Here is a 232,090-nt window from a genome sequence, read left to right on the forward strand (position 1 = left end):
AGGCTGTGGTGGCAGAGTGGGAGACACTGCTTTGGGGAAATGGATGTTCCAACAATGCTCCCAGGCCATCCTTTAGGACACAGCCATGACTATGCACAGACTCTGCCTTTCAAAATGTGGATGGGAATGGTGGTGCTTATGAGAAACCACTGGAGATCCTGTCCTCAGTAAATATATTTTTTAAAAAATTAGTTATCAGAAAAGTAGTGTTTTTGTGTGATCTTCGTACATACTTGTTGTCTCTAACACAGGTTATAAAGGCTTTGGGAAAGAGCCTCCTGTGCTTGCTGTCTCCAACTCCCCATGCACATATGCCTGTGAAACCAACTGCATAAAACCATAATGGATTCAGACAGGCTGGTCCAAGAGCATCACGCTGTACCCAGCATCTCTGGGGCAAAACTGAAAAGCAAAAATGTCTTTCTGGCCACAGCACCTGCTCTCTGGCCTCCCTAAGGTTACCCATTCCTTGCTGCTACGCAATTGCCTTTGCAAAGCCAGAGAAAATAAGTTATGCATTTAGGGACACTTATGCAACCTAAACAATCCAGCACAATTCCAGTGAGCATAGCCTTGGTAGTGACTGCTGCCAGGTGTCCAGACAGGGTAATTAACAAACACAAGAGAGCAGAGCTCATGGAAGCAAGGGCAGGCACAATGTTAGACACAGAAATCAGCCCCACTAAGCCTGGCTCTTCCCTAAGAGCGAGAGCAAAGCGCTGTCCCCTGGAGCCTTCTAAAGCTGAAGCTTACAATAATAATGAAGTCTCCATGGGCCCAAATGAGCCTCCCACACACATCTCGGGTAGGAGCTTACCACACAAGCAGTCCTGCTGAAATTAATGGGCTGTGTGTGGATTACAAGACGCTATTTGGAAAAACTGAGGGTGACCCCGCAGACATTTTCCCCATTGTTGTTCCCATCGTCCATTCAGGATACCTGGCTTTCAGTTTAACTGTGTCCCTTCATGAAGGAAATGAAACACAGGGAAGGAGAGAGAGGGAAACATATTTTTGGGGAGAAGCATGGTGTAATGGCTGAAGCAGAAGACTTGATGTCCAGCCTTGGCCCTCCCATTGACTCCTTCTATTATCTGGATGCAGTTATCCCATCTCAGCTCTGCCATCCCTCTGGCAAGCAGAGCCTGTCAGTCGGGCATCTTGTGTGATTTACTGTCACAGTGGTGCCATAGGGCTGGACAGGATCTCTCAGGACCCCGTGCACTGCTCCGTACGTGTGGCTGCAGCCCCTGAAAGGGCTGATGTGGTTGTAGCTGCGAAGGAGGCAACAGCAGTGGCCTTTTCCTGTTTGCCTTATTCCCAGGGGTTATTTCTGGGCTGGAGGGAGGCTGCACTGTGATGTCAGTGTGTAAACAGGGAGGTGAGTGTCGTCAGGGCTCGGGGGGTGGAGGTGAAGGCACGTCTGGCTCCCCGGAGAGGGGGGGGACCGGGGCGGCAGGAAAAAAAATCAGCTCAGATAAAGAAACATAAGGGAAATGGCAGTGGAGCCACGGAGGAGGCGGCGGAGGGGGGAAAAGGCTGCCGTCCCCATGTAAATCGTTTGGGAAAACAGTGCACCGCCCTCCGTTAATTCCCCTGATTAAAACCGCATTAGTTTGTAGGTGTCAGGGACAGGCAGCTGTTTTCAAGGAAGCCCTGGCTCCACCAGGTCCTTCCTCGCCGGGCAGCGGCGGCTCTATCTGGAGGTGAATGTCAGCGAGGCGCAGAGCTGGCCGGCGCTTGTCCTCCTCCCGACAGGCCTGGCCAATGTCCTGCTGCTGAGGGTCGCGGTAATTTACGTCCCTTCTGTGTACATTAACTTATCTGCAGCAGAGCTGGCGGGGCTCTTTCAGCCAGGCTGTCTCCTGCGCAGGCTGGGATACTTTTCCTGCCTGTGGGACCCGAAGCGGGGACCGGCTGGGCGCCCCTGCCAAGTTCCTGCCCCGCAACAACAACAGCGGCAGCGCCGCGGGGCCGGCGGCAGGCCCGAGCCCCGGGCCGCGGGGGACACCCGTGTCCCGAGCCCCGGGAGCCCGGCCACAGGGCAGCCCGGCGGCACTCGCTTGTAAGCCCCCTCCTCCGCGCCGACTGTCCTCGCCGGGTCTATTCTGCTGTGGCTGCAGCAGCTGAAATGGTTATTTATTATTTGCGGCTCCCCCGGGGCTCCTTTCCCACCCCTCCTCCGCTGCCCCCGTGGAAGTAAGCAAGCAAGCAAGCAAGCAAGCAAGCAAGCAGCCTTCTCAGGCAGGAGACAGATACTTCCCACTGGGCTGCAGATTTTGGTGGCCTGGCTGGGGTGACTGTATCCTTGTGCTTTATCAGGGAGGGATGTTAACACACAGGTACGCTGCTATCAGCTGCAAGATCATTCTCTGATCTTGCAGATCTCTGAACCTCACCTGAGGAGACGAGTGCACTATCTCAGTTTTCCTCCTGGCGTTGCTTTTTCCCATACAGCAAGGCATTCCCTCACATCCATGTAGTTAGTTTCTCTATCATCCCAATGAGCACAACTGAGCACATTTAATAATCCAGCAGCTCCAAGGAGATCTCTGATTTGGAAGTTTTGGGGGCCATTGCATTCAGACTCACGTTTTGTGTGATTATTCCCTTGTGGATCACTGAGGTCTTATTGGAAACCATAAAGGATGAAGCTAACTCTGCCTGCCTTTGACTAGGTTAGGCAAGGCTGTCCACTATCATTATGGAACTCACAAAAATATTGAGATCAGAAAACAGCAGTGGCAAAGACCACGTTGTCCAGCAGCCTGAGCCCACACCAGTTCACCCAAAACCAGTTGATCTGCCAACCTAATTGCTAGTAGGAAAAAGGAGGGGGGGAAAAGAAGTTGATATTTTGAACATATCAGAAAATGTGTCCCTTGCACAGTCTTTCAGAATCCCCTGAACGACCCCCATCAGGTGGCTTGCTTTACTAGATGCAAAGGGCCACTGTTGTATCAGGCTGTATCAGAAAGCCACCTATACTCTTTCGAAGTGCCACAGTAATGTGAACAACCACAAATCACCTTTCTTCTTCACAAGGAGTGAAAATTGTCTTGAATTAGGAGCTATTGGCTTGGTCCTCCCACCATGTGCTTTACATGTACATCTCAGCCTAGTGATACCTGGGTGTAGCTGGTAGGTACAATAATGAGTGTGAGGAAGATGATGGGTAACAAGGATACATTCTCAAAGCTCTTGGTGAGGATTAAACTACTCAGAATAATAGAATAATAATAAAAAAAAAAAACTTATCAGGATTTTGGCTACAGCTATATATCCCTTTTCTAGTTCTCCTCAGAAGCTGCAGGTCATCCTTTACCAAGGGTGAAGCTGTGAGGAGATGAACAACCTCAAATCAAAGGACAGGCCCCACAACAGTAACTGAAATACAAGACCTGTATTTACTGCTAAATGGTCAAATGCCATCATTCTAAGACCATTGTTGGAGACATTGAAAAGGTGGCTGGTGGCTTAGCTGGTGGCTAAGAATCCACTGAGTTTTTAGGTATATCTATAGCCCAGAGTCAGGCACCTACAGCATCTATAGGAGGCATGTAGACTGTTAAGCATCTCAGTTCTGGCTACCTCCCCCAGTCAGGAAAAATACCCAGGAGAGGACTTTGATTTAAGCTTTTCACCTTTAGAGCTTAAGCCATGGTTTAAAAGGGAACACCCTGAGTTCATCTAAAAGAGGGCCATTTTCTAAAGACAGTCCTTTTTTAGATAGCGTTAGGGTAGTGACAGCAGCAGTAGAACCATGTTTAAAGTTATCACTCTGGATATTTAGGCATTTTTGTGTTGAGGATTTATTGTAGCAAGCTGTAGACCCTGGTTCTGCTCCCTTAGGCCAGCTCCATAACCACTGGGCAGGTACCCCTTTTTTCTCCTCACCTCTGTGAAAGTACCTAAATTTTCCTTCTAATTTAGTTCCATCACTGGTTATATAAATATCAAATATTCCTAAGACTTGATGTGATATTTGTGGAGTTTACTGTCATAAAGACTGTGCTGTTTGCCCCATTTTGACTGAAAGCTCACTAATATTTTAAAAAATTAGGTTTTGCATACAGAAGTTTTAAAAACATGGCTCAGTCAAAACACAGAGATGAAGCCTCCATAGGATTTTCTACATTTTGTTCTAGAGGTCATGGCACAAGAGAATAAGGTTTTCTGTGGAAAAGCTGACAGATTTTTTCCATGTGTACTCTCCTGGTCAGCGTTTTCTGCCGAAACGACACAAACACTTGAATCATGAAGCACATCCCTTCCTTCAAGCACTTCCAAGTCATCCTTTGCCTGTGTACACTACTGTGTTAAACCTGGCCTTATGAGTTTTACAGATGGACAGGAACAAGGAGTGGAGGATGGTGGAGATCCAGGGCCAGAACAGAAATAGAAGGAAATGACCAGCTTAGAGCCTAAGCAGACATGGATACGTGTTTTTCTCTGGAAACCACTAGAACACATAAAAGAACAGATTTTATCACGTAGAACAGGTTTAATCACGTACAACTGAGTGTGAGCAAGTGTCTCTTGAGTGCTCCTTTCTTGAATTTCCAGAAAAAATTTCAAAACAGCCTTTTTTTTTTTCCTGATAGCATCACACAGTCCTTCTGCCAGTCTCTCTTCAGACAAAAGTCCCTGCCAAGCCATAGGTACAACGTCATGCATAGGACATAACTTTACAGCCACCTGATACAAATAATTTATGTTAAGGAAGAGGAACAGAAAAGAGCTAACAACTTTGCCTGCTTGACATAAATGTTTCCATGTATTTAATTTTACAATGAACTTAGAAGAAGAACGACTAGGGTAAGTTAGAAACATATAGAAATGTATAGATCTAGAAATCTCTCTGTCCAAGATGGAGTAAGTACAAACATTACTGCAAGTATGCAGTGCCAGCACTGTCTATTCTTCCAGTTAAATCAAAACTCCTGTTAGATTCTGGTTTTAGTTCTTACAGCTGTGCCTCCCAGAATCATGTGATTTTATGATAATCTCAGCTTTTCCATCTTCATGTTTGCAGTGGAAATCCTGAATCTATGTTCCTGTGGGCTGCTGCATCAGGATGCAGGGGAACAGGCCCATTCTAACAATGCTTAAAAATATCCTGATGTTTAAGAGAATGTCACAAATTGAGGTTAGAAAAATGATGCTTAGCACCGTTTTCTGTTAAATCACGAGTGTGCATTAAAGTTCCTCTCCTGCCTACAGGCAGCAGCAAGGGAATAAACTGAGCATCCCACACTTTCCCTTCTCATCCTCTCTGTGATGCTAGGAGTCATGAATATCCCTTGATCAAGTGACACAGAGGATGAGATACTAGAGGACTGATTCTTACCCTTTGATTCCTTGTTTTCGTTTTACTATAAAAGACCCTCATCTTTGTGAAGCAAGAGGGGGAGTTCTTCCATTGTCACACACAGAGCAGAGATCTCTGTGGCTCTGACAGGGCCTTGCAAGCTTTTCCCACCTGTCAATCTTGACCCAGATGTATTTGCACAGACCTGTTGATTTTGCACACAGTACCATTTGAAGTTTGAAACTTTCCAAAAATCATACAAAGAAAAGAACATTTCTGTCTGTAGTACTTTTATGGCAAGTTTCACAAACCCTTCCAACAGTGTTTGTACTTGAAACACTGGCAGCTGTTTTTTTGTCCTTTTCTCTCTCTCTTTCTCTTAGTGACATTGCCAAGCTGTGTTCTAATCTGGTGGGCACTGGGAAAATGAAACAAAAAATAGTTGAAGGGCTTCTGGTAAGCTTGATCTTTCTGAGTCAAGGACGTGTGCTGTGAAGCAGTCAGAAATCCAAGAGCTCTCTCCCAGTGCATGCTCTTTGCCATCGAGGGGGCTATGTCATTTCTTTGAAGCAGGCTCTATTTTGATGGGCAAGACACCAGAGGATGACGTAAAGCTCTAACGATGATTACTTGGGTCCTGTGTCCGTCTTTGTCTGAAAAAAACTGCCTTGAGAAATCTTTGGAGCTGCTGCTCTTTTGTCAGTCAGCAAGGAAAACGAGGGAGATGTTACTGGTCACAGAGCAACTGAGTCAAATGACAGGCATTGTGACAGGAAAAAGTTCCCTATGATGTTTGCTTGTCCTCAGTACAGTTAGTCTTCCATTTTTGCTATGGAAGGCCTATGGAGGTCTCCATATAGAAGTGCCAGCTTGGGGGATGCTCTGCCAGATCTCAACCACATCATGTGCAGTTTGTCTTGATCTGGCACTGTGAGTTCAGGGCTCTCCCCCGGGTGCTGGTGGTCCTCAGGCCTGTCACCCACATGGGGCTGGCTGGCCAGGCCTCTGGCTGGGCTGTGTAGCTGCTAGGGCACATTTGGGAATGACAGTGATGCTTTCCCTCAGCATCTCAGGCAGCACATGGGCACAGAAGTCAGTGAGGGTCTGCAGTCACCCTGTGCACCAGCCCATTGCAATGGGCTGAAGATTTGGACAGTCTCTTAGTGAGCTTCTTGGTGCTCTTGTTCTTTTGATAATGACAAAAAGAAAGATAGAGAAATGGAAACGTTTCTGAGATTCGTCATGTGTCATAAACCTCTAATCTTAATCTCTGTCTTTTCAACCAATAAGCCTTCCTTCCTCATATTATCCTCCTACGCCTGCCCGCCATTCCCGTTCCCAGAACAAAGCCCCCAAATTCCCATCAGTCTTGTGGCAGAGTACCAAGATCAAACTAATAATCTGAGAATTTTTCCACTTTCCCAAAATTGTCCACAATGTGACAATAGCCATACATAACAAAACAAAGTCATACTCATGCTAAAATGCTGGTGTTAAGGTTTATTTATCCTGTTTGATTCTGTACACACTCTGATATCACATTTGTCATGGGAGTATCTGAGCCTCTTGCAGTGATGCATTCAGGAATGTCTCCCTCTTCCTACAGCAGAAAATGTGCAGGGAAAGGTAATATAGAAATAGACACAAAACCAGATGCAATACGATAAGTGTCACTGGTACCAACAGTGGGGAGCTGTAAGATAAGCTTTTGAAGAGGCCATTTAATTCCTTGCCACTGGTCAAGACCTGAAAAGTCCCTGATTTCTGTACAGTTTTCCCTTCTTATCAAGGGTCTGTTAAAGGATCTTTGACCGCAACTTTTGTCGCAGAGCTTAACTGCATGCCTTTTTAGGCTCCCCACTCAGGGCAAGAGGACACAGAGATAGTTCATAAAACCATAAACTTGATTCAAATTCTGATTGGACACCATTCAAAGGAGTAGAGGACAAATATGGCAAATCTGGAATAGCCTCAGCTGTTGAGAAAATGCAGGACCATTTTCTGCACACGTTGATTCACTGAAGGCTTTCTGCCTTGCTGTAGCCTGGCCAGGAAGTGGCACAGGCATGAATAACTGGAGCCAGACCAATGACTGTCAGAGTGGGAGAAAATATTTTGAACAGCTCCAGATAGAACTGATCATTACTCTTGCTAAACCTCTTCAATAACCCTCTCTATAAGAATAAAAAAGAAAGTAAAATACACATCACATTACTGAGGAGAGATGTAAGGAACATCACTGGCCATAGAGAGAAAATCGGAAATGTTAAGGCAAAGCACAAGTCCTAAGGGATGCAAAGTAAAAATGAGGCATTATTTTGCAAGAGTATTGATCCAAGTTGGTTCTTTTTATTTTGGTCTTCACTAAGTAGAATGAACGGTGAACAAAAGCTTTATGCCAGCTCCACTGGCATAAAACTAATTTGTTAGAAGTTTTTAGTGCAGCCTTAGTCAGGGCTAAAGTAGAAAATACCAGATTGTTACCTCTTATGGAGTTAGATGTTGTCAGAAATTGACTAAATATTGACTAAATTCACTACAACAAATTTGGACTCTGTATCAGTGATCCAAAAACTCCAGATAGATGGAAGAAGTCGTAGAGTGCCAGAAGAGAGCAAACGTAGCACTTTTTTTTTTTTAATGAGGAGAACTCCACAAACCATGGCCCGCCTTCTTTATTTTAAATTCCAGAAAAATAATAGAGCATAATGCTCTACATGTATAGTAAAGTACAGCCATATATATAGCCAGAAGATCAGATGACAATCAGACTACTTAGGAGATAATAGCTGCACAGGAGCATGATTTTGTCAAACAAACACTAGCTCTCTTAAGCCTAACTCAGTTTTCCTGTCTAGCAGGATATGGGTCTTTGTGAGCTGATGTCACACATCTGGATGCTAGCAAGGCTTTTGACGCTGTCTCATGTGACAGTTTCCTAAGGAAATTATAAGAAAACATGAGCTCAAAACTATTGTAAAGCAGGTGCTCAGCCACTTGGAAAACTTTACTTAGCAAGTAGCTGGGAACAAGTCATTGCCAGACTGCAAAATTTCTTTGTAGTTCCACAGAGGTTCCATCTTGGGTCAACATTTTTATTAAAAACTTGGAAAATATCAGAAAGGATTTCTCACTTCTTGGAAGACGGTGGAAACATTTGGGAGGTTAGATTAGAATTCAAAAGATCTTTACACGTTGAAGAAACAGTGTTTAAAATAACATTATCAGGAGGGACTAGAGTGAAGTACTACAGTTAGAAAGACATTTTCAGCCAAAATGCAAGTTCAGGGAAGAACTGAATAAGCAACAGTTCTTCTAAAACTGAGCTAGAGAATGTGGGGACCACACATAAAGGATGAGTCAATTTTATGACATCAATGTAAAAACTCATCTAAATTATGGGGATTTTTAGAAGGGAATATTTTATTTAAGACTAAAAGAAATCCTTCCACTCAGCATCTAGAAGGCATCTGTGAAGAACTGTGCCCATATTGAAAATACATTTCATAAAAGACTTGGACAACTGGGAAAAGTCATGAATAATCAGAGGTTTAGACAACATGACTTATAGAGAAAGAATGACAAAAATATGGGCTTGTTTAGTCCAGAGGGAAGATGTGATAATACATTTGAAATACATAAAATGCAGCTGGAAAGAAAGAGTAAAAATGAAAGTTCTTTCTGTCCATTAGATAGATAAAATGAGAAAATGTTAGGTGAAATTGCAGTGTGGAATGTTTTTCAATGATAAAATGAAAATTTTCAATTCACAAGGGCAGTTAAACACTGGCATAGACAGCTAAAACTACCGTGGGCTAGTGATGATCAAGAATGTTGTGTGTTCCTCTCTTGCAGTCCAATCACAAGGCTTCTTCCAGTCCAGTGGTGCCTGAGGTTCTGAGAACAATGAGGAACACAAGAGTGCCCTTGGTGCATGGGAGTGACTGACCAGCTCTGGTTCATGCCTCCCACCAAGAGGAGCACATCTCATACCAGCCCTTCCAAAAAAACTTTATTCTGTCAGTATTTTCTGGGTCATGACAGGCTTCAGCTTTCAGCCAATAGCTCTAATCTGTGTATTGCTCTCATCTAGATAAAGTCACCTTGGTCACATTAGCCAAACAGCAGGAATGTACCACAAGAAGGTGGATGAGAACTATCTGGGTGTTCCAAGAGTTGGGACATCATCCAGCTGGCAAGAACATACTGAATAGCAGAAGAGAGAGAATTGATCCTTGAGGGACTTGACAAGTGCTGCTGTCTTCCAACAGCAGAAACAGTTTTCTGCATCTAGCAGACACTGCCATCCCTTCAAGAGGCACCTGGCCATTTGTTACATTGCCCTGTCCTGCTGTTAACACTCTGAAATGAAACAGGAGTATATTCAGGTCAAGAGTGTAAAATGTTGAAGAAAGATCCAGGAGGATGAAAATGGATGGATGTTTTTCTATCTATTGACAAGGACAGATCATCTGTCAATGTCACTAAAGTGGCTTCACTTCAATGTCTCAGCCTCAATCCAAACTGAGTCATCTCTCACACTTATTATCCCTACTAGATATAAATGTTCAGGCCATATTTCATTTTCCCATCAAATACTGGCCTGAACAAAAGGACATCTGTTCTGGTACACAGCATGCCTGTAGTCAATATATGCTCTGTGCTTCTTTCCCCCCATTGGATGGTTAGTTTTTTGTAGATAGCAGATGGCTAACCAGCTTATTTCAGAAGCAACATGTCTCACAGCTCTGCAGGGAAATCGAATTATCCTGTTGGAAATAAAGATGAACTAAATTATCCAATAAGTGGATTCCAACACTGGAATCTTTGTAAGCACTCCTAGGTAATTCCTTAAAAAAAGAGAGATCCATTATGCCCTAACCTGCACTTTGTCACCAGTGTTGTTCCACTGTCAAGGTAAAGAACTGAGGAATGTCCGCAGACTTGTTATGACATTAATCATATTAAGCAAGTTATGTGAACAACAACTGCAATTAAACTGCAGCAATCAAAGTCATAGGAAGCATTTACATTTTGGAAGACCATAAAGTGGTATGTTTTACTTAGAAATAGCAAAGGTTGTGTCAATCTGTAAGACAGGAGCTATATACATACCCTTCCTGAAAACTATCCCTATCTTGGGCAGAATTTGTCTGCACCTCCAGTGAAGAGTCAGAGAGTTCAACAAGGAACTAAAACTTGACCCTGGTACATAGTGGTATAACCTCTTCGACTCTAATGAAGTATTAACAATCCTAACTTATCTCCTAGCCTCCACTTCTCACATGGCTACCAGAAAAATGCTGAGCAAATAGTCAAGGTAAATAAATTTTAGGCTCCTTGTACAGAACTATAATGCCTCCCAAACTGCTACTTCACCACAGGGAATACTGATGGGCTGACACGAATCACTGATTGCAGACACATCTGCACTGAAGAAATAAGATCTTTTTTCCCCAAAGGGTTTCACATTTCTATGTGAGAAATCTGAATGGTGAAGTCAAGATTCCTGTTCTAATCTGGGGTTGCTTAGTTGCCCCAGAGAGCTCAGGTTTGTACTTAGGGCAAATGAGAAATTGATCCTATGCCACCCCACCCAGACCCTGGTGACAACCAAATCCTCCCAGACTTTTAAAGCATTCAGGCCTTGGGCATAACATAAGAATATTCTGGATATAAACCTTCCATATCTATACGCAGCAAAATCAATGTCAGAATACTGGACCTCCAGCTTCCAGTCATAAAGGTGATCACCAAGTATGACTGAAAAGTGCTTCACATATTCCACTTTACAACATGCTTTTCAGGGTTAACATTATGAAAACCAACTAGTTCATGCACTGCTTTGCAGCATCAGATGAGATCCTTACAAACAAGAATGAATAATGTGCATATGGCTACACTTAGGCATGCATCTGTCCAAGGCATCTGTATGAGGAAAGAAACTTTCGAAACAGAAGATTCATTAACTTCACTACTGGCATTTGATCTAGGAAGATGCTTCTCATTACTCCAGGATTTGGCAAATTCAGGAGCAGAGTATGTTAGAATTTCATCTGCTGTGGCCTCCTGTCACCAAAGCTTAGTTCTTTTCTTTGCTATACTAAATAATTTTGAATGCTCAGAGCAGCAGTATTCCAAAGACGATAATAACTTCCTTGGCTCTCCACTGCTCAGTAAGCACACAGTGCTGTAGGTACTGATGTGGTGATTACAGCTGCCTTTCAGCTGCAGGTCAGCCAGACCTGCTCAGTGGAGTCACTGCTCTCTGGCTCCCCAGCTTCAAGGACACTACTAACAATCTTTTTCTCTGAGGTTGAGCTGGCCTGCTGCCACTGTAAACACAAAATCTCACTTACATGGTTGAAAGATTAAATATCTGATTAAAATTTCTGGCTGATAATTTGTTGAACTTGGCCATAGGGGTATATTCAATGCTACACGCTCAGGAATAGGGGGAGAAGAGAAAGGGGATGTCGTATTTCAAGAAACTGCAAGCAAGTCACTTCTCAGCTGAAAATCAAGATGTAGGATATGATTTGGCCATGTCCAAAGCAAGAGGTGAACTGCATTTGGGCAGGTTGTCCTCCTTGGAGCAGCCTCTGCAGGAGCACAGCTCTGTGTAACCAAACCATGGTGTGAATTCACTGGAGCCACTTTTGAGATACAGTGCCTGACTCCATGATTTACATGGCTGTAAAACCTCACCACAGGCAGAATGTAGAGATAGTCTGTAGTTGAGGCTGAATTCAGCACGAGATGTCAGTGGGTTAGACCAAAAACTTCTCAGTCTCCATGAATAACTCAAGGTACCACCTGAGTCCTGATTGATGACACTTAGGAAATCACATGGGTTTCTGGGGGCAGGCATATCAGCCTCCCTACCCAGCTTCTTCAGGGTTTGTTGGTGGTAAAGAGACCTGGACAACCCACTCCCTTTGTCACAGTCCTTGAAGGGGCTGGGGAGTGCTCAGCTGGCAGATCATGCTCAGAAACATCAGGCAAGTTCTACAGGTCATAATAAAATAAAAGAAATGGGTTTGGATTTTTTACAGGGCACAGGCAACTGTGAATTAATTTGTTGGTTTTTTCAAAGACATCAAGCAGATCCATCCTAATTGCAAGTCTGACCATTTCCAAATCTCTGGGAAAATAATTTGAATCTTTTATAATGGGAAAACTTAGGCAACATTAATATAGGAACTTTTGGTGCTCCTGTACTAAGTCTTCATTGTTGTTCACTGTTGTTCATCTTCATGGCTTAATATGACATGATGGTCTCAGCCTCAAGCCTCATATTATTTCCCTGGAGTTGTTCTGACAGGACAGGAGCTTCAATCAAGCATGTTTCCCCATGGATGTTATAATTCACATAATAAATATCAGAAAAAACCCCACAATCTACTTATAGCAAGAACTGCAAATCCCCCATCACTTCTGCAGCCAAAATTCACTGATGTGGATGTGTTTAGACAACTACAGTTATATAAAAAGATATATATGTGTCCCAGAAGTCCCACTTCTTCCTGGTCAAGCCAGCACATTATGTCAGGACTGTTTGTCCTGACAGTTCTGGTCTGTTTTGCCCATACACCTGTGGAGACCTAGTGCAGGATATGGCTCCCCAGGCAAGACTTTCCAGCATTATTTTTACCATATTCTTAGCAGTCGTGTTCCTTTTGGACTCTCTTTTCACTGCAGTCTTTGTAGAGACTCAACACTGCAACAATTCCTCATACCAACCGCATTGCCTCTTTCTCTGTGCAGATGTGATTGGGCTATGTTTTTGCAAATGTGTGCAAATCCCTGGCCTGTGTTTTATCTCTTTGGATTCAGTGCAGTGAAGATAGATCCTGAACAATCTTAGCTCAGGCTGGGCAATGACCAATTTGTCTTAATTGGTGAGTGAAAGCTTATGGCATTGCTTCTGTTCCCAGCATCAGGTTTCATTCAACAAAATCAATGAGACACATCCATGTACTTAGAGTTAGTAAGTATGTTTTTGAATTGGGGCCTGGTTGTTCTTCAGAGCAAATATTGACATTTCTCCCCGAACTGCCTTTCCTTAGCACATTTGTGCCAATAAATGTCACTGCTCAAATGGTAAACAAAAGTGCAAATGCAGCCAAAGCAAATTAATTTAAGCAGATACCCCCAGGGAACGTTTTGGTCTGCCACCAGATGGCTGCAGGCAGTGACTGGGAGGGAACACTGTGCAAGTTAATGGCAAGAAATTTCTAAATGCTGAGGGGCCAGGAACACTGGGAAGTTCTTCACAGCCACTCCACCACTGGCAAGACACGAGACTTGATTTTTCCAGGGTTCAATCACACAGAAAAGCTCAAATAAAATGAAGAACACAGGAGGCAGCGGTGGAGGCAACCAGCAAACTCTTTAGGTTTACCACCCACAATTAAATCTCTCCTGCAAATGGGAGAAAACAAGGGGAAATTCCAACAGGCAAGTTGGGGGGCTGAGCTTCTGTTTCTCTGCTGCGGCATAGAATTAATTATCGAGGTATGGCCCATGAAATCCTTGTAGCCTGTAAAGGCTTTTGTAGTGGTGACCCATCAGGTAGTTTCCATTGTGGTCATCATACAAAACTAAAAGGCTCGGTTTTGCTGTGAAGGCTCCAGCAAGACATCCTACTGTCCAGGTGAATATTCATCAGAAAATCTTGGAGGCTCCCATTCCGAAAAAACTTTTTGTTTTGTTTTTCATTGGCCTACATTCCTTCATGATTTTGTCATGTCCTGTTATATTTATCCCAGAAGTTGCCATACCCTAGAATGGTTGGACAAGCCTGGTCTTCTATCATTCCCAGAGACGAAAAAGATGCTGGACTGTGCTGCTTGGGGCTCTCTGCACAAGGAAGGGGAAACCTGAAGTGCAGAGGGAAGGCAGAGCAGCAGACTCAGCATCACACTTCTGAGCAAAATATGCAACTTGATAGCCCAAAAATGTCATTGGCTGGAAGGCAGCCATTTACTTTTAAGAGTATTTAAAGTATGTTAACTACAAACCAAAAGAATACATTGTAAACACAACATAATAACTCCTCTAACAGAGGAGAGAGGTTTTTTATTTACCTACCAGAGACATTTGATTATCAAGCAAAATTGCCTTATGAAAAGAAAAGCACTCCATCACCTTGCAGCCTCAAGTGCCAGCATACCACATATAACTTTAATGTGGTCTGTACCTGTTTAGAGGTCACTTAAAAGGTAACTGTTTCAAAAAATGCATTCATATAAATGTTCGTTTTAATGTCTATTGTATGAAATGCTGAAGTTGAGTCTTAAATGCCTGTGCTCACGAAAGATCATGTAGTATTTTTAGCAAGATTAAAAAAGGGTAATCCTGGTCAAATTCCACTTTGAATACTTACACTTGGCCTACTTTAATTCTCCTGAAGTTTCAACTGTACATTGTGTTCTCCCTGGCTTTTTCTCTAATGTGTCTGCACTACCTAGCTATGACTGCATTTCAGTAGCACGCTCAGGCATGGGGCTCTCCTCCCTGCACAGGTCTGCCCTGCTCCCTTTCCCTCTTCTGACACAATTGTTGCATGCTCGTGGGCCATTTCACTGGGACACGAACAAAACAGGCTTAGCCAGACTTGATGTGCAACAAGGGAGGACATTTCACCTTTTTTTTTTTTTCAGTGTTAAGATATTAGAGAAAAAAAAGTGCTATGTAAGTAAGAAGGATCATTGCTGTTAGTATCAACAGCAATATTTATAGCTCTATCTATATTCCTTTTCACTTAACTTTTTTGGTGATAAAAGGGTCCTAATTAAAAATATAAACAGGTCTTTCACTTTTTGTTTTATATTTATCTTCCACATGTGCTTGTAATAATCTGCCTTCTTGCCAACACCATCTTGTAAATGAGATCCATATCTCAAGGGTTTATCCTGGTTAAATAAACTGAATTCAATAAAACCCATCTTCAGATATTCCACATGTGAGAGTTATTACTACACTAACATGCTACTGTTGCTTCTGTTACCTAGTGTTACAGATGCATTAACTTCTCCCCTTTGCTTGAGTTATGCTCCACTGTATATCTAAGATAAGAAAATGGAGTGCCTGGAGTCTGTTCAGTGTTATCGTATAACAAACAGTGACTTTTTTATTGAAGGAGCTCCACGAGCGATGCACGTTTTATTGAAACTAATTCAGAGGGGAAAAAAATATTTAAAGATAAATGTTGAACTAAAACCAAAGTAAGTAATGATGTTATTTGCCCCCTTTCTCTCCCCTTCCCTCCTCTTTGCCCCCAGATCATAAGCTTTGTGATAGTGTCACATGGAGCTGCACAGCATTTCTTTGCAGTCGGAGCTCAAAGGTTGCAGTGCAGTCTTAGAGCTGCTCCCAGTAAAGTTAGCATCAGCATTTCCTGCCCCCTGAAATTCATTCATTTATCAACCTACTTTCTGTGAGCACCTCTGTGAAGCCTGCAAGCTGGACTGTGCTCAGCACAAACCTCAGAACAAAACAAACAGTTGTATTTGAGCTCCACTGTGCTGCCTTTTTTTCTTTTCTTTCCTTTTGTTTTTTTCCTTTTTATTTTTTTCTGGGTAACTTCTTGTAGCTGCCTAGCTTGAACTTCCTGCCTTGTTACTGCAAAATGACCTGATCTGCTGTGAGACACCGAGCCCTTGGTGTGTTTTCCTGACAGGATTTCTTTCTCAAAAGCACCCCAGGCCATTCACTAATCCAAGCAAAGTTATATATTAAAAAGGTCACTGCATTCCCTCCAGAATCCTTCTGTTGTTGTTTGGAAAAGAGTGCAGTGGACAATTGGGTGTTTTTCCAAAATTAGGGTACAGACCCCTCTGAGAGCAGGATCCCAGAAGAAGAGCACATGTAAATGATAAGATGCAGTCACTCTTCCTGGTTTCCTATGGTCAAGCCTCCCTTCATGTCCCTTACTATTTATTTTTTTAATATCTTTTTTTCTGTTGCTTTCCCAGCAAGGAATCCGCTGCATTTCATCACAACCATCAGATGGATATCTCCAGTTGAGTTTGCAGGGATCTGGGCAGACTGAAGGCCCAGCCATGAGTGGTTTTGACTGGCAGTGAGAGCTCAATGTTCAGAATGATTCCAAGGGATGAGTTAGAAATACAGGACCAAGGCTCTCTCCAGATGGCCACAAGGCGATTCTTGGCCCATCAGGAAAATAATTAGAACGGCATTGCAAATAGTGAGGCTTCTTTTGCAACGTTTATAGCAAGTGGAGGCCTCTCAGGAAAGATTTCCAGGAGCAGAGCCAAATTCAGAAATAAAAGCCAACAAAAGGAAGATTTACACCTCCCCCGAGAAGATAGCCAATAAGATTTCAAGGTGGATTTTGAGACTTTGGCTGCTGAGCTACATTTCTCAGATTTTTCTCTTTGATTTTAATGAGGTGAACTAATGTGTTTGTTTGCTTAAAGGAATAATAATAGTAACACACAGAAACAAAGACCAAAGGAACATCTTTTCTGAGCATCAAGGCCCACTTTCAGCATTTTATCTCCAGCTACACTCTCTTCTTGGTTTTTAGTTGCCAAAGCACATCCTCATGATGGGGTCAGGGACACTATGCTAGGAACTGTTTAAACAGCACAGAATAAACCTTTTTCACATAAAATTCACAATGTCAGCTTCTGCTAGAGGAATAAAAAGGAAAATAAGAAAAAAAAGGAAAAATAATGAGAGAAACTAGAACTACTGCAACATCAAAGTCCAGTGTGCTGCTATAAATCATACCTGAGACACAGATTAACATACTGTTCAAAATACTGTAGAAATAAAACTATTGTCATGCTCTCCTGTTCTAGTTCTCTTGGAGGGTTTTTCTTTCCTTGAGCTATTTCTTGTCTTTTTCTCCAAGAGATCTCCTCTTTGTCCTTTTTGCACCCTCAGCTACCTTTCCTTTGCTTGTTGGCTTGGGGTGTCTCAGCTACACCTTGTTTCATTCACTGGTCACAGGAGGAAGTGGAAGATTCAATGAATGAGGGAATAAGTCTGTTAATCAGGTAATCACCTTTTTTCCTTGTAGGATTCCTCCTTATCTTAAGTAAATACTAAACTCTATGTCAGGAAGAAAAGGTTTCACATCTCTGAAATATAAAAAAAAAAGCTTATGACAATGTCTTTTTTCTTGAGACTTCATCTATTAAATGTGAAATTACGTCAGTTTCTTGCATTTGCAACCCAGGTAAATAAATGTGACTTGATCAGAAAATGTTAACCAGTGGTTCTGTAAACAGAAAAGGCTTCCTACATATAGGCCTTAGGTGATATTGCTTTGAAGCATTGTTTCAAGCCATATCTTTCTGGCAGGGCTTAAAAGCTTTAAGTGGTAATATCACACTGGGAATTTTTATCCAGGCTCAACAGCCTGTTGTTAGAGGAGGAGCTGACACCTGAGTGTCATTCCTGTACTGGCCACAGCTCTCCCCTGAGATGCTGTGCTGGGTTCCAGAGTAACTAGATTTCAGAATGACAGGGTTTCAGACCAATGACTAAGAAAGAAAATTATCAGAAGGCACTGAACTTTAAAACACCCTTTTTTGTTCAAAGCTGTGCTTGATAGATTGGTTGGATGTGAGGTCTCAAGCTGGGAGAGGCAGTGATCAGTCTGTCTCTGATTCCACTTCCCTGTTGCCAAGGCCTGTTTAGGCTCTGGCTCCAGGTCTCCTGTGGAGGTTTCTTTTCCGAGCTGAACAGCCTTGCTCACACACTCCTGGCATGTGTGGAAACCTTCAGCTGCCTTCACCACCTTGATGGGACCTACTTCTCTTTTGCTGCAAAGGTGGAGAGAGGATTCAGACCTGCATGCTAGTCAATAATCATGGAAACCATGATTACATGGTGGCATGTACATGATACATGATACAGTGGTGGCACCCTGACAGTCACTGTTTTGTTCTGTATATTTTTCCTAATGCTCCCTAACATCTGATTTGCATTTTAAGTGCTAGTGAGCACAGGGCTGACTTTTACATGCAGCTATTATAGTGCCAAGATGTTTTTCACAAGTGATAACAACCTGGTCCTTGGCATTTTACATTTAATTTCCAGATAATTTTGTCCCATATGCATCACCTGATGTTTATTTACATGGAGATTCATCTACCATTTTACCATTTGGCCACATAATCTTGTAAAACTCTCTGGAACTGTTCACAGCCAGACATCATCTTACTATCCTGAACAATCTAAAAATGTCCCCAGTGTTATTTCACTACTAAGCTCTTTTACAGATCCCAAAATATAAATATTTTGATCAAGGGTTTTATCACAGGTCTTCTGGAACTCCACGATAACAACCTGCCATGAAAATAGACCGTGTTTTCCACTCTTTCCTTCCTATCTTCTAAGCAACTATTTATGCATACAAAGACTTTCTATGTCATGTTTTTGCAGTTTCTCTAGGAGTGACTTCTGTGGTCTCATGAATGACTTATAAGAATTCAATAGACTGCACCAATGGGACATCCCTACATGTTTGCTGAGTCCTCCAGAGAAATAACATTTCATAAATAATATTCTAATAGAATTTCAATGATAGACTTCCCTTTACAAGCATAATTTTGTCTTTTGTACAGCACAGACGTCAGGACATCCGCAGTTCCCCTGAAATTCCCTTGAGCAAAGCTCTTTTTTAGGTAGCACAATTAAAAATTTGGTGTTAGTTTGCCAGCTGCCAGTCCTCAGCTACCAGGCTAGCTTTCAGTGTGCAGTTAAACACTGCAGTTCAGTTGTTTGATGCTTGGATTCCTGCACAGCCACTGGGTAAATACCATCTGGTCCTGACGACTTGGCATTGTTCGCTGTGCATATGGAGCCCATAACCTCTTCCACCGGCGCTTCACTTAGAGACAGGTCCTCTGACGAGTCCCTCATAAATTAAGATCCCATTGTGGGAACCTCCCCAGATCTTTCCACACACTCTTTTTTCAGATGAAGTCTTGCATTCTTGATCTTAAATAATATAATACACTTGCACAACACTTTTAATGACAAAGGGTCCTAAATTTTGTTTGGAAATTTGCAAAACCATAATTTCTATTGTGGCTGAAAAGAAAGAAGGGCCATAAAAATAATTTCCAAAGTCATCTACCTACCAAAAGAGCTGCTGCTACAGTAAACCAGGATAGGAAAAAATTTTGGTATGTATAGTGATTTTATCTTAAGTACATGTCATGGACCAAATACTGCCTGTCCTGTATGCAGCCTGTGGGATCAGTCAACCTAGTACACAAGGTTTTGAAACTGACAAAATCATTGTGATTTAAAGGCTAGTATAAGTTTACTCATATACTTTTATTTGCTCAAATTACACCCCTCCATGGATCCGGAGTGTCACAATAACTAAACTGGTGCTCTTCCATTAAAATGTCAAGAAAACCCCTCCCTCAAAAGAAAAAAAAATTTAAAAATAAGATTGTCAACTTTACCAAATAAGTGTAGAAATGATCTTGTTTGGAGCAGAAAGAAGGAAAGAAGGCAGTAAGTGTCAGACAACTCATGGTCACTTATACAGAAGTTTCTGAATCGCTCACGGCAAGACAGAGTGCAAAGACTGTGAATCATAAAAAAGATCTAACAAAGCTTCCAAGCACAAAACTCTTGAAATGTTTTTCATTGTTAAAACACATGATGTCACAGAAAACAAGAGGATGCCTGCTAAGGAAGAAATAAATTTATACCAAAATTCTACCATGCTCACACTTCAGTAGGCGAATTCGATTGCGAACATCACATTTATTCTTTTGAGGAATATTTTGTACTGAGTGGTTCATGAGCTTTTTTGTACATGCTGTAAGATTTGTGCACAAAGAAATGGTGAAAATGAGATGATGTGATTTCCCAAGATTCACTCAGAGCTAAAATCACATAACTTTGTAGGACAAAAGCTTCTGTGTGTTGCCAACACCAAATGCTGCCAATCGTATTGCTTTTTTTCAAATAATATAAAAACTAAATCTTTGATAAAGAGAACAGATTTTAGTTTGTGGCCAATGACTCCCCGCCATTGTAATGTCAAATGTTTCAAATAGCTGTTGCTCACTAAACAGTTAGGGGAAATAATCTGTCGTCTGCTGGACTGCTTTCAATGAGGCACTGAGACTGCATTAAAATATCCCATACAAGCAGAAAACATGCTATGATCACAAAGGTCTTGGCTTCACATCACTGTTTGCACTGATAATGCCTATGATAACTCTGTGAGATACCTCTCTAGCTATCAAGTAATGAAAAATGAAAAGGATTATCAACTTTCAGAGAGCTGGTGAGCTTATGTGCTGGAAAATACAGTAATGTATCGTTTAGATAAGTTACTATTTGGTCTGGAAAATTGTGAAACATAGTATTTCAACACTTTTCCTCTCCTGCCAAAAGAACTTCAGAATCACAGAAGACAGTTTATTTCAAACATATGGAAAAGATGAGGAATGTTCTCCCAGAGATAACCATCTTTATAACCTGCAGTTGAAAGGATCTTCTTTTCCAGCTATTGGACACTGCTTTTGTATATTAGGTGAGCATTTCCCACTTGCACTTTTAAATATTTGGAGGGAATGGAGAGATATTTAAGTGACTGAATACTTCTTCCATGTCTCAGGTAAAAGTCTTGATGCTTTTATGATAGGCTTAAAACTGGAACAATATGGTGTTGGATGTGCTAAAGTTTGTGGCATGGAACTACAGGGCAAACTGCAACTACTGATGGCACATTACTTGTTCATAAATGTAACCCTCATCTGATATAGCAAAGGAGGAAAAATGGAAAAGAATTTCATTCACAGTGGTACTTCAGCTTTAAAATGCTTGACTTTACCCTCCACCTCCAAGAAATTGCTCTATCTTGATCTAGACTTGATTCTTTGGAAATGGTGCTTATTTTTCAGGAAACGGCAGGCATTGATAAAAGGATAAAATTGGACAAGAGGCTGGGTAGTGACTATTTTTATGAGAAGTACTTTGTACTGAGACATTCACAAGTGTGTGTGCACATACTCTAGAGAGTTTTGCATAAAGAAATGGCGAAATGTTCAAGTTTTACTTACTACTACTCAGTTTCTTAAAACTTACAGTTTATTATACTATTCCCACCTCAAATTCAACAGTGACAAGAAATTTTTTTTCTGTCAACAGTCATGGAGAGAACCTGTTGAATATGTGCTTTTAGTTGAAATTTAAGGTTAAAATTAATTGCAGTTGCATAGATAATTTTTTTCTGATTTATTTAGATTTTAACTAATAACTAATAACTAATTAGATTTTATCTAATTAACTAATCTTTTAACTAATAACAATATTTTAACTAACTTTTAACTAACTTTTATCTAATTAACTAACCTTTTAATTAATAATTAGATTTTAATGTAACTGATTTGGATTTTAACTTTAACTAATATGGAACATTTAAAAATATTTAACAGCATTTTAAATAACTTATTACAACTTTATGATGACCATGATGAGTCATTGTGGGGTGCGCTACCCCAGTGCTATTTGCCTCAGCTGTAAATACAGGTAGAGCTACCTGGAGTTCCATGGAGACTGCAAAAAACATCCTGCAAAGGTGAATAAAGGCAGTTTTTCCACCTGGAGGTCAATGGCACTGCGAGCTGACTGCTAGCAATACCCAATTGAGGTGTAGTAAAACCTGGCTGGGAATGTTTGCGTGACCTGGTGCCAGAAATACACCTGGCACCAAGGTGCCCTGTGAAAGTGTCCCCAGGGGCCGAGCCCACACAGCACAATGGCTCCAATGTCCTTCCAGTGAAACCTCCTGGCTGGACACACCAGGTGTGAGGAGCAGGGTATGCATCCACAAAGCATCCAGTGGAGTTAGCCAAGCGAGGAACGGCTCCATGCGCTCCATCGTGCCCAATCTGAACGTCTGCAGGTCTGGCAATGCACTGCCCTGTGTCACAGTATTTCAGTTTCTTTTTGTTCACAAAGAGCTGCAGACCCCTACAGTGCCATAGAAATAATATGCACTTTAACTTGCCAAGGACAAATCAAGTGTTTTAATTTCGCACTCTAACATAAGATAAGAAAATAAACATGAGCTGCTGGGGAGCTCAGTAAACTTGCTCATGAACTGGAGGGGTGGAATGGAGGAGGGGCAGCAGTATGTGAAAAACTTCCATTCAGTGGGAATTGGATAGAAAAGCAAATATAAAGTTACACTTTACATGAAAAATCTTGGAAACAATTCTGAAAATACCCAGGTATCGCTGTAAAAACCAGGAATATGTCTTGACACAAAAAAATTGTACTTTTTCCAAAAAGCTCCAGCTATCAAACTACAATAATGCTGATTCCTATTTTCAGTCCATCTTCAGGTTCCTCTAGCAATTTTTTTATATTAAGCCCAGTGCTGACAAGAAATCTAGTTGACAACACTGTGGCAGTGCCAGGTTTTAGAAGGAATTGCAGATTTTTATGCTTTTACAGGGACTGTGATGCAAGAGCACAGTCTGGGTCACAACCCATTAGAAAGACATTTATTGCGTTGGCGAGTTTTCCCTCTTTTTTTGGCAATTCACAAGAGCTATAGAACGCCTCAAGAGAAACAAGAGGTTTTTTTCAATCTTGATTCTTCTTAATATTTCAAGAATTCAGAATCATCTGGGGAGCTCTTCAGCAACCATATCTCTAACACCCACTTCTCTGTCTCATGGGGCCATGAACTGCATGTTCAACAAGTGAGCAAGCCAGATCCGAGGGAGAAGGATACTTCAAATCATGAAACCATAAAACACCTTGGGTTGGGAGGGACTTTCAGATATTATCTAACTCATCTGCCATGGGCCAGGACCATCTTTCACTGGATCCAGTTGCCCAAAGCCCCATTCAGCCTGACTTTGAATGGCAATGGGATATCAACAGCTTCTCTGGGAGACGCATTCCAGTGTCTCACCACCCTAATAATAAAAGAATCTCTTCCTTGTATCCAATCTAAACCTACCATCTTTCAGTTTAAATCTGTTGTCCCTTGTCCTGATACTAAGGGCCCTGATAACTTTGTCCCCATCTTTCTTACAAACCCCCTTTAAGTACTGAAGGGTTGCTCTAAGGTCTCACCAAAGGCTTCTCTCCAAGTGAGCAACCCATCTGTCTCAGCTTCTCTTCACAGGAGAGCTGCTCCTTCCCTCTGATCATCTTCATTGTCCTCCTCTGGACCCAAAAGATCCATGTCTTTCCTGTACCACGGACCCCAGAGCTGGATGCAGCACTCCAGCTGGTGTCTCAGCAGAGCAGAGCAGAGGGGCAGAATCCCCTCCCTTTGGCCTCTTGGCCACACTGCTTCAGTGCAGCCCAGGATGTGGTTGCCCTGCTGGGTTTGGAGTGCATATTGCTGGCTCATGTCCAGTGTTTCATCCACAGCATCCCCAGGGCTGGCCCCAAATACATTTTCTAATGAATTAATTAATGAATCAGTCAATCAATCAATCAATTAATCAACCTTTTAATCAATTAATACTTTCTACTACCTAAATCCTTTTTTTCCCGGAATGAAGTTCCCATGTAAGACATCCAGCTGAGGTGGCACTAATACTAGCCTTAGTGTAGTTCCAATTTTGCTTAATTAACAGCTTCTAGTCAGAGCAAGGGTGCACCCCTCATTTTTTGTTCATCTGATCACAAGTTGCTCTGTCATTCAGTGGACCCAGGGGACCACAATGTCAGCAGAACACGAGGATCAGCACCAGCTCCTTTGACTTCCAACCTAGCACTTCTGAGGTAAATTGCTGGGCTCTCAGAGGTAAACCTGGTGTTCTGATATCTGGCACAAGTAATGATTAAACAATGAGCCTGTTTCACTGTGAGCAGGCCAAAAATGATGCATAGTTTGGATTGCTTCAGGACTGTTGTGCTCATCAAACAAAACAGGCATCCAAAGCCTCCATTTTCTTGTGCATTTCAGGAACTTGGTGGCTTGATCAAAAGACCAAGACTTCCAGAAACAGGAAGCAGTGATCTGTTAACTAATAAATTCTGGGGGCAGCTAAAAGCATGAGGATGTAAATTCCTCTGGAAGTGCCTTTTCATAACACTGCAGGATCATCTGATCCTATCTGTGGTTGTCTGCAACATGAGTGCTGTTCAGGAAGGAGGACTGGTCTTTAAAAGCCTCTTCTGAACGTTACTGTTGTATAGGGTCCAGAAGAAACTGGGCCATAAACATAAAGGTTTTGTTTTCTTGGATCAACCATTCTGAGAAAACAACAGTGTTATTAGCTGGGGCTGTATTTTATCATATTATTGTGTGAACCTTCATTAGTTCTGATTCCAGGGGGCGATGCATAACTGTAAATTTTTACAACAGGACCAGACTGGTTTGCACTTTGGGAAACAGATGGTCTAAAATACTTTCTCTAACCACACAAAAAAGGGGAAAAAGAGAAAAGTGTTCATTGCCTATCTTGCTTTTCAGATTTTCTCTGCATTTTTAGCAGTCACCAGTTAAATAAATGCATCTAAAGGGTACAGAAGTGCCTCATTACAAAAGGGAATAATCACAGCGCTACCTGCCTTGGCCACTGGGTATAAATCATACTAATCCTGCAGATTTCTAATAACTAGAAAAAGTATTTTCCTCCTCCTCCATGTAGTGACAGAGCAGAAGTTGTTCCTCAGTTTTTAATAGAACGGCAGATATTTCCCATAAGACTAAACCTTGTTTTCACTTTTTTTACATCTGGTACGAGTCTCTACCTAAGAGTCTTGCAGAAGATGACTGATTTAAGGCAGGTCAAAACATCCATTAGAGGTAGCTCTATAAAGCACAGGGACACTGACCTCCCAAATTAATTCTGTAACTCAGGTTCAAATGCTTGGTGACACCACCAAGCACAACCAGGAAAAACTGTGGGGGATAAGATAATCACAACTGGCTGCATTTGCTGCTCAGTCCATTTCTCAGGACCAGACTGGTTTTGGCTGAGAAAATGCAGGTGTGGCTTAAGGCTCTTGCAAAAGGCAGCACCAGAGCACCACAGTCCCTCTGAGTGATGTGCCAGACCAGTTACTTGTTCAGTACTGACTCAGAAGAAAAGTCATCTCCGGAGTAATCAACCCCACATCCTGAGGGATGTAATTGTATAAATCCTTTGAGATTTCCCAGGAGCTTTTTTTCCTCACTTTTCATATGTGAGGTGTCCCTACCTGAGGAATGGTGTATCTGGGCCTGGTGGCAGGGTGTCTGCAGGCAAGGGGATGAAGATTGGCAAGAGCACAAGGACTTGGACACACCCTGCACCAGCATCCACAGGCTATGACAGCTTCTGCCTTGCCCCCAGCAAATCCCATTTCCTCAATGGGAGCCCAGGTGAGTCAGAAGAGGCAGTTGGAGTGGCTGAAATCTCGTACAGATGGGATTACAGATGCTTGAAAGAGAACGAAAAGTTTCTTTATGCTTTAGTAAGTGATGGGGTATCAGAGCTGGCATGCTCTGGAGTTGGGATATTTAGCTGTGAAAGAGGTGAGACCCAGCATGACCCTGGGGGCAAGGAGGTCTGAGGAGGCACAATCTGCTACAGGGATGGTATGGCTATTGGCCCCTTCCTCTTAGCTGGATTACCTTCCTTGCCCTTCCTGGATATTTGGGGGGTGGTTATTTTTTGGGGTTATTTTTGTTTTGTTTTGGGGTTTGGGTTTTTTTGGTAGATAAAAAGAGCAGGTGTCACCATCATATTCAGGCCAAACCACTTCTTCGGGTAAGGAAACAACAGTAAAAGGGCATTTGATGTACCAAGGAGAGACCTCACTGTGGTTTTCTCCTCACGAGGGGAAGCAGAGGGACAGGTACTGACTTTTCACCCTTGTGACCAGTGAGGGAGCTCGAGGAAATGGCATGCAGCTGACTCAGGGCAGGTTTAGGCTGGGTATCAGGAAAAGGTTCTGCACCCAGAGGGTGGTTGAGCACTGAACAGGCTCCCCAGAGAAGCAGTCACAGCACCAAAACTGACAGAGTTCAAGAAGCATTTGGACAGCACTCTCAGGCACATAGTGAGATTTTTGGGGTGTTCTGTGCAGGGACAGTAGTTGGACTCTATAATCCTGATGGATCCCTTCCAAGTCAGCATATTCTATGATTCCATAATTCCATGATAATAATAAACAGGCTCTTCATTTTTATCTTTCAAAATACAGCAGCTTTCTTTTTTTTTTAGCTTTATATGGAAAAACTATAATGTAATGGAAAAAACCCTAAATAATTGAAGAAATATGCCATAAACAGTCTGTAGCCTGGTCCAGCAGTACTAATTAAAGACCTTACATAAAAGAAAACAACCTTGGTTTCATAGAAAGAATAGGAAAGTTGAAATAATCTTCCTAAAGTCTTGAACCATACATTTGTTTTATAGTCTATTAATTGGGAATTTTCAAGGTTTTTTAGCTCCCGAGAGTCCCTACAGTTTCTGCAGTCAGAATCAAGTTCTATTTTAAGAAATAATTAACTATGAGACAACTGTTAATCTGATGTATTTCCCTGTTCAATACACAAATAGAGTTATTAAATTCTCAAAACATAAGATGAATTTGTCTTCCTGTGCACATTTTAGATGGTAGCATAATGATCATTATATTTTTTAATTGTATAAAAATACAATTAAAGAATGAAATTATTATGGTACCATCTAAAAAGTCGTAAGACTGAAACCCTCCCATCCCCACTGCTGCTGTTTTACTAATTCTCTGTGTTCTTTTCAGAGGAGAGTTTGGACTGGCGATGTAAGAAACACTAAGGCAGCACAAAAAGATAAGAAAGATATCCAAGGAAAAGGAGACAGGAGGATACTCAAGCAATGTCACAGGTTTCATGCTGTCTGTACATTTTGTCATAGTTTCTGCCTCTGCAGAGCAATACCTGCCCTCACTGACCACAAGACACATTCCTCAGGAGGATTAGAGATGATGAGTACATGAGCAGCTCCTCCTCTCTCAGGGATGCTTCTCTGACAGCTCTCCCTCCCATTTCAGCCTCACTGCCAGCAGCATTTCCATGAGAAAATGCTAGTTTGGCCAACTGCATCAATTCCACCAGAAACACCGAGAGAAGCCACGGTGGGTGTCCAGCCCCTCCAGCATGCAGCCTGCCTGCCTCCCTGCCAGACCAGTTCCTTGACTCCACAGTGCTTTTAAATTTCAGTTTCTCTGGAAATGTTGGGTTACTGAGTTAAAATTTAAAAAGGAATCTTTCTCCTGCATTATTATTTCTAACTGTTGCATTTGGGGCACTTAATTATTTAGAAGAGCAAGACCTGAGCTGAACAAAAAGTATCAGTACCCACAGACACTTGGCAAGCAACATGAATTTCAATATTTTCACAACAGTAAGACTAGCAATAATTCTTTAAATCCCCAGTTGATTGTTACTTTAAAACCACTGTATCATAGAAGTCTTTAGGCTGAAAAGATCTCTGAGATCATTGAGTCCATAGGTACACATCAAGGTGTACAGCAAGCTGAATATTGAAAAAAGACATGCTGTTTATTGTAAGAGAAATTAATCCATTCAGGTTTACTGTGTAAATTATTTGCCTGTGAATCTGCTTCCAAATTAAACTTACTAAATTGAAAATTGAGTTCCTTCCCTGCTTACACTATGGATTCTTTTGTTTTTCTCAATTCTGTTGGCTGTTACGTTATAGTCTCAAACAGCATCTCCCAACTGCCTCACTGAGACTAACTGAATTTATTATATAATCTCATCTCCATTTCCAAAAAATCCAAGAGCAGTCTCAAAGAGCAGTCCTCTGAACTTGGCAGACACTCGTGTGGGAAAGTCTTTAAACAAAAACAAAATTGTTTATGTGCTGGGAGAAGGAGCTCCGCGAGGAGATAACATGCGCCGTGAGCCAACACTGCCCTCAGCAGCGGAGCTGGGGTGGCTCCCACAGTGCAGGGGCTGCTCACAGAGCTGCTGCAGCCCCTCCACAGCCACCCCCAGCTCCTGCTGGGCACACGGGGACTGCTTTTGCATCAGGGAAGAGGCAGACTGGGCAAAACAGGCAGCCAAGAATGCCTGAGGGGTGAAATGGTTTCACACAAAGTCGCTTTGAATTTCTGGACTTCGAGGACATTTATATAAAACTTATGTTTTTCCTCAGAAATTATTTGAATTTGTAGCAGGGTTGGCTTCCCATGAGGTTTAATCACAAACCTTGGGAATTTTCATACTTGCGATCTAATCCCAGTTTTGACAAGACACACAGTCAAATTTTCTGGATGGAAAAAACCTATACTTACTCAGGATGCTGGCACAAGAAGAATCCCCCAGTCAATTCCCACAAAAGTGGTGTTTAAGGGCTTTCAAAGGGTGTCTGTATGATCTACTACACTGAATTAGTTAGTCCTAGAGATTTAGATTATGGGTATTTTCTCAAATATGCACATTATTACCTCTTCTGGAGAGAAAATTAAAGAAGTGTGCCCTTGTAGCATGGCTGAGAACAAATGGCCACATCCCGTGCTAGCAGGTGAACCTTTTGTACTGAAACCACAATCACCAGGTACCTGCTGGCACCTGAGTCGTGGCACAGACCACCAACACAGCAACCATGCACACCCCTGGTCAGTGAGGTAAACAGAAGGGCTGCCCTGGGTAGTTTTGCTTACTTGAAACAGAGGAATCGGGTTAGCAGGCAGTGAGGGATTTGCAAGACGCACGAGGACTGTTTTTGCCTCTTGCATGCAGGTGTCAAAAGGCAGTTTCAGGGCTATGCAGCTATCTCAGGTATACAGATGCCACAGCAGTCACTGCTGTGACTGCAGGGTACAGATATCCTCTGTCCCACAGTTAGGTTTCCTAGTTAGCAGCAGCAGAGGCATAATTTCTGAATAATGTGATGTTAAGAGCTTTATATGAAGAAGAATTCCGAGAATCTAAACCTAAGTGGTGTAAACAGTCAAAAATTTTATCCCAAGGGGCAAAAGCTGAACATTTTCCAAAGAAGCTGTGTCTTCTTTGATTAGATTTTGCTCCAATCTTGATTGGTCATTAGTCATGAGAGAAGCTGATCTCCTCAAAATGCTATGCCATCTTGAAGCGTGGGTTTGTCTGGCAAAGGACTTGCATGTGGCTGGTCCTTCAATGTTGTGGAAGTCAACAAGCCCATGAACATTTCAGTGAGAAAACATGGAACTTTATTGTGAGCAAAATACAGGTGTCCCCCAAATCTAGCTGTCCATTAACACATTTGTCATGGAGCTTTATAAGGAATCCAATTCAATTGCAAAGGGAACTCCCTAAATATGAATCAAATCTATCAGAAACAAAAGTGGACTGATAAACAGTGGAAGGTATGAAAAAAGAGAAAGCACTTGCCTGGAAAAAAAAAACAGTGTCCAAGAAAGTCCATTTTATCTGTTGTCCAAACAACTGTAAGTTCAGATGCTCTGAAGATGACAGAGATGAGTGACACAGCCAGGCTGCCTTGACAGATATCATTTTCCAAGCCTCTCACAACCATCACTAGTCTCACAGGAATACTGTCCAGATAGCCCCTGTGTGAGTTCTCCCGAGCCATAATCTCACAGGAAGCCAACATCTGTATGTACTGAGATCCAGTGGACAGCATCACCTCTGCAAGGAAGGAGATCTCTTAATGAATGAATGAATAAAGCTGATGCATGAGACTGCCACAGAAAAAAAGGCCCAGAGACACCTTTTGTATTGAGCTGACTAAGGTATAGAACCTGGAAACAAAGGGATTGGATGGAAATCACAGAGCACCTTGAAGCCACTGGTTTTGTGGAGAGCTGTGACAAAGACTGTGGCATTATGGGGCCCTTATCCCATACCTTACACCATGATGCATGTTTGGTTTGTGCTCAAGGCAGAATAAAACAGAGCCTAGTTTCCCACTAGATCCCCTAGCTTACCTTCCCTTGGCTGCTAACTCCCCTGACCTGTGGGCTCCAGTGCAGTCACACTCCCAACACACTTCACAGCTATGGGACAAGCATGGCTGGCACCATGGGCTGCACCAAGTGTAGAAGGACAAAAAAGTTCCTTTCCTGTGGAGCGAGGGGAAACCCAGCAAAGGGATTACGAGGGTGTGAGTCACCGTGTGCCTTCTGCATGACTCTGGGGACAAGGCGGCCTCTTGTTCCGGGGCTGGGGCAAAGTCACAGCTTCGCCTGTTATTATTGTTAGTCACAGCCCCAGCTATACAAAGTCCAGCAGAAACCACTCTTGCAAATGCCTCAACCTGAAATGTAAAATAAACACTAGGAAAATAGCTGCTACTTGCTTTTTCTAAATATACCCTTGAGGCCAGATCTGCTTCCACTGAAGTCAAGTCCAGTTTTGCAATCAGCAGCAGGGGCAGTGAGATCCAGGCCTTTATTTGGAAAGATGTTAATAATCAAATTGCAGTTTTAATTTGTCACCAAGGCAGAGGTGTGATAAGACATTTTTGTTGCTGCTATAAGTAGCTCTGAGAATTTTCAGGGGCTGTTGTAGGTGCCAAAGACTTTGTGACATCCTGGCATGGCAAGGAAGGGATTCTGTGACTCTGGCATATGTCCTTGCTACAGGGAGGTGAAGAAATCCCTCTGGTCCCCCTCTGAACACCAAGGAGAGGCTGCAAGAGGAGTGGGCATAGAAAAACAGGAAGGTTGGAAGCTATAGGTCAGCTTCATTCGGTGATCTTATCAATATTTTCAGTGACTCATCTGTGACTTTTTTCCTTCTGAGATTTTTATGATGTATTCACTTCCTTCATTACCATATAAAGAGGGGGAATTTCAGCATGAAAGTTGGAAAAGTGCTAAGTTAAGGCAGTTAGAAAAACAAATGTTTTTAGCTTTAGCAAACTGCTGGGTCAAATCCTCCCACATTCATGGACTTTCCCAAATTCATGGACTTCATTTCATGGTGGTATATGCTGGATTGTGTTGGCAGAATGGATGACGCAGGCCCTAGATGGTCACTTCCCAAGAACTGTGTTTCTGTGATAAGCACATTTCCACTGCACCATGTCATCCACCATGTATCCAGCACAGTTCTAATTGCTGTGGTGTCAGCTGGAGCATTTTGAGTTGTTGCTGGAACCCACCTGGGAAACAGGGCCAGAGGAAGAGATGAGAAGGAGAAAGAGACTGCTACATTTACACGTTTCAACTCAATAGGTGCTTAGGACAAACTCTGGGAGGCATCCAGAGCTGGAAGAGCAGAGTCACTCCCTAGAACAGTTCTGACACAGCCTGTATGTCTTTTAGCACGTTACACATATTGAAAGTGAAGACTGGTCAGCTTTGTGATTGACTCCAGAAAGAGTCAATGTAAGTTTAGCCAGACTTATTAGCTCCAATTCAGCCCTGGCTTTGCCAGATCCAACCTGCTGTTTGCACAATCTCTTAGGTATTTCTGCACTCTGCTCCAAGAGGGTGTATTAGCTAATGTGCAACCCAAAGTATGTTTGCAGCACTGCAGCCACAAGGATAAATTTTGCTGGAGCCAGGGCGTACTTAGGTGTTGCCACACAGAGTTCACTAAAGCTTTGGACTGGATCCTGGAACAGTGTGCTTGAGCACATGAGTACAGATGGACCCCCTTACACAGTGCCAGCTAAGTGTCAGGGCCTTTGCAGCACAGTTAATCCACAACCTGGATAAACTGCTTGTGAATAATTGAGAATTCATTGTACACCCACCTAGCACCTCTCTTTTATGGCAGGATAAACACTTCTCCATAAAAGTACTTGTAAAAGTGAATTCTACCATTATGAACACTCACATTTTATATATATTTCCTTGATGTTTGGGGTTTTTTTAAAATTGTAACATGAATCATGCCTTTTACTGCAGTTGAAGGTACAAACTCCAAACACTGTAGGAGCAGAAGCATTTTACCTGAAGAGCTTAACTTGCAGGGCACACCCAGGCAAGTAAGCAGCAGGATTCAAATCACAGCTTTACAAAATCTAATCACAGGAAAGTGACTCCTGGTAATTGAAGGCTTAATTTTCTGCCTTTGGGCACTGTCCTCCAGCTCTCACGTGTCATTTAACTGTCAGATATTCTGTTGGCACCTGGACAGTTGTATAGGGTGATTTACAGTTCTGTGTCTGTCTACTGAGAAACAATCTACTGCATATAAAAATATGAATTTAACAGCCTCAGAGGTAAGGCTTTCCTCCTTTGTCCATCTAATAGCTTTGAGCTAAATTCATTGTTGGAAACATTACAGTGCTCTAGAAAATAAAGCTCAAAAGCAGTTTGAAATAGTCGGTACAGTCAGTGGAGTCTGAGCCTGCAGCCCATGTTTCTGTGGTCCAGCAATTCCAGAGCCAGCGACTTTGAGTCCTTAGCTGCATCCCTAGCACTTGGAATTTCTAATCACTGGCCATGCAAAGTTAAAAAAATTATCCAAGTTACTTTCCAAGTTATTTTCCAAAACTTCAAGACTTCAAGCAAGACTTCAAACTCACTTTTCCTGAAAAGACGAGGAGGATTCAGCCCAGAATGACCAGGTGACATAATCTCTCTAGGCACCAGGGAGTGCAACACTGTCACAGCCCCTCTTGCCCTCTGTCTCAAAGCTGTGAAATTTCCCTAATATCCATAAGGACCAGGAATTTCCAGCTAAGGTGCTGACATTGGATGGGTGACTCTGGTGAGCATTTTATGACAGTCTTTGTAGTCATTAACAACCTGACTGAAGATTATTTGCCAATAGCTCAAATACACACCCTTTACAGAGGAAAAAAGGCTGGTTAGTGGATTTAACTGGGAACAAAACATCAGTTACAGGAGCATATCATAAAAACAAAGTTTGAGTTAAAGAAAAATTTCCATGAAGTCATGAAAATATCCATGGTTGTATCCCTTGATATATATGTGATAGGGGTCCAAGAATGGAAAGGGAGGAGCAAGAGGTGGTCTTTGTCAGTTAACATCATTTAAGTGGCTATCCTCTGTCTTTGCAGTTTTCTGCTTCATTTTTTCTTCATGTAAAAATTTGCTCATGTGCCCATTGCTTCTTACACTGAAGATGAGGTAAGGGGAGAAGACATAAACCAATTTTCCTTGAGTAGAAATTTTTACAAAAAGCTCTGAAAGAGACCGGCCGCGGTGACAGCCGAGGGCATGCCACCACCTGTTTTCAGCAACATGGTGGTGTTAATTCCTTCTCTTTACTCTTACCACTGTTCCTATCCCCACTGAAAAATAAAATAAATGCCTTTGTTGTTTACAGTCTGCACTGAGGGCAGGCATCAAGGTTGATTGCAGGTTCATGGTTGCCAGCCAGCCTCCCTGCTCCAGCAGGTGCCAGGCACCCTGAATTACTCCCAGTGAGTAATGAATTCTTATTTCGTCTGGGAGGCAACTGCCTCCCTCCCTCCCTCCACAAGGAACATCCCACGTATAATAAAGGTTTATAGTCAACCAGAGCAAGACTTCAAACTCATTCCTTCCAGATTCATTCATGACAAGGGTGGGGATGCTAGACTGCTCAGCAATGTTTAACTCAACAAATACTAAAATCTCCAGAGCAATGGCCCTTTATCACCCATGCTTTCTTTAGATACAGAATCAAAGACCTAGCAAGAAGGTCCTGCCAGTTTATGGTTATCAGAACTGGAAGAGAAGCAAGCTCTTCTGTGACCGAGTTTTTAATCAAAATAGAGTAAAACACAGTAGAAAATGCAAGATTCTGGAGGGGGGCTCTGGCCTTAACATGGAAAGCAAGGCAGCATTGTCCCAAAAAGTTAATTTTTAATTATATAAATAATTATATCCTATATGCGTATTTATATATTATATATTTATATAATATATTGTATATTGTAGAAATAAATTTTAATTATATAAAAATTTTATTATATAAAATAAAGTACTTTATCTATTAAAATAGCCTCACATGTCCTACTCCACAAGGTAAGGAGACATAAAACATCATGTTAAGGAAAGTGCTGCTAATGCATCAGACTCAAGCACCTGCAGTGTGCACATCTGAACCACAAAGCCTGAACAGTAAGAACCTTTATTAGCTATTTCTGGTTATGAGAAAAAAGGAGTATTCAATTTCTTCAAACAAAACAGAAAGAAAGACTATCTTATTGCATCTGAGCAAGATCAATGGCTCTCCATTGCAGAGGACCATTTTCCATGTCCTTCAAAGAGGACTTGCAAATGGCGAAACAAACCCTTACACTGCCCTGCTTCATACAACTGACATAGCTGCAGCACGTCAGATTTCATCAAGTATCACTTTGGAGGTAGCAAGCAGCAGCAGAGCAGGTTAGAGAGCAGAGAAACTTGTTAGTGTCAGAAGGTCTGCATGGAGAGGGATCATGCAGAACTGAAACAAAATTGACATAAACGCTTTCAGATTTTGACTACTCACAGAAATGCTAGAAAGCAACAAGTGGCATGGGTCTCTCCAGTATGAATTCTCCAGGATTTTGTAAGCTGGGAAGTCTCACTAGGTGAACAGAGATTTAAACTACCCTCATTAAAGGAAATTCAGGGGGGAGGAGGAGAGATCATCTTGCATTATTTTATGTTTCAACTGGAAAACTGATTCACAGCTTCTGAAAATAAATTTTCAGGGGTATTGTTGACAATTAGGGGTTTTGAACCTGGAAACAACTGGTTTCAGTGTCTTCCATTTCTGAAATTTGTCTTCCTTTTGTCCTAAAAGGCTCCTGTGTATTTAATTCCTAAAGTCTCGAACTGTGAACAGTATCATGGCTTGGGCTAGCACACTGCAAGGCCCCAGCACATTTTCCATCTCAACATTTTCCTAATTTTGCACATTAGACATAACTGAAAAACACCAATTTAATTTTATGAATATTTCTGAATTTTGGTCTTCTGGCATGGAATGAAGGCCTTAAAGATGTGTCAAGAGACAACTGCCTGTCCCAATACCACCAAGAGTCAGGGAAAGTGGGCTGGGATGAAGGACAGAGCTATATTTCAAAAACCTTAAATGCACCACATTTCTTGAAGTCTTTACCCTGTTTCTGTCAGCTCCAAGAAGGGCACCTAAGGAAGATGCGAGCTGTACTTTCTCTTGACAAGAGGAAGAAAGAAAAGTCACTGTAATGGACACAAGTTTGCAAAATGGATCAGGCTATCTGAAACAAGACTTTATTTTGATAGGGAAAGGTGGAGAAGGGTGTCATTAGAAAATTTACCTGGTTCCAATAGGAATCTTTTTGACACAAAAAGACAAGCATACCAAGTTTCATGGTGAACTCGTGAAATGAGAGAATATCACTGAACACCTATTGCAAAATCCCAAAACAATTCCCTTTATGTAAGCTGGACTTGCATCAAGCTCTCCAGTGTGTTCTTGAAGGGCCACATAGGAAGAAGTCAGGCAGGAATGAAAGATTTGCTGACAGATTTGGGGAACTTTGTACCAGAAGTAGGATGTGGTATCAGGCCTCTTAAAAGACAGAAGTGCTCCATGTGAGGTCGCAAGATGAAAGACAGTCTTAGGTACTCTTATTTATGAGCTTTTAACTTTACAGTGCATTTAAAAATCAGAGTTTACAAACACTGAAAAAAACCAAAAAAAGATTATTTCTTTTGAAATTGGCAGCTGTGCAAGTAGGAGGAAGTATTACGCACCCACCTTGCTCCGTGCCTGGCTCTGGGAAGATCCTGGCTCATTCCAAAGGAAAGAGTCAGTGAGTGTGGTACTACCCGGTGGAGCTACCCAAGCTGAGTCTAGGAGAGCAGCACTTCCCGGCATGGACCTCTAAAGCAAGAAATACTGCTGCATTATTTTTTTCCAAGAAGCCCCAGAGTTTGTTAATTTTCATTTGCAGAGCATCAGGAAACCATTCCTGCCAAAACTAATCAGCAGCTATCACCCGATGTTGAAGGATACCTTTAGACTCCTCTGGACTTGGCACCCTCCAGACTGGTTTGTCAGACCCCATAAATTTAAAAGAAATTTAAGAAAAAAGTACGAAACAAAAAAAAAGAAATACCCTGCTGAACTTTTCTGTTTTGCTGTTCTTGTAACATATATGAAACAGATCTGACAGGAGAGTTTCCTTCAGCTCATATCTCAGCAGTAAGTAAGGGTATGGGCTTTTTTTCTTTCTTTTTTTTCAACAACTTTTACTAAAAATAACTCTTTTAAGACTATGGAAGGAGATTTCCAGCCATGTAAGTTCAGATGTGCCTGTGTTCATTCAGAAGGTTGATCTGGATTTAATATGCACAGCCCTGTCAATACCGTGTTAAGCCCTCTGGCACCAGAGGGTCCAGGCAGCCTCTCTGTATTGTATCCCAACCTCAAGCATCAAGAGGGGTGTAATCCATCACATCAGCTCTTGAACCAAAACTGCTGCAATTGTATGCTCTCAATATAGGCCCATTAACCTATCAAAAGCATTTGAGAAGGAGTGTAATGTTGTCAGTTATTGTTCACGGGGGAGGAGTGAAGATAACTCTTATCTTGCAAATAGATTCATGCAAAACCAATTGCAGTTTGTGTTTCTCTAATTGATTTAACCCATTTTCTAGTCTATGAAAATTCCAGGGTCGAGTGCTCACACACACACACAAAGGGTAATTCCATTTCCCAAGAGTGGATTAGAGGGACAGCCTGTGCCTGGCCCACTCCAGGAGTGCAGAATCTAGTCAGCCACAAAGAGCCAAGCATGTTCCCAAGAAAGGCAGGAAAGGAGATGAAAAAGGTGGCAAAGGCAGTTCCATTCATACCAAACAGCAATGGATGTGGCAGTGTTAATATTCACATCTCACTTAGGTGCTTCCATGCATCAGCAGCAGTTAGAGGTAAGCTGCACCCCAGAGCACTTTTTGTTTCCACAAAATAAGGCTGGAGAGTTCAATAGCCTCCAATAACCTAGTCATCCCCTTTGCAAACAGGATGACTCCCTAGCACTCAAAGCAGTCCTCTATTGGGAAATAATTGCTACAAGTAAGAATAATAGTTTGCTAAGCTTCACTGAAACAAAGAGAAAGGGCTCCAGATCAGGTAAGCCTGGATACAAAATGTTCAGAAAATTTCCTGTCCTGTTTACAAAATGGGAAGTATGCCCTGTAAGCCCTCACTATGGTGGAGATCTAGAAGAGGGGATCATTGTAATTGTGACAGTTCTTATGCTCCTTGAGTAATCAAGAGAGAAAGCATCCATATAACTTAAATCTCTGTCATGATGAGATAGGGATTCTTAGAAGCCCTCCTTGTCAGGGACAATAGTTCTCCTAAATTAGTCACCAAATAAGTGTCTGCAGTTAAGCAATGTCCATACCTGTTATCTGCACCTTCCCAGGTAATCCAGGGTTCTCTGAGGTTTTGCCAGTGCTGGCTCCGAGCTGATCAAAGCACAGATGGGCCTGAGTCACCCTTTCCCAAGAGGCACAGGAAAAGAGCTGTCCTGCCCAAAGCCAGGGGATGGGGCAGCCATTTCCACACTCCCCACATAACAGAGAGGCCTTGGGAGAGCTCAGCTCCTCGCCAACAACACCCTCAGCAGAATTCAGACCCTCATCAGCTCTGTGTCCCACAGAGGAAACAGAAGGTCCGCTGGCTCATGCTGGACAACTCGGAGGAGCATTTTCTGAATGGACATGACAAATTCAAATCTCTCTGTCTCTCTTTGCCTTGGCACACCATACTGCACAGCCTCCTCCCAGGTGACCACCCAGCCTCTGCCATGACTGCCAGAGGAGAGTGCATGATGACACAGCCTACATTCTCAAAAATAAGGTCCTGTCCCTCCTTGTGACTCCTCCCAAAACAAATCTCCTGGTGACTTTTTTTCATTGTTGCTGGATTCCTTCTGTTGTGATGACTTACACATGTCACAGAGGATGCTGCTCCAAAACTAATAGGACAGATTCTTCTTTGAATATTTGCAGTCTTGCAGTCTATTTCCTTGGTTTAAGCAGTGTAGCAGTGAAACTGTGTTCATCTTGTACTTTGCCCCAAACCATGTTGAAGTCACCACTGCTGGGGAATTCCTGGGCTGCTGGATGGGAGGTCAGACCTACCAAGGCAAGCCTTGTCTCCTTTCTTCTGTCACTACATCCTTCCTTGCCCATGTTGTAGTTGTGGAGGACTGTATTTTACTCTGTTTGTTTGTTCATTTGTTTGTTTATTTTTAATTCCAGGAAAAAAAAGCGCCATTCCTAAGATATTTCCATTTGCTGTGGAGAAGGACTAGAAATACAGACATTTGGAGAATGAAAGCTTGGAATCTCTTTAAGTTCCTAGTTCTCTCAGATGAGTGGGGCCGGTGGATGCAGACTGCATGGAGCCTAAGGGCCAGCTGTGTACAAAAGGGCAGAGGCAGTTCCTGTATGTGACACATAGCAGGGCTTTTGGACGAAGGGATGTAATTTTTATGTGAAATTGTTCCTTAGCTGTATATTTCTTTGTCCTCTGCCCATGGGAATAATGCTATCAGGCCAAGAATGAAAGACTCCTTTAAATTTCTCCGTGAAAATAGATTTGTTGTTAGTATTTCTTCCTGACTGGAGAAGCTGACAGGTTGAGGCAATACTAAAAGCTTCATGGCAATGAAGAAGGGTACCTGAAATCTGAACATTTTTAAACACACACAAATACACACTCCATTGAGGGCTACCCTTTCCAAAATGAGGTGGCGTGTGGGGGGTGTTCAGATAAAATTACTTCAGTAATTCCTCCCTGTCCTATAAACTGAATTGATAAGATTTAAGCTAACATTTCATCTTGACATTACTAACACATGTGTGTGAGCATTCAGTTTACACTTTCAATACAGCCTGTCAGATTAGATCTGTATACCTGCTACCCAATAACAAGGGTACTATTGATTTTTCATTATATTCAAGTATTTGTTTTCTTCACTTGAGCACATTCTATTTATTTTGGCATGGCTAACAGAGAAACCAAAGCAACTTAACCTCTTTTCACAGAGAAGATTTAAGACTTGACAGGCATTAGAGTTTCAAAAAACTGTTTGTTCCCATAGTGGTCTGTAAGAAAGAATTGTTCTGCTAATTACTTTATTCACTGTTTATTCACTTCATTTTATAACTAAATCTGCAGTGCAGAGTGCAGGCAGAGGTGGTCTGCAGGTTATGGAGCAACTATTCTTCCAGAAAAACTTGAAATGTACTAGCAATGTGTTTTGTGATCTTGTGGCTGAGTTCTGAGGCTCAGTCAGGTACCCACCTGGCATCCTCCATCTCAAGTGTCATCCTGCTTTCTACTGCAAAAGCATCTGCAGTGAAGAGCAAATGCAGTTTATAAAATTATTTATACTCAGTAGGAGTTTAGCAATGAGTGTTGTCAGGTGGTTTAATGAAAATAAAAAAGGATCCCAAACCTGTTTGTTGTTTTCTGATAAAACCCTTGATTTGACAATTACCTATTCTTCCAGCAGCAAGTACCATCAGGTGATGTGGCTGCTTCCCAGCTAGATGGAAGTGGACAGGTTCTGTCCATGGCAACCCATTTGGGGCTGGCATTGCCCAGGGAGAGTGGGGATCACTCAAAGGCTGCAGTAGCTGGTTGCCCTCTCTCCTGATCCACCTAACATTTTAATAGCAATAGTGCCTGTGGGGATTGGTTTAGACATTACTAGCCCCCTCGTGCAATATTCAGAATTAATTAAATCTGAGGACACTACAAACACATGTATATTTGAAAACACATTTTCAAGCACATGTACGTTTGAAAAGTCTTAACCATGCCTTTCTCTCCCTCCTGGAGGCGGATGTGCAGTGGTGTGCTCCTATAGTGGCACCTAGTGGGGAGTGCTGGGGAGATGGGCAGATGGGGAGGGCAGGCTGCGCTGACAAACACGCTCACCCTGCCAAACACCTGGGACACTTTTTTTTATCCTGGTTCTTCAGAAGCGCTGCTGGATTAGCACATTTTTAGCAGGTTTACTTCTTGCTGCTCATTTTGCAGCCTTACTCTTCTGTCCAGCAGCTATGCCAGATCCTCTCCTGAGAGTCCTCACCATGCCAAGCCATTGTTCCCAGCCAATTCTCTGGGACTGTACCCTCCTCCTACAAGCTGGCATTCCCACCTGTGATCCTCTCCTCCCGTGGCTTTTGCTGGATCCCCTCCCAGTAGCCAATGCACTTTTCCTCCTCCAGGTCCCCCTGCCTTGACCTGGGCCTAACAGGTCTCTCAGGAAGGCTGGTGACCACTGGTGCTGCTTCCTGCCTTGGAGCCTGCGCTCCCTCTCTGGCCTCAGAGGAAAGGGCTGCCTCTTACCCAGCAAAGGACTTCCTCCACCAGTTCCCATCGACCTCAGGAATCTTGTGTCCCACAATTGTCCCATTTTAGCTGAAACAGCAGAAGTCCCAACCTACCACTTCTCCCAAGGTCCACCCTGTGTCGTTAGAGCATCTGAAAGGAAACACTGCAAAGACAGGACGTTCTGCCAAAATACATTTATCTTCTTCTTCTTACCATCTTTACAAAAAGGACAACTCTCCTGAGGAATCTCCAAAGTTGGTCTCAGATACACCAACCCAAATTAGACCTCCTGAGTATCCCAGTGATGCCAACATAATTGTATTTGCCCTATAGTCCCTCTGGTTTATACCACAGCAGTTAAGGCAAATATTTGCAAGCATTTAAAGCAGCAAGAGCATTTTCAAGCTCAGCTTCTTCCAGCAAGGAACTGGACAACAGGAGGGATAGGTGAATTGCAGTCCTACAGGACAGCTGACCACCAGACAAATGTGCTTCCCAAGCCTGGCACTGTTTTACTTCTAAATTCAGTGAGGAGCAACAGAAACACCTACTGATTCCCTAGGGTTATTTCTTGTCCCACCAACGATTTCCTAAACTTCTCTCACTTGAGCTAGAAGTGCAGTCAGAGGGTGATGTCTTTCCTTTTGTCTACTCATTCATTTTCCATTGTGGAAGAAGTCTTTGCTTCCATCTTGAAGGAATCTTATTGTTGGTTATGTTGTTAAACAGCCCTCCATACCTCATGGCCTGGAGCCATGATTTACAGCCTGTTTCTGTCTCCACCGTGATTCAGCTGAGTTTTCCATTGAGCAGTCGATGTGAATGCTGAACCTATTCAAGCCTAGCAGCATTTCTGTGATTCATTCAACTTGAGGAAACACTGGAAATTTATTAGGATGTCTTTACAGTCCCGGAAATTGCTATGGGACTCTGTCAGTAACAAAGGAACAGGAATGGCCCACAATTTTATTGCTCTTTCTCATCTGCATTAGGTAATGTGGCCTTTGTCTTTGTTTTGGTTTTTCAGTCAAACTCTGTCATGGGCTGAGGCTCTGTGAGACTTCCTGATCCTGCAATTTTATCATAAGTTTCACTATTATTTGGTGCTTTCTGCAATGCTCCAGCTATTGGAGTCACTTGATTTTTCTACCTGAGAACCTGGGTTTCATGAAGAAACGAAAACTCCATGCCTTCCAACAGCGAAGAGCAGCAATAAGACATTAACTAAAACTACTCCCAGGCCAGATGGCAAAGGAAAGCTAGATCTCATGTTTAAGTTTCAGGACATTTTTACACCACGGATTTTGGCCTGTGATTTCTGAATCTCTGAGTGCTGTTGGGGATGTTAACTGGAAGAAAAGGGAGAAGGAAAAGAATTCACTTACAGTTCTTTATCCCTCTGTTTCCAGCAGCCTCAAGCCACCTTAGCACACCAGCTGAAATCAGAGAGTGGTCAGCAAGTTTGGCTTATTTTTTTCCCTTTCAGGCTCTATCCTCCAACCTAGAGAGGCAGGTATCTGCAGAGGCAGCTGCTCTGCCCTCTCAGCAATGTGTCACACTGGACTTCCCTCCCCTGATGGCTGCCAGAGCAGCCGTAGCCAAGCGGCAACAAGGCTTGGGATTAGGGTAGAAATTTTTTTCATAGTTTGGAAAAGAGGAGCCTGGCTTATGCAGATGGCTGCACCCAAGGCACAGAGTCCTGGGGAGCTCTGCCATGTGTGCCTTTGCCCTTATCTCTCCCCGACAGCACTGCTGGGTGTCAGTCACAGCGGCGCCGAAGGCCTGCTGGCTGCTGACACCCAGGGACAGATGTGGGGAGCTGTGAGCCCTGGCCATGCTGCAGAGACAAGGCACAGCAGGAGGGCTCACGCTCGCCCCTGCTGAAGGCCCAGATCCACTCTGAAGATATCCTTGCATTTAGCCAGCCAAGGAGAAGGGGATCCCATCACATCTTTCCCTCCCTCACTCCCACTGGGAGCTGGCACATCCCGGGCTGTTCCTGCCAAGGCCACACAGAGAGTGGGCAGGCTGTGCTTGCCCTGCACCAGTATGGTGAGTGCAGCATCCCATCTCCCATGGGTGTCTTCCCTGTGCAGTGGGGTTTAGTTCAGCACTGCACACAGCCAGAGAGGAGAACATGATGCAGCCTTAGCATCCATGGCAGGGAACTACACCACTTACACCACTGAGTCAACCTAGTGCTCAGGAGAAAGGTACAAACCACAGTTCTGGGAACACCATCCTTTCAGGTGACTGGTCTCTTTCCAAAATACCCATAGCAGCGATATCAGGGCCAGCAGTGCTCTCGTTAAAGGAAAAAAAAATCTTCTCGAGTAGTGCATAGTAGCCCACAGCCTTGGCTCAAAGCTCTTTCTGTAATTTAATACAAGATGTAACAAACTGGTGTTACATAGAAAGGGAGGGAGCGGCAGAGATAACAGGGTGGCATTTGGGATGCATAGATCTTGAGCTTCATGGCTGTGAATCCTTCAGGCTGAGATTTTCAAACAGCCTTAGGTAGTAGGATTTACAAAAGGATGGACTGAAAAAAAAAGGCATAACCCATTTTTTCCCTTAGTATTTTACAATATCCATAACCTTTTGAACCCTCTACTCACATTCATGACTACTTACTCCAACAAGGAGTCATGTTATGTGCTGCAAAAAGAAGCCTGCTTGTTTTTAAGACATTTGGTTGTGTTTCAAAATAGCATAGAATCTTTTTAGTTGCTGATATAGAGAGGCCACAGTTAAACAAAAAGACTGATGGATTGGAACTCAAAGGGAAAAGCGGCCTTTAGGGATACCAAACAATGTTCACACAGCACTCAGTTATGAAGACTTCATTATGTACAATTTAAGTTTATACATACCAAATGTTCTTGAGTCAGCAAAACAAGAGGGACTGCCTCATTCCAGAAGATCTTTTTTCCACCCTTACGATGGATTTTTTAAAATAAAGGATCATCAATAACCATGACAGAATTCCCTCAGAGGATGGACATCCCAGCATGCCATGAAGTTGTCTCTCCCGAGAAGAATTTGCACAGGCTTGAGGGAAATCATAAACTATTTAGGAGGAGTGAGATTCACAAAGCCCTCCCAGCCAGCTGCATCACTGCTTGTGAGCAGGTCCTGGAGGACAGCTAAAGACACTGGAGCCCATCAAGGAAAGTCAACAGCCAAGAACCTTGCCCAGTTGTGAACAGATGGGAAAGACAGAGGATGAATCAGAAGACAAAAGAGAAGAGTGGGGAAGTTAAAATCTCCTCATGCTCTCTAAACATTGGCTTTGGGAATGTACACTATGTGCATATATTGCTTACTATATAACAATACTTGTGTCCAAAGCTTACAGAGGCAGTCACCAAATAAATTGAAGGAGATTTTAAGAAAATGACAAAACTTGCAGCCCTGAGGAGCCTTTGCTGAGGAGCTGCACCAGTTAAGGGTGGTTAATGTATTTTACAGATACTGCTGTTCAGATACAGGTTCTGTATCTGCACAGGTACTGCTGGACAGATACTGTAGATATTGCACCACAACACCAGTAGTGGTTCATGCCAAAGTTTGTCCAAGGCCTTGATGAGGAGGTCAACAAAAGAACTGAACTAGGCTGGAGCTAGCTTTAAAACTGACCAGTTTGCTGAATACTCCAGAATCATTTTGTGTCAGAACAGGAGTCTGGCAGTGGCAACTCTCTCCCCACCATTCAGACACTTACCCCACCCCTTGCATTAGAGGTGTGCCCACCTCTGACTACAGCTCACATAAACAGCAACAGCTCACTGATAAGATAATAAAACCAAATGGTTTGTATTAGATGGCAGCTTAGTCCATCTTTCAAAGAAAGCCATTCAGTTAGGCACAAAAGTAGCATCCAAACCAGCTGCCTGTTTTCCAAGAACCATTAAGCAGCAGGTATATGCCCTGCATAGTTCCAGCATACATATATATATATATATATATATATATCCCATATTTGGGAAACTGACTTGACTTCAGGCTTTTTTTTTCCTTTTTTTCTCTGTTTTTTTTTCCCTCCTTTTTTTATTAATCTTGGCCATAAATTCTATCATGAATGAGTCAAAACCCCATCTGCTCTAAATTTACACTTGATTTCATGCACAAATAGGGTTCACACATGTAAGTCCTGTCATTTGTGTGTTCCCAGAGGCAGTGCATAAATTACCTGTGCACAAAACAAGAGGTCGGTCAGCTTTACCTCGTGCGCTGCTGAGTAAGTGCACATCAAAGGGCATATTGTGCTCCTGGAATGAGAATGAGGAGTCCTGACATGGGTCTCCAACTCCACGGAGAAATGCTGCTTTCCTTGGGCACAAAGAAAGCCCCTAAAACCTTTTTTAAAAGTCTGCCAGAATTATTCAGCCAGTGGAAAGTTCAGAAGGAGCCAGGCATTGGGCTAGCACTAACAACTAAACAGTAGATCTCAGTTGTTTGAAACCTGGTTTTGGTCTTAGAACAGGCAGTAGATAGAAATAATGTCCATTTTATAACAGAGGTGTGAGAAGTTTAATGTGAAGTTAAAATGCTTCTATGTGATCAGTGTGAAAGGAGGTAAGACATTCAAAACCTGTTAGATGGAGACTATCAAGCTCTGTAAAAATCACAGGGTAAACACAGACCAGACAATGTGAAGTTCAATATGGAATGCTCCTGCAATTGTGCTATCTGCAAAAGGGTGTTCAGCAGCACAGGGAGTGTCATGTCGCTCCTTCAGTCCCTTTTCTAGGTGAATTTTTGTTGGAAGACAAGTGCTTTGAAAAATTTGGCATCTTACTTTGGCTATTTTATGTTCTGGTCATAATCTGTACAAAAAGCAGGATCTTAGTGAGAATTGAGGAAGGAAAAACACTGACTCTGAGTGGATCTTTCCCAGATAAATAAATTAAAAGCATAGTAAAACACAATGACTACCACAGCTTGTAAATTAAGGGAGTAACTGGTGCATAGTGAGGCACTGATGTATAGCCTGGAGGAGGAACAACTTCATCGAAACTACAAACAATTCATTTTTAAAAAAATACTTTGAAGAAAAAAAATTGTCTCCAGACCAGCTTGTGAATAAAGCACACCAAAAGGCAACTCTGATGCTCCATTAGCAGCACAAAAATGGAACTGCCCTCTAAGTCTGGCATAAAATTTAATTACTTTTTGTTAGAAATATAGTTGTTTTGACATCTCAAGCTAACTGCTCTAGTGCTGCTTGGACAATACTCAGCGCCAAAAAATACAGTGCCCTTCACAGGCATGTGAAGCTGTTTGAATGGAGCTCAGGCCAGGCTCTGCTCTGAGCCCTGTGGGGCTGGCAAAGGCCATCAGCCCACACCACACTTCTGCTGCCTGAGCTGAGCCATCCTGACCACGAGCTAGCACCTCCAAAGTGAGACATTGGTCAGAGCCACCTGGCTGTCTCTGAGTGGCGACACCCTGTGGGGTGCACCTCGTGTCATCTGGCCACGTGGGCCATGGGAAGAGGGAATTAGTTTTGATTGTCTTCATTTCATCCATCGTTCCATCCCCAAGGCCAAAGCCATCACGTTTAAGCCAGCCTAGCAGGATCCCTCTGGTGACCTGATGAAAATGGGAGTCACAGCTTCAGAAAATGTGCAAGCAACAGAGCTACAGATTCACCAGATTAAAGTGGGGGGAAAAGAAAGTCCAACATCTCTCCCTCCAAACTGGCCACAGCCATTTGTGCTAAAGCAACAGTGAGATTCCCAAAGTGGTCATGAGAGGCTAAGCACAGCCCTAAAGGCCTTCAAGAAGATTTCGGTTTCTGGATGTGTTTTCTGGAAGTAGTTTTTTATTTTCCTCACAGATGTTCCTTTCTTCCAAAATCCTGAGGGATTTTATTTTCCTTTTTTCCCCCCTTTTCCTCAAGGATAACAAACAGTCTCATTTGCAGTTTCCTGTTACATTTTATGTTTGTTACTTCTAAAAGATACAGAAAAACTGTCTTCAAGTCTTACTCAAGATCTGGACGGAGTTTCAACTGCTTTAAAAAACAAAGTTTTGGCCTAAACTTACTTCACATTAAAAGTCAGACTGGTGATTATTTATCATTAAATGTCTTGCTTCCTTTATGAGCAGAATTTTGTGAGTGCTGCTTTAACAACCACATGGGTACAAGCATGGAAGTCCATAGTGACTAAGAGATTTTACAGAGGCAAATGTGTGTCTGGGTAGGTTTTTTCAGATGTTCAGATGTAACCTATACATGTGCAGGATGCAGGTAGGTACAGTCAAAATCTACATCTCAGTCTTATTCAGAAATAAAAGTCATAGAGTAATAGGCAGAACTTGGCGAGACATCTTCCTTGGAGTTCAAGTAAGGAAGACTTTGACAGAGAATGCTTCAGTAAAAACATGTCTTAGGACTTTTTTTTTCTCTACTTCTTCAGTCAAAATACCAATAGCAAATAATTTTTTAATCACTTCCCTGACTTTGTAATACACAGTTAGCTTACACTGTCTATATGCTAGGAGCTCCATGCACAAAAATGATTGATTCCTCAGTCATTAAGAAAACATGCAGTACCAGCATTAGCTTGTAACTTTTCAAATCTTGGCAGAGCTTGCATTCAACCTCTCAGCTTCCACTCAACTTTCTTGTCTTGTTTTTAAGTTTGTTACTTTTAAGCACAACTAAAGGAATTTGCTCTCCCTCCCCCCCGCCTCAAAACCAGACTTTTGCATCAGTCAGTCTCACTGGCACCTTCACCACTAGGCTTCATATATTTTTGTGCTGTGATTGCAGATAAGTTCTTTAAAACAAAATCTTTTAAAAATCCAAGTTTAACAGCATCTGAAGGGTAAATACTGTGCAAAGCAAGAGAAGACAGTGACAGGAGAGCACTCAATCACCCTATAGTTTCTCATCCTAATGAAAGCATCCTTTGAGAGTCTGCCTAGGTGTTGTCTAGCTGATATGATACAGCGCAGTGCCCATCAGCACTTCTGTTTGGAAGTTTGCTGCTTAGAAATCACCATCAGGCTCATTACTCATAAATCAGGAGAAGGCTTTCAACCAGGCCTGGGAATCTGGAGGCACTGCATGCAGAGGGAGCGCTGTCTGCTCCACGGGTTTCAGGCAGGGTGGGGGCTGGCTTGGCTTCCTACCCCGGTGCATTCAATCAAGTGCATTGCACAATCCTGCTGCTTGGCTCCACTTCACGTAACATTTCCTGAAATGTCACTTGTGAGCCGTGTAAGTTATGGTTGTTGGAAGGGGTTACAGTTATTAATGTAAAAGAAGGTATCTAAGGGAGAAGGGAAGACAGGAAAGTATTCTGACCATTGGATAAATTGAAAAGTGCCTGTGTAATTAACATGTACTTTTTGTCCCTGCAACACCATGTGGGAAGGATCTCCTTGCAGCTAGATAGGTTCCCACTGATTATAGTAGTCATGGGGTATCTTGTTGGCTGCAGTCTGATTTTGCAAATCTTGACCTTAGAATTTGCATCTAAGAGTTCTTTGTTGATGTTGATAAGTCTCACCTAAACTGAAAAACACTCAAGAGAAGAATACTTGGAGAAAGAATTCTTGTTGTCCTCAGAGGCTCTGGAGATGCCTCATCCCTTCTCCTTTGACAGGACAGAGGTTGTACAAAAGAGATTGCTCAAGGTCTGTCTTTCAATACGATTTCCAAAACAGGAATTTCTGCAGATGGACAAGATAGCATTAGTAATAACTCCCTCACAGGATCAGGACTTGAGGCTCCAAAATTTTCCAAATTCTCTTTCCAAAGAGAAGGGTCAATGGAAACGAGTGTTGGTCCATTTTGGATACATATGTGTAGAGACCAAAGATACAGTCTCTAAGTTGATCAGTACACACACCAATTTAATGTGTGGTCTCTGTATTTCAACCACCCCAGAGGTTCCAAGAAATTGCTGAGGCCAATGGGAGTTTTCCAGTGATATCTGTGTACTCTGTAGCAGGGCATTCACCTAAAAACCCAAAGGTAAGAAGCCTTCTTGTACTTCTCTTATCTGCTGAAGAAGCCAAGGTGCATTTTTGTGCTAGTGTAAACAGAAATGTATGTAGTCAAGGAGCATCAGTAATTTAAAGTATCAAATAACTGGTTTCCACCTGGGATGATTGTTGTATGAAACACACTAGTGATGTCTCCAACCTCTTTTACCATGGAAATGCTGAATAAGCAGAAAAGTATTAGGATGGGTAATAGCATATTCCACAGGGAGAACAAGCACTATTACTATTTCAAATCTATTAGCTGTGTTAAGGGAAGAAAATGTGGTTCATCCCAATTCTTCTCTACTTCAGTACACAGCAGCTGCTTTTTAGTCATCAGGGATGTTGTGTCACTGAAACAGAGTCTGCTAGCTGGATTTCCAAAAAACCTGTCAATTATGTAATTTAATTTAATTAATTAGTAATTTAAAGCAAAAAAATAATAGCACTTAAAAGTCATTTGGTCTGTATCTGTAGAGAACAGACTTCTCTTTGCTCTGGTAGCTATGAAGAACTAGAACCTCAAGGAGAAAGAATGCAATATATTGACTGATATCTGAGCATTTTGGAAAGCTCTCAGGCTGTTCTTTATATTCTTCACATTTCTGCCTTTCAGTCTGTACTTCTACAAGACCCTCCTGTAGAATGAGATTCACTAATCTGTGTTATTAGGACCACCTTCATGTGCAGTTGCTGTTAGCAACCAGCATTGAGGCAAACACATTTCTGCTTTAGAATAGCATAAAAAACCTACAGTAAAATCATGGAAATTACTAGTAGTCAGTAAAAAATGAAAAATAATTTGGTACCACAATATGCTTCTATTTCTGTATTTCCAGCCATGCAGTTTTTCAGTAGGTAGTGGGAATGTGCTGCCTTCTTCTTACCATTTGCCATCATCATGGCATCACCACAAAATCTGTAAGCATGAACAAGACAACCTGTGTATTTTACGCTCCTCTGATAAGGTGAAGAAGTGCTCTCAGAGGATGACAGAAGTAATGCTGGGTATTTGCTCAACTGCTGTACCTCTAGACTCATTTTAAGTCTATGTGGCCAGTAATCTATCATGTTTCAAAAGGGTTCTGCTAGAAAAGCAGGGGTATTAGTATATATTTTTCTGTAAATTTTGCAGAACTGGGACTGCGACTTTGTATTTGTTTATTTAAAACTAAATGCTTTGACTCTGACTCAGTTCCTGAGAATCATTAGTGAAACAACTGACAGAAGTCAAATGTTATTTTAGTGACAGTATTTCTAGAAGAATAAAAAAGAGGCTGTGGTGGTTTAGGCTGGGATAAAGTCAATTTTTTTCATGGTAGTTGGTATGGGGCAATGGTTTGGATGTGTGCTGAAAACGGTGCTGATAACAGAGGGATGTTCTAGTTACTGCTGAGCAGCACTTGCACAGCATCAAGGCCTTTTTTGCTCCTTACACCACCCAACCAGTGAGCAGGTTGGGGTGCAAAAGGTGTTTAGAGGGGACACAGGTGGGACAGCTGAGCCCAACTAACCAAAGGCACATTCCATACCATATGTCATCATGGTCAGCATATAGAGCTGGGAGGAGAAGAAGGGAGGGGGACATTCTGGAGTGACAGTGTTTGTGTTCCCAAGTCACCATTAAACATGATGGAGCCCAGCTTTCCCAAGGATAGCCCAACACCTGCTCATGAGAAGTAATGAATGGATTCCTTGTTTTTCTTAGCTTGTGCATGGCTTTTGCTTTACTTAGACTGTCTTTATCTCAAGGCACAATGATTTTTCACTTTTACCCTTCCCATTCTGTTCTCCATCCCACTGTGAGGGGAGTGAGCAAGCGGCTGCATAGGATTTGGTTGTTGGCTGGGATTAAACAATGACAGAGGCAAAGATTTGTTTTGCTCCTTGGGTACCTTTTCTGTATATTAGTCTCTTTTGGTAGGTTTTTATTTACTGTCTCATGTGACTTCTTTGCTACTGAAAATTCTTTTGAATCCATACCTGGGGGAGAATAAACATCACTCTGTACTGCAAAATCATTTATATGTATGAGATATATTCAAACAACGAACTCCATGTTGTTTGCCTCTGTTACTCTTGCTGATAGTTCTTAGCGATGCTACCTGGATCAAAAAATATATTTACTCTGCTCTGGATTTTTAAAATTTTCTTGCTGGAAAAAGTTAAACAATTTGGATGCCAGATGAAGGAAATGACTGCTATCCAAGTTCACCTGTTTGTCTGAACAAGAACTGTCTTCAGTGCACTAAAGAGAAACAAAGCCAGGGAAAGACAGAGTAAATCTTGCTTAGTCAGTGCCTTCTGATATGTTTTATAGCAAAATAGAATGCTATAAAGCAAGCTGCCTTCAGCTTGCTTTAAAAGCACAGTCCTGATCAAGTCTGAGCTGGAGTTTTCTTGAATCATAATGTGCTCTTTGGAGTTAACTGATGTTTTGCTTGAATTTCATCTCTTTGATTAATAGAGTGTGTTTACACCCCTTCCCTCTTGTTTGTGGATGGAAAGAGATCTGCTGAACAACATGGGGAAATATTTCCATCAGGGACTAATCCTATAGAAAATAAAATGTGTGTATGAGAGAGAGCATGTGAGTGGGAAAAACCACCTCCCTTTATTTCCTGTCAAGCTGATGGTGAGACTGGAGAAGACCCAATTCCTCTGGAGAGTTTATTTAAACTGTGATACAAAAGATATTTTGAAAAGACAGAGGGACCTCTGGCATCATTCAGCTGTTTTATTGACTATGGTAACAAATTTGCTCTTGGTTTGAACCCCTGGACCAAAAGGTAGCTTGAAGGAAGAATCTGAGCTTGAGGCAATGTTAGAACTTGGGGAAGGATTTGGGATAAGGAGAGCTGCAGTTGACATGAAGTTCAATGCTGTCCAGTGGTTAAAACTGCTGCCTCATGAAGCATTCTGCAGTATGGATACTGTGGAACTGAGATTCTCAGTCTGAGGAGTGTTTTGCAGGTATATCCTTCATCACACTGAACTTCACTCTGTCTCATGGAGGGGCAGAAGTACCATTTTACCCAGAGAAGGTGCAAGACAAATACAAAGCCAAAAGGAAGTTTATCTGGGAGTTTGTGGGTTGTAAGTGGGGAGTGAATTTTTATTGACGTTCTGTCATTGTATGGACTCACACTAGCCAGTAAAGAAGATCCAGAGCTCTCATCTGGCCTGGGCTTTCAGTCAGACTGTCTTTGCTCCTGACACACCCCATGACAGGAAAACCTGACCTTGTCCACATATCTCTGATGGGAATGGTCTTGTCCCATGTCCCTGAAAGAGGCCAAAACCTCACAGGGACTGTGGTACCAGCTGAACACCACAGGCAGGGATGTGCCAGTGCTGAATTTCTGCCCAGACCCTGTTCTTTTTGCTAGCATAGGTGCAACATAACAGATGCCATGCAAAATGACTGATGTACAGTAGGCATGAGAAAAGGGGTCCAAAATAAGTAGTTTAGCCTAATTTGAAAAAGAAGTTTTTATGCTCTGTACACTGTCCCTTTCACATTCATCTCAAATCTGTTGATCAGTAGGTTAGAGATGACTTACAGAGTTTTTCAGTTCCCAGAAGCTTCATGACAAGGAGGAGAGCGAAGAGGGGCAATGCAAAGAGCTAAGTCAGGCTCCACATTGAGATGAGACCATGATTTCAACCTTGTTTGCAGCCAGAGGCTCTTCCTAGCAAAAACATCTCACACTTGTCCTACCATTTAGGCTCAAATTCCAGTCTTCAACCAACAAGTGCAATCATTTCTGGAAGAAACTAGAAGAAACTATGCTTATTTAATCCCCATTCCCAAGCAGCTGTGTATTAGTCTCTGGTGTACACATGATTGCAGGGAGGTTTTGTGTTGTCCTGTTGTGATCTGAAAGTTCTGTTGTGGGAGTGGAAAGCCCTAAGGTGGGGACCACCTGAAACACCATGGTATTACCTTGCAGTGATTGTTTCCAGCTACAGGTTTCCCAGCAAATTATCAAGGTGAAAATAATTGCAGTACAATCTGAAAGAATGGCAGAATTAAGTTTGCAGGCAGGAAATGTGGAAAAGTGACTCAAAATGTTATTTCCAACTGAGAATCTGTTACTATTTTAAATGGATTTTTTCTGATAGCAGTCTGAAGTTAAGTCATCCACAGGAAAGACTATATGATAGCCATTTCTTTCCTCCAGGATTTAGAAGCTTGTAACTCTTCGTGAAAGGCAATAATCCATTTGAATATTTCTTTGATTTGGTTTTAGATGAGGTTTATTAACTGTTACAGTTGGTTGGTAGAGTTTATGATAACAATAGGTACACTACTGAAATACTTCATCTGTCCTGAGCAAATGCTGTCAGCAGGTGGAAAACTGCACAAGCAAGGGCTAGTGGAAATCTGGAAAACAGCTCTGTGTCCTTGAGATGGCACTTGGGGACCTCAGAGCAATGGAAAGTTTATTTTTGTTCCCCAGGCCAGACTATTTTCAGGCAATGAGGTTTGTATACTCTACACATCTGTTACTGGTGGGCAAGGCAGCACAACGTGTACTGCTGAGAGATTTCTGCTCTTCTAGTGGGATGGACAAAGAGGTGAGGAAAGATGTGTTTAAAAGTACAGGTATTTATTAGCATGTTAGCAATTGTTTTGCAGCATTACAGCAACTAGCAAAGTCAGCTGATGAAGTGCTAATGAAATCAGAGTTGAATAATTTGAAGCTTTTTCCTGCCATGGGATGCCATGGGATTGCAGGATAAATGTTATAGTTTGATATGTTGTACAATTTTTGAGAGAAACCCACAGAATTAATTAGCTGGAAGAGTATTTGGCATCTGCTCAGCAAGAACATGTGGAAAACTCAGTAAGGTGAGGGTGGGCAGCCCACTCTCCCTGGTCCTGGCATAGTTTAAATCCCATAACTAAAGGAGACCAATTTGTATTTAGCACTACTGGAAACAGAGGTTATTCTTTGATGAGTAGTACACTATGAGTGTCACATTGCTAGATTCTCACACAGTTAGAAAAAGAGTTGCAAACCCTTCACTTCCACGTTCTCTCCGTCCTTTCTGCGGCATTTTGTAATCTTTCAGTGATCTCTTACGTACAGGCTTGTTCAGATCATTATTTCACAACATCTTTTTCATCAAGGAGAGAGGAGGGTTGGATAAGGGGAACTAGGAGCAAGTCATCCTGGACACAGACTGCAAAACATCAGCCACCATTTTCACCAAGAGACAAGAGGAAATACCAGGGAAAAGCAGCTAAAGGTCATGGAATGGCACATTTTTTTGTGTAGTTTACCAGAAGTACATGAAAACAGCTGTAGAGAGAATGGATAAATTATGTTTTAACTTTGGATTGAACTCAGAATTTTGAACAAAAAAATATCTACCTAGGCTATTTATAGCCAGTTCTGTCACAATATTATATGCTATTGCAAATTTATTAGCTGGCAATGTTTTCTAATAAATCAGTGTGCAAGCCATCCTCATAATAAGGATGCTATAATGAGAAGGATTTTTGATTGAGTTCCTTGATATTTTTTTCCTTGGGACTGTTTATCTCCTGTCCTTTTAGGAAATGTCTAAGTTTATATGCCCATATGCTGAGAGAATGAAATACCAGCATGCCAGTGGAAAGTTTTTGTTCATATGGACAATGTTTCAGTGCTGGTGGCCTCTGCAGAAGATGGGGTCATATTTTTTTGACATACAATTGCTCAGCTGCCACCAGAGCATGAAACAATAACGCATTATTATATATTATGTATGGCAAAACAGTTCTTAGCCAAACACGGACTTATTCACATGAAAATTTAGCTTAGAAGCAGTTTTGCATTCATTCTTTTGCCAGTAATATTTGACACAAAATAAAATGTTACTAAAAAGCATTGTAATTGTAAATAAAAAAACTTGCAAATTTATACACAAGTGAATCTGGCTACTCCCTTTTGTCACTATGAATTTTTATTAATCTTGAAAGATTTAATAAACATAATAACATGGAGAAAGAAATCACCTTGCCCCTCAATGCAAATATTTAAAGAATGCAACAGGATCATCGGTGAGTTTAACTCTTAATTTGAATTGTTTTGTGAAGTCTTAGAAATCATATGAAAAGAATGGGCTTAGGAAAATGCTCATATTTGAATCAAAGACAAATTTAAATTCAAGTATTTTCACAGCTATGAGTTGCCATTCATTTCTAATATCACTGTTTTCTTTTCTTCTCCTTTTCTGAATACTACAATAAATGAGTATTGAATTTGAACATGCCACTGGCAAACAAGGGATATTAACTATCAAATAAAATTCATCATTCAGAAGTCATGTTTTCTTTTGTATTCTTTACACCCCTTCTACCAGCCTAACTTACATAATTAGCAGACATTGATTGCTTGCAGAGTTTCACTACAGAACGTGGACCATTCATTGTTGGAAAACTACCTGTTAAGGAGGCAGATTCGTGAAAAAGTTCAATAAATAATTTCAAATTTCCTAGAAGGGAGATATCAGTCTTAACAAACAGTTTTTCTCAAATTGCTTGCACAGATACATATGGGGATTTCAGACAATGACAACTGAGCACTGTGCTTCCCCTGTCACATTCCTTATTGCCTTTTTTTGCTTTGATTATCAAGACAACAGAACTCTCAACTGCAAAAGATACAGAGGCTGATGGAGCCCAGCAGGGCACAGTCCTGTAGTACAAGATGTAAAAGACACCAACCTTCCCACAAAAGGATCTTGACTTCAGTTCCCAGACACTTCATGGAAGAAGAACTCACTCCACATCTTCATGGAAACATCAATATGTTTATTTTGCTTCATTTCTTACAAACTGGTAATTCAATAAAATTCCATCTGTACACAGAATTGCAGGCAATTAACCAGAAATCCACTGAGTTCCCCAAAGAAAGGCAAATAACTGTAAAGTACATTAAATTTCAAAGTAGTGATTACATGCACTAAACCCAGACCTTGACCAGCAGAGCTCCACTGATGACAATAATTGTTTCAGCTTTAAATGAAGATCAGAACCAGATCCGGGCTGATTTAATTCTTCAGGGTGCTATTCAGTCCTAAAGAGGGTGACTGTGAGCAAGAGGCAAGGTAGACAAAGGAGGCCAATCAGCTCCCTATGAAAGTGGTGATAATAAATGTTGTCAACTGCAATGGTGAAAGAGTTAATGTTTCCCTGCTTATATACTATCAATAATTTTATTAACTTGTTTTCATTCCATTCTAATGTTTTTGTTCATTTTCAGATTCCATTTTTAATATTTTAAATTCAGTTTTAATATTCTCCACAGGAATTTAAAAACAATCTTCTCTTTAAAACTTAATTGTAGCATTTGTTATGCCATAAAAATACATTTTACATTTTCAGAGCCAATTTTGTGAAGTAATTGGATAATAAATGAAAAATAAGAACAACCAGACCCTTACTAACTTTTTAGTCATTAAAGTGACCTAACGTTTCAGAAAGAACAATAACTTTTCCAATAATGTTCCAGAATACTGATTATAATTATAGTGCACCAAAACAAATGTAGAAAATGATGCTGTCTTTCTTGGACAGTAGGATGGAAATTTGTAATTATTTACATTTTCCCCAAGCAGTATAAATCACCAGCGTTTCTGTCCCAGAAGGAGCTGTGCCCCCTCCCTCTTTAAGGAGCACAACCAACAATCTCAGCATTCACGAGAGTGACCCCTCACCAACGCTGCCAGGCAGGCCCTGCAATGAACCCCCTTCTGCTGAGCAAGGGTTCGAGGCACTGGTCAGTGCTCTGGGTGCTCCCCTGGGGTCAGCCTGGGACACAGCTGGTCAATCCAAATCCCTGCCAGTCTCTGCTGTTGGAATAGGGCCCCATAAAAGCTCAGAGATGCCACCAGCTCAGCTGTCAGCAGCATTTTCACAGCACTGCCATACCAAGCACAAAGAACAGCCTTCACTGTTTCCCCAGTGCCAGCTCAGGGTAAGGGAAGATGCCCAAAGTGATGTAGAGCCTCTTTCGCTGCTTTTCTTGTCACAAAGGTCCCCCAGGCAGGGGCCTGGCCTGAGCCAGGGTGCCTCAGAGAGCTGAGGCAAGGCTGGGCTCTTGGTGCCGATATTGGGGGACACCCATGCTCCTTCCCAAGCGTAGATGTCAGCAGAGTGGTCCTGCACCCTTGGGACCTCCCCCACCAATTAGTACAGTTTATTGTCATGGGTTTGGTCCTGGATGGGGTCAGGAGAGCCTCATCTGGAGCAGAACAGAGCAGCCCCACTTGGCAGTGGCTGTGCTACCTCATGTACCTGCAGAATGCTCGCAAGTGATACCAGAGAACATACTGCTGTGTGGTTAAGTCCAGGCCACAGTACTGTACAAAGTACCACTTTGGCACCTCACACCACTTTACAACTTATTCAGACTTGTCAATCCATCATCTCAATCACCTAATGCTCTTTTCCTAATTAAAAAAATCCAGGTGAAATCTGGAGAGCAAGAGACCCTGGAGCCCCCAAATTATTTGTAACACCTTACAACCAAACATAAGTGGGTACTCTGACAAAGTGTTGACTAAACTTTTCCTGTCACCTAATCAACTGAAAATCTCCCAGTACAAAATATCTTCTGTCTGAGTAAGAGCTGTTTTTCAGTCCTTTCAAGCAGTCCATGAGGACTGGACTTCAGCCTGGTTTCTCATCCCAGTTCTCATCACTCATGCTGCCATTGCAGTTCAGGAGGAGACTTTAAATGCATGCTAACCCTTAATCATGCCAGCAGAGCCTTTGAAGTCACAGAGGACTTAATTTTAAACACTTTTCTCCCACAGTTCTAAAATAGCCACTGATACAATAAGCAATGAATGACCACAGAGTTTCTCAAGCAGCACTGAGAACGGGGGTCATGTCTCAGGCGACACAAACTTTGGAGAACTTTGGGAGAAAGAGCACTAGCAAGAGCACTGCCCTGGCTGCACTGAGCAGGACTTTGTTTTTTAAGATCAAGTAAATACAATTCATCTCTTTCTTTGAAAAAACAAACAAACAAAAAAAGCATCAGTTGTCCATGGACTTTCCTTTTCATACTTAGGTATAGTAGGTTGAAAACCAAGAGACAAAAAAGGACAGGTGACAACAATCTCAGCCCAGGACTATTGTGTTGGGCCCAGCTCTGCTGCCCCAGCCACAACACTTGGAGGAAGTGCCACACAAACAGAGGAAGCAGGATTCGGGCTGAGAAGGATTTAGTAACTGCATTACTACGCTCTCAGCACTGATGCCTGTAAAAGATAAAACCTGGGAAAAGACCTCGGGTTCCTACTCCTTATTGTTGCTGCCTGGGATTTAACTTGTATGTCTGAACTATGTACATATTTCACTGATTTAGGTGGGGCGCCATGAACATATTTATACGGGCTGAGACAGTGACAGGACTGCTGATGTTTACAGTAACAGGTTAGAGAGGCTTTGCCAAAGCATTCTTAGTTTTTAAAAGGATTGGTCCGACCCAGCCCCCTTCCCCCTCTCCATTGTTATTTTGTCTGCTGGATTTACGGAAGGAGGAAATGGTAAATTACAAGAAAAAAATAGCATTTATCTTGCCAGGACGTGTTGCTTTGAACTTGGATGATATTAACATATCAATCAGATTCAGTGATATGTTAAACAAGGTTGTCCCTGGTTTATGGCTCACCAAAGCTGGGAGTTGAACCACAGCTTTGTCTGCACGGTGGGTAGGGAGCTTAACTCCACCTGTCCAAGTCCTTCACATGGCACAGGGCACCATTTGTTCCTTCTGAGTTATGTTGATCCAAAATAAAGTTCAGTTTATAGTTTAATTGGGACTGAAAATTTGCGCAGGTGAGGCAGTTACAGTAGCCAGAAATAAAGTGACCATGGCTGAAAATCCTTGTAGGATAAGAACACATAACTTAATGCAATGTTCTGGGAATAAACTGGGAATATAATGACAGGGTACAATCACTCTGTTTAGAGTAGTCGTGTAAGAGGAAATATTTTTAGATGACATTTCCAGTTCCCAATCAGAGCTTGGCCAATTAGGTGGAAAATTAATTCAGAAAGGAAACATTAATTAGGTCTTGATACAGATGCTAATTCCAACATTTCATGAGGCTTCAACGATTCGTCTTCTCCCCTCCGCCATTTCCTTACTATGGAATATTCATTATTTTACAATAACTCTTCAGGCTGGGGACAGCTTAATTTAACTACATTGCTTCCTTTGGGGACAAGTAAGGACTTGCTATTTAAGTGTTAAATGGCAGTCTTGAACTGGATGGTGATGTGAACTGGACTGAATTGGATTTACCACACAAAGAAGCATGCCGTGCACCAACAAACTGGCTACATGGAATTCAGAACAGAAGAAAGAATAAATAAATTAAGTAGTTCATACAATTAATAGCTTAAAGAAAACAGTTTTACCCTCTCCCTTCTTGGGAGAGGATTCTAGGAAAGAAATAAAGAAATGCATATAAACAATATTTAATCTTGCTTGTTACTGCTTTTCCTCCCATATGTAAGCCAAGAGTAAAAACAGATCTCACTAAATAAATGCTATAAAACCAAATAAATAATTTAATAAACAGTAAAAATTCCCCCAAGCAAATTAATCCTCAGGGATTTAAATAAATACAGACAAGTTAACTCAAAAGTACATTTTTCTCCTCAAGGAATCGTAAGCCAAGAGCTATAGTGAAATCTCGATGTAACCATAACCACAGCATCTACTATAAATAAGCTGCACACACATTATTGTTTGGAAAATTAAATCAGCCCTTGGAAAGGTACTTTTACTTACTATGTTTACAAGCAGTAAAACTCTACAATTAATCAGCAGACAGACATCACAAGTACATTTTGAATACTCAGACTTACTACCCACACTTTCCCAATTAACTTTTACATTCATGAAGCATTACAAACTAATAGAAAAAGAGCTGCAGTTAAAAAATAAAAATGCTGTAAGTTCAAAGCCCAGGATCATAGCACAGTAATAATTCTTTGGAAGTGAAGAAAGGGGAAAACCCCAAATATTCTGATTTAAGAAAACAACTAGCTACAGAAAATGAAGTCCATTTTCCTGTGACTTTTTGTCTTGTGGTTGAATTATCTTGTGCCTAATAAGATGCAAACTCTGATTGAAACTTTTCCTGAGGTTGAGGCATCTATCGGATCTTTTTGTCTCCCATGGAGATTTTTTGATGTCCAGTGATAATGTTTGGCTCATAATGAAGTCTTTCCCTCAGCAGAAACATAAGTCAGACCCCTCAACTCTGCTAGGCTACTAATTTTCACTAAACACAGAAGAAATTATTGTCAACTTTCCTACACCAAATAAACAGAAATTCATCAACAAATTCAAGGATTGTACCAGGAGAGGGTCAGATTAGATATTAGAATAAATTTTTCTCTACAAGAGCAGCTAGGCACTGGAACACACTGCCCAGGGAGGTGGCAGAGTCACCAGCTCTGGAAGTGTTCAAGAGGCATCTGGATGTGGCCCCTGGGGATTAGGGTTTAGGGGTGGTTATAGTGGTACCAACTTGGACTAGATGAACTTGAGGATCTCTTCCAACCTTGACAATTCTGTGATTCTGTGAGATTCAAAAGTTACAGAGGCCTAAAAGATAGGCATCTGAGCAGTGTGACAAAAATAGACATTTCTTTATGAAGCAGATTGAAAGTGAAAGTAATCTGGGTGCACTTGCTTTTGTTGCACATCGAGTTTTCTCTCTCTGAGTACCAAGCTTTTCCTCATATGCCAGTTTTATATAAACAAGGTGTGTGTTCTTTTAGTAAGTAAGAAAAACTGTAGTAATAATGGCAGAAAGGAATCCAGCAGAGGTACATCAGGAGAGGAAAGTAAAAGATCTGTGAAGCTGCTACTCAGTACAGCTAATTCTGGTAATGAGGCTAAGAAAACATTTCTTAGAACATATTCTGATGTGCTTTAATACCATCAAAAATCAGGGCTCAAATAAATAAATCTTAATTCTGTACTCTGCAGGAGCTCTTTTGTGCTTAAAGTAAACTCTCTTCAAGTGGAGAACAAAGTTTCTAGGGCAAGGCCAAAAAGGATAAAGAAGGACATATATTCTGCTTCAGCCTTTCCTTATGTCTGTATTCAAATATTCACTTTGGCATTTTGACTTCAAAAAAACCCCTTCTCCTTGCTCAGCTTTTGCCTAAAATGCAGTTACATCCTTTATTGAGAAGAGCACGCAGAAGGATGAATGGCTATATTCAATTCTGAAAGTGCTTCCATAAAACATCTCTACAGCAGGGGTAGAGGCTGTACAGGCAAACCTTGCCAGCAGCCCCTCTGCTACTGCAGGGCAGCAGTGGCACTGTCCCTCCTGCTCTCCTCTCTGCCAGATCTCCCAGGGGGTGAATATCAATTTACTGCTAAGTGTGGATGAGGCCTCAAAGACCTTCCATGACAAGTCAAAGCAGCACCAGGGTCTTATTTGGCTACTCAAAAAATAATTTAGTGTATGCTTTTAAAATTAAAGTCTTCTGATGAATTTAAAGATGTATTTCATCTGGTGAGACAAATTTTACAACAGGGAAGGATTAGCAAACTTGTAAGAATATCTCTTTGTCACAAGAATTTCCACTCTTGTCTAAGTCTAACAGATTTCAGCTATGTTCCCCCAGAAAAAGAACCAGAGGTCATGCATATTGCAGCTATGGTTTACCTCAGCCAGTAAAGCAAATTGTTCTTTGCATCCTTCTCTTCACTTTTTCATAGGGAGATAATTCCTTCTGGGACTGTTGACTCATGACATCTGGCTGGGATCTAGGGATATATTTGAATGTCCTTTATATGAATCCTTAGGTCAGAATTAGCTTACACAGGGATGCAGAAGTAACCCACCAGATACAAAAAGCTTTAGTCATTAGCTCAACTCTGTTGACATTTTTCCATCTAGCTTTCTTTGAAAAGAAGGAATCTGATGAGTTAAGGCACATGTTTGGGATGAGTCTGCCACAAGTTTGAGACCCAGGGTCCCAAATTTGTACTCTTTTTGTGAGTATGAGAAGCATACACAGGAATATGCATTAGGCATACAAGTCTCCTCTCTGATGAATCTCTGGTGGCACTTGAGTCTCCAATTAGGAACCTCTAAAACACATCTGTTATTTGATCCTTCCTGAGGCAACTACATCTGGTACCTTCAGTAGGGAAGACCAAATGGGATATTCTAAATACCATCTACTTAAAACTACTTGGCCTCAGTGGCCCAGAAAGGTCATGGATAAAATTTAAACCCTTGAAATACTTTTTGCTGAGGTTTTGAAACCAGTTGTTGGAAATGAGCACCTGAAGGACTGTGATTTTCATATGCTGTCTGTGGAAGCCACCTCTTAATCCACCTGGACTACCTAAACCATGAGAGGAGTCAGCCAGCACAGATTTTCCATGTAATTTTACCTTAGATTTTAATTACCAGCCAAACCAAACAGCAGAGGGTTCAGGAAACACATAATCCACTTGGGAATTCACCACCTGCCTGGTTCAAAAAGCACACACAAAACCACATTGTTTTCCGTAGGCTTCAAAAAGAGAAGGAGGATGAAAAATAGTAAGCATTTGATTGCTTTTCTTCCAGAAAATCTCTTTTTCCAGAAAATTTCTCTTGCAGTTCGATTTTAACAGAACTACTATAGGAAACTGAAAATTTCCAGTGGTCCAGACTGTAACTTCGGGTACATCCTCTGCATTTTACCAGAGATAAGACTAATAGAATCTGGATATTTTTTTCTGAGAATATAGCCCAGACTATGCAATTAAGGGCTCTATGGGGAAAAGCATGTAAATGTCATGGACATGGAGGAGACAATGTAACAGAAACAACTTATTTCTGATATTTTGTTACTTTGTAGTGCTTGACTTGCGAGCTGAATAATGTAGGTTTTACATGCAATTCCATTAAAGGAAAAAAGAATGAGGGACAGAGAACTGGAAAACTTCATGAGTAGTCATCAGGTCCCAAAAGCTTAGATCCACAGCACAGCCTACGATTGTCCTAATCTGCTTGAGCATTTGGTGACACAGTAGAAGACTATTGTCTATGCTCAGCCACGGGAGGCAGATGAGACAGAACTTTAATGAGTATATTTCAAAGCTATTTGTTAGACAGCAAATGAAAGATGAAAGTTGGGAAAGCACAGTTCAATCACAGAAGAAAAATGTATTTTCTTTTTGGAAAACTGCTGTTCTTATTCTCCCTGGCTTGTCTCTCCATCCCCACATCTGTTCCCACTTACCCTGCGCCCATTTTCTCACTGGGAAGCCTCAGACAATCTTTACTGCAGGCACAAATATCCATTCCAAGTGTCTTCGAGGGAATACATTCTTAGTCATGCCTCTGCTCTACTGGGTGTCCTTACTTTACATGCAAGTCTGGGTCCACATGTGTCCCAGGCTTCGACTCAGCAAAATACTTAAGCAGGAATCTCACAGTACAGATGTGCTTCACCCCCCAAATGTCCAGCACACATTTCATTTTGAGAATTCATTCCACTGAAGCTGACAGAAGTGCAGTGTTTGTCACTGTCTTCTCCTAAACTGAGGCTTGAGGCTTGCATATTGCACTTTGTGACACTGACAGCCAAAATGCATATTAATTATATCACAAATGTAACGTTTTTGTTTTTAAAAATATGTAAGCTGGCAAGAAAGTTGGCTGCTATTTCCCCCACACTTTCTCCAGATGAGTTAATAATTTTCTCCCTTATTTTGTTACACACTCAAAAACTCGGAGCAAGACTTTACTTGTCTGGCTTGTGACACTGCTCTGAATTCTTTTGTGTCCCTTGTGTGTTTCCCAGGAAGAACCAGTGAGCCCTTGGGGGTCTCCTTTTCACTCCTTCGCTGATTTTCTCCCAGGGAAGTCTCCTTCCCCTCAGCCCTCTAGGTGGCTCAGGTGTCCTTTACAGACAAAGCAGACCATGAACACTTGGATGAAGGGGGGAAAGATGCCCAAAACCACAACAACACCCTTATTTGCCTATTGCTTGTGGGTAAATGATTGTGATCCATGGGAGGAATAGAGAACTGGCATGGATGGGGAAACAATACCATGAGGCAAACAGGTTGCTATGCAAAATTATGACTTAATAGGCAATGCCTGTAAGCATTTGTTATTAAATAATTGCAATTAACCTGTTTCAACTACTAGGAAGATTTTCATTCAGTTAGAAATACTAATGTTCAGCATGCAATGAAGCCACTAAATGTAGAAAATCATTGCTCAGAAAATCATAACTCTGCAAGAAAAGAACATTGTTGCCAGCAGTTTTTTTTTTTTTTTTCCCTCAAGGAAAAAAGCAGCTGATCCAACAGGACAGGACATTTTCCACTCAGAAAACATGCATGCTCAGGCAGGCTGGAGGACTGTGTAAAACAGGCAGCTGTGAGAGATGAGTAAGTCCCATCCATTCAGAGATAAAACAACATTTTTTTTCTTTCTTCTTTTTTTTTTTTTTTTTTTTTTTTTTACATAGGCTAGTCTAGTGTGGAGACTGCCAATCCTTTCCTCTCACTACTTCTTTGATGTTCATTTGCTTTAAAATTTTTCCCCATGATGAACAACAGAGATTGCCAGCAAGTATTTGCAAGCTCAGCAGCAAAGCAGGAGTTGAAGACTTGCTGCTCCAAATGAATCCTTGAAAATGACTCTACAGTCATTCTCTTCTGTTTGCCTCACTTAGTGAGTTATAGGATAAAGGGAAACAAAGAAAGTATCGTGGTAATAGCTGCAATAACAATAACTCATTACTGTTGGTAAAATCTCTGTTGGAGGCATGTAAGTGTGCAAAGTATCACTCTGAAAGGGATACTGAAGAAAGCACATTTATTTCCTCACAGGCTGCCTCTTATTACTAATACATTTTGGGTTTTGATAGCATCACTGATTTTTGATAGCAAACTTCAATGCCATAAAAAATACCACAAGAACAGTGAAAAGTGTACCCAAAGCAGTGCACTGTCCATGCTGCTTTGGGAGGAGTGCAAGAACAGAGTTAGAATTTTGGAAGGTGGTAATATCTCCTCCAGACAGACTCCCCATCGCAAACCATCGCCTGTGTTGCACATTATGAACACGGCGAGCATAACCTGCTCCTTCAGAAAGCAGCCGTGCTGGGAGCTCCCCTCGCCGGAGATGTCACCTGCCCGGAGCAGGAGGGTGGGCGGCGGCACTAGGTGGCACTGGAAGCCCTGCGGTTAAGGCAATTTTAGTGCTATTTTGGGCTTTAAGCGCCATCTGGCGTTACTGTCGGCTTTTCTTAAAAAGTCTGGCTATGAGACCCTGACACCGGCCACCTCCACTTTTCATGTTTTACAGTAAATGTGCATAGCATATTAAAATACAGCACCATCGAGTTTTGCTGAACAGATTAGTATTTCCCCTCCTTTCTTATAGTGCTTTCGGAAAGGAGCTCAATATGCAATGCACTTATCAATTCTGATTTTTAGCCAAAAACATTTAATCAGAGAAGTTTTGGCTTAAAGGCATGAATGTGCTGCCAGATGCACTCCTGCTTCTGGATGGAAGAGCGTTTCAATGCCCTTTCCTTCACAGTTCCTTGGCTTCCCCTCCTTTAGGCTTCCTCTTGAAAACTCAAACAGGTTAGACAAATCAGAGAGACTGCCATGGGAGGCAAGAGCACAAAGATCAAACAAACAAAATCACACATCCATTCTTCCAGCTCCCATCCACCCTGCCCCCCCTTACAAAAAGAAACAACAAACCAAAACAATAACAAAGATCTAGTCCTTCACAAACCCCCAAAGCCTGGAATGGATCTCATCCATCAAGATGCTGCACGCAAATGCCAACCACCTAGTAGAGATTTTTTCTATGCAAGTTTATTGTAAATCTTCTCATTCCTGTCTCCATTCTTTGCTTGTTTGGCCTGAAATGCTTTAGTAACAAATGACAACTTATTTTATTCCCCTAGAATATTCCTTCTGGATAGAAGAGTGTATTATTTGTGTATGCAAAACTGTAGATGTTGTTTTGCCATTTCCTGGACAACATACAACCTGTGTTGAAGGCAGCGTGCAACAGGTACACACCAAGCTTCCCAAAAGCAGGCATCTGTTCCACATTTTGAAAGACTCTTGCACTATTGTAAAAGCTGGGAGGGCAAGGGGAGGTTTCTACTCAGTCTTGCTCATGTTGAGGCTAACAGAGAAAGTTCCTTTCCATTTCTTTGGGAGCATACAGTGGATTTTGTCTTTCCTACTACCTTGTAAACTGATGCTGTAAGAAGGAATTGCTGACACAGTGTGACAAGGAGACACAGCTCTGGCTCTAGGAGCTGGTGGGTGACTGATGCTGGGGCAGCAGCTGACTGAACCACCCAAACCACAGCTACAGACAGGGCAGGGGGCTCCACTGACTCCACCTTGAAAGGCAGAAGGGCCAACTTCTTCTTCCTGGCATTACCAACACTGGCACACTAAAGCCAAAACTCAGATTTCCTTTGTACAACTTGCCAACAATTCATTTTCCCTGTTGTTATCCAACATCCCATCACCTGGGGGCAAGGATGGAGGGGGGTGGCAGGCAAGCATCAGGGCACAGGGTGGGCACTTCTGCAAACTGCCAGACCAAGCAGGTTAGCCAGGGGAATTCAGAAAGGAGTTGACCTACCTAAAATTGAATCCTCTCACAGACATAATGAAGACAGAATTTGCATTAGAAATTCATACAGCTGTTTGGAAAGGGGAATGTTGCCCTCAGGGACAAATCCACTCCCTAACACCCAGCCTTGGCGTCTCCCTCATGCCTGGCCAAGGTCCTCCCCCTCATGAGGAAGAATCCTGCCCCCGAGGCACCTAAGCAAGAGTGGAGCAATCCTGAGGAGGCTGCTTTATTAAATTAAATGTCCTCGTGGGAGGATGCAATTCAGGGTTTTTTTTCTTTCTTGTTTTTTTCCCCCTCCCCTCAAATGAAGCTTCCTTCTCAGAGAAGAGAGTTTCATTTGGAAAAATTAATTCTGTGTGGCATGATTCAAACTGAATGTTGTCTCTTTGTTCTTTTTTTAAAGTCAAGTTGCATAAAAAGTAATACATTACCAAAATCAGATTGTCTCCTTCTTCAGATCTGATTACTTACTCCAAGTTCATCATTAGGATAGTGTAATGTGGATCCATGGTTTAAGCAGGACTCTCCAGTGAAAACAATGAGTGTTCTGCCTTCTGCCTAAATTAATAACACAACATGTCCAGTGGAAAATGACTAAAAGATAAGTCAAGCCAAGTTAGTTTCATTTAGGCTAAATGTGGGAGTTTTGCTTTGAAGTAACAACATAGAAATTTGGTCTTGTTCTGTTCTAAAAGAAATTAATCTGAGAAACATATCCTAAATAATCAAGACAGGCAAGCATTTTGTATATAAGTAACCAGGATTACATCCCTGAAATACAAATCAGGATTCTTTGCAGCTTTAATATAAGGTTTTCCATACAAAATACTCAGCATAAACTCTCAAATCCAAATTCCTCTTCACTTTTTATAATTAGTTGGTTTTTTTTTTTTACTTTAATCAGTGTAACTCCTTAACAACACACTCCTTTTGCCTATTTTGTACTATTCTGCTCATACTAGACCACAAAAATAAAACAATTTCTTAGAAGAAGCTTAGGAGGTCTGTACTTTTGTTAAGTATGTGCTTTACTTGGTGTATCTGCACCACAAATAAACAGAAGTAGCAGGTCACATCATTGTGCCCCTGTGTGGCTCCAGGACTTTGGGCTACAGTCTGCACAGCTGTGGGCAGCACAATGGTCACTTTTAGACTGCATTTCAAGCTTGTGTCCCAGCACATGTTTAAGCTCAAACTGGTTTCATGTCCAAATAATTTCAATATTAACACCCAAAACAGAGCTTCAAACAGAGATTTGGAGTCATACTGCTCTTTAGTCCAGATTCAAACATGTGTGCAGCAAAATCACACAAGGCAGACAAGGCAGTGTAGGTGCCTTCTAAAAAGGCTAGTACCTGCAGCAAGGATAGGTAGGCTGCTGAGCTGCCCTCCAGGGCCAGAACTGCAGACACACAGATGAGAAAGTGCATTCTGTTTCACACAGCTTTCTGTCTTGTGCTTTATCCACAAGGGTAGGGGAGATGCAGCCCATGTGGCCCAAAATTTCCTGATTCTTCTTAGAAAAAACACAATTTGTTAAGTAAGTTCTGTTTTAACCTAATGGCCACTTCCACCTCTGCAAGACAGTCCCCACGTGGAGGTTCTTTTCACAGGACAGAAAAGACAGTCAGGCTGTCAGAAGGGCTTTTCAGCCTCCCGTTGTTCATTATATCTTTTCAGCTCTTGAAGGTGCTAAGCAAAGTGGCAACAGCTGTTGTGAGAAGAGAAAGTGCATCAAAAACAGACCTTGTGATCTTCTCCTCCTACCAGGCAGTTCTCACAACTTGTGTTCTACCATCTTGTACTTACATTGTTTAGACATTTTACTCTTACCAGGGGATTTGTGTTGTTTTCATCTAATTATCTTTCTGTATAGAACAGTTTCACACAGAGCAACTTCACCCAGCTGAGAGAGAGAGGTATACAAATAAAATTTTCACTGCACTGTAGACTGGAAGAATGAAGGGTGGTCACACTTCATCTACCCATGCTGTACAAAGCTCTTATTCATGTAGGTATGGTCACTGATGTAGAGTGGGCTTTAAATAACTTGTTAAGAAGAAAATGAGTATCTGAAAAGTAAACAAAATTACAAATTTCTTGACTCTTCAGCTTTGCTGAGACCCACAACCTCCTTCTCATGCCTTCCTCCAAACATAAAAGGCACCTTAACATTCTTTGTCATGCAAAAATTCTCAGTTGTGTGAGACTCTAGTGACTTGTCTCACGGGCCTTTTAGGGCATAAATACCTCTTCTAAAAAGAAGAAAAAGGTCAGATTCGTTAAAGGCTTCACTCTACTCATGACTACCAGGCTATTGCAATGTAATGACTCCAGGAGATAGGTCTTCAGTCCTAGTGTTAAGGAATGCGATTTGAGCCGCTGCCGGTACAGACATGTCACTGATGCTACTAAAACAAAACTTGAGCTAAAATTTGTTTCAAGTCTTTACTTGCTTGCAATGGAAAGTTTGCTGGCAGCTGTTGTCATCATTAGCCTTGTGGCGATGTTTTTTTCTGAAGTGTCTTGTGTCTTACTGAAGCTTAACGCTTGTTAAGTTGGGAGGGGACTTTGGGTGATCTGCCAGCAGGAGACAATAAAGTGTTCTTTTCTCCTGTTGTAACAGAGTCGTAAGTTTTGGTTTATGGATAATGGCAGCTACACACAGTAAATTAAAGCACACACAAAAAAGAGGAAAACATGAGGGCTTCTCTCTAAGTAGTCTATTTAGCCTATTACAGGCTCCCCTCGGGTTTTAAATACAACCATAAAAACGCTCTAATTTTTCACCATTAACTTTTTTTTTCTTAGTAAGCTAACAGCAGGCATTTTTATAGCACTGTCCCTCTCCAGGGACCACAGCTTTATAAGCTTTGAGCAGTATTATCGTTTGCTGTGGGTCCCTAGACATGCAGGGAAAGGTGAGATCTGGAGAACACCCCTTTCTCTGCACAGCTCTCTGGGAAGGAGCTGAAATTCATCATCAGTTCACTGTCCTCTGGTTTTGCCTTCTCATTCAGGATTGCTGGGATGGATGGTGGTCTAGCTTTTAAACATGGATCAACTACATCATCTTGATCCTTTCAACTGACACAGGGCTGTACCCCAAAGCATGCCAGAAAGCCCAGGAAAGAACCACTGAAGGAAAGAGTGCAGTCTCAAGTACATTGGTTCTATGCAGTGAAGCCTCACATATGGCTTAGGGAGGTCTGTCAAGGCCATGGGACCCACTGCAGACATCTGGTAATATGCTGGTATAAAACACCAAATGCACCAGAACCACTTAACTTCAGCAGCTTCTGTGCAAAAGCCCTGTAATATGTCCTGCAAGGAGATGGGGAGGTACTGTATCACTCTGCAGAAACACACAGCAGTCTCAGACTGCTGTTAGGTTCAAGTTTAGGTTCATTATTCTAAAACAGGTCCAGTGAAAGCTAATCAGATTAAGATAATTAAAAAGCAACCAGGCACCTTCAGCTGAAAAAACAAGACTAGAAGTCCAAGCAAGGAGCAGCATGTTTTTGCCCATTGGTTGTGGTTTTCCTTGTTTGCTCAAGTTACCTGAGTCCTTGAAGTTACATGGAGCAAGCATGGCCAGGTACTGGCATTGTTTTAGCAGCATGATGAAACTAAACTGCAAAGAAATCTCTAAGGCTTGTGTGATTTAACACAGAGTTCTGTGGCTAGGTCCTGGGCTGGAGACACAGGTTACAAAGGGAATTCGGTTCCTTACAGTAACCCCACCTCCTCAGGGCAACCTTGGACTTGTCACTTAACTCTCTGTGTCTTTTCTCCTCCTTCACATTACAGCCACATTGATGATGCATTGCTGCCTTACCCTTTCCTGCCTCACCTCCTGGAACAGGATCTCCACGGGAAGCACAGTGCTGGCAGCTGCTTGCAGGAGCACAGCCTGGCACAGCAGGACCACTGGTGCAGATCCTCACGGCTCCAGCAGCAGCAGCAGGGCGTGTGGCACTCCTGTGTCACCACAAGAGCACCCACGGCACAGCACAGACAGAAAGACAGCAGGCAATAACCACCCCCTGCACACTTAATCATTTAAAGGAGTTAATTGCCATACATAACTTAAACCTTATGGGTAATTCAGGGAAAGTGGAATTAATTATCTTGGCACTTGGTCTTGATTCTACTGCTAGGACGTATTATAAAACATATAAACATAATGGAAGTGTTGTTCTATGTGTCATGCTGTGTAACAAACACAGCATGAAAATACTACTGGATAAGAAGCCAACATATTTCCTCACATACACTCTGCCTTAAGAAATCACCTATTCCAGTACAGATCTGAGGCAACAGCATTCCTGCTATTAGCTGTCTTCCAATTACAAAGAAATATGAAGTACAGAAATAAAATTCCACTTGTATTACATCTGCCTCTCCTAAGCGGCCAGTGCATATACCTTGCTCAATTTAAATCCAGAATCTCAGGCCCAGCCAGAAGCCAGCTCAGTCTCCTCAACACCACTCACTTGGCAGTCTTTTGCCTGGTTCTTTGCACTTGTAGCTTCTCCTGATTTTCTTTCATGATGTTTGTGTGTCTTTTGATCTATCTGAATGATAAAACAAGGTAACCTAACAAAAAAAAAAAAAAAAAAAAAAAAAAAAAAAAAAAGGAAAGGAAAGGAACAGAAAAGCTATTTTAGTATGTGTAACAACAATCTCATTGGAATTTCTCTGGAAGCCTTGTAGTCTGATCTTGTAGAGGCAAACACCTCAGATTGAGTCCTTTTTCTTGTTCTGACCCAAACATTTGCATAAAATGTGCAGTTTTATCTCTTTTTTCTCATAGGATCTAGATTTTTAAAAAAGAATATTTCACATTTCACACAACAGCTTTCACTTAGGTATTGAGACAGCTCTGATGGAAGTGCAGAGATCCCAGCTGAGCTGAGTGTCCCCTCAAAGTAAAAGCAGGGTAATGGCAGTTCAAAATTAGGCAATTGCCATGTTCTCAGTGGCAAAACTTTATAAAGAGACCAGACTAAACAGCTGTGCCAAGAGAGATGTTATGTTCTTTTGCTTTGAAAGTGTCCCTAAAGCTCAGGTTTAGGCACCAGGGCTTTCCTCAGGTGCCAGAGCTCTGTAAGCAGCAGTAGCATATGATTTCAAACATCAGCCACTGCTGAAAGACAATGAACAAAGGGCATGCAAAAGGGAGGAAAGAACTCCGAGCCAAATTCTCTCAGGTCACATACCAGGTGAGATGACACTAGCTCAGGCTGTTCACTTGCCCAAATGAGGCCCTCCTGCCATCTGCCCACATATTTCTATCTTTCCGGTGTTGTTGTCACAGCAAGTCCTTCATTCTTTTGGGGGAAAAAAAAAAGAAAAAAGAAAAGCCACCTGAACTATTGTATGTGTATTGATTTGGTTGATTTGCTGCCTGTGTAACTCAGAGCATCATTAATCTGATACAGAGAGCACCATTTGAAAGGCTTTGACTAAGTACAATATCAAGTGTCACCCTGGGCTTTAGAGTACAAAAAGTACAGATAGCACAAACAAAAGGGCCATATTCACCCTGGTTTAACTCTTCCAGCCTTTCTAACAATTGCCATAATGTGCTTATTCTGGAGTTGAATCAGAGGAAAATCTGAACCAGAACAGGAATGGGAAAAAATTGCTTGCACAAAGATGTTTTCTTGATTTCTTTTGCTTGATTGATACCACTGAAAACACCAGATGATTGGAAACATTCATGATGTTGTTGGAATTGACTGGTTTCTGGATAGCAATATGCTTATCAAAGGTGCTAATCGCTTCCTCCACATAAATAAGATTAATTTCTCTCTTGAAAATTAATATGCAGGTAGCCTCTGACCAGGACTGGTGAAGTGCTTCATAAGGAGTTGGGTAACAGTAAAACCCCCTGAGAGTATATTTAGAGGAAGTAGCAGCAGACATTCACTTTCACAACAAGAAACCTTTCAAACTCAAATACACCTTGTGTTCTTGTCCAAATTCCTTCCCCTCACCTGTATTCTGGTCCATACTTCCATTGCTGTGTCAGCTATCATCCTTGCTGTTCCCATGCCCTCCTTCTCTGATTCTCAACAACTGCTGTCAGCTGCTGCCTTCTCCAACAAGACTTAACAACTACAGCACACAGGGCTGCAGGTCACCAGCCATGTGCTTTGGAGTATGCTCTGTGATCCCACATGCATTTTCAGTATGTTTCCCCTGTTCCTACAACCCACACGTGTGCACCCAGAAGAAGAGGTAGACTTTCATTATGCCAGCTAGGAAAAAAAAAAAAAAAAAGAAAAAAAGGATGCCAAATCTCCAGTGCAATAGGGCTGTCATAAGCCTGAAGCAAAACAAATCTCAGCACCCTGTCCAGCCTTCCTGCCCTTGATCACTCCTGATATTACTCACCCACAGAGGCTCAGTCTAATTTTTATGTCATGCCTGTGGCAGACAGAAACTCCTATCGTTTTCCTGAAGCTGAATATTATTTGAATTTTCAGTCTTTCAGGTGTCTCTTAAAAAAAACTGAGCAAGGCATTTCAATTACTTGACCTTTGTCCTACCAATAAAATCCTTTTTATGTTAAAAAGGGTATTGTGATCTGAATGACAGAGGCTGGGCTGAACCCTGCTTTGTTTTCAAGCCAACAAAGTGGTAGAGGGCCAGGGTACACTTCAGCTTTCAGGTTTTTACACAGCCCAGAAATGGGCAAAACATGATCTAGAAACTTTAAAGAAGGTGAGAGGAGGAAACCAAAGCAATTTTGAGCATTTTTAAACCACTTCCGGTACTGGTTGAAATCAGCCCCATGTGCCTTGAAATTCGCTGAGACCAGAATATGTGTGTGTGTGACTTCTCCCTGTCACTGAATTATTGTTTCTCTCTGACATTGAGAAAACAACGTGGAGATTAGCCATTGATAAATGGTTTCTACTTCCCCAAAGGGAACTTTCCCGTTCTACACTGCCTTGCAGACAATCGAGCCTATGTCAGGTTGTCAGCAACGCGTGACCCAGGGTTCCTGTGACAAACAGGCCATGTTCCAGTCTGCACATTCCAGTTCCATTAATCCTTGTACTGCTCTGTGTTTAAAGTATAAGTAGCATGATTGGAAAAACAATAAAGATATCATCTGTGAATTAAGTATATAAGGGTGCAGAATTCTTAGAAAACAGTACTGCTGACACCTGACTGTCCCTGGGCTTCTCAACATGTAGGGAAGATGAGACTTGACACCCTAAAAACAGGTTAACAGAATTCACATGTGCTGACAAAACTCAGGAACTGAGGGTTTAACCCCTGCTGCTGCAGTGAAGAAAGAAGCAACAGATTGCTCCTGCAAAAAGCAATCACCCCTCTGCTCTCACCCCAAAAGAGTCCCCACTCATCTATTTTGCTGGCCTTTTACTGAGGAGCAGCTGGATAGCTGGCTGCACAGGGGATGCAGGTGTCCCTTCCAGCACAGGTATTCAGGCCACAGAATCCTTGCCAGCCCAGTTTATAAAACAGGGGGATCCATTTCATTCCTTGGTTCTATGTGCCCCCACACACTAAACAGGGACAAGTCTTTGAAGAGTCCTAAATCACAAAACCTGCAGAGCAGCAAATTAGTGAAAGGAGAAAGAACAACTGGACAATTTCCTCACACACCTACACTGAGATCACTCATTTCAGGATGAAAATTATTTTATGCACTTCCTTAATGAAATAACAATCCCTTAATTTGTATCACGGAAGCTTGCTTTAACAGTAGCAGAGCCTAGATCAATACCCTGGATGTGGTTTAATACTTCATGCTTTTGTTTCACTGCCTTTTAAAGCATAACTCAAGTATGAGTCCCTGATATTTGTTCTTAGAATTAATTATATTCCTGTATTTGCTTGAATACAAGCCAGAAAGTAATGAACTACAGACCTGAGTGTTAGAAAAAATATATGATCAAAGTTACAAATACACTATTCACTATTCCATACATTCTTTAAATTGCTGGGGTGGGTAAAAATGTTCTCCCATTTAGCTCACACATTTTCATTTATTGAATTAAAAAAACATTTGTTGGTCAGTATTCTTTGCTTTCTTTTAGGTTCCTAGTTGCTGCCATTTTACAGAGCATATTGTCTGGTCCTGACTGCATATGAGTCAGCCCAGTTTTAAGAAGGTAGGTGGAGAATTAGTGTTTGGGCCAAGTGAGGAGAGTGATATTTGTTTTCCAGTTAGTTTTGACTAGAAGTAGTTTATTGGGGAGCATGGGGTGGGTGCCTGCAGAAATGCAGTTGTGTCAATTCTAGAGGGTGCATCAGAGTGATTTTTCTAGGTGTTGTGCCCAGGAAGGAATGGTTTCACCGCTGTGTTCTGATTTTGCATTTCTAGATGCTTACATAAGAAAAACACCTTGCTGATTTGCAAATACAAACACACAAGGCCTCCACACTGTATGAGTAAGTCCCTTTTTTAAACTCTAGAACAAATTTCAATTATTTTACTTTCAAAAAAGCATCTGTCAAAACATTTATTTCCTACAGAAGACCATACTGCAAGAACCTTCACAAAGGATGATTAGGACACTTCCTTTTAGATAATTGTATTACATAGCACCAAATTAAATGACACACTTTACCTGTAAAAGCGCCAATTTAGAGGACATGCTCCAGGTCAGCCTTACTGACTTTGTTGCCCACTTTTTGCTTATCATGGAGGAATACAAATTAATCTCACGAGTGGGATATGAGCAAGATTCAGTGGATTAAGTCCCATCTATAAAATGTAACCCCTGCCTAAAGGACTAGGGACCACCATCAGAATTCACTGGTTAGTCCACTTTGACAGTAGAATACAGTGACACTTCCTACAAGAGTTTGTTCAGAAGGGACTAAGGCAAGGTATCCAGAGTGCTGTAAATTTTCACCTTATCTTACTTCTCTCTAATCTGCCTATGTTAGACACAGTAATGAAATAAGAGATTTTAAACTGATTACACAGAGCAAATCCAAAGTCTGATCACTGAAGTTCACCTTCAAAACCAGACTTCCTGTCTTAGCTTCGCTGATTCAGAATGGAAGTCAAACTAAGTGGCTGTGGATGAATTTGGTCTAGCTTAAGTGAATCATCCAAAAAGCTCTTCTACACTAAAATCCTGTAGTATCTGTTTTCTCAGAAAACATGACTCAATCCTTAGCTATCAGCTGGATTCTGACCTTGCCTCAGGTGGAGGCTTGGACAAAGGCAACCTGAGCCATCAGTCCTGACAATCCTGCCTTCTTTCAGGAGCTTATGGAAGCACCAGAAAAAAATACACTTTCCTTAAGGCAAATTACCACTTCCCTTGGAATTTTCAGAAGCTCATTACTACTTTAGGAAACAACAATACTCACATTGTGCCTGCATTGTACTGCTTTTTTTTTTTTTTGATCACTAGAGCATTGAAAAAGCCATGGTGTTATGCTCAGCACAGTAAACACAGTGCAAAACAAAATTTGACTGGCATCATGTAATGAAGAATCACTTCAAAGTTCATATCTTTCCTGTGCAGTGAAGAGTTTGTGTTTTAGCCATGCAGTTTTCCTGAGGGAGGAAAATAACTCTAATACAGAAGATACTGTTAAATCACCATTAACTTTTCTGTGTTTGTCTTTTGTGGGTTTTTTTCAGTTGATCCCACCTCTTTAGTGATAAAGCAGTTGGAAATGAGGAAAATGTAAAGTTTCATTTCTTGACTTAGTCCAGTAATGTGCTCATACCATAGCTGTCCACTCATTTTACAGTTTCTTCATGAAATTTTAAGGCCTTTAACAGCATTCATATCATACTAAGTAAAGTTTTTGGTCACTGTGCATGTGCCAGTTTCCCAAAAGTTTGATCTCTTTCATATATTGAAAAGTTTGGAGCATGTGCTCCTCAGACATGCTACCACTCCTTTATTTCAAAATGAAACACTTTGCTTTACAAAATAATCCTGTGAGCCCACTGCTTTTGTCTGCCCTGCCAAGGTTTGCACTTCAGCACTTCAGCTATCCTGATACAGATTTTGTGTGGTTGTGCTATTATATTTATTTAATTATTGTGGTTTTAAAATTCCTTTTGTTTAAGTATAAAATTTTTAAACCAGATTATTCCACTGATACCCTCCACCAAGAAACCTCATCAACACTTTCATTGGAATATTTTGGAGACAATGGCAAAGTTGGCTTCTGGATAAATCAAAAAGGTGAGTGACAGCCTCTCTGCCATTCGTGAATGTCAGGGCTTCAGATGTGTGTTTCAGAGGAAGGTGGACAGAAGCTCTGCAGAGACCTGCGCTGGGGAAAGGCTCTGCCACACCTTTCCCACTGCTCTTCCCCTCCTTCTGCCACAAGATATCTCCTCCTGGAATTTCCCAGAGGTAGCTAATCTGAAACAGGATAAAGAAGAGGTACTGAATGAGGCATAAAAACAAGACACTCTGTTCATGCAGTTTCAATAATGCTGAAAGACTGCTGTGAGCTCTTCCCATTTAAAGCCCTAAGAGAGCTGGGAACAGGTTAAACAGTGTGACTGTTGTAGCTGCTGAGTATAAATAACTGATCAGAAGTTGAACAACATGATAGAAGTTGAAGAAGTGAGAGAGGGAGAAGATGTAGAGCTAGTGATCTGCTGGGTGATGTGCTGAACTGATACAAGCACATTTATGGTTTAAGTCACAGGCTGAAGGTCAAAGGTGGAGGCTTGAAGGGTCTGTCTTGATTTTGTGTTTTTATCATCCATGGTCAGGAAGGGAATCTTGAGTCACAATAAAGAGTGGTTCTGTATATTTTGTATGGACCAGCAGCACAGAGAAATGGCTGCCTAAGTTTGCACTTCCCCCTTGCTTCAAACAGTGAGTGGCTCCCTTAACCGCTCAAGCCAGAAAACATATACTGGAACAGTAAGTTTTTCAAAATTGTCTTATCATATAAGATAACAAAAGAGGATTAAAAATCTGGCTTCAGTAAGATCATTAGCAAAGCTCCTTCTAACTTTAGAAGCTTGGAATTTTCTGTGAAAGACATTAACCGCAAAAGTCAAAAGCTTTGCTTTTGAAAAGTTGGAACATATATTTACATTCAACTAATGTTTTCCTAATACTCTCTTCCTCTTGCTGTTTTTAAGTACAAGAACCAGGACAGACCAACAAAGCCTTAGGTATTGGAAGAAAAAATTCTGCAGCAGGACTGAACAAAGTAGCAGAATGTAAGAGTGGTTGGGTTTCCTCAATGTTCTGAATTCTGAAGATGCTTAATACCAACGTGGCATCTAAAGTTTCTAACAAAATATATTGTCTCAGTAACATTAGGTTTCAGAACAAAAAACTTATTTTCTTGCTCAATGAACCAGAAAGCGACAAATAACATATTCTTTTTTTAAATACAGACCTATTGAAAGTTTAGTGAGTCTTTCTTCAGTAATAGCTTTATTTAAACTACCTTTTTGTTTTGCATATGAGACACAAAGAGAGATCTAATGCGCTAAGAAAATTTCAGGAGAACTCCTACAATAGAGAATTGTAACTCCTTAACAAAACTATCTGGTGTATTAGTAAAACAGCAGACAAATGAGTAGTAGACAATCTACTCAGATTTTCTAAGGTCTTTGACCAAGACCTGCAGAGGATACCATAAATACAGATTAAGGGATGAGAAAGTAGTTCTCTTATTTAAAATTACTGAGGGCCTAGATGAAAACCAAAAAAATTCAATATCTGATTTCACTTTGTGAAAAGATAGCTGTGAGGTCCATGATATCCCATGCTTCCATGTCTTCATATAGAAAGCCTTTTCCCTAATACAGTATCATTTGAAAAAGAAGGCTAATAACAAAAAAAATGTTTATTATTCAGACACTCAAACAATGACAGCAATCTTCTTCTGGTTCCTGCTTTATAACTCTCTCTTTACAGCAAATACTCACACTTCTGTAATGATTAATCTCCATGAAAAAAAAGGCAAAGCAGTCCTAAATGTCTGTAAGACATCAAAAAATAATAACATTTCAAGACTTTTTCCTCTCAGAGAAAAATTGCAAGATTTTGTATCAGGCTTACTTTTATAGCGAGAATAGTGATAGTTCTCTTGTAATTAATTTTTATATCCTGCTGTCTCAGACAAGGTAAAGGAGAAACTGTTGTTATCAACAAATTAGTTACAACAAGTTCTAAACCTGTTTTTGCTCAGGAAAGCATCAAAAATGCTTTAGGTTGCGTCCCTTGGCTCACTTGAAGGCATTTTTCTCTTGTTAGCCTCTAGGTCAGAAATTAACTGCTGCTCCCTCTCTTCCTTTTCCAAGGTTGGACTTGGCCTACTTTTCATTATGCCCTTTATGAACCAACAGTCTCCTGCCCTTACACTGCTACACAACTAGTCAAGAGGAAAGAAATATTATCTAACTGTGATAAGGGGTGGGGGCATGTGTGTTATCTGAATTTGCTTGTGAATGTACTGAACAGCTCTTGATAGCTACAGGGAGGTATGTTGTAAACTCTCTGTAATGAATACTTGTAGACATGAATGTTTGTGCATACCTTCACTATAAGAACAAGTTGAAGCCTGCACCATTTATATTGTCTTACTTTTCAGAATTGCACCTCTCTGAGACTCCTCTTCTGAGGAAGATTTTATGTGATCACTGTATAAACTGGTAGAGTTCACAGATAAGCATTACAAGACTTTTCTTGATGGAAGGTGGAGATGACAAACAACTTATACTTTATTCTCAACTGGAAAAGCATGTAATAGTAGGTTTGATTTTGAAGAGAATTAATCTGTGAAGTCCATTTAATGCAAATTATATTTGAAATAAGAGAGAAATAGGTCCTTCAGATAATTATACTGCCTTCTTCAGGAGAAAAAATGATCTCTCTCACAGAGAACTCCGAGGAAGCCTGATACTACAATATTTATGTCTGTGGTAAGTTTACATTTAGAACTGCTATGAGTTATGAGGCTGAGAATAACAGTCAACTGATGTCAAAATATGTGTTGATACATACAATAACTTCCTTGTCTTATACTTTTGCCTTTCACTTATGAAAAATTAAATTTCTGTAACATGTGGAAATTATTATAAAAGCATAACTCAAAATTTCAGTCCTGACAGTGACACTGTATGAGAAGCCCTAACTAAGGAAAAGCCCCTGCTGAATCTCTAAGGTGTGTACATGGTGGGTTTTGTTTGTGGGGAACAAGAGTCTGGAAGCAACAAGGTCCTTAAAAGCTCTCAAGTCAAAGGAAGAGGTAGTAAACATCCCCTTTTCCCTAGGCTTTTCAGAGTCCTGTAAAGAGTTCAATGGCAAGTACAATGCCTTTAAAGACCCACCATCAGGTTCACTATAAGACTCCAAGTTTAATGGTGAGTTCAGGATGCAGAAAGGAACATTTCAGACCCTATCTTTTATGAGACCAGCTGACACAGTTGAAAGCAGACCAGCTTTTAAGCAAGCACACCATCCCTCCTTGAGTCTAGTATATAAGCAGAACGTTGGCCACATAGTACATTCTTACAGCTATTTTGGGTGGTAATTTACTTGTGTTAATCAGTTACACAGTTTGTCCAATTATGTGACACTCATAAAACCAAATCGTAGGTAGACAACAGTACATTCACATTGGATAGGGATTTACAGTTCAAGATTAAGAGCTTGTGGAAACAGCTTTGGAGTTTTTAAAACTTCCATTTAATATGGCACCAAGACTGGGACATACCCAGAACCCAATGTCCCCGTCACATTTGGCAGTGAAGCTCGATTATTCAGTACAGCCTCCTGAATCACCAAAACCACTTCCTGCAGCGGACTCTCTGTAAATCCCTTATCCAAGTACTGACCCAGCCCAACCCTGCTTAGCTGTATGCAATCATAGCCTAAGGTGGTGTGAGTGCAAGCACAAACAGCATACATCTGGCATTTCAGCTCAGTTAGCTGCCTTCTTCAGAAAAGAGCCTTCCTTTCAAGGCAGATTTATAGGAAAGGTTACTCCCCTGTAGTAAAATCATCTGAGTATATTCAAATATCAGCTTGTCCTTCATATTCAGGTCAATGGTGAAAACACCATTGCGTATCCTACACAGCACCGTTTGAATTTGGTGGTAACTTCCTGTTCTAATCACAGGTTGTCTAGTAACTATTACTAAAATCAGTAAGTAAGAAAAGATGATCTAAAAAATGATAAATATCACTGTGGAATCATTTTATGAACAAACACAGCTTTCTAGAGTTACACATAGCCTTTGACAACATTCAATACAGCAAACCTTTTCAAGCCTGAGTGTTTCAATTCTGGGTGCCTAAACAAAAAAGAAGCACATGTTTAGCCAACTGATTGTATATGTACCCAAGACTACACTTCCAGAAATGTTAATTACAGTTCTTACTGATTTAACTCAACATCTATAACAATCACAGCAGGAGATCTAAAAATTAGGGTCTATATTTGTATTTAAAAAAAAAAAAAAAAGAGTACTAAGTTTACACAGATGCAGGCTTCAGCTTCTGTCAGGGCATATGCTGATCTCTGCCTACAGCCTGAATAACTAAGCAATCTGCAGGACTGCCGTGCAAGTATTCTTGCCCCACAGCCATGAACAAGAAGCAGCACAGCTGCTATTGCAGCCCATGTGCTATTGTAGCTGGGCAACTGCTGTAGTTCCTCGCAGTTATGGCCCAAACATGCCATGTTCTCTGACCTGTTTCACCTTAAAATAGGCTGTGCAGTAACTCAGGGTCAGCTTGCACAGACTTGGGCTCCACCAAAGTCACAAGGTGGATATTCCATGTGCAAGCTCCCAGTATGCTGTTTCTCATGTGGTAACAAAGATACACTGAACTCTATGAACACCATAAATACACTTTTCATTGGAAAGAAATCTGAATTAGTGCATAATTTTGGGTGTTTTAGCTGGTCACACTAAAGATTTGGTGTTACATTATAATAAGTCTGTACTGTTAGCGTTATTAAAAAAGGGCATTTTCTTCTCTGTTTCTCTTTGCACTTATGCTGGGCAGACCTCTAGCCCAGTTCATCTGCATATAAAATGAAACAAAATTTATAACAATAAGATCTTGCTGCACTTAACAAGGATGTATCACTCCCCCACCCCTCGGTAAATTATTTTGCTGGAGGCTACATCATTCTCTAGGAGTAGTATGCTGGGAGTTGACAGAGGCGTGAATAATTCGCGGCGGAGCAGCCTCCCCAGCCGAGCTGAGCTGCAGCATGTTGGGCTGGCCTTTGATGCAGACTGGTTGGGCAGGTTCCTGGGTGCCCCGGGAACCGGTCTGACGGGCCTGTTATGCCAACAAATTCTGGTATGATTCCATGCTCTCCAGAATGCAGAAACCTGCCCAGCCAGTTAAATGAAAGGCATATTAGGTTATCCATTGCACATTGTATATATCTTAGGTGCAGCAGATCTCCTCTCGGCACTCTCTAGTGTGGTCCACAGTGGCTTCCTCATCTCACTTACACTCGAGGTTTATAGCTGGAGGGGAAGTCAATAGTAAATATTTATCACCCCGACCAAGAACAGAACTTTTCACAATTCAAACAGAAGGGTGAGTTTTGAAAATCTTTCTTTAAAATTAATTTAAGATAACCTTAAGCAAAAAATTTCTCTGATGCTTGAAGTGGAATAGTGTCTATTTCCTTAATGTGTCTGAGTACTGCCAGTCTCTACAGCACTGGTTGACAGAATTTTGGTAATTGCAACTGTTTGAGCTTTCTGTGTGCAGCTCAACATCATCTGCTGTCTGCAGGGTATTTACTGCAGAGACAGTTCAATGGACCTAGCACAGCAGTGAGAGATAGAAACTCCACAGCCAATGACTTGGTATTTTGAGCAGTTCACTTAAGTATTGCTTATATTGCTTCTCTTTTATACAGCATTTTTATAATCCCTGTCACATAACAGCAGTGTTGTGATAAGGCATAATGCCATTACAGTAAGCTGTGTGGTTACTAATTCTTTCAGACTAATTTTTTTAATAGTTCAATTTTATAGAGTGAGCTACTTAAGCCTAGATTTACCTATTTCATGGTAAGATAGGAAAACTATTTGTCATTCTTACTGCTTTCCTTCTACATACTTATTAGAAATTTACCTGTTTAGAATGAGTAACGGTGGTGGTAATGGCAATAAAAAGCAGTGCTAGTCATAAAGGGTAGGCTGACCTGAAAGTTGTACCTGTATCTGCAGCTGAATCCATTCACAGGTTCTGTGTCAAATAAGAAAAATTAAACAGTGTGAAAACAAAAGCTGTGGAATCTGGTAACTGATTAACTACTGGGGCACAGAACTACTTGCTGAGCTGAACAGAAAGGAATGAAGACAGGTTTTGTCATGCCTGTTAGGACAAAATAACTCTTTAACTTAAGTAAATGTGAATCTTCTCAACATCTGTGTAGCTACATTTTTAAAAACCCTCACATAGCTACTTCTGTCTCCCGGGAATTCTCAATTTTGCCTAACTTTAAGCAAAACAATTACCATTCTCTTTTGCGATGTGAGAAAAACCCATATCAGAATCAGTGGATACAAACCACTAGAAACAAAATATCTATATTGGATTATGTAAGATTTTATGGTAGTCACACAACAGGAAGCTTCAATTATGTTTACTGCCAGCTATTTCCAGGCTGATGCTAAAATTAATATTATTCTTTTGTAGAGTGCCAAGAAAAAGGCCCCTTGAGCCTCTTAAAAAAATCAATGAATTGAAATCACTTTCTCATTAGCTGTACTGTAAGTGTGTGTAAAATTTTTTCTTCAAAGTGTAGATAAACAGAAAAGAACATAGGAAAATTTTATAGTCTCACAGAGGCTGATAATACTCACCAGGAAAAAAAGCTCCATTTTCTTATATTCTCAGTTGATTCTGCTATCAAATACATAATGAAAACTTGCTATGGGATAAACCATTCTCCACAGAAAAATTACAGCTGGCTGAGCTATATGGTTTACATAGGAACTCTGTGTAGAGCCTCTAAAACGCTACAAGAGAGCATTGATTTCTAAAGCTATAGGATTTTAACACAGAACATGTTGAATATATTTAAAATTCAAACTAAATAAACCACTTTTTCAAAATGCTGCTTGCCATCCCCTCTCCAGTTTTACGTGTTCTGTTTTATTTGGGTTTTCCTCAGCTGCCTTTTTTTTTTTTTTTCAGGGGGCTGGAAGTACAGGGGCTATTGTTTGGGGATTTCTTTTTCCCAAATGGTAAGTAAAATATTACAAATATTACTTCCTATATGTTGTTTCTTTCCTGTCCCTGAATTCATGTTGTTTACTACAGTAAAAGGTAGGTGGCATGATTTTTTGCACAGATCTGTTAACTTTTACTTCAGCCTTCCAAAGCTGAGATAAATACGCATAACTACTCAAACTGGTCATGTTACCCTGAGTAACATCAGTATGAACAAAAACATTTCCATATGCAGCTAACACAAATAGGTGCTGCTGCTTAGAGCCTGAAGACCAGGAACACCACGCTGGGGTCCTGCAACAGCATCCCTCAGGTTTCCTTTTTGGTTTTTCCCCCCTCCATCAGGTCTTCCTAAGAGACCTGAGAGTTTGGGTTGAGTAAGCCCTGGCAGTTTCTGACTATAGATGAGGAGCAGTGAAAGCACCTCAAAGAAGAGGGCTCCTTAAAATGAACAGTGCTACTGGCATCGGGAAATTTGATCTTGGCTCAGTTTCAAATGTGGCTACGCAAGCAGCTTGAGAAGAATCAAATTCAACTAGTGGGGTGATGGAGTGGCTCCTCCCTATTTTTGCAGAGAAAGCAACCACCTGTGCCAGACAGCAGTGGTGGGCTCTGTTGCCTGTGTGCCTTCCCAGCTGTAAGAAATCATGCTACTCAGAGCGCTTCCAGTTCCAACACTTCCAGTTCAAATCCCATTTAGGTAGCAGCTGAATTGTGCCACATACTCTCACTTACTGCATCTGAAATTGGGCTTTTTTGATGACCTTATTGGCAATTGCAACATAAAATGCATTAAATGAACATGACTAATTAAGCTATATATTTATCCTTCAGTTGCAGATATGCAAGTCAAGGAGGTTGTGAACACACTGGCCGTATATGTGTATGTGTGATCTATTAAATGTGATGCAAATACATAAAGACCTCACTATTTTATTTTATACACTCACATATATATATTTATTTTATACACACATACATATATATATATGCAAAAAATGAAATAGTTACCTTTGTGCATAAAGCAAATAAAATATTTAAACAGGACTTCCCATTGTAATTAAAATCTGGTTTTAATCTTTACATCTAAATTTAAAGTAATAGAAACAAACAAAAAAAAAGCTTTCTGCTAATATCTTTTAGCCCTACTCTGTATGCATATGCAGTGAACTACGTCATCTGCTGCTACCTGAGTGGTTAGAAACACTGATGAAGCCTCTGTACTACCCCTCAAAAAGGGAGGGGGGTGTGTGTGAATTAAAGGCTATTTTTAATTTTATCTGTGCCGCAACACTGCAGTACTCTCACAACAGAACTTCAGTTATTAGCTGATTTGCTGGTAAATAGTCCAGCCATCAAGAAGAAAGGCATTGCCACTAAACTGTAACTGAAAATTGACAGCTCTATCTACTCTTATAGGATTAAACAGTTCAGACCATCCAGGTCTAAAATGGGCCAGGACAAAATAAGATTCCCTCTTTGCAGAATTGCTCACTGATAAGGGTTCTGTCACCTAGTTCAATGTGCCACAGTAAGGGTTATTTTGAAATCTGGACACAAGCCATGACACCACAGGAAGTTTCATATCTGTTCAAGCGCAGCAACGGTGAAGCATTTTTCCCACAGTTTTATTGTCTAGGTGTGTGTGTTTACTCTTATGAGGTGAATGAGATGTAGTTCTAGTCAGACTAGTCATCTCAAGACACCCAGTGTGTGAATGTGGAATATCAGACTCTCCAGTAGTTTTCTGGCACATTCAATGAGCCAGGAATCTATTCAGTGGCCAGCTATGTGATTATGGAGTACATAAAATCAAATAAATCTGGAAGGGAGATAAAAGTAAAGTTCAACCGTTAACGTTAATCCGTTTCCACTTACTGTGGTGTAGATAAGGATAACACTGTAGAAGTCAGTGGATTTATACTGCTGTAAAGATCAACATGAGAGAGTATGAAAACAAACAGCTCAGAGTTTATTGGGAAATAAAAGGGATGACATAATTATTTGCCAGAGTGCTTCCTATAAATAGTAAGAAAGGTACAGTTTATGGTAAAATATCTGATCGATCAGCAAGAGGGCTATTTTATTGCTACTTCTCAGATCTGTGCGTAGCTTTAAGACATCTGCTTCTCTTAATATGAGGAAATGATTGCTTGCCTACATCACAAATTTTTCGATTACAGAAGTTTCAAAAGTAGAATGAAAAGCTGCCAACAAGCATTATTTAGAAAGACTGGAGTGTCTATCACAACCTATTATGACATGACTGCTTCCTCCAAAACACCTAGCTAATTTTAGTTCTACCATATGTCTAGTGATCTGATAATGCATCAAACTTACAATTTGATCTTACAATAAGTAATCTGCTGCTGAGGTCCTGAACAACATGTTCATTTTATTTAAGTCAAAAAATAAGTGGTTAAACAATGATAAGGAATGAGTAGAAACGTTAAGTACATGATTTTTTCAAAATACTTCAGAATTCATGGTACGTACTTGATGGGAAACCAAGAATATTTTCAACAATGGGGAACAACAGATTTGAAGCTTGAATCATGAGCCATCTTCTGTTGGACAGTATTTCAAAATACCCCAAAAATGTTGAAATAGTATTTCAGATACACTTTTATGCTGTAGCTCCTTATTTATGTTTTCTTGAGACCTGAGTGATCTGAGTAATGTAAAAAGAATTAGATGGAACAGCTACTAAAAATTATGAAATACCCAAACACTTAACTTTTAAAATATTGCTATTAACAATCTAGAAAGTATAAGTTTGCAGCACTGTTCCTTCCAAACTGATCACCATTATGTCTTCTAGTCATGCCACCAAGCTGTCTCTGCACGAGTTCCTACACATATCAAAATGGTCCAGTGGAATCATGTGAAGGCAGAATAGTAATAGTGAAAAACTCTGTTTTGTTTCTATTTCATCACTAAGAACTACCTAAAATCAAGAGGTTTATATCATTACAGACAGCAGGGCTGGTCCCAATGAATGAAGGAACGTTGATCTGCAATTTGGGCAAAAAAAAAAACCACTGAGAAGTGACAAAAAAAATTATCAGCCTTATACTGTACTAATTATATGTGCCTACTGGTTCCCATACTCACATAAACCACAAAAATATGCCTAAGCTGCTCTGTTGTACAGTAAAATGATGTGCCATGGAAACTGTTAGGACCAAGAGGGTGGGGGGAAGCCCCCCCACAAACTTCTGTGTGTAAGCCCCAGCAACCAGAATATGAACCCTGGGGTACAGACAGATTTAAGCCTTAAAGGCAAGGCCACTTCTGGCACAGTTGTACACCCCGATGATCCTTTTTACATCTGAACCAGCAAGAACTTCTTTCAGGAAGGCAGGGGCAGCATTTGTTTCAATGCAGGCTCCTGCTCACATCCTTGATTTTCCAGTGTTCTGTGCCTGTTGTGACACTGAACTGTGGCACCAGCCAGGGCTTGGCTTGTCCCCTTGGCTTTCCTCTGGTAGCTCTCTGTGGAAACCCCAAGTTCTGGGCCAGAGGAGGAAAGAGCTGAGACAACACCTGGTGATGTCAATGAACGAACATGAGCCAGCAGTGTGCCCAGGTGGCCAAGAAGGACAATGGCATCCTGGCCTGTGTCAGAAATAGTGTGGCCAGCAGGATCCTGTACTTGGCACTGGTGAGGCCGTCAGGCTCAGTTCAGAAAGGACATTGAGGTGCTGGAGCGTGTCCAGAGAAGGGCAGCAAAGCTGGTGTAGGGTCTGGAGCACATGTCCGTGAGGAGCTGTTGAGGGTGCTGGGGTTGTTTGGCCTGGAGGAGGCTCAGATGAGACCTTATGGGTGTCTACAACCACCAGGACGTAGAGGGCAGCCAGGTGGAGGCTAACCTTTCCTCCCAGGCAACAAGTGACAGGACAAAAAGAAGTGGCCTCAGATTGTTCCAGAAGAGGCTTAGGTTGGACTTTAGGAAGAGTTTCTTCACAGAAAGGGTGATTAGACATTGGAACGGACTGCCCAGGGAGGTGGTAGCCACCCTCGCTGGTGGTGGAAAGGAAAGACAGGACGTTGCACTCAGTGCCGTGGTCTGGTTGACCCGGTGGTGTTCGATCAAAGGCTTGACTCGATGATCTCAGTGGTCATTTCCAACCGAGCTCATCCTGTGACCCTGACACTGTGTCACCCCCGCCACCCGAACCCCCCGACGACCGCCCGGACCGGGGCCTCAGACCCACACGCTCTCCTCTCTCGCGAGAGCAGCGCGGAAGCCTCGCGAGAGCTGCCCGCGGCCCCGCCTCCCCGGGCGGGGAAGGCGCTCGCTGCGGTTTTTCCTATTTTCCCGCCGCTGGCGCGCGGAGCCGCCGGGAGCCAACCAGGTAACGGCGCGCGCTCTCCTCATCCTCCGCCGGGGAGCGACCGCGAGCGCGCCGCCCCCGCTCCGCCCCGGGGACGGGCCCAACACGGCCCCTCCGGCCCCGGAACCCCGCCGGGCGCTCCTCAGGCGCTGCCCCGCCTGCCCGAGGGAGCCCCGTTCTCTCCGGCTGGGACGCTCCCGCCGCTCGGGACAAGCGGCGTGCGGGACATGCCATACCCCTCCTCCGGCGTCCCGGCTGCGGGGTGTGACCCGAGCCTGGCGGGAAGCTCCCAAGTATTGATCATGGCAGGATTTCCCAGAGCATCCCGGCGTGTCTGTCGAGTGAGTTTTCTGTGCGGTGTTGGTGCAGGAGGGAAAGGAGAGCGAAGTTCACCGCCAGGAAGTGCAGCGGAGTTGAGTTTGTAGGAGCAGCCGCGGGGATCGGGGCCGTGTGCTCCCCGCAATCCCAGAGGGGCGGTGTGGCCCCGGCGGAAAGGTATCAGCACCGATAAGCGGCCTCGGCGCGTTATCGGTGCTGATGGATTCCTGGAGGCAGTCACTGGTGAGGCTATGGAAAGCCTGACGGTGCCGGAGGGAGTTGGGTTGTGGAAGAAGAGGGAAATAAATGGACGCTTTCAGGTGGTTCTATGAAAGCGGCGGTCAGCAGGATAGCAGTAGGGCAGGACATCCGGGAGAGGGGCTGGCTCTGTGCTTCCATCCCCAAACAGCTCCCAGTGCTGTCCCTGCCTGCCAGTGTCTCTACATCCAGCTCTGGCGCTTTTCCCCCTGAGGAATGGAAAGTGCTTTCTTAGGGCTGGAGACTGAGCCATCACTTTTACACCTGTGCAGCTGCCCAGGCCTGTCAAAGGCTCTGCTTGAACGCTTCTTGCATTCCCTGAGTTTTAGGGAGAGGTTGAATCATCTGCAGGAAGCAATGTATCATTTTGGGATCTTGAAGCAGATGAAGCTTGGGAAAATGCCTTGCTCTTTTTTTCCCTATTTGTAGTCGGTTGATGCACTAATAATTTGCAAAAAAAAAACTTTGAGTGGGTTTTGTGTATTTTTTTTCTTGCAGTCGTCTTGGGGAAAAAAACCCAAAACAAACCCTACGGACACCATTTATTGTCTAGAGTCAGGTGACTTTTCCATGCAGATGAGTCATCTGACAAGACTTAAATCTGAAACAGTAAGTGAAAGCAAGCGTGTGGTTTTCACTGCCCTAGTGCTTGATTCAGAAAAAGCTTGATCCTGAAACATCTGTTGAAGGTGCAAAGCAAGAGTTTAAAAGCCATTCCTAATTTCACTAGGCAATTGGTTCCACAAAGAAGCGTTGTAAGACGGCTTAATGTGGCTGCACACAAAGTGGAGCATTTCAGCTGCAAAGATGCAAGCAAATCACTGTTCAACTTCTGTTGAAGACTTGTAGGCATTGCCAATTTCAAAGGGTAATTTTATTTTCTATTAAGGATTTCTCTGAAGATAACATTTGTTAACATGAAGCCCATATCCTGAAATAGGCACTGAATTTGCTATGGACAGAGCAGGTTAAAGCAAATGTGGAGCTGCTGGCTTCAATAGTGTAACATTTAAATATCCTTATACTGTAGAAAGCATGTAGATAAAATGTTTTTGTTGAGAATAATGTTTTGTTTCATTATTTTTATTCCATTGTAAAGACAGCCAGACTGCAAAAAAGAGACTTAAAACGGTGCACAGAGAGATGAGACAGGAGAGTGGAACCAAAGCCTCCAGGCCCTACACTTGGTTACTGACCACTGGACTGAACATTTTATTGTGGTGAATCTGGGGGACCAGCTAAACCAGCAGCTGCATTCAGATACTGCTGAGTTGTTTGAAGGCTTTCAAGATAGGAAATGCAGCTTCTTGACTAATCATAGGCCTTGTATCATCTGAACTACGAGTTATACCTCAAAAATTTGAGAGCAAATTGTTGGTTCCATTTGGCAGAATAGGCATGGTGGTTTGCTTGCTCAAGTTGCTAATTTAGGAATAGTACAAAACATCTAGCTTTTTTTTCCTTACTGCATTTTGTATTACAAGGTCATAGAGATAGCTATGTCCACCTGGCACTGACAGTCCCTGTTCAGAAGTGTTTGTTTTAAACTGACTGCTTAAAAATGGGGAAAACTTAGAATGTCCAGTTTTACACAGAGGGAACTGAAGGACAGAGATTACAGGAGTATTTCAGTATTGGACACCCAGTGCCAGTAGAATTGAGTCTTGTCTTGGCTCAGAGACAGATCTGAGGACCATGCTTCTTCTACAGTTTGCCTGAGGGCATCATCTCTGTAAAAAATCCTTCAAAACAAGTGTAAATTATGGGTAAGATTATCCTAAATTTTGTAGGCAGTCAGGCTTCTAAGACAGAGCTAGCTGACTTTGATTGTTCTTCTCAAATATTAATGTTTTGGAGATTTATAGATTTTTGTGATTACTCTCCTTTTTTTTTTCATCAGGGAATGGGAATAATTTTATTAAAAAATTGTGAACACTTTAAGGGGATGTGAGTTTTTCTTTGTAAAAGGATGTAATTTGAATCCAAGTTTATGTAAAGGATGTATATAGACAAATCCATCTCTGATAAAACTTGTGACAAATGCTTTTGCTGACAGCCAGATTTTGGCACTATGGCTTACTTTTAGAAAATAGGAATTCGGTATAAATCTATCTTTAGATAAAAAAAGAAAGACTCTTAAGTGTTTTAACCTAATTTTAAGTTGATAGCTTTTTAAGGGGAGGAAAATTCTGTTAGTTTGTAATTACCTGCAGCAAAATACTTAGCAACATCTAAGCTTTCAGGGTGACTGCCAGTATGAAAGTGTATAAATACATATCCTCAGCAAGGATAGACAGTAAATTTTGAATTTGATCCACGGCTACAAGTTATGCTCTGATAAATTCAAATGTAAGTGTTTTCATTCTGTTGTTACAGATGTACACCCCTCTTCAGAAACAGTTTCATAACTATGTAATTTAAAATATCAAGTTTGAGAGTGAGCCAGTTCTGCAAGTCAAAGAAGCTGGGAGCAGGAAAAATCAAGATGAATGCATCTGGAGGAAGCTGTGGCAGCCCGAGTTCTGCAGAACCTGCAGGAGATTTCTTCAAAGAACTGTGGTCCAAACTGAAGGAATGTCATGATAAAGAAGTACAAGGTAAATCATTGAAGGTTGTGTTTCAGGTTAAAGTTGGCGTTTGTCAGTTACCACAGGAAAACTTTGAACCAAAATACTCTGCATTGAACTAAACAGATTTTTAATGTTTTCAGTTATGCAGAAAGTTGGACCTGATGATTACAAATGATCCTTAGAGACTGACCACCTAAGCCTGGTTTAACAGGATTAAACTATCAACACATATAAATGATTTACTAGGTCAGTGAATAAAAAGTAACACAATGTTACATGGAGTCTCTGCTTGCCTAGAAAATATCTATGTGTTACTTCACCTTTAATGGATTGTGATTCAAATTTCCAAACCATGTTATTCAATGGATTATTTTCTTTTTCTTTTGGCTTTAGTTACTTCAGATACATTAAAATTGTTTGCATTGTTTATTTCCCCTATTGATTGTGCAAAATCACACTGCAGAATAGTCTTACTGAAGGGAAAATTATTACTTCAGATTTTAGTGTTCTGCATTTTCTCAACAAAATTCGTAATGTTTTTATAATGTGATTATTCATACATTATGTGACTTGTAATAACAATTTTACTACAGATTGGCTGTTACTGTCTGTTCATTCTTCAGTAATTCAGAAAAGATGAATTATTGCACTATGTGTATTGCTATTGTAATATTGTTTTACAAGGACTATTCACAAGGGATTTTTGCTAAAAACATTAAATAAGTTAACATTTTGTTCTGCTTACCTAAAGTCACACAATCCATTCTTTTTGGATGGAATTGAAACAGTATTAAACTGTGTCTTCTAAGAAGTTTATCCTTATGTATGAAATAGTATTTATATTAGGCTGGAATAAAAGTAGTTGAGTTGTTGTGATTTAAGAGCTGTAGTTATGCAAGTGGATCTTTACCTAGAGCATTTCAGTGGCCTTGGTTGTTTCTACTAACTTCAAAACAGTTTCAGGTCTTTCCATTTTGGCCCAGTTGGACCATCACTTCTTGGTTTTAAAAACTCTTGGAGATTGCTTTATAGTTCATAAATGTTACATGCCTCCTACTGAAAGTCTTGATTCAATTATTTGCATCTGTGACATTTTTTTGTTGATTATTAAAAAAACCAGACCAAACAAGCAACCCAAAAGCATATACCAATATGGCAACTGGAAAAGAACTATAGTAGACAGTAGCATTTCTTTACATTAACATATGGCCTACAGTTTTACAAAAAAACCCTTTTTTAAATAATTATTTTTTAAATTGTTGATGGTTCTTTTTGGAGTGGGTGTGATGTCAACCACAGATAAACGCGGAAGTACTGACAGAATGGGATCTGGCAATCTATGGCATGTCTGAACAACAAAAACTTAACAAACAAAAAGCTCTGATGTAGAGACTTATGTTAAGTGACTCTTTCTCTAGTTTCTTGGGGTGTGCAGCACGTGATTTGCAAGTTTGGGTTTTCTTTATGCCAGCAAGATACTCTTTAGAATGCATGCAGGGTGTGGCCAGGTAATTTTGCCACCAGGCAGTCTTTTTCATGCCTAGCCCTTTGTCAGTATGTCCCACACTGTGTTAGGTAAAATTAGGTCTTCCATGATAACATCAAAGACATGCCTGAAGGATAGTTAATTTTTTCAGAAGGTGGGGATCCTCTTATAGAAAATGGTACTGGAAGATATTTTAGAAACATCAAACACAGACTTGCCTAGACTTTGCTTGTTTCTGAAGTCTATAAATAAGAATTAAAATTGACTCATGAGTTTCCAATCTGAATGTCAGCAAAAATTATTTTAAAGGTGGTAGAAGGTGGATTAAGGGAAAGTTAGTAGTTGTTGAAAAAGCTTCTTTCATGTACAATGTACTGAACACTGAAATGGTGGAGTTCTTTAATTTAAAATCCATGCAAAGTAGAATTTATTACACATGAACTTGACATGCTATATGAGTTGTATCTATAGAATGTAGACTGAGGAATACTTTAAACTCCTGCAGTTTGAAAGGGATTTTATTTAATTTTTGTATTACTATATTGTAAAGGGTGTGTTTTTTCACCGTTATGTAAAGAAATCCAGCTTCTTGTGCTTTTAAACTGATCACTTCCAAAAGGATCCAAATTTTGGCCTTCCTCAGCCAAAAAATAGCTATTATTAGACTTAAATTCATTATGAAGCAATGGATAGGACACCTACATCCCAGTTTCCAAAATGTTGGGTATATGGTCAGTGTCAGTTGACTTTTCATGGAGCTCAGAAGTTCTCAACAACACAGAATAATAGTCATTAAAACTCTTTGCTTTTATTTCCTATGTGTGAGATACTTCCACAATGCCCAGAAGATTCAGAGGAATTTAATAATGCTTTTTGTGAACTGATTTATTTCTACAGGTGGTAGTTTTTACCTCTTGCTTGAAATAATTATCTAGATGCTTGCTGCATATGGATCAAGATGGTTTCTGAGGATTAATTTAAATCTAAAACTCTAAAAATATCTATCAGTGTAGAGATGTGAGCAGTGTTTTATGTAGAAGAATGGTCTAGTTCTTTTTTAGTTATTGCTTACCTCTGAAAAGCAGAAGATATCAATGGACAAAAAACTGTAATCAAAGAAGGAGAGAAACTTAGGAGGAAAGCAATCTCATTGATAGATTGCTGTAGGAAAGGAAATGGCTGGGAGTTCCTCAAAAGTAAATAATTATAGAAAACAGAGCTGGAAGGGATTTTAGGAGGTCATCTAGTCCATCTCTGTACCCTTGAGGTAGGATTATGTCTGTGTCATTGCTGACAGTAGCTTGTCCAACTTGTTTCAAGAAATCCTCACTGATAAAGATTCTGTGGTCTTCCCAGGCACTGTCAGCTTTAAGGAAGTGCATTTAATGCTTTTGAAAATTCATCAGAACAGAAATCACCATAGCCATTAATTGAAATATTACAGCTATATAGTCTAATCAAATAACAAGTTTCATAAAATAGTTTAATTAACCTGCCTAATGATAGTTTAAATAAGGTCTCTGTTGCTTTAATAGGTGTAGAGTGTCATTTATTAATGTACTTACAAGCTTTAGCTAATGTAGATTTATATAGTCTACAACTTGTCTATTCCATAAAAATATTGTGCAAAAGATAAAATTGAATTGGGAAGGGACACAGTGTAGTTCCACAGAGTTTTATGTGCTCCTTATGTTAAATAAGGAAACCTGAAAAAGCAAAGCTCCTTAAATGAGCATGCTTAAAAACTCTCAATGCTCTGGAAAAGCAAAAGGGAGAGACTACAGCAGATGCAGTAATTCAAGGCTCTTGGATGAATGTAGCAGGCTGGTTTCCTGCCTTCTCATTGCAGTCATTTGAACTAAGAAAAAATGCAACCTTGAAGTTCCTAGTTTAGTTCCTCCTGAATTCAGGTGAGAGGGGAGATAGTGTTACCTGTAGCACAGTGCTGGGCCTTTTGAGCCCTGCCTCTTCAATTGGTCGCTCAGGTTGCCAAAGTTACAATCCTAAATACTGAACAGAGTACCTGTTCGTACAGGAGATGCATTGTTGTGCAGCTTCATTCCTTCCGATGGGCGTGGAGCAGCTTTAAAGCAAGCTTTATAGGGCTTCTAATTGCAGATGCCTAATTGACTTGATGAATAGCAACTGCTTAAGAAAATAAACCCTCTTTCTCTGCTGATCTGCATGATAGAACATAACTTCTTACAGGTGCTGAACACTTGGAGATAAAAGAACTCTTGCTATAGTTCCTAAGAATTTTTTTAAGTAGTGTGTCTGCATTTTTAACTCATTGTCTCACTGGCATCTTGTAGCAAGTATGGGTTCACTGAGTATGTGGCTGGCTTGACATTTTAAGTGGCCTGAGGAGTGAACCTTCTCAAGCAATTAATTTTTCCCTCCCTAGAGCTATTCCTAGTTGAGTGTGCTAGTGGAGAAAAAATAGTCTGTTAGCTGCCTTAACCTACATTTTCTATAGTAAGATGTAGTATCAGCTGTGTATTTAGGCTAAAATTCAAAATAGTCTGAGGTTTTCTTACAAGTGTTCTGGTTTTATAAGTTTATCCTGCTATCCTAAATGCATAATGCTTTTCCATGAGAGCTTACAAAGCACCTCGTGTTCAACCTGAAGTTGGTAGCAACCTTTCATAGTCAGAAGAAAATAACCATGCTAGGAGATGTTATTTTCTGATGTGATATGGAAATTTCTCTTGGTTTTCTGTTTAAGAAACTGTTCTGTCATTGGGATCTGATTATTTCTGTTTGTTTAGAATAGGAATGGCCAGCTTGTGTGTGGGTAATATCATATAAATTTCCATAACACCGAGTCCCGCTTGTTCAATTGTTTTGTGCACGAATATCTTCTTGTCTCTGTGCACATACAAATGCACCCAAGGCCTTGCAAGCAGATTGGCTGGACAGTGTTCTGTCCCCTGGGCTGTCAGCTGGCCACTCCTGCTGAGAGCATCAGTTGTATTTGAAAACCTTTTTCCTTCTGCTCAGAATATAGAGTTAGGAGCATAGAACTCCTAGGGGAAGACAGGCCACAGATGAAATATCAATCATCAATTTGCTTTCAGATATTTCAAGGAAGCTTTGACTGAGGGAGTCTGGTAGCATATCTCTGAAGAAGGATGATGTCCTTCTGTGCTTTAAAGCCTTGAATCACATATTTTTATTGTTTCCTTTTTGTGTATACACTGTAAAGCATTTCTCAGTTCAGTGATTGGATGCTTCATTTCCAGTGTTGTATTATGAATTTATGTGCACACAGAACATATTTTATGCTACTTCTGTGGGCATAGTCAATGAAATATTGACAGTGCTCGCTATTCATATGTGGTTATTTCACAAAGGTGTTTGTTTACTTGTGTAAGTTGAAATCTGTGTGTTTGCTTAAGTCCTTATTTCCTGGAGATCACAATGACTGTATTTGTTTTCAAGATCCTGTAGAACACCTTCAAAAAGTCCAGAGGGAACCTTTTTCTCTCCAGATTAGTGACATTTTTTTGTCTCTCTTTGCAGATAACAGTGGCAAACAGGGAGTTAATTTATTGTCTCAATCATTTTTTAAAATCAAAATTCTATAACATGTAATTCTTCTTTCCACTTTTCAGGCTTACAGCTGAAAATATCTAAGTTGAAAAAGGAAAGATGCTTGTAAGTACTCATCTTAATGATATAATTTATTAAAGGAGAGTCAGAGTCCCATTAATGAGATGCAATTCTTGTAAGATCAATTAAGGTTTCATGGATTCTTCCTTTAGAAGTGTAAAAACACTGCTTACTTTAATAATTCAGCTAAAGTTGTCTGAAGATGTACAGAGCTCTTTACAAGGTATCTTATTTCTTAAGTATAATTTTTAAATTAAATAGTTGCTCATTTTTAATCTGAAATGATGAAATTATCCCTTACTTTTGATATTAGCCTGCTGTATCATAAGTTGCTTCCCTGTTCTGGAATCTTAAATTGATCAGTCAGTTTTCTAAATGAGAAATATTATCAGTGATGTGACTGAACAAGTACCAAATAGGTTACTCATTGTTTGTTGGGATCTTTCTACAGCTGCCACATTGTGGATACAGTACTGTTACATAGGAGGTCTTGTTCTCCTTGCTGCATCTGAATACCTGGGGTTTAGTATTTCAAACTTGGTAATCAGCTGACAATGAGCACCTTATTTTGTATCCCACTCCAGCATTGGAGCTAATGACTTGTAAACCCTGGGTCAGAGACCGGCCATTATGCAGTGCCTTCATAGCCACAGAGTCTGTCGTGTTTATCAGGTGCACTGGAATTATAAGGAAAGAAAACCCAACCAAAAGCCCAGTTCCTTCTGTTGTTTTACTGTCTTCATGGGGCATTTTACAGGGTTTAGGTGAAAGGCATGTAGTATTAGTGTACATTAATATCTTACTTATTTATTGCAAATGACTTAATGCCATAGGATGACATCTAATTGACAAGAAATAGTTTTTAAATTTGCTATTTTAAGCCTCCTGTGAGTGGCATAAACAGAAAAAAATGAGGGAATTTTGGTGGTTTTAGTTTTTTGTTGGAGGGATATTTTAATGTCCTAAACATCAGGAAAATACAGCCTGCTTTTTGTCAGAGTTTGAATTTTGCCATGGCCTGGCTGTACTTAGTTAGTGAACTGAGGTACGAGAACTTTAACATTTTGTGTTTCTCAAGTAGAAGTACAAGCCTTAAGTAGTCCCTCATGCTGTTTACATGTAACTGTTTTATAGGTTGAATATGCAGTTGGAATGGCCTATGTGGGTCTGTGTGACAGTACAGAAAAATAAGGCATCTGTTGTTAAATTTAAAGATTATTAAAATGTGACCGCACACTGTAGAAGCTTCCAGCTGTCCCATTCACTTTATGACCTATGATTGCTAGTTTCTTGAACTACTGTAATGCCAGCAGTATGAAAATGTGGTTGGCTAAACATGTGTTAAAGGGACAGTGCCAGTTTAAAAGTTTATTTGTGTAAAAGAACTGTATCAAGTTAGTAAATATGTTTTCATTTCCTGGTGTGTGTGTGTGTGTGTGCTTAACAGCTTTTCATGAGCCAATTTCATGACTTCCACAAATAATCCATCTCAGGCACACTAAAAACAAACAACTGCTTTCATGGATATATGCAAAGGATTTCATGATAGAAAGAAGAACTGGGAATTTCTCAGAAGTTAGTCACTGTCATGTTGCACAGATTCAGGCACTTAGCTTTTATTGAACATTAATATCCCTGTGAAAATAATCATGTCTTGTCACTCATACCATGTTTGCATCTTGAAGAGTTGTTGTGATCTAATAATAACATTGAAAGGGAGCTGAAATTGGGGAGTCAACATTACTATTTTTCCTTAGCTCTTTTAAGGAGAAAATATTCTTTGTCAATTAGTTAGTTTTGATTTTTAGAGAAGGAGTTTTCTACAAGATGAACTGCTTCTGAGCGTTTTGTAAAGAGACTTCTTTTGTCTTTATACATATTATGGGAATACATGCTCTATAGAGAATTTCTTCTTGAGGAAGTAAATCTCTAATGGATCTAAAGACTTTTCAGAGATTTCCAAACCTAATGTGGTTTGCCACGCTGCAGAATTTACTCACTGATATGACAAGAACAAAATGACCTCCCATTAGATTCCCCACAGCTCCACAACACAGTAAGGTGTAAGAGAAGTGTTTGAGTTTATTCTCTGAAATTGTTGCTTGAACTTTGTTAGTTTTTATGTCTTGACTATCGTTAATTCTACTTTTTACCTGAACAAAAGGTATGTAACAGAAGGTCACCTGTATTATGAATTAGAAACTAGCTGCATCTTTCCTCTAATTTACAAATTATTATTAATCGAACATACTAACTTCTTGTATGTTCAACATAATGTCTGTGCTCATGATAATCACATTTCCCGAGGGTATGAAAGAAACATGCCAGAGAAAATTCTCTAGTGAAAAAGTAATTACTGCAGTTTAAAGCTAGAACTAATTTTTCCTCCTTTTCTTTTCAGGGATGCAGAGAGGCTTGAAGAGTTCTATACCAAAAACCAACAGCTCAGAGAACAGCAAAAAGCACTTCATGACACTATCAAGGTTTTAGAGGACAGGTGAAGTACTGTCTTCTGGCTTTTGACTTGGCTGAATTTTACTCTTGCAGAGTAGCTCTGGATACTTTGCAAGTTGAGTTTGTTGTGTTTTAGTGTGGGATTATTGTTTTTTATATTTTTTAGTGAGCCAATTCTTTTCTAATGCAATGCAAATAGTGTGTTATAGAGAAAGGTGTAAAATTTACATTTTTCTGAAGAGCAATCAATAAATCTATAACATATATATTTATTTATCTCATCTATGTAATTAAACATAAAATCAGTAATGGATAAAAATAAATAATTTCTGTTGTATTGTTATTTTCAAAGTGCTTAACTTGTTTAGTTCTGTTTCAATAGAACTTAGAATAGAGCAGCTTGGAAGCAAACAGACACTTTCAGGTTTGTTCTTTTGTATCCATCTTTGTACAGTTAAATTTTATATTGATCAAGATGTAATACAAGTACAAAACCCAAAGGCTATATACTATGTTGTGAAACTAATGAAATAACTCACTAGGAAATGTTTCAATTTGAGGGGGTCTTTTTTACCAATTGCCTGTTTTACCTAAATTTGATCACAGGTTCCATCTGTTACCTTTTTTCGGACTTAGGTGTTCTCCTCACATTTTGACCCATTCTGCCTTTTCCTAATTTGTTTCTGTTTAATCTGGTGCAGCAAAGCAAAAGTAATAGACATGAAATTACAGTGCATTTTTCCTTCTTTGAAAACTATACCTGTTTTGGAAAGTATATGTGAAATTTGCTGTTAATAGGCTCTCAGAAGCTTTCTAGGAACAGGAGATGGTTTACCACTGTCCCTGTGCTACCTCAAATTTTGGGCTGTGATACTCTACTTTTACTTTCAACTCCATTCTCATGAAAGGCATTAGGGATAAGCTTGTAGCCATGCAGTTAATAAACTTTCATACCATGTAAGTAGAGAGGCATTCATGGTCTGGATGGACCTTTCTAATCCCTTGGCAGATTAATTACTCACATTGTGAAAAACAAAAGAAGTATTTCAACTGACTTAATACAAGGAAATTGTAATGCTGTGTTTGTAACACATCCAGATAAGCTAGTATGAAAAGGCATTTCAGTATTTTATTCTTGCCATAATTCCACAATACTAAAACACCAATAAATAAGTGTGGTTTTTGCTTCCAATATTCAGCTGTGAAATTGGAAAGTCATACAGTTTGTTTAGTTGGGATTTAATACTTGATGTAGTAGCATCAGCAATGGAGAATTTTTGACTAACTGGTTTCTTATTTAGCAGGCAAAGGAGAGTCTGGTTTTCACTTTGGTAATACTGTTAGCTATTTGCTGTGTACCAGAAATAAATACATTCCATTTATCAACTATAAAATGAGCACATATTTCATTGCATGAATGAATGTGTCAGGTAAGATGGAGTGATTCTAACCAGTCCTTTTCTGATCATGGATGTGTTTTAAACAGCTAATCTGCACTATTAGAGACAGTAGAGTCAATGCCTCTCATGAACTTTTGTGTCCACTTCAAATTATTTGTGCTTAGATAAAGGGTTTCACATTTACTTGGCAGTTGTTGAGAGTGAAATTGCTTTTTGTCACTTTAGTATTTTGCTTAATGACAGTACGTATCCTTCTTAAATGAGATTGTAATTCTATTTAGTGAAGTGATTTGCTTATTTGTATTTTCTTGAATGAACTTTACATAAAATGGTGATTTACATCCAACAGTATTTTTGGTAGGATGCCTTACAAAGGATTTCAGTGGCAAGGTGTAGCATGCACCACTTTATTATATAAAGTAATGCATGTTGCTTTGGAAGTATCCAGTACCTACAATCATTTATGCAAACGTTAGATGATATAGTATTAGATCATTTGGAAATCTCAAAACATTGCTATGTGAATGTATAAAACCACAGTACTTAGTGGTGTTCTGCATAGCTCTCAGTTCTCTGGTTTTCATTGTTCAAAAGGTCTATTAAACATTGGTATCTGCTTCATGCATGGCAATATTTTTTTAACAGAGGGACCTTTTTCTGTTCATTTTATTGTAGATTGAGAGCGGGGTTATGTGATCGCTGTGCTGTAACTGAAGAACATATGAGAAAGAAGCAGCAAGAGTTTGAAAATATCCGGCAGCAGAACCTCAAACTTATAACTGAGCTTAGTGAGTTTTATCCCCAAGCCTGAAGACAAAACATGCTATTTTGTAAACTAGTTCTCCAGTAATTCCTGTAACTTGATATAATTTATATGTGGTGTGTTTAGTAAGCCCAAAAAGTTCAGTCAGGGGATACTTAACTGTACAGTCTGAAAATATGTAACATACCAGTGACTAGTCATTTGACCCACCTTCTGAGATTGAAGTGCTGATACTGAAAGTGAACTGACGTGGAAAATCTTACGCTGTAAAGTAGCTACTTTAGATAAAATGTGACTGCTTCTGTTTATTCCTACAGCTAGAATGATTGCCAGCTTTCCTAAGAAAACCCTGACTTCAAAAGAAACTGGTGATTGCAAAGTATCAAGTTCAGACAGAAGTGGATCCAGCTTGTGTCCTGTAGTTGATCTTGGACTTTAACTGCAGTAAACCCATAACTGTCACATAACCAACTGAGGCCACAAAAAATAGCTTTATACCTGGCAGCTTGTAGCCAGATCATTTTGAAATCAAGAAATAGAACATGTGACACAAATTACTCTGTTTGTTTCGGGTGATACACAAGCAGGACAGGAATATGTTCATGAAGAGTGTTTGGAAAGATTGGTTGTATAAAGCATACAATAATAAAGGACAGAATTTTTAAATGTTAATGGTATCTTTACCATTAATTATTTTGTATCATTTAGTTGTCTTTATTTGTCAAGAACAAGCAGACGTTAAATGAAATTTAAAATACAGGAAATGCTAGACAAAAATTAGCTTTTGGGTGCTTAATTAAATTATGGAAACACTATGCTAATACAGAACACATCAGTGTTTTAAGCACTTCTAATATTGAGCACTTACATAAAATTGTTCTGAGTTGTGAGTTTAACGATGAACAGCAAACAGGGTACAGCCAATCTCTAAATATAGCTCTGAACCTTAAAAATCAAGGTGGCACCTATTAGGTACAAATCTTGAGCTGTGACACAACAGTAGGCTCCCATGGGTTTGGCTTGAGATCTGTAGAACAATGAAAAAGATAATTTGAGGAATCTAGAGGCAAAATAGACAACAGCAAAATAAAAACAAAAACATAATTAAAGTGGACAGGAGAGTTGGAACTATCACTGCATTAGTTTGAGACAGCGTGGAAGAAAGGCTTAATGGTTGTACTAGTGGCTAAAAGCAAATTCAAATTGCTTTGTATTTCATAGGTTATCCTTAGTCTAAGGTAGCAGTTTTGTCCATGGAGGCAAGTGAGCAATTCACTCATCTTTACAACACAGTTCCACTTGTGTGTACGTGGACAAAAGTAATAAATGATTGTGTAGAACTAATGTTGTGATGCAGTAATTGTGTCACCTCTGCCTTTTCTAACATGTCATTTTACTACTTTTTCAATAACTAGCCTGAAACTTAATTTTTGTAAACCACAGAGAAGCTGTATGGTATTACATTTTACAATTGGTTCTGTTTCCTTCAAGGACAAGATTGTTTTGTTACATGTGTATATTGGTTTTTTAAATACTTTTTTCTATAAATTTCAGTGAATGAAAAAAACAACTTGCAAGATGAGAATAAAAAGTTAACTGAACAGTTCCAGCAATTGCAGAAGGAGCTAGAGTAAGTTTTGGGTTGTTTGGGATATTCCCCCATTCCTCAGTAGAAATGTCTGGGACTATAAATATCAGCTTTTAAGTCTTAAAATCTTGTTTCCTCTTTCTGATAGATAGACTGTGATAAGGTAGCCTGCTGCCACAACATAACAACATAAGCCCAGCTGCCTTCTGTTGTGCAGATTTTTATTTTCTTTTATCTGTGTGCATCTTGTTTTAAACTGAGAGTAGAACTGGAAGAAGTGAATTTATCATAGAAGTTTTTCTGGACTTCTGATCACAGTGTATAGCAAAGCCTTACATCTCATGCTTTTATTCCTTCGTTGCCTCTTTACCTTTTCTTTCCTCCTAGACTAAGACTTCAGAAAAGTATAGTCAAATAGTCAAAAAGTCCCAGGATCTTGCAATACATTTTTAAAATAAACTTACTATAATTTTGCAATTTTAAAGGAAAAATACTATAGTAAATTTTGAAAAAAACACATAGAAATAACGAGCTACAAATGGACTGAAATTTTAATCTGCTATAGTAAGAATGTGCCATCTAATGTTGCTGTTAATATGTGAATGTGGTGTACTGTGCAAGGCAGCGGTAGTGTTCCTTTCTTGTTGTGGTCTGACATCATCTGAAACTTATCTCACTTTTCCCTATCTGTGACTAAGTTGTGTACATGCCTGGGAGAAATGGGACAGGATGTGTGGACTTGATACAGAAGGGTTTTTATGCATGTGGCTTATTTCTTGTCTCTGTCAGAATTCAACTTCAGTAGGCAGTGAAACAACTAGAGTTCAGTTCAGAATGACTGCAGCCCTATTCCTTTGTATTTCTTGGTTTGTCTCCCATCTTTGCACCTTCATTGTCCTTTCTTTTTTATGTATGCATTTAATTTTCTTGGGGTAACATACTTCATGACTCCAGCTTCCATTAAAAATCTCTGGCCAATGCAGGAAAGCTGACAATGACCAATGTCACAATACATTATTTGTTTTGCATGTTAGATGATCATTTAAATAAGTGCAGAGTTGAGTGGATGAACAGTAATTTACAAGGATGGAACTGCAGTTTTAATACTACTGCATTTGGTTGGTTTGGTTGAGCTATAGTCATGGTACTTTATTTAGAATTAGCAACTTAGATTGATATAATATCACATTGTAGGTGCAAAGTAGCAGATTGTTTCTACTGCATGATATGAAATCAGATTTTTGCAGTCTTCTGTATTTTGTAACCAAGTTATAATATTAGGAATAAAAACCTGAGAATTCTCCATATAAGTGAAATCAGTGGAAGTGTAGAAGAATTGCATTATCTGATCCTTTATGACTTTGAGATTTCATTATGCATGGATGGGAGCAGCAAGGAAATTTCTGCAAAAACCTCTGCTGGGATCTCAGATAAATCTATGATTCAGAAGTTATTTATTACATAGTTATGATGTACAGTATGTATGGCAGCTGCTTCATTTGATTTTTTTTTTCTGTGATGGGATGTAGAAACTACCTCTTGGTTTATATAGAAGTAAGGTGCAGAGAAATATATTTTTAGTAGGCTCATTTGTCAAATAAGACCAGTAAATTTAAAGAGAACTCTAACAGCTAACTTAAATTTGCAAAGTAAATTGATTAGTATATTTCTCTGTTGTTTATTTTGATTTGTGTCTTAAGAAATTGCTTGTAGATAATACAGTTTTCCAGTGCTTTCTTTGTAAATGTGCTAGAAATGAGAAATTACAAAATCACACAAGGGATTCATCAAGACTTGAGAACATTGGTGCATCAGTATTTGTCATTAAGGGTTCAAAGTTAGTAGTGGTAAAAAGCCTAACTGCAAAAATGCTTTTTGTCTCAAGCCAGACATCTTTCTTAAGTTTTCCATTACCTTATTTTACATAAGATGTTGTGGTTCAGCTTCAATGCAAGCAAAAATTTATCTGTATTTCCTCTTCTTCCTTTAAATCAAAGCCTTATATCCTTCTCTTTATAGTTAGGAAGTTATCTTTTGGCCTGTGTTTTCTCTTGAGAATCTTGGGGAAAAATGCAACTGCAGGAAGATGACCAAGCAGACTGAGTTAGATTTCTGTGTGCTTTTCTTTTACTGTCTCTTCCACATCTCACTGCTACCACCATAGGGCAGGTAGCCCCTTGTGAAGTACTAAACAAACTATTTTAAATTCAAAGATCCAAAATCAGTCCTTGTTTGTTGTTATTTCCTTGCTATGTATAGAGAGAATTTTTGGAAAGAAAAGACATTGTTGTTTGTTACACCAGTTTTTATATTCTGATGCTCCAGCAGGCTGCTAGAGCTGACAGTGTGAGAGAAGGTAAACTTCATAACTCATCTCGTTTTCCAAAACATTACTCGTTTTCCATGCTTTTTACATTGTTCCCTGGAGACCTTTTTGAGTTGAGTTAGAGGTAACATCAGTGCTTTGGAGAGGGATTGCTTTGAATACAGTGCTCTTCAGTACTATTTGAAATGGTCCAAAAGCTTTTATTTTGTATTTAAGGCAGTATTTCTGATCACTGAATATATTCTGAATTGGAAAGGACCCAACAAGGATCATCAAGTCCAGCTCTTAAGCAAATGGCCCATCCAGGGATTGAACCCAGGATCTTGGTGTTATCCAGCACCATGCTCTAACCAGCTCAGCCAATCTCAGGGTCATAAACTGTGAAGATGTACAGGGATTTCCATACAGGGGAGGAGACACTGATCCATCCATTTCAGCACTCTTTTGCTAAAGAAGCACCTGCTTCAGAGGACAAGCTATAACCTCCACAGTACCTACCTTCTTCTGGGCAAAGGGGCTTCATAGTGCAGTTATACGTTGACTTCAAATGTGAGGAGCCAAGGTTGCATTCTGTTCTTGGGCTTGATGGAGCAATTGTCAGTCTTTTGTTAGATGTATCTAAAAACTGGGTTGAGTATAACTTTTTTGCAGTGTAATGTTATTGAGGTGGCTGTATTTCCAGAATTGTTGGGTTCTTGTACTGTGTGATTGTCCTGCTTGCTGAAGTGAAAACTCTTCATCTTGCTGACTTGGGCTTTTATTTGGCCACTTGATTTGGTCTCCAGGGTGCAAAAGCAGCAAGCAGTGGAGGCAGAAGAAGTTATTCCAGATTCTCCAGTTCTAACATCTTCATTTTCTGTGGTTAATCGTATGAGAAGGAAAAAAGAGAATAGACATGTCCGATATGCAGAACATGCACCCCCAGATTTGGAACTTAGGGAAAGCAACAGTGGTAAGAATTTTTTTTTTTTTTGTAATTAATTAAGGGCTAAAGAGAAAGATGGTGTATAAACTTGATTGCAAAGGGCAAAAACTAAAAAAAAAAAACCAAAAACCAAACAACCCTTGTGCTTTTTTTTGCTCTGCTTTTACTCTTTTTGTGTGATAATGCATGAGTCCAGGGGAAAAAATCTATAGCAGTAACTGCTACATCAGTTTAACTGTTACATATGCTCAGAACTTATCTCAACCTTCTACTTTTATTCACCCATGTGCACATGCAAATGTAACAGTTTTCCAGCCTATGTTTCTTCTCTACCTGCAAATTGGCTGATAAAGTATGTTCGGGTTTGACTTGTGCACGCAGCAATGTCACCACCTAGTGGAGAGTGAAATAGTTATTTTGCCACATTCTGAAAGGATTCTGCAACTGAAGTAATGTAACTGGAACTGGTAGATATCTACATGATCTCTCTGAATTCCACACTGTTTGCATTTGTTTTGTGACTTAAATTCAAAAGTGCTGTGTGCCTTTAATTTCCAGACTTTGTTCTGTCAAGAAATAGAAATGTGTCATAGAAATAACTCTTAAATATTTTGTCTACAAAAAGTATTTTTGTGAAATAAAGCACTTTGTTCTTGTATTTTATTGATACACAGGAAATAGCAATTTACCTTATAATCCAGGTAAATTTATCTTGTGGCATAAAAAAGGTAGTTTAAGTATGGATACATCTAAGTATTAGTCTTGACTAAAAGCCTCTTCCCAAGAATAAAAATAGGATAACTGAGGGATGAAAAGGGTGGGCTGGCTATTCATGCTCTTTATTTTGCATTTGAAATTTTTAGTGCTGTGAGTAGCTTCTCCTTTCTAGGCATACCTATCTCTCTCCATATTCTGTATAAAAAATGGAGGTTCTAAATGAATCCAAAGTTTAATGTGTAAGAAGTGGTGTCACACCTAACTATCACAGTTAATGGCTTTGAAAAGCTATTGGTTATCAAGGTAGAAAGGACTGCATGGCGTATGTTTGTCATGATTCAGATCTCAGGTTTTTCACCTTATTACCTTAGCTGATGCAGAACTTTGTTGCCTTGGATGTTTCATTCTTCAATAATTGTATTTCCCTATTAACAGGCCAAATACAGCTTGAATAACTATTTTTATGTGGTCAGACTAGATGGTGGTGTCATTTTGTGTAAGTAGTGTTTTAGGCCTGACTGGCTGAAATCATATTCATGAGAAAAAGGATTAATATATAATATTTATCATATTTTTTTTATTCTGACACATCACTGTCACAAATTATCAGATGTGCTTACATTGCTGGATCTACTGAAATATTAAATCTCGCATTTAAGTGCTTCTAAGATCTAGGTCATTGTTTGTATCTGTACAAAATTATCACAAAAGGATAATTTCACCATGTGAAAATGTTTCCACATTTCCTAGAGTTTGGAAAAATTCCATTCTTTTCCACACAAGTGAGCACTCACCATGGAGGAGAGATACTAGTGACAGACACCTGTGATCCACAACTGTCCCCTGTGCCAAGTAAGTGTATTAATAGATTTAGTTCTAATTCCATTCAAAATAAGGCAAAAATATTGTAAAACTGAGGTTTCATCTCCTTAACCTTTTTTAACACAGAAACCTAATAAAGTGCAAACCTTTTAAAATAATGACTGAGAATCAGCATGGAATTATTCATGCATGTCAGGGTTGTGGTGGTTGCTCTTCTTGTGCTTTCCAATATTATTGTTTTGCCCCAGTTTAATGAACAGAGTAATGTTAAACCCCTCAAAGAGGGAAAACTCTTGTTTTCCTAGTAAAAACAAATTAATGGAAATATGCAAGACAAGCATTGTATTATAAATACACATTATCTCTGTTCTACATGCTTTTATCAGATTATTTGTGTCCTGTACCAGGAGTGTGAAAAGCAACTTATACGATGATTTTTAATTCTGGGGAGCTGTATTATTCAAATTTGACACATATTTCTCTGTATCAAACAGAGATACAGCAGTTTGCTCTCATCAGAAATTCTTTTGCCATTTACAGCTTCCAGATACGACTTTATCTGACAGAGATCTAACTATTTCCATAAATGCCAGTTTTAATTTGTGATCTTTTTTCTTCTGTGTTTGTACCATCTCTGTGAGTCAAGCAAGATACTATAATGCATATGTAGCTTATTGTGATGTTTTTTCTACTCACAAAGATAAACCAAGGGTGGGAGGATACCCTGTTCCAAAGCCATCTTTTAACTTGGCTGCAGTTGTTGCAGAAACAATTGGACTTAGCGTTGAAGAGGAATCTGTAAGTATTACCAAATTTCTTACATAACCAACTTTTTGGGCCAGTTGTTTACAAAACCAGTGTTTTTCTCTTTTGCATTAAAATTCTGCAAGAGTATTCTGAGTTCCAGTAAGCTCACTTTGGTTTGCTTTTGCTTAGTCTTTGCTGACTTGAGCATGAAGAGATATTACTGTGCTGACCTGTCTGGGAGGGTTGAGGAGGGTAGAGACATGGTTCTTCCTTTCAGGTTTTGTTAGTACAGTGATCTAAATCCTTGGGTCTGATAAATTCCCTTTGTACAGTAATCAAATCTAAGACATTGAAAAATGTTTCTTGGCCATGAGACTGGTTGGTGACTCAGGTGAGATTATTTGATGGTTTTGGCGGGTAACTACCTTGAAAATTATAGTATGTAGAATATTTTTGTGTCCATGCATATGAATGAATTTTTTCAGTTTCCATAAGATTTCTTTAAAGCTTCTGGTCCAAATTTCATCTCTTAGCTTTTATGATTTTTTCGAGTTTTGAATGTTTTGATTTTAATGGGTCTTCAGAGTATTTACGTGCCAGCTGAGCATATTTCTAATTTTAATTTTATTTTAAATCAAATATCTTCTCACACTTCTTTTCTTTGTTTTCCTTCACCACTTGCAAGGAGTCCCAGAGTGTACTGAATCTTCCCCTCACTAATACAGTTGTGAGCCAGGCCTCAGAGAGCATGCAGTCTGAAGACTCAAGAAAACAGCCAGCTTCTGAATCAAGAAATGATGACAACAATCTAGGGTGTGTTTCCACTCAGTTATAATAGTTACAATTGTTTTAAGTAGGCTTATAGAAGTTGGGTCTTTGTAGAATTTCAAACCATGCAGCATTTTGCTTTAAAGTTATAGAAATGGAAAACAAATATTTTGTATCAGAGGGCTTTCTTTCAAGTAAATAACATGAGAAGCAGTGAAACTGATAGAATGCAAAACTGTAGGCTTTTACTTAATTCACAAACTTCTTGTTTGGGCTTCTTGTATACACAGTCCCTTCTTTCCTAACTTCTCATTATTGCAAGGTATCTTCTAAAGCCCATAACCCTGTGGATAGCGGGCCTAGAGCTGGAAGGCAAGAAGGATCCTATTGCTCTGATTAGGTGTCAAACCAATTGACTGCTGCCCTTCCCACTCTTCTCAGGATATTGTAGTCTAAACTGATTTTTTTTTTCCCTATTTGTTGTCTTGAATGTATGTTTGTTAATGACAGGCAAAAACAGTACCTGAAAGGAGCTTGCAGTTTTTTCCTTCACTTGCAGAAGCTTTGAGAATCTGCTGTGGTTTTAAGATGTATACAAGAACCGAAATAGACTTCTGTTGCAACCATTCTCACTTTCTTCCTTTTCATTGCACTGAGAAATAAGGAGTCCTTGGATAGAAGAGATACTTAGGCAGACTTAACTCTGTCCTTGGTTCTCAGTTGAATGTGGAACAGAATTTCACACCATACACCAAAGTGAAGGATGAGATCTGTATTTTGTTTGCCTTCTATAGCTCTAAGTGCACCAGTACCTATCCCTAGAATAGGTTAATTTTTCTTCTTCCTTCTGTTTTCAGTTAATACTAGCAGCTCACACAGCTTTAAAGCAGATCAGCAATAGGAAACATATTTTTTTTATATCACTTTCTCTCCTTCCATCTGTACACCAGAAAAATCTCTCATGTTTCGTTGTATTCAGTATTTCAGATCCATCTCATAACACTCCACCACGTGATGACTGGGATTCTCGGGTAGCTTCCCCTGTTTTTGGAGCTTCTAGCACCGTGAAGAACAACTCAAGTACAGTTCATGCTCCTTGTATTTTAGATTCAGGATTGAAGCCTCATTTCAAAACCATCCTCTTCAACAATCCATCCAGTTCCAGATCTCATAAAAGTAGATCAAAATCTGAAGATGTTGCTTTTGTTGCACCTCTGAATCTTGGGACGGAAATCAACTCTGTTATCAGCCAGGCCTCTGTCCATAGGCAAATGGTTGTGAGAAAGAATTCTGATGAGGCTGTGACCTGTGTTGGAAACACCTGCACAGCTAAAAATGAGGTGATCAAGAGCGATGTCCTGCTTGTATACCAGAAGCAGCTAGAAGGCAGGTGTGCCAAGAGAAAGAAAGCTGAAGATGATAATGGAGTTAGCTGTGAGAAAGCATCATTCAGCAAAGAGAGCTCTGTGCCCTTTAGGTCTGATGTTCAGCAGGTTAATGGGGAACATACAGGGGATAAGCCCTTGGATCTGTCTGATCGCTTCTCTGGAGTTCGTGGGCAAGAGAAAAAACAAGGAAGTGAGGAGACATATAAAAACAGACTGAAGCAAGTGACTCTGCATGACATTTTTTCACACATAGGGAAGACCATTCCTGAACGTTCATCATCCGTTCCAAATGCCAACAATGAGAGCTGTTTGTTTGGCAGAGATGTACAAGAGGAATCCTGTGTACAAGAGGCAGTGCTGGGAAGAGCATTCCCTGACAGGAAAAACCAGATCCCAACGAAAGAAGAAGTTCCCCCCTTCAAATTTGCACCACTGCCGAGTTCTGCAGAGACAGAGGAACTTTTTGATGATGTAAAGGTATGCTTTTCTGACTCTTTTTTCTTCTCCTTTGAAGTATTTTATTTGACTTTTGGGTAATAGTAAAGTTGCAATATGTTGTTAGGTTGCCAGTGGCCATGTACCCAGTAGAAAGAAAACAAGGACAGGACATGGAGAGTCTGAACCAGCATCTGTACTTCAGCCAAACCCTTGTAGACTATCAAAAAGTAAAGCACAGCAAAATGAGCAAGGTAACTTGATGAAAATATTCCTTTTACTGCCTGCCTACCCCTTCAGCCTGTGCTCAGATTGAATAGAATTTTTCCTGTCTTCTCTTCTTCCACTTTAATCCTTTGCTCTGCTTCTAACTCAGTCACATTCTATTTGGGATTTCTCAGGATCACCCCCAACATGTACAAGTCTCTGTCTTCCTGGCATACTTTTGCCACTGTATAATAAATATATCATTGGTATTCAGGTGTACATTCGACAGGCTAGGAATCTTCTTCTTTGCTGTTTGTTTAGCACTGTTATTTATTGCAATGTAATAATAAAATCTCATGAAGTTGGAGTTTAAACTGTCTATATCAAATACTTGAAAATTACTCAAGTGTAAGCATAAGTCTTTTTTTTTTATTCCTAGTGGTCTGGTAAGGAAATTTGTATCTTCATTGATAATCAACACAGGCTCTCATATATTCTTTCCAGAGCATGTATCTTTCCTCTTAAGTTCTCCCAGGTGGAAAACTTCTTGAACTAGCATTGTAGAATCAAAGCTTCTGTACTCCTCAGCCAAGCTGTTACACTGCATACTTTATTTAGAAATACCGCATTATGAATTTAAAAGATACTTGCCAATAGTTGGTGTGGCCATGTAGCTTGAAATCTAAATATTCCCCTCAAAGGTAAATCAAGAGGCATTTTTGGAGCAATGACCAGACACTTGTACTCTTTGCTTAGACCTGACCCCTTGCATTGTCATTGATGTAACTTCAATAGTGACCCAGCTAGGGAAGACACCTCCTGGACCTGTTGTTTGTAAGCAGAGAAGGACTGGTAGGTAAAGTGATGGTTGGGGGCCATCTTGAGCATGACAGTCACAAAATGATAGTTTTCCATTCTCAGAGAAGTTAGTGGGAGATAGCAGAACTGCTACCTTGAACTTTTGGAGGGCAGATTTTGGCCTGTTTAGGAGATCACTTGGTAGTCCTCTCTTAGGAGGTGGTCCTGAAGGGCAGAGGAGTCCAAGAAGTGTGGGAATTCTTGAAGAAGGAAATCTTAAAGGTGTAGGAGCAGGCCGTGCGTGTGCTGCAAGGTGAGCTGATGGGAAAGAAGGCCAGCCTGTGAACAGAGAGCATTGGCTAGAACTCAGATATAAAGAGTTTATGACTTTTGGAAGAGGGAGCAGGCAGCTTCAGGAGAACTACAAGGATGTTGTGAAGTTACACAAAAAATAAGAATATAAAGTATTAAATATAAAGTATGAAAATAAGAATGGCCAAAGTCTAGTTAGAGCTTAACCTGGCTACTGCCATAAAAAGTATTTCTGAAAATCCATCAACAACAAAAGTAGGGCTAAGGAGAATGAGCTTTATTGGATTTGGGGGAAACAAAGGATGAGGAAAAGAATGAGGTACTTAGTGCATTTTTGCCTAAATCTTTAATAGTAATTCTCAGGGTACCCAGCCCCTGAGCTGGAAGACTGGAATAGGGAGCAGATTGAAGCCCCCATAGTCCAAGGGGAAATCGTCAGTGACCTCCTGCACCACTTAAACACACACAAGTCTGTGGGGCCAGATGGGATCCACATGAGGGTACTGAGGCAGTGGGCAGAAGTGCTCAGCAAGCCACTTTCCATAATTTATCAGCAGTCCTGGATAACCAGGGAGGTCCTACTTGACTGGAGGTGAGCAAATGTGACACCCATGCACAAGAAGGGCTGGAGTGAGGATCCAGGGAGCTACAAGCCTGTCAGCCTGACCCAGGCTGACCCCAGATCACCTTGAGTGCCATCATAAAGCACATACACAGGACAGCCAGCAGATCAGATGCTTCTGGCAGAGTTGCATTCTAATTATTTGTCTTTTTTTTTTCTCGTATTCTGTGCATACAGACCTGAAAGATAAACCTTCTTTAGAAAACTTCCAGTGGAGCATAGACCCAGGAGCTGATCTTTCACAGTACAAAATGGACATTACTGTGATTGATACAAAGGTGAACCTTTATAATAAGTCTGCACGTTCTATGATATTGAAAAAGCCTGCAAAGCAGTATTGTGAACATTGTTCTGGACAGACCAAACCCACTTTGTAACAAAATTCAGAATTTGGCTCATTTGATATTGTTCATGCCACAGATATCCTAAAACATGTCCACTGTTTAGTTGTACTCAGCAGGAATAATCTCAGTATGAAAGTGGACAAATGGCTGTGACAATTCTAATAAGACTGTAACCTGCAGGAAAAAAAAAATCAGTGTCCAAAAAGAAGCCAGTAACTGCTTTGAAAGTATTTCAGATACACAGCATTGACACTGACTGACCAATTGCTTCTGGGTGGAATTATCATGTTTGCTTCTTTTTCCCCTAGGGTGGTTCTCAGACCAGAGTTGGAGGGGAAGTTGTTGATATGGATTACACTTATGTTAGTGACAGTGTGCTATTAGAAATAAAAAGTCAACAGCAAAATCAGGAAGGCAGTCCACGTAAGACTCTTTTTTTTCTCTTCAGTTTACTTTGCTTTTTTGTGGTATGGTGGGAGTTTGGGGATTTGTTGGAGTTTTTTTGTTTGATTGGTTTTTTGAGAAGGAGGAGGAGGAAAGAGTAAAAGGGCAGGTTTTTTTCCTGTGTGGCTAGATAGTAGAAAATGGTTTGCAGTAAAAAACTGGTGATGAAATTTATAGGCTACACAGGGTCAGTCTGTTTCCTAGAGAGTTGGTGGTGGGTTTTGAGATTGTTTTTTTTTAACATAGGTTAAGAAAAAAGACAGGATTTGTGCTGAGAGAGCCAGTAGCTAGCTATTGCTTTACAGTGCTTAAAGGGTGAAATACTTAACCATATAACAGTTCTGATCTCACCTGCAGTAAACAGCTTCAAAAGTTTTCTATGTAATCGCATCATTCTTTGTATGAGAAGACTAATTTTGTTTTTAATGACATGTAAGTAGAGCTAGTATGTTTAAAATAAATCCAAATGTGTTTATATCACTTTTACCATATGGTATGTGGTGAATCATGGCTGCAGGGCACTGGCTATTTCCTACCCACAAAAAGTATTTCCTTTTGCTTGGATAAGTCTATAATTACAAGAACAAAAATTTCACATAACCAGTATTAAGGTTAAAGGTACCTCACAATGATTTTAGCAGTTAATCAGATTTTAGAAATGGGATCCAAGGTATCTGAAAAAGAAATGAGCATTGGCCACATTTGAAAGATTGACAGAGAAGTTGCAGCAAGAATTAAGGTGTAGCTGTTTTTGAGTTAACTGGTACTGGAGCAATAAGTAAATGTTAATTATTTTGATACACATTTAGTCAAAATGCAATTTCTTGACTAAAATCATTGAGACACTGATTTGGATGTTCTTTGTGCTTTTAATAACAGGAGGAGAAATAACAGATATGTTTGATCAGACAAGCCATGAAGAATATGAATCCTGCCTACCAGAAGATAGTGCTCCTGCATGTGATGAAAGAGAAACTCTTCATGATGAAGAGCAGGATAAGGGAATAGCAGCAGCAAGCAAGAAACTAAAGAGTGGGATATAATTTGGTTTTGTCTTTATTAGCTTACTTAAACTACAAGAGTTGATTTGAAATCAGAGTCTGTTCTTTAGGAACAAATATGCCAAATTAACCACCAGTTCTTTTTGCATCAGTTTGTGGTAAAGTTGATTACTTTTAAGGACAAAACATAAGGCAATATGAATTTCTTTTTTGGTTTTTTTGGTAGTTCATTTATCACCACACAAATGTGGAATGTATAGTGGAAGTTAGCACAGCAGCAGAACATTAAATTGACTCTTAAAAGAAACACCAGGTTTTGGCTACAGTTATTTACTTCCTTTCTTCTCACTATTCTAGGTTCTGTGGAAGATCTTACAGTATGTTGTATTTTAAGCCACCTTTCCTTTATGTTCTTCTCTTTTTTGCTTGTGTCACTGCTGCTTTCCTTCTGCTCCAGTACTGCTTTTTGATTGATGGTTCTATCAATTCTGTATTATTTTTTGTATCTATTTGAATCTGTTGTCTCAGACTGAACTGTACATGGCATTTTTATATTTCTTAAAAGTTAATTAATAATTTTACAGAAGTTTCTGTAGGCAGTCTGTTAACCTTATATTTTGTTTTGCATGTCTGTTTACAGAACATGAGGATAAACAAGATAAAGCCAAGCAGAAAGCTTTTGTGGAGCCTTATTTCAAAAGCGATGAGAGGTAATTTAGTTTGTTCTCTATGGGCATTTTAAGGCTTTTTGTATCTTCCCTATAGGAAACTTGATCCTCCATAAAATAAATGTGTTTGTGTGTAACAGCCTAGCAGTTGCAGAAGATGCAGAAGTAGATCTACTACATTAGATAAAAGACTTTAGATAAAAATTGGGGTAAGGGAAAAAAATGTTGAAATGCCTATTACATTTGCTGAAGAGAAGGGATTGCCTCTTCTGCTTTTTATAATTTTAGTGAATGCAGTGTTTTGTAATCTGTGTGGCTTCTTGCAGGCGTGTGGTCATGCCTGAATTTATGAGCCAAGCACCTGTGGGCTGCTTGTACAAATGAAAACTTTTCCTTCTCTGTTTTTTTTACCCCTTGCTCTCTAGGCAATAAATGAATAGTGCTCAACAACTGCACCTCTTAGTGCCTCCTCTGTTGCCTTCCAGTATAATCATAATTAGAAGTCTGAGTCTTCCTTTTGTAACGACACCAAGCCCTTCAGTTAGCTTATATGTTATCTCAGTGCATGTTTTCTTTGTGGAGGAAAACTTGTTTACTGTTTTGAAAGCAGTTAAGTTGAAAAGAAACTACTGATCTTGAACCCCAACATATGTTCCTCTCATGGAAATCATTGCAAGCACAACTCTGTCTTGGACAAAAATATTGTATAGAAGATCTCTATTTGAGTAATTTCTAGATAGGAATTACTTTTACACTATGAAAAGCCATAATAATGAGACACACATCTCTGGTTATGTAAAAGTTCATATTATGTTTGAAAACTGTTTTATTTATAGAAATTTCCCTATTCATCTATGAAAGGCAGTATGATTTGAGTTTTGTAGATGTTTTCTGAATTATTTTTTTAACTTGTCTGTCCATCACTGTGTTGTAAAAAAATTGAAAATTCCAGTCATGTGGAAGAAATAAAAGTACTATTATGTGAAAACATTTTTGTTTTTCAGAAAGAATACTGTGTTAGATTTTCCTCATATTGAGGTTATTCGGAAAAAAGACGAAAGAAGAAAATTACTTGGCCACACTTGTAAGGAATGTGAAATAGTAAGTAGTGCTTTAAAATTTGTCAGTCTTCCATGCTTCTAACTCCAGACAGTATCTTAAGTGCTGAAGTGCTGTTTTTAATTGTTAATCTGGTTGCATCATCATCATTACCTACAGTAGCTGGGAAGTAAGTGTTTACCAAAGCTGGATAACCAAATTTGCAGGTGGTTTGTTTGTTTTTATTGCAGTAACCACATATAACATGAAAGACTTGGGTTTGATTTTTCTGTGTGTATCTGCATGACAGAAGAGCTTCTTACATCATGGTTCCAGTACAATTATTGTTAATAAAAAATAAATTAGCTGGTCAAAGAGCTATTACAGTATTCCAAACTTTAGATCAAAAGCTCTACTGAACTTTATGGGTGCTGGAATAAGTTCTGTATCCTATTGTACCTTTATATGTCTATCTATAGACAGATCTCATTTTGGTTGATTTTTTCTTTCTTTTCTGGGTTATTTTTTTCAGATAATTGCACCATCATAGGAGACAATGTGTATATTTATGCAAATGCATGCAAAAATGTTTAAAGTTACTTGTTTAAAATACTTGTTAAAAAGTATGAAATTTTTCATTTCACATTACACAAATTTTTTCTCCTTTTCTATTGTCTAAGCTGCTTTCAGATACTTGGTGTAGAGATAAAATATTGACGTAATTATATGTGTAATAAGAACATATTTAGTCATTAGTAGAGTGATGAGCTCATAAATGATGACTCAGTAGAAGTGTGGATTAATGACTGAACAATGATGGATTTTCTGGAATCTTTCCACTTAATTTCCACATGTATTTAGAACCAACATCTTCAGAGATTCTCTTGCTATTCACTTTATAGTCAAGTCCCATTTACTTAGCTGAAATTTATTAGAGTATGTTTTTAATGGAATTATTTTCTGAAAAATATTGGTAAAGCTCCCTAAATACAGATACCTAATTTTCACAGTCAACTATAAATACCATTTTAAAAAATATGTTTGATTTAAAGAGTTTGAAAGAAAACAAAACAGCCCCCAACCTTCAGTCTGTTTCATGGTTCCAGAGCCATGTGTTAAGCATTTTAATTTGCTGTTTCTGTAAGCTAGAGATCTTCCTTCTGTAAATCCAATTTGTGTTACTTTCTGTCAAATTGGAGTGATAACTATACTGTCTGGAAGCATTCACAGCTCCAATTTTGTAACAGTAGGTTTTTACATTAAATGCTAGGAAAGTTTGGGTTTGTTGTTGGCTTTGGCTTTTGGGGGCTTTTTTTTAAGTCTACACCATTCAAGATTAATGTCTTGGAATGTGTGGAATGCTTGGCTGTGTCATTGCACAATAATAAAACTAGCTTTGAATTGAATGCCTGTGAGAGAAGGGAGTATTGGATAAAGTATAAATGATGCTTTAGCAAAGTCTTGGCTTGCTGAGCAGCCACATGGGTTTGAAAAGCTGCCACAGTCTAAGGGAATATTTAGGGAGTGGATAGAGATCAGTAAATTGATTCTGGCCCTGTACTGCCAGTGGTGCCAGTGGGGTCAGTTCCTGTCACTCTGAGAGGACCTGGGATTTCACTTCTGCACATGCCACAGCAGGCTGATAATAAAGTCCTTTATAAGCTTTATCTTAAAGCTTTGTGGAAGCATCTCATACACTTTACAGTGTAGAACTATTGATAAGAAGTCTTGTTTTGGTTTTTTATGACCTTGTGATGCTATCAGAGAAGGATTGTAGGCAGAAGTTACAGGTAGCTTGTAAAAGTAACATTTGTTAGTGTGGTTGTTAAGTGTAGCTACACTTAGGTGAGTAGGAGGATCACTCAGATGCATTTTTATATGCATTTAGATTACAGGAATTATTCTGCAAATTTTTGCTAAACTAATGGGAGGAACATTTTTAGGGTTTGCTCGCTTTCTGAAACTGCAAATTGTAGAGTTCTATAAACAATTCTTTTACAGGGAAGACAGGATGAGATTGCAGTATCTTCACACACGGAAAAGCCTAGCTTGAATGTTTTGTGCGGATTAAAAATGCTGTGGACAGTGAGATCAGACCAGAAAACAGCTGAGAGTTCTTTTTGCTGTTTAGCTGAGTTACATAACTCTCATTCTCTGTCAACCCTAATAGATTCCTAAAGAAACCAAAGAATTTCTTTCTAATTTATTTTTTAAACATGCTTGTCTTGATTTTTGATTGTTCTTATTTTCTGTTCCCACTAAACTGTACTGTACTTTTCATTGTTGGATCTGTAATTATTCCTTACTTATGATTGTTTAATTTTAAAAAATGCAGCACACTAACAACTTTTAATAGATTAATTTCTAAAATTTCAGGCTATTTACAGGACAAAATAAGGAGCAATGCTAGTTATCCCAAAATAAAACTCAGCAATATTTGTCTTATACAGACACTCTAGAATTCTTGTAGTTAATTTTGTTGACTTAACACCTCGTTCTTAACTTTTGTCAGTAAAAATTGAATGAGCATACTTTACAATTCCAAGTAGGTTTTCTGAAATCATGCCAGTAGCTGAGAGCATGAAATAATCTCTTTTGATAGAGGTATCCTGTTCTCTTCCTGAGTTCCCCAGTCTAGGTCACTTTCCATCTGATTGAATGAGTTATAAACTTTAATTTGCCTTTTTGAATTGCAAGACTGACATTTCAGTAGAATTGTTTTACTGTTTTCCCAGAGGTCAGCTTTCTTGTATGGCTCTGACTGTTGACTTACCAGTTGAATCAAGCAGTGCATTCACTTTTAAAATATTTTGACCCTCTATGTGCTCTAAGGTCCAGATTTGTATTTTTAGGAATTAAATTAGAATTACAACTAGAATTAAAACAGAGAAAACTGCATGGAAAAAAATATACTCTACCTTTCTATGATGCTACTCAGGGAAACACCCAGCAAAAAGGCTTGGAGGGAGTATATACTTTTCTCACTGCAGCCCCCAGTACAGCTGACAGGGTTGAAAGAGTGTAGCCAATTTACTGTAGAGAATGCTCAGCTGACAGATAATTTCTGGAGTCCCAGTGTCAGTCAGCTATTTAAACTAACTCTTTATTTACCTCTAATTTGAGGCTAAGTAAGTAGGAAACATTTTGACTTAAGTTTGCAGTTATTACTGTAAATTTGGATACTGGAAATAATTCTGCAGCATGGGGTTTGTAGTGGGGTTTTTTTTTTTTAATTTTATTTCTAGATGCAAGCTGACAATTAATAAATTTTAAAATTCCAATCTCTTTCAACACCTGTGCTACTTAGCTTTGTAAAATCAGTCAGTAGACTGTTGACATAAGTAATTGTACACATACCTCAACCTTGTTGTGGTATGTTAAAAGACAGAAGGTTAACAGATTTGCCACAATAAATTTGTTATACTTAGTCTGTAAATTCAGTGAGCTTTTAGGATAATTGCCAGGTGTTTGCCACTTGGATAACAAATCTCTACTCTAGCTGTCCTCACCATTGTTTTTAGATAACTGTGTTAATAAACACAGTGATTGATAATGTCAATTGTGTAAAGCTAAAGCTGTTTCTATTATGTATGAATTTGTTAACTGGGATTTTTCCCCCTGCTTACATTCAGTATTATGCAGACATTCCAGAAGAAGAGAGAGAGAAGAAACTAGCTTCCTGTTCAAGACATAGATTTCGCTACATTCCTCCAAATACTCCTGAAAATTTCTGGGAGGTTGGATTTCCTTCCACCCAAACCTGTGTGGAAAGGGGTTTGTACCAAAAAGATCTTGAAAAGTACTTTTTAAAGCTGCTGCTGCTTTTTTTTTTCCTTTTTTTTTTTCCTTTCCCCTGAAATTATCTACCATTTCTCCCAGTGAAATTATCCACTGGCGTTAGCAGTTCTTGTACTACTAAGAAAGGAATATAGGGAGATTTTCTTAGAGAAGGCATTGGGAAATAATTGGGATTTTCATAGAACTTAAACTCTATATTTTGACCATAAGCAAGAATTGGATTTTCAGAGTGAAAGGCCAAGAGATTGTACTTACGCAGGAGAGACAGGCAGCACTATTGATCTCCATTGTCAATGTTTTTAGAGCTTTATAATACCAGGTAATAATGGAAATGTTGCAGGTAAGGTGTAGTTAAACAGTTTTTCATACATATACCCTGCTTGCTAGTGACAATGAAAAGATGTGGTGTTTGGTTTTGGGGTTTTTTTAATCTGATCTTCACATAGAAGTTTGTTCTTTCTAAATAATTTTCCAAAATCTTAGAGCCTGGTGTAAACATGAGGTTCTACAAATTATGTTAAAACACAGTGAGTTTGTAGCGTACTCTAGGTACAGTTCTTCAGAAGTGGTGAAGTGCTGGGGTGAGCAAGGCTGCAGGAACTCTCTGAGTTCCATTTATATATTCACTTGTGCATTAGCTGTGAAACATTAATCTTTGCTTTTATCTGTTCTTATAACAGTGTCAGGTCCGGCATAGGAAAATGTAGCCAGAGTTGTCTATGTGTGTTGTGTGATAGTGTTGCAGTATCATCCTTAATCTTTCACAACAGTGAGCCTTGATTTTTATGGACCATATAACTTGTTACTACCAATTTGGAATCTGCTTGCAGCCTCATTAAAAATTAGCTTCTTGGCTGGAGGAAGAGCTGTTCAGTTGTTGATGGTTCTCAAGAGCTTATCAGACTTTAGATCAACCCTCCCTTGGAAAAGGAAATTATTTTATAGCAGTGCAGCAAGAAAACTGAAACACGAGGGAGTTCCCATGATGAGCAATTGATCTTGCCATTCCAGTGTAGTGGGGTACAACATAGGTATTTTCTACTCCTTATTGGTATCTTGAACTGTCTGTTTGTGTTGTTTTGGTTTTTTTAAAATAACTGAGTTACATAGAAAGAATTTTCCAACTATGAAGTAGAAATCTGCTACTCTCATTTTGGTGGGCACTGTTGCTGATCAACAGTAAGGAATTGACAAAAGCCAGGTGCTGAAACTGACTTGCATAACATGTCTGTTCACTGTCAGTGTTAGCTAAGTTGAGTATGTTATAGAAATTTTCTATCCACTTCTCTTATCAGAGAGCTTTCACGGTGTGTTTGATCCATAGGCTCATGTTCAGCTTTTTCCAGTCTTTATAAATCTGGATGCTCTTAAAACAGAGGGAGGTACTGTTTATACATGTGCCTGAAGTTTCTTCTGTATGACTAGGATTTACATTTTCAAAATGTGAACTGAATTAGCAGTTCTTGCATACTTTGTTGCTCTTAAGTAAAATCCTTGGTCAAAGAAAATGACAAGTGCAGTTTTGTTTTGAATAGATGAGCAATTCATAGTTTCCATTCTGTTCTTCACTGTTAACTGTCTGTATGGCATTACTGTGCAGTCACCTGCTAGAAAGCTGCTGTGTATTTTAATGAATGATATTTGCACACTGGGATCTCAAAACTTTTATGTGAAGTCAGAACCCCGAAGTTCCCCAAAAAGAAAAAAAAAGTTACAAGTCATTTTTTGAGGCTAAACACACATTAAAGCTAAAGTTATTTCTGTTTTTATATAGTATTTCTTACCCCAGGTTTATTCTTTTTAAGGCTACATTAAAGAGGACCTTGCTCCCTGTCAACGTCCAAAGAGGCGGCAGCCTTACGCTGTGATGTTTTCTCCCAAAGGCAAAGAGCAGAAGACATAAAGGATGGGGAAGTGAGGAATGCCAGCCTGAGGTGGATCTCTCCTGTCCGTAGATATTTATAGTTAATATAAACTTGAAATAAAGAACTGTGTTTTCCACAATGATAGATCAATTGTTTAATTGAATATGTACATTTTATAAAATTGGTTTGCAAGTCTGATGTACCAGGAAACACGACTATTTAATGTATGTTTGTTTCATATTGTGTTAATACATTTTGTATTCGTTTTTGCACCTGTCAGAGAAGTCTCCTACTTTTTTTTTCTTTAAGGCCAGCAGCTGAAATTCCAGCAATTCCTGTCTAAACTTTGTGTCAGCGAATAACTGCTTTGAAGTCACTGAAATCAGTTGTTCTTGCAAGAGTAAATGTCTGTTAATGGGAACAGAAATGACAATTTTCTAGGGTGCTTTTATTTTGCTCTGGATTTTCTTGTATTTCTTTTCTCTTGTTGCAATAATGGTTGTATCTACTTGGAATAAAGCTGCATTAAATATTAAATGTGTCTACTGTTCATACTTTGGGAGTGTGAAAACCAGGAAGTCTAAGTGTCTTTCTTCAATTCTGGTGTTAAATGTAGACCACCATGTTTTCCTCAGTGTTTAAATTAGAATGTCCAATATTCCTTTTATTTTTTCATTGAAATCTCTTTGCAGATATGTGTCTCATTTATTGGTAGAGATAAGCATTGTTTATTTCTAAATTTGGGTGACAGCTCTGCCCAGAGTTTTCCTACTGGACAGCAGTAGTCATCACCTAGATTTCAAATTATTATCCAGAGATATTTTAAATTAATCTTTTGTAGGAGGGGATGTATTTCCATACTTGCATTGGGAAAGTAAGATGATACAGTATCACAGAGGCAGGGTAATACCTACATAGGTAGGCAAGCCAAAGATCACCATAAGGTCTCTAGGAATAAAGAAGCTATAGAGTTGGGTTCAAGCACTGAGAACTCTTTTAAAAAGAGATCATAAAGCAAGCAACTATTGAAATGCCTGAAGTAAAAATAAAAGAATAGAAAGTATACATACATCTGGGGAGTTATCTGTATATATATTTATATATAAAAATGTATCTGTAATTTCTATTTTTATACTTTATGTATAGGTATAAAATTGTATTTAAAATCTTGGTGGATAGGACCATTTAAATTCAGCTATTTTTATATAGGAATGGTGGCAGGTTCTGCTGGTGGAGAAGTTGTAGCATAGGTCCAAGAAGAAAACTAAAACAAATGTGATCAATTTAACTGTAACGCTAATTGACACAAAATCCTTTTAGGTTGAAGTTACAGGCCTTGCAGAAAAGTAGAAGAAGGGATAACAGTAGGCACTGTCCCCATCCTACCTGCTTAGTTGGTTTTCTTATTTCAGCACTTCACAGGGGTGTATCCTAAGGAATGCCAAAGGCATAAAGCCAAATAACAATGAAAGTCTTTAGTCCTTCCCATATATACGAATTCATGCTGACAATAAATGTTTACAACACTGTGAAATCATTTCTTGTAACAGGCAGTAAACCCATTCCAAAGTAAGTCTGGTTTCCTGGAATTTTTTTTTAATTAAAAAAAAAACAGGTGCTGCCAAAAAGTGGAATTCTTGCAGGTATCTTGAAAATTGTTTTAGAACAACTCTGAGATGGTCTGCATAAATATTTATCCATTAGAAAAAAGAAGTTTTAGCAAGAGGAGTAGGGTAGGAGACTGCTTTTAACTAGGGAGAGCCTTTACACAGTAAAAGCTACATTCACCAAAAGAAAAGTAGAGGCACTCTGCAACTTGTCAAATGTAAATTTTGCTATGAAGTAGGATGTTTTGATGCCTTAAGTTTTAGCTTTCATATTTTCCAGATTCTGTACTTCATTAGCATATAACTGAACTTTTATGTAAAGTGTTAGCAAGTTCTCTTCACAGATTAGTTAGACAAAATAATCCTTTTCCAGCCTGAGAACCAAGGACACCATTGCAGCTTCAGGCCCAAAATGTATAAACAGCAAATTCAGGAGAGCAATCTGGGAGGATGGGACATCATAACCTGAAATTCTAATTGGACAATTAACCCCAATATGTAAATGGACCAACACTTAGAAAAGTGTGAAAACTTGGGACCTGCCATCCATCTTGGCTGGAGCCGTAGCAGGCTCTTGTACTGCCCAAAAAGTATCCTTTGAGGGCCTTTTAATAAATACCTACTTTATTCCTTTAACACTGTCTAGCCTCTGTTCTAGGTAGCCTCTCAAGGCATCAGTTTGAGACAGTTTCTGAAAGAAATAATTATAAATCCTATTTTGAGAACTTTATCAGTGAAAGGTAAAGTAAAAGATCAAACAATAATGGGAACATTTAAAGGTAAGATGACAAGGAAAGATGGGATTTTTACAGCAATGTTCATTATGGAAGTGCCTGGGAACCTTTCTTTGCAGGGTGGGTGGGCAGAGCTGTTGGGAACTGAAATGGCAGAAAAGGTCAATGATGTGGGTGTTGGCAAGAGGACAGGATTGGAGCCTGCTCCCGTGGATTGGAAAGTGAGAGAAAAAACTGCTAAATCCCTCACTATAGCATGGAACATGAGCCTCAAAGCAGCTGTGGTTGTCAAGGAGAACAAAGTAACAACTCTGCCTTGAGGCCCTAAAGAAGACCCCAAGGACATCAGTGGGGCTGCAGCCTGATGAGTTTTATGGAGTCATGGGAGCTGGGCTAATAGGAGTGCAATGAACAAGATTTTCAGACCTTTATAAATACAGTGTGAAAAGATGACACTTTTTACAGCTGCCATTCTGATGGCTTTTTAGATACTCTGAAGGTGTCAAAATATGATTTATCTGACAGCCTGTTTAAAGGTATATAAGACATTACAGTGGGATTCTGCTACGTTTTAGCAGAATTTTATTCAGCCTCTTTGTGTTCTGAGAAAGGGTGAAGGCAGAAGTCTGTTAAATTATTAACTGAACAAGTGGAACTGGGATATAGAAGAGGGGGAAATTGAAGAGCAGAACCCCTTCACACACAAAAGGGATGTCATGGATGCTGATGAAGTCACGAGGAAAGGAAAGAGCAAGGATTGCTCTCCAAGGGCAGCAGGTTTAATTACAAGAGCACAGTGTATACGAAGATATTACTGCTCCACTAGAGGACAGTAAGGAGCTGCTTTTGAACTAAAAGCGGTGTAAGAATTACTCTTTCTTACCCTTTGATAGTTGGCCAGTTTTATAAGATTTATATTGACTTTTAAATTGTAGATCTCTTGTCTAGCTCTTCTAATGCCAGAAAAACTGGTTTGCTTCATCTTGAGAAGCAAGACATCAACTGTAAAAATCAAGAAACAAGAATAGAAACAGACTGATTTCTCCTTCAAAAATAAGGATAAAGAAATACCAGAAGTCTAAGCAACCTTTGTGTACCAAAAGATTATTGAAATTTATGAATTTTAAAAATTTAGTTAAATATTTCTATTTGCAGAAATTTATAATTATTACTTACTTGCGTTTTTAGGACACTCTTGGAATAATATGTATCTTTTGCCCAGAAGGAATGGAAGAAAAAAAGGGAGCCAATCAGAGCCAGTAAGGAAATTCTGCTAAAAAAATCACTTTAAATATTGTTATATTTATACATATTGGGTTTGTCCTCTTTATGGCATGGCAGCACATTGTAATTGCAGTCAGCTGGGCTGTCAAGAGGAGTGGACTGTGTCCTTTGAGATTTGTGAGGTTTTCTACAGTTGGCAGAGGAAAAAAAATCAGATAAAAACCATGAGCTGAAGTAGGTTTCTGTTTTTGGAGGAGATTGGGGCGAAAATCAGTGTTTGTGAGCTAAATATTCAATGGCTTCTTACCTGAAGGCATTATTCAGAAGTTGAGAGAGTGGGAGAAATTTCTTCAGATGTATTGAAGTATGAGCATCCAAATGGGAATCTCTGGTGCCTATTCTGTCATACATCCACCGCCTGGCAGAACAGCCAGGAGAGCCACAGCTGTCTCCTTGTTTCCTGTCCTCAGCTGGGACTAAATCTTAGGATTCATGCTGCCTCTTCTCATTTTATAAGGGAAAATTTAGTAACCAATGCTAGGATTTGGGCATCTTGCAGTTATGTAAATAAATGCTGATATAGTATTGGTCATGACTGGAAGAGCTTGAGAACATGACACTCATGCAGGAAGTACCCCCAAAGAAACAGTAATACCTAGGAACCCATCCATTCAGCAACAGCAAAAACAACCCTCCCTGGAATGGGCTGAAAACTGGAATGGGCTTCTGAGTTTTTCTGAACTCAGATTGAGGTAAACTTCTTGGGTTCCAGTCCACTGGTGTGGACCCAAGAATTGTACAACTTCAAGTTGGTGGCTTAGTGTAATTCTCAAAAACATAAAGGTGGCAAAGTCATGGCTTTAGCACTTCCAAAGTGTAATCTGCCCACTCTGCAAACAATCTCAGTCTGAGAAGGGAGCCTTTGATCAAAAAAATGGTTTTTTAGACTGCTTGGAGCACAGAAGTCAAATTGCTGGTAAAATGTCCACAGGCAAGCTGTTTCCTGCACTGCCCATGAGGCAAACTTGGTTGCTAGTTGCTTTTAATTAGATGTGCTTTTGAACTTTGCCTTTCTCATGCAGAAAGGATAAATGCCTTGTCTCTAATGAAGCAGAAGGAAAACTATGTCTGTGTGCTGGTAATTAGAAACTCCTGTCAAAAGAAAAAAAGAAAAATAATACAAGAGCAGAAAAATCATAGGCCAGGGAAAAACAGGAGAGAGCAGAAGAGAATGATGAGGTTCTTGTTGGTGGCACATCATGGGGTATCAGTGGACTCTTGTTTTTAGAAATAATAAGCATCAGCCCTGATCCTCAAGAGAAGGAGTTTGCTATGTTTAAATAAATCAGCTGTGGAGAATTTGGAAGAAGAAGCTGACACTTCCCTTGCCCAGTGTGTCTCTTAGTGTAGAAAGACTGCTCGGTCTCAACATAATCTGTCTTTGTTGTGTTCCTGCACAGAGCATGAAGTTTCCAGGAGTGTTCTCTGTATGAACACCTAACTATGAAGGAAAGGTAGCAAGACACTGCAGAAATAAACCTAAGGTTAAGTCATTGCAAGATGGACCTGACTTTCAGATTATGTTTTTTTCAGTAAAACCTGAAATGTAGTGTTTTCCTCAGATTTCAAATTGCTTCTTTAGTCTGTGCATTGCAATTTGTATGTCACCATATCAAAAAATCTTGTGTTGTAAATGACAAAAACAGCATTGTCCTCTGTAAATTATTTTACAGGTTACAAAGTGTCGGCACAGTTTGGGTTGTGTCTTAGAACAAGAATGTGCTATAAAAATACACAATTAATTTTGATCATCAAGTTCAAAATTATGATTCCTCTAAATATACATCAATCTCCCTCAATGATAAATATGAGATTTTTTTTTTTCCTGAATTGCAATTTTCTTCTGTCTCACTGCACTCCTTTAAAAGCTACTTCTCCTCTTTAGAATATTTTTTAGGATACATCTGTGGCTGGATATTCGGCATCCTGGGCACAGTGCCTGAGGTGCAAGTACCATCACAGCAGAGCCACTTGGACTTGCTGGGGCCTGGGAGAAGTTACTCTATCGTGTTCTTTGTGAAGAGAGGCTCCAGTCAAGGGCAGTGAGGTCTGTCCCCCACACTTGGCAGTGGTGGGAGATAACCCTGCCCTGCAGGAACTTTGAGAAGGACATTTGAAGACAGCTTGCCCTTGGGTGGCTTTTGTCTGCATTCCAGCTGCAGCCATGTCCAGGCTTATCAGTCTCACTTATAGCCAAGGCTCCTGTTTAGCATCTTGTTAGGAAAACTATTTGGAGTTTAGGTCAACATGGGAGAAAGGTTTTTCATTACAGATGGGAAAGCTGATTTAAGCAAAAATTAAACTTATTGGGAAGGCATCCTCAAACTAGAACATGTTACCAAATCAGGACGGTAACATTTGGTACATGCTTGCTACACTGGTAAGTGACTACACTTGGAACTAACCAATGCACCAACAAAGTTATCAGTACAAACTGGTGACATCCATTACATACGCAGACAAAAAAGTGAGGAAAATATCCCTAGAAATAATTGCAGGAAGAGTTCCATGTCTACCTGTATTCTACACCATGTCTTCTACAAAGATATTACACACATGTGGCAATAATGCACATTAATATATTTCAGGTACTGTACCAGAATAAATAAAATATTAACAACAATTTGAAAATACAGAAGATCTCCCTTTTCCCCCCTTTCTTATTTCTGAGTGGTCTACCCAGGCCTTTAAACTTCAAAGAAGAGATCAGTTAGATTTTTTATTTTGGTTTGGGTTTTTTTCACTTTTGATAGTCACTAACTTTAATAACTGTTTTGAATTAATTTATTTTCAGTTACTTAGTACCTTACTTGGCATGGTTCCTACTTAAGACAACAATTTCATGTGGAGAATGCTTTAAGAAAAAAAAGTAGTGATACAAAGGAAAAAACCTTTCTATGCCTGTATTCCAGAGCCAGTAGGAATAGACAGGAGACAGTGCTGTGGATCAAACACACATGAAACAAGAAGTAGAGGAGACAAAATTCAGATCTAGTCATCAGCTCCAATCCATATGGTGATAAAGCTGCTCAATTCCCTCACAGTCAAAATTACCAACTCTATGAGTCTTTTTAGAACAGTTTTAAATAAAGTGAGAATAAAATAAAGCTAGATAAGGAAGAAATAACAATTTAGGGGCCTTTAGGAATATGTTTTGTGTGCTTTACTAGTGCCCATGGGTAAATCAGTTGTGGGAAAAGATAAAGAGATTAAATACAGTCTTTGAAATTACATTCCTAATGACTCACCATTTCAGAGACCTTGGGAATTTAGGCTGCAATTGAAAAGAAGCATAAAATGAAAAAAAAGCTAACATTATCTTGGATAATGTGTATCAGATAATGAGTTGATACTCTTTTAATGTTGAACAGATGTCCTAGAAGAGACAATTATTTTAATTCAAATTTTCTTTTACTTAAGCCAGTTTGCAAAAATACAGGTACCCTCTCACACAAATGTAAGGATGAATATAATTAGAACCAAGACGCTATAGCTGCAAGTCAGAAAATCTAATTTTCTATTGCTATTCCATGGAAATATCCTGCATTTCAAATTGTAGTAGTCTTACACATTGGAACAAAATAGCAAAATTTTCCATTAAATGAAATCTAAAATAATTGAGTTTGAAATATTAGACTTCTTGAAGTATTTCATTCTGCCCTAGCAATTGAACTTATATTATTACTGTCAAATTAATAGAAGCAGGCAAGAAACTCAAACTCGTCATGACAACCCTCTCTGAAATCATTGCACTCTTTATATGAGTTTCTAAAGTGTTTTGCTTGCTGGATGTGAAATGAATACTTTCCAGCTTGCTAGCCTGCCAAGCACACTCTATTAATTGCTAATAGATCAGTAAATGCTTGGCAAACCATTCAGAGAAACCAATGGGACTTTTGAAGTTTAATCCTAATAATTTGACTTCAGCAAGGAAAAGAAGAAATGTAAAATGTCGTAAAGAATGTTTTTAGCCATACTTCCCCCTACTTCTGATTTGGTCAGTAATAGAGAAGCACATGAAGTCATTGGAAATATGATTCTCTTCTTCTCAAACTTGTGTTGGAAGAGTTAACTGTTTAGGGGGGTGTCAGAAAGCCTTTTTTATTCCTCAGCCTCCGAGTATTGACAGAGAATATTTCCTTAGCAATCCTGGAAAAGTATTATGCATTCCCAAGAAAGGAATTGCATTTATGTCTCATCTGCTCCATCTTCTGCTGTGGTAAACAGAGAGCATTGAGCCAGGGAGCTCTGGGGTTGGTGGCACCTCACCCTAAGGAAAAGCAAAGGAGGCTTTTGTGAAAATGTTGTCAAGACATTAAATGGCCATGTTGTTCTGATACAGTATTGTGGAAATACATGTGGAAATATATGACTTATTTCACAAGTCATTAAATCTGATCGATATTTCTTTTAAAAGACAGGTATGTGCTGTGGAGACTGGTGGTTTCCAGGCAGTGCCAGCTCTTTGAAGTTACTGCATGTATGATTTTCTCACAGAACTGGGTTCATTTATAAAAAGACATTTATGTTAAAGCAAATGTGAGCTGGCACTGAAACAATTGCTATTAAAATATATTTCCCTTTGAGATGTCAACAATTTCCAACTCAGTATATATAAAAATAGCTGTCATGGGCTTTCTCAGAAGAAAACTTCTGCAGAATCTGCTTATCCCAGGACTGACCTGGGAGGGACATGAGAATAGGAACAGTAAGATTTAAGGCATTTGTTACTCAGAGAGGCTACAAATTGTTATTCCAAATGCGTCTGTAGACTTGACATGACCTATTCTAGAGGCTCTCACCCATGTCCCCAAAACCCATGGCAGCTCTTTTACACCCAGCAAAGACACCCATGAGCTGTGGCACACACTGAGTCATTTCAGACGGAACTGCCTTCAATATGCAGTTATGAGACTCACAGGAGACTCCCAAAGCCAAACATTCCTTCTTTCTGCCACTCTAATTTGCTACCTAAAGGCAGCAGCCTGCTTTTTTCTGCTCTTCCAAGTTCTAGATGTACCTCCATTTCCAGGAACAAAACTGACGCTTGCCTGCCAAGGTCCATCAAGGGCTGGCATTCCTGGTGGTGAAATCTTTTCCCTCACAATTCCCCATCTCTCACACAATTCTGGATTCAGGCTTTCAGCTCAGACTAACTGGAAGTGTTTTGAAAAGGGGCCCTTATTTCAAAGGACAAGAGACTCAAGATGCTCTAGAATGTGATGGAGTTCGGCAACCAGAAAGTGAGGTGCTGTAATTCACATCCCATTGCAGAAAGCTCAGATATAGGTGGGGCACTGGCAGAGGGCAACTTATGGAGAGGGAGTTTTGTGTGAAAATATTTCATTTTCTCAAAGAAGCATCTTAACTTTAGGATGCTCCAAGATCATTTTGGCCAAATCCTGGCCTACTCTACTGCCACTTTTAAAACTCACTCATCTGTAAAAAACCTACTCTAGTAGCTTTCCTTGTGCCTTCATGCAACTGATAGCTGCTGAATCAAATGCTTCAAGCTGGCTTATGGTATTTTAAATCCTATTGCCTATTTGTTGTGGTTTTAGCACTCAGACAAAGGGCTCTACATCTTTTGTATAGATTTATGCTATATAGTAGCCAAGAATAAATCATGCAAGTGGAAAAATATCAAGGACAGAGTGTAGAAAAGTAAAATAATGTGATTATGTGTGTGGCTGCTGTCTTTGCAGTACTCAAGCAGAATATCTGCTGCTCTGTACAGCTCTTTTTTTGAAAACTAAAAAAATAAAAAACATAAAAGACCTGCTATTCCTTGGCCATGGCTGAAGCTGAAGGGAAGAATTTTTCAGGGAGGATTTCCAAGCTCCCACTCACTAGTCAATTCAATTTTTTAAGGCTTTGGGATAATACAGCATCATTTATTGCTCAGAAGTGGCCTGCTTGTAACTTTATACCAAGGAGGTTTGATGAATTTTCAACATGTGAAATTCCAGTGTTTTCCTGGCCTACAGCCAGCACTTCTGAGATCTTCCTCTTTTACTACTTATGTGTGTGCCATCAGGTATTTTGGTTGTGTTTTCAGACCATTTCCCTTTCCTATTTTCATTGCTGCACTTTGAGGATCCTGATCTCACCACCAAGCCCACGTTTTTAGTATAAACAAAGCTGCAGCCTCTAAAATCCAAAGATTGTATAAATTTCTGCTTTTCCTTAAGCAAAGCTTTCAAAGTGACCTGAGAGGGCAAAAAGGCTTTCATATGCCAGACCTAGTGTTGTTATGTGACAAAACGTAGGGGACCCTGGTGGCCTCACTGGGGATGTGATCCCTTCCTGCCCTTTACGGGACTGCCCCAGGAAACCCTCAGCCCCACGGGCCAAGAGTGACATCCATCGGGGTGACAAAACAGGAGAGGCTCACCTGAGGGGTTTGGCACTTTTTGGGGTGCAGGGGAAAATGTCTTGGGATGCAAGAAACTTAGAGGATGTTATAGGGAGGACTCAGAAGTGGCCAAAGGGAGGGATCATGGTGGCTTGGGGAATAATGTGCAGGCGAGAGTTAAGGGATATAAGAGACCAGTCAGTGCCCTTGTCTGGCCATGCCCTGCACCTCATTGCTGCCATCTATCCTGTCTGCTCATCAAACTGTGTCCATACACATCCCTGGCTAGAGGCTCCACTGTTGCTGGCAGGCAAATGGAATAGGTGGCTTGGGAGACAGATAGCAAAGCAGAAATATCCTGGGCCAGATATTTCTCCATCCCTACCTGCAAAAGAGCTGGAGGAGCTGGTTACTGATCCAGGCCAAGCACAGGGGAGAGTGTGAGGTCTGGGGTCACTGAGACCTGTCTGCATATGTGTGTGTGTGTGTGTGTGTGTCCAAAGATTGATGAGGGCATCCAGGGCCAGCTGCCAGGTGGGCAAGGGTGTCCATGCCTGGTCACAGGAGGGGTGCATAGCCTCATGTGGGTGTGTGTGTGTGTTTGTCTCTGCACATGAGGGGGGCTGGAGCCCCACTGATAGGTGCTGGATAGATTGGATGTTCAAGCACAGTTCCTGCCCACATGGTGGGTCTGCATGTATTCCTAACACAAAATCCTTCATGTGGATCAGACACAGAGGGGGACAGAACTAAAACTTTTGTGCTGCTTGTGCAAGTGCTGTGTTTTCTAGGTGTGCTGGTTTTGACTGGGACAGAGCTGGTATTTTCAGTGCAGCTGGCGCAGGACTGTGTTTTGGATTTGTGTTGAAAAGAGTGTTGAAAACACAGGGATGTTTTTGTTGTGCCTGAGCAGCACTTACCCAGGTCAAGGCCTTCTGTGTTCCTCATTGCACCCTGGCAGGCAGGAGCCCAGGATGCACAAGGAGATGGGAGGGGTCAGCTGAGCATTCCAGTGTAGCTGGTGCATTCCAAACCATGTGGCATCATGGTCGGCATGTGGAGCTGGGGGAAGAAGGAGGAAGAGAGGGATGCTCAGAGTGATGGAGTTTGTCTCCCCAAGCCACCATCAGGTGTGATGGAGCCTGGCTTTCCTGGACGTGACTGGACACCCAGCAGGTAGGAGTGAGTGAGCACTGAGCTCCAGCTGGGCTTAAAACACCACACTGGGTCGTGCTGAGTGGCCACATGTATACAGGGTTTGTGTGTGTGCCAGTTTGGAATTCATACTCAACCTGCCCACAGACTGTTTTTACCTGGTGGGCTGCTGAATTCAGCGACCCCCAACCCCACATGTCCAGGTCTCTGCTTTACTGAATGCAGTGGGAATAAATAAGTGGCCTAAAGTCTGATACTAACTGAGTTTTAGTTTTGGGGTTTCTAAATGAAGGTTTTTTCTTACACAGGGAAGGCTTACAGACATAGGGTCCACTCATTCTCTGCTGGTGGCTGCTCAAGGACCTGCACAGGGGAAAGCAATTTCTGACTGCTGCACAGCCACCAGGCAAAAATTAGAGAAACAAACTATGGAGAGAGAAACTTGTAGCTGCCATGAGTGTAGAGGCTGCAGCTTCTCCCATTAAATTTAACTAATGCAAGGCCATGTCTCCAGGATGGCCGTGCCTCTGGGTCTCATTCTCTCGTGTGGAGAGGGATTGCACAGCTTCCTGCTCAGGATCATGAGATACATGACCTGCGACTGCAGGTCCCTCCCACTATCCAGTTACCAGGAATTTTCCAGTAAGTGAGACCCCATAAAGAGGTATCAGTGATAAAAGCCAACCTGAGAAGAAAGCTCTCAGCATCAGCACTGAGCACACTAATAAATCATTTAGCCCAGCACCTCCTAAATCCCAGCCTCAAAGCAGCAATATTTACACAAGTTTCTCCAGCCCATGCACAGCTGGTCTCTGATTGCTCATGTCAGAGAGCTCTCAGCATGAACAAGAGGTGCCCTGGGTGGGGAAGCAGCTCAGACTTTCCACAGGGACAGTTTGCATGGTTAGCTTTGGGTACTAAACAGAGCAAAATAAAGCAGAGAGTATTTCCTACAAGTCTGGGGATTGTGACTTAATTCTAAACAAGCATCTGTTTGCTCCAAGCATCAAAGCCATGAATAAGCACAGTAAAATCCTTCTTCTAAGAGTGATGGAAAGCTTTCAAACCCTTTAAAATCCCTGAGACTCTTTAATATTCCCTTTCAGACTCCTGTCTTGTGGTATCAAGTAGAAATGTCACCTCAGCACCTGCTAGGACGACAGGCTGTGACACTGTTTGGAACACCTGAGCCACCACCCAGCTGAGAGGACAGGAGATTGTACAGGTGATGCCTCATGTCCTCCCACCAGGACAGCAAACAGCACAGTGGAAGCAGGTCAGTCTTATCTCCTTGTCTGCCTTTTGGGACAAGTGGGACAGTTTCTCTCCTGCAAGCATTGCTCAGTGTGAGTAGTTGGTCCACACTCTCCCTTTCCCTCAAAAACATAACCTTTTTAAGCCATGCATTAATACAGGCTGTCCTAGGAGATGCATCATCAAAGGAGATGCACACACAGCTGGGGCTGTGACATTGTCCTGTGCTGGAGTCTTCCACTGCAGCCCAAGGTTAAAAAAAAATAATAGAAGCATTAATTCCTGATTTCTAATCTTTTGCATAAAAGAGGCAATAGCAAACACAGAAAAAAACCCCAAATCTAACCAACCAATCAAAAAAAAACACCCTCACCCAAAGCCCACAGGAAAAGAACCCAAACCAAACCAACAACAAAAAGGAAGCAATAAACATGTCAGTTCCATAGGGCTGTTTTGGAGGTGTCCTGGAGGTAAGGTTGGGTTTACCTGATGGTGTTTGCAAGTTGGGCATACAGCATCATTTGGCCTCCTCTTTTTCTCTATATTGTCATCTCCTGTTTGCTGCTGTTGGAGCTGTGCTTCTGCAGGTGCTTGGATAGGCAGAACGCTCACTCAGAGTCCTGCCTGCAGGATGGGGACAGGCATCCCTCTGTCCCATGCAGGAATGACCATGCTGCAACAAAGCAGGAACATATACTGCCTCCAGCAGCTGTGCCAGCAGGAGTGTGGAGTACATCTCTACATGATAGCCCCTCAGCAGAGACCACTTTCCAGCCCCCACTGACATTTTCAGCTCCTAGACGGGTGTGAGTTAGGATTTAATTCTACCCAACTGCCTCATGATAAGAAAAAAAATTAAAACTTGGAGGAGCATAGTAATTTAAAAGTCATAACACAGAAACTGTGGACAATGCACCAGCTGCATGGAGTAACATGGAGCCCAGAACAACATTGCCAGGGCCCAAGACCACCATGCAATTTTCCTTGCAGGTCTTTTGTCTTTCTCTGCAGCACATTGCACACCTCAGACTGTTCCCCCTTTTTTACAACGACTCATCTCCCTGGCTTGTTCCTGTATGCCAAGGTCCTCTCTAATGCCAGAGCATTTCTAGCTTACCTGAACTCTCTTCCCTGAGACTGGGAAGGAGAAATTCTTATGGTCCCTCATCTCTTCCCCTGCTTAGATAAGCAGTTTTCTCTTAGTTTAGTAACTTGGGATAGCAGAGCAGACACATGAACATGGGCTCAGGGAGTCTCAAGAGACAGGGGAGACCCCCTTCTCCATCCTCCTGTGCCACTTGGGGAAAGAGGGAGATAAATTGGGAGTGAAGCTAAGCCCAGGAAGAAGGGAGAGATGGGAGGAAGATGTTCTAAGGTTTGGATTTTATTTCTCATTACCCTACTCTGATTTGATTAGTAATAAATTAATTTCCTGGAGTCAAGTCTATTTTGTCTGTGATAGCAGTTGGTGCATGATCTCTCTGTCCTTATTTTGACCCATGAGCTTTTCTATATATTTTGTTACTTTTTATCTCCCCCAACCAGTTGAGGATGTTGGGGCATCTTTGATGAACCCCTAGCATCCAGCCAGGGTCAAAACAACACAGCCGGTGACTGTGCATGCTGTAAGCAAAGGAACAAGGATCTCTCTGGCATCCACCCAATATTCAGTCTGCTCCCTCAGCAGGTAAATACTTCTGGAGCAGGGATTTCTAAAATGTGCGCTGGGGAGATGCACAGTGAATCACCCAGGTCAAAGTAAGAAGTCAATATAGTGACCCAAATGCAAAATGGTCTGGCACAATCTGTTCCACACCAGCACACTGAGCACCCATTCATGCTGCTGGAACAGTCTTCCTCACTCAGAGACAGACCCCAACAAATCTCCCCTTCCACCTGGCTGGAAATTTTAAGAATGGAAGGCAGCAGTAGGAAGAACACCTCCGCTAAACCACTGCTGTGCCTTGAAGAAAGAGTCTAGAAAAAGAACAAAGTGTAGCAAAAGCGTAGGTAAAGTGTAGCAAGACATTCTTCCTGCAGCACAGCATCCCAACTTCCTGAAGTTCAGAGGTTTCTCATACCAAAGGTTATTCACTGGACCATCATGTGAATACACAGCTTGCTCTCACCCTCCGTGGAGGAGGGAGGCTTGTTCCCATGTGAAATAAGCAGATATCTCAGTGGAAGTGAACAAAATGTCTCCAAGGGACTGTGCCACCTCATTTGCCCCAACACCACGGCTCATCAGCATCCTGCCATCCTGCCCAGTGCTGGTGCAGCTTGGAGTGAGCTAAAGCTGCGAGTCAATAGCAGGATCCCTGTGCTGTGCATTAAAGGAGATATTTCCATATTCTCCTTTCAGATTGTGTTGAGATTGCCTCTGTGCTGTGGGCCTGACTTGGTAATGCTGGCTCACAGCAGGAAAAACCCAAGTGTCAGGTGATGTGGAATCCCCTCCAGGTCTCACCTTAGGTCCCTCAAGCAGAGGAATGAGCTTAATCCTCTTAAGTAGTCCAGCAACAGCTTGAAGCCAAGGAGAGGGAGCAGGCCAGCCAGCAGAGGCTGACAGTATCACAGCGACTTGTGACCTACCTAGAGGTCCCAGGAGGAGCTCAGGAGGTGCAACGTTCAGTTGCAGAGAGGGACTTTTCTCCCTGACAGCCAGAATGCCAGCTTGGGGCACTGCTGCTTTACAGCTGAGCTGATGTTACAGTATAGACTGTTTCCTAAAAGCCCTCAGGGAAAGCAATTTCCTGACATTATGCTGAGGAAGAAGAGGATGCAGTTCTCAGAGAAGCCCTGCTGGAAGCTGAAATCTGTCCACCAGACTTTTCCAGCTGGATTAGGACAGGCAGGGGAAGAAGAGGGTTTCCTATAGCCCTTCATCTCCTCGTTTTGGCACATGCATGGCTCCAGACACAGGCTTGGATCTGTGAAGGCTAAAATTTGGTTTTAATCACATCTCTAAGAGAATATGACAAAAAGCCGTTAGCATATTTGTTTGCAGTATGAATAACTAATGGAGCAAATACCAACCAAAACTGAAACTGTTGTAATTAACCACAGTGTAACAGAGATTTCAGTTCATCATCACAGTACTTTTAAATTAGGGAGTTATCTGCACATAAATTGTAAGTATTATTTAGAAAGGGATTAATCTTAGAACAACTTGATTTGCTCTAGGAACGCATTCTGGAAGTCAAATTTCTCTTTATTTACAGACAACCAAAATGAAAATATTATGTCTATTTTCATGTGACAGGCTTAGAAAACAAAAACAGTCACAGGAAAAGCATTTGTGATGGAAAGTTACTGTCCTCTCACTGGGACTTCTCAGACTGTGAGAAAAGACAGAAATGGGAGGGAAGGAATATATATATATGTGTATGTGTGTGTGTATATATAGATGTATATATTTATCAATATATATTTAGTGCATGTTTATTTATGTATATTTATGTAGAGAAGAAAGAATCACAATGTTGGGAGAAACCAACATGAGTACTTTTAGTTGACATGAGAATAAATAATATTGTTTCTTAGGCTGGAAGGGAGCAATGTGTGCACACAAATGCATGCATCCCTGGTGGGAACTGGAGCCTGAACTATTGTACTTTTGATGATGGCACAAATGGAAGACAACTAAATCCAGGTTCCAGTTGCCGCCATAACTCATGTCCTGAAGGCTGGGTATGGAGAAGCATGAGGGGGGAGCTGCAGTTCTTCCCCAAGTTTCCCCTACAAAACCTTCAGAGGAGATATGTGTTCTATAAAGACCTTATACACAGCACTCTGTGAATGTGGAAAGTGACTGTAGGGACAATTAGCATACTTGTCTCCTTTCCCTGTAATAAGGAACATCTCTGAGAGATACACAGAGAGAGGGGGAACAGAGAGAGAACAAGCAGCTATCTCACTCAAACTCCTTTTTTCTGCTGCACCCTGTATTTCCCTTGCTTTGATTAAGCCAGTCCCAACAAACACCAGCCCTGACCTCGCTTCTCCCTCCATCTGCCCCAGGGGCTCAGCCCCTCTGTGAGGACAGACTGGGAAAGAGAGAGGCAAAGAAAATCAGCATGTCAAAACATCAGTCAGCGCTTTTATAACTGAAAAGGCAGAGGCATTGGACGAGCCCCTGTGAGGCCAGGGGGATGCTCGAGCCCACGCCTGTGCACAGACGCGGTGCCACCTGCGCGGGTGGGCGGGCAGCGAGGCAAACCTCACGTGCAGCAATGCTGCCTGACTTGTGGAGAACAAAACCCTCCACCAACCCTTCCAGAAAAGAAAACAAAAGCCTTGAACAAACCATGCCCGGGCCATTTCAGCCAGCAACAAAGCTAACAAGCAAATCAAACAGAGAAATATCCCAGCAGACCTCAAATGGCTGAACAAACAAACGGAGAAACTCAGGTTCCAAAGAGCAGGGAAGCTGGGTTATGAAACAAGATTTTTGATACAAAAGGAAGCTTACAGCTATCGCTGGTGATTAGACATGGAAGAGAAAGGTCACTCTGGGTGCTAGACCACACTTGACACACGCATACACACAGAGGTTATTCAATCAATATTTGTCCTGGAATCACATGCGGCAGAAAAAATTTCAAGTGAATGGTCAGCAGAATTTAATGCTCGCATTCATTCATGTTGTGCTCTTGGATGAACTTGTGTTTTTATATCTAGTACAACCTAAGCTTTAGAATCCAGGAGGTTTTTAATCAAAATACAGGCAAGTCTTGGAATTAAACACTACATTAGTATATGCCTTTCAATTACATTTTCAGCAGGACAGGAACACCTCACTATTTTAGAAAGGGATCTGTGATAGGAGGGAGATTATTTGAATCTCCAAGTTCTGGGACTAAGAGGAAAAATAATTCAGCTCATGCTCCAGAAAGACAACACTGTCCACAGAAACTTACCCAAAGCAGAAGGGAGGGACTTATTCCTGCCACTACTGTGTTCTCCAGCCATGCTGCTGTGCTGGCATTAGAGGTTTTATTTAGGGTCACAGCAGTAACAGCAGGAAGATATAATCCTCTGATGAACAAGCAGCTCTTACCCCCTGCCTTTGTGAAAATGATGATCTCAGGTTGAGGATATTGTTGCCTTGAATCATCATATTTTTTTATCCCCCTGTGAGTTTGTCACAACAGACTGTTTGCTTATATTCAGATCATAAGACCATGGCTCAATTTTCTCCCCTCAGCAAGAGTTAAAGGAAATTTGACCATAGGTACCCTAACCATGGACTTTAGAATTTGGGTACAAATAATGATGATTAAAGCACAAACAAAGCAAAACAAAGACAAAACCCAACCCTCTTGCCTAGTGACTTAATTACAAATTATTTGCGAGGCACAGCAGAACATTCAGTTTGGGTTATGATATACCTGATGGGTGGCATTCAGTCACAAAGGCAGGATGCCTCTAAGTCCTTCAAACAGTGTCACAGTGTGACTGAAGTGACATATTAGTGCTCTCTAAGGTTGCAGAGGGGTTCATTTCAGCTGCACAGGGGATAGCCTTGGAGAGGAGAGCCACAGTGAACATCACTGAGAGTAATAATAGCACAAAGGCAAACACGGGGTGGCTGCTTCAAGGCAGAAGCTTTTGGGGAGAAGTTTATTTTAATATCCTAGCTGAAAATTCACTGGAAAAACAGCTCCATTGGCGCTGGTCAGGAAGAATGAGAGGGCAAAGTTTATGTTCCTCTGGCAGTCGGTCCTGATGAAGCTCCCGTGCTCCAGCTCAGGACAAAGTGTTGCCACGTCCTGCATCCAGTGGCTGTGCTTTCTTCCTCATGCAGCTAACGCAAAAGAAATAAAGCCATAAGTTGGTCACACTGCGTTAAGGATCGCTTTGATGGACTTCAAAGAGCCTGCTGAAATCACTGCTGTGCATGCAGTGCCAGAGGAGATGCTGCAGGAGGGCAGGGAGCAATCCCAGGTCCGGCACCACGTCCCGTTTCTCCTGCAAACCATTTTTCTTCACCTGCGCACCTCCTCCCCTCTACAAACACCCTCCGGGAAGCGCTGATGACCCACGCTGGTGCTGTCTGCGGAGAGGAAACTCTCTGTTCCAAGCGGGACACCCTGGCACAAATCAGGGTTTATCCCGCAAATGGGCTGGCAGGTTTCACACGGGGATTTGCTCTTTCTAGGTTTCACCCACACGAGGCTATTGAATTTATATTTTGTAACACTTGTAAGGGAATATTCAAGGCGGAGAGGGAAAACAAAGATTGTCCATGGATGTGATTTGTTACCCTCGGAGACTTGGCTCTCACTCTGTTGGGCATTGAGCACTACAGAGCCCTGTCTCACAGCTTCTCCAGCTCTGCACTGGGGCAAAACTGCACAGATTCAGGCACAATTAACATGATGTTTCATGGGAGTCACTCAATGCTCTGTAATGTATTTCCTTAAATGGCCACAGATTTAGCCTAATATTACTTGGCTTGATGCCCTTTAGAAATGTCCACTTCAGAAAAAATTGCAAGCTGAATTTGAGCATTTGAAGTTTTGGGGCCAATTACCCTACATGCATTTGTCTTCCTCTTACCTTTAAGGGCCACCATCCTCCTCCTTCCCTCTGCAATCCAGGAACATTGTACAGAGCAATAAAAACAACATATCCCTCACCTATCTCATTCTATTGGCAAGCAAATACTAAAGCCTCAAGACCAGCAGATGGCTGTTCAAACAAATTCAGGTCTTATCGAGCCTAGGAGGGATTGACACACCCATGTTTTCACTGTGTGGCTCTCCTCTGAGCTGTAAGGGCCGTTCTGAAGACAGAAACGACAATTTGTTTTTTCCAAGGGCAGAGTATGCTTCATGATACAGTATCAAAAACTGCATTTGGTCCATGGAAATGATGATTAGGTGTCAGGCAGTTGAAAATTCCTATGAATTCTTAAGAACAAAAACAGGGAGAGGTGACAACATGTCATTACAGTCTAGAGCAGCATGAAATTTAAACTAGGAAATTTCTTGACGTTAGAAAGAGGAAGTTCAACACTAATTGAAGTTCTGCCATTTTCAAACATTTCTCTACAGCCTGTTCCTCTTGTCTTTTTTTTTCCTCACAAACATGCTTACACCTCCCAAAATACACAATCACTCAGGTGAAACTGTACAGGCAGGTGGCACCTCAAGGCATCTTGTGAGCTGCTGAGGTGGTCGAAAACACCAGTACCACAAAAATCAGTAAAGACAACTCCTGAAACGTGCTTCAACTTTCTCAGCACCAAGTGTCAATCCCATCACAACATGACCAAAAACCCCCTTGGATGTTTTCACTGGTGCCTTAAACATAAGGGTTTCTTAGACACCTTTAGGATTTTCTTCTTAGGGCCTCCTCACCACACTCTTCCCTAAGGGTGACAGGGGAAATGGCACTACAAATGGTCCCCACACCTGTAGCATGTTAATGTCTCATCCTGGCCCTCAGAACCTCAAGCAGGGTGCAAGAGAAGCTGTACTGGTTTAAGAGCAGCAGTGAGGCCAACCAGGGCTATATCAGCAGATATAGAACAAGATACAGATGAACCAGGACTAAGAACAGAGCCAGAGAAGGCATTTGAGCAGTGGTTAAGAGGGGTCTTGGAGTGGTAAGACCCTGACTGGAAGACACAGCTCTGACATCCTTGTTTTTATTTCTTTGCATTGGAAAACTTGTATTTCTGCACTCCTAGTACTAGATGGAACATAATGAGACCACACTTGGGGTTTCATTTACAGATCTACCCTTGATGCTCAGGACTTCTGACTCCTTTTAACTATGTAATTCCACCAACTTAAAATCTTGCCTTGAAATCTGAGTTCTAGTGTCCCTCTAACTTCCAGTCTGTTCATTCATTGCCTGCTGACAAAGAACTGCAGGTGAAGTTCTGTTTCCCTCATATCACTTACAGACATAAAAACTACTTTGCTGGCAATTGTAGCAGCTCGGAGTTAAAAGTAAAGCACAGATATCTTCGATCAGCTTCACATCAGGGAATGAACACTCAGAACACAGATTCAAATAAGTATTCAGCTAACTGTAGCAATTGCTCTGGTCTCTGACCAACTGGGCAGATGAGTGTTTTTCTTCCCAGAATCCCTTCTTATCAAGGCATATCACAGAGCTGCAGAATATCCCAAGTTGGAAGGGACTCACAAGGATCACTGGAGTACAGTTCCTGGCCCTGCACAGGACAAACCAAGAATGGAGTGCCATGTGCCTGAGAGCATTGTCCAAATGCTTCCTCAGCTCTGTCAGGTCGGGTGCTGTGCCCACTTCTCTGGGGAGCTTGTTCCAACCTCTGGGTGAAGAACCTTTTTCTAATGTCTAACCTAAACCTCCCCTGACACAGCTTCATGCCACTGCCTTGGGTCCTGGTCACAAGAGAGAAGAAATCAGTAGCTGCCCCTCCATTTTCCCCTGAGAGGAAGCTCTGCACTGCTAGGAGGTTTCCCCTCAGCATCTTCTTCTCCAGGCTGAACAAGCCAAATGACCTCATCCACTCCTCATATGGCTTCCACTCTAGGTCCTTCCCCATGGAGCCTCCTTTGGATGCTCTCTCACAGCTTTGTAACTTCCATATGTTGTGGTGCCCACACAGGGCTCGAGGTGAGGCTGTCCCAGGGCAGAGCAGAGCAGGACAATCCCTGCCCAGCTGGCAATGCTGTGCCTGAGGCACCCCAGGACATGGCTGGCCCTCCCAGCTGCCTCATATCCAACTTGCCATCAACCAAGGCCTTCGTGTCCCTTTTCCACAGTGCCACTCTGCCGAGTTTCATTCCTGCCTGTACACAAATGCAGGGTTGCCCTGTTCCAGGTGCAAAACCCATCACCTGTTAAACTCCATACACTTGGGAATTGCCCAGTTTGATGTCCCCCCATCCACTTTGCACTCAAGCTGTGGGCAGTTACTCACCCATCCTATGATGTTTATAATATTCAAGAGAGCTTTGAAGTTCCAGAGTTTTCTTCTAGAAAACATTGTTCGCACTACAAGTCAACATTAAGACAACATAAAACACTTGATATATACAACACAAGACTTTGTTTTGCAGAATAGATCTGCATTTAGGGCAAACTTTAACCTAAAGCCAGAGTCCAGCGTGCTCCCTCCCACAGTACTTAAATCAAGCAGTAGACCCATTAAATCCCCTATGGGATTACACCTGCAGTAAGGTGCTTTTCACTAGGATGCAGCTCTGAGAAGTAACACTGTTGGTTGCATGGAGGGTGCAAACAAGCTTTTACTACCCAGGATGTCCTCGTTAGTCCTAATGATGGTTTGAATGTGACTGATTGCATCTTGCCTCGTTGGCAGAGCCGAAAAGAACTATTTCAATTAGTTTTGAAAATGAGTGAATTTAATTAGAATATTGCAGAATGCTCCGTATTTACAGAATATTTAATTTTGTGCTAAACCCCAAGTTTTTAGCCAGGATTTTTGTACTCTTGCTATAAAACTCTTTTGCTTTGAAGGAGCTTGTTCCCATAGGAACACAGTCATTCTGGCCACATGGAGACAGCTCAAACATTTCCAAAATCATAATCCAGCAGAATAATTCTGCTATGTATTCCTTCTACTGCTCTGGTTTGAGTGTATGTATTATGTCCTATTATATCTAGTTGGAATTACATGCCCAGAGGGCAAAGTGAAAAAAATAAATATATATACATATGCACAAACACACACACACACACACACACACACACACACACACACACACACACACACACACACACAGAGAGAACCAAAATCTTGTTAATTATTTTTGCTGTGCACCTGAACTATTTTCTTTTTCTTCTCTTTTTCCTGGAGGACTGGCCCAAAAAACAGCCATCTCCAAAGACATTGCAGTAAATTAGAACTAAATTATTCACCTTTACTTTGGAAGAAGGAATCACTAGTGTGTCAAACATCCCAACAGAGACACCTGCAGATGCACCAAGTATGTACCAAATGCCACGCCAGAAGAGCTGTACCCTCCTGCTACATTGCCATTTCTTTCTGTTTCCTTTCTGGCCCCTAAGTAAGTTTTATTTTGTCATAAGTTTTAGGATGGATCAGATAGATTCTTTCCAGGTCTTACTCTTCCCAGGTCTTATTTCTTCACAACCTAATGGATTTATCCTTTCCTTGGGGCTCAAGGAAGCATGAATTTTAGTCTTTCAAGTTGAATGCCATCTCTCTCTTCCCTTACTTTCTTCTACACTTGAATGCTTCATTTATTTAACAACCTCATTGATCTCAACATGAAAATTATTACACTGAGGTGCTATTCAGTTTGAGCAGAGAAAGCAGAAGACTGGATCTGTCTTGCCAGGGGATTGCCTTTCCGTTTATGTATTTTCCATTTGTTGCTTACGAAACTTCCCTGCCAAAACACTCAAGAGCACAAATCTATCATGTTTAGACCAAATTTTAGCAGCTTTAATTGCTATCAGACTATGTAAAACATGTATGTGGCAAGCTGTGGTTATTGGGGGTAGGACTGAGCTGCTGTTTTCCCCTGCAATGGCAGTAACACATCCCCATCCCACAGGCAGCTCCCTGGTCCGGCAGACCCCTCTGTGCACCCATGGCCATTCCTCTGGAGGAAAATTTGCTGCTCCTCTAGCAGCAACATGAAGGCAAGCGGGAGGATTTGGGAAGCGGAGGCAGCAGCCCCACATGAGCACCACAGCCGTGGCCCAGGGCAGCAGGGAGCAGTGAAAGACCCCTGGAGGGCTGTGATGGGAAGCCTGTGACTTGACCTGGCTGTGATGAGAACTGCACCCTTTGGCAGCTCACAGGTCTGGGGACAGAGAAGCTGCCCATCATCCTCCTCCCACCCAGCCTGCAGCTGAGGGTGCACCCAAATTCCCCTGCCACCAAAGTCGCTGCCATTTCGCCTTCCTTCTCAGGAGCCCAGTCACTTGTGCCTGCTTTTCTGACTACTCTGGAACAGAGGCAGAGCTGACCTGGCTGGGTTTTATCACACTGGAAATTTGCCAGTGGCAAATATTTAGTTGGGAATATTGCTCAGGGGATCCAGGCAGGATCTGTGCCCTATCCTGGGGGCAACATGAAGTGGCTGCAGACGTTTGGGACTCCCATGCAGGTGGCCCAGGGTGACAGACCACAAAGATGCAGGCGCAGGTTTTATTTCTCCCCTCTGACTGCAAGCTTTCCACACCAGCCTGCAATGAGCACTGCCCACTGAGGATCTTCCAAAGTTAAAATGGCTCTGAAACCTTCCCTGAAATTTTGGAATGAACCAAGTGTGGTGCTTGTGGGATATCGTGTTGCCTGCAGACCGGAAACCGCCACAAAGCTGAGCACAAAAACCCAGCCTCTGCCACCAGAAGTTTTCCATTTGCTTCCTTCGTTCCCCTTGGAGTCACACTCCTTGAATATTTTCAAGGGGAGGGGGAAAAAAAAAAATCCTTTGAACATTTTTTTTTCTTTTTCTTTTTCTTGGATATTAAACATTTCCAGTCAAGCTGAACTTGTAGGAGAGTCTCTGAAACACTCCACCAGCATGTCCCTCTGGGAACTTTAGATTCTATTTATTTAGTGGTTTTATTCACTGAAGGCTGTGTCTGAGAAGGTGTCAACAGTGTTTTCCTTCTCATCCAGCTCCTTGGTCTAACTGTCCTGTGAATTGGAGGGTTTTCTTAGCCTCAGCAACCAGCAAACTGAAAGACTTGCCAACATGAATGTTTCAGAGACCTGCAGCCTGTTTTAAAATTATCCCGAGGTGATTAAAAATTAACAGACACTGTGACAAAGACGGATGTTCTTCCAGGCTTCCCTCTGAAATCTTAATGTTCAGTGATTCTGTACTTGATTCCAAATTGCCTCAGAATGGTAAAGAACAGGAAAAATCATTGCTGTCACTTAATGAAAACCTCAAAACAGCTCTTCCTAGCAACAAGTCATTCTGTTCCACTGCAGTTGGAAGTTGATTTTTATTTACACCACTGCCTAAGGTGATTTCCAAGCAAACAGGACATTTGCCCCTTGCTTGTTTCAATAAAGATGACTCCATTTTGAACCTCATGCCTATGTTAACTTATGACACTGAAAAAAACCCAAAACCCAAACTCTGATTTCAAAGAGGAAAACTGCAGGAAGACAAGGACAAACAGAAACAGGGGTTGTTTTCTGTACAAATGCCCACAGTTTTTGTTTTTCAAGGGAGGGAGGAGCTATGGGGCCCTGTTCCCATTTAATCACTCTAGTAGAAGCCAGTAGGAGCCAGCAACAGCCACATTCCAGTTGCAGTTTCTACATGGCCACCTTCCTTTTGTCTAGTTATCCTGCAAGCTCACTGAGACTTGGGAGAGTATTTCAGCAGCACCCAGTAAAATGGAGCTTCTGGTGTGGTGTGTCTAAGGGATCCAATGGTATATAAAGTGAAAAAACAACAGTAGCAACAACAAAAAAATCCTCAAAGCCAGCTTAAGTTAAATGAGGAACTTTAAAAATTCAGGGATGCAAGAAAGAAGTGAGGAGGAATCCATGCTGGATGTGCAAGCCCTCAGCCCCCCTGCCGTGTGCATGCATGTTTTTCATGGTCTGGGCCTTGGTGCCCACATAACCATTTTGACCAGCTTCCCAAGAAATGCTTGGCCTGAATCAGATCTAGCATGGATCTAGCAATGAAAAATAGTAATTATCCTTAGTGAAGGTGCAGTAAATTGGAATAATGATACAGAGGCCAGTTTTGACTTAACTAGAATGTCCTAAATTCCTTAAGAGACAAACAACTATCAAATTGGTTCTACCACCAATAGACTGGTAGTGCACGTGTGTGCACTACCAGCTCACTGATGATCTCAGGAACTCAACACAAACACAAACACCATGCATGCCGCACCTCTGACAAGCAAAATAATTGGCAGGTTGGGTGCCCTGACCATCCGCATCTCAGCTGATCTGAGGAAACACTGTTTCACCTTTGCTGAGGGCACCTGCCTCTGTCTATGGGTCCTGCCCCACAGTCACATACACCGCTCCAAACATGATGGTTGGTGCTCACAGATTTCTCTCACTTTCCCACTACTGAATTTGAATCTGGTTTCATGTCAATTTGGTGATGACAGCACCACTTGGAATGATGCAAGCAAAATTAGGTTCTGCACAGAGAGGCAAGCATGGACCAGTCCTACCCAAGGAACATTGCTTTTCCAAGAAGGTGACACTCTTCTTAGTCTCAAAATTCTACATTTTAATTAGCAAAGGTGACCCTTAACAAGCAAAACATTCAGGCTCCTCAAAAATCACCAGTGAAAAGCACAAGCACTTAGCATTTCCGAGAATCAGGCTAAATTTACAACAGACTGAAGGTTTGGGCCTGGCACTAAAACAGGTCTTGCTATCCAGATGCAGTATTAGTCCTTTGTAAAGAATTTGTACTGTCTTTTTCCAATTTCCATTCTTAACTATGGCTCTCAGTGAAATTTCTTCCAACTCCCCCAACTTTTTTTCTGCCAGACACTCCTTCTAAACAGAAGGATTATTAAATTCACATTCCAAACCTTCTCCAATGCTACAACTGCTGTCCCCTTTTGAAGTGCAATTCTCTTCTGCAAAGTAAAGGAAAAAGAAAGTGTTTATAAAGATTGCATTTGGATCGTTTCTCCAAAGTCTTGCACAGCAAGATTAGAGTACTCACATGCTACAGGCACTCTGCCTGGCTATGGGGATCTGACAGTGATATCCAAGACCACTGGTAATAATTATCTGTGTTCTCACCTACAGGAGCACTATCACCAGACATCTTTGCTGAACTTCACATAACAGCATTACCTGACTGAGCCTGACAGTCAGAAAACAAGACTGTCAAAATTACAAGTAACAATTGCATTTACTCTTTCTTCCCCCTAGCTGCCCAGGTCCTGTAGCTCTAACAAATACCAGAGACAATAAGAAACTTGTTTTTGTCCCCAAAGCAGGCAAGCACTGTGCAGAGGCCACTCAAGAACCAGCCTGGTGACTCACACTGGTGACTCAGGACTGGTTATTCTCGCAGGGTCAACTCTCAGTAAAACACAAATCTTGCCTCTAACTCAAATCCTGGGTGAAGTTTTCAACTCATCTGCAAAGATATTTTTAAGCTTGGCCTGACAAACTACTCAGGACCCCAACTTTAGCTCAAGGTCTGTGGCCTTTCTGGCTGGCTTTTCACATCCTGCTGGCCACACTTGCCTTGCAGCAGGACTGCACCCACACCATTTAAACGAAACTAAAGACAACATGAGGATTCTACATGTGTTAACTTTCCTCTGAGGGCAGGTACATAGAGGCACTGTTTCTCTGATCCCATTCTTCAGAAAGGTAAACTGCTGAGCTTCTGTTTTTGTCCAAACTCCCTCCACTCTCTTCAATCTCTACAAAGAAAGCCTCTCCATCACCTGTGTTAACAGGACCCCCCAATTCCATGCTGCCACTGAACACCCACAACCAATGAGTCTCTCCTGCAGGTCTTGGTGCACTGGGTGAAAAAGCCACCATGCTCCATCACTCCCATTACCACTTGTCATCTAAACGCTTACATAAGCCTGTGACTTCTGAAATAAAAACATTTACTTGCACTTGGGTAGAGCTGGTTGGTTGGAAGAGAACTTGGAGAAGGAAATGATTGAAAAAACAGTCACAGAAGCAAGCTTCCAGAATGTGTCTTTTTGGTTTTCCTTTCAACTTTGCTATTTCCTCCAGTCAACCACTGCTTCTCCATCAAACAAAAAAGTTTCAACCAGCAAAATCAATTTGTTTAACATTTTCACATATCCTCCAGCACACAGGACTTCTATAGCTCATGCTTCCACATAAAGTTTTGCTGAGCACAGATCAAGAGGACATAAGTAACTGGAAAAAAATTGTATTATGTTGTGCACATTAATTCAAATTTGCTACTAAATGTATAAATAGGTCTAGAGAACCGGGTATTTCTATCATGCCAATTATCTTTGTACTGTGGTACCCAACTTGTTATCAAAAATAGCTTCAGACTGGAAAAGTAATTTTCCTCTTGCATGTGGCTTTCTCAAATGGGTTTATTTTCACTTGCAATGGATGAGATGTTTTAACCAACCTTCAGTGTGATTTTTGGAAAAGACAGTATACCCCAGAGGCAGCTTGTGCATATTAGACCAGAGCATCTGTTTGGGTCCATGGGAGGATTTAGGATTTAGTGGGCACAGACAAGCACTTTGCAAAGTGACAAAGTGAGCTCAGCTGGATGAGCCAGGCCTGGAAACACCTACAATCCATCCTGATCACCCTAATTTTGATGTAAGGAGGTTGATAGGCTCAACCATTCACATAAGTGTTCCTGATAGCAGAGACTGTAAAAAATGATTTTGTAGAATTCAGACGCCAAAATCATTCAGATGCACACATGGACAAGGGAAGGGCTAACATTTCCCTCTGGGTCAGCTGTAGAGGAGCTCTAAAATATAGGTTGTGGCTTCATTTAAAATAATGCTTCCAACAGACAAAATTTACTGCATCACAAGAGTAATCTTGTGAAAGGAGTGCACACTTCTGCACTCATAAAAAATGAGTTAAGTTAAATCAACTTCTGGAACCCCATCTGGCATTTTGGTGGTGGCTCTCTTTCCCAGACTTGTGTACTGTGAGAAGCTGAATTTGGGAAATACACACCAGCACTCAGCTGCCATACAGAGTTTTTGAGCTCCAGAGGAAAGTACACACTGTTGCTGCTGCCCCACAGAAATGCAAGAGGAAAAAAATATCCCAGTATGTATCTTACTTGGTTCCAAGGTGGAAGGCCTGAGTTCATGACCTATTTACTATTTGGTAGTAGTCCCTGGACCAGGGGTCAGCATTCAGTAACATACCAAGTGCCAGGTTACCGAGCTGTGACATTTTTCTGTGACCCAGGAGTCCTCCTCCAAAAAGTCCTGAACTCTTTCAGAAGTGGTAAAAGAAGCCTGGAACTCCTCCACAGGAACCAAGTGCATCAGTGCCCTGACATCTCACAGGTTGCCACAATGCCTTAGGTCAGAAAAAGGCATTGCCATCAAATGAAGGTGGCAGGCCTGAAACTCCTCAGCCTACCTCTCCAAAACAGAAGTTTGAAGGAACCACTTTGCAACCACAGGGGTACAGAGCATCCTTCCAATAGATGAGACATGTCAGTTAGGCTTTTCTCTGGGGAGGAGAGTTTAGCACTCTGGCCTACCCACTTTTCATCCCAATGATCCATCCTTGACATGCCACAGGGACAGGCACAGAAGTACCCTCTGGTAAGAAAGAAAAAAGCAGTGTAAACCTCAAGAGAGCAGGCTGAAATGAGAATGTCCACCTCAAAATAGCACTCACCTACCTCTCTAAGAAGGTATGATGTGGAAAACATCTCCTTCCTCCATCATTTCCCTTCCATTTCTCATTGCTCCTGCTCAGGATGCTGCCCATGCAGTGTCCCTTACCAAAAAAGTATCACACCCCAGAGACTTGGTGCATAAATTTGGGGGTTATGGTACTCAGTGTTAGTAAAGGCCAAAGGTTCAGAAGTAAATCCAAGTCAGAGTGTGATTTTAAGATCTTTGAATGCTCAAAATATCACTTTCGAGAGAAACACATACCTGGGTCCAAATCTTCCTCTAACAATGGGATCGGGTTCTCCTTTCTGATCAATCTTTTCTTTTTCAATCATCAAATTAGCAAGGTTTTGATAAAATTGTAGGAGACATCACAATATTTTGTGACAGTTTGGGATGGCTTGTGAATCATCCACCAGCTATAACTGGAATGCAATACAAGCCATTGTAATGCTTTATGAAGAAAGCACGTGCTGCTATCTTGCGACAACCATATGTTCCTCTGTTTGTATATATCTGTTATCCAACCCTTACATAAGCCCTTGATGAAATTATCATCACAGGACAAGCATGCTTATAGCACGGTTGAGTTGATCACAATAAAGTAATGAAGGAATGGAGGAGCTCGATGCTGAGGTGGTCTGGCCACCTGCCTTGGCAGGCCACAGCTGTAGACGGTGCAGACCTGCAGTCAGCTCTGCTCAACAGCCTTCACTTTGGGGACGACACGAATACAGATATTTGGGGCTTGGGCTACATGCCCTTTTGGGAAAGAGTGAAGCAATGTACTTTTTCTGGTGCAGGAGAGAGGGAAGGGCTGGGGACGGAGTTGAAGGAAAGGCTGGGGAGGAGGTTGCTTTAATGTTCTAGAGAACCCGTGAGATGTTACTTGCACACACAGAGGCACTCGCACGCCTCAGACTGCAGCAGGGGCAGCGGGGACCGGGACAGCCGAGGTTTGCCGCCCCGCAGAACGCACTGTCGGCATCCAAGCGCATCCCAGGGGGCCGCTCCCCGTTCCCGACTGTTCTCCGTGCCCACCGGGCACTACAGTGCCTGCCCCGGGCACCAGCCCCCGCCCGGGAAAACCGGCGGGCAGCGCCAGGGCCGCTTGGCACGGCACGGCTGCATCCCGGTGCTGCTCCCGGCGCCGCAGACGGGCCGGGCCGGGCCGAGCCGCAGCCCCGGGTCCGGGGCGGTCTGCGCCGGGCTCCGAGGGCCATGTGGCGAGTACTACGGACACTGACTCCACCTTCCTCAACTCCCGCCCGCCCCCACGCATCCAGGAAGGGAAAAAGAGGAGGAGGAGGAGGAGGAGGGAAGGGGGTGAAAGGGAAGAAAAAAAAAAAAAAAAAAAAAAAAAAAAAAAAAAAGAGAGAGAGGTTGAAAGGAGGGAGCTCGCCGAGACCCACCCTTCTCCCTCCTCCTCCGGGCTGCTGGCCGGGCTTTTGTTTTCCTCCAGCGCCCCGTTTCCCACACGTGATTGCCGTGTTATTGCACAGGGCGCTCGGCGGCGCGGCTGCTGCACCTATAAATACGGAGCGGGCGGGCGGCGGGGGCCCGGGGCAGCGCGGCGCGGCCGGGCGGAGCGCACCCCTGAGCACCCCCATGCACCCCGCGGCGCCCCTGCCCCGCCGCCCGCCCGCCTGACGGGCCGGCAGCGAGAGGCAGCGCCCGGCCAGCGCCGAGGGGAGGGGGAGCCGGCCGACAATGGCGGCGGCCGCCACCGCCGCCAGCCCTGGCAGTCCCGCCGCCGGGCCCCTGCCGCCGCCGGCGGAGCCCTGCCCCAGGAAAGCGCCGCAGCCGCCGCCGCTGCAGCCGCTGCCGCCGGCGCGCAGCGACCCCCGCCGCAGGCAGGCCGCGCTCTCCTTCCTCACCAGCATCTCCCTCGACGGGCGGCCCCCGCCGCCGGGCAGCGACGGCCCCGCCGCCCGACCCCGCCAGGCGCAGCCGCCGCCGCGGCTGGGCAGCCCCCCGGCGGCGCCCGCCGAGCCCCCGGAGGAGGAGGAAGACGAGGAGGAGGAGGAGGACGCATTCGCCGCGGTGCAGGTGCCGCCCGCCGTGTTCCTGGGCGCCGCGGCGGCGGGGAGCCGCGGCCGCCTCAACTCCTTCACGGCGGGGGTGCTGCCGGCGCCCTTCGGCCGCACCAGCCCCCAGGGCAGCATCGGCGGCAGCGGGGAGCTGGGGCAGCCCGGCCCCGCCGCCGCCTTCGAGCTGCAGCGCTCCCGGTAAGCAGCGCCGCGGGGATGAGGGATGCTCGGCATGCGGGGATGAGGGATGCGCAGGATGGCGATGGGCTCGGTACGGGCGGGCACGGCCGGGGGAAGCCGTGGGGAGAGGGAGGCCCGAGAGCCGCGGGGCGGGAGCTCCCTCCGCGGGGCCGGCCCCGCTGCCGTCCGCCCGGGGGAGCAGCAGGGGCAGGGATGTGCGGGCGTGCAGGGGCAGGTCCGCCGAGGTGCCCGAGCCTCCCGGGCGGCAGCAGCTCGTCCGTCCGTCGGTCGGTCCCGCCTGGGCGAGTGGCTGAAAGTTTCCCTGCCGCTCAGCGGCTGCACGGCGCCGTGCCCGCCGCAGCCCAGCCCAGCCCCGCTGCACAGCCGCTGTCACCCCGCGCTCCCCTCTGGTGGCGGGTTCAGCCCGCCGTGCTGCCTGTCCTATCGACAGCAGGCTGGGAACCGGCTCTGAGTCAAGTGAGCTGTAGCCAGGTCTGGTAGCCCGCAAAGGGGAAGGAAATCTTTGCATGGAAATCGCGGATTACGGTGCGAGCGCATGGTTCAAGCAGCGTCTCGCTACCACCCTAAATAAGCTCTTTATCTCCAAGCACTTTGGTTCTCTGGGTCGTTTCTCGCCGCCGGGTACTCTTTTGCCTTTTAATTCCCTAAGGAACACCCTCACCTGCTTCAGCTCTCAAGCTGAGACTTCTGGCTAAGTCGGTGCAATCATGTAAAAATGTGTGAATGCCTGTGGATACAGAATCACCTTCCTTCACTTCCTCAACAACATACTCAGATATCAAAGACGGAGGGGGGGAAGAAGCTGGAGGAAATGACTGTGCTCCCCAAGCCCACATCGGCAGCCACTCCCACATTCCCCATTTGCCACACTCCCTCCTTGTTTCTCCCTTGGACAAATAGGTAGACTTTGAGTCACATGTTATTGCAAGGGTTTATAAGGGTAATTGAGCATAGATCGCTGTAGAAAAGTCCCTTTCAAAACCAACCAGCTTGGAGAAATTGGAAGTATTCCAGGGGAAAGTTATCTTAGCTGCATGCCCCACTGTTGGTTGTTTGTTTTTCCCCCTCCCCCCTTCCATCTGGGTTGTATTGGTGGCTTTTTTGTGCCCCTTTTCAGGTGCTGTGCTAGTGGGAGCCCCACCTTCCCAAGCAGCGTGCCTGCTGGTGAGTTACCACCCTTCTTCTCCCAGTCATGTGTCTCTCAAAACAATTTCTGCAGTGACAACCCTCTAATTGCTCCGTGGATCAACTGCACAGCTGTGTCACACACACACACACTCGTGCATTTCACTCTGTGATGTGATTCTGCCCACAGCCTTGTGGGGGAGAAGTGACCCACAGACCATGATTTGGGAAGTGCTTTTCTACTCTTGAACTAAGCATTCAGGAGACTGGGTTCTTCTCGACCTTCTACTTAGTGAGTTTATTATTGATGCAGGACTCCAGTATTAATTTTCTTGATTCCCAGGGATCATCCTGGGTTTTTGTTTCTTGCACGCTTTGATCCTCTGCTTGGTTCTGGGAAGGATGCTTAGATCTCACTGGTATCACTTCACTGAGCCATTCTTCTTCCAGTCATTTAGTCCCTTTGCTTCTTTCCCCCACTTTCTGAAGGTCTTGTACAGCTACCTATGTGGGGTTTTTGGTTGGTTTGGTTTTTTTATTACATGAGAACAGAGTGGAGTTTAAGAGGGAAAGGTAATTACTGTTCTTGTTTACAACCTAGAAATCCAGAGTCTTGCAAGTTCAGCTGCGCTGCTAGCATGCAAACAAACTGAATGGATAGCCCAAGTCCATGGCCAGGGAAGTCACCTAAGGAAACCTTTCCAGGATGCTCCTCCAGTCCTGTAGCGGCTGTCATTTGTGCTGTATAATTTCTTGTGATGAAGGCTGCAAGGGAAGGTGCTGGTCTTCTACTGTTTGGTTTCCTGAGAGCTGGATTCAGTTGTGGTGAAGACTTTGCATTACTGCCCTGACAAGTATGAGGCTCTCCATTGTAGCACTGGTGCAGGAGAGCTCTGGGTAGTGTCCCCTGCCTTTGCTGGCTGTCCTGATGCTGCACATGTGCGGTCCAGGACAGAATTTCCCTTCAATAGATCTCGTTCTGGGAAGAGTGTGTATTTTTAAACACCGGGAACAGGCAGCTGCAGACCACGGAGCTTGCACAGAGCGTTAGCAGCTCATGTTCTTAATGAAAAGGTGTGGCAGGAGCTCTGGTTGCTGGGTTCACCCGTGCTGCACAGAAGTTAAATCACAGGCATGCATCGGGCTGGCACAAGCCCAAGAACATAGGGTTGCAGCAGCCCTTCTGCTGCTCTCTTAATGGAGAGGAAGGAGCCAAATCCCCAGCACACAGCCAGCCCTTCTCAGGGTGACAGGGTGAAAGTCACAGCACTTGCCTAGGGACAGGCATTAGCTCATGTGAAGGATGATGCAGGGAGGAAAATTAGATTTTTTTGGTAGTTCACGTGTGCACTGGCTGCCTTTCCTCCCACCCTTCTGCTCTCCTTGCAGTGAGTGAGCTTGAAATTGAATTTGAGGAGTTGTTTGACAGACGAGTCCTGTGTGCTGAGACACAGAAGTTATAACATGAAACCTTCTTCTGTTACAGTATCAGGCAAGACAGGTTGCCTTATGTTGTTATTTTTATTTGGTTTTCAGAAACCATTGTGAACGTATAATCAGAGTTCCCTGGCTTTTTTGTTTGTGTTAGCAGTTTGTATAATTGCATACTAGTTTATATTTAACAAGGTTATCATTAATGTGGTTTGGGTTTGTGCTCTATGTGTGTTCACAAGAAACAAACAATACAAAAAAAAGGAACATGGAGCTTCTAGCTGCTTGGAGGCTAGTATGTAATTATATGTAAATGGCAAAAAATAGGCTTGTTCAGAGGTTGGCTGGTTGGTGCCAAAGGCTCCTGTCTTCCTGCAGGTGTTTATTTCAATTTGTGGTGAATAGGTGGACAAGGACATGAGTTTATTAGAAGCTAGGGCCAGGATTTCTTTCATGTGAAATTATAATTCATTTTAATAGAATTATCTGAATTTAGTGAGGACTTCTGCGAAGCCGGGTTTCAGCAACAGAGGTTTAAAATAGTTGCACATGCTGTGCATTAGAGGATGGTCCAGGTACCTGGTTTTGTTCATGCCTAGATTTCTTCTTGCCATAGTTTTCTTTGGGAAAAATATTGCTGTTTCCATATGTGAAGTTTCCTTCTCCAGTGGGACAGGTGGTAAGAAACAAGCACATGCTCTTTTTTTTGTTGTTTGGTTTTGGATTTTTTTCTGTTTTGCTAAGGAAGCGAATTGGTGATTGGATTTGGAGTTCAAATGTTGCTTACAGTTTGATTTGTCTGTGCCACCACCATGTCAGGTTTGAAGGCAGGTGGGCAGAAGAATTCCTTCTGGGAGCAGCAGGTGCTGGGAAGCAAGGAGAGAGTATCTGCTGAGTAATCACTGAGGAGGGGTCCACTCAGAAGGACACTGAGGTTATCATGGTCCAAATAGATTTTTCTTCAGAATTTACTGACCTACAATATACCTAATTTCCTGATTAAGTCTAAAATTAATTTACAGTTAGTAAAGCTTGTGAAAATTCAATTTAGTTTTACCTATTAGAAAGGACATAGGTGCATTTGGTTTGCAAAGTTCAGTGGGTTGTTAGTGCTGGAGGAAGCCCCCAGGATGCTGAATGCTGCCATCAAGTGTTTGTGATGGAGGGCTGAGAGGTCAGAATCCAGTTCTGCATGGCCCTGGGCAGGCAGGCAGTGCACAGCAGAAGGTGCCTCCAAACTGGACATGCAAGAGACAAAAGAAGAGTCTCTCAGAAACAAGAGTCTTACAGGCAGAGTCCTGAAAGGGGAGCAGAACAAAGAGCTGGGGGCACCCTCCACCCTGTGGGGTCATCCCAGCATCAGGAGGTGGCTTGTGAGCCACTGGAAACACATCAGCCCTTTAGTGTGTGATGGACACTGTGCTATTCACTGAACCTAAAGCCCTTTGGGCAGCCTGAATTTCAGAATTATGTATACAAGCATAGCATGAAAACAGTGATTTAATGGTCTGAGAAGTCAGTGGGAAGTGCACTTGCTAAACAAAGTCTTTTCGTAGGTGTGTGACCTTGTACACGGTGGATAGCTGCTGGCTCTAAAGAAGGGCATGCTTGTTGACCTCAGCTGTGACTTCAGGAGGCTGAATTCCTGTGCCTCCCTGAAGGGGGAATGTTCAACAGCAGGGTTAAGGCTCAGGCAATAAGGGCTGTTTCAGTAGTAGCACACAGTGTACAAGCTCCATGAGTCCTGGAAGGAGCACGTCCTTCAGCACGAGCACGCTGAGAAGCTGGGTCCTCATGCTCACCATGAGCTGGGCAGGGGCACTCTCTGATGCTGCAGGGCTCTCTGGGCTGTGCAGGGGCACTCACTGATGCTGCAGGGCTCTCTGAGCTGTGCATGTGCTGAGCATGGCCAGCCCCACATTTCAGGGACTGGCTTTCACCACTGCTGGTCTCTGTCAGCCATTTCCCTTGCTCAGGGCACAGGTGTTTGTGCCTCCCTCTGCTACTTCCTTTGAATCTGGTGGAAATGGGGTCTTCCAGGTGTTAGCTGAAGCTGACCCGTGGTTGAGAAGTCACTGGAATAGGATGGCACACACATGGGTGGACACCATAGATGCAGCACCCCTGTTCCCTTAGTACACAAGCTTTTAAAAACAAATCCCACAGGAATTTGCTCTGGCATATTTTAGGCTCTTATTATACTATTTGGTGAGCATCTCTGTCAGATAAAAAAGGTTAATATTCATCAGACAAGGAAAAGAACCCCTTTGCTGTCAATTCTGAAGAGTAGAACAGTGGGACAGAACATGGTGTTCATGAGTACTAGGGAATTAATTAGAGAGCTTCACAGAGGGACAGAGGCTGAGAGGCAGCTGTGTCTGCCAGAGCCTCAGGACTCTGCAGGTTTCAGAGTGAGGCAGCCTTGAAGCTGGACAGGTGAGAGGGATATTCCTGCGTGGGTGCACAATAACCCCTGTGAGGAGACCTGAGCTGGTAACACATGAAGAGTCCTGTTTGCCCTCACTGGCTGCCAATTCAAAGCTTTCTGGGTCCAGCCCTGCCACGGGAAGTACTGTGTTTATACCACACTGGTGCTTGGCTGGTGTGCAGTGACCCCTCATTAGCTGTCAGGGGAGCAGAAGGAGCAAATTTCAGTGGGTTTGCTTATGTGGTGGGTGCATTTCCACTACTTGATCTTTCTTTTCACCCTTTTCTTTACCAGCAAATCTCCTGTGCAGGCAGCCAAACTGGGTCTTTGCCTTAGAAGCCTGCTACGCAGCTGTTGTCTGCGCATTAGTAGCGTTGAAAGCACCTTGAAATGGTGAAGATTGGTAGCAGCTGTGTGAGTCACTAGCCCTCCAGACCATGACAAAAACATAGTTCCATGGTAGATAAATAGGATAATGACAGATCGTAGTTTGATGATAGCTTTTGAATATGAAGTGTGCTTTAGTCTGCAATTATTATGACTTTGAGAATTCTCTGGTGGAAGATACCGCTTAGCTTGGAGCAGTTCAAAACACCTAAAACACAAATATGAGATTGCCAAGTGTGCTCTCTGATAAAGAAAAAAACTAAAACAATCCTCTAGTAATTCTGTGATTTCCTTGTTTCGAAAAAGTAGATATCAGCTGGGCTGTCTGCAGACTCAGTAGTGCAGTATGATGGAAGGTAAAGATGAGAAGAACCAAATCTTGATTTGTTTATTTTCTTTTTATTTTTTTTCCCTCTGATTTCAGCTGTACTACTCTTGTAGTGTAAGTTCCCCACTACACAAATGAGAAGACTACTCTTTATAATTTAACCAAAAAATGCAGAAGTTGGTTTATATGTTGGGACTTGAAAACCCTGAAGCTTCTGTAGGCACCAGCTTGTCCCTTACGATGCGTGGGAAAGCAGATTCTATTTGCAAATGGGACAAGCTGGTGTCTACAGAAATCTATATGCAAATATCCACAGAATTCACCCCTGAACATTTGCCAGTACCTCTGAGGGTGTGCTCAGCCTTTATGACAAACTCTTTTCTGTACCCAGAATTGCTATGGATGGCTGTGGGGCTGCCACCAGATACCAGACTTAGCAACGCAGCAGGTGCAGCAGGACACAGAGCTGGCTCTTTTCACAACCCAACTGAAAAAACCCTTGCCAGTTTGCTGTGAGAAGTATTCTTTCTAGAAAATGGAAATGACATAATTTGGCATATGGAGAGTATCTGCTTGCTGGCCTGTCGTTTGCAAATAGCATGCTGAGAAATTTAAGGAATGGTATTTGTTTTCATAGGAAGGGCTTTCAGAAGTTTTCAGGGTTTTGTGGTTATTTTTTTTGTGTTTTTCTGTTTTGTTTTGTTTTTAGGTTTTTTTGTCTGTGTGTGTGTGGGGGGTTTGATTGTTTTGTGTTTTGGGAGGGATATTTTTTTACTCCAAAGGTAGGGTAGAGAGCCTGGTCGGGCATTTAGCAGAAGAAAATTTAATGGTAGTTGGAGAAAATGTGATGTGCCAGTGGGAGATTTCCAGGACTCTTGCTTTTCAGTGTGCAATATGCAGATTTAGGGGGATACATATTTAAGGAACTGAGAGGTTCCTTCACAAGAGCTACTGTGTTATGTTCATAGCAACTGCTTTCCTGTCATCAATGCTAAATGTATTTTCTGTTCTCATTATGTATTTCAAAGCCAGCACTGCTTTTAGGAGCAGTGTTTCAGGGTGTTTACCTAAGGAGGGTTTTCTGTTGTGGAAAATTGAGAAGTGAATGAGTAGTGAAGCAAAGACTACTTCTTTTCTAGAAAAAGTATTTTTTAAAAAAATAACCTTTCACCTCATCTGTGAATATAAAGCACAATTGCATGTTCTTAGCAAGCAGTGATGTTTTCCCCTGTGCTGTTACAGATCAGGCTAGCAATTTTGTGAAATTGAGGTTTGGGGAAAGATTCACTCACCACAATTGAAATGTTTTCCACTCATTGTCTTGGATGACAGAGGAGGGTATGTCCTCTCTGACAAGAGAACCTGAAAAGCCTGGGCTGTATGTTTGCTTATATATAAAACTGCTCAGTTAAATCAAGCACTGGTGTATGATGTTTTCCTAGTAAGTAAATCTCTGCAATATCAGGGATTTGACTCTATAGTATTGGTGGGATTAAAAAATGGAAAGCTAGAGAAGTTTATCATAAATTTTCAGTCAACAATGGATTGCATTTTGGTGCTCCTAGAGATAATCATATTACCAAGGTAAATATGATTAAATTTTTGAATCTACATGCTGTCAAGGCAAATCAGACATAGGCACATCGATTTGTAGGTAAAGGCATTCAAAAGAAGCATGCATTTTCCTGCAAAGGAAAAAAAAATCCCCTCATTGTGTAACAGGAAAAATCTGTAGGGTGACATTATGACTTCTTTCTGCACCATGTAGCTGGAACTGAGCTGTATGAAACAAACAGGGATGAAGCTCTTGAGCTTGCTTTTCCCTTTCTCTGGGTTTTGGGTAGGATTTTGGGCACCAAGAATTCATCCGTGCCTCTGGGTTAGCAGCCTGCTTGCACTAAGCTGTATTTTTCTGCCATCCATGTGCTGTCTGCTGTGTGTGGCTTCACCCGTGACTGTGCAGGTCATACCTGCAGATTTTTTATGTATGCAAGGGACAGAGAAGTGATACTGGGATGTGGTGGTGGTGCAGCCTCAGTAGGTACCAACCACAGGCACTTGCTGTCCTTGCTGCTTGTGTCTTCTGTAGTGTGGGAAGGCTGGTGAGAGCTTTCTCTCTATCTTCTCCCTTCTGTGGGGCATCATTTCTTTTCCCATTCCAAGATGAAGAAGGAGCCACTGCAGGTGGCTAACAGGGTTAGTAACTCCCAGGAGTTACTAAGGAGATTGAATGGACAAATGTCCATCAAATGGAACGCTCTAGCATTTCCAGCATCATTGTTTCTGGAAGATCTGCCATGGGTGGAAGTGCAGGGAGATGTCCCAGCCCTCCAACACGGCTGCATGATGCAGAAGTTCATGTACCAGAAAGGGGAAAGAAGTCAAGAGACCCCAAACTGGGTTCTCTCCCTTTTTGACAGGAGGTGTACATGCTGGCAGAGTGGCATGGATTTAGTTTCATCATGATTGAAGGCTCAGATATTATTACCATTGCTTTTTACAGAGATCACTCACAGCACTGGAGCAGTCTGTTGCCCACTGCAGCTGCTAGCAGAGAAGTGGATTCTACCCCCAGCCTCGTGCTGTTGCCCTTAGAAGGGTGCAAGCAGCCCAGCTTCGCCAGCCTGCTTCAGAAAGAGGGCTGCTGAATTTGAGTTTCCTGGGTGCATGGTGCTGGAGGAGAGGAGAGCAGAGCCTCAGTGCCCCAAGGAGATGGGATGCCTTTGGCACTCAGGAAGGACCACTGTGGCAGCTGCAGGGTTGTCTGGCTTCATGCTGTACCTCCGGCACATGTAGGGATGGAGAAAGTGGGAGCCAGGTGGTGAATGTCACAAAAGGCCCTTTGCCTGCTTGGATAATTTACATACATTTGCATATGCACAGGTGCAGCCTATACCTACAGTTCATAAAGCTCTCATTGCTCCCTGTTCACAAGGACATGTTCTAGGCCCCTGCCCTCCCCACCCCACTGCACTCAGCCTGTGTGAAGGGTGGAGCATAAAGCAGAAGCTAGATGTCAGCTGTGGTCTGAATTGTGTCTTGAAGATATCTTTTTGGGGTTTTAACTCACCAACTTTATTCCTTGTGTTTTGTCAAACTTTATTTTCCTGTTGCTTCTGCACCTCTGTTACTACCTACAGAACCAAAACAAAAGGAGATGAATTTCCTCCTTTTCCAGTCAAGGTTGCAATCGGCTCCACCCAGGCAAACGCTGGGTGACAGAAGTATTGCCCACGTGTCCGTGGGGTGTGGTGGATGGGCACAGCAGGGAGTGAAGTCCTCATTAAGTGACAGCTACTTGAAAATGAAGACACCCATCTTGATATCTGGGACGTGGGCACAGTTGAGGAGGTTTGGTAGCTGCAAGCACGCTCTGCAGTTTCCTGAATTTAGTTAAGTGAATGATACCATCTCTGACTAGAAAACATGGAGGTGTCTTTTTGGGTAATAGGAAGAGAGGCAAAACAGCTTTCAGGTGCTACAGTGCAAAGTGCAGTTTAATGGCTTAGGTAGGTGTGTCATGTAGGTGCTGCATCAGGTTATGTAAAAAGGTGTGGAAAACTCTCCATCTGCTATTAATAGACTTGGAAGTGTGGCCTTTAAAACACAAAGGGTTGTGTTTGTATTTTTGAAAATACAAGTTCACGTAAGCCTCTGTCTTCAGCATTGTGGAACCTCCTTAATTTTATGAGGCTGTTTTCCTAAAGCAAAACTGGGTTTGATTTTTAATTGATGGTGTTCACTGCTTTGTAGAGTCCCATCTTTTAGCATAAGCTAATCCAGAAGAAGTGGCAGCTCAGAGGTGGTTGCTTAAAAAGGCAGAATTATTTACAGCAGAACACAAAGTGCCACTCTCAAGTACCTCCATTGTGACCTTTGAGATTTATTTGGAAAATCCGTATTTTTCCATGTGCATGCGCTGCCTCAAGATAAAATATTCTCCTATTTTAGAAGGCACTCCAGGTACTGCAGAACTCGAGAGCAGCCTCACAAGTAGCAAGTGACTGCACACATTTGTTTTAAGGAATAGACTTCATTGTCCCAGGCTTTTTACTTCTGTTTGTTTTAAAGAGATTATTAGAAATACTAGTTTCTTGTTTGTTCGTTAGTTTCATTATTGATGTTAGGCTATTCAAATCAAAGACAGTGCTAGGGTGCAACAGGGAGCAACTTTGAGCAGATGTGTTTGAAAATAAAAACTGCAAATTTTATGAATTTGCCAGCGCCCTTGAGCAGGCACTTGCAAGGCGGTGTTTTCTGTTGCTGCCTTCATGCTCTGTGGGAAGGTTGAATAGATGATGTGAGTGGAAATGTGTATTTTCTTGCAGTGTGTTTGTGAGCTTGCAGGCTTCCTTCTCCTGGAAGATGTAGCGTTGCAGCAGGAGCGAGGATGTTTTTCCCAGTGCAGTACCGGTGCTGTGCTCAGTGCTGCACAAAATGCCATGACTCCTCCATGTTCCTTGGTGCTAAGCCCCAAGACCTGTTTAGTGCAGGAGGGCACTGCAGAAGGCTGTGGGTTGTGATTAGGATTCACTCCCTTGAGGAGGATGGGCTGAGAGCAAAGAGGCTGGCGTGAAAAAGTGCTTGTAAGCCACTGCCTGTTTGCAAGGATCAGGGCATCTGAAAACGACCAACCTCTGCAGTAATTACAGGGTTGCTCAGGTACAAATGAGAACAGGATTAGACCTGTCTTTTCTATTTTGAGTGCAGAGGTAGTATTTCCAACCCTTGGAGCGATTGCATATCTTGAATATCTTACTGGATAAATGAATGTGATAGCAACACTCAAGGGTGGCACGGTCTTTTGTGTAATTGGCACTAACCTTGCAGTTCTTGCAGTTCTTTGTTTTGTATGATTCCCCAGGAATATTTCAACACAGTCTTGCCTGGTTTTTTATTTGCTTTTTTTGGGTTTTTTTGTGTCATTTTCATATGTTAGAAGAAGCTGTCTTTTGAGAGGCTCTTGACCCTCATATCCACTTTCCAAGATGAGGGGTTATGGAAGTGAAAACTTGATTCACATCCCTGGTGACGTGGGGAGGGAACTGTTTTCTTTTTACTGGTCAGTTGTGGACTCTCTAAATTTTAATTTTGTAATGTGGTAGATTCTGAAAAAATTGATATTATATTTTTTTATTAAGTTGTTCACATTAACAGACATATTTCCTGTCTGTTTAGTGGAAAAGGTGAAACAGGAAAACCAAAATTTCAACATTTCAAAACTGCCATTGCACACTGATGGCAGTTTGTGAGCAGTGTAGTGGTCTGATGTCATACCCAGCATGGTTTTACCCTTGTCCAGGGCTTTTTTTAGATGTGAACATGCAGTGACTGAGGAAGTAGTGGTTTCTGTTTGTGTGGTCTGGCAAGAGGGGGCTCATTTTTTTAATCAAAAGAAAATAAACAGCCCAATTTTATACAAAGTATAGCTGATTTCACTTTCAGTGGAAGCAATAAGGCAACATTTTACCTGTGACTTCTATGTATGTAGCTGCCAAATGAGCCTTCATGTTGTATCTCTCTAGAGATTTGCCAGGGGGAACCACACCAAGGCACAGAGGGGGAGGGTTGTGGTCTTCTCTTGGCGCTGCTGTCTGCAGCTTCTCAGCCTTGTGAGAGGCACCTTTGTGTTTCTTCCTTATCCCAGCCAGATGCAAGTGGGCTTTGGCGAGCACATCTCTGCGTTTATCTGTTCTGACCCATCCAAGCACAAAGCCTTTCCACCCTTTCCTCTGTGCTAGACAAGCTCATTATTGTTCAGGTCTGAGGAGGCAAAGGGTGACAGAAGCAAAACAGTGCAAGTTTTGCATAATCTGTTTTTTTTCCTGTGGCTCTGGGGGCCATGGCCCTTGTATAGTGGCACTTTGTTCAACCTTCTTCCTTTTCAGAGACTACTGGGAAGGACAGAAAATTCTGTGGGTTCTTGGGCAGTTGAAGAGACAGCAACAGAAGTGTGGTTTTGGTTCCGTATCTGGACAGATTATTGAGGTCCTGCTGCTTGAAACTGAAAAATAAAGGTATATGAATCGCCTGTTTTCCAAATAGCAGTTAGCAGATCCTGCCAGGAAAGGAAATCTTCACAGGTCTCATTGTTGCTCTGCCACAGGTAGCTGAGTGCTGCTCTGTTAGCACTTGCATCCCTCATTTTACTTGTTGAATTTGTGGAGATGGTTTCCCGCTGTCAGATCGAGTATCCCAACTACCCCTGCCGGCAGTGCTACCCACTGCCCCACAGCCACGCCCGTGGGGGACCCTCAGCAGGGGCTGCACACCCCAAGTCTGCTCCCCTCCCCACTGCTGCAGCCTCCTGACACATCCTTGTTCCGTAAGGCTCCACCACAGGCTCATGGTGGTGACCGTCAGGGTACCTGACCATCCCTTTCCTTGCTGACACTGTCCTGGCAGTCTGCAGTGCTGACAGAGCATGGCTGGAGCTGTCACTGTGAAAGCTTTGGATGTGCTTTTCTTCAAACAATAGCTGTGTGTCTACACTATATTTGTTCTTATTAGTACAGTCAAGGATGTTTATTCTGTATTCGTAGCTGTATTTATTCTTTGTGTGGTGCACGAATAAGTTTTTCTGGTTTCTAAAACAGTTTTTCCTGTCTAGAACTGCAGCAGTTCTACTCCCAAATTTCTTCTCCATTTTTTTCCCCTTTCTTTTTCTTAAAAACCTTCAAACTATGTATGCTTGCTATAGTTGGGTGAAAAATTAGTTCATATATTAAAAAGAAGGGAAGGAATACTCACTCCTAGGACAATTTCTCTATACTCCTCTCTAATACGAGTACTGAAAAGATTTTGCATGCAAGCAAGTTCAAAAGGATGCTGAACAACTCGTATTCGTGTGTTGTTACATTGTCATCAGGATACTACTTTCTGTGTTTTACTTACCCAGGTATTACATTACATATAATTTGAAAGCCTTAAATTACAAAAATACTCTACATGGGTTTCATGGGCTTAAAGCAAAGACAGAGACATTTGTGGATGTACATTTACAGATGATGAAACTTAATGTTTGGGGTAGGATTACTGTTACTTTAATTGCCTGTCTGATATCCTCCTTGGAAGATTAAGTATTTTTGGTAGCAGCTTTGTGGTCTGTACCCTGTTGGCTTAATATCTGTCAGAAAATGATGTAACTGTTACTGGCACAGGTAAAATTGAGCTTGTGTTCAGCTCCCTGGGAGGGTGTTGTGAATGGGAAACTGTTGTATATACATAATCCCATTAGTCAATATTGTTCAAAATCCTTTTTTTTTTTCCCTTTCTCCTCTCACAACAAAGCTCCAAGGTCTGTGGTGAAGTGTTTTGTGACACATTTTTGAATGGGCCTTTTGCCCTGCATTCAGTTCTTTAATGCAAGAAGCTTTACCAGGAAACAAGAATCTCTTTCTTCTCTGTCTGAGTTTTTTCAGCTTGGGGCTGTGATGTTGAATATGCAGACAGACACACAAGTCAGATGATCTGAGATGTGTGATATTATGAGGTTATCCATTTCACATGATTAGTATCTGTACTGGAGTTGTTTGGTCTGTTTCATGTCTGTGCCATCTAAATATGTCTTAATCCTTTTTAAAAGATAGATTTTTGTGTTTTAGCACACCCTCAAGGCTGTTATAAAGAAAATCTTCCTTGTATTATATTTAGTGCCATCTCTTGAATGAGGCAATTTTTTAAATTAGCTTTTGTCATTGATAAAAGACTGTATAAAAATAGAGCCTGATCCTGCAAACACTTGCAAATATGTTCAGTCTTACTTTTCCAGGTAACTTGTTGCCTTTGACTCATAAAGACATTACCTAAAATAGTAAAATTTAGTAGTTTTGTAGTTTAGGCATGAGCCCCATCAGCTGAGGTTTCTGCAGAAGTGCATCATTAGTCATGCAGTTGGCACCTTTGTTAAGAATACTGAAGTGCATTGAGTTTTTACAGGATTGAACAATTTATTGCTATAAGTGGCTTCTTTGCACTACTAGGCTGGTATATTTTAAAATCTTAGAGTGAAAGATTTGAGATGTTCTTGTAAATGAATGTGTGCAATTAGTTCTTGTAATACTGAAAGCTGAATGTGGCCTGCGAGAATACTGGACACTAAATCTGAAGTCCGTGACAAAAAATCATTTTTATCCAAAGTGGGATCAAAATTAGATTTTTTGCAAGGCACTTCATGCTTTAAGTTCTTTTTAATGTACTTAATCTAAGAAGACATGATGAGCTGCTATCAGACTTTCCCCAGCTGGTTTTACCTGTAAGAGTTTTGTTGTATGCGTAATGCTGCTTATAGAGCAAAGATTTTCTGCCTGGAGGCGCCTCTAGGTGATTTGGGGCAATTAAAGGGATTAGTGGCCCCAAAGCAGAGGCTCACTGAAGCAAATATGTTCAAAATTCCAAGATTTTATTTCACAACCCAAAGTATCACCTTAAGCTCAAATAGCCGCTGGGTTAGCCAGCAGAGAGGTCTGCCTCTGGTCTCACATTACCTACCCCACATTTAATTTTTTCAGCTTTCGGAAGTACACAGCTTAATTGATTGAATGGAGTAGGGGAGTGCCAGATCAATTTTCATCCATTTTCAGGGATTCAAATTTTATTTCTTTCTGCATAAGATTTTAATATGCTTTTTCATGATGGTTGGAGGCATTAGTAACATTTCTTAGTCACATGACCTAATAAAGGGTCTTGTGTCTCCTTTCCATCTTTGTGGCAGAGGAAGTTATTTCAGTATTTCCAGCTCCAGAGTCTTCCAATCTATGGTAGAGACTTTTCAAAGTCAGTGGATTGTTGAGAAGAGGTGGAGATGCTCAGTCTAATCCCCTTGCATTCTGCCATTTTGACAAAGTTTCTAGCTTTCAAGATTAAAAAAAAAAATAAAATGTGCTCCTAAAGAGCCACAAAACAGAAGGCAGAAAATGAGATTCATTAAGGATTCACCGAAATTCATGAATGTTTAATATGTTTTAGCTTTGTTTTTGTTGTTTAAACAGAGTCACAGATCTCTCATGCCTTCCACTTTCAGAGAATCAGCGATGAATACTGAATGCAGCATAAGCACAAGCAGAGTCTTTTTGTATACGTTTCATGGAGATGAGGCTCTCTGGAAAATGCTGGGTATGTCCATGGAAGTGGTCACAACTGTGCCCATTGCAGTGCTGCTTTTAGTGTCTGCCTTGGTCCTGCTGTCATGGGAAGATCCATCTGCTGGGGCAGCTCAGGTGCCAAAGGGTGCCCCAGGAGTAGGGAGGGCTGTGTGGGGAGCTGCCTCTGCACTGGCATCTGGAGCCAGGGTAGATGTGAAACTGGAAAACAAGCCACCACACCCTAATGGTCAGCAGTGTGGTTCCTGAGTTTGTAGGAGGAGGTGTAACGAAATGCAAGGGGAACAGTGCATCCTTCTGGCTGCTTGACTCTGTTCTTGCATCTTCCACCCACCCACCCAGTGGTATTTGAGGTTATGGCCTGGGTGTGTGGACAGCTTTTGTTCTCTTCTCTCAGAAACTTGTGATACTGAAGTCCATCAGGAGGGGCTTCTGATTTTATTTCTTTTTTTAATTACTTTTCTTTTTCAGCAAGGCAATTACCTCCTCTTTCAAAAACATCTTCTTCTGGATATGACCCAGGGCCACCATTGCTTGTCACAACAGAGCCAGCCAGCTGCTCTGGGGCATGCCAAATCCCCAACAGGTTGTTAGCCTGTAGTGAGATGGGGTGTCATCTCCTGCTGGATGGAGATGTTCACATCCAGCTTGGAGCTTTTTCAGAGTTACCTGTTTTGTGGTCATACCGACAGCAGTGCCTGCGAGTAGCTCACCGCCTGCTCTTGCTGGAACTTGTCCCAGCAGCAGCTGCTGCTTTGTGGGGGCTGTGGGGCTGACAGTCCTGGCTTTGGGGTATGAATCCTGCTGCATGGTGTCTGATTAAAATGCCTGGGTGTGGTTGAACAGTCTTTGACAATAATACATTCACTGACAATAGTGAAAGTACCTTGAAAACTGAGCAGTGGCACTGCAGGGTTGTCCCAACATGTTTTGTTGGGCTGGGACAAACAGCTGCCCCTTGAACTTGTGAGCCTTATTTATAAGAATTTCTCTCTAGTTGTTGCTGTAATCTGTGAATCAAAATCAAGTTGTATCTCCTCCCGAATATTCATGAAATTAGGCAATTCCATGGCCAGCTTCCCAGTCCATAGCTTGGGAGCTTGGTGTTACTGAATTTCCTTTCAGTTTCTGATTTTTTATGTGTGTATGGTCTGTCAAATCATTTGTCCATGGAGTCAGAAGTTAGAGTGAGCATCTTTGAGATGAAGATAAGTATTTTTGAAATTTAAGACTTGATTCTGTGGAAAGTTTAATGGACTTTTTGTTATGCTCTGGAGTAGTTCACTGGACTTCAAATGGGAATTAAAACTAAATGCTGAGAGTGACAGTTGTTTTTGCACAGGATTCTGCAGCCCAGCAAAAGATGCTGCTTCAGCTCGCCAGCAAAACTGGCAGGGACAGGGTAGATAATTTTAAAGAGTAAAGGAGGATAAGGCTTTTTTGTCCATCATTTTGCAGGACAGAGGAAAAGAAAGTATCTCCTGTTACACTCTATGTATAAAGTGGAGATCAAAGCTTTCAGAAGAGATACCAGGTTGGGAAGGGGAAGCAGATGTTTCCTTCTTCCTTCTACTTTCCTCTTCACTTCCCTGTCCTCCCCCATAGCTGCGAGGATCTCAGAATGCTGCAGAGATTTGGGCTGTGGTGAGATGTGGATTGTGAGAGTGGTTGGGGGATATGGCTTCATGTGATTTTTCCTACATTTGCATTAAGTGCAGAGCTGGGGACATCGTTCCTGAAGCCTGCCCTAGAGAGGTGGCAGTTGTGGTGTCATCCTTGTGTTGCCCTGGGAAACTGAAATTTCATTGACACAAAGTGTCTCTTGACTGTTCCTCTTTAAGAATAGGATAGATAATTTGGTGTTCCCTGGTGAAACCTTGCCACCTCCAAGTGTTTTATTACTTTGCAAAATAATTTGAAACTTTTTTTTTCCTTTTCTGTCCTCCACTGGAGGACAGCAGTAGCAGAATACCTCCTGCTCCTCCTCTAGTTACAGCTTGGAACTAGCAGCTGAAATGATTTCTAGGGAATAAAATTGAGGGGTAATAGAGGATAGAGAACAGCATGGCCACGCTTCATATGTTATCTGTGATGCCTAACAGAGCTTTTTTAATAGAAGACAATTCTTCTCTGCTGTTCTTGTGTTAGCAGGACACAATCCTACAAGAAAAAAATGGGATAAGTGAATATTAATGAAATCTGTCATTAATTATCACCAAAGCAGACTGAGGAGAATTGGGTTGCATTTTCAGTGGATTTAAACATAACTTTGCTTATGCAATCCTGTTAAAAATTGTTGAAATATGTCACTGAGAAAGCTCATTATATTTGCTATATAAAGATTACGACTTTTGGGGGAGATTAAAGTTTTAGCAGCGACCGCCGTCTTTCTTGTGGCCACAACAGCGACCTGTTAAATGTGGAGCGGGGGGAGGAAGCTGTGGCTAAGCCAGATTTTCTGTCTGTCTGGAAGCACAGCATTTAAAGCTGTTAAGCCAAACCAGAGGAAACTCTGTGAACTTTTTTTCAGGAATCAAAATTCTTCAGAAAAGGGGCACTTTCAAACAGTGGGAAACATTCTTTTGTTTTCCTGAGTATGTATCTTTTGTATCATAGGTGTCATAGATGAAAGTGTATATAAAAAGAAAATAAAATCTAAGTGAAACATTGGCTTTGGGCAAATCAAAATACTCTCTTCCCCATGAAATATGAGATTTTTTGATGTGAATTTTGATGATTTTTTGCTGTGAATAGTGTCAAAAATAAAAGCAGAAAGTGGGAGCTGGGTGCACGAGGAGGCAGGGCTGCCTTGGCTCACAGCTTTGGTGTGCTGGGATGTGTCTCAGGGGGCTGCTGTGCACACACTGCCCTGCAGGGTATTTTATTCACCCCAGGCTGCACTTGCTCCAACAAGTCATCTGCCAGTCTGAGTTAAAGCAATGTCTGCAGATCGATTGCTCTAATTAGACACAAGGCACCTGGTGTAACAGTGATTAAAAATAAGAAACATTATGACTAGTTATTGTACAACTTGCTAGAAACCACTGTATAATGATGGTACATTTGCCATCAGATTAGGTCATGAAGCAGCTTTACTGCAGCTTGGAAAATTAGGATCAAAAATAGTCCTCTGATTAAAACTTGAGCTTTTGAAAGCTCTTCAGAGAAGAAAGATATGCAAATGCAGATGTATGGGAGAAATTAAGCAATCTGGATATGCATGATTCTTGAATTTAAAGAGAGTAATTGATGTAACCACTGTGCTACTCACTTCTCACAGTCACTCTGTCTTAATACAATTAAATGAAACATCAGAATGAGTTGCCTAAAATACAATCCATAATGGCTTAATAGATTAACTTAGGAGTTTCTGTGGTCATGAGCTCTTCTGCATGTACCAATGTCAGCCTGCAATGGCAGTTTTCTTGAGTTAGATTTGTGAATTTCTCCCACATTTAAAAAACTCCCATAACTTTATCGCATATTTATCAGCAGTCAAATAATTTCTCTTTGAAACAACATTTGCTTTCTGATATCCTCAGGAGTTGGTCTCCTCCTCCTCCTTTGCCCTTTGCTGCAGCAGTATGATTCCATCAGCCTCAGGGCATCCTCAGGTCCCTTACATCCTGTCAGGCAATTTTTAAACACTGAGGAAAAAAATGATTGTTTCAACCAATGGGAAAAAATTGGTTCAAAGACTGGATGTGACCCATATTAGCCACAGGCCTGTTTGGCATGTCTGTCTGTTGATCTTGAAGCAGTCCAGCCTATTCCCTGTGGCTGTTGCAGATGCTGCTCATGGCTGGGTTGAAGGAGGTGCAGTGGAGGAAGGTGTGAGCACAGCCAGCAGCTACGGGAGCACCTCCTGGGATGCAGGAACAGTTAAGCACTTCTTGTGATGTGGGGACCGTTTTGTGCTGACCCCATTGAGCACAGCAGATCTTTTCTTCCCTCACAAAACCCAAGAGATCACTAATTGTGTGCTTCCCTTACCTGGCTGGCTGCAGGAGACCTTCTGCTGGTGTGATGCAGGGGGTGGTAGATGGCTGAAGCAGCACGGTGCCTTTTGGTCACAGCATCAGCTTATTAGTATAAATGGGGCTGTTTTAAACCAATCTGAAGCTGTAGTTTGTAGGAGGTCGTTGCAGGGGCTGACCTTTACTTTGCTTAATCTTACTCTGATGTCAGGATATTCTGCAGGTCTCCAGGGGTTAAGTTGTCCATGAAGACAGTTTCTCTGCACATCAAGCCTGCAGTTGTGGGCTGTTCTGCATGTAAGGTTTGATAAGAGTTTGATAAGTCTTGATGGTATTCACTTCCTAAAGCCTCATACCCATTTAGCTGAAATTCAGCACTGTGTTTGTTGACATGTGTTTAGCTGATGTTTGTTTACACCTGGCCCCAACCCAGTTTTGTGTATTAGAAGTGATGCTCTGTTGAAGCAGATGTTGCCTGTTGTCTGTGACATGGACTTGATTTATGCTGCTCATGAAGGGCCATGATCATGGTGACTCCAGTTGCTGCCTGCTCCCTGTGCAGCAGCTCCAGAAGCCTGAACCACCTACTCGTGTGGTCTTGGAGAGGAGCAAGGAATTACAGAACATAAAGTCAACTGATGCTACAAGCAAGCAGTGTCCAGTAGGATGTTCCCCAAGTTCAAACACTATGTACCCCAAAGTCAGAGGTCAGCACAAGTCTTGTGCTTATTCAGAAAATTCCCACAGGCCGGGCTGGAAAGGGCAGTGGTCCTGGCAGTGAGCACACTCCCTCATAGCTGGGGCAGTCACATCCCTTCCCTGTTTATCAGCGCTCCCAGTCTGAAACGCTGATAGAAAATGTTTCCTGATCAGCATGATAAATGGAATTTAGCATGATAATTATGTTTACAGCAGGACAGATGTACTAATGACATGTTCCCTAAAGACTTCAAATGAGCTATAAAAGAATCAAATCTCTGCTGAAAATGCTGGCAGCAGTATTATTGATTGTGTAAGTTACAGCTGATAATTGTCTTGTTTCATTTGAATGAGACAGTCAGCTATTAATGGCTTGTGCTCTGTAATACCAAAACAGCAGACTGTGCAAAATTTGTCAGTCTGGATAATATAGTTGTATATTAGCAATGTGTCCTGGTGGACATACTCTGGTGGCTAGGGATGGGAAGACGTGTTACAGTTAATTTCTAATGCTGTTTCATCTTTTCTATCAAAATACTTGCGTATGTGCCTTCAGGAAGAGAACTGGTTTTTCTTATCTACAAATTGTTTGATGTAAGACAATGCCTGCAGTAAAAAACAAGCTCTCTTTGTGGTTATCGACGATTGAAATGGAGAATGACTAATTAGCTGTCTTGTTCCACTTACCTCTTCCACAGTGGTGAAATGAATGAGAGTCTTACCCTTGTTTTATGTGTGAGAGATCCCACAGATCTGTTGTGCAGATCTGTTACAGAGCATCCCTAAGTGTGCAGTGGCATAGACATATATATACATATAATAGAGACATGACCTGAAAATCTATTAGTAGATATCAGGCCTGATTTTTAAAATAGCAGTAAAATGAATTTCAAATTGGAAATCATAGTAAGTATAGTACCAGGTTTACAGTTAAATAAAGGTCTTGTATGTAACTAACCAAATTCAAAACCCCACTGCTGCAAATTGAATTACTTTTTGTGACATCCTATTTCATTTGCATTCCCAAAGCACGTTTCATTTCATCTTGGGTAAGTCGAGCTGCAGATAATATCCCAGAGGAGCACAGTTCTTGTAGTTCTAACCTACATCCATGCTCTGGCTGATTAATCTGTAAATCCTTCAAAATTTCTCTCCCCTGCTATTACATCAAAGCATGCCTGAGTAAAAAACATGTGAGCAGAATCCTGAAATGTGTTCCCATAGCATGAGAAGGACTCTTTGTGTGTTTCATTAGGCAATACTTTGGGAATTTTTTATGGGGAAACAGGCGGTTGGCTTTCTAAAGAGTGTGAGATGTGTTCCTGGGTTAGCAAAAGAGAGCTGATGGTCTGGAAAAACTGCCTGGAGATGCTTTGTAAAAATTGTCCTTGGTTCCTTGTGACCTTTCATCAACTTAATTCATTGCTAATGAGCTGCAAATTCATTGCAATTCATTGCAGAGCTTTAAAATTGCCACTGAGTCAGATGACAAAGTGCCTTTTTTTATGTTATCAAGAAAAGTCCTCTGATTGAGGGAGGACTAGGCCATAATGCAACTCGGAAAAAAAGTCACAGACCCTTTGTCTCTAAAGGCTGCTGGTGGAAGTGCAGAGATTTTGAGAAGAGAAGAGGAGGGGGAGGCCAGAAAAAGTGAAAGTCTTACATCCGCATAGGTTCTATCTGTATGCCTGTTCACCCCAGGGAAATGGTAATGTGATTGATTTGTTCCACATAGCTAGGCAGAGCCTTTAAAAATCAAATATATCCATTTCTGCATTGGCTTAGTGGTTTTTCTTCCTAAAGCCATTTTAAAAGTGCATGTATATAAAGAAATTAAACACCAACAAGAAAAAACACACACAGAAAAGGTTCTCCGCTAAGGAAAAATTAAATATGTTTTTGCCTTTACAGTCATGGCATTTGCCATCCAAAGGTCTGCCTAAGGTTGTACTTAGCATGGCTACAGTTACAGCCACAGCACTACTCTTCCAGACCCTGGAAATCACTCAGACTAGGTCATTTCAGACTAACTCAGTGGACCACACCTCAGCTTTGGAGGAACCAACCACCACATCCGCTCAAGGCCCCATGGCAGGTGTTTTTCAGGTGTGGTGCTGTGATTTGCTCCTGTGCTTCCCAGATACTTGGAGACAGAGACCTTGACTTTGACTGCTGGGAAGATTTGATGTGTGGAGTGGTGCTTTATGCCCTTCTGAGTGCTTTTTTATAAAGCTATTGACAAGGGGATGTCCTTCATCAAATGTGGGATTATGGAAGCCATCCCTGCCTCTCCTGAGCCTCAGAAGAGGAGGAGGGATATGCACTACTAAACTGCCTGTCCTGGGACCTTACAGAAATTTTTAGACTTTTTGTCCCCACTTCCTGAGTGTAGAGATGTCTGAAGTAATGCACAGGTTATATAAACTCATCATAGCTTAAATGTTGTGTTGTTTGTTTGTGACAGGGAGAGGTCGGTAACTCAGGTCCTCCAGACTTCCTGTAAGGTCAGGGTGTGACTCCATTCCAATTAATCATCTCTACCAGGAGATGGGTTTGTAACTGCAGTTAATTGTTGTCTATTTTGCTTTAATGATTGCTTTATCTATTTATTTGCTTGTATGCTCTGTAGACTAGATCAAACAGGGGGCTCAGGACACATTTGAAGTGGATCACTGCAAACATTGGGGTTGGTCAGCCAACCTCTACCCTTCCTCTTTGCAGAGTATGGATGCAACAGATCTTTTGAGAGAGCTGGCAAGACACTGAATAAGTCAGGAATCATCACTGAGGTTGTTTGGTATCAGTTGTGCTTTAAGGTGGCTGCCTGCTCTTGCATCTGCCAGAGCTGCTGCCTCTGATCCTTCTGGCACAGCATGAGGAAACCAAGACAGGGAAACATAGAAAAAGTGAAATTTGTGTCTTTTGCTGCATTCTAATATCAGTCCCCTAAACTGTTGTTAGCCAGCTTTGTCACTATGAGATGCTGTTTTGTCATTCTGATAATATAAAGTATCAGTAGACTGAGTCTAACAGAGTGCTCTGGCAATTTTCCTCACTTCTGATGTGTTAATGAATCTGATTTTAGAATAAAATAGAATAAAATATTGCAGATGGAAGGGGCCTGCAAGGATCATCTAGTCCAACTGCCTGACCAAAAGTTAAAGCATGTTGTAAGGGCATTGTCCAAATTTCTTGACTTTTTTTTGTGTTTTCTCCCCCCAAAAACTGATTGAATACTGATAGCTCATTCCTGAGTATTTCCTAGCCAGCCAACTTGCTGGCACCCACAAAAATTCAATTCTCCAGTAATTACATAATTTACTAAGCAGGAGATTGCTCCGATTACATTTTATAACCCTGCACTGTGGCAGTATGTGGGGAATATAAGAAAATAAAAGGCCATAAATTTGGAAACCATTCAAGTCTGCACATGCAGCTGTTTGTGGGGTGGCAGAGCAGCATGTGTTCCCTGAGTGAGTGGGGATGGTGCCCTGCAAAGATTGTTTTCAGCAGAGAGCTGGGGGGTGCTTTCTGGCCTCAGCCCATTGCCATGTGTGCTCTTGGGGGCGTATTGATCCCGGGAAAGGCAGTCCCAGCCTGCAGATGTAGGCTCCATTTGCCAAGTCAATGAATTGTTCATTAGGGGGCCTGCTGGGTACTCTGTGCTGTGGAAACAGGTGGGGAGGCTTCTTGGCCAGCTTCTCTAAATATTGGAGAGGACTGAACCCACCGTACCTTCGAAGAGAGCAGTGATACAGCTCACAACCAAATGTTGCCAGTGTTTTGAGAATTCCTGCAATACTTCCTTACTGAAAGTAGGGGGAAGTGAGGGTTCCTTGTGGAGATCCAATTTTTTAAATGTCACCTTTTAAACCATGATTAGTCTTTGTGCACCTGTGATAGGCTGAACCACGGTGTTCAGTCTGTGTGTGGTCCTTCACCTTGCAGAACTAAATGTTCACCGTGGAGTAAACTGGATTTTGAAAACATTTACATTTTTATTGGAGTTCTGTACCAGGAGAGTGTAACTTCAGACTGGGAATGAGCCAATTGTGTAAGCCATGCTGAGCAAAGGACCTCAAAAGAGAGAGAAGAATGATCTGACCTGATCTGACCCTCTGCTACCAGCAGAAACCCAGTGGCCAAGTGACAGGAAGATGCTGTGCCCAGTTGTGGTGGCAGGGATGGGGGAAAGAGGAGGGTGTTTGCTTTTCCCAGAGTGAAAAATGCTGAGTGGCTCCAAGAACTGTCCCTAGTGAGACCAGCAGGGGAGAACTGAGCTCTCTCCCTGCAAGAGTCAGGTCCAAAAGCTCATTGGTACATTGAAGCAGTTCTCCTGGACAATAAGCACCTGCCTTTACCCTAATGATGGATCTGGTGGTTCTGTTTTTGGAACATGTCTCCTGTATTGGAAATATGTTTCTCAGTAAAGCATAGGCAATTGCAGTATTTTAAGTAAATACATATTTTTGTACTCAAAGGTCTTTGGCATTGAAACTGACCATGTATGAATTAGCAAGCAACAAGGCATTAATTCCTGTAGATGTAATAGTATTTAAAATGATGGCACTGGACTGTCTCACCTTATCACAGATAACAAAAAGTTAAGATATCTAAACTGTCCAATGTGATAGCTAATCTCTGAACAATATGCACAGGCTTGCTCTTCAGCAATGGATGGCCAGGGAAAACAGGGCATTAACTCCTGGCCATGTAATGAGATGCTGGGAAAAGTGCTTGATGCCAGGGATATGTGTAGCATGTGTAGCCAGAACTAAATTCAAAGTACTCACCAGTGAACACTCAGATTGCCATCACCTGTGCCAGCATTCATATCTCATGCCCAAAATGCCTCATACTAATAAGATTTCTCCTATTTGTTTGTACTTTGTGCCCTGCTCACACAGAGGCTTTTTCTTTCTCTGTCAAGAACTCTATTCAGAGCATTCATAGTGTCTAGGATATATATTTTTTTTAGCAGTGCAATTAATTGTATGTTCAGATCTCTTCTAAGTCTAAGAATATTAAGATGTGGAATTGCAGAATGTGTTCTCCTAGCTAGCACACATGTGTCTGGAAGCAAGACAGGGATATGAGGTTGGGCTGTAGATAACCTAAAAAACACCTCAAATGGAAGAGGAAAAGGCTGGAAGTTTAATTGCATGGTTATGTATGCCGGCTAGAATTAAAGTCATTTTTTTTCAGATGACTTAGTAGTGCATGCCTGTGTTTCCATGTTTTCTGGTATCTACTGCATTTAGCCTTGACTTGCAAGTGAGTTTCTTAGTTAATTACAGGACTTTGGGTGTTATGTAGTACAACATCTTGTGATTTGATACTTTAGAGACTTGCACACACTCTGGCAGTGTGTGGTTTTCTCAAATACTTGGTTTGAAAGTTGATGCTTCTTTCCCTGGGATGCGATGTTTAAGGGGAAACACTGCTTTTGAACAGAACAAAGTATTTATTGTTTTGCAGTGCACAGAATTTTGTCAGGGATAAATGATACATGAAGAATCTGTTAGATTCATGTTAATCCAACGAAGGCTATTAGGGTGTGGGTTTTGCTGCCACAAAAGGACACAAAGATGGACAGTTTGTATGTTCTTTACACTGCTATTGTATCTGCTTTGGCAAGCATTCTTGTTTTCATAAGGTCAGGTGATTAATCTTGTTGTTTGCTTCTTCCCTAGTTTTGAGTGTCTCTAATTAAGCTGATGCCCATTGATGTCTTACTGTGATAATGTGTGTTAGGTTATGAGGTAATGGTTGTTCTGAAAAATACAGCTATGGCAGTGTTGGGGCACACTCAGAATAAATCACTGCACAGAAGCCTTCTGAAAGCTATCACACTGCTGCAGAGTCAGTAAAGTGAAGACAGTGAATCTGTAAATCACTGGATAAAGGTAACAGGATGCAGATTTTTGTCGCTTCAGCATCTGTGGGAGCTGTGTGTAAATGAATCTTACTGAATTGTGGCTGTAGCTCCTCATTATGGCTTGGGCAGAGCCAAGAGTATGAGGATTGGCTGCAGAGGCAGCTGCCTGCAGAGGGAAGATAGCATCACTGAATCATGGAATCATTTAGACTGACCTTTAAGTTCATTGTGTCCAACCATTAGCAAGCACTGCCAAATCCACCACTAAACCATGATGGCAGGTTTCAAACAAGGTACATCTTTGAAGGATTGGGAATCCTACTGGGGGAGGTGAACATTAAGTGTTCCCCAGAGTTAGCAACATGTGATGATTGCTCTTCTGTTCTCCCTGGACTAAACGCTGGGAGTTGTTTTCCCTTCACTAGAGATTTCTTGAAATCATGTCTTCTAGAAAGACTGACAGTGTGTCAAGTTGAACTGTGCATGATGCTAAAAAAGCCCAAAAAGTCCAAAAATCCTGTTCTCCCATACCTTCTGTTTTTCTGCACAGTTGAACATACACATTCACACTTTACAAATGCTTTGTCAGTGAAGTGCTTGCTACTCAGCACTTGTAGTGAAAGTTCCTTATCTTTTTGGAGTGCTGGTAATCTTGATTTTGTATTTGATTTAACTAGACCCAGATGATCCCTCTGGGGCATTGGGACAGGGCTGTGCTAGAATTTTGTGTGCTATTTGAAGGATCACGTGTGTAAAACTGCATAATAATATGTGAACAGAGCATTGTGTTGCATCGTGAAAGGTCGGTGGCATACTTCAGTATTGTCATGTTTATTTTCTTCATTGTTTCTTAACCTCTTTCCTCATTCTTATGTAATAAATTCTTACTTACATTCTACCTCTGGGATGACAGTGTAAGTGTTTTTCATGTTGAGATATTATGTGCAGGCAGGTCAGGAGGCAGCAGTTCAAGTACTGCTGTATTTCAGAGCTTCTGCCTTGGATATTGTGGGAGGATGAGGCTTGGAGAAGGAGTTGGATAACAATATAGGTGAAATACTAAAATATAGGTGAGTGCAGGGGGTACCCTTGGTTTAGGAGGAGGGTGTAGCATGGAGCCATGCTCATGCCATACTCTCCTGTCATCTCTGTTTCTATCCATCTTCCTGCTTATGCCCAAAAGGTTGATGGAGACATTTGGCATGGCATTATTCTCCTAGTTACCACTCGATTTGAAGGTCTGTCTCCTTGCAGTGCATATCCTAGGAAAGCAGGTTGTTGAGAGTCCTGCTAGCTCAGGATCTCTGCTTCCAGGACTTTCTCCACAGCCCACTGCAGAAAGCTGTGGTCTTGGCATGTGTTGGCATCCTGCCTGCACACAGATGACAGCTACATGGAGGGCTCTCGGTATGTTCTCTGTGTGTTTGGGTTGGGCTGCTGAATTAACAAAATAGCCCATTTTCAGCATGTGCCAGATGCTTTTAACTCCCATTGTGTGCAGCCTTGACAATACACTGCACAGTGTGGAAGTCCTAAATGGAGTTTGATGTTCTTTGCAGATAATGGCTCTGCTGTGTAATTATGATAGCACACAATTAAAAACGGCTTTATATCGCTTTGGGTAGCTCCTGGAAATTCTATTTCCCTTAATAATTTTCAATAGTCTCAGGGTTTGTTTTTCCTGTGTTTGTCTTCCTGTAATATTGGCAAAAGATAGGAAGAAAATGAGCTGGGACATAAGAATCCCAGTAAAAACTTCAGAGGGAGGGTGAGAGGTGACTCATTAGCGGGTCTTTCATCTGGGTTCATGCTGGGGCATGGAGTCAGGGGTCAGGAAGTGAATGGGGATTCGTTCACAGCTGATGTCTTGTATAATATTTCAGAAGAGTGAATTAATTGTTGCAGCTTAGCCCGGGAGTTTGGGCAGAGGCGTTCGGCTGGCTGGCTGAGGAGGGCTTGGAGAGAAGTGGCATTTGAGTTTCCTGGAGTGACAAAGGGGTTGGAGCTGCAGGGGACAGGGCATGGCCTGTGTCTGGCAGCTCTGCTTATACCTTATCCCCTGGCCACAGAGGGGCAAGAGGGCCAGCAGCTGCACTTCTGTTCCTACCCAACTCCAAAGGAGTTAGGGAAGAGAATGGCAAGTGATGACTTACTCAAAACTCAGAGAAGCCTGCAAGATATGTTTGTAGCCATAATATTGTAATACATAGCATACATATATATGTATATATTATTGACTTTTAGTAGGTTTTTTTTTTTCTTTTTTCATTCCACTACAAGGAGGCCTGATCTTAGATCTCATTGAATATTCTCCTAGTTTTCCTTTTACTGTTCAGACCATTGTGCTGGAAGGAACAATACGAAGCCCAAACAATACCAGCCCTAGTGCTGCTGTTCCCACAGAGCACCAAGGTGATGCTCTGCCTGGACTGACCTCTGGGAACTGCAGGTCCAGAGGATGTTTTGGTAGCTCCTGGGGGAGTGCTTGCTAAGGACAGGTTGGCTTTTGAGCAAGACCTCTCTGAGTCTGGAGCTGGCACCTTTCAGAGGTGAGATGGATGCAGAGGGAGACGCTTCACTTAACACCTCTAGGCAAACCCTGGGTATCCTTACAGGTATCCTGATCTCATTCCCAATCACTGTGGGTTTATGGTTACTTTCTTTCCACTCCCCTTCTGCACCTGTCCAGGGTAGTGTTTCTGTGTGTAGGATACATCTTTTGTGATGAAGGCACTGTGGAAATAAAGAATCAGACAAGCAGTCCTGTACTTGTCTGATGCTTCCAAGCCACATTAGTGTAAACACAGCTGTGATCAGGAGGGAATAGCCCAGAGGTTTCTGCCCCATGATTTTGCCTGGCCACCTGAAGGGAGGAGGTAGCCCAGTGGATGTGGGAACTGCCAACAGTCCTCAGCTCTGGAAATGTCTCTGTCCTCCCAAGCTCTCCCCTCAGTGTTAATGCAGCCAGCAGGCATTCAGATGGCTGGCACTTGTGTGTCCCATGTCACTGCATGTCTGAAGGGATGCAGCTGTTCGAGACAAAGTGAAGAAGCTTATCCTGAAGGGGTGTTTTTTGTTCTGGGAGCCAGCAGCACCCACACTGCTGGCTTCAGCTGTTACAGGTTTGTAATTTTAACAGAAGCAGGGGGGAAATTACATTCCCAACTTTCACAGAAATTAGTTGTATTTAAAATACAGTTTTTTCTTCCCGGTTTTGTAGCTGTGCTAGAAAGTCATTACACATGGATTTATTTTTCCTTATCTCTTGGATTATCATTTGCTTCCTTCCTTCCTTCTTGCCTTCCTGGATGAATTTATCCAGTGTTCTGATTGCAGCTCCTTCTTTTTTTTATCGCCTCCTGTCTATGTGGCTTAAGATTTTGTGTGTTTAACATAACTGAACTGAGTATTTTGCAGCAGCTGAGAGCAAAGATAATATTCCACTGATTGATGAGGTTGTTATGGTGAATATATTTGCAGTCTACTTGCTTTGGCTATTTGCTGTTTTGGCTACAGACTTGCCTTATTTAATTTTTCCTTGTATTTAGTTTGGGGTTTTTTTTTGCCCTTGTACTTTATTTAATTTTTGCAACTGAGCCACACATGAATCTGACTTTGGAGAGGGGAAATGAAGGCAACATTTTAGCTTTAAAGAAACTTCCACAGAGATTCAGACAGCTGCTCAAAGATAAATCCAGTATGCAAGCAGAGTCATGGATATCGTAGAAAATAGCCATTTAAAATACTATGGCATCAAATGTTTCTCTCAAATGTTTTTTTCTTCGGTCTGCACTTGGAATTTGATTGCAGGGTACTGGTTATTTCTGGGTACATGCACAGGGAACCATCAGCAAGGAAACAGACGAAAAGTATTTTGGGTAGGTGTTGAAGGGAAAGTGATATTATTTGGTTTTTAAACAAAACAAGTCTGTAAGTTGCATGAAACTGTGACCATTGTCCTGCAAGGGCTGATGATTAGAATAAGGGGATCATCATCTTTCTAGCTGCACTGAACTGCCTTTTTCTGTAGGGAGCAAGGTGAGTTTGCTATACCTTGAATGTAGTAATAAACTAGGAGGAAGTTTTTAAGGCTTTCTGTGGACTAGGAGAAATTAACATTTTTGTTGAAACATCTTTAATTTGGTTATTAAGGTCAATTATATTTTTTGTGTTAGTTTGACATTTAGTCTACAAAGTTTTAAAGCATTTTATATTGAGATTGCATCTCTTAGAGACTTTCCCAAAAGCCTGAATCCTGTGTGAGTCACACAGTGCTGTTTTGTTTTGTTCTGCATATATTCGTCCTCCACAGTAGAACGATTTTCCCATAATTATTATTGAAATAGGGCATTTTTAAACACAAAATAGGTATCAACACAGCTTTACATCAGAATGATGGTGATGGGTGGTATGAAACAGTCTGGGTTATTTCAGTGCAAGTGTCTACATATACCAGCTGCTATAGCATCCTAATCAATTTTTGAAAAATAGCCCTTTTAGGAGTTCTGTAGACAAATCCTGGCTGCTTGCCTGAAGAGAGAAAGATGATTAATTTAAATACTAAACACCAGTTGAGGTGATTAATTCTTAATGAAGTCAGTGGAAAACTGATTTTTCTTGTATTCCCTGGAAGATCCTTTCAAAAGCTTTCCTTTTCCAGAATTGTTTTTTGTCCCGTGTGTGTGGCACAGGATGTGACTTTGTTCACAGCAGGTAGGTTCATTAGTTGGCATTTCTAGTATAATATCCAGCTGTGGAAAGCTTATAAAATACTGGTATTTAGGTCATCTTAATTAGGCCTTGAAATAAAGATTTAAGATAAAGTGGAATAATTGTACATCTTTCATTGCAGCTCAGCTTCTTCAGTGAAAAGAGGATGTGATTCCCAGACAGTATGAACTGATTTCAACAGAGTTGCTCCAAATCCACCTCTCTGGTCCTCCTTTGACAGTGCTGGGAGTTGAAGTGATTAAAACGAATAATTCTGGGGAGAGCTGAAAGATGTGGCAGTTTTCAGCTGGGTTGGATATCCTTGCTCTCACTGCTACCTGTGTCGGTACCTTCTATGTGTGCTTTCTTCCTTTCTTTCTGGAGAGATTTATCCAGTTATGCTTGTCTCATGCCCTAGTAGAGCGGGAGCTCACTGCTCCTTTCCCAAGTTTGGGTGAACAAAGAGTTTCCCCCACTCCTTTGTGCCAATTCACTTGCCATGTAAGGTACCCAAAACGCTGCAAAATCAATACTGGTGAAAATTGGTGTGAGGTCCTTCCACCCAGCCTATGCTGCATTCGAGGTTAGCAAGCAAAAATCAGGAGGCAAGCATCCCTGGTGCTGGGTTTAAGAAGCTGAGAGCAGTGAGGAGCCCAGCAGGCAGCTGGATGACCAGCTGGTGAAATGCACTTGTGTGTGCTCCTGCCATTCACTGCCACCCACTGCATGTGCCTTAATGACAGACGCAGATGTAGGATCTTCAAACCCATGTCTGACAAACTATTGGCAATGAAGCTGAGGATGGTGTATAACTTTGGGCAAGGAGACTCTTGGAAAAAGGCTTCAGTGGCAGCTGGAATATGCACCTGATGCTGTATTAGCACCTGGCATCTACAGGAGATACAGCATGACTAATTTGATAAATTTAGCATGAAGAAGGTGGTAAGGTTGTACCATTGTTTATCTCCCTTTGACTAACAACATGCCAAGAATGCTTTTGGTGTTGTAACACCACAAGATGGGAGCGTGCCATTATTTGTGTTATTAAGCTAATGATGTATAAAGAGGTATTAAAAAGCCAACAGCTATCATCTGCCACGTCATCTACCAGAGGTGCTGGTACTTGAAACTTCCAGCTTTTGCTTATGGATCAGTGAAACTGAAAAAGGAGGAGGAGCTCCTCCTGATCTGAATTCTTCCCAATAAAAGCATTCCTGTATCCTCTGTGATTATGGATGGAGCTGTGGGAGCACCCATGGGTGCAGGAGACAGGTGTTTGGTCTTTTCTCCTTTGTCTATGCCAACACATCCTGAAATGCAGACTTTTTTTTAGCATTTGGAAGGTGTATCCTATCTTGCACCAGGTCTTCTAAAATCTTAGTTTAGACAAAGTCTGAGGGGATTTAGGTTTGCATATTTTTCCTAAGAGGATTGTGCTTCACACTTAGTTGATCTATAAATTGTTTGAGGGGTTTTCTGTGATTTTCTAAGGACAGAAGAAGCTGCATGCTCATTCAAATTGCCCTGAAATGTGTTGTCTCTGGGTTAGTGATGGAAATTTGGTGTTTAAATTAATAACAAATGGAATCACTGAACCTCAGGGTTATTTTGAACTGAAAAACATTTTGGTAATCAGATTTGCAGCATGGCTGCAGGAACAGTTGTAGCAGCACAACTGGAGGGGTAAGGGAATTGCAGGAAGGATTAGAAACTGCTTACACTGGCAACAGAAAACAATTTATTGTGAAAATGCAGCCCAGAAATAAATTAATGAGCACCTTTCAAGCATATAGGAGTGCTCATGACATTCTTTAAACTCCTTGCTTGCCGATGAAGGGAGTAAGGCAGCTCAGTGGGAATTGGGCAAGAAGCAGTAATTTGCAGACTTTTGTCATTCATACTCATGAAGTCACTGGAAGGTGCCTCAGCCATGGCCCTGGGGATGGAAGGGTGCTGGCACAGCTCCTGCCAGCCGGGTGCAGGGGCACAGTGCCACGGCTCTGCTGGCTGCTGCAGCTGCTTTGACGCCCATCGACAACGGAGTAGCTTCCACGATTGCCAGCTTAATTTCTCTTTGTGTGCCTGAGGGTGGGCTGTGTCTTACACATTCATTTATGGTATTTACTGTGGTTTCATGGAGGTTTGGGTGCAGTTCTTGTTTTGTGCTGCTGTCAGGGTGTTTGGAGGTTGTGCAGCAGCAATGGCTGCTGAAGCAAAGACTGTACTGGGGCATCTTTCCTGCTTACTAGAACAGCCAGAAAACCTGTAATGCTAAGATTTCCATAATTATTTCTTTGAAGGTGGAGAAGGATGTGACTCAGACATAGGAAAATGGTTTAAAACAGAGCTTAGCTCACCTGTGCTGCTCGTGGGGATGGTCAGAGCTTTTATTTAAACTGCTGCTTTATAACCAGTGTCACTGGCACTATCATCTTTCATCTCACTTCAGACACTCCTCACAGGAGTGATGAGATGGACATCATGGAGAAACAAGTGGCACTTGCTTGGTAGAAAGTGCAAGGGGCAAAGAGAAGTGTCCCTGTGGCAGTGTGTAGGACAGGCAGTCTCTGTGGATCTACGTCTGCATTATTTTGTCAGAGCTCTATACTTGTATCGTTGCCAGCTGTACTGCAGCATATGTGGGACTGTGTTAGATGGGTGTTAAACCCTTGAAGGAAGGGGAGCACAAACTGAGGAGGAGCTGTTGCAAAGCTGAAGCTTCTGCTGTGCTGTAGCAGCTTGTATGGAGTAAGTTTGCTTCTGGGTGGAATCAAACAGATTAAGATAAGCAGAACGGAACAAAATTTATTAATATCCAAAGGCGTGGCTTGGCTAGTGAAGGGCAGTTTGTGATCTTTACTCAGTAACAGCTCTGAGGACTTCCTTGTGCCCTCTAATCAGCAGTGATGTTTTGTGTTCTGCTTTCTCTGCAGACGTCGGCTGATCTCCCAGCGATCTTCTCTGGAGACTCTGGAGGACATCGAGGAAAACGCCCCACTGCGGAGGTCATTTTATTTGCTCTCTCTCTGGCTTCTTGTCTCTAAAGCACATGCATGGCAGGCTTGCTCTCCCTCCTCATGTTGAAAACTAGCTGGGTCTTCACATTAAGATATCCTTCCTAGTGAGTAAAAGTGTTGAAACTTCACACGCCCTGCAAGGTGGTGGCTGATATGAATTGCACATTCCCTGGCTTTAGGTCATTAAACAAAAAGGCAGTATTTAGATGAAATGTCAGAAATTAAAATGCCAGATTTGAATAATAGAAAAGTTTCGTTGTTACCAGTATGAATGACTAGCCCGTAGTCAGTAGTACCCTAACATCTGTCCTACATTTTAAAAGTATGTACAGATGGTTAAATACAGTGAGTTTTTGAAGGCTAGTATTTTTAATGAAGTTTTAGTCTAGTCTCTCAGCACATGCAAGCTTATTTTTTGGTTACCAGCATTGCTGTCTGTGTGTTGGCTGGTAGGTTTGTGACTGCTACCCCACTAATAAAACTGCTCCCATCCTTGTTATATTGGCTGCTTCAGTGTGGTTTGATTTGTGCTTCTGGGACACCACAGCTTCCTCCTCTGGGGACCACAGCAATTAGTCTCTAGGCAGTCCTCTGGGGTGATGGAAAATGGAGCAACTGCTTAACAGGTCAGAAACTGACTGGTCAGTAATCTGACCAGTGCATGGAATGCTTCCAGGTCAGCTGTTCTGCAAGACAGCAGCCCAAGTTTGACTGCCTCTTTATCTCAGGACCTGTAATTCAGCTGGTTTATATTGGTGTTTAGCCTGCAGCCTTGTTTATCCACATGCAGATTGGCTGTCTCTCCTTACCTCGAAGCAAAGAATAGCAGAGGCTGTACCAATTGGCTTATTACCAAAGCTTGATTATTTTTACAAAGCTCACTGTTGCATGCTTACCAGCATGTTATGAAGTGTTCCCATAAGTGATTCAAACATGTATAATTGGTAAAAGATATAAACAAAGTATGGTTTGCCAGGCAGTATTTTTACTTGCTAATTTGCAGAATTGGTGGTAGAATGTCTCTCTTGGTGCCATTTTCCTGTGAAGAAGCTAACAAGGGTAATTGCAATCAGAGGGAATCTCAAGGCTTTTACTAGCAGGAGGAAGGCAGAAATGGCAGAGGGATGGGGTGCCCCTCTTGGGGTGTGCCCGTGCAGCACGATGGTGTTTGGGTACAGTGGTAGGGACTGGCACAGTGGTCTGTGGTTTCAGTCCAAGATAATGACCTCATGGGCTTGAGAAGTGCTGAACTCTGCTTGTGCAGGGAGAGCATGGAAAAGATGGGTTGGGGAAGCTCACCATGCGCCAGCAGAGGATGCTGGTCCCGTGGGTGCCACGGAGGATGCAGCAGCCACGGTGCAGCCCTGGCTGTGCTGGGAGCACAGGACTCATCTCCAGTGCCTGCAAGGGAGCTCTGCCTCGCCCTGCACCAAAACAGGCCTGAGATGAAACAGAGAACGCTTTCACATGCGCTGTGCTTTCAGCTGATTAGAAGGAGCAAGGGTGGAAGGCAGGGGGAGGATATTGCTGTTTGTCTCATCTCTCCTCCCTCTGGCAATTTCTATCTGTAACTGCAATTTATAAAGCGCATTCAGATGTAAAATAGATTTAAGGCTTAATGTTTTTAAGAACGATTATTTTTTTTCCTGGGGTAGTTTATTTTATTTTCAGTTGTTTTGTATACTATCAGGAATGTGAAAAGTAATATTTAGAGTTAAAATCAAATAGGAATTATCTTTGCAAATAGGAGATTTTTAATCTTTCTAAAATTAAAACAAGAAAGAACTTCCCTCAATGGCTCCTTTATCAATAGCTGAGGAGCATGCAAAAGCGTGGGTGTTGGTGTGAGCGGGGAAAATTGCATATTTACTAGGTTTTGGTTTGGTTTAATTTTTTTTTTTCTTCTGAAAGCTTGGGCTTAGCTGTCATGGCAGATTACAGGAAGTTTTACTTTGCTGAGATTATTTTATGATTTTTTTTTTGGCATGAAGGGAGTGGGATGGTGCCTTTTCTCATTATTACTTTAAATATTTTTTTTTTGTTTGAGCTGTCGTGTTTCCAGACTTATTGTCTTTATTGTTCTTGCTGATTCCTAACACAGGGTGACTTGAATCATTTGTCTCGTCTTTCCTTCCTGCTTTTGTGTAGGCTTCTTGGCGGTACAGCAGGGAACTGAAAACTTTTTTTTTTCTTCTCCCTCCCCTCCCTTGCAACTGATTTATTTTTCAGATGTCGGACACTCTCAGGATCGCCCAGACCAAAGAACTTTAAGAAGGTTCATTTTATCAAGAACATGCGGCAGCACGATACCAGAAACGGCAGGTACTGTGCATGCAGGGGCTGCTTCTGCAGAGCAGTCCCTGGGGTGTGAGGGAAGGGGCAGGATCAGCATCCCCCTGCAGCAGCACAGCCATTGCCACTCACCACCCAATGGTCCTTGCCAAGAAATCCCTGAGGGTGCAGGCTGCAGTGCATGCTCCATCCCCCAGGGAAGTACGTTTCAATGGAAGTGCTGGCCCACAGATTTTAAGACCTGTGTCTCCAAAATGCAAATAACTTGCAAAAAAGGAAAATCTGTGATGATGTTGGAGCAAACTAGGCATAATCTGGTTGTGTTTCTTCAAGGATGCTGCCAGGTTCTAAGAGTGAGAGGGGCACACAGCTGAACCAGCCTGGACCAAGTTTAGCAATGGTTCAGGGATACTGCCAACATCTCTTAGTGGATACAGCTTGCTGGTAAATGCACAGCCCAGGATGGTTGTGGCAAGGTGAGGCATGGGATCCTAGTTTCCATGGCAGATGTAGGCAGAGATGGAGGCTTCCAGGGGATGTGTGAGAGGTCTGGCTTACTGCAAAGGCCTATTCCCTTAGCTGAAGGTGTATCCATCAGCAAAATGGGTTCTCTGCTGTGGTGTCATCCAGCTCAGAAGTGAAACTGGCTCCTCCCTGCTTATAAAGAACATATCTGTCCTCCCTGATTTTTCCAATTATAATTTCTCCCTGTGCTTCATGATTTTTTTTTACTCTTGTTCTTCCAAATCTGAGTAGTTTTGAACTAGGCCACCTGAATAGGTTGCATGTAGGCTAAACTAGCCCAGTGAGAGTTGACCCTTGCACGTGCCTGTTCTCATTAAACTGAGAACCATGTATGCTCTGTTGGACTGATTTGTGCCTGTAGCCTTTGACTTCCATCAGACATGGAACAATGTCAGTAGAAATTCTAACACTGCATTGAATCACAGGTTTTATGAATTGAATTCTGATAGGTGTTAATTGGCTCAAGAAAAATTTTCTTCGCTGTTATTCTCACACATATGATTGAATGCAGTGAAAGGTAGTAATCAACATGAATGTTGTGCAAGGTGGCCCTGAGGGATTTTAGAAATGGCTTTTAGAACCAGCTTTAGTATCAAACAGACACATGCAGAACTATTGAACTGTTGACTATTGTCTGACTAGCTGCTGATTATTGTCTTTATAGGAAACACGTGTGGAATCAAACACTGCAAAGCAACCCTTTAATTTTAGTCCATTTTGAGCATAAGTAGATATATGCTCTGGGAATTTCTTATAGCAAAATATACTTACAAGGTATTATGCAAATTCCACAGTGAAAAATTTCTGAGATGTGTACATAAAATCTAGGTATAAACTTGATAGAAATAATACCTGCAAAAGAATGAATAAACATTTGATTTGTAAACTCCTTTCTCAATGTTTTGCAAAGAAGTATTTGTAGCATATATGCAACATTTTACCTTAATTCAAAGATCAGCCATTATGTCACAATGTAACTGAATATTTTTCTTGCTAAGAAAGCTGTGAGAAAGCTTCTGTTATTCAACTGGCTTCTTATCTTTATCAGCAGACACAGCTTTCCAGAATATTTCCACAATCATAATAAAGATCTCTTTATCTAGAATACAAATACAATAAGAATGAGAGACACAACTTTGGCAATAGTTTTCATCCTATGGTCGTAGAGCCGCAGTGATGCTAGCTAAAAATGAAAGGCAGAGTTAACACTTTGTGTCACCCCTATGTCTAGCAGTAAGTGATTTGAGTGCAGACTGTTTTTCCCAGGGGTCTGGATGTAGTCACTGGAGTTAATAGGCATTCTGGATTAAAAGGACCTCTAGAAATACAGGTGGATCTGCTTTGTGTATTCATCCTAAACTCAACAGTGATTTTGAGCACGTTAAAACCTTTGAAGCTGATCTCCTCCCCAGCTGCCTCTGACACAGAGGAGCACAGGTGTTGTAATGGATAGAAAACCCTCCTGGGACTCCTTTCCTTGCTTGAGACCTTGTCCCAGGTGGCTCATGGATGGTTGTGCAGGATGCAGGTGCTGAGCTGGGCTGGAGTCAGGCTCTGAGCTCCCTCCAAAACCCCTGATCCTTCTGTCACAGCATGTCAGTCTTTCACTTAAGATGAGGAACCCAGCTTTGAAAAAATCTACACTGAACATATTTTTGGGTGGTGAATTTGATGACTGGGCTTTAAAATAGCCAGCGCTTTCAGAACTTGTTTCACTGGCTTGTGACTGTGTCAGAGCAAAGAAAACTGCAGTGTGAGTGATAGCTCAGGGCTCCTCTCTCCAGTAGCTGCCCTTGTTTGCATCTCTCAGCCTGTGAGGTGATGTGTCCTTGTCCTGTGGCACTGAGAGCTCTTCCCCTCTCAGCCTCAGGGGTGACATGTGTTGAGCAGCGATGCTCTGGGTCCAGCCTTTGGCAGTCCTGCAGCAAGGCAGGACCTGCTGTGGTTAAAATAAGAGTTCAGCTATTTAACACAGAGAGAAAGCTCATACAGAAAAATACACAGACTGGAGCTTAATCAGTGAGTTCTTGTAAAGCTTCCTGTTGATAGTTCTGATCACTGGTTAAACCAGTTTCTTTGGATTTCTAGGTCATGGCTTATTAAAAGAGTTGGAAAATGAGGGTTCCTAGACTATGCTAGCAAAGCAGTCTTGTAAAACAGCACAAAATAAATTTTCCCATTTAAAGACGAAGACAAGTCAACCCTGACATACAAACTAGTACAGGTAGGCACCAGCGGATGGTTTTAACCACTTTACTCAGCAGGTTTATTGGTGATGTCCTCCATAAACACTGAAGCAGAGGATTAGCAAAAATGAGCCACTGAAATGGCAACCTGAGCCAGCTGAACAAACAGTTACTGGTGAGAATGGGACAAGGACTCCAGAGTTATCATATATGGCAGGTATAAAAAGCAGTAAAACAATGTTCCTCTCCCACCCCCATGCCATTGCTTTCTCAGATTTTTTTGTTAGCAAACACATCTGAGTGAAGGCCAAACACCATCATGAAATATCTTTTTTGCTGCTCTCTTAATTGCACACACATGCAGGCTAAGAGGTTGATGATTGGCAGCACCCTCATGGTTCATAATAACTCTCAGCCACCTTCTAATTGCCCTTGAACTTCTGACACTGCAAAATGAAGGCTGCCACCCTGGCAGCATCTGTGTTTTTTGTGTTCACCTTTGTGTGCAGGGCAACAGAGCCCTGGCAGTCAAAAATCATCAATCAGGAATAAGAAAAGAGTCTGCAGTATTCCACATGTGGATGGTATATATGATGTATGTTGTATTGCCTGATGGCAGCCTTTTGGTGGAACACAATCAAACCTAGACAGATGCTGGGAGAAGCAGACATTATTCTTCAAGTCTATCAAATTACTGATTCTGTTGAGAGCTTTGTGCTCATTAAGGTTTTTTGCAGTATACACTTCATAGAGAAATTGGAAGATTAGTTTTTACAACCTTTTGCACATTGTCGGAATTCTCTTGCAAAATAATGGTTGCTCTGAACTAAAATAATTAGTACAACTTTTCAGTGAAATGTGAGAATTAAGGAATGAAAACCTTTTTGGGAAGTGGTTTTAAACATGTCTAGGTGGCACAATTGGAATCAAGGCATGTAAACACTCTCACACAGCTTCTGAGATAACTCCTTCAGAGGTGTGCAGGATCATAGATGCCCTTTGTTGAAGAGTTGAAATCCAAGAAAATACTTTTCTCCCATAAGCAACAATTTGATTTTCTTGAGCAGCAATGGACTTCTACCACAACTTCTCCTCCAAAGTGTACTTTGTGGCAAGTTTCTGGACTTTCTGCCCCAGCAAACCATTGCAGGCCTTCAGAAATTTTTTTGCTTCCATGCATGTCATCAGACCTATACATAAAATGCTGTTTTATCCTTCCATGATGAGTATCTGGCCACTTCCTTTCCAGTCCAGCTTCTAAAGCTGTTTTGCATCACTGTCCCTTGGCAGCTTTGCAGATGAGGTTTTGTGGCATCCTAGCAGTGGAGGCTGTGGGCTCCTCTCGTGCTCTGCCTGGGAGATCTTTGTTTAAAGAGGATCTGCTGATTTATGGAAAGAGAGGCAATACTTGGGTCCCAAGGGAAAGAAATCTGAAAAAAATAGAGGCTGGGCTGGTGCTTTTTATTTCCTTTCTTGTCTGATTCTTTCTGATACACACAGTTCTGTGGTAACTTCCTACTGTTGTCTTTGCTTGTGGACATAGAAGCACCAGTTTGTTTTTCTTTTAAGTATTAAGAGTTGAGTGGTATTTTTAGGGAGGTGTAGGGCGTTGGTGGAGGATCTGTATTTCCAGAAGCAGCCAGAGGGAGGGGGATAATGTGCTTAGTGGGTACTGTGGTTTTCCGAATTCAAAGATGCTTTCTGATGTCAGCCTCGAAACCTGTGCCAAGTTTCATACATCAGCAAACAAGGCTTCCAGTGAACAAGCAAGCTGTTGTGAGTAGCAACCATTCAGCAGTAAGCAGTGGCAAGCACAAAATTAATCATATGCCGGGGTTTTTTTGCTTGTGGATTGCTGTTCTCAAATGGGAAAAATCATTCCTCCCTGCTCTGTAACTCAGTGCCGCACCATGAGACCATCTTGAAGGATCTAAGATTTCCCTTAGGTAAGGAGTGTTACAGCAATGAAATTGTTACAGCAATGAAATTGTACTTCATCTGCTGCAGGAGCACTTCCTAAAGCTGTAAGTGTGTTTATTGTTAGAAACCCTTCTTCATTAAAGGGTAAATCCCTCTTTGCTTTCAAACGGGATTTTAAGGAAGAAAATAGGATTGTCATAACGGAGTAATCCAGGAGAAGGAAAATCGATCATTCTGCATTTTTCCAAGGATTACAGCAGCAGCTCTCTTGGGGAGCTAAACCTTTTCCAAGAACGATGACTAAGCTGGTCCCTTAAGGAAACAGTGTTCTAATAACAGGGTGACTGGTATGAGATTCATAGGTGCATGTGCTGGTTTTCAGACAAGAAAGAGCAAAAGGGTTTGTTGTCCAGCTTTGACCAGTGCAGGACAAAGGATGAAAAATTCAGGTTAAATCCTCACATACAGATCTGTGGGACACAATGTCAGAAAAATCAGTGTTGGAGAGTGGAGCAAGGAAGTGCAATAGCCCTGACAGCCAATGTAGTGGTAGGTCCTAGCATTTTCACCACAAGTGCAGATTTTTAGAAAGGTAAATATCAGAAAACTCTAACACTAATCAGATCAGAAAACATCACAAATTGCTGTCACTGTGTCTTAGAGCAATTTGACGTGGTGTAGCCTGTTAGCCAGCTTTAGAGGGAGGAAGGGTCAGTTGTACAATGGTACAATTCTCAGTGTCCTGAAGGTAATAAGGAAAAAGGGGCTATTTGTAAGCAGTTACTGACTGGCATTTTATATCTTAGTTCTTGACCAAGCTTCTCTTGGCTTCTTGCAAGTCTGCATCTCCCAGAACTTTAATAATGTAGCTGCTGGCATCCCACTCTGTATTATGGGAAGTGGGTCTTGACTTCAAGGTGGTTTTGATGTTGTTTAATATGTCAGAGCTTGAGGGCTGAAGGCAGCAGTGTGGCTGTGTAACAGATAGGTTGCTCCAAGCTATTTGATTTACAGGAGATGAACTCTATCTGAGCTGAAACCAGGACAGTATCACACAGTGACTTTGCAGATGTTGCAGAGATGTAGAGACTGGTTAGAAATACAAGGCACTTTCTTTAACTGTCCTGGATTCTGACATAAGCTCTCTGCAGGCAGATGATGTATGATTTCATGTAGCCAAATCTTGGCTGACTGCCTATGAGGAGCAAAGGCAAGCCATGCTTAGAGGAGGAGGGATTCAGCCCTGACATTGACTGAGACAGATGGGAGCTGTGGGGTCAGTTATGCCTGAGTATCAATGCATCATAACCAAGAGGGCTAATGTGATTATTGAGCACAGAGACTGGCAGCGTCATGGCTAGATGCTCATCTTAAAGGTAAGACTGGATAGATGTGCAACTTCTGAGGTCAAGGATAATGCCTGGAGACCAAGAAAGGTGATGGGGCAAAACTGGAGAAGACTCAAAAGAGGAAGCTTGGAAACAGTGAAGGGATCTGGAAACGTAATAGCAAACCTAGCCTATGGATAAAGCCTATTTCAGGAACATGAAGCTGACAACCAAGGGAGTCCATTGGTTTAGCAGAGAAAGGTCACAACCAGCAGCCAGAGTGTGTATTTGTTGGTGTGTATCACCTGGTTGCTGCTGGGTTTGTCTGTTGGGTTTCAGCCATTGTAGTGAGTTGACAGAATGGTCCCGTGCCTCTGTGGGTAGACTCCTTTCACTAGAAAGCATCTGTCCTGGATTCCAAGTCACATATTCAAGATAGTCCTCCTAGAAAGCCTGTAGAGGGAATGGGGCTCTACTACTCATTCGCTGCTCATTTGCTGTGGCACAGGCTTCAGCACTTCTGTAAAGACTCCGTAGCACAATATCTGTGAGATGTAAAAGAGGACGGAGAAATCGTCCATTATGGAAGTTTCGTGATTGCAGATTCCTCAATGGTAACAACTATTGCTTTGCTTATTGTGGTGGGATTTTTAAATTTTAGTCTTTGATTTCTTTTATTTTCTTTTATATTTTAGAATAGTCCTTATCAGCAGCAGAAGATCCTTCTGTAGCATATTTTCAGTGCTGCCATATCGAGACTGTACCCAAGTCGGGTATGTATATCCATACGTGTACTGCATAAGTCTTTCTGGGCCTGCATGTAGACCTGATAACAGAACACAGCATGATGGAGCCTAATGCTTTTACACGTCTGCTCTGAGAAGAGAGAAATGCTTTTAGGTGTATTTGCTTTGTGGACTATTACCAGGTTAAAACTACAGCTCTCAGTCCCCACTTTATTTATATGTGTTGTGGTATCTTTGATTATTAAGCTGGAAAAAACTACTCCCATGAAATCAGTGTTCTTGAAAAAAATGCACTTTTTTATTGTTTCTTCTGGTTTCACTCATCTTTGACAAAACAAATATTCTAGTCAGCATGACTTTAAATGTATAAGCCATCTTAGCTGTCTCTTTCTCCTAGGCAAACATAGTGCTACTAAATCTAGATTTCTAGAACTATAAATAAATACTTGGATTTAAACAGAATACTTTATTTAATACTTTTAGTCACTGGTCAGATCATTCAGTCAGTGAAAGCATTATTTTGGTGATAATTTTATACAGGTTCATAGCTGTCTGTGCAGCTGCCTCGCATCCCCTGACGTGCTGAGACACTGTAACTCTGATAGAAAAGTTCCTTTGGAATGAACTAGTTCTCCAGAGACTGAGAAGGCTTTTAGCTCTTCCACCGAAAGCACAGAAGTGGAAGAAACTGGATTTGGCTGGGAGATGTGGCCTGGCAGGCTGTGATGGCCATCTGGGTGCAGAGCAAGGCCGGGATGGGCAGTGCTGGTGGGCAGCAGCTCTGTGACCCTGTCACAGGGGAATAGCGCGGCCACCACGCTCACTTGCCAGAGACCTGAGAAGTCCTTGTGGTTGACTCAGAGCACAAAATGTGCGGGAAACAGTCAGATGATACACTGAGGGGGGTTTGGAAGATCCACAAATCATCTACAGTCAAATCTTTCCACTGTATAAAAGACAAATTTGGCTCATACTTTCCAGCCATCTATTTAGTTCTGGAGAGCGATTTGTCACAATCTCCTTGTGCACCATTAATCCAAAACAAAGGGAGATTATTTTTAATGCACAAAGGAAGCACCTTTGTCAGGAGGTTGACTCTGTCTGCTCACTCTTACAGTAAATTTTTTTCCTTAATTAAACTGTGATGACACATCAGGCAAATTCTTGACAGACTGGCAGATTTGTTCTTTGTTCTTGCGTACACTGTCATTCTTTTATGGTCATCATCCTGTGGAAATTGCCTCTTTATTGAAAATTGAACACATTTTGAAACTTTGATGACTGGTTATACCTTCTAAATTATAGCAGTAACAAGCCCAGCTGCAAAACTAAATATTATTTCAGCATGTCATGTCTTGTACTGTGCTTGCACAGCAAGAAGGGCATGGGATGAGAAGGTAGAAAGTGCCAGTATACAACAATCCAACCCTGTTCCCTTGGCTGAAAAAGCCAAGATTTCAAAAAATGCCCTCTGTCTTTCTTCAGAGCATCAGGGGAAGAGAAAAACAATTCAGTGGCACCTCCTTCCAGAAACAGCTGGTGCAAAGAACAGATGAGGCAGTATAACATAAACTGTAGCCACTCTGTTCAGGCTGCACAGTGCTTGCTTGCTTGCACATTTTGGATGTGAGGTAGGAGGGGGGGGAGACACTGGATACTCTTGTGAAGTACTGTAATGACAGCATCCTTTAGCTTTGCTTTCTCTGAATCCCTGGATTGCTGATGTCTGTCCCCAGGTAAGATGTCCCAGCTGGTTTGTGTTCTGCAACTACCACTGAGCAGTTAATGAAAAGAAACAGGTCATTGCAGGGAGCCATGGACACCTCTGAGATTTGAACTGAAGAGAGCCCCAGCAGGAGTGGGAGACCAGGATGGATAAGCAGGCAGGAGGAGCTGTTCTGTGTGAGAGGCCCACATAGTGGAACTGCTGCTGCTTCTCCACTTTTGCTCCAACTCCCAAGCACTGTGGCCAGTGAGGAAATCTCCAGGCACAGCTGTTTGTGGAGGCTGCCAGCCCATGTTGTACTCGAGGCAGTGCAGAAGAGCTGTACTCCACCAGTTCTGGTAGATACAGTCTGCAGGAGCAGATCCATTATAAAAACAAGGTAAAAGGCACTTTCTGAAGTCCCAACTCTATGTACCTGTCCTGTGTGGATGGGGCAGCATCACCCCTCACCAGTGAGGTGTGAGAAGTGTATTCCAGACTGTGGTCCTCAATTGCCTGCCCTTCATGTAGAGGTCAAACTACAACAGCAGGAACCCTCCACAAAAACCTCTAAACCACGATTTCAAGGGGTTGTACCAATACAAATGGAGGTCTGGAGAGAGAGACATAGTTGTACATGAGGAGTTGAAGTTTGAGGTGCCCCTGGAATAAGTTTCCTGAATGCTTACTTTTCTTCTATGTAGACCAGCAGAGCAAGTGTGAGAGCACATATAGCCAGGTGAATGCAATGTAAGATAAGCTTCACTGCGAGTCAGGAGCTGAAGGAGGTGCTGAGTATCTTGGCTGCTGGCATTCCTTGCCCTACAGTACCTCTTGATGTTACAGCCCATCAGAATATAGGCTGGGTTTAGTGGTAGCTAAGGGGAGTGATGTAGTGATGTGAAAACACTTGTAACAGTGTTATTGCCTCCGTTCTTAATTGGACAGACACAGAGAAAGGTTTCCTGAATGTTTGGTTTTATGACATACAGAGTCATTGTGTGATGCACAGGTTAGAGGCAAGTGTTAGTACTGCAGGTTTGGGTTGTGCAGTTGCCTCTCATTTATCAATGCATTGGAAACCTTAATGAGTAAAGCAGTCCTCTGACTTCTTTAAATATAATATTCCAAAAGATGCAAGATCTACTTTGTGAACCATGTTGAAACTGCCTCAGTATCAATTTCATATCTTCCTTGCCACAGATAAGCATTAATCCCTATCTAGTTCTTGAGATGGGCAGAAAAATGGAGGTTTTGACCTCCCATTTTTATCAGAGGTGCACCTTGTGCATCCCCTGACCTGCTGTGGCACACACCTCCTCTGTCAGAGGCTGGTTGTCACTGTGGAAGCTCACAGCAAACAGACTTGAGCCTCGATACTACTCCACTTCCAGGACAGGGGAAGATGCCTCAGGTCAGCAGCAGGGATCCCACCACACACCCCCTCAGCACAGGCGTGTGCACCCTCATGCCCACCTGCTCTGGGCTCTCACAGGGGATTTGTGTCACAGCAAACCAAAGAGTGAAGCCATTTGCAGATGGATTAAATAAGACTTGAAGGAATTACTTGTTTGGAGATGGGTTCCAGATGGTTTGAGGTGAATTGGATTTCAGCCCTTTGAGACAGGAGACGGGGATCAGACACAGCAGATATTATCCTTTTAGCCATTAAGGAGGTCATGCTCCAGACACTCGAGTCCCTAAAGAGGGGCTGTTACAGCCAGACTCTGGGAACATTCCTGAAGGTTTCTGCCCACCCCACTCTCCAGCTTGGTGTGTGCAAGGGCACTCTGTGGACCCACCATGTGGCCCCAGCCAGGGTGGAGAAGAACCAGGTTCAATTCTGCCTACCCTGGAAAAAGCAGGTATCCTGGGCAGGGGACAAGGGAGACAATTCTCCATTGCTTACCTGTTCCTGAAGCTTCTCTAGGCACCGCTTCTCCATCAGCTTCCAAGGACATGGTACAACTCTGGCAGTGCTCACAGATGTTGCCAACATTGCTCTCTGTGGCCAGCAGGATGTGTTGCCCTGCAAAAATGATCTGCTTATGTTTGCAGCCAAGTGAGAACAATCCAGTCCTCATTAGTATAGCCTAAGCAATTTCCATAAAGAACAGTGACAATGTCTGTCACTGTTAGAGGTGTTAAAAAGGAGGAAGAAGGTACCATGTTGGTTTTCACCCCAAAAATAAAAGGTATTGCAGTTAGTTGGGTTTACAGCTCTGACACAGGGTGTTTTGTTTTTTATCTTTGGCACACACCATTATGCTTCATGATTTAAAAATGTGTTTTGGCAAAGACACATTTTTAGGCTTGTTTTTATCAATGGCAAAAGCATCCACGGATTGAAATTGTACCTATTCTGATAATATCTTTTGTGATGTTGTAAGAATTCTTTTAAGAGCTTCCAAGTTCCTGTGAAGTCCTGTCCAGAAGATGAATCTGGAGGACCTGGGGGAGGAGGAGAGCTGGCAGTAGGACACAAGTGCAGCCCTGCAGTCTGCTTATTCTTACATGAGCACTCAGACCTGGGCTTGCAGTGACTGAGTGACAGCAGGGCTGGAGGTGATGAGCTGCAGGACAGAAAACTCAAAGCATCAGATAGTGCACATCCTTATAAAGATGGCCAGTTTGCCTCATCTTTTCTTCTTCCTGGCATTGAATTCATTAAGTGGATAGACATTTACCTGCAGCAGGCGTAGCTGCTGAATATTGCTGTCTTGACAAAAATGCAGGTACTCCTCTGATGAAACTTGCCTCCAGCTAAAGGAAATAATGCAGCATGAGTAATCAAATGGATTGGTGCCCAGGAAACAGACCATTCTTCTTAAGTAAAGCAGCAAATCACTAGATAAAAAGAATTCGTGTCCTTCTCAGAGATGCTACTAGCCAGCTTCATCCAGTTTCTAAAGATAAGTCACTGCTGAATTTAACTTCAGATTTAACTAAATGCTGGCCAGGACAATATGTTCAATGATGCCAGGAGCAAGAGGTTTTCAGTACCATCCCTCCAATTAGTATCTAACCAAAATGATCAATTCGTCCACAGACCTGGCATTCCCAACAGCCTTCTTTATCTAAACTCTGCAATCTTTGTTCATATTTAATGTTTAAACTGGGTAAGAAAGCCATATGCAAAATGAGGAGAAAAGAAGGACTCGTGTGGTTGCCTTGCTGCCATCAGTAATTTGGCAGGTTAGTGAGTGTGGAAAACAGGGCAATATTTACAGGAGAAATGAGAGCATCTAAATTGCCATATGGATAGTTGCAATAAGCAGACAGCAAAGCAGGATACTCTGTTACATCCTTCAGAGTTCCTTGCTGCTCTTCCCCAACAGATTTTGTATGCAAGGCAGTTTTGATTAAGTCAACAATCTTGACTGCTTTTCCTGAGCGTGTATCATTCTGTAGGCCTGGGGAAGAACAACTATCTGTTTTTAGCCTGTGACAGGGAAGCTGAAATATCCCTGCATTTCTTTACCATTGCCCATTTTCCCTGCTTCTCACAAACTGAACCAAAAATGGAACCAAGGGAATATTAGCTTTACAGAAAGACACGTAAATCTGAAGTTTTTTTCCTCACAATAGGAGATTTCAAAACTCATCATCTCATGTATGAATTTTATAGAGCCACTATTGCTCATTCTTGAGTGAGTTGTCCTGTTCCCTTAGATTGAAATTGACAAATGAATCTCCAAAAGCTAGTAAGTTTAAATTTTGAACTTCTACTCTGTGTAGGGCAAAACATCAGGGGAAGAGCTGGCATGCTGACAGCTAAATATCTTTGGAGAGACAAAAAGAAGGCTGACCCATTAGAGCCATCTTTCCAGGAGTTTTTTTGCTCCTTCTCCCTGTAAATTGCAGCTGGAGTTGTTCTGGCAACATTAATGGCATTAGGATCTGAAAGCTCTTGATCAATTATAGCAGGCAATCTCAGGCAGTGGGAGATCTGCTGCTAGTCTGACTGGCAGTGCATCTTTTCCAGAGCTCTCATTGTCCTTGTCTCTATAAACAGAGATGATAAGTAAAAGTTATTTACACTGACAGATGAGAATGGCATCTTTTCTTGATGTCTCATGAACCTCTTTTACTTTCAGAATAAATCTTAGCAGTGAGGGGGGATAGCTAAGCATAAAATGCAGGCACAGAGGGCTGACATCTCTAAACAACAATTATCAGATTCCTTTTTGCAATAAGCAGAAGGCTTTTTCATGTATCTGGAAGTCTGTTTAATATTTCATGGACTCCTAAATTATTCACAGGTTAGAGTGCTCAACTGTTACTGTCATTTAAAGAGCAAGTGCCCAGCAGGAGTGTTGCATGGGACTTTGTAGATCATGTCAAAGCATAACATTTGGTTCATTAAAGAAGTGTTATACTTCCAAAGGTAACAGCATCCAATTTATACTCTGTTAATCCTGGTCTGGCTGGTAGAAGACATGGGATTGCTTTTCTGATCCTTATCTATTTGCTCAGTAAAACTTTTTGCCATCTGACAGCAAATCTGGGATCCCATGTCACCTGGTATGGTTCCTAGAAAATCTGTGAACTCTGTTAGATGGAGAAACTTTGACTTTTTTTCTTGCTAAGGAAACTACCCAGTCTGACTGCTCAAGAGACTGCTGGTCACATTCCAGTGCCAGAGACTTGCACTGCTGGGATTGAAGCTGCTTCTTGGTGGGTGGCTCCAGTGACCCAATGGGTCCCCACTTGACTCCTCACATACCCCATTCAGACCAGGTTTCCTCACAAGTTTGACCCCAGGTTTCCCATGGCAAAGTCCCAGCTGTCTCGTTCCATAAAGCCATTTATTCATGGTGCAGTAGCACAGGAACAGCCAGAGCTGGTGCCTCTGAGGGGGGTTCCCAACCAAGGAACCCCTGGGCTTTTATACCCTCACAGTCTCCGAAGTCTCCTCTTCCTCCCGAGTCTTTGGCTCCTGCCCCCCTCTCTGTGTCCATCCACCTTGCTGGCTCACTGGTTTTCCTCTCCTTTGTTACCCAAAAGGCTGCAATTCCCAGCTCTCCTGTGTTTCCCAGTGTCCATTCAGCTGGCTGGTGTCACCCACCATCCTGTCCTGTGTTATCCCAAAGGCTGGCAGTCCATGGCCTCTCTTCTCAGGCTCCTACCTGCAGCTCTGCACTTCAATCTGCATCTCAGCCTGTTGTGAGCCCAGCTACTTGTATCTCATGTATTCCTCAACATTCTGCACTCATGGATAATTGAGACAGTATATTTAGTTTTGAGGGTAGTTTCTAACACTGCTCAGTCTTCCACAAACGGTATCCATGGATAGAATATCCAGAGCTTGACATTGATGTAAATCAGGGTAACTCCCCAAACTTTGTCAGAAACTGAGATATAGTTTTTTTGCCTCCTAAGGAAATCTTATCCCTGATCTTCTCATTTTCTCAAGCTTTCCTGCTCAAATAAAGTGAAGGTAGTAAAATTAGTTCCCAAGCAGATTTAGGTGTCTGCTTGAATTCTTTGAAGTTTCCTAAAAAGCACTTTTGGAAATAAAGCATGAAAATCAAAACTGAGGAAGAGGAGGAAGGAAGTTTTCCTTACTGAAATGCCTCTTTGGCAAGGACTGCTGTTCCTTTTCTGCATTTTCTAAGCATCATTTACTATTGGACAGTGGTTTGTGCAGTTCCTCAGTCCCATCGGTAATTTAAATAACTTTAACACAGTGAAAGCTTGATTGGTTTTTTCTATGAAGTACCTGTCCTCCATATGCTCCTGCTTCATGGGACCCTTTGATGCCATGTAAGGACATGTCCTACAAAACCTGGTGACAGTGATGGTCACACCAGCGCAGTGGCTGTACCCAAACAAGTGTCCTGACCCTTCCCAGGCACGACTCACCCATTTGGAGAGCTCTAAGGGAAAGCATCCCCCAGATCTTTCCTAGTTGTTCTTGGGATGTTGGGGGTGTGTGGAGGAAGCAGCTGTGCTGGGGTCCCCCCAGCAGTGGGCAGGCAGCCTTTGGGCTTGCTCTCCCAGCAACAGCTTTGCCAAGACCTTCTTGAGCTCTTTGTCTTTAATAGGAGTGAGGAAAAAAAATAAAGGCTTGTCATGCAAAAAAAATTTATTTGCTTGCTGTTGATCATACTGATAGGGAACTCAAGAAGGATATAGTAAAGTTGCTTAGGAATTCCTTATGAGGTGTTAACCAAACTCTTTTACAAGTGAGAGGAGGAAGTGTGTAAGCCAGGATGAGCCTTTTCATTTATATGCTCATAAGAAACTGCACATTGTTTAGTACTAATTTTCCTCAAGAGAGGGAGTTTAATTCTCTGTTTTATGGACAGATTTCACTCCAAAACAGTAACACTTTATTACTCCATTTTACAACACAAGCAGTCATATACTTTCTAGAAATATAGAGCATATGTGGAGAAGGGGAGCACCCCAAGTAGCTTTTGCAAAACAGGGAGAATTACTGCAGTGTTGTTCACAGGGTCTTGAAAGGAGAATCCTCTTTAGAAACATCAGAAAGACGGGGAATGGAGGCAATAGTGTCCATCAAGCTTCAGCTAATGTCCAGGAATCATTCCTGCGTGTGCTCGCACTTGCCAGCTGACCCTGCTCCCCGCTTCAAAGGCACTGATTTCTTTCCAGTCCTCAGAGATGGTTTTTATTTTTTAAAGCTGCTGTGCTGACTTTTCAAAGGGTGATAGGTTTCCATTTGATGAATGACAGAGTTATCTATCCATGTCTGTTAATTATATGGAAAAATTTCTCCATGGCATGTTTTCAGAGTTGTATCAGCATTATTTCTTGCTCTGTATCTGTAGGGTCTTGAATGGAAAGAAACTACACTATTCTGATTTCAGGTAGTTCACATATTTGTTTTCATTTTGGGGTTCAGAGGCTTCCTCAGGTTGTGTGTTTGTTTCATAGATAACTGCTGAAATAGTTATAATTTGGCATTTATCTCTGTGAGAAATAGTTCCCTTAAACTCTTTCTGTGCAGGAGCAGAGAGGCTGATACCATGCTTGTGACAGAGAGCTATTTTTACACCATTATTAGTCCAACCCCTCAGTAACATGATATCAGGAAACAAGAATGATAATATGACACTGTGCTAAGTGAACTCCAATCAAGAAACTAAGAGGACTTTGTTGGGATTAGAAACTTGATACAGCCTTTTCTTTATCAGTGAACTATGTTTTTCAGAAGATAGATGTGTTGGATTTTTCCAGCGGTGAGGTACATGACTTACTGGGGGCTCAGGATGGCCATGTTTCAGAGAAATAAAATGTTTGATAGGTTGGAAACAGGGTGTATTGTATGTCACAGGAGGAGATAGCCCAGCCTGCGACTGAGTGAACAGTCTGCAGGGCTTCTCCTGGCCTCCATGTCAGCATCTCTCCCACACAGAGTTTTGAGCACACACTTGGACTCCAGCAGCAACCAGCCAGGAAAATATTGCAAAATATATATTGTGGAGTTACATACAGCTCTCATTTGTGAAGCACAGATTTGCTTCTAGTCTTTTCTACCTCTGCTCACATTTTGGTCATGATGCTAAAGCATGGGATACAGCCTGCTCATCTCAGGCATCTCATTTATCTCCAAATGGAAGATGCCAGGTGGGTCAGTCCTTCTAAAGTAGATCCCCGAGTTTCCATGCCAGGGTAATGGAAAACTGGCTTTCTCCTGTCAGCCTCCAGCAGAAGGGTCACTGGGCTTTGGCCACTCTCTTGTGCTCTCAAAGGAGCAGGAATCCTTCCTGGAATCTTCCAGAGGAAATTACCTCTGTTTCATGTAGGGGAACGTGGGGATGTGCTATGGGAACATCTGCCTGCTGGATACATGGCAGTGGAGTGTTCAGGCTGGATTGTTGTATCTCACCTGAAGGGTATATGACTTCCAGTTCCTTCCCAGTGACAGGTCCTGTCAGAGGTACCCAGCAATGGGGAACCTTGCTCTGTGCCACAGGCTGGGCTTTGAGCTGCACCCGTGAGCAAAGTGGGGTTTTTTTTCTGTAAGGTGTTTTCAGACAACAAAAGTGCTTCCCATAGGAAAAGTTGTCTGGTGTGTGCTTTGCATTGGCATGTCTGGATTAATGCTGCACCTTGTTTCAGCATTTGGTGGTGGGAGGTGAACAAGGTGTGTGTACTAAGAGCTGTTTCTGCTCTTCTTTCTGCTTCCCAGGGACATGAAGCTGGATGGTGGACGCCAGTGCCATTCTACTGGAGTGTGTCTGAAAGAAATAATTGGTCTTGAAGGTGTGGAGCTCGGAGCAGATGGGAAGGTAGGGGTGCTTCAGTTCCTACTCCCTTTGAGTTGATGTTATAAGGGGAAAAAATGGCTTAACTAATAATAAGCACAAATACAACATGCAGCATAACACAGTAGTTAAAGGACAGTATGTGCAACCGTAAATAAGCTTAGCAGAAATCTATGAGGACTGCCCAAGCTGTCAACACAGACAACTCTGTATCCTTGAATAAATTTGCCTCTGGCGATATCTGAGTGTGTAAAGCATTACTGAATTACACAGCCTTCCCCTTGCTCTAGCAGGAGGTATCACTGCAGTGTATCTGTATCACTCCAGAGTCAGGAGCTTGAGAATAATTTCTGGTGAGCGTTGTAGCTGTAATTCTATTTGCTTTCAATTGTATTTAATAACATTTTGCTCAATATTTTTCCAGAGAGCAGGAAGACAGTGGCACAAAGCTGATGAGTCTTTCAAAATCCAGAAGCTCGTTCACTTGAATAGAATAAGCAAATGTGAATCTTTAGGGAACTGATTGATTTTAAATAAATATATAGAGGAGAGGCAGTTTTAATTGTAGAAGAAAGCATTTCTTCCTGAAATCCTGATTTACTTTCTACAGTTCAGTTTTACTCAGTCTGCTGTCATCTATGGATTTAAAGGCCCTGGGTCAATGCTGCTACACATGTTGTGCTCACCTAACCAGGTGTCAGGCCAGACCACAGGCTGTAAATTCCTGAGGACAATCTGTCTGCTTATAAATAATGAAAGCTCACATGCAACATGTTTTATTTGATACCTGTTCTGACCTCCTCATAAACCAGTCTAGAGTCTCAAACTCATTTTTTTTTCTTCAATGCAATGTTATTGTTGGAAAATGAGCCAACAAGAAGCAAGGCATGGCTTTTTCTTGGCCAGGGGTACAAGCAGAGAATCAGTGCACTCTAAAAATAATTTTGTCACAAGTTACTCATTCACACTTAGTCCATGTTGGGGAGGGTAGTAAATGATCTCCCACAATGATTGCTGTGAACTGGAGCTCACTTATTACATCAGTAAGACTTTTCCAGACAAAGTCCTGGGACAGAAAAATAGTGGACAAAGTGCTTTAGTTTAGCAGTGTTTAAGTGATTTGCCTCTGGCAGCTGTGTGCTGAGGGACCCATATAGATGATGCTAGTTCAGTAAAGAAGCTGCTGAAATGTGCTGCAGACGAGGCTCACTGGAAAAAACCTGACCAAACTGATATGTTTTTAAATCTGACCCTTGAGTAGGATTTTGTAAATCCAGTGTATTAGAGTGTTTGTGTGTGTGTGTTTGTCTGTGTGTTTTGCTGAAGAGCCAATGCCTTTGCAAAAGCATTTGTTGCATGAATAAACTGACTGCACTGAAGCAAATGTAGGTGACTGGTTTATATTCATCTGTGCCAAACTACTAAATCCAGAAAATCCTTCATTAATTTGGCTTCTCTTGCTTCCAGTTGGAATGCACCAAAAGCATCCCACTGCATCCAGGCTGGGCTGAAATTAACTGTCTGTCCATTCTGACTTTTTTTTTTAGACGGTTTCTTATACACAGTTCCTATTTCCCACCAATGCCCTGGGAACTCGGAGGAACACAATAGACTCCACCTCATCTTTCTCCCAGTTTCGCAATGCAAGCCATCGTAGCCTTTCTTTGGGAAGAGCTAACAGCACCCAGGGGAGCATTGATGCAGGTAACGTCTCAAGTAGCTCTTTTTAATACCCTGATGGCAGGCAGCTATTGCAAAGGACTGACGTGTGTTTTAGTCCCCTCATTAGCTTAAATGAAGTAAATACAGTCTTCTGTTGTGGGTGAAGCACAGCTTATTGATATTTGCTTAGAAGGCTTGCTTGTGGAGGATGGAAGTTAAATAAACAAGCACCTTGGCGGTATTGACAGCCCTGATGGCACCCAGCGTGCCTCCTCCTGTCATCAGCATTGCTTGCTCCTCCTGCATCAGGCTTGTCCTTACCTTCCTTTGCTATGGAAAATTTACAGTGGCAACACAGTAGTCACAAGCTGAAGGTGTAAATTCCACTGGTGACCTTTGTTAGGCTGGAAAGGGCTGTGTTTACAAAACCGGACACAAAACATAAGCCAAAGCACTATATGCTTAAAATATTTTGGCATGATAAATGAAACAAATCAAAACATCTGCTTGAACAGATGAAAACTTGTTGCCGGGAATAAAAGTCACTGTGGAGCTTTATATAATTCTGCAGTTCTCTAAGCCCTAAATCACATTTACCAGGTAATTCATAAGCTCTAGGTCCTCTGTGTCTTGGCAAATCACCTTAATATAGAAATATTTAGAGTTGTCAAGACTTGGAACAATTTTTCATCTCTTTAAAAAACCTTGCATGGAGATAATACTGTGCATTATCTGTTAACTCCTTTTCCACTTCTGCTAAGTCCAGAGATGTCTTGATGTGATTAATTCCTTTCAAAATTCTGTATCTAAACTGTTGTTTTATAGGTAGCGACCTGGGAGACTTTGTTGAATATGACCCAAATCTTTTAGATGATCCCCAGTGGCCATGTGGCAAACATAAGCGGGTTTTAATATTTCCTTCATATATGGTAAGTGATTCTCTGTAGGACAGAGGAATTCCCATAACAAAATTCTGAAGGTTGAGGTTTCATTTGGCCATATTTTAAGAAGACTGTTATTATTTTTAATCTACTAATAAGAGCTGTTCAGAATGCTTTGTTCTAAATGACAGTTACTTCTCAAGGCATGTTAAAACAAACTCTTGGAGGTATTACAAAAGAAAACACTTTTATTACCACTGTATTTCATAAATGCTTTAGATGAAAGACTTGTTCAAACAATGCACTCATTCTCTGGCATTCAGAGGAAAATTTATACTTCCTTAGACTGGCACCTATTACAAAATAGGAGGATGCCCATTGGGGTTTTTCTGAAGTCATGAAGCTATGCTGTGTTTTGATGCTAATCATTCACTGCTCTGAACAGCTTGGTTTCCCAGGTATTTATTTCACCATGGGATAGTCCTTCCTTTAATTGCAGCAATTACGAGCAGAGTCTGTATATTTCCCACTATATCCAAACCCTTAACAATACAGAGACATAATTGTTCTGTGCTCTGTGCTCTGACTAAATGTTTTCTGTGGTGAGATACTTGTGTAACCTTTGTTTTGATTGCTCCAAGTCTGTAGATTATTTTAGCAGGACTGTTGCGAGATGCAGTGCAGTCATACACATGTGAGCATGGATCTGTCTGGACTGTACATCCAGAGTAACAGTAGGCAGTAGGGAAAATATAATTTTTTTTCCCCAAAGTGGTGACCTACTTATCTATATACAGATATGATAGAATTTGAAACACTGAGGTCTAAAGTGCTGTCCATGTTCTTGTTTAATTTGGAACAGAAGACATTATTTAAGAAACTGCTGATGTATGTAAAGATACATCCTTTGTATGTTCTCATCTGCACCCTGGCCCATGGGTAATTTGGCTTGTGGGTGCTCCTTCTTCAAAATAAGCTCTAAGTGCTTCATGTGGATGTTTATCTGGTTGCACACAGAGGCTTAACTGAGTTCTAAGGCTGTGTTTATTCTAGATTTTCAAATGGCATATCCAGAGTGTCCTCTGCTTACTTGCTACCAGTTTTCCTTTAAGGGCTGGCGAATTATTTTTTGGCTGCCAACCCACAAAGTCACAACCTTTTATAGCAGCTACATCTGTGTGGGAAAATATTTGGTCAGGTTTTGATATGGTTACTGTCATGGACAGGGAACTGTCTTCCCTCAAGAGAAAGCCATTGTTAGCCAACATCCAAAGGGAACACATCTCTAGCAGTCGTGGCTGTGTTTCTGACCTTCCTCAGGCTGCGAGTGTCTGCCAGGCAGTACAGGTCCCCTGGAATCACCTGAGATCTTTGAGCCCCTTTTAACTTGATGTTCTCGTGGACATGGTTAAATGAGTAAAAAGGAAGCAGCCAGGCTGGCATCCTGCAAGGGAGTTCTCCATCCAGGAGTGGGTATTCAGTGCCGTTCTTCTCTGTATGTTGGTTGACCACAGCATTTCAAAGTCTTGTGTTTGTACTTCTGTTGTAAAAAGAAGCTGCCTGGGGATTTGACAAGGGGTATGACTAGATGTCCTAAAGGTGAAAAATTACTTCAAGGACAGTTGTTAAAATCAATGTCATTGTTTATCTAGAATATATTTGCATTGACAGGGGTCTCCCCACTTTTAAATTTTCTCTAGGGTTAATTACTGCTTTATCTGAAATAATGTCTTATTTGACATTTGAGGGCTTTTTTCCTGAATGTACCTTTCCAGACATCACTTCTTCAGCACTGTCTGAGGGTCTGTGGACTTCCACCTCCCTCTCTGAAGGCAGGAACTAATCTAAGAAAGGGCTAAAGGACATTAAGTGCTCTGTTTCTTTTGTTGAGGTAGATCACAGGCAGGTGTCGAGGGCTCTCTTGGCTGGGGTTTTGCCTGCCCTACCTGCCCACAGCCAAGCAGCATAGCTGTGGTCCCATGCAGGAGCTGCATGGCTTTGCAAGAAACTAAGGGGTGGATGGTTGTTCTTCAGTACTCAGCTGAAAGATTTTACAAGGTGCTGGTGTTTCCTTCAGCCAAAAGAAGGGAGAAATAGTAGTGCTGCAGTGTTCGGGGAGCTTGCAGATTAAGTAGGAATTTTCAGTTTGGGCAATAGAGCTGAATATAAGGCCATTTTGGCTATGTAGGAGACTTCACTCACATCTGTTTTAGACTTTCCTGACTCTCCTGACATTCCCCCCCCCTCCCTGCAGTTCACATCAGTCTGAGCAGGAGCATAATAGCCTTATAATTTCAAGTCATGTTCTTCCCCCCCAAATATAAAAATCGGCTCACACTGCAATTAAAGTAAATTGCAGTCTGGGGCCAGCGAGAGACCTGTGCTCTTTTCCTGACCATCACAGCCACTGCAGCAGTGCCAGACCTCTGCCAGAGGAGTGCAGAGGCCAGAGCAGCCACTGGGGCTGGGCGGAATGTGGCTGGAATTGCTGCCTCTCGATGATGGGGGGAATGGGGCTGGAATTGCTGCCTCGGTGCTGGGTAGAATGGGGCTGGAATTGCTGCCTCTCGATGCTGGGTAGAATGGGGCTGGAATTGCTGCCTTTCACAAGCTCTGGAGCAGCTGAGAGCAGCTCTGCTGTCAGCGCCCAGCATTCTGTTGTGCGTGGCGAGCTGCAGCTTGTAATTAAAGTTTCGTTACTTGGCCGGGATTTAGCATTAATGCTTGACAGCTGCAAGCTTGTCGATATTCCCCTCACCCCTCCTTATGGATGTCAGAGCAATTAATGGGGGGAAGGTGTGGAAGAGGAGGGGATGCTGGGCTGCGTCACTGCTGGCGGGGTAGAGCTGCATGCGCTGCTGTTACTCCCATGAGCCTGGCTTGTGCTTCTTAGGCCAGGATTTCTGTGCTTGCTGGGAAAGCTCTGTTGAGGTCTGTGTGAATGCTGCATCAGTAAACACTGCAGGCTTTATCCTGAGGCATGGGACAGACAAAATGTGTGGTCCGGTTTAGATTTACTCAGAAATACGTGCAGCTAGCACTCGGTGTGCTCAGTTTTTGTGGAGCCTAAGTTTATCATCACTGACATTGACTTTATAGTCTTTTAATTTTACTGAGCTGAATTAGCCCTGACTCTTGGAGAGAAGTGTTAGCTGCAAGTCCTCAGCTGTTCTCAAGGAGAAGCTGAGCTTCCTCCTTGAAGATAGCTCTGGGGAAGCAGAAGTGCTTTTGGTTTAGTCTGGTTTGAGGTTTTTTTGATTTTTTGGTTTTCAGTGGGTTTTTTGTTGTTGCTGGTTTTTTTGGGGGGGGGGTTGCTTTTTTTTTGTTTGTTCTTTTTTGGTTTGGTTTGGTTTAGTTTTTTCCATAATGAAGTCTCAGGCGTAAGAGCGCATACACTTCCCTGTTGCATTTCTAGAAGTAATACCCGCAAATTGCCTGTCAGGGGACAATTCTGAAAAGTATTCTTCGATACTTCCCCAATACCAACTTTATGGCTTCTATTAATTGTATTAGCTGTATTTAAAGTCCAGTCTGCTCTGGAGAAATTATTTCATTTTGTGTTGTCTTTGTCGGAGAGTCTGCACTCTCTACTGCAGTATAAACAGTAAGAGGTAGAAAAAATTCATGCTGGGGGGTGGGGGGGAAGGGAAACATCATGTCATGGTTAACAGATGTCTTCCTGGCTGATACTGCTAAAACAGGAATTCGTGCAGATTCTTAAATCTCTCTAGAACAGGAACTTTATCTACCAGACTAAGCATTAATTTCTTTCCTCGAATCTCATGCTGAGTAGCCTATGTACAGACTCGTCAGTGCCCCCCTTGTCTCTCTGCATTCTTTCCAGCAGAAACTCCTTCTGTGCTGGATTATAAAACTCATTCTCAACAGGCTGGAGGCTGATCCTGCAGTACTGCTTTTGTTGGTAACACAGAAGCACAGGAGCATGTTAGCTGGTCACTGTGTGCTGCCAAAACTTGCAGCAGAAGAAGAAAAGCCCAGATCAGCAGCATGTTGACTTTGAGTGACCCATTCTGTATTCTCATCCCTGAAATATCCATCCATCTGTGCTCAAAGGATACACGTGGAATTAGGTTTGGGTACTGAGCTGCAGTGTCAGTGTGTTGGCTTAATTATATAAAAATAAATTGACATCTCCACACCACTAATACAAGAAGCAGGTCACAAAACTCTGCAGAGCTGTTGCAGTGCCTGCCTGCCAGCCTGCATTTGCCAGGTACTGCACTAGTGGCGAGCACAGCCGGGCTGCGTTATTCAATAGCAGTCCTCCAGTGGGATTTTAAAATTAGAACTGCTTGCTGCCCTGGCCCTTTGGTCCAACAAAAGCCCTGCATGATGATATAATGCATTTGGTCTGTCATTCTCTCATTCTGCCTTTCACAAGGAGCACCAAGGTCAGACAGACTCCACTTTCAGCCAGTGAGTGTCCTTCAGTGCTGTCACCCTATTCTTTGAGCCTCTTCTGTAGCTGTGTATTAAGTATCTCCAGGCTGCTTCTTTATCAGCTACTGACCTTGTACCCAAAAGTCTCAGGGAGCAGAGGATAGCCGTGGTAGATAATCATGTATAAATCCTGTGCTCTATGCATTTGATGCTATATTTGGCTGAGATTCCAATAAATAACTATTTTGAGAATAATTCCTGAGTGTTAACAATATGAAATAAACTGGTGTCCTTCCATGTACTTAATTTCAAAGAGGCAGTTTTTGAGACTGTTTGCCTTGTGAAATTTAAAATCTTTCAGTTTAAGGTCCTTGAATGTTAGTAACTTTGTAACAACAGAAACAACTCATTTTAGTCTAGCTTCCCTTTTTAGAATTTTATTTATAATTCGGAATCACCATTTTCTGTCACAGCTTAAAGTCTCTTGTCTGTCAGGATTTCTCATATATATATGCATCGTAAGCCGTAAGTGTATGAATTAGGTTACTGGCAGTTGATAGGTACATAGCTGGTCTCCTATGGGATGCATTAAAGTAGTCAGAGAATGCAGAGTTATTGACTTCTTTTCACTTCTTGTGTGGCTGAGACCTTATCAGTGACCTACCAAAAGTCTGTTTCAGGTATCAGTCTTCTGTCTGCCCTCTGTGAAGCAGATTTATCAGGGATACACAGTAACAGCAGCTAAGAGAGCCTATCATTCATCTTTCATTTTATTCACCTATTTTATTCTGATTTTATCCTTCTTAAGCTAAGTGATAGAGGCATCCAAGGCTAGATCATCTTTTACTGGTTGCATGCCAAAGTAGGATTTATTTTCTACAATATTTCATCCTGCCAGTCTTACCAACCATTTCAGGCATTCTCTCTCCTCCCATATTTATGAAACTATATATACAGCTTTCCTATGAGAAAGCAGCTGCCTGAAAACACTTGTGAATAACACACGAGCTGAGCTCCAAGTTCAAAACTGCCAGCCAAGCAAAAAGTGTGCAGAGTAGAGACTTGGGCTGAAGCATTTATCACTCTGTCCAGGCATCTGTCAGCTACCATATATCAAGGTTTTCATTTGTTTTATGCAGCTTCCATCACCAAAGTAAAATATACAGACACAGATTTGTACACAGAGAATGTAACAGAGCCCACAAAGGAGTATTGCTGAATGCTGAACTGAAATGTGTTCCCTGCAAATAAGCTGTGAGAAACAAGACAGACGGTTCTGGATGACAGAAATTAAAAACATTGGAGATTAGACTATGAGAGAGACAGTTTGGTAGTTCCCAGTGCCTTGTTCATGTGTCTGACAGCTCTGGGAGTACAGAGTGCCTGCCTGGTAGGGAATAATATTATGTATAAGGAAGCGTGTTTGGATGGAGAAAAGCTGTGCTCCTTTTAGGGAAATATTTGCAAACCCTTTGTAAAGTTTTGGAGCATCAATATTGATCAGAGCCCTCACACAGGCAATACCAGAATTGTCCTGGACAGACAGTCATGTGTTTTTCTTCACATGGCAGCTTTGTGTGGGACACACAGGAAGCTCAAGGGCAGTGGCGTGGCCTGAAACAGAGGAGAAGCGTAAATGTTGAGCAGGGAGCAGGCAGAGGAGGATGGAGTTGTGTCCAAGCCCTCCCCTGTCAGATCCCAGCTGCTTCTTGTGGGTTGCTGGGCCACCCCAGAGCTCAGCTTCACTCCCTTACTCGTGGGCAGGGGCAGCGGTGGGGGCTGCTGCTCAGTGCAGGCTGTTTGCAGGGTGCATAAGGTGCCCCGGGCAGGATCAGGGCTGGGGACCAAGATTTCTGTGTCACCTCGTGAGTGCTGTGCCCCAGCAACAGAGGTGCTCAGGTGCCTGGTCAGAAACCATTTGAAAGGGTAACTGATTTGATCACTCAACAGATGTTAATCCAACATTGCTTTTAAACTACTTCTCAACAGATATATTTAGGGTTATTTTCTGCTTGCCTCTCTGCTGGGCAGGGTCCTGCATGCACAGGATGCATTTCTGTAGGTACCAGCTGGACAAGCAGCATCCTGTTGCTCAAAGTCCAGCTTCTGCAGCAGCTATGAAGGAAAAAAACAACCAAGGGACAAAAAAACAACTTGCACAAATGCTTTTCTTGAGAATAAGGGCAGTTAGCTGAGCTCTCCAGCATAGCACTGACAAGATGAGACAGCTGCCTTCAAGCCAGTGTGTTCAAACATGCTGCTGTTATCCTGTTACATGAATCAAAACCAGCACACACCAGCTTTCATCTGGATTTCATTATTGTGATTTGTATCGTAGAGACTGTTGTCTCGCAGGAAGCAGCAGTATTCAGGGTTGGAGAGAGGGAGATCCTTATCAACAGGACAAAATTGACAAATCTCTGGGTTTAAAAATAACTGTACCTCTGTACTGTTCTTAGTTTTAAGCTGTCTGCTTAGTCTCAAGCGCCTGAGCGCTTTGCTTTAAATGAAATTTTTAAAAAGAGCTTTTCTCCTTCTAAAGAGAATTTAGCTGAATTCTGGCAAACCTCCCACAGGCTGGAGGAGTCCCAGGTAAAACAAGTCGGTGCCTGCAGAGCAGCCATGGGGAAAGGTGCATCCCGGGGGGCTGCTGCTGCTGCTGAGTGGCAGAGCCCAGGGCTCACTGCCCCTCTGCACAGTGACCCCCAGAGCCACCCTGACTTGTTAGAGGTGCAAGCAGCTGAAACCTGCTGTGTGGCACAGCAAGAGCCTGGAAGATGGGGACAGGCCCTCCCTTTGCTGCTGTGCCCTTTCTGTTGGGAAGTGGTTTCTGTTGTGCGCGTAAGCAATAGAAGAAGATAACCTGGAGAGAGCTAAAGGCAAGTTAATTAGGGTAAAACTATGAGCTCTGTGCTAATGAAGAACAAACAATGGGCAGTTAGGTTTGTAGTGAAGCATGAAATAAGGTGTCCGGTAGCTTTGTAAGGTAACACCGAGCTCACTATTTATAGGAGTGCCCAAGACAACCAAAAAATACTGGTAGTAACTAAAGTCATCTTTACATTGCATAGGATGTATCTGGTTAGTGTCTCTTGGCTCTGTAAGAAGGAGAAGCATGGACCCATGTTTCTATACCCTGAGCAGCAGACAGCAGTGGTCTAAATTAGATGGGGCTTGTTTCAGTGTCCTCTTGTATCAGTACTGAGAGGAAGCCTCTTATCACATAAAACTCCCAGCATATCTGTGCATCAGCAGCACCCAGCTTGCTGATGATCCTTTGGCAACAATACCAAGGAGCAGGCAGGCCAGCTGAAACACTCCAGGGAGAGAAAGGAAAAGGGGTAGTTGTTAAGATCTTAATTCTTCTGCTTTAGAGGTCTGATCCCTGCCAGGTGAGATGAAGCATGTGAGAAGCTGTCTGCAGGGCCCAGCCCCGGCTGCACAGTGCATGTGTACATCCCAGCCTCTGCAGGGTTAAAACCAGGCAGGCCCACGCATTCCATTGAGGCTTTCCCACCCGGGCAGGGCAAGGCTTCTCTCTTCTGTCTTCTCTTCCTTTTATTCAGGTGTGGCAGCACATTGCCTGCTTCAGCATCAAGGCAGCTGATGAATTTTTAGCCTCAGGGGCACTGCACTGTCTGCCTGCACCTGCAGTCAGGCTCATCCCTACACGTGCTGGGAAGCAGATGTGGCAGAATGGCCCATGTTTTAAAACCTGTTCATGACCATAACAACAGCCCGTGGCAAAAACCTGGGTTTTCCTTTCTATTTTGTTTGCATCAAATACTGCTGGGCACTATTCAGGGGAAACACATGCTCTACTCTGTTTTAATTTGCTGATAATTCAGTACCATATCTCATAAGTAAAGTGCAGGAAAAGTTAGGTGTGTTTTACCCTTCTTCATGCTTATTTTGGAAGCAGAGAACAATATGATTGGAGAAAGAGAATTGTCTGCTTTCTCTCTAGAGCCATTGCACTTTGTATTCCCCAAGCCCTTCCATATATTATTTTTATGACAGAAAAAAAGCCTGAAATCGTATTCAGTCAGTATTTTTGGCTGATTTCAATTCCCATGAGGATACATTACAGCAGAGCTCCACCTTCTATAAAGGCAAAACATGCAGCAAGGATTTCACATACCTCTTTCCACCTCTAGTGTGGTGTTAACAGCCCTTTGCCATAAAGCAAATTAATCAAAACCAGAAATCAGATTTGAAATATTATTTTATGGGCAGGAGAATGCACTGCACTATCCACTGCTGCTTTCTTCCATGCTTGAAGCTGTCAGGGGCTGTATGCCTGGGGACCAGACTGGTGCCCAAGCTGGGGCTCCTCTCCACTTCTGTCCAGTGGACAGAACTGATAAAGCTTGGAAGAGAATTGACACATTCCCAAAATAAAGGTTGGTTTGTTGGTGAGGTGCTAGATTTTAGTGAGGTGAATGGTGACAGAGGGTTTGGGCAAAGTGCTGCCTAAATAAGGACTAAGGGAACAAGAGAAGTGCTGGACACACACAGATGCAAGGGCTGTGTTGGCCAGGAGAACCCTCTGCAACTTGGGGAGATTCATTAGGTTGCAACAGAAAGGAATGGGAAGCTTAAAGGAAATAGACTGTACACTTTGAATGTTGTCCTGACTCATTTGTCCATTTACTGCCTAACTTACCTCAGCATTCCTGCCTTCCACTATCCTGAGTGACCTGCCATACAAGCTGGTTACTTACTTTATTATCAATGTATGCTACAGCAGGCAAGAGTTTGTACGTGTGGTTTCTTTAAAGAATCAATCTGAGAGAAATTCACAGTGGGTCTCAAAACCACACAGAGGTATGCACCAAAATCTGGTCATCATATCAGTTATTGTGATGAATATTTTTTATCTTACAAGACTTCTCAGGTAGGTTTCATTCAGCCACATTTATCTTTAACTCACTCTTAGCAATACTTAGAGCATGCTAATGAGGTATGTATTGTTCAAAGCTTGTGCTGAACAGATCACTTGTTTTGTCAGTCACAAATAAATAGTTGCCTTAGTTCAGACTAAATTTTCCTGTCTGCTGAAAGTGTTGGGACTGGCTGGAACTTGTTTGGTATTCCTTGCTTCTGGGAATTGAGTGACCTTCTTTGTTACAAACTGAAAGAGGAATTCTCTCTTGCCCTGTGTTACAGACCACGGTCATAGACTATGTGAAGCCATCAGATCTCAAGAAGGACATGAATGAGACCTTTAAGGAGAAGTTCCCTCACATCAAGCTAACCCTCAGCAAGATAAGAAGGTAAGTTGCAAAGCTCGATAAGGCTGCGGTGTGGTGCAGCTGTCTCACATGTCAGTGCAACTCCTGCTGTACAGGAGGGGAAGCACAGCAGTGATTGATCTCCCAGGAGCAGTGACCAGCAGAGGTGCAGAGTTAGTCAGATGACTGCTGGGATTACTGGGATGAGTAAAGAGGATAGAGGAATGTGCAAACATGTGCTGGTCAGGTGTCAAACACCACATCTAACGGGATGAGGATGAGAGCTGGGCATGCACTACATTAAAATAGCCAGAAAAATAACCCAACAGAGTCTCTAAGCTCATGGGAATTGGCGTAAAAAGAGACTGAGGAAAGAGAAGTGCCGCTTTTGTGCCTTGGCCAGAAGCAAAAAGAGTATTTGGCTTCACAGCAAAGTTGTAATATTCCATCTCTGTTTCTAGTGTAGCATATTGCTCCACTGAAGTAATGATAATTTCATTTGACCCTAGTGGCCAGAAGGACACTGAGCCCCACTGCTCTGTTACCAGACAGTGCTACAGTACATGGACAGAACTGTCAGCTTGGATTTGGCCAGCCATAACCAGCAGCAAAAGCTGCATACAGAGCACCAGTAATCAAAACATTGTTACAAAACAAATGGTGTGCAGTAAAGGACCTCTGATAAAATATTGTTGCTAAAACTGCCAGAGCTTTTTTGGTTGCTTTTATAGTTTGACACAACTGTCTGTTGGGGGCAGTGAGGGTCACTGGTGATGTAAAAATGTGCCATGAAATGTGCCCCCAAAACAGCATAAAAATATCTGCCCAGTAAATTATGTTTTCCCTTCCATTTGACTAAGCAGGAATCTCTGAAAGCATGGCTCTTAGGGTGAAATGAGAAATGCTTTAAAACTCATCTCACAGCATACTTGTCTGGTCTCTTTACTCAGCTTGAAGAGAGAAATGCGCAAGCTTGCTCAAGAAGAATGTGGTTTTGAAGAGCCCACAGTAGCCATGGCCTTTGTCTACTTTGAGAAGCTCGCTCTCAAGGGGAAGCTGAACAAGCAGAATAGAAAGCTTTGTGCTGGAGCTTGTGTTCTTTTAGCAGCCAAAATTGGCAGTGACCTCAGAAAACATGAAGTCAAGCATCTTATAGATGTACGTATCCATGGGTTTCCAGTGTTCCATCTGCATGAAGTGCCAGTGTGTGGTCTGTGCAAGCCTGTTTGTCAGTGGACATGCTCTCTTTTAAGCTCCCAGATGTACAGCCAGCTAAACATCTTTTTTTGTTACACATTTTTGTGGAAGTAGTAGTGATCAATGTCCCTGCAGAGGCATGGGAAGCTTGTTTGATGGGATAGAAGGCCCTGGTGTCAGATACTGTGAGGTTTGAGATGTGTCTGCGCATCATTTTGTTAATACAAGGCAACAGGTGAACCCTCAGGAAATTAATTTTGCTTTTAGTTATGTTTTCAAGAGTGTCAGTAAGGATTCTCCTTTGGGAATGAAATGCAGATACTAATTTCAGATAGAGTCAAATAGACGTTTTTATTTATCAAGTTCAGCTTTTGGGCAAGAAAACCTAAGGAGATGTTCCCATCAGAACACCTCATTTGAGATTTTTTTTTTTAGAGTAAGATGTTTTGTCTTCTACCCACTCCACATGACAGAGGTAACATGAGGGTGTTATGCCATAATCCTCTGCAAGCACTGAGGTACCAATCTGGTTTAATGCTACAGAAGGTTAGGCTGGTGTCTTGGTATGTGGCTACAACCAGCTCACTCAATGGAAGAGACATGGGATCATGGATGGGGGCAGGACTGGACTCATGCCCTCCTCCCACAGTCACAGAGCTGGGTTGACAGTCAGTTTGTTAGAAAGCCCTCTGAATAATCACAAAAAAAATCAGCCAAGTGGGAATTGCAAGATCTGGCCTCTCTTGAAATGTTGGTCCATAAGATATTGAACTTTGCAGTAGCAAGCCAGGGAGATCCTAAGAGGAGGATGAGGGGGAAATATGCCTGAGCAACTGGTTGCCTGCTTGTAGCATCCAAATCCAGTGAAAACAGAAGAGCATATGGGAGGTTTAGTACACTACAGCACAAAAACAACTATAAAACCCATCTCATCCCCCCTGAGGATAGCAGTTTCTATTACTCACTGTTCTTATGACACCTTCTGCCTCTGAGGTATTAAGATCAAATTGTGGCAAAATAATTTCCCCAACAGGGCGTTGTAGCACAGTCTAATGCTGAAAGGAAAACTAGTGATTTCAAGCAGTGCAGGAAGTTTGTGGACAATTACAAGATGCATGTCTTCCATTACACAAGTGATTTTGATGTTTGCATGAAGCTAGGAATTTCCTGTTGCTGCTGTGGTAATCACTGTGATCCTTAGAAGATGTATCTGCTCACAGTGGAATGGGTGAAGTGACGAAGGTGTCAGAAATAGCATGGCTGGCTGAGCTCTGCGAGTTCACCTTCACAGTAAGGATTCAGAACATCCAGTTCACACAGCTCTAATTTTCTAACCCCAGAGCCTAGCAAGTCCATCAGGACAGAAGTTTAATGACAGCAGCATGCGCGTTTTGAATAATGCCATTTGTGGGAAAGCTCTAGAAAGGCAAACCCTCGTTCCATTTTTGCTCATTTATGTTTTTTCCCCCCGGCTGTGGTTGCAGAAACTGGAAGAGAAGTTCCGGCTGAACAGGCGAGAGCTGATTGCCTTCGAGTTCCCGGTGCTGGTGGCCCTGGAGTTTGCTCTGCACCTGCCCGAGCACGAGGTGATGCCGCACTACAGACGCCTGGTGCAGAACTCCTAGCGCCGGCTGCCGCCGGGGAAGGGGCTCCCGACTGTTCCCGCTTGGCTCTCCCAAGCCGCAGTTACTACTGGAAATGCAAAATCAGACTCCTAACACTTCACACTCTCTCCCCCCACCCCCAAACAGTTTTTCTGGCTACAGGAAATACTGCGTTGACTCTTGGCTTTGACGAATTTATGTATCGTTACTTTCTCAAAGCAGGTGAAGACTGAGCTGTTGGTGAATGGTTCACGTGCTGAAACTGGGTGGCAACTGACCCTACCTGTAGGGACTACAGCTATAAAAGTAGGCAAAAATTAGAAGGGCAGCCTCCATGACCACCCCTCTCTCCATCACACAAACCCTGGAAGCCCACTGAGTGCATTCTCGTAGCGCTTTTTCTACAGACCTGCTGCAAATTCCAAGAGAACTTCTTGAAGTGAAAAAGCTTTTAAAGAAGATATCTTCACTGTGTCAAAAAGAATGTGCCAATCTATTTTTGTATCAGCAATTGAAAGTGCACTTTTTCCTGTGGGGTATTTGTGTGTGTATCCGTGTGTGTGTGTGTGTGTGTGCGACACCGAACTGATCTCAGTCCAGGTGGTTGGCTTAGCTGTTTCCAAGTGTATCAGTTACTGATGGTGAAGATCAAGGTGACCTTACACGTTTACTCCTTGAAAAACGTAACTACTGGAAAAGTGGTAAATGGGATCATTTTTGGACACTTGGGTTTTTTTATTCTCTGATCTTTCCAACATTGTACCTTTGAAAGGATTACACTACTACTACTGCTGGAGAAGGATCAGCAATTGACCTTAAGTTTTCAGTCATGTTTGTGGTAAAGATGAAAGCATTAGTATAAGATTTCCGTGTCATGTTTTTTAAAAATATCTTGTGTTAAGCCACATGCATATTTTTAACCTTCGCACTTTTCCCACTGTGGAGATGGTTAGACTTGCACTCTGTAGTGTTGTATTTCTGTGCTCTATGTTAGAGTGCGTAATAAGCACATTTATTGTGCTTTATGTTAAAACAGTGTTTTATTTAAAAAAAAAAGTGTAGGGCTCAGCAGTTAACGGGTGTCTTAAGGCTCCAACAGCAGGGGCATCAGACATTATACTTTTGGATTTTTAATTAGGATTGACTGTGCAAAACCTAAAATCTGTGCCCATTGAGATTCAGTTCCTTTAGACACTGCAGTGCTGGAGTTTTATGGTAAAACTTCTTGCAGCCTCCCTGGTTCTGACTGGACACCCAGAAAGCTTGAAGGCTTTATCCAAGCTCCTGATGTTATATCCACACTAAGCTAATGCCATGCTGATGGATATTGTTGAGTTGCTGTTATCATGTGGGATTCCACCCCTGTCCAATCTTCTCCTGTGCTGGTTCACTTAACAAGCCTTGTCCTCAACATGCCCCGCATGGATCTGCTAAAGTCAAGTTATTACATTTGTGGTAATTACAAAACAAATAATAGTCTCAGCTGTGAGATTTCAGCTGAAGCCTTACCTCTCTAAGTTTGGGAATGCTTGCTCAGAGTATGAAAAGGGCTGGTGAGCAGAACATGGAGAAGTGGGACATATCAGAGGATGCGAACACACTAATGCTTACTTTCTTTCACTCTTACTTTAATCAGTTTTATTACTTCCTTCAGTTAAGCCAGGAAACATCCAGTTTCTTTACCAGCTTTGACTCCTTTAAATTCTAGTATGAAAAAAGCCTGCATATAATTGCTCTACAGGATCTAGAAAGGTTACACGTCAGGACAAATGGGAATTTGTTTGATGCTATTGCTCTCCCCCTATTCTAAAGGGGAGGGTGACCATGCTAGCTTACAGTTATTAGTAATACTTACCTGATTACTGATGTAGATACATTCCAACAGGACTGGGGAGGAGGGGGTAAAGAGAAAAGTGTGCACTTAAACCTTCCCAGAATAACGTCCCATGTCGCTGCAACCCACGCGTCACTCATCCAGCTGCAAAGTGAGGGGAGGGAGGACAATGTTACTCCTTTCTCCTCCTTCTCCTCCTTCCCCTGGCCCCCACACAGCCCAGGATCACTGGAGCAAAGAGCCCGGAGGGCACCTGGAGCCTGTGGCTGCCTTGCTGGTTTATTCAGACCAAAAAGGCAGTGGGTGTAGTTTGGACCTACAATCTAAAACAGCCTGTGGGTCAGCTAGGAGGGCTTTCACCCTTGGCCATGTCCCTTTCCACCCAAATTGTGTATATACATTCAAGATTTGTTTCTGATTGTGGACATCTGTTTCTAATAGCAACCACTCAAAGCTAAGCAGAAGCTTTACCTTTCCATGAAGGTTTCTACCTTTTGCTTTTGAGTCTGATTTTTTCTTATATTGCTTTATAGCATTGCAGGGGAAAAGAAATTGTGATTGCAACATGCAGACTAAAGAATGACAGTCTTACAGTAGTCTTTAGAGATGCTATTGAATCAAGCTGTCACATCTTTTGCCTTCTGTGCTGCTCCCCAACCCTGATCTACAGTTTACACAGATTTCTGGAGGAAATCTGATTGCTGGAGACTTTCTGCTTCTCATTGTTATCACTGTTGTTTTGGGGCGGAAAAGGGTTTCTGAGTGATGTTCAGTTACAGTCTGAATGTGGAATAAACACTTAAGGTGGAGATGATGTTGCACTGTTCACTTAGGAACGTATCATAAGCCATATGTTGCTAGATCTCAGAGCACAAAGCTTGGTCAGTACAATTATGATTAGGACAATGGGCAGGATTTGCCCCCCTTTTCTGCCCAGCCCTGGGAAAATTCAGGCTGAAGAGGTAGAGAAAATCTGTACCAAACAGAAAACATGTTGATTGTTTTCCTTTGTCTTACATGGCAATGAGTGTTGATTTACAAATGATTTTAGGTTCAACTTTAAATAGTTTGGGAAAATAATCCATTCCATATAACTTCTTCTGTTTTGAAATTATATACCGTACACTCTACCATGCAGAGTTATTCCTTTTCTTAAAAAAAAAAAAATAAAAGTTTTAAAAAAATTGAAAAACAGTCTGTTTTTCACCAATGACAATATGTAAAATTATTCTGACTCTCATCTGTATGTGAAAAGGGTTTGGTTTTGTCTCCCCCTGGGACACACAGCTGCTTATTAAAAAGGCAGTGGTGGGCTTGCCAAAGGATCTTGGCCATCCACTGGTGTTCAGCTCCCTGCAGAGCCCTCACTTCAAACATTTTCCCTCCGTTCAAGATCATAACCTTTTTCCCAGACCACTGTTTTGGGGTTGTTGGGATTATCAGCACTTCTTTTTTGCCAGCACCTGGAACTCCCAGAAGCAGGGTCTCTGAGTCCCAGCTGTCGGTATGCCAGAGGATGAGGCACAGGCAGGCTCTCCAGGCAGGCTCTGTTCATATCTCACGACCCCTTGTTCACAGGACAATTTGGAAGATGCTACTTTGGGTTCATCCAGGTGGTGGTAAAACTTACAACCAGCCCATGTGCCAGTTGGGGTTCACAAGCAGCTGCTTCCTCTTTGGAGGCTGAAAGTTGTGGTTTGGACATTCATGTGTTGCACACCCAATTGCCCACCACGTGTTTGCATTCAAGCAATGTTTTTTGCACCTATGACTCCGTCTAAATCCAATGCTTGTCTAGGTGATCTCATCAAACACACCCATTTACTTGTAGTTTCATTCCATGATAAATGAAATTATGGGAAAGGTTTGCCTCCCTATCTTTACCCATCGCTCCAGAGACCGACAGCTTTAAATCATATTTGTGACAATATTAACATTACCATGGTTTACACAGACTCCAGAACATGCAAACAGACAGAAAAATACTTGGCAGTCATTTTCCTAAACTACTTATTAACTTGCAGTGGCTTATTTGGGATAGTTTGTAACATATCTAAATGACACAACTTCAGCTAATTGCTCCAGCCTCCTAAAATCCAGAGCATGAAACTTGTGTGGAAGAAGTGAGGAGAGATTTGCTAAGAGATGATTGCACCTTCCCACGATGCTAAAGGATTTTGGCACCAGGCCCCACAATAAACATGTAAAAATACACAAACAAGGTAAAAGTAGTTGAGCGAGGCGAGAGACTGAGCAATCAAAGTAACAATGCCAACATCACTAGCTGAGACTGAAATCTGTCCCAGGTTGCACCTTTGGGAAGGGAGGAGAGTGTGGGAAGCAGATTTGAACTTAATTTGTTCATCTACCATTGTAAACTCTACTGAAGAGGGAGGAAAAAAAGAGGGGAAAAAAGCATCAGGTGCATCCTTTCACAGAATATTGTGTGCAAAGCAAAAAGGCCTTTGCAAAGTACTAAACTGATACATCAATCCTAAACTTCACATCAACTTCATAAGAAGCAGTAACAGGCAGAGATCCACACCTCAGCCTGGAACCTGATGGTCCAGATGAGCTCAGAGGAGAGCTCTTCAGTCCCTGAAAAAAACCAAAAAACCTACACCCTGCCCAGACCCAGCAGCAAATCCCAGGACCCCCAGAGAGAGAAGAGGCGGTGCTTAAAGTACAGTCCTGGGAAAGAGCTGGAACTGTGATCCTGGAAAATGGCCTGCACACCTTCAAAGCAAGGCAGGGGTGAACCAAGAAGTTGCTGCTGACTTGACTAGCAAACACATCCTGTTCTTAACAAGACCTAAATATTGGCTGCTATCATAAATTGCCCTTCCTACACATTCATTTATCCTGTCGTACGCTCCTTTCCATAACCTTGCTAAACATCATCTTGAGCCAGCTAGGACCCCTGCTGCTGTTACACTGTTTAGACAGATGCTCCAGGCTTAATTCCCCAAACCTGAAGAAGTCTTCCAGCTTGCAGTCAGATTTCACTGGTGACCAATTTGTACCTTTTTGAATTCATGTTAGTTTTTCATCTAACTTGAAACTGAAGTCTCTCCCCTAAGTGAACTCTGGTGTGTGGTGCTCCTTAACAGCAATCCTGAACAAAATTCTGGAATGTAGTTAAGCAAGACTCTAAAAGGAGAAAGTAGAGGCAAGAACACCAGTCCTCTCCCAGGCGCCTCCAAGTGTAGTGAAGTGTTGTCTTGGTTAACGTCAATGGGCACAACCACCGGGGAAGAAGCTGTGCAAGTCAGGTTTTCAGAAACACTGACACAAGACCTAAACTTCCCTCATTTTCAACGCAGCAGCATCCATGAGCAAGCCTTTGTACCCTTCTATCCCTTCTTTCACCCAAAGGGCAAGTTTCTCTTTCCTCCATTGCTTCCTTTTACCAAAAGCTGAAGGATTTTTACCCTTGAGACTTAACTGGGAGAGCAAAAGGATGAAGAGGCAGAAGGGTTTATTTACAAACCAATGTTAGATCACCCATGTTCAAAAACAAAGACTGGTTTACCAGGAATGGATTCTGTTTGTTGATTTAGGAGAGGAATATTGGGATTTTCTCTTAGATCTTACATGGAGCTTTAGTTAAACTTTTCTTTAGGCTGAAGCCTTCCTGCAAGGAAGGGTTTGGAGACATCTAGACTAACTTAAACCACCTGTTCTTCCCCTGTTGGTGTACCATTTATAGTGAACTGTGCTGGGTTTTTACAGAGCACAATGGCAGTGTTTCACAGCATAAAAATTACAGGCACGACACCAGCTTTTTAACTCCCACACCAGAAGACTAAAAGAACCAACCCTGTTCTGGTCCCCAGATTTTTTCCCGTCTGTTTGTGTATCAGGAATCCCTGGGAATGCACAGGTCTCAGCTCTTTCTCCTCATCTCACACTTCTCCAATTATCACATGCATCCAAATTAAAATAAAAGGAGGTAAGATGGCAAATCTCAACATATTTATAGAGTGCTAAGAAAAGAGCAAGCTCACCAAACAGTAAGCACAAGACTTTCATGCTAGTTTGCTCCCTTCTTGCAAGGAATGCTCGTGGCAGTCACTGGCTGGGGAACAGCACACTCGTGATGGCCTCCCCCAGCCCTTCACAACTGAGCATGCTGTTAACTGAACAGCCACTCTGGATGGGAAGGGAAGAGAACACGCCAGGAATAGATTAGAAAGAATTGCAGAGCTGAAGAGTCTGACAGGCTGCGTGAGGGAAGGAGGAATGGTTTGCAAAATTACAAATATGCAGAAAACTCAGGAGGCTGTGGTTTCTAGCGGTATTTTTTGTTGACAACCAAAGAAGCCTGAATATTGGGGTGGGAGTTTTGATAAAAAAGAGAAAAAACTACTGAAGAAACAGTAGCTGTGAAGTTTTAAAAAGACACGTAACATGCTTTTATTTCTGAACTGCTGTCATCCCACTCAGTCAAAAAAGATTGAATTGCAACCATTTGAGTTGGATTAATGGTCTAGACCACGCTGTTCCCCCAGTCCCTTGCCACATGCCAGCACATCTGCAACCAGAAACCTGAGCCCCAGACACCTTCTTCATGTTGCCTTGCACCTGTGAATGCTCACAGCTCAGAACTTCACAGCCTGTGAAGCAATTAACACCTGTCAATTAAACTGCCTCATGCAGTCCTTTTTAATTGGGAAAGATGTAGTTCTGTCCTCGGTGCAGGACAGGAGTGCGCGGTGGGCCTGGATCCCACCTGGGTACATTGGCTGCTCCTTAGTTACATGCTGGGATAAAACCTGGCTGTGCACCCACCCACACCCATTCAGCTTTCCTTGCAAAAGAACCCACAGCACTGACAAGAAGGGAAGAAACAGATCATCACCACAACTGTCCATGGTAACATCCCTAGAGGAAAAGGGAGAAGAAGGGAGAACTGAAGCAGGGACTACCCAGTCATCATCATTGTCCGTACAGTCAGCATCATCTTCATCTTCACCTTCATCTCAAGGAGTGGGCGTCTCTTCTCCCAGCAGCTGTGAGAGGGCTAAGAGGTTGCTGAACCTACAGCATGATTGAATTGCAACTGTTAGCAACCTTTCTTCTGCCTCCAAGCTCTGAAGGGGGTTAGTCTGAGCTCTGGCCTCCCACAATGCAGCCAGGCATGACTGCACTGGGGCTCCCCATGGAACACAAGCATTTCAGCAAAACAGCAAAGCTCAGGCTCAGACTTTTGAGGTGGACTAAGTCCAACACATCTCCAAACATCAGTAAGTTGCAACTCTGTCAGTCTCTTCTAGTTTTGAACATTTTTTTCTAGTCAAAGCTAGACCAACTCCAGCTTAATAAGCAACCCCAAGGCATTTACATCATTTACATGCAGATCTTCCAAAGGCACAGCATGTTTTTGAAAGCTCAATATTTAATGCCTTCCTCCAGAGCAACATCCTCCCATGAGCAGCAGAGACTGTGGTACCAACATCTGGCCTATTTCCATAGGCCAAGAAGACAACAAACAAAACCAGCATCAGAACTGCAAAATGCTCATCTCCCTGACAGCCCAAAAGGTTCATTCATATTTTCTGAATACAAGACTCTGCAAGCTGCCATCTGCCTGCCAGGGCAGCCTGTGTATCTATACAGAATGAAGGAAAATTAAGACAACAAGCCAAATAGAAAAAAAAAAAGAAAAAATTACTTTTCCTTTTTTTTGGTCTACTACATAATCTTTCATTTCCTCAAACCTGAGAAATACCAGGCCAAGTCAGACCTCCACCAGTCAGTGGAGCAGAGGAGGCATTGCATTCAGATGTACTTTCTAAGGAACACTTCAGATCACAGTTTAAATTATGTATTGTGCAGATGCATAAAGAACTAGACCCCATTTCCTCTTTTATTTCATGTTATGTGCTTTTCTCTTGACTGCTGCTGTCTAGGCGTCTTATTTTCCTTCTCCCCTCACCCCCCCGCCCCTTTTTGTTCACCTTTTATTATTTCAGTAAGCACAAAGATAAACAGAAAGAAGCTGATGCAGTGCTGGGAGTTGGGTCTGGCTGACTCTTTCACATGGTGCATCTGGAGCTGCAGACTCCACCCTTCGTCTGATTTATTTTAAAAGCCTGCTGTGTCCATTAATGGAAAATTGGACCCTGTTCAGGCTGTGATGGTGTCCATGGACAGGAAAATGGAAAGTTTCAGATTAAAGCTGCAGGAGACCAGGAAGAAAAATATCTGGAGAATTTAATTGATGGTGGCAACACAATAATTGCAGGCAGATATTAAAGAAATGGCAGTCTGTGACCCAAAGCAGATCCTTGGGTCACAAGGAGGGGAGCACGAACGTCTGCAAGGCCACAGGGCTATGGAATTAAAATATTCCTCACCAGTAGGAAATTCAAACATTTTGCAAACAGAACACATAGGATAGAACCAGTATCACTGTGATGTTACATTTGCTAACCATACAAGTTATTCACCTCTTAAAGATGTGAGACATATCTGATGACACCCATCTGATTTGAGAAAGTGGTAGGAATCTTGAAGAAGTCATTCTGCAGTTTCATTAGAATAAAGAGCTTAGAGAAGTCACCTTTACTGAAAACCTGATCAGACTTTGGGGAAACCCCTCAAGGCACATGGAAAAAAATCTATACCAGGGTTGCTGCTGTCCATGGAGCAGAAGACAGTGAAGAGACTTTTCAAATCCAACCAAGCTTAGAGCCTAGCAATGGGAATCCTAGGGGGAAAATAAATACATTAAAAGCTGTAAAACCACGCAGAATTGCAGCTTTAAAACCCACTGATTGATATAATAACTGTCCTCATATGATTTTTTGGGGGATTTTTTGCTGTTAACAGTGTAGCAATAAAGTAACAGAATCGCTGTAATTATGCTACTTATATAAATCTACCATAGAATACAGGAGAAGATGAAAGCACTATGATGAAATGGAAACTTAATTCATTCTACAACCACCCCCCCACACCCCCCCCCCAAGAAAACAAAACCTTAAAGAATGCTCTAGCAGAAATCTCATGCCATGGTCTTGCTTTATTGTTTGTTTTTAAACTGTTACATGGAAAATGATGATAGAATTCTATAGCAGGAACATACTTTTGGGGTGGTCAAAAATATTTTGGGCTACTTGGTACCTTCCTATTAAGGCAAGCCAGCCAAATCTCCAGCCCATGAAAGAATTTGTCGTGAAGTGAGTTCGTGAAGTCTCCCAGAGAGACCACCATGGTTAAGAGCATGTTCCATTCTCTCCTTTCCCTAAGAATCGCAAACACTTGCAAAACCTTTCCGGTCTTTAGTTTTGGATGAAATGATTGCAGGGACTCGGAGGTGGTGCAACATAATATTCCATTCTTTTCCTCCTGCTAGCTGAAGCCACAGCCTAAGACATTCCCATCAGCACAGCCATCTGTTTACAGGAGCTGTATCTAGCCTGAAGCCCATACTAAGGGGAGAGAGGAGCATGATTGACACAGAAGATTTGATTTGCATCAGTTTAAAAGATTTGGCTTATTATCTTATGGTGCAGAACACAGTACTAGACCCAAGTTACCTTCAGTCTAAAAACCCCTCCCTGATTTCCCACGATCTCTTGGAGCCACAGATGCTGGCAGCAAGAGGTAACACAGCCACCTCAGCTGTTTTCCACTGCATCTACTCCTTTAAAACTGACTTTCTATGGTTTCAAAGAGGGGTTTGAACCAGAATGGTGCCTTTGTGCTACGTTTTCAGAAACAAGAAGAGTAAAAAACATAAAAGGGACTTTGAAGGGAAAGAGGAAGTTATCCTATAGTTTTTACACTTATTTTGTAGCAGCAGGTTAAGGGTTCATCTGGCAAAATTTTCAGTGGCGCTGCCTTTGCAATTCAGCATTTGCTCTGATGAGCTACACTGCTTCTCTCCAAACATTTCTGAATCACAGAGGGTTTGTTTTATGGGTTTGTTTGTTTGTTTTAACCCAAAAGAAAACACTATAGATGAGTTTTTTCCATCTGAGAGACTGCGGTAAGCAACTTACCCATACAGACAGCTATTCACAACAGGAGCCATTCAATTCTTTGCTCAGCAATTTTAATATTCCCCTTTGAATACAGCTGAACCACATGAAATTCTGTTGTGTAAGGCTCTCCTTCAAAGTAGAGATTTATTTTCTTTGGTAACAGCTCATCAAGTCTTGAGGCTACAACCATCTGTGTTAATCTCTGCACAGTCTGTTCTTATTCATCATCAATAATAAGACCAAGGAGCACCCATGCTGAAGACAATATGAACAGACAACTATAATAAAGAAATAAAAGCTGCCTTGCTGAAATTTCTAGCTTCTGTGTCTATCCTACATCATAATTCTTTGACCATAACTGGAGACACCAAATGAGGGAAAACAATTAACTTCACCCAAAAGGAACATAATGTTTGAAAGAAAGTTCAACTATGTTTTCTGAGTGGCCATTATGGGAGTGATTTGCAGATCTCAGGCTTTGGCAGGGAGTCAGCTGACAGCAGAATGGAGAAGAGAAGAACTTGGAAGCTGTTTGCTTCTGCCTGCTAAAATTTATTGTGTCTCTTACACTGCAGCTATGGGGATGTTCTCTACTAACTGCTGAAGCTTCCTGCACAAGCAGACCGGGTTGTTCAAATGCTGGCAGGCGAGATCCAGGGCAATGCCTGCAGAGTCACATAATAGCAGTACCTCCAGCTTGATCTCCACTGCCACTGAAATGGGGCTGTCACTTCTGTCATTCAGCTTAAATGGGAAACTCACTGTAAGGGCTGAGCATGCTGAGCATCCTTTGCAACATGCTGATAATCTTTTTCCAGGCATTGGACTGCCCACAGGGTTGCAGACTTATGGGCATGAATGGTCTCAATTAAAATTTCTCCTGCCTGCCCAAACCTGAAAGAACCTAATTTGCTAACTTGTGATGGCAACTGGCACATAGACCTCTTCCCTGAGAAGGCAAAGAACAGACCAGTTTCTAGGTGATCAATAAGGGAGAAGTGACTCCTCAAGAGATGTTTTCCATGTTTGAGGCCAAGCTCATCCCTTGGTGTCCCAGAAGGTTTGTAACAGAGAAACAGCAAAAAACCCTTTTGGTTTCTGTCTCTAGCCAGGGCTAGAGGGGACGATTAGCCAGACTAGCTTGGTCTCCACAGCTTTCAAAGGAAGATCTGAGAAATATTTGCCTCAAGGTGTTTCCCACCCCAGTCAATGAATGTTTTCTGGTTTTGCCATGTGACTGCTAATTAGAGCCACACGGTCCTTACAGTGGACATGTGCAAATCTCCAAAACCTTTCTGCTTAACAAAAGCTTCATGGCTGAAACACAGTCCTTTTAGCAGAAACTCCAGCCCTCTTGTTAGTCTAACTGGTGTCAGTGATACCTCTTCTGTGCTTATGCATGGCAAACAGCGTTCCCAGCTCTCCACTTTCCATCTTCATTGCCTAATGACCCAGATTCAATCTGAATAACCATTTCCTGCAAACAACATCAACCCTTCTCCTTATCAGTTTCAAAAGGGCTGTGCTGGTTGTTTTATTCAGCCAGCTTGCTCCAGGCAGGTGCTGTTCTCACACAGTATCACAAGGCACTGGTTGCCTGCAACTGCAGCATAAACAAACTTGTTGGTGCACCAGCCTTCCCCATGGGCAGCGGTACAGAAATCTGAAGTCTGAGTGTAAACAGGGATCAAACTCCTACAGGAAAATGGGCCTGGCCTTTGATTCCCAAGCTGTACTGGCCCTCAAGTACTTGAACCAACATGAATCTTAGGGTAGAGCAACCACTTCTTCACCAGCCTCACCTATGAATGTGCAAGTTTTCCTCCCTCTGAAAGCCATGTTTGTCAGGAGTCATCAAAGGTACAGGACTGCTGATGGCAAACAGGAACAGAAAAGCTCAAGCAGTCACAGGGTTTCCCACAGCCACATCTGTGAGTGCAGTTCTGGGATCTCACCCATTGCCTGGCACAGAGAGAGACACACCCATGTCACAATATTCTTCTATTACAGCCTTCTCTATAGGGGCAGCAAGTTCACAGTTGAACAAGTCCTGGGCTATGTGTTTGTAAATCTTAATGACAGAACAAATGACAAAATTTGCTAATCACGCTCCCAGTGTAGCTTTCAAAGGGGTTTTGTATACCACCAAATCAAGAACTTAACATGCTGGCTACTCCCACCTACTGTGGAAGCCAAGGCAATAATTAAAAGGTAGGAGAGTAGTGTGACTCCTTCCCATCGCACATACTGAAGATTCCCCATCTTGGTGATCAAGAAGAGAGCACAACTTTTTTCCCAGCATTATTACAAGAACCAGTCTATTTCCCAGAAGAAATCAAGGCTTACACAAGGACACTTTAGTTAAAAAAAGGGTTAAGCTTCCCAAACCGGGCAAATAATATGGAAATAGTTACACAACCTTCATAGGCTCCTCTAATTCCTTTTTGGGACTAAACAGACATGTATTTATAATACACCCTAATTTAAAAAAAGCAAAACAACAAGCCCACAAAGAAAAGCCCCAGCCCCCACCCCCAAACCTATGAATAAGAAACACATTTTCAGAAGCAAATCTCATCCCATTTTATCTCCTTGTACAAAAGTATACCAGCCTCAATTTGTTTTAGTCCTGTCCCCAATCTCCTTCCCCTCACCCACGCCTTCTTTTCAAACCAAATGAGCCTGTCCCTGTGTCTATCCTTTGGAACAGGATTAAAATTTCACACTGAGCCTGTTGCTGGGTTCAGAGCAGCAGATGAGCTGTTTTAAAGCTGTTCATTCAGCTCTGGGCAAGGCAAATTCGCCATGGAGTTTTCTTCAACCCATCATCTACTTTAGCTTACAGGAGATTGAGAAAACCTTTCCTCAGCACTCAGTAGAGCTCCCAGCAACTAACCTTTCTACA

General features: G+C 41.9%; 2 protein-coding genes across 8 annotated transcripts; both read left to right on the forward strand.

The window, feature by feature from the left end:
• The first annotated feature begins 87,664 nt into the window (after positions 1-87,664).
• RBBP8 (RB binding protein 8, endonuclease) lies at positions 87,665-121,834 on the forward strand. Of its 4 annotated transcripts, none has more exons than XM_064703484.1 (19): positions 87,665-87,756; positions 90,688-90,908; positions 95,982-96,024; positions 98,381-98,476; positions 100,509-100,621; positions 102,151-102,226; positions 105,296-105,462; positions 106,903-107,004; positions 107,675-107,772; positions 108,407-108,534; positions 109,469-110,354; positions 110,440-110,566; positions 112,429-112,529; positions 112,904-113,018; positions 113,919-114,071; positions 114,681-114,750; positions 115,713-115,809; positions 119,379-119,520; positions 121,350-121,834. In XM_064703484.1, the coding sequence occupies exons 2-19, from the start codon at positions 90,797-90,799 to the stop codon at positions 121,445-121,447; spliced, it is 2,724 nt and encodes a 907-aa protein (XP_064559554.1). In that variant the 5' UTR covers positions 87,665-87,756; positions 90,688-90,796; the 3' UTR covers positions 121,448-121,834. The 4 variants fall into 4 exon arrangements, with proteins under 4 accessions (XP_064559554.1, XP_064559553.1, XP_064559556.1 ...); XM_064703483.1 differs by lacking the exon at positions 87,665-87,756 and adding an exon at positions 87,770-88,076; XM_064703486.1 differs by lacking the exons at positions 87,665-87,756; positions 90,688-90,908 and adding an exon at positions 94,457-94,575.
• A 10,566-nt stretch (positions 121,835-132,400) lies between these two features.
• CABLES1 (Cdk5 and Abl enzyme substrate 1) lies at positions 132,401-222,003 on the forward strand. 4 transcript variants are annotated; one of them, XM_064705968.1, is made up of 11 exons: positions 132,401-132,565; positions 133,651-133,820; positions 185,359-185,430; positions 187,672-187,764; positions 194,389-194,466; positions 204,306-204,405; positions 205,929-206,085; positions 206,869-206,972; positions 216,495-216,601; positions 217,510-217,717; positions 219,241-222,003. In XM_064705968.1, the coding sequence occupies exons 2-11, from the start codon at positions 133,780-133,782 to the stop codon at positions 219,379-219,381; spliced, it is 1,101 nt and encodes a 366-aa protein (XP_064562038.1). In that variant the 5' UTR covers positions 132,401-132,565; positions 133,651-133,779; the 3' UTR covers positions 219,382-222,003. The 4 variants fall into 4 exon arrangements, with proteins under 4 accessions (XP_064562038.1, XP_064562037.1, XP_064562036.1 ...); XM_064705966.1 differs by lacking the exons at positions 132,401-132,565; positions 133,651-133,820 and adding an exon at positions 151,529-152,358; XM_064705970.1 differs by lacking the exons at positions 132,401-132,565; positions 133,651-133,820 and adding an exon at positions 153,497-153,525.
• Positions 222,004-232,090: the final 10,087 nt, after the last annotated feature.

The sequence above is a fragment of the Zonotrichia leucophrys genome, chromosome 2, assembly GCF_028769735.1.
Source record: "Zonotrichia leucophrys gambelii isolate GWCS_2022_RI chromosome 2, RI_Zleu_2.0, whole genome shotgun sequence".
NCBI lineage: Eukaryota > Metazoa > Chordata > Aves > Passeriformes > Passerellidae > Zonotrichia > Zonotrichia leucophrys.

Bases quoted from the DNA above. Each gene is read 5' to 3' on its own strand.
- RBBP8 (XM_064703484.1), top strand. From the start codon at position 90,797: ATGAATGCATCTGGAGGAAGCTGTGGCAGCCCGAGTTCTGCAGAACCT. The intron at 102,227-105,295 runs GTAAGTTTTGGG...TTTGGTCTCCAG, and splicing joins CAATTGCAGAAGGAGCTAGA to GGTGCAAAAGCAGCAAGCAG. The intron at 112,530-112,903 runs GTGAACCTTTAT...TTTTTCCCCTAG, and splicing joins TTACTGTGATTGATACAAAG to GGTGGTTCTCAGACCAGAGT.
- CABLES1 (XM_064705966.1), top strand. From the start codon at position 151,841: ATGGCGGCGGCCGCCACCGCCGCCAGCCCTGGCAGTCCCGCCGCCGGG. The intron at 187,765-194,388 runs GTACTGTGCATG...TTTATATTTTAG, and splicing joins CACGATACCAGAAACGGCAG to AATAGTCCTTATCAGCAGCA. The intron at 216,602-217,509 runs GTAAGTTGCAAA...CTCTTTACTCAG, and splicing joins ACCCTCAGCAAGATAAGAAG to CTTGAAGAGAGAAATGCGCA.